Source organism: Equus asinus, chromosome 7 (genome assembly GCF_041296235.1).
Source record: "Equus asinus isolate D_3611 breed Donkey chromosome 7, EquAss-T2T_v2, whole genome shotgun sequence".
Taxonomy (NCBI): domain Eukaryota; kingdom Metazoa; phylum Chordata; class Mammalia; order Perissodactyla; family Equidae; genus Equus; species Equus asinus.
In genome coordinates this window covers 14,441,986-14,730,343 of record NC_091796.1, presented here as the reverse complement: position 1 = coordinate 14,730,343, position 288,358 = coordinate 14,441,986, and the positions used below count along the sequence as shown (strand labels likewise).

Here is a 288,358-nt window from a genome sequence, read left to right as displayed (position 1 = left end):
CATTGTCCAATTAATCAGCCAAATTAGACTTAAGCTTTCTGTTGGAAAGAGTCTGCCATCTTTTCTCATTTCAAAAGGGGTAACATCTCGCTTCCCAGAGAGCAATGGAGAGAGAGCCCAGAGCCGCGGCCCCACCACCCAAGTTTCTCTCCTGCTCCCGTCGCTCCAAAGGGAGGACCTCTGTCAGGAGGCAGGGGACACAAGAGCGGACAGCTTGAAACACCTAACTTGGCCTAAAACCCAGGCTCTGAAGCTATGCTGTCCCTTAACAGAGATATGTGTAGACAGCAAGTTTATGACGCCTGGCCAAACCCTAAGACGTCGAATCGCCCTTGGCTTGGCATGCTAGTTTTTGCAATTTGGGGCATCCATGAGAAGCACAGTTTTCTTCTGTAAGGAGGGAGAGGAGTAGTTGGTTAGAGAGGCTGGCAGAGGAGACCTGGTCCGCTCTCGGGTAGATCAGTGCCAGGCAGACTGCCAAGGAAGTTAGGGATCTGGAAATCTATTCGCATTAACTCCAGTAGCTCTGGAAAGTCTGCTGCTGCGGCCGGAAGACTTGCAGGGTGACGTATCAAGAGCTGGGTTGACGGAAATACATCCGCAGATCCCCGACTTCCTTGAGAATCTTCCTGATAGTGACCTGCCCGACAGAGTTCCTAACAGCACCCAGAATGTTTGAAAGCGGCCCTTCTGTTCATCCTATTGAGTTTATGGACGAGGCCCAGGCTTCCAGACCCTCCCTGCATGCCCACGCCGGCCCTGCAGCCTCGCGGACCACGTGCGGGGTCAGGAACAGGCAGCTCCACGGTGCCTTTGAAGATGCCACTTAGAATGCATTGATGGGTGCAAGTTGGGGCCAAAATGCTTTAAAACATGCTTCAGATTCTAGTAGTCTACTGAAATAAGACTGCAAATTTTGTTCAGCCTTAAAAAAGTTTAAAATAATTATTGCTCAAGATTCTAATTCAAATTGTGGAGAAAGACTCTTTGCTGGATTCACACATCAGTGGTTGTAAGTAGGCATGAAAACCCAGTAATCAAGAAAAGTGAACCCCAATAAAGTCACGCTGGGAGGTCTTTGCTCACCTCACCTCCAGTAGTCTTTCAAAGCGAAACAAGGAAGCAACAACTCACGAAATAGCCCTCTCCCGGAGCAAAGCGCAGAGTGCTTCTCCCAGAAGGGATGTGCTTGAGGTGTGTTTCCAAGGGGTAAAAAGGCCCGGGAATCGCTACAGGCGCCCTCGACCCCGACAGTGAAGGGAGATCAGGACGGGCTTGGAGGATGGGGATGTGGGAATCTGCAGGAAGCAAAAGAAAAGAATGCGCTTGTCAAGTTTCCCCGTCTCAGTGCTGCTGAAATGGGGGAAATTATAGCTCAAGTCCTCTCACCATGGGAACATCTGGAATATAAGCACTCTGTGCATATTAAGAGGTTTATTTATAGTTTTCTACGAATGTTAGGGAAGGCTATTATGTAAAGTACTACTGTATTATTCGGTATTTGAAAAATACCAGGCTTGCAATAACAGCAAAGATCTAAAAGCACTTCAGACTGCCACAGATCGGTCTACTCCAAGTCAGAATGGACTAGTTTACTTTCCCGATGCGGCAACACCACACACTCAAGGGAAAGCCTCTGCTGACACCGACGAAGTGACGTCACCAGATGTGTCCACCCTGCCGAAGTCATATTGGTGCTGGTTCTAAACTTACACCAAGCCAGAGGGAAATATGAGCCTGAGTCACTTCTGCGACGGTTCCGAAAACTCCCCAGCATGTAAGTGTGGCTGCTCAGGCTGAGACGACCGGGATGCGCGCTCCGGGAAAGAACTGGAACAAAGGGGCTTGCTCTTCGCGTGACGCCTTGATGCTGAAGACCTTCTGAGGGTTGTGGGCAACTTTCTGACTCTTAAATATCTGTCTCGTAAACCCTGGCAACACCACAATTACGTGAGATCGTCATCTTGGGCTTCAAAGCACATTTTTGTGGTTGTTACAGCCTGTGAACCTGGGGCAACAATATTAAAGACACTGACACTTGGAAAAGCCACCAAGGTTTGGCTCTTTCATTGCTTCACTGGCTTTTGGTCAAACTTGGGTTGCAGCGTCTTCTCATATCCCCCAAGAACTGACGAGAGGGCAGGAGGAAAGTCAGAGGGGAGGTCTGAGCCTGGGCTCCAGCCCGACCACGCTGCTTTTAAGGCTCAGTGGCTCTTTGCATGCACCACAGCTTGAGACCCAGGGTTCTGGGAGCTGACAGGCACTTTCCTGCCTGCACGCTGTCCCATCTGGAAATCTTTCAGGGACATGAATGATAAGCCTAGAATTATTTCATGCTCTAATATTGTAGTGAGATCTAAGTTCTTTTAAGTAACAAACAATGTAATTGTAAATTACATTTAGTTTTTCTTAAATTGTAATATACGTGCTTTGCTTTTGCATGATTCTCAAAGTTTTCATTTTCAGGGCACTTTGGGGGCTGATCCACTAGGATGAAAACAGCACTGAATGGGGATTCTGGCATCCTGGGTTCCAGTCTGTGTTTTGAACTCATTAGCTATGACACTTTTTACAAATTTCTTGGCTTCTCTAGGCCTTAATTTCATCTGTACAATCTGTGATCTTGGTGCTTGGGGATTCCTGAGCTCACGTCTAAGCCTGAGTCATTTATTGGTGAGATAAACCAAACATGGGCTTGTCCAAGCAGCATCCCGGCTTCAGCCCACACCATGCAGAAAGTAAGAAAGCCAGGAAGTGTGAGAAAAAAGATGGACGTAAGGACATACATCACGGTATTGTTTAACATAGGAAAAACAGAAAACACTGATATGGTTAAATAAACGATGGACCGCCCATAAGATGAAATTATACGTAACCATGAAAAGGAGTTATAAAGCACTTAATTATATGGAAAAACATTCATAATCATAATTCATAACATACTGTTAAGTGAAAAGAAGCTGCAAATAGTACACACAGCATATTCCCAGTTTTGAAAAATAAAATGTATATATAATCACATATATACATATGTTTGTATTTTAAAAAGATGAAGAAAATACATTAAAATGTTGACAGTGATATTTCTGGGTTATGAGTGACTTTAAAAGTTATTTTCCTGGGGGGACCAGCCCAGGGGCATATCGGTTAAGTTTGTGCACTCCACTCGGTGGCTGGGGATTCACTGGTTGGGATCCTGGGTGTGGACCTACACACTGCTTATCAAGCTATGCTGTGGCAGGTGTGCCACATATAAAGTGGAGGAAGATGGGCACAGATGTTAGTTCAGGGCCAATCTTCTTCAGCAAGAAGAGGAGGATTGGCTGTGGATGTTAGCTCAGGGCTAATCTTCCTTGGGGAAAAAAAAAGTTATTTTCCTGGGGCTGGCCCAGTTGCATAGTGGTTAAGTTCGTTCTCTCCACTTCGGCGGCCTGGGGTTTGCCAGTTCAGATCTTGGCCGCAGACCTACACACCACTCATCAAGCCATGCCGTGGTGGCATCCCACATAGAAGAACTAGAAGGACTCACAACTAGGATATACACCTATGTGCTGTGGCTTTGGGGAGGAAAATAAAAAAGAGGAAGATTGGCAACAGATGTTAGCTCAGGGCCAATCTTCCTCACTATAAAATAGCATAAAAAAATTATTTTCCTTGCTCTTATTTCTACTTCCCATATTTTCTACCATAAACATGCAGAATTTTTCAAATCAGAAAAATATCCTTTGAATTAAAAAGTCAAGAAAGTAGGGCTGAAGAATTGCTGAAATCACACTGCCAGGGCTGAAGTGACACAGAGACCACTCTCCAAGCTCATAAGCTTTCTGGGAGCGTTGAGAGAGGGCACACCACATAAAGGAGCTGCCCAACCACCCAGGTGAAGAGTCTCACCTCAAGGACCTGTTACAGGTGCATAGACCCCACCCCAGCACAGCCCCGAGCACCAGCCCGCAGGGAGGCTGGCCCTGGCAGGCCCGCACCTGTAACTACGAAGCCCTCAAAAGTTCTTCACATCCAGGAGATTGAGACACACTGACCTGGACATTTTTCAGAACCAAATGACTTAAAAAAAAACTCTTATGATATTACTTAGCTATTTCTCTTTACTTCTTAGTTTACATTTATATATTTAAAATACATGCATTGGGTATGCGACATTTACACTGTGATAATTTATTTTAAAATTATGATTTTCTTCTGAAGAATTGCCAAACCATCACAAATCTTAAGGACATTTTGTTTATAACTGGCAAAAGTTTTAGAACTTTTCGCAAGTTTGTCCTAGAGTTTTGGTCATTTAATAACGCATGTTTAGTTAAATGTCCATGTTCTATTGCCTTTCAACTAGGAATGATGTAGGAAAAAATCCTGGGTCACAGAGTCTCTCTACTCTATAGGGGAGACACCCACATAAACTTCTATGGTTAACAACTGACAAAGGCTAAGAGGGAAATGTAATAATAACTAATTAATAATAACTGGCAACTTTTTGAGTGTTTCCTAGGGTTCAAGGCACGGTGCTGAGTCTACTACTGCCTCTCATTCGGTGAGGCTGCTAATAGTGTAGCTTACCCAGTATAACTCACATTATACCCACACTGCGGATGAGGAAACTGAGGCCAGCAAGCCATGGAGTGGAAATTCAAAAGAGTATAACTTGAGAACTTGCAGAAGTAGTCTGTGGCCAGTGGGTTCACCATTCCCAAAGATAAGACACTGGACATATAGGGAGAAGCTGAGGGGACACATTTGGGGGCCACTTGCCAAGAGCCCTCAATGTGAGAAACGAGTTCTATGTTTCCGGTTGAAGGCCTTACTGCCAAAGATGGTGATTACATTTTCTATCTGATAATAACAATAAATTGTGTGCCTCCCCACTTCACCTTGTAAACCTAAAAGTGACATTTCTAAATCCCTCCTTCCCTTGGGTGGGTCTGGTTTCCTGGATTTCTAATTGTTTTTGTAGGTGTGTGGCTGATACAGTTCCTGTTTTCTGTTTGTCTCTTTAGAGAATGTTCTCAGGGAATGGCACCTCTTTGCTCACCTGAGCCTCTCACAGAGTCAGCCAACCGCAAGAGGAGGAGGGGGAGGGGAAGGGGGAGGGGAGGAGAGCTCCACTCAGGTGTGTCCCGGTTTGCACAGCCCCTGCTGGGGGTCGGGACGGGGCAGGGCTTCCAGGGTCTCACTGGGCAGAGGGATGATTTTGAAAAATTTACAAATGAGAGCTTGATTTACATATGGTGTTTTTCTTTTTTCTAAAGATTGGCACCTGAGCGAACATCTATTGCCAATCTTCTTTTTCTTTCTTCTTCTTCTTCTTCTCCCTCAAACCCCCCATAATTGTATATTCTAGCTGTAGGTCTTTCTGGTTGTGCTATGTGGGACGCCACCTCAGCATGGCTTGATGAGCGGTGCCATGTCTGCACCCAGGATCAGAACCAGTGAAACCCTGGGCCGCCAAAGCGGAGTGCGCGAACTTAACCACTCGACCATAGAGCCAGCGCCCTACACGTGGCTTTGTCATCATTTTCTGGACCTTATGCTACTTCTTAAATATCTCCATTGTAATCAACACCAATTTTCTAAACAACTCAAGACAATTTGTAACCCTTACTAACTTAATTCTCTACTGTTTTTCAAGGAAGTATTCTCCAGGCCTTTTAAATAAGCATGGGAACCTTGATCTCACAGGGAATATGAGTCTGCCATCCTGAGTAGTCTTTTTTTCTTGCCCCTTACTCTTTGAATTACATAATGAGAAACTACTAGAAAGAAGAAATTAAATTCAAAAGTAAAACAGTAGAGCCATGAGAAGAGAAAGAGAGACACAGGAGAAAGGTTGTATAAATCCTGTTGACTTAATAATGACATAGAAAAATGTAGGTATGAAAGAAGGAGTACCGAGCGGTTAGGAGATTGGTCACCAGAGTGACAATTAAACCACTGCTACCAGTGGAGATGAGCGACACGCTCCTGCAGAGGGAAACGAGAAACTAGCATGGAGAATGAAGCTTGGCGTTGCTTAGAGGGCAGCCCGCCCAAGCATGTGATTTAATTTCATCTTGAACTCCCCCAGATCCTCTCTTGAATATTAGGTTCCACTGACTGGCATTGTGTGTGGGATTCTTGTCCTCGTCCATGAAAGAGGAACAAAATTACAAAGGCCAAAAGTAATTACATTTTAAATAAACTTAAGCCACCAATTCTTAAGTGGGTCTTCTTAATTTCAATGCACAATTTTATAAGTACTTCACTATTATCCCCCAATTCTACTTCTTCATTTTAGCAGTTGAGATTAAGCGACCAGTGATTATTATTTTTGCAAATCAGAAATATGATTTAAAATACGGCCTCGTCCTAAATCAAACAAAACTGCAAGTTAAATGTCTTAAAGAGACAATGTTTGATATTCATAACTTCATAAGGAACCTGAGTGCCAGGGTCCCTAGGCTGGCCTTTCCTCAAACTGCCAGAAAGAGCCCAGATGATTGCAGGCGGCGAATCCTGCCGGATCCAGTGCAGAGACAGATGGCCTCCTGCACGTGATGTCTCCTCGTCATTCCCGGGAACAGATAACGCCTCCTTGTGCCAGAAACACAAGACCTGACTTTCAGCCTTCCAAATGTGGAGCCTGAACGTTCCCCTTTTGGACATCTAAAGAAAGCATGACAAGAACAGACAGAAAATAAGGAGACTTCTTTATTGCAGCCTAATGAATGAGTCTCCCAACAAGAAAACGATTCCCCAGGAAAAAGTCACCCCAAGGGTCCCACTTAGTAGTAAATTATGGCTTTAGTGTATGAAACTGTACCCTAGGGGCCTACAGGAATTATGGAAAACTGCCTGATTTACTTTTACACAGTGATTTACACACAGGAGTGTAATCTGTCTCAATAAATCTGAAGCCTCTACAAAACAAGCGACTCCTAAGGTAATACAGGCAAGGCAATTGCAATTATATAGTTATTTACCACCACTTCATTCAACTTCCCTCACAGTCAGTGCCGAAGAGGATAAACACAGCCCTCTTTAATTCATTCTGTCGCATGAAGACCATTTTCTTGTGGTATAAGAAAACAAGGGAAATGCAGAAAAGAAGTATCTTTCTCTCTCTTTCTCTCTCTGTCTCTCCCACCCTCTCTCTCTCTCCTCCTTCTCTCTTCCTAGGCACAAGCCCGAGATGCTTTGAGACTTGTATGGTCTCAGACACAGCCACGGGGATTTACAAAGGGCGTGAAGCTCTTGTGCCCACAAAGGACGGAACAAAGTATGTCATTACTGCTTTCGACATGACTGCTCATCATTTCACCTTTACCTGACTGTCCTTTGGTTCTGTCTGCAATTTGCTTCATAATTGAAAGGTGAATCTCAAGTTCAATGAGTAGGACAGTTCATTACATTGCAAACAGAAATGGCAGGTAGCTGAAAACAGGTTTTAAATAAGGTCTGTTTTCTGTGACTTCAGGCAGTGAGTTCAAGTCCACAAAACTCATTTCAAATTTACTATTTATTGAGGGTATTTCCCCAAAGAGCATTTGCTAAACTTGCTGCTGCCAGAAGCTGAAAGTACGGTTCACTTAAAAGCAGTTTTATTTACACAACCTGAGAATATTTATGTAACTATTATTGATGGCATGTTCAGTCCATCTCCTTATCAGAAGTGCATCTCTCCAGAAAGAGACGTGGTGATAAGAAGCTGCGTGGACTGAAATATCCACCAAGTGTGACAGAACCAGGGCTGCATTTAGGAAAAGATGCTGGAAGCCTGGAAATGGCTGCCCACACAGAAAACATCCCCTCTACATAGGTGATCGTAATAAAGCTCTGATCACATTCAAAATCATAAGACACACACTCAGACTTGTTCAGACAAATTACTTCTCTTCTCAAAAGCCATTTTTTAAGTGTGAAATTTCAGCAAGGAAAGGATTCTAGTCATTTCAAAGTATATTAAAAATATCTCCTTTGCATCCTCCACCTCTTAATTCTTCCTAATACAGAGATGAATACCCTAGCACGATTGAGATGGGGAAGTAGGAGACCCCAGCCTCAGTACGCCCACAAAGACAGCTATCTGTGGACAAAACCAGCCCAGTGGCCCACTTAAGAAACTTCAGCAACACAGTGGAACAAAAGCCCTGAGAATAACCGTACAAAATGGGAAGGAAGAACGGCTTCATTTCGCCTGCGTCATCCTAGCCCCTGAGCCTGCATTGCTCAGTGCCAAGAGGGAAGCCCCCAGCCAAGAAGGGTTCCCCTCACCCAGAAGAGGTGAGCGACCAGATTCCCTAGGCTTCAGGGCACATGGGAAGATTCTGTTTCCGTTTCACCCCACCCAGAAACCAATGAGAAGACGCTCGGCTGAGATGGGTAGAGACAGGGAGATGGCCAGGAACAGGAAGAAGAGCAGGGCCTAGCAGCAGCAGCCACGCAGCCGGCGCGGCCGTGGTTCCCAGGGCCCTGCTCTGCAGAGGACCTCAGCAGCTTTTGCCACTGAAGAAACCTACGGCCAGCACAGCCATGGAGGACCTGCTGCAGATTTCCCCCATTTTCATCACACAGGTATTCATGTTTGCAGACGCCAGATGCCTGAATCCCTCCCTGTTCCCTCTGCAGCCCGCCCCTGCCTGAGCTCCGGGTCTGCACCAGTAGCCAGTCCAGGCCTCTGCGCCTGCCTGAGTGCAGGATGCCAGCCTAGACCCCCATGGCTTATCCCTACCACAGTGGGCATGCTTGGGGCTAGCCCTTCCAGCTGTACACCTGCACCCCGCTGGCCTGACCCTTGTCACTGGCCTCCACTGCCCTCCACACACCTGTGGGGAGACCCCGTAGCCAGAGGAGGGCAGGCTGACTCAAAACTGCTTGGGGGCCCAGATCTGTCCCTGTCTCCTGTCACTGGCCTGCGCCACTGGGCTCACCAGCAGCTAGCCCCTCCAGATGTGCACCTGCACCCTGTGGCCCTGACTCTTGTCACTGGCCTCCAATGCCGTGCCCATGTCTGCGCTCATACTGACAGCTGCCAATGTGCCTGCAGTTGGCCCTGGCCTTGCTGCTGGCCCTGGCCCTCACTATTACATGTGTGTCTGCAACCAGGCCCTGCCACTACACAGGTCCCTGTAGCTGGCCCCTGCAGCTGAGTGTATGCATACCTCTGATGCTGGCCTCTGCAGCTGCCTGCCCTAGTGCCTAGCCGCTGGACCTGGAGGCACCACTGAGAACGCCAACAGCCCTTGCAGCCACTGTGGACCCCCCGCAGTGCTTGCCAAGGACCACACAGTTGTCAATGCTGTGGGCCCTGGTGACCTGAGCCAATAAGACATCATGTTCCCTGGACCTGGAGCCACCTCACACCCCTGCACATGGTGTCCTGCACTACCAAACTCAGGGTCACAGCACACTCCAATGTGCCTCCACCTGCAGGTGAAGATCTTTCCTTACCAAAGTTAGTCCATAAAGTCTGTAAGAGGTGACTGCTTCTTCAGATGAGTGGACATCTACACAAGGCTACAAAGATGACGAACGATCAAGGAAGCATGACATCACCAAAGAAACACAGTGAATTTCTAGTAATTGACCCCAAAGAAATGGACATCCAGGAATTACTCAAGAAAGAAATCAGAATAATTGTTCTAAAGATGCTCAGAGAGCTATAAGACAACACAGATAAACAATTTAATGAAATCAAGAAAACAATACAAGAACCACATGAGAAATCCAACAAAGAGATAGGAAACACAAAAAAGAACGAAACAGAAATTTTGGAACTGAAGAATACAGTCACTGAACTGAAGAATTCAATAGAGAGCTTCAGCAGCAGACTGAACCAAGCAGCAGAAAGAATCAGGGGCTGGCCCAGTGGCACAGCGATTAAGTTTGCACATTTTGCTTTGGTGGCCCGGGGTTCATCGGTTCGGATCCCAGGTGTGGACATGGCACTGCTTGGCACGCCATGCTGTGGTAGGTGTCCCACATATAAAGTAGAGGAAGATGGGCATGGATGTGAGCTTAGGGCCAGTCTTCCTCAGCAAAAAGAGGAGGATTGGCGGCAGATGTTAGCTCAAGGCTAATCTTCCTCAAAAAAAAGAAGAACAAGACGAAGAAGAAGAAAGAATCAGTGAGCTCTAAGACAAATCATTTGAAATTATCCTGTCAGAGGAGCAAATAGACAAAAGAATGAAAATAAATGAGGAAAGCCTCCTGGATTTATGCGACACCATTAAAAGAAATATTCTGCACATCTTGGAGTCCAGAATGAGAGGAGAGGGAGAAAGGAGCAGAAAGCTTATTTAAAGAAATAATGGCTAAGAACTTCCCAAACCTGGGGAGAGATTTGGACACCCAAGTTCATGAAGCTAGTAGGTCACCCCCTAATTTCAATCCAAAATGATCTTCTCCAGATACATTATAAATAAAACTGTCTAAAATCAAAGACAAAGAGAATTTTAAAAGAGGTAAGAGAAAAAAAATTCTCTGATACAAAGGAACTTCCATAAGGCAATCAGTGGATTTCGCAGCAGAAACCTTGCAGGCCAGGAGAGTGTGGGATGATATATATTCAAAATACTGACAGAAAAAACTGCCAACCGAGAATACTTTACCCAACAAAGTCATCCTTCAGAACTGAAGGTGACATACAAACTTGCCCAAACAGACAAAAGCTGAGGGAGTTCATCACCACTAAACCTGCCTTACAGGAAATGCTGAAAAGAATTCTTCAAGCTAAAATGAAAGGATGCTAATTAGTAACATGAAAATATACAAGATACTGGTAAAGGTAAGCATATATATAGTCAGATTCAGAATACTCCAATACTGTGATATGGTAAGGTGTTAACCACTTAATTTTGGTATAAAGGTTAAAGGACAAACGTATTAAAAACAGCTTTAGCTGCAGTAATTTGTTAGTGGATACACAATATAAAAAGATGAAATTGTATGGAACAAGAAAAGACCCCGAATAGCCAAAAGAATCCTGAGAAAAAGAACAAAGCTGGAGGCATCACACTCCCTGATTTTGAAATATGTTACAAAGATATAGGAACCAAACAGCATGGTACTGGCACAAAAACAGACACACAGATCAATGGAACAGAATTGAGAGCCCAGAAATAAACCCAGACATCTATGGATAGCTACTTTTCAACAAGGGAGCCAAGAACATACAAGAGAGAAAGGAAAGCCTCTTCAATAAATGGGATTGGGAAAACTGGATAGCCATATGCAAAAGAATGAAAGTAGACAATTATCTTGCACCATACACAAAAATAAACTCAAAGTAGATTAAAGACTTGAATGTAACACCTGAAACCAGAAAACTTCTAGAAGAAAATATAGGCAGTACGCTCTTCACCATTGGTCTTAGCAGCATCTTTTCAAACACGGTGTCTCACTAAGCAAAGGAAACAAAAGAAAAAATAAACAGGAATATATCAAACTAAAAAGGTTCTGCACAGCAAAGGAAACCATCAACAAAATGAAAAGACAACCTAACAACTGGGAGAAGATATTTGCAAACCATATGTCTGATAAGGGGTTAATATGCAAAATATACAAAGAACTCATATAACTCAACAACAGAGAAACAAACTACCCAATTTAAAAAGGGGCAAAGGATCGGAGATTAGGACTTACGTCTTCTGTTCTCTAACCTCTCAGAGATGAGGGCCTCAGTCTGCTCAGACCTGGGACCTTGGTCGTGGTCTTCTATTTCCCTTTGATACGAACTTGCTGATAATATCTCCATGCTGAATTCTGTTTGGTAGCCAACATTAAGGGTGCTAGTGCCCTGTTGTAAAACGGTAAGAGCTCTATTTGATAAGACCAGCCATAATTTATTGCTGCTTTAACCTCTCTGTTGCTCAGGCAACCAATATCCTGAATTCAGACTCAGGCTATTTTAAAGTTTAAAAATTTATTACCTTACAACCACTCAGCCCATCGTTTTGCTCATGTGCCACTCTATGAGTCACACTGACCCCCTAAGAGTCGCCTCTGCCTCTAACTCTAAATTAACTCAGACCTGTGGCTCGTGTGCATGTGGAGAGCTGGGACAAATGCATTGTGACTCATATGGTGAGTACACCAGACAGAATGGACCGAGGGGCAGTCCACACTGATCTTTCAAGGAGCCTACCCTGTATTGCGGGATCACAGTTTACTGCAGAATAGGCAAATTTATTTCACAGTAACTAGGCTGGCACATGGCTAATTGTGTAACATAAAAAGGTTGCCAGTGCCAAGGGTTAGTGAAGAAAACAAGCACCATCCACCACATATAGCCATCCTCAGAGTTGGCTTTGGCTTCGTCCTCTGCTGCTTGTGGGGAACGTCACGTCCTTTCACTCTTCTGTCTTCTTAGTTAACTGTCCCTGCTCTCTCATCACCTCTTCCATCACTCTAGCCCAAGCTCCTAGTACCTCTCGGCTGGACAACTGTGCCGACTTCTGATCTTCCTGCCTCTACTCCATCCTAACGTGTCCTTCTTTTAACCAACATTTATTTGAAATCTGCTTGGTCCTCCATGCTGGGGACATGGCATAGCTCATAGTCCCACAGAGGCGAGAGACAAGTGTGCAAATAATTGAAGGTATTTATTAGACCATAAGTTCTGGGACAGGGAGCATGTTGGTCATATTCTTTGTGCCTAGTATTTGTTGAATAAATAAATGAACAATTTTTGAGAGTTATAACTATACATATGTTCAAAGAGCTATGAAAATCTTCAGAAGACGGGGACTGACAGAGTCAGTAGAGGAAAGAGACTAGCTTGGCTGGGCCAAGTGGAGGATGAGTGAAACTCTCCAAGGAGGTGACATCGAGCCTGCAGGCCTGCCACAAGTTCTTCCTTCTCCAAAGCCTTTCCTGGTCGCTCCAGTCCTCGGGAACTCTCCTCCTCCAAACTGAGTACTTGTGAGATATTTTGGCACTGCATATTCCTAATGGCATTGTTTGCTTTTTCAATGTATGTGTCATGTGTCCCTAATTAGACTAACGTCTCTTTGAGGGACTACAATTTATTTCCTATATGCATAGACCAGATATTCTTAACTATAGTCACTTCTTAATAGGATATATTCTATTTTGGCAATGCCTTCCTATACATTTTATTTACTCATAAGACAAAATGAATCCTCCCTTTAAATATCAGTTTTTCTGGGACCTGTAATTGTTAATTTTTAAACCTTTAATTACCTGCTAGAGTCTGGGATGGAGTTGGAAAGAAATTTTAAAGTTTAAATTATAACTATCAGTTGTGGTTCCATCAGAAATGCAAATACAGTATTTTGGGGTAAGTCAAAGGAAAACCACGATTTGATTTACCCAACACTTTGACCTCAAAAAACATTGGCCCCATTAAAAAACAAACAATTTTAGATAGGTTTAAATACTAGCGAATATATTGTTCGTCAGTTTTCACAAGTAATATATCACAGAGATCTCACGGGTCTCTAACACAGCAGTCAACTTCACGTAATCAGCACAGAAACCACTTTTGAGAATTTAATTCTCAGAGGGCTTGTTCTAAGCATTTGTGGGTGCTCACATTTTTAACTGCTCCAAAATAATTTGTTTTGGTTTGATTCTGGAATGTAATTAATAAAAGACTCGCACAATTTCAATATGTGATGGTCAAAGTCCAACTGAAAGGGATTTAAAAAATTAGTCATAACTCACAAGATAAGGTTTGAATCTTAAATAATTGTTATACGTCTGTTTATAAAAAAGAGATTTTCTATTTGTTTCTCTCTTCATTCACCTCAGCTTAGGTAAAAGTCTATAATAGCACAAATGCAACAGTGGCATCCTGTGGCTTGGCCTGTGAATGACAAGCGAGTGTCACCATTGTGGCCTTGGGAGGCCTGGATTCATGGCTGCACAGAGGGAGAGAAGCATTGCAAAGAATGGCTATGCCAGGAGAAAAAAACCCGTAAGTTATATTTTTTAAGACCTAAAATCATTATAATTGAATCTTCATGGTCTTTTATCTTTATTTCATGAGAATGAAGTGCATTCATAATTTAAAATTGAAAATAAAGCTGCAGAAATTTACTTGTTTTTTTAAGGCTTATTTTTGGGGGACTCCAACATGGGGTTTCCCTCTGTAATTTTTATACAGAGAATATGCCATTATGTCTTTCATGATGTTATCACAACATCCTATAATGTAGAGACTAAACGAAGAGTTTTTCTTTCTCACATTTTATAAAAGAGAAAGAGAGAAAAGAGAAAGAGTTAAGAGGGGAACATTATAAAAATTGTAATTCTTACGTAAGTGTTGGAAATGGAGTAGAAGAATCCATACCAGACCACCAACAACTCTTTATCTTTTTCCCCCAGAAATAAAACACAACTAAATCTTTGGTGCTCTTTATTGGCACCCTCAGTAGCCTTTCTCTCCACCCTAGAAGGACATCGCTATCATAGCTTACTGTGCAAGCTTCCAGTTTCTCAGTTTTTTCATTTTTATTAATGTTATGATAGATTACAACCTTGTGAGATTTCAGTTGTACATTTTTGTTAGTCATGTTGTGGGTACACCACTTTCCCCTTTGTGCCCTCCCCCCACCCCCCCTTTTCCCTGGTAACCACCGATCAGATCTCCTTGTCAATATACTAACTTCCACCTATGAGTGGAGTCATATAGAGTTCATCTTTCTCTGACTGGCTTATTTCGCTTAACATAATACTCTCGAGGTCCATCCACATTGCTGTGAATGGGCCAATTTTGTCTTTTTTATGGCTGAGTAGTATTCCATTGCATATATATACCACATCTTCTTTATCCAATCATCAGTTTCTGGGCATGTAGGTTGGTTCCACATCTTGGCTATTGTAAATAATGCTGCGATGAACATAGGGGTGCAAGGGACTCTTGGGATGTCTGATTTCAGGTTCTTAGGATAGATACCTAGTAATGGGATGGCTGGGTCATAGGGTATTTCAATTTTTAACTTTTTGAGAAATCTCCATACTGTTTTCCATAGTGGTTGTACCAGTTTGCATTCCCACCAACAGCGTATGAGGGTTCCTTTTTCTCCACAACCTCTCCAACATTTGTTGCTCTTGGTTTTGGATGTTTTTGCCAATCTAACAGGTGTGAAGTGATATCTTAGTGTAGTTTTGATTTGCATTTCCCTGATGATTAGCGATGATGAACATCTTTTCATGTGTCTATTGGCCACATTCATATCTTCTTTTGAGAAATGTCTGTTCATGTCCTCTGCCCATTTTTTGATCGGGTTGTTTGTTTTTTTATTGTTGAGCCGTGTGAGTTCTTTGTATATTATGGAGATTAGCCCTTTGTCGGATAAGTGGCTTGTAAATATTTTTTCCCAATTAGTGGGCTGTTTTCTTGTTTCAATCCTGTTTTCCCTTGCCTTGAAGAAGCTCTTTAGTCTGATGAAGTCCCATTTGTTTATTCTTTCTATTGTTTCCCTCAACTGAGGAGTTATAGTGTCTGAAAAGATTCTTTTGAAACTGATGTCAAAGAGTGTACTGTCTATATTCTCTTCCAGAAGACCTATTGTTTCAGGCCTAATCTTTAGGTCTTTGATCCATTTTGAGTTTATTTTGGTGTGTGGTGAAAAAGAATGGTCAATTTTCAATCTTTTACATGTGGCTGTCCAGTTTTCCTCAGTTTTTTCATTTTTAATAGCTTCATAAATAACATACAGTGTTGCTTTATCTTATTTAAAATTTTTGTACAAATAGAATTACGGTGTTCATATTCTACAAATTTTTGCACTCAAGATGCAGTTGAACTCATAAATGCTCACCTTGGGTGAAAAAAATTATAGAATATGAATAGCAGAATTCTACTTATATAATTTTTTAAATAAGAAAAGAATATATATATAATAAAGGCATGGATTTCCACTTTTGAAAATTACCTCTTCTCATTTTTTCCCTGCTCTTCTATTGGGGTGCTTCCATTCTCTTATTTATTCATGTATTTAGGTTCTTTGTCCATTAAATGTAAATTCTCTGATAAAATAAATATATATTTATCAAATCCTTTGTTATAGACCCTGCAAATATCTTCTCCAAGCCTATTTTTTCTTTCAAATCTCTAACTTGGATTATGGTATAGTTTGTGATAAGGATGTTTTCAGTTCTGAGCGGCTTGTATGTCAGTTGTTACTCGCAAGCACTAGAACCCAGCCTGACTTGTCTAAGCAGAGAAGAAATTTAAGAGGGATAGCAGGGAGCTCACACACGTTTGAGAGTGATGGGAAGAGAGGCCTGAGACACGGAAAGGAACACTCCCGGAACCAACGAGCTCTTTGAGGAATCCGCCACCAATTCTAGAACCACACCGCCTCTGCCGCTCCTGCTCCAGACAAACAACGATCCACGATCCACGAAGGTCCCCCAGCCAGCGCGCTTCCCCACTTCGGCCTGCGGCCTCCTCGTGCATCTGATTGGCCGGCCTCGGTCACGGGCTGCCCCTTGGCTGCGAAGCAGCCTGGGAGAGCTTAGACTTCTCCCTGGAGAGAGCAGGACTCGGAGTGTGGGGAGCTGGCTCGAGGTAGCCAGGGAGGCCAGAGGTTGGCAAATTCATGAATGGCTTATTCTCTCCAGGTCATAAAGATGTTCTCCTACACATTCCAGTAGCTTTTATGTTGCAGGTTTTCATGTTGAGGTCTTTAATTCTTCCAGAATTTATTTTTGTATAATTAGCATAGGAATCTAATGGTATTTTTTCATATGAAAAGCCAATGTTTCCATCCTTTCCTCCCTCATCTGTACTCCCCTCTCTGTCATATTCCACTTGCCTGTGTGTACACAGATTTATGTTGGGCTCTCTATTCTCTTCCAGTGCCCATTCCTCATCTGCCAAGACCATTGTATTTTTTTTTAAGCTTTTTTTTTTGGTGAGGAAGATTGGCCCTGAGCTAACATCTGTTGCCAAACTTCCTCTCTTTTTTTTTTTTTTCCTCCCCAAAGCCCCAGTATATAGTTGTGTATCCTAGTTGCAGGTCATTCTAGTTCTTCTGTGTGGGATGCTGCCACAGCATGGCTTGATGAGTGGTGTGTAGGTCTGCACCCAGGATCCAAACCTGTGAACACTGTTCCACTGAAGCAGAGTGCACAAACTCAACCACTCGGCCACAGGGCCGGCCCCAGACCATTGTAGTTTAACTTCTGTAACTATCTTGAATGTTTTGATATCTGCAGAGCAACTGCTCTATCCACCTCATTGTTCTTCTTTTCTTAAAATGATAATTTTCTTCATAGTGTAAATTTTCATATGAATTTTAGTATCAACTTAGCAACCCAAAGAATTCTGCAGGGATTTTGTTTGGTATTTAGTTAAATTTATAGATAATTTATGCGTATGCTTTTTATGCTTTTGAGCCTTCTTACTTCTTTTATGTCCTTTAATAAAGTTTTATAATTTTTCCCATAAAGCCCTTAAACATTTTATGTGATGTGTATTTAGGTTCTTTTACAGCTTTTGCTGCTATTGTGAATTGGTTGATTTTTTTTTCAGTTTTATTTTCTAATTTTTGTTGCTGACATATCAGCAAATAAACAGTGAATTTTCTGTGTTGGTCGTGTAATCAGCAACCTTGATGAATTTTTTGAAGAAGAAGAAGATTAGCCCTGAGCTAACATCCACTGCCAATCTTCCTCTTTTTGCTGAGGAAGACTGGCCCTGAGCTAACATCTGTGCCCATCTTCCTCTACTTTGTAGGTGGGACAACTGCCACAGCATGGCTTGACAAGCGGTGCCATGTCCACACCCAGGATCCGAACTGGCGAACCCCGGGCCGCCAAAGCAGACTGTGCGAACTTAACCGCTGCACCACCAGGCCAGGCCCACCTTGATGAATTCTTTTTATCAGTTCCAGTAAATTTTTTGTTGATGTCTGTGCATTTTCTATACCTAAAAATATTTTTTTATTTCCTTTCCAAACCTCACACATTTTCTTTCTTTTTCCTCTTTTCTTCTTAATGCCATTCCCTAGTCTTTCCTGTATAATCAACATTAATTGTGACATCGGTAGCTTCCCTCCTTGCCTTGTTCTTCCCTTTAATGGGAATATTCCAGAAGGATGTGATATAACTGTTCTAGGTTTTTGGTTAAGACTTTTCATCAGGGGCCGGCTCTGTGGCCGAGTAGTTAAGTTCTTGTGCTCTGCTTCAGCGGCCCAGGGTTTCACTGGTTTGGATACTGGGCACAGACGTGGCACCACTCATCAGGCCATGCTGAGGTGGCGTCCCACATAGCAGAGATGGAAGGACCCACAACTAGAATATACAACTACGTACTGGGGGGCTTTGGGGAGAAGAAGAGGAGAAGAAAAAAAAGATTGGCAACAGATGTTAGCTCCGGTGCCAATCTTTCAAAAGAAAAAACAACTTTTCATCCAATTAAGGAAGTTCTCTGCTTTCCTTAAGAGTTTTCCTTTTAGATAAGAGTGGGTGTTGAATTTATAGAGTAAGATATGTTATTTTACTTCTTTTTAATCTGTACACATGGTAAACTTCCATGGTGGATTTTTCTGATGTTCTCATATTCCTGCAATAAACCAAAATTAGTGATGATCATTTTGAGAAATACACTGGTTGGATTGAATTTGCTACTATTTATTTAGGACTTTTAATTTACATTTGTAAGAGCGATTACCCTATAGTCTTTTTCTCTTGTGCTGTCCTTGTTTCATTTTGGTGTCAACCCTCTACCAGCTTTACAAATTAAGTGCCCTGCCATCCTTTGCTATCGTCTGTGAAAGCTTACATAAGATAGAGATGATCTTTTCTCTGAAGGTTTGGTAAAATCATCTGAGACTGGGCTCTTTTTTGGGAGGTGGTTGGGAGGTGGGGACGTTTGATTGTCAAATCAATTTTTTTCATGCTAAAATTGTTTTATTCAGTTTTCCTAGTTCTTCTTCAGTCAGTTTCAGAAAGTTATATTTTTTCTAGAAATTTAGCAATTTAATCTATATTTCCAAATTTATTGACATAAAATTGTGCAGCAGATTCCCTTGTGATTTTTTTTTTTCATTTCGGTTGCATCTGGGATACACTGAGTTTTTCTATTCCTAAGGTACTTCATTCATTTTGGTTCTTCAATAATATTCTATTGTATGGATATCCACAATTTATTTATTCAATTATGAGTTGATGGATATTTGAGTTGTTTCCATTTTTGGTTGTTATAAATAATGCTGCTATGAATATAAGTTTTTGTAGACATGTTTTTATTTGGGGAGCATATACTGAGGGGTATAACTTCTGTTTAAACACAAAAAGGGAGGAAACTGTTACACGCCAGCAGCATGCAGGGAAATACTGTGAGGATGTCAGCCTGCTTTTCTGCAGCTGGCATAAGAATAAGGTTGGTTGAACAACCACGCATTCTGCTCCACATTTCCTTTGCCTTTTACCACAACCTCAGTTGGTTGAGATTCTTTGCTTGATCAGATGACCCGAACTGTTAGTCTTGAGGAGTGTGAGTCCTTAGGAATTCTGCCCGTATGGAGTTGATGTAGTCCTTTGTTAACCTTGACCTTGGGGCAGGCTGTACAAATGGACACCCTAAGGGGTAAGCCACAGCTTCCATGAGCACTGTTGGGACTACCTCTGTGTATGGGTCTCCCAGCTCCCCTGGATAGTCGGCACCAACTCTCCAGCAATCAGCGGGACCTCCCTTTTTTCTTATTCCTTTCATGGCCTCAGGACGTTGAAATGACAGGTAACAGTTTTCGTTCCAATTCAGGGGACTGGTCATGGGTCCACTGATGGAAGATCAAGAGAATCTACAGTTATGGGGATTGTTACCCATGTGCGTTATGGTGTTGGGAGAACAAAAATGCAGAGTATGGCTACCACTCTTTCTAACATCAAATGGTCTTCTAACAATTCCACTCCTAGGTATGTACCCAAAAGTATTGAAAACTGGTGTTCAAATAAATACATGTACACACACGTATACACCTGTTTGTAGCAGCACTATTCACAATAGCCAAAAAGTGGAAACAGCCCAAATGGTCATCAGTGGGTGAATGGATAAACAAATGTGGTATGTACCTATGATGGAATATTACTCAGCCATAAAAAGGAATGAAGTATTGATACATGTTACAATGTGGATAAAACTCAAAAGTGTTATGCTAAGTGAAGGAAGCCATACACAAAAGGTCACTTCTTGCATGATTCCACTGATACGGCACATCCAGAATCCACAGCAACAGAAAGCAGATTGGTGCTTGCCAGGAGCTGGGAGGATTGGGGAGCAACTGCTGAATGGGTATGGGGTTTCCTTTAGGGGTAATGAAAATGTTTTGCAAATAGACAGAGGTGGTGGTTGCACAACATTGTGAAGGTACTAAATGCCACTGAATTGTTCACTTTAAAATGGTTCATTTTACATTATGTGAATTTCACCTCAATAAAAACAAACACACACAACTGTCTATGATCTTACATTCATTGTATGTTTAAGAGACAGATCGGGGGCCATTCTCAAAGCCTAGTGCTTAAGTTCAGTGTGCTCCACTTCAGCAGCCTGGGTTTGGTTGCCAGGCACAGACCTACACCACTTGTTGGGAGCCATGTGGTGGCAGTGACCTACCTACAAAAAAGAGGAAGATGAGCACAGGCGTTAGCTCAGGGCAAATCTTCCCCAGCAAAAAAAAAAAAAAAAAAAAAAGTAAGACAGATTACTTCCTAGCTGTATTTCTTCTCATAGATGTTCGTTTCTCTCCCACTCCCCTTTCTATCTTTTATGGATATTCTTTTGACTAAATGTAGGCTTAGATTTGCTAATAATTTCAGGATAAATGTTTAGATCAAATACAGAGCTATTTGAAAACAAAACAAAAGAAAACAGACATGTTAAACTAGCACTCCTTTTTGATGTTATATATGTTACAGAAACCCCTTTGAGAGAGCTGTGTTTTTAGCGAGAAATTAACACATAAAAAAATCACCTTTCTTATAAGCTTGGAGCCCTACGAGACATCTATAACTGTGCAGAATCACTTCATGTAATGAGTGATTTAAAGCAAAAGTAACAACCTAAATTTTGGATGGTTACAATTGGTCCATTGGAGGAGATTAAGCCCTGTAGGTGGGAGCAGCCTCCCAGGAGAACACAGGTGCCCTTTCCATTACGAGACCCCCTGAAGGACCATAACACAGACCAATTAGGTAGCAGCAAACTCAGACATGCCTCAATTTGTCAGAATCCTTGCTCTGTTTCCTGCACATGGTTGGGGTCTGATAAAATCCCATACACCGTTTGGCCCAGCACATTCCTCTCAGTATTTACATCCCAAAGGGAATTTTAAGGGACATTTAATCCACATGTTTCTGGTTCATTTTCCCTTAACTCATCAAAACGAGGTTATGAAAGATGGCTTTGATCTCTAACAGGACTTGTTCACGAGAGACATGAGGCCATTACTTCCAAAACAGAAAGCTCTGTTCTGCCAAGGGTTCGAGGAGTTAACAGCATGACGTTTGAGCTTCATTCGAAGCCCCCGACCTTTGAGACTCAACTGGGTCCTAAACTTGGCTCCGGGAGGCCTCCTACCCTCCAGCCTAATAAAGCCCATTAATTAACTGTCAGACCAGCTGTGTAACAAGTGAACTTTTAGTGGCTGTGCCATTTTCTTGGTTCCAGGCCAGAAATGATAGGTATAAAACTTACACCATTAGTGAGACATTTCAGAGAGAAATTGGTATTTGCATAATGAAAGGCTGCCTTCCAAATAAAATGTGCATTGCAGGACCTGTATTTTTAAAAAATTCAAATGTAAATAAATCTGTTCACAGCAACCGTCTGTGGGTCCTTCCAGATACCATCTACACTTGAGGGTGAATTACTGTGAGATGAACGTCGATCCCCTGTCTGACTGCTCTAACGTTTGTGGAGTTCAATGCTCAAGGTATGAGGATGGGAAATACGTGTATTATAAAATTATGACAAAAATTCCTGCTTGAATAAATGTGAACTGTCTTCTGGTGAGATAATATTGTAAAAGCCACTAGACTGGGGTCACAGTTAAAGTGCTTTAATTTGTCAGGAGTAGAAACCAAGTCATGACATTCTGAACAAAAAGGGGAATTTGTTGGAAAGCTATGGAGGTATCTTGCAGCATTAACGACCAAGCTGGACACAGTCCTTGGGAGGGGCAGGAGGTGGCCCCAGGACAGCTCAGGGCCTCCGTGGCTGCAGCTCCTGGTGCTTCTGTTTGCAGACTGAATTGAGGATTAAAAGCAGAAACTTCAGGCCAGCCCAGTGGCACAGCAGTTCAGTGTATATTTTCCGCTTCTCGGTGGCCCAGGGTTCACCGGTTCAGATCCCGGGTTTGGACATGGCACCGCTTGGCACACCATGCTGTGGTAGGCATCCCACGTATAAAGTAGAGGAAGATAGGCATGGATGTTAGCTCAGGGCCAGTCTTCCTCAGCAAAAAGAGGAGGATTGGCAGCAGTTAGCTCAGGGCTAATCTTCCTCAAAAAAAAAAAAAAAAAAGCAGAAACTTCATGGAGAATTAAGCGTGGGATAAGATTCTGTGAAATGTGGAGAGGACAGGCTAGGTCATCCCAGCTGTCATCCCCCCAAATGAGGTGGCTACATGGTAGCTAAATATTTAAACAATCAGAAAAGAATCTTAGAATCTCAAACAAAAGTGTCCTTTGACGTCATCCTTTCTTTAGCCCCAACACTGGGGCATTCAGCATCTGTTTAAACACTTCCCATGATGGGACACTTACTACTTGTAAGGACAACCTCTTCCATACTGGACCATCTGAAATATAAAAAGTTCTCATACTGGGGCCAGCCTGGAGGCACAGTGGTTAGGTGCGCATGTTCCACCCCGGTGGCCTGGGGTTCCCCAGTTCAGATCCTGGGTGCGGACATGGCACTGCTTGGCAAGCCATGCTGTGGTAGGCGTCCCACATATGAAGTAGAGGAAGATGGGCACAGATGTTAGCTCAGGGCTAGTCTTCCTCAGCAAAAAGAGGAGAATTGGCAGCAGTTAGCTCAGGGCTAATCTTCCTCAAAAAAAAAAAAATGGTCTCATATTGAAGTGAAATTTGACTTCTCCCCTTAGGTTCACTGTTTAGAGTTTGAGCACCCAGTTCAAGTCTTACACAAGGTACACATGATGATCCTTTATATATTGAAAACAAATCAATCCTCTGTCCTCCTAGAGTTTTCTCTTATTCTAGCTAAGCATATTTAATGGCTTCAAACAGTTTTCATATAATGGAATTTTTCACCCTGTCCAACCTCTTCTACACATAATTTAGCCTCAAGTGGCCCTCTTCAAATGTAGTATCCAAGATGGACTATATACTCCAGACATGGTCAGGACAATAAACTTCTATTAATGTGGTCTTGGATGGCATTAGTGTTGCCGTGCTGACTCAGATTGTGCTTGTAGGCCGTGCATGAACTGCTGCTCCATCACTGCTCCCCGTTAGACTCTTGTGCAATTCACTCTTTAAACATAAATGCAGAGGGTACAGGATTCAATTCAAGAAGGAATAATGAGGAGTGATTGTTCAGATGATTTTGACTTTTGACCCTGTCTTCCATTATATTAACTGTCTTCCCACCACCAATTGATAGGCATGGATTTTATCCCTTACTCAGTCGTTGATTTAAAAACAGAGCTTTCAATTGACCAGGGCCAAGTACAGAGCCTTGTGATCGAGACTAGAAATGTCTCTGCAAATTGACCTTGAACAGTAGTCTTTGAGTACAGTTATTCAACCAACTGCAAATGAGACCAAATGCAAGGTTTCTCAGAATGTATCTGATACAGGAACTGTTGCTCTAAATATTGGTAAGATTTACTTAAAAAAAAAGTTCTCGAAGGTTTCATTTTTGTGCCCAGTGAATCATTAAGAACATGGAATACTCTGTTATGTGTCTCTGGGTGTGAGGGTGTCATCCTGTGGAATCCCATAAAACACTCAGGAAACACCGCTGAACTAATTCTATTATCATGCAGCCCGCAAGTTTCCAATCTCTTCCACTCAGGTTTCAATGACAGGCTTGCTCAAGCGCTCTGTTGCAATCAAGAAACACTGCCTACAGCATGCCTCTGTTCCTCCAATCTATTAGCTCTGTCAGGGGAGGAAATAAGGAGAGAGAGTCAAGAACTGAGCCAAAGGGTTGAAGAGTAATAAAGGTGCATGCTGGCTGGGAGACTTCAGAGACGTGAGATCCCAGGTCTTGAGGTGACCAAAACATTAGCTTAAAGAATGAGAAACAATGATTGAGTCACAGGTTGAGCCAGTTTACCAGCTAAGATCCAGAAGGAGAGCCCAACCCTGGAGGACAGGACAGTTAGCTGGTATAGTCATGAGCGGTGGCAGCTGAATTTTAAGCCAAAGTCCTGTGGCATCTAGCTCTACCCTTCAGGGTCAAAATCCTGCCCAAGTGGACACTGGAGGTGTTCCTGACCATTGGAGAGTTAAGAAACTCCTTTGTTTCTGCTAGTGCTAGTGTTCTGCTGTCTGCCCCGGCAGGGTCTGACCTTCCTTTGTTCTAAGCTAGAGATGAAATCATGATCTCCTTTTGTTGTCTTTAGGATATTTCAAAGCCTTGATTCCTTTTGGGTTTTAGCCTTCTGACATTCTTCTTCCTCTTCCTACCTTCCTTTCCTAGTCATCTTTGGTCCTTTGTCCCATCTTTCGTCTTTAACACATTTCTATATTTTAGTCTCTGACGAGTTCTATATACTCACTGTTAGCACCTGCAATTGCTCTTGGACCCTTTCTACTTAGTTAAACAGCAATATCCTGTTGCTGGATTTATTTGTACAATGGATGTATTCCTGAAAAAAATGAATTTTAGTTCATTGGAGTATATTTTTAATACTCATGGGGAGTTTGAAGTTTACACATCTTTTTCTGTAAAGTTGAAGAATGGATCTTTTTCTTTAAAGATGGATCTGAAAAAATGGATCTTTTTATGTAAAGTTGAGGAATGCTTTTGTAAGTCAACCTCTAATGTGCCAATTTTGTAAGTCTGTAAATTCAGTTTTCTTAAGTCGTGGTTAACCTAAATGAATAAACGCTGCATTTTAAAGTTTATCAAGTAGAAAAGTATCTGGTCAGTTGACCAGAATTAATTGATGTGATTTCATGCCTGTGTTCAGCTCTACAGTGTGATTTAAGGTTCACACTTAGTAAATTAAATGAGATCATTTTATAACTACTCATAGTACCGGCTGACTCAGTGTGCGATGTGCACAATGGAATGATCCATCTACACTAGCCCAGATGGAACCTTCTACCGTTGCCCTTCACGTCACTTATTCATTCACCAAACATTATTGAGTGCCTAGAAGATTCTGGAAACTGGAAGTACAAATGCCTCTGGTTTAATTCTCATCAGAAAGAGCAATTCACTGCCAGGCACCCAATCCTAAATCTGTGCAAATATGTTGATTACTAATTAGATGGGGAGTGACACAATCCAAGGTAACAAGTGGGCCTACAAACATTCTGGAATCCAACTGGAAAAAAGTACAAATGGGAACTTCACAGATGTTGGAACACAACCAAGGACTCCTTCCTTGGGCATGGAAGGGCCAAGAGTCAATGGTGAGTCCATGGAAAAGTGACAAATTTAAGTCCAATTCCAGCAATGTCTCAGCAGCCAGAGGGATAAGAAGAAGAAGAATAGGTAGCATTCTATTAGAATCTGCTCCCTGTTTTCCAGGCACTATTCTAAGCACTTGGCACGTATTGATTCATTCAGTCTTTACAACACCCCCATGAGGCAGATTCTGTTACAATTTATACTTTGTAAATGAGAAAACTGAAGCACAGTATCTTGCAGGACGTTGCGCAGTATGTAAATGTCAGGGCTGGGGTCCATCTGGGCAGTCTGATCCTAGAGGCCACACCTTAGTGGTCACAGGGCTCTAGTGAGGGAGGAGTTGGTGGAAGCCTTTGGCTCTGTGATGCTGCACAAGTGAAGATAGCATTATTAGTGCTGCAAATCACCGGCCTTGGACATCAGACCCTCTCACCCACAGAGATGCTCTTGACTTACCCAGTAATAACTTAATCAGATGATTTACACACATCCTCTCCTGTTGGAATAAGTATACAGCAACCTAGTTCTGGCATGTTATGAAAGAGAAAGATTTAAAAAAATCCAAATGACTTACGGAAAAATTAAACTTTACCCTGGACATGGGGTGATAGACTATTTCAGGTCAGAGGGACCTCGAAGGCTCCCCATTCAGAATTCTCCCCCTCATTGTGCACTTGACTATCTCCCACATCCCCATAAATCTGAGTGCCCTAGGTGTCTGGATAATGAATTAGAGATGGGTATTGATGGATGAGTACGTACGAGACAAGACCTGTAAAAAGTGATTCATTAACCTCGGCAACCCTTTATAGCTAAAAATATCAAAGCTGAGGGTTATCTTTCCAAACACAGACCTAACCGTGTGTCTCCTCTGCTGAAAACTCACTATGGCTCTCCTTTACCACAGGGTGAATTCTCAGTGCTCGAGGCCCTCCTACAGTTGACTCCTTCCCACGGCTCCCCCAGGAGGCCCTGCGTGCCAAGCATTCCAGAAAACTCCTGGTACCCCCTTGCCTGGCCTTCTTTAACTGCCTTGGGCTCCTGCTCTTCAGGCCCAGCTCAGGTCTGCCTGCCCCCGAAGCTCCTTTCTCAGACAGAGCCCAGACTGCGAGAGCAAGGGAGGAAATTCCTGTGATCCAGAAGATTAGAAACAGGGTAGGGAGAGCCCCAAGGAGAGGGGTTTGGCTCGGCTGAGCCCCTAAACTGTTACTCTCTGTGCTCTGCGGAGCCACAGCCATCACATCACAGGGCTTGTCTCCCAACCCTGTTGAGAAGGGGAGAAACCCCATATCGTGCTGAGTAGAGAGCTCACTCGTTCTGGAGCAAAATCTGCAAGAGAAACTGGGATGGGGCTGGAAGAGACAGGGGCCCGACAAACCCAATTGAGACAGGAAACCTCAGGGCACCTCAGAGGAACAGGGCAGGGACGGCTGCCCAGTTGACATGTCTCTGACTCCTTCAGGTGGTGCCCACTCTCGAGGAGAGTCGATTGAACCGTTAAGAAGACAAGGAGATGATGGTGAATGCAGAAGATGGGCAGGCGGATGTCCTCCCAGGAGCTCAGTGTCCCTTCATGTCATTCTCCTTCACTCGCGCAGGCATCCAGCAATTCAGGTCCTTGGGCTGGTGTCCCAGGCACTGAGCTCCAGGCTGGGCACAAAGAGGGAAGACAGCCCCTGCCCTCCCGGGTCTCGGGGACCCCGGGGAGAGACTGGACTAATCGCAGGAGAACAAGGCACAAGGAGGCACAGAGGAAATGGTGGCTGAAGCTGGGAAGTGTTTAAAGGAGGCCTAAGTGAGGGTTGGTGTTCATCAGGCTGCCGTCCAGTAGTCCAGGGCAAATGGGGAGGGTAGAGGGCAGAGGGCCGCTCCAGGCCAGGGTGGAGGGCGGCTCCTCCCACACGAGGCCACGTGGGGACCTCACTGTCTTCCCTCTCCTGGATCATTTCTTCTTCTCCCCATCCCTTCTGTTCACATTTCACTTGACTCTCGGGGTCTACCTCAGGTTCCCTCTCCTCCATGATGCATTTCTTCCTCCAGCATTCAGCGGTGTCCCCCTCCCGTGAACTTCTACAGCTCTTTCACCTGTGGCAGAGCATTCAGTGCCTGAAGAAATTGTTGTGTCTGTCTTTTTGTTTTTCTTTTCTGACTTGATTGGAAACTACTTGAGCGTAAGGGTTACATCTCATACTTTGTTTTATCTACAACAGTGCCCAGCACATAGTTCGTGCCCAGCACATATTGGTGATTGGTAAAAATAATGCAAATAAATTATCTCCCTCTCCTTCTCTCTCTTTCTCTCTCTCTCTCCTTCCCTTGCTCCCCTCTGTCTCACTTCCACTCTCTCTGCCTCCTTCTCTCTCTCTTTCTTTCTCTTGCTTGCTCCCTCGCTCACTCCCTCTTCCTCTCTCGTCTTCCCTCGCTCCCTCCCTTCCTTCTCTCCAGGGTCACAGCAGGAGGAGCACAGAGACAGCTGACCTACATGAGCCCCCTCTGTGGCTCATCCAGGAGAACCTCGTTGAGGAGATGCTTTGCAGGATGGAAGCCTTTTGCAGATGGAGAGCAAAATCAGGCTGTGGGCTTTTGGAGGAGGCAAAATTATAATTTGCATTTCTCTGCGGAGTGAGAACTCTGTAATTTAGGATTTTGTCTAATTGCTGTTTAGAGTTCCAGGGACTCTTTCTCTTCAGGCAGCCATGTACTGGTTGGAGAGAGGCGCTCTGAATGGCCCTGAAGCTCCGTCCAGCCATGGGAGCAGACAGGGAGCTGGTCAGTGCTGGAGTTCTGCATTTTTTTCTGGAGTCCTGATTTGTCCAGCAGTTGGAGGAAAGGGACAGCACTGGCGCTGTGGGGGTTACAAACACATATTTGCAGACAGCATCTTTGGTCTGTGGCTGCTCCAATTTCAGCTCCGAGCAGCTGCTAACCAGAAACGAGGGGACCCCAGAGGCAGGCACATCCATGTTCTTCTGCAGCTGGGCTCTCCTTGCACACGTGTGTGAGGCTGCAGCCTCTCTGTTTCTCATTTGGAAAGTTACCTACGTCCGTTGAAAAATTATTTTTGAGCTTTCCTAGGTGGTAAGAATGACAAGCAGATCCCTTGAGTACCTGGGGAGGAATCAGGCACTACAGGCTCCACTCTCCCTACGAGCCCCACACAGGTTCAAACCCAACCCAATCCAACCTGTGCTGTCTCCTTCTGTCTGAGTTTGGAGTCTCACCAGCAATCAATTTGTTTTTAAAGAAGGGCACATCAAAAGACAGACATTATGGCCATTTTTATGGATCTTGGGCAAACACCTTGGCAGATGTAAAGCAAGCGTACTTTTCACTCAACTTTTTATAACTGGCAACTCCTTGTGGTGATAAGTTAAGGCCTCAGTTGTTAAAGCCACGGGGAGTACTGTTTCCAGGTAGGGCAGCGGCCAAGCTAAGAACAGGACGTTCTCCAACTGTCCTATCTCCAGGGTCATGGCCGGATTCGGATCCCTTCGCACCTGGCCAAACCTTTTATAAAGGTCAAGCCTGGCCGAAATGAACATCCTGGAGGTTTTGAAAGGGACGAAAGCACTTTAGACTTTACTACAACATAGCACAGGGCTACATATAGAACAGAGCTTGTGTATGTGTGTGTGTGTGCAGGCGCACGTGTGTGTAACGAGGAAGGCACTGTTGACAGGAAAGTAGTTGTGTTGAGAGCCAGCTGTCTCAACATTGCAAAATAATGATGAGTTACTGTGTCTTGTTTGCCTTCTACATTATCTTATCTTAATCTTCAAAACAACTCTAAAATATTACTATCCCACTTTCCTAAACGAGGAAACTGAGACTCAGATAATGTATTAGTTTGACAGGGCTGCTGTAACAAAGCACCACAAACTGTGTGGCTTAAACAACTGAAGCTCCTTCTCTCACAGCACTGGAGGCCGGAAGTCTGAATGCAAGGTGGCAGCAGGGCCATGCTCCCTCTGAGATTCTGGATACAGTCCGTCCTTGCCTCCTCCTAGCTCCTCATGGTGTCGGTCGATCCTTGAGGTTCTTTGACTTGCAGCCACCTCACTCCAACCTCTGCCTCTGTCCCCAAGAGACGCTCTCCCCTCTGTGTGTCTTGGTGTCTGTGTTGTCTTCTCTTCTTATAAGAACACCAGGCACGTTGGATGAAGAACAAACCTTCCTCCAGGAAGAGTTTATCTCAACTTAACTAATCACATCTCAATGACCCTATTTCCAAATAAGGTCACATTCCGAGGTACTGAGGGTTAGATCTTCCACATACATTTTTGGGGGATACAATTCAACCCATAATACATATGGAAGTATCTTGCCTAAGGTAACACTGCCTGCAAATGCAGAGAACATTTGAACTCAGAACTGGCTCCCAAACTCTTTTTCTTTCCCATACACTAATTTTTGCAACTGCACTAATTAATGTGTGAGAGTCCCTCACATTTATTTTAGCTTTGTATTTTCTTATCTACAACCCCCTTTGCAGCCCAGTTACTGTCCCTGCAGCGGGAGGATGAGAAGGAAGATGAAGGTCAGTGCTGGGAGCCGAGTGAAACTCAGGGACTGTGTCTGTATCAGAGGTCCATCAGGAAAACAGAAATCACGCCAGATATTTCAAATAGAGAGAATTTAATATAGGAATTTGGTTATAGATGTGTCAGAAGGACTGAAGGGAAAAAAAAAGAGAGAGAGACTATAGTAGGAACAAAAACAGAGACTACAGAGGCCAGCCTGCTGGCATAGTGGTTAACTTTGTGCGCTCCACTTTAGCAGCCCAGGGTCTATGGGTTTGGATCCCAGACACAGACCTACACCACTTACAAAGCCATGCTGTGGTGGCATCCCACATACAAAATAGAGGAAGATTGGCACAGATGTTAGCTCAGGGCCAATCTTCCTCACACACACACACACACACACACAAGAGACTACAGTAGGATATCATATGTGGGCAATGTAGCAGCCTAGGTGTCAGGAGAAACGTCCCTATATAACTTTACAAACGTTCAGCAGAGGTAAAGGGAAAGAAAGGGAGATTGTTAAAGACCTGAAATGATGTAAGAGAAAGCCAAAGCATCTATTCACCGCACAGGCGTTCTCCATTCATGGTCTTCCAGACCTTGGGTTTTAAGAGGCTACGGCCCTGGTGGCAGTGAGTAAAGTTTGGACCACACAAGATGGAAAGTCAGACAAGAGATACTTATGAGTGCCTCTCTTGAACTAGAAAAGACCATTGGACAGAGAAACAATAAGAACACTTGCTTATCTAAACCTTGGCTCTGAGGGAAGCAAAAAACAAAACCAGAAGTCTCCCATGAAAAGACTCCTAAAAGAGTCTCCCATGAAACTTCCTAACCACAAGCCTACACTCATGTGGTCTGCGGCCAGAATTCATGGTTCTCATGGGGCCCTAAGTCCTAAGCCCCAAATTTTGTTTCAGAGAGTTCCAGGCTGATGGCATCCCAGGTGGCAGGCAGAAGTGCACAGGAAACCTCTCTGGAGGAACACAGTTCAAACCCAGATTCCCCACAGGTACAGTTCCAGGGAAGATGAGCTCGCACAGAAATCAGCAAACGCACGAGGAAACAAGTCACTGTAAGTGAGGGGCAACAGAAACCACAGCAGCAAAATAAGAGTCACAAAGACAGCAGGTGTTGGAATGACTAGAGACCAAATATGAAAGCAATGTGTTTAATATATTTAAATAAATAAATGTGCATTAAAATATAATGAAGAAACAAAGATGATCAACAATGACCAGGCCTTATCTAGGAGGTTTTGATTACAATGGGTAAGTGGAATTTGCCTGTAGACAGCCACTTTGTGTCAGAGAAGCCAGAGTTTCTGGAGGGGGTTGAGCTGAGGACCACTGTAGGGGGCGGGGTGGCCCCTTTGAGTGCTTAGGCAGGTAACATTACTCTACACAAGGTATTCCCAATTGGAACATGATTGGAGAGATGTTGAAAAGATAGAATATTTTTGGGGGGTGGGAGGTGCTTCATTGTAAATGGAGAGAGACAGACAGAGCTCCCAGACAGGAAAGGAGGCATAATGTGTCACATGCGGGCAATATGGCAGCCTCTCCCCAAAGAGAAGCAGAGCCCAATCCTTGCTCCTGGCAGTGCTTGGTGATGGGACAGAACTTCTGAGAAGAAGACTTGTGGGGTATCTGATGAAGCTCAGTCTTGGACCCCGGGGCACCCAGACTTGGCAGAGATTCCTGGCCCAGAAGCAGTAAGGTTACTTAGGGTTATTTTAAGACATCACCTTGGCTCTGGGAAATTATATCAGTGTCCACCATGATGAATTGGAGCTGTTGGCTCATCCTCCATTTCTTGGCCAGAACCTCCTGCATTCTTCTGTCCTAGGGAAAGAGAGAACTCCCTCTGCCAATCAAGAATGAGATCAAATTTTCTGACAGCCCAGTGGAAAGGAGGTTTAGAGTCTCATTTAATTTGATTTACATAAACTAAAGATAAGTCCTATTTCCTGCATATCTGAGTTTGTGGAATGAGATTCATACATACTACACAGGCAATTTCTACACCACAGGGGAATTTACAGAAGATTTTCCCCGTTTATGCCTGGGGAGATTGCCTGAGGGACGATCCAGTATGTCCTGGCATGTCCCATGCAGAAATAGGGCATGCTTGCCTCACAGGAGGTAAGTTCTAGGTCTTCTTCAGGTTGGTTAAAGGGAGCCAAGCCTTTCTTTTGTCTCTGGGAATTGTGAAGTGAATGGGAAGCCAAGGAATAGGAAGGCAAATAATAAGATGATAAAAAGATCAAAATACCAACTCATGTACAAATTATAGGCTCTCAGGGAGCATCGCTTCCAAGCACTGGCCTAGGAGTAACTTTGTTTCACAAGAAGATTAAAGAGAGAGTCTGAATTGTTTTAGAAACAAAAGTAGATTTGTGACAACATGGATGGACCTTGAGGGTATTGTGCTAAGCAAAATAAGTCGGACAGAGAAAGTCAAATACCAATTGATTTCACTCATATGTGGAAGATAAACAAGCAAACAAACACATAGATAAGGAAAACAGATTGGTGGAAACCAGAGGGGAAGGGGGTGGTGAGAGGGTGAAAGGGATAAAGGAGCACATGTGTATGGTGACAGATAAAAATTAGACTTTTTTTGGTGAACACGATGCAGTCTATACAAAAGTTGAAATATAATGATGTACACTTGAAGTTTACACACCGTTATAAACCAATGTGACCTTAACAAAATATTTTTAAAAAAAGAGAAACAAACAAAAGTATAAATCAAGTAGCCAGGCCTCATTTCTTTAATGTTCAGTTAATTTAAGATGCTTGAGATATTTGATCCAATGTCAATGGCTTTGACTTTACCATTGTTAAAGAATTATTGGCAGAAGTAATTTTATCCCAAAGCAGCTCTGTTTTGGCAGAATCTGTGGTTATACCTATTTATTTTTGTTCTGACTCTTCCTGGATGAGAGAGCTCTTTAGTTATACTTGGTAGGAGGAAACTTCCTTCCCAGAAGAAAATCAGTTACTTGCTTGGGAAAAAGAAAGTTCCAGAAAATCAAATTTTTTTGTTTTTTTGATTTTCTTTTCTTTTTTTTTTTTTCCTTCAGCATTCCTAAGCAAGATTTACACACTTCTTCTATTATAAGCTTGTTTTTCTGGATGGAAAGAATATTAGGAGCTAACAACAAAAAAAGGGGGAAACGTAGCGATTTAAAAGGGAGTATGCTGTCCATATATCTCTACTTTTGATAGTCGAAGAGTGGAAAAGTTAGTAAATAAGCCCCACATTCCACGCAGCTTCTTCAACTAGTCGCCCTCTTCTGAGCAGACAACTGAGAGATAGTGAAAAGCTCTTGGCTTACCTTCAATGCCAGTGATTTACACTAAGAACTTCCTTTAGGCATTTCAGTGATGTCTTGTGGAGCCTGAACTGGACCATCAAAAATAAATGTTTACCAGTATTTTCCCACAAGGGGCACTGATGTACTTAAAACAAGGCATCCTTGGCCGGCCGTGTGAAGTCAGTCAGAGCTTCTGCCTCAGTCCACAGTTCATTTAATAAACCTCCAAGAGCATCTTAGCTACAACCTTGGTGATCTCCATCTCCCACCTAGACTAATAAATTGATCTCTTGGAATTGAGCTGTGAACACAATTTTAAATTTAAATATTGTGCCACCTCTATCGAACATGCTTTCAGTCACGACAGAAGCTCAAATGAAGGACATACTGAATTGAAGATCTGGCTATGTTGGCTGAGGCCTTTAGCCTAATCAAGAAATTTATGGGCAGACAAATTTGCTAGGGAGCCAGACATCTTCTCTAAATCGAGACATCACAAGTCATTTAGCAGCTGATCTGCAGTGTCCCTGAGCTTCCTTGAGGTCAATTAGAGGACCTTATCCATTTAGTTCAGCTTCATGACTTTAACAAATGACTTGCTGGGTTTTTTTTCTTTCTTTCTTTCTTGGTTACCAGAGCTAATAAAAACTTCATGGAGATTTAGAGACACCTAACGAAATTAGGAGCACTGGATTCCATGCCTACCTGTTCTAGTTCTTATTTGGAAATTCTGCATGCCCAGCTTTGAAAAAACAGAGAGGAAACCAGTCAAGGAATTGGGTATATTGATATCTAGCCTTTCTACACAGATGGGGGAGACCTTGAAAGGTATGAAGAATAACATCACAGAATGTTCAGTGCTTGCCATTCAACGTGGATCCAGTCACTCATGGATGCAATGACTTTTCTGGTTTCTGCTTCTAGAAACATTCAGTGAAAGTTGGTGACTTGGTTGGTATTTCAGACAAAGAAATGAGGGCATTAATTGAAAATAGACAGGGCATTATGGCTTTAAGAATGGCAGCTTTATGTCAAAATTCCAACAAAAATAGTTATCAGCCATCTCCTCTCCCTTTTTTCAAGGCATCAGGAGAGTCTAGATCCAAAATTCTGTGTAATCCCTCTCAACTAAAACTCTAAGAACAACAAACAGTACTTTGGCACCATTTATGTTATTCTTGGCAAGGCTCATATCTCAGGTGACATCAAAGGTGACTATATAGATATACATATACAATGAAGTCAGCTTATAATTAATTTCTGTTAGATTTACAAATTTAACTGCATAGGGGCTGAAAGTTTCTGTGAGACACAGGGAATATCACAAATAAGTAGATAATGGCATCCTGATTTCTTTAATATACCAAAAGCTCTTAAAAGTGAATAAAAAGGTAAGTAACCCAATGGAGCAGTGAACTTTCACATATGTTACAAATATTTTAATCCAGCATGACATTTATTCTTTGATCTCATTATTTGTGTGATTTTTCACGGGCTTGTATTTTATGTGGTCAAATTTGTATGTCTTTCTTCTACTACTTTTGTGCTCAGAAAGGCATTCCTCGTTCTGAAATGTATCTATTTGATTTTGGATTGGGGGGGGCATTAATTTCTGATCCATCTGTAAAATTTTGGGTGAGTGCTTAAAGATGAAAATAGACTCACATTTTCCTAAATAATTAGCCAGTTGTTCCGACTTCATTTACTGAGAGGTCCTTTCTCTCCCCACTGATGTGTAGCGTAACCTTTATCATATATTAAATACTTATGTGTGCTAAAAATAAAAAGTAATTTCAGTTGAGTGCGGTGAATTAATGGGAGGCGTTTGCAGAGGTGCCATTTGCAACATGTGGATGTCCCTCCTTTTCCCTCTGCCCTACCCCCTTCCTCCCCAGAGATTGAAAACAGAGGGAAGGAAGCCAGGAAAACATTAAACAAGGTCTGCTGCTCTGGAGAATGTCTATGAAGAAAGAAAGCAGTTGAGGTTTTATGATTTAAAAATGATCACAGTGCTTCCAGAACCCTGCAAGTCGGACAATAGCTGCCATGTATTGGGCGTCCACTCCATGCCAGGTGCTGTTCTGAGCACTTACACAGACAACATCACTCCATCCTCATGACCACCCACGATGTGAGTGCTACTATCATCACCCAGAGTTCAGAGATGAGGAACTGAGGCCCAGAGATGGCACGTCACTTCCTCCAAAGTGATTCAGAAGGACAACCACCTAAACTGCAGCTAAACCAGCCAATCAACACAGGTGCTGGGATTGTGACCTTCTTCGAAACAGTTCCTCTCAGCAAAGACATCAGGTGTCAACAATCACACGGTGGAAGGTCCCTGCGGATGGGACCTGCGGAAGCACTGCAATCTCATGGAAGTGGTCCTGGGATGTAAAGTGATCGAGCCAGGTGAGCTGTACATTCTGAGAAATGTGCACCGCTGTGGACTTCTAGGTACTCATTTAACTCCTGTTTTTTTCATGTCAACACTCCTCCTCTCCAGGAAAGCTAAGAAAAACACTTTTCATCTCTCTAACTGGCTTAGGAGGGCAGGGGAAAACCTGATTATCGTGAGATCCTATAGTAGCTCAGAGAATTCTGTATCTAAATATTTGGAGATTAGTGGCCTCTGGGTGTTTCCATATTTACAATCAATTTTTGAGTTAGCAGACTTTTACTGAGTGTCTCAATGGGCCAGTAAGGTGACAGCCACTGGGGTCCATGGCAAAGCAGAGATGTTGCCCGCAGACCAAGGCAGTGCAACGTGGTCTGTGCTATGATGATACGGGAAGCTGCTGCCTTGGGGGTCTGTTTTTTTCTCTGAAAGGGCCTCTATTTCCATGAGTCCAGAAGAACCAGACGCTAGATTTGGATCAGGCGTCAGGAGTCCTGGATTCCAGGGCCAGCTTTGTAACTTGATATCTTCATAACTATACCCTATGTCAGTGTTCTTATCCAGAAAATAGTAATATCACCCAATCTGTTGCTTGGTAGGCTATTGCAAGCATCAGGTGTATGTGAACATTTCTTGAAGTGTGTGAGTTGCTATATAGATGCAAAATCTTTCTACTGAAAACAAGAAATATTGTTGGTTGATTTGATTTTGGTTTTTGGTGGTGGCTGCGTGTGTCTGTGTTTCGTTGTTGTTTTTTTTTTTACTATCTTGGTACTAAGCAACTAGTTTGGCTGATCCAGACTTGACTGGCCAGTTGGCTCCAAGTCAGGGAGACATGGTCTCTCGTTCTCACCCCTCACCATCACTTCAAACTCCCTGCTGAGGAATGGGCTGCCTCATTTTTTTGTCAGTTCAAACCACATCCTGCCCATTTCCACTTTCCAGAAGACAGCTCGTGACACCGGTGGTTTTCAGATGGGGCGGGCTTCTTGGGGAAGTGATGGCAAAGGCCTTTTTCACAGAAGTGAAAATAATTCATCCAGTGGTTAACATGTCAGGTCTAGGCATCAAGGTTACCCCCCACCCCCAACTTGATCTGAACCGCTGATGTGGGGAGTGAATTGCTACTCAGGCTTCTCTCACTATCTTAAGTCTTATAGTCTTTTCTTGGATAAAAACTAAGCAGGAAGCAGGAATGACAGAGGTGCCACAGTGAAAGGGCTGCATGCTGTCCAGGCACGGGCCTGAATCCAATTGATGGCAAAGGCATAGACTGCAGTAGTTGGAAAGGACCTCAGCGATCTTCTAGTCACTTTACAGATGAGGAAACGTCCTCATTTTACCACTGGGGAAACTGAGTCCAGGGAGGGTCAGCGCCTTGACCAAGGAGACGGAGCCTGTTAAAAGCAGAGCTTGGGCTGGTACCTGGGTCTCTGGGCTCCTGGCTCAAATGCATTCTAAGGAGACCAGTTGCACCCATGTCTGTAATTTAATGACTTACCGACATCACTGAACTTGGAGAATTAGTCCTGCAGAATGGGTTGTGTCCTGGTGACCGAAGGGCCCTCCTTACAGCCGGAAGATGTTTGCCCCCAGCGAGGGCAGGCCAGCACTGTTAGGGCCAGTACGGAACAGCAGATTGAGCCCATGCTCGGGGTACCAGGGAAGCAAGGACACCAAATGAAATAAATGTTTTGAAAGACTATGGCACTTGAAGAAAAAGAAAAAAGGAGGAGGAGGAGAAGCGGCATTATTCTTAATCATTACGAGAAAATCAGAACTCTTTTGGAATTCTTAAACTGACGGTTTGGAATCATTTTTATTCTGAAGTGCGTGATGGCAGGTGCCACAATCTTTTGAAGGGCCGCGGGGAACTGGGGAAAGGGATGGGACAGGAGGGCCATGGCCTGAAGGCTACAGAAGGAACCAGACCTGGGCTGCCAGAGCCCAGGAGAAGGATTCAGGGCGGCCGGAGTGGCGAGTGTGTCCTGAGTGTCCACCTGCAGCCTCACGATGTCCAGGGGGCGCACGGGACCTGTCTGCGTGCTTCCTTCTGGGGAGCTTGGAAGCCGAGGCAGCCCTGATGATAGGAAACAGTGTTTTTCAAAGACAATCTCCCCCAGAGGCTCTGACCTTGGACGGTGTTTATTGCCAGGTCAAGGGCTCCCCTTATCTTTCAAGGGGGCGAGGTGGCCTGTAAACGGTTAACTTATTAACTTGGCTTTGATTCTCACTGGAAAGCCAAGGACTGAATGACACTCGAACGGGTGTGTGTGTAAGGACGGCAGCTCGCAGTGCCCCTCAGGTCCTCGCTGGTGGCTCCAGTTGCACAGCTTGTGCTGTGGCCTCTTGGGGACAGCGTATGTCCTTAGCCTGGATGGGGAAGGAGCACGAAGAGGACAGGGCTACTGCTGCAATGGGTCCCTTTAGAGCAAATAGCCAGCACCTGGAAGGGTTCCATCCCAGACCCGTCCCCGCTGAGTCTGAGCTAATTTCAGCTCGCTTGCGGGGAGAGTCCCCCTCTGTCAGTTTAACCGACAGCCCAGATAAGAGGTGCCAGGCTGAGTCTCACAGGTTGCACAATCAACCACTTTGCCAACTGAAGGAGGAGACGAGCCTTTTCCAAGCCCTACGGTCAAAACCGAGTTTCCTTTAGGGCTGTCCTCTCCGCCGTCCCCTCTCCATTCCCTATTTTTAGTTTTCAGCTTGGTCTTAATTAAGTGTTTTTGTGCGTGTGTTTGGGGGTGGGGGGACGGAGGGTGACTTTCCTTTCTTGCACTCAAGCACCAGCCTGGTATCTGGCCTCTGGCCTCCTGCTTCCTTTCCTGGTTTAAGATGGGCCCGGGGCTGTGGTTCACCGTTGACCAGGGTTGGGCGCCCATAAGGCGCGGGCCACAGGTCCCATTTGGGATGAACAGGTGAGCTTGGCCATGTGGCCAACAGTGAATTCAGTGCTGCGGCCTGTTCAGCGGGTTCACGAAGCCTTCTGCTTGCTCAAGAAGGAATATTCTCTCTGACAGCTGCGTCCCCAAACTCACACGCAACAACTTGCCAATCAGGTCCTCACCCTGAAGAACCATGAACCCCATCAGCGCCACTGGCCTTTCCCTCAGATGGACGCCCCCGGCGGCCCTCGCTCCGACACCACCCACACACTCCCTCCTGTGCAATGGCTGCTCATTTATTTCATCTCTATCATAGCAGTCTGTCTAGCAGCAAGGGTAAGACTTCACAGAAGCAGTGAAGATATAAAACGTGTGTTTCTACCTGATTATAAGCTAATTCAGCCATGCGATCTTGAGCGGAGTGGGCACCTCTGCTGCTTTGGTCTCACCCAGGGAAGAACTGTACATCCCAAGGACCAACCAGGGCAGGTTCTTTTTATTTATTTTTATTTTTTATTTTATTTTTTTGAGAAAGTTTAGCCCTGAGCTAACATCTGCTGCCAATCCTCCTCTTTTTGCTGAGGAAGCCTGGCCCTGAGCTAACATCCGTGTCCATCTTCCTCTACTTTATATGTGGGACGCCTGCCACAGCATGGTTTGCCAAGCCGTGCCACGTCTGCACCCAGATCCGAACGGGTGAACCCCGGCTGCCGAAGCGGAATGTGCACACTTAATCGCTATGCCACCAGCTGACCCCAGAGCAGGGTCTTTTTAAATTCCGAGGTAGGACAAGCCAAAGCTATGAGTGCACTGGCAGACCCTAAGGCTCAAGAAAAAAGAAAAAGACGAGAGGCAAACAGCTCCTCAAATGACTGAGAAAGGGAGAGAAAGCAGCAGAGGGAAGATGGAGTGAGGGGAGGATGGGAGGTGCCACCCACAGTTTGCACAGGTGCCACCCCCAGCCCTGGCTTGCCCTGCCTGATGCTGTGGCCCATGGGGCAGCGCAGCCCAACCCTGAGACCAGGAGAGCCAGCAGATGGCCAGCAGGGTGTGAACCCCGGGGGACCGTTCCTCTCCCAGGCATTGCCCCCTGACCCCAGACTGCATGGAGGGGAGTCACCAGCTCCGAGGGCTTGTGGTTCCCTGCTCCCCTGGGCTCGGCTGTGAGGGATCAATGGCCAGGCTCCCTGCCAGTAGGGCAAGGGGGCACCCTGGGGTCTGAGCCCGTGGTCATCTCATCTGTACTCTCTCAGACATCGAGGGAGGCTCAGTGAAGCTCGAACTCCCTAACAAGACGGGCTTTGATGGATTCTGTGGCACATTCAAGGATGCCGCAGCTCTAACTCAAATAAAGGCTGTGAGGACCACACAATGCTTTCAAAGAAGCCTCCTCGGGGGTGTAGGCTCGTGCAAACCAAACATTGCACTCACCCTGCACCCACATCTCACTTGGAGGGCCATAGGTGAGCTAACTAGCATCCTTGACTGCCTGGTTCTGGGTCTACCACCTCGGCTACAGCCTCTCTACACAGATAGCTTCTGACTCCTATTCTATGCTGGGCCTGGAGCCCTGGGAAGGGCTCACCCTCTTCCTGGTGCAGTACACAGTGTGGACAGCCTTCCTGTGCGCTGACGTTTTACCGTTGCTGAATTTAAACAGATGTAGTCAAGGACAGTGATCCCCAGTCTGACCTCCCTGGCTCTGCTATGCATATCTAATCCCCAGCCCCCCACAATCGATCATTCTCCTGTCTCACTACCTATCCCCCCTCTTCCCCCTCCTGTGCGACCACCAGTTGCTCACCAATAATTCGAAACTGTCTTTTGTGACAGAGACAATAAGTGCCGGCAGTTTATCTGCTGTGCTTGATTCTAAGAATTAAAAAGAAGAAAAGGAAAAGTCCAGGGAGAGAGTGTTGATAATGATAGAATTCACTGATAACCTGTAAAAGGGTTCCTGGAAACTTACTCTTCACCCTGGGACTGCTTAAGAAGAACAAACACTTCTTGATACTTCTTCGTTCCCTTTATCATCCTGGCATCTTTTGTGGTTCAGCGTTTCTGGCTCCTCTTCGGGCATGATGCCTCCTCTGCTTCTCCACTCCTCATCATCACTCCCGATGCTCGCAGGGCACTGACAGGAACTTTCTCACCTGTGCCCACCTGGGAAGCCACAGCCTCTTGTCACCACGCTGTGGGCAAGTGGATGAACATCTGCCGTGTAAAAAGCTCGTCCTGGGGTACAGCGGTGGGAGGCAAAGAGTTTCCTTGTTTCAAATTAACTCAGCTGGAATGAAGAGGCGCTGACAGATAGATAAAGAAATCCCTACCGTTTTCATTCTGCATTCCAGTTTATACTGTACAAAGTTGTCTCCATCTAGGATAAAAGGTTGGAAGGAGGACGATGTCATAGATTGGAATGGGGACTTGGAGGAAGGCTCTGTGTGTGTGTGTGTGTGCGCGCATGTGTGTGAATATTCAAGGAAGAAGGGTGAGGTAGAACATCGCTGGGGAGGGCTGGAGTAAATTATTTCAAAAGACCTTGGCTAGTGATCAGGAGGAGACAGGAGAGAAGGGAAAAGAACAAGGATCTGTTGAGCAGGAGCAAAAACTGAGAACAAGAAAGAAACCAGAAAATCCTCTTTGCTTTGACTAGATCCTGGTTCAGCAATGCTCCTTTGGATTCCTTGGGATCCCAATTGTGTTAGAAAAGCCCTGGTTCTTTAAAACAGAAGTTGGAGAAAAGCTTTTATTGAGTGATAAGGGTCAGAAGAATCAGGTAGTTCTCTGAGAGGGGACAAACTCAGGCTCACATCAGCAGAAACACCACGGCAGCTCAGGGGACCCCGGCCAGCGAAGATCAGAGTCTCAGGGCAGGGCTGGTGGCAAGGACATCCAGGGGGAAACCTGAAATGATGAAAATCTTCCATTGGGTCACTCCCCTTTGATATCAGCTGGAAAGCGTTTTCTAATGGGAACAACACAGGATAAAGACAGAAGATTCCTGAAGTCAAGACCCAAAGCCAAGGAGAGTGCCTGGAGAGGTAATACCTAGAGCAGAGACGAAGCTTTCAGGAGAGAGAGCACTGGGAGATGAGAAATGTCTTCAGGCTAGGACACAACGGCCATGTCTCCCAAAGTGTGTTCGTTAGTCAGCGTTCCATACAAAGGAGGGTCTACTGCTGGGTGAATTCCAGGAGCACTGGGTTGAACAAAGTAAGGGTTCTTCATTGTGGAACATCTCATAGCCTTCGATATGCCAATGGGATTGATATGCCAACGTGACTTGACGAAAGGGAAAGTAGTACATGAAATTTCTCAAACTTATTTGACAATGAGACCCTGATTCTGCAAAGCACCTCCTGGAGCTGGAGTTCCACAAAACACTCTTGGGGACACACTGTGGTAGGCAGTCGTGGGAAATGTGGGTAATATGCTAACTTGGAAACTTGGGTGCAGAGCTGAGCTTTCGTTTCACGGACCTGTTGAGTTTTCTTTTCTTAATTTTGCTTTGTCCCCTTCTAGAAGCCAGGAGCTCTTCCCCAGAGTCTGCTGCAGAGGGGAGCCTGGGGACCACACATTTGCTCTCCTTGTGACTAGCCTGCAGGCAGGAGTGGGCTCACCATGACACTGGCCCTTCTCTAGCTTTCCTGAGGGCAGGGATGAGCTTACTCTGCTTGGCAATCCTGTGCCAAGCTTGGGAAGCGCTCTCCCCACCCCTCTGCCACACCTGTGTGCAGACAGATGTAGAAGAGCCACGCTCTGTCTGAATAACATTCTCTCTTGGGGAGGACCAACAGGGACTTTAGAGCAGCCCGGGGGTCATGGCCAGATCATAGTAAAAAATAGTAATATGACTTATTTGCTATAGAAGAGAGTTCTGGATAAGGAGGATCTTCGATTCCACACAGGTTGTGTTAGTTACAAAGGAACCAAAAGAAGCTTCTGAGAGCGTCTCACTGCTGAGGCAGTTCGGAGCCCTCAGGGGCTGTGGGATGGTGAAACTGGGGAGTATTTAGGGAGAAGGACGTGTCTGTCGGCATAGTTACTGGTTGCACAGTGCCTCACAACTTGTCCCTACTGGGGATAGAAGGGTCGGGCTCCAGGGACAATTCAGCAAGTTGGGAGTCTAGAGACCAGAACTTCTAACCCCAGTCCAGCCACCGATGGACTGGCTGACCCTAGGGCAAATCATTTTGTGTGGTTTCCTCGTTTGGAAAGAAGAAAAAAAAGAGAGATAAAATCTGATCTACCTCTCAGAGATTTGAGGTGGTTTCTGTTTTGCTTTTTGTGAAGAGCAGCTAATAAAAATGATACCAAACCCCTCTGAAAATAAATACAGGCTCTATGCATTTCTAGCAATAATAGCACGTAGTCTCATTGGGATCATGGCTCAATTTACCATGATAAAATCACTGGTAAATTTCTAAAAAGTTACTCCTTTGTGCACATGCCTTCTCCATAGAAAATGGTTTTCTGTTAGGGAAAGTTAAAGGACACCCCAGGCCATTCATTTGGGAGTTTATGTATTTCTTTTCCCCACTTGAATAGCTCTCTCTCTCCCAGGTTTCCATTTTGGTCATATTTCAGAAACAGCTGAACTTCAAATTCTGAACTCTTGCTTACCGAGAGCAAATTTAGAAAAAATAATGAGATTAGCAGATAAGTAAACAAACATTTTAATTGAGGCTCCAACTGTAGAAGTACTTTGGGCAGTATGGAATTACATGTTTCCATATTCTTTGTTGGACTGCAAGAAACCAAAACCCAGAAGGTTATATTAAACGTAATCACCTAACTCCACAGGGCCCTGGAAAGAGTTTTTAATGTGGCAATTTGAAGGTGAGTGATTGTGCAAAACACAATGGCACAAATGAGTGTTTCTGTTGCTTTTGTTTCTTTCAGAAAGGAAATTAGCTCCGGGGGAGGTAGAAATGTACCACATTTCAGATCCCCCTCCCCCACGAGAAGGGGAATACCTTGACGGACCTTGTTGATCCCTTAGGAAACGTAGATTTGAGTCCAAAGTGGAATGAGGCTTAATGCAGATTTTATGTTGTGAGAACCTGGACTCTGGCCCTCAGGAGTGCTTCTAAGCTGAAAACTTCACTGCATTCAATCTTTTTTTGTGTGTTTAATACATATTGCATAGACTCCCATCTTAAAAGCTTTCTGATTGATTGGCGGCAGCGAGCCAGCTCTTTTATCTAATTGGACTGATTTCCCGCTTTCTCTCCAAAAACCCAGAACCTCCAGGAAGGCCAAACGGATCATGGAAGAGTTAGCTCTGTTCTTTTGCATCTGATGTCATGCTGCTATTGAGTCGTAATTGAAAAGTGTTCACCCGGTTCCTCTCCCCTTTGAATTCTAAGTGGTCTTGCTAATCATAAAGCAGGTGTGTGCTTACTGGGCCCTGCAGCCTCCCTTTCCTTGCCCAGCTGAAAGTGACTGAGTGCATACTTTCAGCAGGGGAGTAGCTCTCTGTAGTAGCCAGTCCTGGTGGTCTAGTGGTTAAGATTCTGCGTTCTCACCGCTGCACCCTTGGTTCATTCCCCTGGTCAGGGAACTGCACACACTACCCAACTGTCAGTTGTCATACTGTGATGGTTGCTGTGAGCTGAAAGCTATGCCAGCGGTATTTCAAATACCAGCAGGGTCACCCATGGTGGACACGTTTTCCTTTCAGGAAGAAGGACCTGGCCATCCACTTCTGAAAAAACTGGCCATGACAACCCTATGAATAAAAGCACAGTAAGTGTAGACCCAAGTTCCACTCTGGTCCTGGAACGTCAGCCTCCACCTCCAAGAAGGGACCCCTTAGAGCTGCCATGTCCAATACGTAGCCACTAGCCACATGTGGCCATTTAAATTTTAATTCAATGAAATTTAAATTGAGTTCCTCAGTCATACTAGTTACCTTTCAAATGTTCAAGGTGGTTATTGTAACAGACAGAGCAGAAAGAGAACATTTCTGTCATCACAGAAAGTTTCGTTGAACTGTGCTGCCTCAGAGATTACCCAGCCAAGGCCTTTAATTTTACTGAATTTTAAGAAACTGAGACCCATAAAGGCTAAGTGACTTTTCCAATGACATCTAGGGATTTATAAAAATATATTTCTTGGCTGTTTTGGAATGCCGAGGAATGTTCTTTATTTTAATCTTGATTTTTGAAAGAAATTTTCTATATCAAATGTACATTTGATTTTTTCAAGGAAAATAATCTAATATAGTGATGCTCTTGAAGTATAAAAACACTGATTCTTTTTGGAGATGCTCAACATGGTACAGTCACTTATGTCTAAATTATTTTCCTATTTTTAATGACTTGTGAATTTCACAAGAAAGAGGAAGTCTGGTTTAATTTTTGGAAAAACATTGCTATATTTATTCCCTATCCTGAATTGTGCTAGTAATATTGTTATGCTCCCAAAGACACTTGGAACACTGGAATTCACTAGATGAGAATGCCAGCAGGTCAGCTGTGCCCTGGAGTCACAGGACCCGTCATTATAATATCCACAGTCAGTCAATATCATTGGTCAGACTCAGTGTGGGAGGACAATGGGACAGGCTTATCGAACATGTGTGTCCCAAATATTCTTCATAAACACTTAGCTTCCCTTAGAGCCAGGACAGATGATAAATGTCCCCCTCAGTCAACCATGTCCAGGATTTATGCAGTGCCTCATGTAAGATCTCAGTGGGGCCAGAATTCACGGTGGTTGGGAGGGCTGAAGTCTTGCTCAGTTGCAGAAATCAAATACAAGGAGGCATAGAGTGTTAAAGACGGGGAATTCAGGACTTGGAGACTCTTGAAACGTCCCCACCTCTGCCAAAGGAGGGGCCCAGGAATGTCCTCTAAGAGTCACCTTTCCTACCAGGCTTCCTTGTATACAATATATCCCTGTGGAGATCAAAGGGGATTCTGGGCAATTGTTTTAAGTTATTAATTAAATGAAATTGATCTGCTATTATTCTAACAGTTAACCGAACCATGGTATACAGAAAAGATAAAAGAAAGAATCTGGACTCACCCTGGCCTTTATTAATTTCCTCTTTATAATGAATGCCTCTCCTTATGTTCCTCCAAGCCCTTGTCCACCCATGTGCAATAAGGAAATCCAAAAGAAAGCAGCAGAGCATATCCTCTTGGCACAGTGGGTTGTGTTTCTCTACCTCTGGGGCCTTGACTTGTTGGAGAAGACACCATCAAAGGCCGATGTCCCCCACAGCTGTGATCTTATTGAATAGACACTGAGTACTGGGAAAGTGGAAGAAGTTCTGGCCAGTGTTTCAAGTGAGTTGTATGATAAGAAGGTGCATCACAGAGTAGCAAACCAACTTGTAAGGACCCAGAAGAGAGGAGACCAAGTTGAGGAAGGCCAGATGAGGCATGAAGCATCCATCAAATACCACAGGTTGGAAAAGTAAGGACCAGAGCCCAGATGGTCGGAGAATTAGCAAATCCAATAGTAGTATTCTTCTCTCTTTTGTAATTCTGCCCTGTATGGCAGAGCAAGGGCTCCCTGAGTTTTCTTACAGTCAAGGGGGGAGGGTTAGGGTGGGGCAGGAGGTGAGGCCTTCGTGGCAATGCCAAGAGTATCTTCCTTCTCTCAAGGTGATCCCTTCTTCCGCCTTGACTCAGCCTGGGGATGTGCTGTGCTGTGCAGGTTCCCAGAATGAGTCCTCTGGTCCACAGCACTCTGACCATTCAGTTGCTGGTGTAATCCTGTTTATTGGAAATAATTATTTGTTAAATCAGATATTTTTCCTAAGCCTTGACTTATTATAAGGAGAAAATGGAGAGAGGAAGAACTGAAGGGAAGGCATTATCCCTGTGGGCTTTGAAGACAGAGCTAGGAAAGACTTTTAAGGGGTCCAAAGTGGGAGTGAAGTGTGCACAGAAGATGCACAGGAAACAAGATTAAATGAAACCAGAGAGAACTGTTGGGCTGTGGCTGTGGAAGTGAAAGCTGAGCTTTAAACAGAGGCATCTCTGGCCACCAGATTTTGACCCCAACACATGATAGTATCCTTGAACGCTGGAGCTTCTGGATCAAGATATGTGAATGGCCAGAAGCTGACTATGCTGGCTGGTGGGGATGGGGACCAGCATGCCTGCGGAAGTGCAGGAGTGAAGGTTCTACTCTGCACACACGACACTGTGCTGTCTGTGCTGTGAGTTTGGTCTCAAGGGCATTGCCGGTGAACTCAGAAAAGGAAGTCTGACGAAGTTGGAAAATCCAAACCTCAGCCCCACTACTATGAGCTATGAGGCTTTGTGAAAATAAATCAACCTCTCTGAACCTCAGTTTCTTTATCTATTGTGGTAGGCTGAATAATGGTCCCCCAAAGACATCCGCGTCCTAATCTCTGGAACCTGTGAATATGTCACCTTACATGGTAAAGTTTCCTTTGCAGATGTGACTAAGTTAAGGATCTTGAGATGGGGAGAACTATCCTGGGTTGTCTGGGTGGGCCCTACATCTTCATAGGGTTCTTACGAGAGGGATGCTGGAGAATCAGTGTGGGAGTGGGATAGGGGATATGATGATGGAAGCAGATGTTGGAGTGATGCGGGGAAGGGGCCACGAGCCAAGCAATGTGGGCAGCCTCTAGAAGCTGGAAGAGGAAAGGAAATATTCTCCCCTAGAGCCTCCAGAAAGAACACAGCTCTGATGAAGCCTTGATTTTAGCCGAGTGGAACCTATAAAACTCAACAATAATGGTACTCACCTATTAGGGCTGATGTGATGGGTTAAAGGAAACAAAGTATCTAAATCACTTAACAAAGTGTTGGCCAAGTAAATGGTAGACGGTTTTATCATGTGTTTTTAAAAATTATATTATTAGAGCCAGCATTGGATCCCAAGTCTGACTTAAAGCCCACCCACTACACTGTACTAAAGACAATCTGGGGTTGTTGGAAGTGGATGTAGCTCTTCCAAAGAAACTATGGTAAACATTTTAGGATTGCTGGAACCCAAGGAGATGCTTCCAAGTCTTTCATCTCAGAAAGCTTTGTGGACCCCAGGGTCCTCCTTGGATAACCCGTTGCATCATCAGTCCCACAGATGTGTGACTGAATTCCTGCATTCTAGCTCCGCACAGCCATGTCCTTGGTGGCAATCAAAGGACTGCAGGTGCACTTGAGGCACCTTCTCAGATAATGTGGCAGTTGAGACCGAAAAATGTCACCGAGCTGTGTGGCTGTGAAGTGGGTGAGAAGGACTCAGAGGATGTCATTAACAAATGGCTGGGCGGCTGCCAAGGTTGCACAGCTCTGGTGACTTCATTCCTGATCACTCACGTTGATCCCTTCTAGGTTCCTGCCATTTTCACAGGCTTTGTTTTGCATCTAAGAGATTGAATATACATGTGGGCAAGGGCCAGACCATATATAAAGATAGAACTCTGATCCGAAATCCACAGCAATCAGCTCAGGAAACCAATCCATTAACTACAGTAACCAGCCCAGGAAGTCAGTCTGCTCTCTATAAATCAGCCTGTGGGAAGTCAGACCTCTATCTCTAGTACCAATCCAACAATAACCTCTGAAAGCTAAACAATAATATCTGAAACAGTCAGCCCTGAATGGCCAGGATTTGATTAGTAACTGACAGCTTCCCTAACTGTTGTCCCCACTTCCAACTTGAGACCAACCAGAGAAGCCAAATATACACCCCTATCAAATCACATAGGATGACCACTTCTAGTTGGCCCACCTACAGCTTCCCCAGGCCAACAGCTCCCCAATCGGGACACACCCAAAGCCTTCCTTTTTTCCGCTATAAAGCTTTCCCACTCCTCAGCCTGCCTTTGAGTCTCTGCCAAACGCTAGTGATGGTGACTGACTCGCTTGCTATATATAGCAAGCTCTGAATAAATAGCCTTTGCTTGTTCTCATTAGGTTGGTCTTGTTTATTTCCACACACCAAACAACTGGCGAGTGTGGATTTTGAGGTGAGAACGTGCTCTATGCTCCTCGACATGGACAAATTTGGTCACATGTGATCAGATCAGAGTGACAACAACTGTAGCCTCATGAAGCCCAAGACCCCTCTTGGTTTCTGTCTTTGTGGGGTGTACACGGCTTCCCCAAGGTTAGGAGATGAGTGTGATGAAATAGTGACTAAGTTTTGTTTGAACTTGAATTAGTTGTGGTACCACTGGGTGGAAGCTAAAGGAAGTAATTAGTGAAGGCAAATGGGAAAAGCCCAAAATTGGAATTTTGTTTTTAAGTAACACTTGGGAGAGAACAATTTAGGAATGCAGACAACCTATTTCTCTAGTCCCCCTGTGCACAAATCTCATTTTAAAGAAAACAATGAGAAGGTAAGTTTTAAGTGGTGTCATAGGGAATGTTAGAAGCTAATGTTACTAATCTAAAAGCTATCAGGGCAAGGAAATATCCAGGTGGTTATGGGATAGAGATATTGCAGGAATTCTCTATAGACACCTCAAATTGTTGGTCTTTGAAAATAAGGTGCACGTACACTGTTCTCTGCTGTGTCATTGTCAAGATCGTTACTAAGTTTATAGCTAGGCATCATCAAGATGGATTCTCATCATGTGTACCTGGCTCCAAGGACTACAGTTGATTATTATCCTGGCGGTCATTTATCATTCTCTCTCTCTCTCTGTTTCTCTCAGTAAATAAAAATGAAAAGTCAAGGTTTGGTAATGATTAAGAAAATTGTTGACATTGTGGGTAATTATAGGAATTTGCTTCTTTGATTCAGTTTCTTAATTTAAATCTTTACTCTGTGTATAGTGTGAGTTTATTATTTTCTGGAGCTGCACAGCTTGTAATGGTTTGGAATAATAAATAGTGTTATTTTCCATTTTATGTGGCATCACAACCCCTTCGCATTCACCGTTTCCCTCTCCTTCACACCACTGTACAATGAGGCTGGTAGGACGTGGTAGGTCAATGGCACACTCCCCTTGAATGGATGAGAAACCTAAGACTCAAAGAGGCAGAATGCTTTACCCAAGCTCACACATTTTTTTTTTTTTTTTTTGAGAAAGGTTAGCCCTGAGCTAACTACTGCCAATCCTCCTCTTTTTGCTGAGGAAGACTGGCCCTGAACTAACACCCGTGCCCATCTTCCTCTACTTTATATGTGGGACGCCTACCACAGCATGGTGTGCCAAGCAGTGCCATGTCTGTACCCGGGATCCGAACTGGCGAACCCCGGGCCGCCGAGAAGCAGAACGTGCGAACTTAACCACCAGGCCGGCCCCCTAAGCTCGCACTTTTAGCAAGCCAGAATTCAAACCCAGATCTTCTGATGTCAAGCATTTGATGCTCGTCAATAGGGCTTGCAATACTTTAATTGAACACAAAGCAATCTAGTTTCCCCTTTCAGCTGACAGCAAATGTTTCAAGAGTGAGAACTTTTTGAGGTAAATCTGGAAAGGAAGAGTTGAGAGAGTTGGAGAGAAAGACGCTTTCCAGCCTTAGCAATTTAATTAGCAAGTATAGGGTGGGTGGAGTGGGGACAGGCAGAGGAAGGCATTTAACAGACATATTGTTTGTGTGTGAGCTATAAAACATCTGTACACAAGTCTAGAGCTGTGATGTCCAACATGGTAGTCACCAGGCTCATGTGGCTACTGGGCGCTTGAAATGCGGCTTATTCAAATTAAGATGTGCTACAACTAACAATTCCACACTGATTTCAAAGACTTCACATAAAAAAAGAATGGAACCGTTCTCAAAAATTTTTATATTGATTATATGTGGACATGATATATTGAGTTAAATAAAATAGACATTAAAATTAATTTCATGTATTATTTTTTAATGAAAATTAGAAAATGAAAAATCACGTACGTGGCTCACATCTGTGGTTCACATTTTCTTTCTGTTGGACAGTGCTGGTCCAGAGGTTTTCCCTTGTGAATAAGACAGTCACTTGGTAGGTGAGGCTAAGTAAGGCCAGGGGTCCAGCTGTGTGTCAAATAGGACAGAGACTCTTGCTGCAGAGGACCAAAAAAATGCTGGTCCATCCTGCCCTTGGGAATGGGGCCCTTCTTATGCAAGACATTAAAGAAGCAGCTCGAGTTCCATATGGCAATTTCAACGGAAACATTTTCACTTCTGAAACCTAGTTTCTTTCTTAAATTCCACCCAAGGCAAAATGGATTATTGCTTCCTGGAAATCAAACCAGAGGACTTGAAAGTGTTTCATATTAAAAACAGAAAAGCCCAAGAAGGAGAAAAATAATTACATTTCTAAAAGCTTTTAGAACAAATGCTTGCTTGTGAGAAATAATTTTCCCATAAATATTTTATTTCTCCTTTTCTTTCTTTTGTTCCCCAGCTGCGGAGTTCCACATGAATACAGGAGATGACGTTTCCCTTGGGAGAGAAGATCAAAGCCACCTTGGGTCCTCTTGCTGCTGAGTTTTACTCAGAGTCTTTGCAACTTCTACTCCCGCCTGCCTCTGGGGCTCTGAGACGATGTGGGCTCAAAACTTTGGAAAAACAGAGAAAGAATGCAGAGAAAAATTCATAGCTACATAGCATCTAAGCTTGTTGTTTCAGACGGAAAGGTCTAAGGCTTGGTTAGAGAGAGAAATGTTTATGGTTTGTCTGTGGGAACCTACCTCTAAACAATCCATTTTGAAAGACATCATATAGTAATGTAAACAGCAAATTACTCCTGATTAATGCTAAAGATGACTCCAGAAAACAAGGAGCCCATTAAATGGGACTTGGTAAAGATTCTAAAAAAGAAAAAACCAAACAGGCAAGATACTAGAAAGAGTTCTTAAGGGTAAGGATTGTGTCTTAATAATTCCTAAAGCCTAGAGCCCTGTCCTCAGAGTGGAGCTCAACAAATGTTTGTTGGATGACTGGATCCATTAATCAATCCGTCTAAAGAGCATTGAGTGGGAATGGTGTGCCCAAGGTGTTTAACCTGGAAAATTGGAGAAATGATAATCCCATTGATAGAAAAGGGGAAGCTAGAGAAAGACCTAGTCTTGGGAGTAATTATAAATTAGATTTGGCCAATGTGTTGAGATGATAGTAAAGATCCAGTTGCCCAGGGACAACAGGTAGCTGAAAAGAGAGGACTCAAGGTTGTCTTTGATGTTCAGCAGCATTGAGTCAGCTCTTAACTAAGGAACCATGATTTTATTTGGCATAATCCTTTTAAAGAGATCTTGACACATGACGTGGGGCCAAATGGAGGAACTAAGGTTGTGTAGGGCTGAGAATTGTGGCCAGAACATTCAGCTTCAAGGAGAAAAGCCTACAGGGATATATTTTGCTGTCTTTGTGTTTGAGGGTCTGACCTGCAGCAGAGGTAGACTTGCTCTGTGTCACCAACGGGAGACGATTTGCAGTGGGTCTCTCACGTTTCTGCTCTTGTTGCAAGCAAGGCACTGACTGATGTTTGCTCTAGACTCTTTCCAAGGATGTTTGCTATACAAACATCCTTGGAAGGCAGAGATAAGGTCTCCCTCCAGAGCAAAGGGCAGTTTTGCTTACAGCCTTGGAAGACTAACATGGTGTCCTGGTCCAGAGCAAAGGGCAGACATGCTTACTGCTCATTATAAAAGATTCAAGTTTCCTAAACTCAGGGTTCCTCTCCTGTATCACAACCCACTGTGTGCAGATGTTGTCTGGTCCTCTTCATGTTGTCTTGTGGAAATTGGGGCTTGGAGACCAGGCTCAAAAATGCTGATACTCTGGCTACTGCAATTGCAATGAGTCCTTTGTCTTTTGTCTCTGATCCAGAAATCTCATGTTTTCAACCAGCATCCATAAAATGGTGGCAGGCTGACTTGTTCGCTTGCAAGCAGGGAAAAATCTCAGGCCATTCAAAGTTTTTGATGGTCGCTTTCAGAGATTTCTATACTGGGGTCCATGGGGGAACTGTAGGAGATCCTGAAAGGAGTCTATGGTTAAAGTCAAGTCAAAGAGAGTCCTTCTCTAGGGGATGAGAACAGAGAGAAGAAAAGGGCCTGATTGCTTTGGGACACTCCCTTCATTATGATGTGGGCTCACATATTTCAGCAGCATGTATTAAGGAGCGTACAGGAGCATGCAACTAAGAACACATGGACAGACAGACAACGACAGGTAGGATAAGGTGGGCAATGAGCTGCTTTGTTTTTGATTTTAATGCAAAACAAAAAAGGGAATTTTTAACATAAATTTGCCACAAAAAGAATAAATTTAAAGTTGCTTAGCCTCTCAGACTTTCCTATAACAAAAGTAAGTCTATGCATTTTAATGAATTTTTGTGACCCTAAGGCTTTATTTATTTATTTTTGTTCCTGGAATGAGTGATTATTATAATTATTATTACCAAATTACTTGCTTCCTTGGTTCTGACAGAAAGATTCATTTCAATACGAAAGACCTACTGTGTCCTGGGGAAGGAGGGTGTATATTTGCCACAACCCCTCATCCACCTTGGAGCTTCCAGTGAAGCCCAGGGGAGTGCTCAGAGGGGCACACAGGGCAGGGGTGTTCCAACAAGTTGCTGCTGTGCCACTAGAAGAAGTTTGAAAGGCATGTAGCACCCTTGCATGTTTAAATTGACATTTAATTTTTAAAATTTGAATGTAAATAGTTGCAAAGGATTTAATTTCCAATGCATTGTTAATAGTATGAGAAAGAAAGTTGTTCTCAGACTGTGGCAGGACTTTTTTGTGTGATGTAACTTACAGCCCCTTCCATGAAGTCATTATGATTCCTGATAAAATGCTTGAGTAATTTCCGGATACAGTTTAATGGGATTAAGAAATCTTGAGAAGCTAGGGTTCCCCACTTGGCTAACTTAAAACACGTCAATCAGACTTTGGTCACTCTTCGGGTGTGGCACCATTTCTTTTTTCTCTAGATGTTTCTTCGAGAGAATCTCTGAATTGAGGCCAGTTTGAAATAGAATTTTCACATATACTAATAAAAAGTTTGAGAACATATTTTAGCAATTGACATTTTAAAATAAATTTGTTACATCACTTTTTAATTACAGCCAATGAACTCTAAATACCATATGAGGCAGAGTGAGAACGGGAGGAGAGCGGAGCCTTTGAGCAGCACCTGCGGGCTCCTCTCCTCTCCTCTCCGCACCTCACTCTCGTGGCCTGCCCGTCCTGCCGCCTGGTCGCCACCCAGAACTCCTTCCACCATGGCCACCTCAGCAAGTTCCCACTTGAACAAAGGCATCAAGCAGGTGTACATGTCCCTGCCTCAGGATGAGAAAGTCCAAAGTATGTCTATCTGGATTGGCGGTACCGGGGAAGGATTGCGCTGCAATGCCTGGGCCGGACAGGGAGCCCAAGTGTGTAGAAGAGCTGCCTGAGTGGAATTTTGATGGCTCTAGGACTTTTCAGTCTGAAGGCTCCAATAGTGACATGTATCTCGTCCCTGCTGCTGTGTTTTGGGACCCTTTCCACAAGGACCCCAACAAGCTGTTGTTCTGTGAAGTCTTCAAGTACAACTGAAAGTCTGCAGAGACCAACTTAAGGCACACCTGTAAACGGATAATGGACATGGAGAGCCACCCGCCCCCCCCACCCCCCCCCCCACCCCCCGGTTTGGAATGGAGCAGGAATAAATGCTCATGGGCATAGATGGGCAACCTTCTGGTTGGGCTTCCAATGGCTTCCCTGGGTCCCAATGTCCATACTACTGTGGTGTGGGAGCAGACAAAGCTTATGGCAGGGATAGTGTGGAGGTTTACTACCGGGCCTGCTTGTATGCCAGCGTCAAGATTGCAGGGAGAAATGCCGAGGTCATGCCTGCCCAGTGGGAATTCCAGATAGGACCCTGTGAAGGAATCGACATGGGAGATCATCTCTAGGTGGCCCATTTCATCTTGCATTGTGTGTGTCAAGACTTTGGAGTGATAGTAACCTTTGATCCTAAGCCCATTCCTGGGAAGTAGAAGGGTGCAGGCTGCCACACCAACTTCAGCACCAAGGCCACGCGAGAGGAGAATGGTCTGAAGTACACTGGGGAGGCCACTGAGAAACTGAGCAAGAAGCATCAGTACCACATCCGAGCCTACGATCCCAAGGGGGGCTTGGACAATGCCCGGTGCCTGACTGGATTCCACAAAACCTCCAACATCAATGACATTTCTGCTGGCGTGGCCAACCATAGTGCTAGCATCCACACTCCCCAGGCCGTCAGCCAGGAAAAGATGGGTTACTTTGAAGACTGTTGCCCCTTTGCCAACTGTGACCCCTTTTCGGTGACAGAAGCCCTCATCCACATGTGTTTTCTCAACGAAACTGGTGATGAGCCCTTCCAATACAAAAACTAAGTGGACTAGACTTGCAGCCATCAAACCTCTCCTGATTCTACATTCCACTGTCGCCCCTCTCTCAATTGTTCTAATAGCTGTAAATCAAAGGGCAGAATAGCAAGTTCTTTTTTTTTGTTTTTATTCTTCGTGCCCAGTTAACCTCTTGCTTTTTTTGGCCAGGATAGATGGGTCAAGTTCTTAATCTCTTCACACACCCCCACCCCCTTTTTTCCGATCACTGAAGCTTTCTAGTGTGTTAGTGGGGAGGGCGGTGGGGAAACATAACCACTGCTTCCCTTCAGTCAGGTGTGTTCGTCCAATAGGCGTGTCCATCCGAACAGAGAGCACAGCATTTGTGATGGAGGGCGAGGACTTTTCTTCAAGGTAGCTGAGTGGGGAGAGGCCTGACTTACACTGTGGTTAGGTTAGGATTTCCTCTCTTAGTGGGAAGTTCCATTTCTCATAAAGTTATAATCAACTTTGTGTTAAAAGTGAGGACTGGGAGAGAAGGAAGGCTGGGGATCAGGTCGGAAAACAGTGTGTGTTCCTAGTGTGGTGCCTCCCTTGCCTGGAGCTAAATGCCCTCACCTGAAGACGACCCAGCCTAAATGGATGGACAGCCCTACCTTAGCAGAAAAGCTCTTATTGCTCGGTCCTCCATTTGTAACACAAAGCAGAGTATTTTTATATTTAAGTGTAAAAACAAGAAAATTATATAAACGGGTATGCAGAAATGTGTGGGTTTTTTTCCTAAAAGAAAAACCATTCTCATCACCGGGAGCCAAATCTGCGGCAAGTAGTCTGGTTAGGCACGGGGACGTCCTTTTCAGTGGGGTGAGGGAGGCGGTGCTTGAAAAGTTGGCTGTTGGGGGCTGTTAGTCCCTTGCTACCACTTAAGGGTTTCTCTGCCCTGCCCACCCTTCTGGAGGGGTGGACACTTTTCCAGTAACAAGTGGCAGCAGTCACCGGAGCCCCGGGGCTTTGGTTTAAAGGACGCACATGTACTTGTACACACAGGGGTTAGAAACATGAGTTGCCTGGTCAATTTGAGCATGTTCCTGACAAGGGGTTTGGGGATTATTTTCTTGTGGGACTAGCATGTCACTAAAGCAGACCTTTTGATATATTAAAATTTTTTTTAAAAAAGCAAAACAAGTTTAGATTTTAATCATATTTGTAGGGTTTCTAAGTCATTGTTTTACAGAATTGCTTGTTTGCTCCAACTGTCTCCTTCCCATCTCTGCTCTCTGAGGTGACGGGGACAGGACTGAGTCAAACACTTGTAATTTTGTATCCTGGTGTCTAGTCTGAGTGTGAAATATTCCTTTCCTTTGTTAAGATTCCTGAGGAGTTATTTTTTTCTTTTATAATAAAAAGCAAACCCCACTTTCAGCCATAAAATAAATACATACATACATACATACCATAATGATATGATACTCAGCATCATCTACATGAAAGATACAGGAACAAGTTATTTTTTGACAGCTGGAAATTTTACCTTGTTCCTTTTCTCCCCTCAAATTCATATTTCTACCCTCCACTTTATCCTAATATGATATTTCTTAACTGAAATTTTAAAATTAACTTCTCATAATTTTCTACAACAAAACTAAGTCTATGAATTTTTGTGACGGTAGAGTTTACATTTTTGTTCCTGGATTGAGTAGTTGTTACAATTATTATTATTACCCAATTGATAAAAATGTACAAATGTATTACACATTTTGATAAATAATTATTACATATAAAATTTAAAGTTTATTGGAAATATACGTCTTAATGAGATGAATGGGGCTGGTTTATTCACTGCCCCTGCCACTCCAAGAAGGACATCTATCCATAAATAGAAATTACCTATTACTAGAAAGAGCTAGAGTTCACCATCAAGTCTATTCTTGTTCTTTCTTTTTATGGATGCAAGCTCTGAGGAGTGTTGTTTACAAACCAAGTACTTGGGAGTGGCAGGAGTTTGTTATAGTAACGTTACTCAACCCTGGATTTTTGAGTTATATTCTGAAATCACATTAAAAAAAACATATCTGCCAGCTGTCTTGACTAGGTACACTTTCAACTTTGTTGAAAGCAAAGAACTGGAAAAATGATTTGCAAAAGGATTAGCTCCTCAGTCATTAGAGTCCGATATAATATAGCCCAAGGATCTCAAGTTAGACCTTTTGGTAACCTGAGGGTTTTAACATCCCAAGACAATGCCCAGGGGTGTGCAGGTAATTTGGGTCTCTGGAAAAAAAAAGAAAGAAAGAAGGGGGAAAAGCTCTGCTTTGTAGCTTTTTCTCATTTCCATGGTTTAAATACTTCCACCATGGCCAATTTCAAGCTACCAATTTGACTTCACTGACGTGGAGTTTGGAAGAGAGGCACACAATTGGCCTCCCTGCGAGCATGAGGCAGCCTCAACATGCTAGTCAATGCCTCACAGAAGGTTTCTGAAAGGGCGAGCAGTGGGCCTGTTTCGTGAAATGTGACCAATGAGTGTGAAAGGGAAGGTGGGAGGTGAGAACTGGCTTGACCTCATGGGTGTTCTCAAGGACATCAATTTATGACAGAACACCCATGGATGCTGAGAACGCTGATTCCTTTGAACGTCCCATGTCTGCCTACCCCTTGGAAAGGCTGTGTCCCCAAGGCGCCATTTCCAGCCACTTGAAGACGACTGATTGAGAGGAGGAGCACAGGCCTGGGAGTCAGCCAGACCACAGCTCAAATCCTGCCTCTGTAACTTATGATGTTTGAGGGCTTGGACATATTGTTTAACTTCTATGAGTCTCATGTTTCTCCTATAAAATAGGAGAAGCCAATACCTATCTTCCAAGTTAGTAAGAGCCAGTGGTGTTACGTGCACAGTGCTGGCATCCAGCAGATGCTCAACAGATGGATGTTACTATCAAAGTCCTTTTAAGCGAGTCGAAGGGAAGAGACTTGGAGGACTGATGTTTAGGGTTTCGGTGTAAGCAGGAAACCCAGGTGCCTTGCTACTTAGGATTTTTATCCTCCGAAGCAAGGGACTGCTTTGGTTATCTTAAAATGCTAACTTCAAAACAGACTTTCAGCGGGGCTGGCCCCGTGGCCGAGTGGTTAAGTTCGCGCGCTCCGCTGCAGGAGGCCCAGTGTTTCGTTAGTTTGAATCCTGGGCGCGGACATGGCACTGCTCATCAGACCACGCTGAGGCAGCGTCCCACATGCCACAACTAGAAGAACCCACAACGAAGAATACACAACTATGTACCGGGGGGCTTTGGGGAGAAAAAGGAAAAAATAAAAATCTTTAAAAAAAAAAAACAAAAAAAAAAACAGACTTTCAGCTTGTTTCTCCCCTTTTAATTCAATCTTTCCTTTTATGGAATGCAGAGGCCGGGATCTCCACTGGGTGTGGGAAAACAAGCCCAAGAGCAACCACGGCTCTCTCAGGGAGGAGAGCTCAAGGCTGGTCATCTTGGACCAAACCAGGAGGGTTAGTAACTCAGAAACAAAAGGGCCTCTTGCTCAGGTGGTCTCACCTGTAAGCCAGTCCTGTGGCCTGGTCCCCCGGGGCTTCGTTAGAGTGAGGCTCCTGGGGGCTCTACTTGCTTACTAAGCAGGCTTTTTAAAGTCTTGTTTAATGACGATGAATGGCAGGGCAAAGTCATGTCACCACATTATGAACAACTCCAGGGCACAACCAATATCTCACGTTGTACTTTATTTTTCTTCACAATATTAACTGGACAGACAAGGAAAGTTTAATGGCAATGTGACTTTCCCCTACAACACAAAGAAAGTGCCATTATATTTAATGCCGGCCAACCAGAGACTTACTTTATCTTAACTATCTAAAGTATGCTTACCATATATATTTTTGTGTGTGTACAGTGTTGCAGGATATCAGCCACCTCTAAAAAGTATCATTCTTAAAAACAGCCCATACAGGGTAAAAGCATGAAATCTTGATAACAAAAGCTTTCAATACAAAAACACTTTTTATACACTTATTCTATTGAAAACAAAAATAATCCCAGTAACTCAAAACAAAAGCAAAACTTGGTTGGAAATTTAAGAAGAAAATATAATAAACACAACCACCAATCCTTCCCCAAAAGAAATCTGATTGACTATCACTCCTTCAAATGCTACCCCGCAGGGAAAAACCTAATGAAATGAGCAGGCTGGAAGGCCTAGTGCAGATTTCCCGAAAGGTTTAGGTATATGGCATTACTAAGTATCTACACCACAATCATATTGAGTAACAGTCCCAGGATCTTTTGATTAAGCCTTTCTATCATCCACAAGTGTTTTTGTCTGCTGGGCTTACCTTGGTATAAAAAACAACCTGTCATCAACAGGATTTGGCTTTAAGTTATTTTTCTGGGGTAGTCATGATGAATTGGTGCAATACCATTCATACTCCATCTGGTTTTCTTTGTGCCCGGTGGGATGTGTATTTCATGGTTGGCCAAGGTCTGTCCCATAAGCACAGACATGTAACAGAATGATTCTTTGGCTAAGAATAAGGGACTTGTGGGGGCCGGCCCCGTGGCCGAGGGGTTAAGTTCGTGCGCTCCGCTGCGGCAGCCCAGGGTCTCGCCCGTTCGGATCCTAGGCACGGACGTGGCACCGCTCATTAGGCCACGTTGAGGCGGCGTCCCACATGCCACAACTAGAAGGACCTGCAACTAAGATATACAACTATGTACCGGGGGAATTTGGGGAGATAAAACAGAAAAAAAGAAAAAGAAAAAAAGATTGGCAACAGTTGTTAGCTCAGGTGCCAATCTTGGAAAAAAAAAAAGAAAAGAATAAGGGACTTGTAATATGACTTGCCCAATTCAGTTTCACATTAGTTTTTTTCCCCCGTACTGTGCATAATAAATATTTATAAACAGATGTCCCTACCAACGAGAAGGTTTTCATTAAATATTGTGTTAGTTAAATCTGCAAACTTATTGTTTAAATGGCCCCTGGACATATTCAGGCTTGAAATTAATACCATCGATGGCAAATGTTTAAAAGAGTTTGGGTCCATCTGCATTGCCACAGAGAGCTGCACTCTGAGTTGTGCTGATGTCTCTAGAATCTAAACACACCACAGAACTTAAAAATGCTTCTTGTTTGTCTCACAAGGTCCTTCACAGAGGCATCACATCGACCCCAGGAAAGGTCCCATTTGTTTCCATTTCATACCCCACGGTCCTGGCTATTCTGAAAACCTCCACACCCTCATCCAGTCTTGGGAATGTTTTGCTCATTTGAGAATTCTTCCTCCTCCCACCCCCGCAACAAATGTCCTTTGTCCCATAATAATTAAAAAAAAAAAAAATCCCTGAAAGATCCAAATTGAATAACAATAAAGATCTGATTGGAACCTTCATAAGCCTGACAATGTAGAATTGTATTTCTTAAAAAGTGTGTAACCACATTTGTCTGGGCTGCAAAAGACACCACGGAATAAGATCAGAATAGAATTTCAACTGACTCCCTTATTTCCTTAGAATGGCTTATATTTCAAGACCTTCCTGTTTTCTTCTGATAGAGTAGGTGTCCATTACTAACTATAAGTGATAAGAAAGTATAAAAACAGCCACTGTCTTAAAAGTAGAATTGAAATTAGAATTTAAGTTCACAATTATAAATCAGTCATTTCAGCATAAATTTAGTTACAATATAGACTATTTGCAATTCTGTTCGTTTAGTAGATCCTTAGGAGAAAGCCAGACATGTCTTGGGACTGCCCTACTTTTTTACATTTAATCCTGATTATTATAACTCCTCTTGATTTATAATCACTTCCTAATTTCCTAAATTGGGTCAGGACAGGGTCTTCAGATGATAAGCAATAAACATTTACTAAGGAACGAAAAGTCACATCTAAAAGGAAGACCGTCTCTGAATATGCAGAGATAAGGGGGCTGGGGCAGAGGGTGCTGGTTTTTTTTGCTTGAACGATAGCAAGGTGCTTCCTTAATTCAAACATGACTTTTGTCCAAATCTGAAACCTACAAGAATTTTCAGCCACTGTCAAATCTGAGATGAATTGTTCGCCGTAGAACTCGTCAGCTGTTTCGATCTCTCTTTCAGAGCGCCTGTGCAGTGAGGGCTGCGGAGGACCAAGGAGGTTCTGGGGTCCTTTTCTCTTTGTGGCTCTTTTCAGAGCCCTGAACCCCAATCTGGAAAATGCGTGTGTTATACTTAACCCTGACCTTGGCCAACACACGCACCACGCTGTGGGTTAATTCCGGTATGAATCCCTTCTCAACACAAAGTAAGCAGGACTGGTTCTCTGTTGTCCAGATCACAGAATAATTGAGACAATGAAAAAATGACTAGTTGAGGCTTTTATATACATCATTGCTTCTAACATGTTTTTAACAACAAGAAAAAATGCAATATCCACTACTCTTAGAGCAAGTGCAGCCACAATACTGTACAGTTCTGGGGTCAGGCGGCTGGGTACATTTACCATTAAAACCAGATAACAAAATCCTACAGCCAAAGGAAACCAGCCAGAAGTCAGCCCCCATGACCTTTTTTATATACACATTTTTAAGAATACTCTGCAAATCCCAGTTTGAACAATAAGAACAACAACAAAAGACAAATAGGCTTTATATTAAAAACGTCCATGTTCTTCACTGGTACTTCTAAAGCAGCTTGGAGGGTCTCGCCACTTGGAGTGTACTGCAAACTGACTCCATTAAGATGATCTTGGCAGGATAGCAGCACAGGATTTGATATTCCATATTCATCACTTTTGACAATGTAAACCTTTCATAAAATAATATTTTGCTTAAAAATTAGAATCATTCAAAGGTCTGATCGTCCTGTTCCCTGAGGCCTGCCAGGGAGGTCTGGCTTCATACCATGGATTTCCTGCTTTCTCGGTGTGGGGCGTCAGTGCCTCTGCATTTCAGGAAGAACCTGAAGGATAACCACGGAAAAGGGCCCTGTAGAAAGAGGCCAGGAGGGCCCTAGATGGGTCTATGTGGAAATAGGCCACGTAAAGCAACTCTCTAAAGGTCAAACCATCACAGCCAGAATTTAATCCCCTGGTCATTTCCCATGTAGATTTTGAACCGAATGAACCTCATGGGTTTAACCAAACATGTATGTAATCTTAAATAATGTGAGTTAAATTCTGATTTGCCCAGGGACAAGTAAACCTTCCAGGAACAAGGTCAAAGGGACAACAGATACATCCCTCACAATAAACAATTGTGTAGACATGGAAGTGCACATCACTTGGTTGAAGCAACGCGCCTCCACAGCCAGCACGTGCCAGGGTTTCTCAGGTAGCTGAGACCCAGGGCTTATCTCACCTTTTCATAAATGCTTTTAAAGAATTAAGAGACAAAAATATCTCAAATGGAAAAATGATCATTTTTGCTAACAAATAGTGTAGAGGCCATAACTAAATACGATTTAAAAAAAAAAATGCTGAGATGCATGTATTTTTTTTTAAAAGCAGCTTTCGAAATATCAACCACAGCATTAAACATTGAACATAGTACATTCCAAAGTTAATACAGATAAATGGTATATAATGCGATAATGCCACAGTTATTCCACGTATGTCTCAAGGCTGATTCTAAACTTGAAAAAATATTTTCTAGTTTATGAGCTGGAGATGCCACTTCTTTTGCTACTTGTCTAGAGTTTTCCATCACTGATTTTTTTTTTTTCTTTTTCACTGCCCCAGGATATACGGATAACCTCCACATTCCACACCTGGAACTTTTTTTTTGTCAGGTTTTCAAATAAAACCAAACTACAATGACAAGATAATGTTTTACATCGTAATTCCATAGCCATAGGTGAATTAATCCATGACACCCTATTTCAACGCTTCCTTTAGGATTTATGACCCTCTCCCAAGTCTTTAATTTAAAGCCTTGCTTTAAACTGCACAGACAGGTGGGCGGCCGCACAGCCAACACGCATGCGCCGCAGCCACATGGCACACAGGCCGCATGTGTCACCTCTGCTCACGTGCCCTTTCGGTGGTGGCCTTCCCAGACTTCACCACCTCCCTCTGCAGGGAAAGGTGCAGCGCCTCCGTTTCCTTCCCTCCACCATGATATAACCGTCTTAAGAACCTTGGCTCCCAGGTTCCACGTCTACATGGAAACGGGCCTAACGGGAGGCCCCCAGGGTCACAGGCCCAGCCTGCTGCTGCTCCTTCTGGACAGTGGAATTCTGAGCTCTGTCAGCTTCCAGACATTCGGAGACCACGCTGCGCTGTTGAAAACACGCGGAACAGGCCAGCAAGTGCCCAGCCTCAGTTCTAGGATGAGGCCTCCAAGCTGGGGCAAGGCAGGACGTCAGACTGCGGCCTCTTGCGGAGATGCAGGCACTTGTGGCGGCCTGATGCTTCTGGGTAACTCTAGCCTTCTTGGTGCGGAAGAAAGTCACCGAAATGTTCACTTCCTCGCATTCCAGAGAATTCTGTTTCATACACAGACAGAGCCAGTATTTGGAGGGGGAGCGTATCCAAAATATATGAATATACACATCAGGGCTTAAGGTACTGGATGGTATTGTATAAATTGCTAAAATTGCTTCTCGGCACAATTGGTAGCTTAAAAAAATACTTTCCTATGGTTTAACGGCATTTTCCCCATCATGTCCTTCGGTATGGAACTCTTGGCAGATACCAAGTCCATCTGAAGTTCCCGATTTTCTTCTTCCAATCAGGTATGTACCATGCGAGCCATATGCAAAGTGTCTGCTCCTCAGGTCAGGGAAGATGGACTTCCCTCCAAGCACCTTCTCTCTTTTAACGTCCCAGCCCCCAGGGCAAATAAACGCAGAGAAAATGAACACCTTCTTCCTAACCTCCAGCAGCCAGAAACCTGGCTTCTGAAACAGTCAAGTCCTTTGTCAGTTTGTTCGCTCTTCAGATGGTGAGTCAGTCCAGCCAACAACATGGAAAACAAATCCGTGTTTATAGGCACAGGAGATCCAGGTGGAGCCGCTCAGGTGGGCCTGGCAATTAGTGGTAGGCTTTCCAAAGACAGGAGGTTGGATGGGACCGTCTTAAATAAATAAATCTTTCTTTTCTTAATAATGTAAAAAATAAATGGTATTTCCCTTTGGCAGTAAAGAGCTGATTCGACGTTGAGCCTGAAAGCTGTTTTCGTTTTTTTTGTTTTAAAGAGACCACAGCTTCGTTTCATGGTACATCACTGGCAATGCATATATTTCTACTGCTTTAGTGAACCTTTTGCATATTTGTTTGTGGCAGGCCTGTTGACTTCACTTGTGGCCCAGATAGGCACCCAGGGTGATACAAGCTCCCACCAGGGCCAGACTGAGCAGCGCCTTCAGAGACAGCCAGGAGAAATCAAACAGCGGCCGCATGCTGGGGCCGTACAGTTCCACAAAGGCGTCCTGCGGGGGGAGAGGAGGGAAGAAAAGAAAGTGTATTAGAGAAAGAGCACAGAATGCTGGCCCACAGGGAGAGAGGCACGGTGCCAGGGGGCCTGGGCACTTCTCTCCTGAAGTGACAGGCAAAACATTCTCTGGGGGCAGTGATTTCAGACCCATTCTTTTCAATATTTACTGAGACCCTATTTGTGTGCCAGGCACCAGAGAGTCACGGCCATGAATGAACTAGACGAGCAGTTCCTGCCTCGTGAAGCTTTTATCTAGTTGAAGGGAATAGAGGGTAAACAAAATCACTGTATCATAGAGTGTGTTAGAGTGGTTAGTGCTAAGGGGAAACCTAAAACAGCAAAGGCTTCGAGAAATACTGGAGGCTGCAATTTTAGTTAGCCATGGCCATTCACTGAAGAAATACAAAAACAATGACTACGGCTACACGCCTTTATTGAGTGCTCACTCGACGCCAGGCCCTTGTCACGGATGCCTCACTTGCATTTTTCTGTTTGTTCTTCATATCCATCTTACGGAGTCATTTCCTTTGTTCCTGTTCTGTAGAGGACAAAACCCTGAGACTCACAGAGGTTAAGGATTTGTCTAATCAATGGCAGGGCTAGGATTTGAACCCAGATCCAAACCAGTGCCCTTCAGTCTGCTGATGCCCTCACACGACAGACAGCAGTTCTGTGGGGAGCTTGGTCCCTGGGAGGCTGATGTGGTGGGCACAAGCAGGGCGGCCTCCACTGGTGGCATGCTGGCCTTTGAGGTCAAGGACAGTGTTCTCCCTGGGAAACAGAGCTGTTGCAGGGTTTCTCCCAGGGGGTGGCTAGACTGGATGACCACAACTCTGTGTTTAACTCAAGCTGTGTACTTCATAAAGCACACATGGTCAGTTATGTGTCACTGGTTACGCAGGTCCCTGAGGAAAGAAGATGGCTCCTGTCTTCCCTTCCTATCGCTGCACTGAAGTCCGGCCTGCAGTGTGTTATAGCAAAGTCCTCTGGATTGTCTTAGATTGAACCAATCATTGAATGCTCATTTCTTAGATTTGTTGGGGAGGATCAGGTTCCACCTTTGGACCCAATGAGAATTTGGACAACTCTCTAAATATATAAATCAGTAAATGGAATGCTTTTCACTTGGTGTGATTTATTCAGGCATGAAGAGGAAAACAAGACATAGTTCTGTTTTACTCCCAACCACCTGACATTGGAGCACACAATTTCTTTACGGGAGACGGTAACATACTGAGGCTTCTGGCTGCTGTGCGGGGGAGCATCTGACAGTGTTCACAGTGTTTTTGTCTGTTTGGGGCAAGTGTTGCCATAGAGGGACCAGGTATCATCTTTGTCTCCCCAGTGCTGTGTGTGGTCTTGGTACATGTCAGTGCTTAATAAATGACTGTTCAATTAATGATTAAAGTTTCCTGAACTCAATCATTGGCTTGAATTCTGTGTTTGGCCCAATACTTCACCCAGTGCTTACTCTGCCTGTTTGAAATGATTCCTTCTATATACAACAGCCACTGGGAATCCTGGAGTAGTCTTGAAGGTGACAGTTTAAGGCATCATTAGGGGAACTGCCCACATTATTATATACAGATTTCCATAATTATTTTCCTGATTACATAGTATTCCATCTGTACTTTATTTAACCAATTCTTTATTTGGGTTGTTTACACTTTTGCTAATATAAACAATATTATGATACATCTTTATACATAAATTCTTGTCTACTTGTTCAGATGCTTTTTTCAGACAAATTCCTAGAGCTGAACTCCGTTGACCAGTCATCAAAATTGCTTCCAGCCTTCCTGCAGTCATGAAGGGTTTATGCTGAGCCATCTGCACTCTCTCACTGGTCACCCTGTGTCTTGTCTGGTTGGAGACAAGAGTTTAAGGTAGTGGTTCTCCCTGAGGGTGATCTTGCCCCCCAGGGGACATTTGGCAATGTCTGGAAACATTTTTTGGTAGTGATGATTTGGGGTGGGGGTGCTGCTGGCATCTAGTGGGCAGAGGCCAGGGATGCTGTTCAACATCCTGTAACTCACAAGACAGCCCTCACCACAAAGAATTCTCCAGCCCAAAGTGCCAACAGTTCTGAGGCTGAGAAACCCTGTGAAGAAGGGTTGAGAAGAAACTCCATGATCATGGACTCTAGAAGACCCAACAGGCCATCTAATGTGTCAACAGCTTTGGTCAAATTAGCACAAGATTAGTTAGTTAGCCTAGACAGGTAACTGCTCCCCAAGAAGTGGGTGAGCTGTACCTTCGGATGTACTGGATTAACTTTTACCAGGAGAGGGCGCAAGGGTTTTCTTCTTTTTTAATCTATTGTTAACTTTTTCTAAATTTGAGCCTCAGCAAAGCAAGGCAATGGACGTAAATAAATGCATGCTTAGCGCTCTTAGTACAAAGATGAGGCGACAATCATGACTGTTTGTCCAGATACACACTTTCCTTATTTATGATCAGGGACAAACAGGGCAGGAAGGGGTCAGGATGTATTTACGAGCAGGAGAAACTTTGCCTCTTGCAAAGTTCATCCCAGGGTCCCACAGACAGAGCTGCAAAAGTCTAACAGCCCCCCGCCATGCTCCTCTCTCTGAGGGATGGTCGGGCTGGAACCCCTAACAGTCTAGCTAAAGGATGCCCCGAATTCCTCCGGGCACTGGCTCCGGGCTGTACGCAATTCGGCTTCACATTGAGGGGGTGGTCAATGGCGGAGCCTTGTGTCCCCTTAGTTACCAGTGGAGTTTTCCATGGCAGACTATGGAACTGACTAAGCCCCTGTCCATCTGACCTTTCTGGACATGGAGCCATCATGGGAAAGTGGAGGAAGCAGGCACAAACTTGGGCTGGCATATTCTCCCAGTTTGCCTGGTGCACAGTACCAGGCAGAAGGCCTGCACAGAGGGCAGAAGAAATGCCTCTGAAAATATCCCTTCCTCTCTGGGGCTGCACTAATGCCGTCTCCCGACTCCTATCCCCTCACGTGAAGAACTGTGCTTCTGATGGACCTAAGGAGCCATGTCTGATGTACTGTATGTATATAAAAAACAAAAACGAATAAAACATTTCTAGAGTGGGATGAGCCAGAGTAGCATCTCTTGACCCAAAGAAGGATCACAGAGGTGCTGACGCAGCCCCGGGGCTCTGGGACTTGGGAGAGAAGGTCTGGGTGAAATCTCGGCTTTGACATTTTAGTGCTCAGGACCGTGAGCAAACTACCCAACCCTGAGCCTTATTTATTTCACCCATAAAATTGGTTTTTGTGAAGATTAACTCAAAGCCATTTGTGAATGTGGTCCAGAATGTGAATTAGTGGAAGTATTAACAACTTGCTCTCTAGTCTGCCTTCTCCCAAACCTGCCACCTTCCTCCTAAGCCTGCCCTTCCCTCCAGATGGTCAACCGAGCCTGCTATTTTACAGAAGCAATTTACTAGTTCCCTCTAAAGAGTCAGCTTTGGGTTCTGAAGATGCTTGGTGATTTCTACAGAAATTGTGAATTAAAATATACACGTGACGTATTCTGTTGGAAAATGGGAAGTGATAATACAATGCCCATCTATACTTTCTCATAAATTATTGTCAGGTTGTAGGGCTGAGGGGCATCATCTAAGACTGAATCTGGCCCCTGAGCGTTGGTTTCAGGACTGGAAGGTCTTAAAAGCTACTTTCATAGAGAGTCTTCTTGCTTTTTCAAACATCCTGATTAGGGCGATTTCCGAAGTCTGTTTGAACAGTCTGTCATTATTTGTTTAAGTTTGAAAGCTGTTTTAAATAAACACATGCTCATTTTATGTATTAAAAGCAACAAAGAGGGAAAAAGAAAACCTGGGCCATCATCATGTGATTCGGGCAAAATCCCAGTCCATATATTTAGGAGGCACCACACCCCTTGCTCATGTCAGGCCTGACAAGGGCTCTGCCCCGTCTCAGGGATGTGCACAGCACCTTCCGGGGGAGGGTCCGTTCTCCTTTCGCTGGCCCCTCACGCCAGAGAGGAGGCAGGCAGTGCCCCAGCTCTCACAGCTCTTTCGCAGACAGCTTCTCTACAAACTGCAAGTTCAAAGCCCACAGGTGGTCTGAGTCTGAGCTGCACCCAGGGTGGCATCAATGGGCAGGAGGGCCAAACTCCGATCCCAATAGTCTTGCTGCAGGGTTGGACATAAGCCAGGGAGGTGTGGACCGCAAGAGACCAGACTCAAGATTCCTAAGCTGGGGGGTGGGCAGCCAAAGTGTCCCCTCCCTCCTGCATTGGGACTGGTTGTGAGACCACTTCCACCTCTCTCTTCCTCTCTCCCCCCATCCTCTCTCTTTCCCTTTCTGTCTCTCTTCTTCTTTCCCTCTCTATCTCTCCGTCATGCACACACACACACACACTCTCCCTTGAGGCAGCCCACCCTCCAAAATTTTCCTTTCTCTTTCAAAACCCTTCAAGAAGTTTTGTTTAAACCTGATTCCAAATAAAATGAGACTGAAAAATAAACAAGTTGGACTGGCAAAAATTTAAAAGAATACTGAGTTCTGCTGAAAAGGATGGGGTGGGTTTGGGGTGGGAGCCCCAGAGACTCTTATACAATTGATGGACTCCCCGGTAAAGGGAAGTGCAGAGACCTTTCGTATTTGGCAATGTGTATCAAAAGCTTTACAAATATCCTTTTATTAGTAATTCCACTTCTGGTTATTTATTTTGAAAAAACAACGTGCACAGGTTGTTTATAGTGGTTAAAACAACTTAAATGTCTGAAAATATAATCGGTGAAATAACTTTTACCACATCCATACAATGGAATACTGTTCAACCATTAAAAGTTGTACCCTACATTTACTGGCAAGGAATGATGTTCCCAACATAACACTGAATGAAACAGGTAACAGGTAAACGAATGTCTGCACGTTCAGGCCCGTGGCTCAGCAGTGGTTCTCAGCTCTCGTTATATTATGGGGAAATTTAACATGGCTTGGTTGGCTATACACAAATTAGAAATTCGGCTACATTCCACAATCTTTGAGCTGAGTGTAGACGCAGGCATTCTATGATCAATGGGAGATCCTAAGGGAGGGAAGCCATCCTGCCCTCAAAGAGGTTACAATCTAGAGAGAGATGATGCCTCTGCATGTCCGAAATCAAGGTGTGCCGCCATTTTGTATCCTGCACAGAGCAGAGGATCCTGTCAGCAGGAAGAAGAAAGTAAAACGAAAATCAGGTGGTGCCAACAGGAAGTCAAACGCTGCTATCAAATGCCTTTGATGTTTTCTATTTTTCATGGCTTTATAATTTTGTCTCCATGGGGATCACCTCCCTCATGATAACCTGAGGGTTAGTGAAGGAAAAGAAAAAGGAAAAGGCGAACCACAGTAACACAAAACTGAGCTGGAAGGAACCTCCAAGTGAGTTCAGATCTCCTGCACTGGCGTAATATTGCCTAATAAAGATATTAGCCTTTTTTTAATAGTGAGGAAACTGACATCTAGACAAGAAGAGTAAATGACTTACAGTATGTCCCAATAAGCAGACAGAAGACGGAGGAGAGTAGAGGCTGGGTTTACATCCTCTGCCTCCGGTGCTTAATGAGTTAGGACACTGGCAAGCAGCTGGGTCTTCTATCTCCCTGGGCGCCTCCTTCCTGCCTCCCTCAGCTTGCTTCCTCCCATCCCGGACCTTCCTTTGTGCCCTGTCCCTGACCCCATCCCACGGCAGCCTCGTCTGGCCTTCCAAGTGTTGCTGAAGCAAGTTGCCCAACCATGCAGTCCGGTGCTGCTCTAAATTCACGGTCTCCCAACTCAGTGACTTCTTGAAACCACTTAGCGCTCCCTTCCCTTGGTCTGATCTTTTCTGTTCCTATCCACGGCTATTCCAAACAGCCACCACTTTTCTCCTGTGTTCGCCTCTCTGTTTAACAGCTGATGTCACCTCTTTCTTCTCTGAGAAAATTGAGGCCATGGAGGGAGAATTACCCCAGCTTCCTATCCTGGCACATCCACTGACTTACATCTCGATCCGTCCTTCCCATCCTGCGCCCTTATCCCACTGTCTCCCATTGCTCCTGGAACCTTTCTCCATCAGCTGGCCCTACTCTCAACTATGATTTCAACCTCATCCTTCCTTCTGTCTCTTTTTCCTTGGCATACAAACATTCAGATTTCCTGAAAATGTTCATGCTGATGCTATATTCCACCCTAATCATTATCTTCTCTCCTTGCCCTCTCAGACAAGCAGCTAACCCACCCTCACTGGTTGTCTTCCCACCCTCATTTTAATCCACTCAGCATGGTTTCTTCCTCCATTGTGCCTCTGAAACTACCCTCCCCCCCCCAGAAACCACCAACACCCTCCCCGTCCCGTGGCTAAAGCTAAATCCACTGGATGCTTTTCAGATTGCATCATTTTTTCTTTTTTTTAGAAGGTTTTATTTTTTCATTTTTGAGGAAGATTAGCCCTGAGCTAACTACTGCCAATCCTCCTCTTTTTGCTGAGGAAGACTGGCCCTGAGCTAACATCCATGCCCATCTTCCTCTACTTTATACGTGGGATGCCTACCACAGCATGGCTTTTGCCAAGTGGTGCCATGTCCACACCTGGGATCCGAACCGGCGAACCCTGGGCCGCCGAGAAGTAGAATGTGTGAACTTAACCACTGCGCCACCAGGCCGGTCCCTTTTCAGATCGTACCTTAATGGGTGCTTTGACACTTTGGACACTGAGATCACTGAAAGTCTTTGCCTCCTGGAGAATTTCTTCTCTGCCTCCTTCATGGGCACCTCCTCTTCTGCCTGCCCTGATGGGGACTCGATGCTCCCTGGGCTTCTGTCTGGACTTGTCTACTCTCTTTTTGGCTCATCTCCTTCACTCTCATGGTCTTAAATACCATCTTTATGATGATGTCTCTGAAATCTTTATATCCAGCCCCACCTGCTCCTTTTACTGCCAGATTCTCATTCCAATCACTTGCTACGATGTCCCACTGGAAGTGACAACGCAATCTGTCCCAAACCGGAGTTAGGATAGCCCTCTCCAGCAAGCCTGCCTCTCTTCTTGCTTTCTTCTTGCTTTCACCATGCCCATGCTGTCAAGTAAACCCACAGCCTGAGAGTCCCCTAGATGCTTTCCTCTTCCTCATCCCTCATCCATTCATTGATAAATCCCACAGTCTTAGGTTGGGTTTTTCCATAAGCAGAAACAAAGACAAAGATTTGAGTCTAAGTGGTTTATTTGGGAGATGATCCTAGGATCTGCTGCTGGCAACTGGAGTTCAATCCTGCTGGGAAATCTGCAGCCAGTGCAGAACATTCAGATTTGTTATTCCACTGAGGGGCTAGAGAGCTGGGGTATTTATACAGCAACTCCTTACATTCATTGGCTAAGGGTTGCTCCTCTGGAGGCGTCAACACCCCAGCACTTCTGGCCAGTCATACACACAGGCAAAGTGGGCTCTAGAGGCCAGAGAAAGCCCTCAGGGAAAGAGATGCAGTTGCTGCATCTCTTGTAGCTGGAGGTCAAGATAGTGAGCGCTGAAGTGGCAAGGGGACATGACAGGGCAATAAATAACCACTAATTTGACCACCTAGCTATTTCTCTAACCCTATTGCCTTCTCTCCCCAGGATTACTGCTATGATTGCCCATCTGATCTCTCTGCCTCCAGTCTTGTGCCCTGCTGTTCAGCTGCCTCTCCATATTGCAGTCAGAGTGATATATTCAGAATCAAATCGGTCATTTGCATGCTTAAGTCCAAATTGGTTAACATGGCATCCTAGGCTCCCAATGCTCTGGGCCCAAACTAGCTCTCCTGCTCAGCTTCTGTCACTTGTAAGTTAACTCTGGCTCATTCAGAGATTCAGTGCCATCGTTTTCTGCAGGCAATTTTCTCCCAGCCCCTAGGTTGAGCTAAATAATCCTCGGCTATTCCCTGTTCACTGTATCATCTGAAGATCATCTGTTTACACGTCTGTCTTCCCCCATTCAATCAGTAGCACCTGGAGGTGCAGGGACCACGTTTTATTTATCTCTGGATCCCTGGAGCATATGTCTGTCACATATCAGGCACTCAGCAAATGTTTGTGGAGCTGAAATAAACTGCTTTCTTTTACTATAGAACAGATTTTCCAAACATATCTTAATAGGTGATTTTTTTAAAGGGGAAATGTTCAAAGGACAAATAAATGATGGGCTTAAATAAAATTCAGTGCTTTTTCTGCAGCAGCCTCTAGTGTCTTCCTACAAGGGGCTGATGTTTAGCGAGATGATAATGGTCAGCGTCGGATCTGGTGGGTCAGCGTCTGTGCCATGCTGCTTGTGAAACATTTTGAGTAACATCCTTACCTGTATGCCTTGGGAGTCTCCAAGAGAGGCATACGCTGTGCAACATTTTCCAAACTTGTTTGACCACTGACCCCTCTGTCAGGGAGATTCCTGCTGTGTTATGAAGACACACTTTGAAAATGCTGCCTGGAGGTAAAAAAAGCCATAATCCTGGGCATTGGCGAGAGAGGCAGCATTGGTGCCCATTGAACACGACAGAGGAGATGATCACAGGCCTCAAGCTGTTTCTGAACATCCATGGGAACATAAAGCCGCTGATGGTAACCAGTCCCGGATTCTACTGTGGGTGTGAGACTCATTCTCGGCACTCTCTGTGACTGCTTCAATGCACAGAGCACACAGACACGCAATCGCCAGGCAAGAGAGGATGCTGGGAGAAGGAGAAAGAAGGAAGCGAAGGAGGGAGGGAGGGAGACACGCACGCAGAGATGAGAGTTGTCCCTGAAGCTAAGAAAGCAGTAATTCACCTGTCCCCCACAGGGTGGTAACTGAGATCAAAACGGGAAGCAAGCAGCCCGGGCCGCTCTGAGGGGTGGCCAGCAGAGCGCACGCGAGGAAGTGAGGACTTTTTCTACCTGAATAAAGCAGCTGGTGAGGAAGTGACTCCATTTCCCCCCTTATCATTGGCTCGGCAGGATTTCCTCTGCAGCCACTTTGTGCTGAATGAGTCTTGAGGGTTCCGTCTGCAGATCAGAGCCGCTTTGGCAGTTGCAAGCTGCTGTCCCCTGCGGCTCTTCCTCCCTCACCCTCCCGTTACTCCCAAAATATTGATTCCGGGTTTGGAGGAAAAGGAAAGAGAAAAAAAAAACCCCAACTCTCGAGCGTTTAACTGAAGGACACACAGCTGCCTGGCCTGCAGATTGTGAGAAGAACCCCAGCAAGAGAAGTGGGATGACTCCTTCCACCAGGCTTGCAGGGCTCCCCGAAAGCCATCTCCAGTGAATGGGGCTTCATCTTGGAGGAACTCTGTGCCCAGGAGGAGGGGCTAGTTGAATCATGGGCCAACAACATGAAATGAAACTTAATCTAAGTGTCATCTGGATGTAACTAGAAACCTGCTAGAGAAATGGCAGGAGATGAAAAACCCAAACAAAACAAAACTTGCCTGCCCACCGCCTACCGCAGTTGGTCTAGTGAAGTTTTGGTGTATTTTGTTATGCAAATTGAGTTCAGGATGCAAATCAGGCAGGGGCCCTCAGGAGCTAGGGAGGGTGAAAAATGAGAAGCCCAAAGAGTTCCTTCCTTTCCTGAGCAGGGCACAGCTAGAAAATAATTTGCAGAGGAGTCTGATGCTCCCGGGATCCTGCAGCCACGGAGCCAGGTTAAAGGCTGCTTGCCACATCCACCTGCTGGACGAGACTTGAGCCAGAGCAGGATTCCAGGGTGCGATCTCGATCTCAGAGGTTCTGGTTGTCTAAGTGCCCTCGAGGCTGGTGTAGGAGGTGCTATCTGGAGGTTAGCACAGAGACAAATTCCCCAGCACCAGCTATGCAAATGCTGCAGGGAGAGGGTGCTTAGACACCTGTGGGGTTAAGTCCCTCCTGCCAGGAGGTTCGAACAGTCCAGTGCTTCAGAAGACCAAAGGTGGAAACAGGCAAGCAAGGCATCTATAGCAAAATGTGCTAGAACTATGTGAAGAATCGTGCTATTTGGTTTATCATGTTCGTATAATAAACCCAAACAGGAGAGACTAAAGGTCATATCTATGCTAGACCTTGAGATCTCCTCATCTTTGGGTCGCTTATTCATTCAAGAACCAAACATTTTTATAAGGTGCTGAGGAGTCTTAAAGCTAAACAAGACCCAGGTCCTGCCCTGTAAGAACTGCTCTTAATATTCTCATGCGTTCACAGGGGCTTTAATGGGCATGAGAATCTCCTCGGTATGTTCAAAGTACTTGGTGTGTGTGTAGGTGCATTCATCCTGCAGGGTTCTGGGGAGGGGAGAAGAGACCCATGCTGCTGTGCTCATTTTACAGCCATCCCTCTCAAGGCCCTAAGAAGGGTGCCTTCCGAAGGATCTCACGGGCACAAAGGCCGCAGTAACCTGCCTCGCAGTGTTTTGGCTTTAAAACAAAGTTTCTTCATTTTTTTCCCTTACTTTCCTCATTCCACTACCTTCTTTTGGCTAGAAGCCTTCGGTGCCCTGCATTTTCTGGCACTTGGCTCTTTCTTGCTTTGGGCTTATGCTATTTTCACTTTTGGGGGGAAATAATCACTTTATGATAATTGTGTTGAGCATGAAAGTGTGTCAAGCAAAAAAAGGGTAATTACTACCATCCAACAATAAAATGACAAATAGCCCAATTAAAAAACGGGCAAAGATTTGAATAGATGTTTCACCAAGAAGATATACAAGTGGCCAACAAGCTCAAGAAAAGATGCTCAGCATCACTAGACATTAGAGAAATGCAAATCAAAACCACAATGAGATATCACTTCACACCCACTAGCATGGCTATAATGTAAAAAATGGACAATAACAAGTGTTGGCAAGGAGGAAGAGAAACTGGAGGCCTCGCACATTGCCAGTGGGAATGGAAAATGGTACAGCAGCTGTGGAAAACAATGGTGGTTCCTCAAAAAGTCGAACAGTTACCACGTGATCCAGCAATTCCACTCCTAGATATATACCCAAAATGACCAAAAATATATGTTCACACACAAACTTGTACACAAATATTCACATTAGCATTATTCATAATAGCTAAAAGTGGAAATGACCCAAATGTCCATCAATGAATGAATAGATAAACAAAAGCTGGTACATCCATATGATGGAAAATTATTCAGCCATAAATAGGAATGAGGCACTGATACAAGCTACAGCATGGACAAACTTTGAAAACATTATGCTCAGTGAAAGAAGCCAGGCATAAATGGTCACACAACATATGATGTCATTTATATGAAATGTCCAAAAGAGGCAAATCCATAGGGACAGAAGTAGATTAGTGGTTGCCAGGGTCTGGGGAGAGAGGAGCACGGAGAGTGACTACTAACGGGTAGAGGGCTTTTTCTGTTAGGAGTGATGAAAAAGTTCTGGAATTAGATAATGCTGATGATCGCGCAACCTTGTGAATATACTAAAAACCAATGAATAAGTCACTTTGAATTGAATTTTATGGTATGTCAATCATAAAAAAGACAATTACATTTCTAAGACTACATGAAGAAGGAGACTAAACGATTTTTACACCACATGGAATTTGACAGAAGGACTCGCTTGTTCTGTACCTCTTGCTTAGAGGTGTGTGGGAGATTGAGCTCCTTAGGAAACTACACAATCACTATCTTCCTTTTAATAAATTTTTTAAAACGTAGGAGGTGGCATGGTGGGTGAAAACTGTTCCGGATGAGAAGTTAGGATGGCTGAGTGCCTATCTGGGTGAGCGGCTCACTTCACCTCCTGGGCCTTAGGTTTACTTTATCCGAAAACTTTATCAGTCGCTGATCTCCAAGGACTCTTTCTGCCGTCTACCATCACGGGCTTACACAGTTAACGATCTTATTCTCCATCTTTTCCCATGCATCTCTCAGGACGTGTTACTGTGTTACCACGACAACTGTAAATGACTCTTCTCAGTGTGGACAGTCTCTGCCAGGCTCTGGCCTCTACACCCCTCCTTTGCCCCAAATACACACGTGGCCTCAGCGCCTCCTCCTGTGAGCTTCATCCTCTGGGCCTCCTAGAGCCCCTCTTCTCTCCAGCATGGGAGCCAAGCTTCCGTGGCCTCTGACACATCTGTGTGCTTCCCATCTCTTTGTTTTCAGGATCATGATCCAGGCATTTGTCCCTCAGAGCCCTGTGCCTCTCACGCCAATTTTAATTAGAACCGGTAACATCATGGTGCGGGAGGTTCCGCTTCCCCTTAGAATCAGACAGGACTCTCCATCGCCTGCAGTGGGCTGGGGACTCCTTGGGCAGACTGGCATTTGGAATGTATCCACCAACTGTTCTTTCTTGGGTTCTGGAGCGGGTGTGGCTACCCTCCCAGCCTCCTCGCCAGTGTCCAGACCTGCCTCGGCCTACGTGAGCATGACCACCGTGCACGTGGTGGCAGGGGAGGGTGAGCTCTCTGCCGGTCGTTGTCTGTGCCAAGCATGCCGCGTTCACTGTGCCTGGCACAAGACTCGTGGATGCGTGGCATGGCCAAGGCACCTACCCCTCTCCCTGCCGCTGCAAGAGTTAATTCATGAAAATATGCCAAAAATGGGAACCAAAAGCAGATGCTCATTGAGTTCTGCAGCCTGGCCTAATTGCTGTCATCAGGACACTGCTGCTGGGGGGCAGGCGGGGAGGGGGCCCGTCATTTATTAAACGTGGAGGGCCAGAGTTGAGGGCTGAATGTCTGATTCTCACTTGTTTAAATCAGCAAGTGTTGACTGAGGCTGCTGGGTGGGGGGAGTACAAAGAACCCTCATTTCCTAATAGGAACTTGCTGAAAGTGGCCTCAGACCTGGAGGGGGGATGTCAGCATGAAAAGAGCCAAGCAGAGGGAGTGTGCGTGTGCGCCATCCTCAGCGGGGCACTGCCAGCCTCCAGCCAGGCCTGGCCTGACACTTGCTTTCAGGAAGTTAAGAAATCAGCACGGGTATCTTTTCAGGAAACTCCACACCACACTGGCTCCTGGGCCTTTGCCTCAGTGACAGTCTCTGACATTTGTCCAGGGCCAGATTTGCTCACACCCCCGATGGTGCTGACCCTGCTGTTCTCAGTGTGCGGCAAATAAGTCACAAACTCTGCTTAAACTTCCCAGGCTGCTAACACCGCGCTCGAAAGCACCCTGAGACATAACAAAGCTTACCCTGTTCCCAGCTCCCCATTCTGCACCCCCGTGTGTCACTGTGTGACGGTCAAAATGACCAAGGTGATCTTCTGAGCAGCCTGTGGGAGCAGACTCTCCCCGACGCCGTGGATCCCCCCTCAGTCAGAGCTCCAGCTTGGGGGGCAGAGGAGCTGGAGTGTGGTGCTGAACTCGCTCAGTGGACTCCATGTGGGCGCGCTGAGAACAATCTGCTTTCATTTTGTAGTTTATGATTTACTTCAGTTCACCTGGAAAGACTCAACGTGAATAAAAACAGATGAATTTCAAGGCATGCTGCCCAGCTCTTTGACAATCCTCTTCCTTCCGCATCCGACAGTCTTCCTGTGTCCAGGAAGACAGCAGACCTCGCCATCACAAGGAAAACACGGTCTCTGTCAATGACAACAGCTGTGAGTGCTGGGACGGACAGACCCAGGCAAGGTCAGCGCTGTGGCTCTGGATTCAGGCTCATTAGTGCATGGATGCAGATACGCTGGCATGGGCTCTCGTCTGAGTAGATGTTTACTATGAAGGACTTCTGACTGTGTGCTCTCTGTTGCCAGAACAATACAGGGCCGTATACACAAACAGAGAGAGAGATGGACACAGAGAGAGACAGAGAGATAAAGATCCTGAAATCAATCATGGATCAGCTTCAAGTGAGAGGAGGGGCTGACAATCGTCCATCGGCAGAGCCTCCAGGGGGACAGTTGACGGCTGGTTGACCCGACAAAAGGACACCGTCTTGCAGTGAACTGAGCCTGCTGTGGACATCAACAAGGTCAGAATACAACGTGTGTGCACCAAACAAGGCCTGTCAATGTTGCTGGCAGTGGGTACTTTCAAGGAGAGAAGCCATGCCCCTGGGAGCTCGACTTCCAAGGCAACTGTCACTTCCTGTCACCTATGCTCAGAAACACTTGCAGCTGGCAGTGTGGAGCCTGTGGGACCTGTCAGCAGAAGGTGCTGGGCCCCGAATGGGATCTGAACTACACGCCTGGGCCTTACTATACGAACTACTCCTCAGGCAAGAGGCAGGGCCGGAGCTTCACAGGTCGACCTGGCAGGTCAGTGGTCAGCGCTCTCGTCTACATGCATGGCCTTGCAGCTCCTGCCATCACTGAGACTTTGGAGTGGGTCAGCTTGAGCTGAATTTCAGGATGCAAACATCCACTGAGCACCTTCTCTCTGCACTGCACTGTGCTCAGTGCTGCAGGGAAATGCAGGTGACCACACCACCTGTGTGACAACGAGCTCCTTGGACCCATTACAGCACCTTACCCAATCAAGGACTCAAAAATTGCTCTCCAGTGAGATGACTCAGAGACAGCAGCATCCAACTGGAAATATTGTTCACCCCTAAGGTCAAGTTTGAGTTGGTAAAGCCTTCAATTTGGGGTCTAGCAAATTATGTCCACCAAGGGAACCCTTTGGCCAAGTGCATGAAATCTTGGATCCACATGCAACATGCTTTTCATAATAAAATTGGTGCAAACTCTGGATGGCTCTGGCAGCACTGCTGGGTCTTCTTGCACGAGGGGCCCTAGTTCCTCTTGCTTTGATCTCTCCTTCGGACACATCTGAATCAAGCAGTCCAACCACAGTCAAATCACTCATCAAAGTACTTATTTAGTGGCTACTTCTGGGATGAAGAGAGAAAACTAACTGTTGTGCCAAACTTCATGAGGTGGCTCTTATAAATGACCTTATACTGAAGAGAGTAGGCTCAGAGAGGTTACACAACTTGCTCAAGGTCACAAAGCTCATAGTAGCCAAGCTGCAGGGTTTTTTCTTTTGTTTTCGTTTTGAGGAAGATTGGCCTTGAGCTAACATCTGTACCCATCTTCCTATATTTGATATGTGGGATGCCTGCCACAGCATGGCTTGATAAGTGGTGCGTAGGTCCGTGCCCGGGATCTGAACTGGTGAACCCCCGGCCGCTGAAGCAGAGTGCAAACTTAACTGCTGTGCCACTGGGCCAGCCCCAAAGTGCAGTTTGAATCTGGGACTGTGCAACTCCTTGGCGTGTGCTTTTTCAACCACACTTAGCTTTTCCTATTGGAGACAGAAAAGAAGTAGGAGATTCAGGACTTGGGGAGACAAGCAATAAATATGAGAGGTTAAATAGACAGTCCTGAGGAGTGACAGGGAAGGCTCGATAAATGCATCAAGAGTCTTTACGATGGGCTGGAGGGGACGAGGTTAGAGAGGAGCTGAGCCTGAAGGGCTTTGCCTAAGAGAAGAAAAGCGGGGGTGGCATTTCAGGGCACAGAATCGGGTGGGGTTGGTGGCCCTACGGCAGCAGGTCCCGAAGTGGGCTTGTGTGTGAAGGCAGAGGGGAGTCAGAGCGGGCAGGGCTGCATTAACAGGAAGAAGACCCTGTGACCGCGGAGAAAGCACAAGTCACAAAGATTCCCCCTCCACCCGCCCCCTGCGTTCGCGGCAGGACTCGATCCCATGGGAACGTGTGTGGCACTCTGGAATCCCTCCATCTGTGGTTTGGCCCTGATGGCTGATACTGCACGCGCCACCTCAAGAGTATTTACAAACGCCATGTAGACAGAGACATGAATCCCTAAGGAGAAATTCCTTCCAGAGTACTCAGGAAAAGCCCTCCTGTTTACGGGGCTGCTTCACAGGGAATTCTGGAACGTGAAGGAAAGCAAAATTTCCTTGAGTCACAGAAACAAGCCTACTTGACGCCTATCCCGAATATTAAAACAGGTGGTCCAATAACCTCCACAGTGGGCACTGGATTTCAATCCTTCCAAGGGCCCTGCTCGACAGCTCCTGCTGAATCAAAAGTAGTCGTGTCCATGGCAGGGAGGACCAGGAGCGGCTCCCTCCCCATGGGCGGAGCAAGGGTGGGGAGGCACACAGCGCCCCTCCACGCCACCGCACAGTCCTGAGCCCGCTCAACAGCCCGCGTCCAGCCAGCAACAGCGCTGGCATGCTCCTGCACGCACCGCCGGCTCCGTCTCATGACCAGTAACATTCTGTCTGCTGACTTAAATTTGGAAATTTTCCATAATTTAACACAGCGAGAGACTTTCAAATTCCTCGGAAGCTGCCCACAGAGCACAAGAACCTATTGCTCACTGGGTGTTTAATCCTTTAAGGTTTGGTGTGTTTCTGGAATGCCGGAAGGGTGAAATTTGTGATGGCTGCAGGCAGGCCAAACAAGTCAGAAACACTTTCTCTAAACAGTTCGGGAGTCATAACTGAGGGAGAACATGTTCCAGAAAATGCCCCTCGTACACCAAATCAAAGAGGGACAAGTGAAGGCAGAATCCCCGCGTCTGCCAAGCGCTTTTGTATGACCTGTGATCCTGCCAGGTGGGTGCACGGAGCAGCGAGTGCAGGTGGGGACAGAGGAGGCTGGGCCTGCGCTGGGCCTCGGAGACCTCACAGCCTGGCCTCCTGACTCCACCGTGACGCAGACAGGATGCCTCTCAGACATCCCAAGGCCCTCTCCCGCTGAGCCCCTGATTTTCTCCATTGCCTTGGTCTTTTGCTTTTGCCTTCCTGTTCTCTCCATGTCTTGCATTTTATCGCTGAAGTTCATTCCTGGGCTCTGATTTTTGTTCCTGGTCTCCCTCTGTCTGCCCTTTCTAGGACAGGCCTGCTCTGAGTGTTCTGGAAGGCGGTGATTCCCCACCCTCAGAGGTGCAGAGGACGGCATGTTGGCTGAGGGGAACAAGCGAGGCCTCTGCAGCCAGACTGGGCCAGAGCTGTGCGGGGACTTCCAGCCCTTGTCCTGGTGGAAGGACCCTGGTTGTAGGTGCTGATGGGAGAATCCGGGCTAGACCTGAAACCTGCAGGAGATGGTGCAATGTCATGGGAGACGTCCTTGTTGCCATCTGACATAGCAGCCTGACAGGACGCCAGGCCTGCGATCCTGGCAGACTCTGAGCCAGATGCTTGCTCTAGAAGCCTCCATTAACCCTTGCAGGGTTAATACCAGTGATGTAGCGATGGGACAGCTGGAGAGGGATGTGTGTCGGATAAATGAGCGGAATAAAAACGTCTAAACGTCATGTTTTCTTTGTGAGTTTTCATCTTTGCCAAATTCTTGAAATTCTTAAGTCTTACAACTTTATGTTCTTTTCATTTCCGTTTCAACCTGAAACATCATTTAAATGTCTTTTGAGGTAATCCTAACCTTCTAAAACAACCTGAAAAACTGTGAAAAAAATATTAGGGTAATTCCACTCACACCTGGAGGGTTTTTGAGAGACGTCTGGCCCAGGCATAAGCTCATGGTTGATGGATTACAGATTTGAATAGGTAAGTTTTACTAACTTGGTACATCAGTGGAAAAGGTAATTTTATTAAGGGTAATTTTATATGTTAAAAAATTATAATTTTACTGCCATCATGTCAACGAGACCTTTTGTACAAACTTCCAGATATAAGTAGATGAGTCCAGGGGTTGTAATGTACAGCATGGTGACTACAGTTAACAATACTGCATTGTATACTTGAAAGTTGCTACAAGAGTAGATCTTAAAAGTTCTTATCATAAGAAAAAGAAATTGTAACGATGTGTAGTGATGGATGGTAATAGACTTATTGTAGTGATCATTTTGCAATATACACATCTATCAAATCGTTGCAGTACACCTGAAACTAATATAATGTTATATGTCAATTATATCTCAATAAAAAAATAAAATTTCACTCCATCAAGTCTACAAGACCTTTTGATAAGAAAGTAAGAATTCCAAGTTTTAATGTTTCTTAATGGGACACATCATTTCAAAGGCAAAAGTCTGAGCAGAGCTGTGCCCTGGCTCAGAAGCTCCTCACGCCACCCTTGGTCACATCACAAGCCATGCTGTGGGCAAGCTGTGGGGGCTGAGGGTTGACTCCTCCAGGCCCAGGCCCTTTCCTCGTCGTCAAGGTTTCAAGAGCCTCATTTGTGATGAGAAGAGGAAGGCCCCAGGTGTCCTCTGAAGGCCCTTTCCAGTTCTAAGGTTACAGAACTGATAGATTCTGGTACTCTGTTTTGTGTTTGTGCATCAAAAGCAGGGAAGCTTAAAAGGGTAAGCTATCGGGAGACTAGGAGAAACAGGCTACTTGGGCCTCTTTGGTTCTCAATGAAAGTCCCAGAGTCGCCATTCCATCTGTTCTGGGTGCGAATGGAGGCCTGGATCTTAGAGCTAGTTTTATGAGAGGAAACCTGAAGTATCTGCCTAACAGAGAAGCCAGAAATGTGCTCGAGATTCCAGACATCAAAAGAAACAAGTGCCCGAACCTTTAAGACACCAGAAACGAGAATCCCAGGCAGCGTTCCTAAAGTCCCAGTTTAGGAAGCCACGAAACAGCTATTGAGGACTACGGTTCAAATGGAATGAAAGCCATATTTCAATAACGCAGAGATGATTTTATGAAAAATTAAGAGACGCCTTCCCTGGATTTGTCCTACTTACCACTTATAAGGAATATTCATTAATGGGAACTTTCAATGATAAGCTAATCTATCAACCAAAGGAATTTTATGGTTTTCATCTCTGTTCCTCAGATAATAGAACCATTTGTTACTCAGGATTACCACATTATTCCTTTTCGGCCCCTCCAGCATTTCTTGGATCTTCTAGAGCTCCCACTGAACCGAAACTTTCTATCCTTCAGTGTTTTCCCGCAGTGTTTCCATCTCCCCACAACACCCCCTCTGGAAATTACAGAGAAAATCCCTTCAGTCATTGTTGGGTTATCAGACTGGGGAAAATTTGTTTTTCAAGCTTCAGAAGATTGTTGAACTGCCTTTTTTTTTTTTTCATTTCAGATAACTCAAAACTGGTTTAGATCTATGATGTCAACCTTGGCATGTACGAAGAACGAGGCATGAGGACTTTGCCTTGTTTGGAACCAAAAGAGAGGAATATCCACTTTCTCCCTCTCTCTTTTCCATTTTTATGAAGACAGTATTTTTTCCTTTTAGCTGGATGATGTATACTTTTAACATTCCAGGAAAAAAGTGTCAGTGATATGCAAGTCATAATAAAAGAAAATCAGAAGAAATGCAATTATAAGGGACAGGGAACTTCATCATTTTTAATATGAAACGCCTAGAGGAAAATGTAATTTTAAAAATTACCAGCACCATATAAATGAGAAGAGCATATACAAAAAGATTGGTTATTTTAAAAATTAACTTAATCCTCAATCTTTCTGGTGCTTGGACTTTTATCCTTATTTTTAAAACCCAAAAATTATCGTTTGGTGCTGGATAAGCAGTAAACCTCACACTAACGCAATGTAATACCAGGAGGTGGCAATGGACCCTCCTGATTTCTGGTCTGCCAGCTGGAGCAGATTACAACACAAAAAGTGTTTGCTGAGTAAAAATGGACATATATTGAGGATGAAGCATATATTGAGGATGTAGCTTTCTCTTTCTCATTATTATAAAGGTACCTATTGTAAATGAACACAAATATTCACAGGGCATACGATAGTTGATAAAGTATTTCCATGGCTATCAGCTGGTTTGATTCTCACAACAACCCATAGAGAAGTTTGACTGTTGTCACCCTCTCTTTACGGATAGCCAGGAATATATAATTTTTCCAACGACACAGAGTTCATCAATGGTGGAACCACATCTCAAACCCAGAATTCTGACATAAACTATCTTACCCTTCCACTCTGTCACATGGCCTCCCTAAACTGAATTAGGATTCCCAGGTAATGGGCTTGCGCAGAGCCAAGATGTGGTAAGCTTGAAGACAGTGGTGGCTTGCTTATTTATAACAGCTCCGTCTCTTCGAAAAAGTTTAGGGGCTGGCCCAGTGGCCGAGTGATTAAGTTCGTGTGCTCTGCTTCGATGGCCCAGGGTTTCCCCGGTTCGGATCCTGGGCGTGGAGCTAGCACCGCTCATCAAGCCATACTGAGGAGCCGGCTCCATGGCCGAGTGGTTAAGTTCGCACGCTCCGCTGCGGTGGCCCAGGGTTCAGATCCTGGGCACGGACATGGCACTGCTCGTCAGGCCACGTTGAGGTGGTGTCCCGCATCCCACAACTAGAAGGACGTGCAACTAAGACATACAACTGTGTACAGGGGTGGTTTGGGGAGTAAAGCAGAAAAAAAAAAAAAAGATTGCCAACAGTTGTTAGCCCAGGTGCCAATCTTTGGGGGAAAAAAAAAAGTGAAGTTATTTATTAAAGCCATGCTGAGGCGGTGTCCCACACAGCAGAGCTACAAGGACCTACAACCAGAATATACAACGATGTACTAGGGACTTGGGGAGAAGAAAAAAACAAAGGAAGATTGGCAGCAGATGTTAGCTCAGGGCCAATCTTAAAAAAAAAAAGAAAAAGTTTAAATTATGAGAAAAAAGTCAAGCTCATTTATATCATGTTGACTGACAATAGAGGGCTTTGACTTGTATCTGCCTAAGTCTCTATTCTAGCCCAGCAAGATTTAATTCCACCACCGTCAACCCATATTAAAAGAAACTGGAATCATTCATATATTTAGAGTGAGAGTACAAATAATAATGCAATAACACAACCTTCCTTTAAAAGCCTTTTCTTGATGGAATCTCCAAGTGTCCTTTGAGGCATGAAAAACAACACTGTTATTGCAGTGGCCTGGCTGAGGGTTAGCCATGAGGAAGGAAGGAGATGCCACTAATAATATTGATTTCTAACCCTTTATCTAGTTTTTGGTTGGAATCAAGTACAATGCTTAACTATGTGGCTCTCTACAGGAAGGGCCCTCTTGACGTAAGGCTTTTAGATTTGGGGAGAGAAGTTTCCTTTGTCCAGATTCTTCCCCGCTTTGCCGGAGTCAGCCTGAAAATAAAAGAAATGGAGATCTGGCAGGAAGATTGCTAAGGTTTCTCTCCTCTTCCTTCAAGAAGACCACTCCAAGAGTGCCCTGTACAGAACGCACTCTGCTCTCACCTTCTAGCAATGGTGGTGGGCCCAGGAGGGCCCAAAGAAAGATCACTTTTCTGTCCATTGGGCATTGTAATGAGTTTTCTTCTTGTACTGCTATGCAATCTACTCACTTTTTTCTTCCCTTATCCCTCTTAATCTGCCATCCTCTCACTTTCTCTCAGCGTTTGTCTTTGCTCCCATCAGTTTTCTTTCAAGTTACACTCTCCCCATGCTGTGAAACTATCATTACCAACCCTTCTCTGTACCCCACAGCCTGGCACAAATTCTAGAACCAGACTCTGCTCAGCCTTCTAGTGAGCTCTTTTAGTCTGATCCACCAGCAGTCTCCATGTAGGGATAAAGAAGTAGATTTAGATGGGGATTCCTAAAAATGCTGAAGCTTAGCTGACACATTTTGGAGAACTTTTGGCAGTAAAAGGTCTAGGAATGTTGGACTGCAACATAAAATGTGATGCTTTGGAAGGAGTTATCTGGGTCCGGAGAGTGGGGACCGACTTTCCAACCTCCACTGGGCCACTCCTGTCATATTCTTCTAGGTGGCCGGGCAGCACTCCTCAAAGAGTACGAAGCTGTGTCCCCACGGAGAAGGCAGATGGGCCTCTTCATCCTGACTCCACTGAGCTCTCACTGTAGCTTCAACAAATGATTTCATAAGTCATCTTGGTTTCCTCTTTGGTAACGCAATCAGGGGCATTCCCTGCTTCTCTTTCATCTCTCTAACTGCTCAAAGGGAACTTTCCCCTTCTTGTACTTTTTCTATAAATTAGCCTTATAGACTGGTCAAATTAATCTGTTCAGATTTTCCCCCAAAATTCCCTTTCCCACACTGACAGTGTGCGTCAAGAGCCTAAGCTACTTTCCCCTATGGCTCATCGACCTCCCACCACACCAGTCCACCGCCTGACAGACTAATCATTCATTCCGCATTATTTACTGGGCATCAGTTACGTAACTAGCATAACCTAAAGTCTGGGCTGGGCTCAGGAGAAAATTACAATCATTCCTCTTCCTCTAGTTGGAGACAAGGATGTGAGGAGCCAGGAGGGAACAATACAGGAAGGAATAGCCTAAGTGGCAGAACGTGTGGCACAGACACGTGGGCCACGAGGGTCCAAGATGGACTAGACCCAGCAGCCAGTTCATCCAGGCAAGGTGGTCATGGTGGGCAAGTGGCCGGGGTCGGGGTGACAGCACAAGGTGGATGTGGAGGCGGGGAAATGTGTACACAGGGAAGGCTTGACTGCATGGGCTTCGAAACAAAATCTCATGCAAAAGATAATTGAAGTGAAAGTCGGAGCTTATTAAATTTCTGTAGGCCCAACCCAATTTCTCATCATTCCCAGTCATGTGGATACATGCTAATTTCCTTGGCAGCCTTAGATAAAGCTCTTAATGTGATTTGAGTCCCTTAGAGATTAGCACTATTATAAATATAAATGTTCAAACACAAGCAAGTTGAAACCAAATGCCCCCCAAACACTGGCTTTCTGTTAAATGAAGGTTTTCAATGGTGCATTGAGCCCTGGGATAAACGACCTAGAAAACAGAGTTAAATGGGCCCGTTGGCTAATTCTTAAGGCCAGGCTCCTTCATGGGAACTAGCAAACTGAGTAGCTGCTCTCTACGTATGGAATCTACAGCCATCGGCAGGACAGCCCTGGATGGCAATCTGAGAAATACTAATTCAGAACTTCAAGTAGGGACTTGGGGGAGGAGGTACCGAGACCCTGATCAAAACAGACAGTCTTTGCTCAACAGCCAACCTGCAAAACATCTTTGTGTTCTAACCGCTTTTTCTAGCTTAGGAGAGACTCACTAACAAATAGATATAAATAGACATCAAGGAGTTTGTTTATCTAACTAAGAGAAAACAGTGTTCAAGTTCTTTAAAAACACGCATTTGACACCAAACCGATGTAACTGCTATAGGAGCAGAAATGGTGCACACTCTACTGAGGCTGGTGTTTTGATGTGGTCATCATTCGCTAAGCAGAGCCACCACTTGGCAACAGTTTGTGTGCCCAATTCTAGGTACTTGAAATTTTAAAAACGTATCTCTTTGATGAAAATTCTAAAATTGAAGATTTTTTTCATTAATCTGTAAAAACCTTCCCTGAAGTTAGTCCAGATGCCTGAGATTTGACTGTCAAGTCAAGTGAGGGCAGAAGGGATTGTGATGACTGAATCTATTCTTTCAACTTCTAGCATTTCTGCACAGCGCTTTTGTCAAACTAACCAGCCAACCTATCTGCAGAGCGAAACTCCTAAATGTTCTTGTTATGAGATAATAAAGTGCCAAGTCTTCCCCAGTAGGCAAAAAAACAATAACTCATGTGCCTGTCCTCAGCATCCACCAGAGGTTCCTTTCTTACTGGAAGTTGTAATTACTTGCATTTGGTGAGATTGCAGGATGCCCAATCTAACTGGAGGGTGGATTGGTCAGGTCCTAATGCCTCATCATGTCTTCAGTTTAGTATTCTCTACCTATTTGACCATGGCTCCTTCAGCAGAGAATATAAGAGGCTAGCATACCCATACGACTTCAGCTCAGATTTCAGATGGCATCCAATTCGCCTGCATGAAGATCCGCTGCCTGCCTGCTCCGTCTCATCTCAGAAACTACCTCACTTGGCCTCTGATTCTGCTCCTCCACCTTCCGCCCCTCCAGGAGGCAGCTTGATGGAAAGGAAAGAGCACAAACCTTAGAATGAGGCAGATCTGGGCTTGAACTTCATCTGCAAATTACTAGCTGTGTCAATGAGTTGGATGAGTTACCTGTTCTTCTCTCTTTTCCTGGAATGCTTAAATCTTACTCACGTTAGATGAGTTCTCTAACCTCTCTGAGCCTCAGTTTCTTAATTCATAAAACATGGAAAATAAGACCCTAGCTCTAGAGTTGTCATGAGAATAAATGACTTCTGTGAAGCACTTAGGACAGGGACTGGCATTCAGGAACTGTGATTCCCTTCATTCCTCTCTTATCTTTCCATCTAACTGTCAGGGGTCTCAATTTCCCTTTCCTGGACCTTCTTTATTTGCAAAGAGGTGATAGAAAATGCACATATGAAAATAGCAATGTGAAAAGTTTGAAGCTGGTAAAGTTATTTTTGCAGGGTTTGTAGTTTTTGATTTTAGGATCTTATTTCTTTTTTCTTCTTTCTTCTAAAGATTGGCACCTGAGCTAACAACTGTTGCCAATCTTCTTTTTTTTTTTTTCTCTTTCTGCTTTTTCTCCCCAAATCCCCCCAGAACGTAGTTGTGTATTTTAGTCGTGGGTCCTAGTTGTAGTATGTGGGACGCCACCTCAACGTGGCCTGATGAGTGGTGCCACGTCCGCGCCCAGGATCTGAACCAGAGAAACCCTGGGCCGCCACAGCGGAGCGCACGAACTTAACCACTCGGCCTCAGGGCTGGCCCTAGGATCTTATTTCTTAACATCATCAGTCAAGGTAAGATCTTTTTCTTTTTTTCCCCCAAAACCCCCTAGTGGATAGTTGTATATCCCAGTTGTAAGTCCTTCTAGTTCTCCTATGTGAGCCGCCACCCCAGCATGGAAATTGACAGAGGGATAGTGTGGTTCCACTACCGGGAAGTGAACCTGGGCCACCAAAGTGGTGAGAATGCCGAACTTTAACCACTAGGCCATCAGGAGTGGCCCTCAAGGTAAGTTCTTAAAAAAGCAATTCAAACTAGACTCGACACCTCTGAGCTATCAGCTATGAGCCAAGAAGAAGCGTTCTAGAGTCAGTGGAAGCTATTTCTTCAAGACCAGTAGAAGCTATTTCCTCAGTGCAGAAAGGCCAGCCTGGTCCTCAACAGGGAGGGATTTCCAACCAATAGGAAGAACATCTGACTTGTACTAAGCCATGAGGTCCCCATCTGGAATGCTCTATGCAGAGCTGGCTACTTCAAAAAGCCAATGGTAGGTCCAGAAGAAGACAGACAGTTGACATAGTGAAGGGGAGAGGACCCTTCCATAAGACAATAATATTTAAAAATCAAGTGTGGCCCTGAAAAGGGGAAGCCTGAATGTGAATGCTGGGAATATTCATGAACTCTTAATGGCACAGAAAGGATGACAATCACTTACTCATCATGTACTGGACTTTCCAACTCTGGGTCATCCCTGTCAACTTGGACTAGGTAGTTTAGGGACAAAGATAACGCAATACTATTCCACAGAGAGGGACAGATTTAGGGAAATGGGCACCCTCCAAGCAGTAGAGACCTCACACCCTTCCTTGAGTTCAGCTACAACCTTGCTAAGGGGCCTCTGGGTTGATGGCTCCCAAATCTCTCATGAGCCTCAAACCCTAATTTGGAACCAAATGTTTCTGCATATATATCAGGTACTTCAAATGCAGCACACCCCAAGGGAATTCACTAAGTTTTCCCCAAATCTGCCTCTAAAGCCCAATCAGCCACCATGACGGCCTACAACCTAGCTGGAAACCCGGGAGCGATCCCCAACCCCTTCCCTCCCCAACCCCATGGATGCACTATCACTGTCATCTTCCCTGTATGGATGTCTCCTCTTTCCAGTCCCACTGATGCCAGATCCCTTAACCCCACTCCTAATTTTCCTGCCTCACCTTGCTCCCTCCAGCCTGCCCTTGGCACTGCTGCCCGGGGGCTCCTCTTAAAACACAAAGCAGTTGTGTCCCTCTCTCTGATTCAAACATGCTGACTGGCTGCCCATTATCTGCAAGGTGAACTGACCCACGCTTCCAGCCTCACTCTCCCCACACCCACCTCATGCCTTAAACTCCATGTAACTTCTGGCAGCATCAGCCCCAAACCTCATACCTCCAGCTGACCCTGGCTCACACCACTTCTTCGTGCCTCTCCAGACTCTGCGCAAACACCTCCTCCTCTGTGAAGCCTTTCTTGACCAAGCCCCATCACTTCCCCGCCACACCCATTTCTTTTTCTGCCCCATCTTTGCTCACTACTGAGCTCACTGAGATGTGTCTTCCCAGGTTCTAACAGTGCCTGGCACCTGGTAAAAGCCACGTGTTTGTGGAATGAATAAATAAATGAATCAAAATTAAAACTATTTACACAGCACACTTCATAAAGATTGTGTATGCTCAAGGAGATGAACTTATAACACTTTGATGAAGGAGTCTCAGGACTGCCTGCAATTGGGACAGCAACATGGTGTGTGGTAGATTCTAGAATACTGAGTTCAATTTCCAAGTCTACTAACTCACAGCTTTAAGACCTTGGCCAAGAGACCTAATGCCTCTGAGTCTCAGTTTATCCATCTATAAAGATGAGGGGACGACAGCATCAGCTGCAAAGGCTGGGGTGAGAATGCCACGAGACAGTGTATACTGAGTGTCCTCTGGAGGGCACAGTGGGCTGGCAGCAGATGGCAGTGCCCCCTCCATCAATCAACAGAACTGAACATAGACTCTGCGAAAGGTGCTGGATGTGGGACTGGGGAAAATGGCAGAGGCAGAGCACAGCGCTTGCCTCAAAGGATGGACAGTCAACTTGAAGAAGCAAAATATCCTCTTTGAAAGGCTGAGAAACCATACAGCAAGTCAACAAGATCAGATGAGTCTTGAGGCCACAGCCAGGTTGGTGTGGGATGTAGAATGCTTTGAGCGGAAAGAGCTCTCTTGGGGGTGAAGGTGATGAGAGAGGAAGAGGATGGTCTCAGAGAGGCCACCTGCCTGGGTGGAAGCCACAGAGCACCCAGGAGCCTAGGTGAGGGGAGGGTTCAGAGATTGGGTTTGTTGCTTTTAGGCTCCTTCTGCCACTCTCTGCTGCCCCCTGTTGGTGTGGAGAGGGAAGAGAAGGCTGAGATGGAGAGCGGGAAGGGGTAGCTGGTGAGGAAAAGGAAGAGAAAGGCAGCAATGGGGCAGGTCGTAGAGGTGGGCACGAGAGGGGGGCTGCTCCACCAGATGCCAGGCCCGTTGCCAACTGCAGGCCCTGCCTATCAGGGTCACCTTGAGCCCTCTCCTCCTGCCTTACCCCACCCTGTCCCCCATTTTCTCTTTGCAGGTCAGAGGCTCATCCTCCCTCCCCCAGGACCTGGTGTGCACTACTGGTGTGACCAAGGTGGGGTGCACTTAGCATTCTTGGGCCTCCTCTGCTCACCAGTTGTCCTGCCTGAGGGCATTTCCCAAGTAAGGCCTGAAACCATTTTAGCCTGAATAATGCCACCATTAATATTCATGAGGTTCGTGGAGAAGCAAAAAAAAAAAAAAAAAGACCCAGGGGGCATAACACAGGGAGGGGCGAAGAGGTGAAGGGAGCAAGAGTTAACACAGCTTTATCCTGCAGCAGAGAGGCAGTGGATGTCCCTTGGGGGGAAAATTGCAAATAACTTTTCCCCTTCGTGTCAGCCCAGTGTTTTCAACTTACAAATTATGACTAGGCTTTAGGACTTAGATCCGTTGGCATCTGGGTCGGATAATTCTTTGGGGAGGGCATCGCAGGATGTTTAGCAGCATTCCTGGCCTCTACCCACTAAATCCCAGCAGAAATGCCTGCCTAGTTGGGACAAACTCACCCTTTCTGAGAAGCCCTGCCTTAGAGCATCATTGGGTGCCCAAAGGCCCGCACCATGCTTGCCCTCCTGTCTCGCCCTTTCCTTAGCAACACAAGGATGCCCTGGGTCCACCTGCCCGTCCACTAGACAGTCACAGAAACAGAGGCTTCCTTCAGAGGCCGGAAATTGCTTTCCAAGTCCTGATTTGGGGGGTCCCTCTCTTGCTCTGCTGAGTAACTGCAACGCCAGGGGACTTCACAACCCCCAGGGGGCTCTGCGCCCAGAGCCCTGATTTCCCAGGTTCCAAGTGACTAGAGACTCAGAGAGAACAGCTCTGGGGCGGAGGTGTAAACCCTGGAGACTTTGCCCTCCATTTTCTCTCTCCTGAGCTGGTACTCAGCAAGAAAAAGCCACCGCGGCTACTCATGTGAACATGAATCTGCCACCAGCGTCCTTCAAGCGCAGACAGCGAGTCCTGGAGCTAAATCAGAAAGCCTCTGCCCAAATAAACAATTAAGTTAATTGTGGGTCTGACAAAATTCTTTTTTCCTTGAGGAATTAAGTACCCAACTGGGGTTAGGATTCCAGGCTGAGCCTCGATCTGGAAAAACCAGAATGCAAGAAGCTGAAGAAACAGGACCCATGTCTCTTTATTTTTTAAGTGAGGAAACTGAGCCCTGGAGAATTGACATGCCAGCCAATAGGGAAGCCAGGAGCAGATACATCATGATGCCTCATTCTCACAAAGCTCCCCTCCAACCAGAGGAGCATCAGAAACATGCCACCGGGAGGGTAGCCGGGAGGGTGTCCTCAGAGTTTGTGTCACTAAGTGTGTCTGACCTCAAGAGATGGCTTATCATGGAAACCCTTCACTGGGGGCTGTTCATAAAGTCATGCAAGAGGCACCGGAACAGAGTCCCCTAGAGGGGCACCTATGCCTGGCTCTGTGACATTGTTTTCAGTGAAAATTAGTATTAGCTGTTTTCGGCTTTAACCTTAAACTCCAGCTGGCTTTATCTTCTCTCACTTATTATAATTGTAACGATGTGCATGGTGTAAAGGTCACACCTGTGTTTATATGCCATATGCCATCAAAATACCGTGAAGAGAACACTGTGGTCTCTATGAGAAGATCAAAAAAGAAGAGGAGAGGCAGGCTTTACTCCTCATGTAGGGCCGTTCAGTCCTTCTCAAACATTCAGACAGGCCCATGTCCACTGTGGCTACCAGCAGTTTACTTCCAGGTCAAGCACACACTGTTGATTGACAGAGAAACAAATAGGCACCTGTCCGGTTTCAGGGTGACTGGGGAGTTTCCAGTCTGGATATGAGAAAGCTTTTACACTGTACCCAAACATTCTTTTTCTTTTTTTTTTAAAGCCAAAATTAGAAAGAAAACAAACATATACTGGGCTCAATGTAGCAGGAAAAAGAAACTCAAAAGTCAAGACGTTTCATAAGAAAAGCTCCGACTGGGTCTAGATTCACCTGGCCTAGAATCTAGGGTTCCTTAGATGGAGGAGGGAACAGGCTGTGTACCCCAGGGGCCTGGGAGGCTGGCTGTCCTCAGAGGTCCCTCCTGTTTCCCACGCTGGAGGAGTGGATTACAAGGACATTAGGGGAGTGAGGAAGTCAGAGAGAGAGCTGCTGGAGGAGAATTTTTCTCGTCTAACCTAGCGGTGCCTTGAGGTGCAATTAATGAATAACTGCCAGGAGCAACTCCGCAGTGAAGGCATTTCACCCACCGCCTCCCTCTGCCAACGCAGAAATAACCTGATACTGTTTACCTGGCCGCCAAGTGACCCGACAGGAGCAGGGACTTCACTAATTAGCATAGTCCCCCATAGCTCAGCCCTGGGCCTGGCTGTCACACAGTCTCCTACATTCCAGGCATCCGTCTGCGCTGGGCCCTCCAAGCCCCCCAGGCAGCCTGCCAGGCAGACCCAAGAGCAGCAAGCTCTGCCTTCTCCAGGCCCCCTTCGACGTGCTGGCCCTGAGCTGGCCCTGTCCACCTGCCAGCACATTGCTCACAAGCCTGTCCCAGCACCACAATGCAAGGCCTACATCCATCCTCAATAAGGCATCTTCGGAAGCTGTGCGGGGTAAAAAAGCTTTTTGCTTGAAAACAACCTTGCACTGTACTCACTTGAAAACAGGCCGGTCAGCTTCCATGAAGCCAGGTTGTAACTGGGACTGATCATGGACATTAACACACAAAATGCCAACAGTCATTTATAGAGCGGACTGTCTGTGCACCATCATTCAGGTAGCGGTGAGTCATTATTAGTTCATGTTACATTCATCAGTGTATAAAAGATACTGGATAAGTTGATTATTTAAAATCAAGTGAATATAGATTTATGCTCAGATTATCTACTTTAAAAAGCAAGTGTCTATATTGTCTTTTCTCCCAAGCAGTGCAAATCAAGGTGCCCTCCCCCTCCCACCACGTCCAGCCCCTGCTCTAAAGAGAGCTGGGATCACGTGTAAGTAAAGCAGAGGTAGGGCTGGGCAGAGTGATTTTCACCAAAATCACAAAAACACAACTGAAAGAGAACTATTCTTAAGAAAGACTCATGTACCATAAAAGGGGAATTTCCAGAAGCCTCTGATATTAGCAATTCGCCCTTCCATTCCCTTCCTCTCTAGTTTCAAGATGAGATGATGACAAAAAGACTGACTTGTCAGAAAAAACATGAAACTCCGTATACAAACGTGTAAACTGACACAGTATAACTTGCGGGAATTTCCACACCTGTTCTTCCGACTTGCCACGAAGCGGAGGAGAGAGAGAGAGAGAGAGAAAGCAAGGGTACCTTTGCCCCCGCTTGCCCACATTCAGACATAATCACCAACTCTGTCTTCTCACTTTAAAATAATATCACTACTTATTGGACACAAGTTTTATTTTTCTTGTTGGGTAAAAATAGTTTTTCCAAAGTAAAAGTTCTGAAATGGGTGTTTTAGATGCAGAGAAAGCTGGGAATTTTCTCAAAACTAGTGCAAGTATGGATGTTTCTCCTTTCACTTTCCATTTTTACATATGCATTTATGGCTAACATGCACTGGCTAATTCAATAGAATGTTCCAGAGCCAGGGGAAGCACTCCATCTCAAGGGGTGAGTGGACACTTACTGGGATTTCACTTTTTACAGGCCTGGGATGTTAGGCACTGAGGGGGAGTTGTATTCAGGAAATAGAAGACAAAATCCGATTGAATAGGGAAATGAGCCAAACAGAAATGGATATAAAGATTTAAAAAAACACAAGAGACAAAAACAGAGACGCACGCACACAACCAGCTGTAGTTTCTATAAACCGGGCTGAATCTAATCACCTTGCAAAGATTTCCCATACGGTGGGGACTGCCCGCATATATGCATTTTGTAGTTTCTGCTGGCCAACTCTTATGTTCCTAAATCCCTTTAAACGGGGTCATCTACATCATGCCCACTTTTCATTTTTTCCAAACTCAAGCGACTTTATTCCTCAAAAAATTCTCATTGAGGTATAATTTACACACAGCAAAATGAACACGTTTTCTTTGTACAGTTTGATGAATTTTGACAAAAGCATGCACCCCTGGAACCCACTCTCCTACCAAGAAATGGAGCATTTCCATCTTCCCAGAAAGATCCCTCGAAGCCACTTTGTTTTTAAATTATTTGCATCTGAATGTTTTTTCGTGGAGATTATCAAAGCCAAATGTGTGGGAAGAGAGGCTAGTCATCAATCATCTACGACAAACCCAGGTAGTGAAGGGTCTAAAGATGTGCAGGAGCCTGCACAGACATGTCTGCAGGGATGGGCGCTCATTAAATGCCAAGGGGCTTTTCCGGGACGGGCACATGGGTCCCTCTCAGCAGCCCTGCTGGCACTTGACCATGTAACTGAGATTGCACGGGTTTCTTTTCTGGTCTTGTTCTTTGGCATCAGAGTTTACATGTTTAGAAAGAGGGAAGTTGAGGCTGGATAGTCAAATCTACCATATTCTCAAAGGAGCAAACGCTCTCTGATGAGGAGGGCTCAAGCATGGCTCAGAGCACTCCTTTCCAAAATTTGGTTGCAACATCGAAAGAGGAGCTCACGTGACCAGGCAAATTAGAAATTTTCTTAACATTTCCTGTTTCCCAAATTTCAGAGGAGCCCTTCAGGGAATGTCTGGCCCAGAGCTGCACATTCAGGGTGAGGGAGAAGGTCTCCACTTTGGCATGATGTTGCCTTATGGGCCTGTCAAAGCGGGGAGGGGTAGGGTGGCAGTACACCGGCTCCAGTGAACCAAAATGCTGGCAGAGGGACCAGGAGTGGGAGACCAGAGGCAGCAGGAGCCAGGCACCTCTAGACTTCTGGGCGTTAGTTTCTCGTGAAAGCTTGGGCTACTTCATGGACATTTGAATTGTATGTCTTCAAAGCAAAAACAGAATGACAAAACGTCCCAAAATATTATGCAGGAAGCAGTTTTTAAAAAAGTCTCTTTTCCAAAATGGTACCCTGAGGTAATCCTTTCTTAAATCTCCCAGCAATCAAAACAATGTGGTTGCAAAAGTTTACAACTTTAAAACCTTTCAAAGGTCACCTCCCTGCCTCACACCCTCTCGCATAACGGATATTTTGAGTCACATGTATTGTTCTTGTTCATTTGCATTTGGTGAAATCCCTCCTTCGGACCAATTTAGTAAGCAGTGCCTTGGGCTCCCTTGGTGATTGCTCTCCTGTCTTCTCTCTCTATTTTTTCTGTCAAAAAAATTTAGACTTACAATGGATAAAAAGAAGGTGCAGGTTTTGCCATTTATACTTTCTTTTGGCTCAGATGGTTTTTCCATCTTGCTTAGGATGGAATTCCTTCTCCTTCACAATGAACTAAGCCCTCCATGGCTCAGCTGAAGTTCACATACTCCATGACGCTCTTAGACTTCTCTCTCTCTGGCCCTTCCCTACCTGACCTTTTGTTGAACTGACAGACTTCTCCACAGTTCAGGCTCAGATGGTTTGGTCTCCACCACTAGACTGTGTTACGGAAGGCCTTAATCAAGAGTTCTAGTGCCAATTAGAAAATGAGACATTCAGAGAAAAATTGGCTAAATCGACAATGTACCCCAAGGACCCACTTTCCCCAGTGCAGGGGTTTCCACTGAGGGAGATTCCCACCTCCAAATAAAATGCACAACAAAGAGCTGTCAGGCCAGGGACCCCTTCTTCCCACCAGATGCACTGTGCACGCCAGCTGTCATGGGAGGCCGGAGTGCTTTATGAGGCTGCCTGCTCACTCCCCCGGCTCCAAGTGTAAGCCAACGGTGCTGGCTTTCAGAAACATATTTCTTTCTCTATGACTAACCTAAAAATGACTCATGCTCAGCTTCACCAGCCGGTACATGTGACCCACAGTGTTGGTTGAGTGTATCTATATATGTGTAAACCAAAGCAGTTCTTAGAACACAGATTTCCCCCCTCCCACGTGCTGTTTATTTCCCTTCACTTCACAGGGACCGAGCGATGATACAGATGAGCTGCTGGGGACTGCCTACTCCTTACTCAAACCTGGAACGGGTCCACTAGAGGAAACAGAGCCCATCATCCCGCAGGAGAAAATATAAGAGACCCGAGGAGGAAGGAGACAGGCGAACGACCTAATAAACTTACTTTGGATTAGTAGATTATCAAGAAGCTCTGAGAAAAACCCATAAAAATCTAATGTGATGAGGATCCGTATAAACAAAAACTACTCTAAGTTCTGTCTCTTTCTGTCCCAGTAGAAATTTAGACCTAAAGAAGTAAAGATCTCACACACACACACACACACACATACACAAATAACACACCATTTCTTCATTTCTAAAACAGAAAAACATTCCTGGGATCTGCTCTGGTTTGACTAGATAACTCACACATATTAAAATGTTTTTATTTCTCTAACTTGTCTTTATTCCTCCATCACTGGAGAAGGGTACAAGGTCCAGCTCGGGGACACTGCTGCTGCAGGAAGGACGTCGGGTGACACAGCTGCCAAGCACTCTAGACAGTGTTTCCTACCTTCTTCTCACTTCCTTTTTTCTATTAAACCAAATCTAAAAACTCATTTGCCTGCTTTGTGAAGACCTCCATAATCTGGCCTCTCTCACTTGATTTTCTAGCACAGTCTGTGTTAACTGTGCAGTTCTCCTTGGCTACGGCCGACGTGGTGTCTTAACGGCCCCTCCAATGAGCTCAACCATTCCCACCCCAGAGCTTCCCCCACTCCCTCCGAACGCCCTCCTCCGGTGTCACCACTCTCCACCGCTTCAACCTCATGGTGTCTTCTCACCTTCCTCACCCAAATCTCACCCAGTCCTCAAACTCAGCTCACCCGACCTGAACGCCTTCCGTGAAGCCTTACCTGACCATTCAGACTGTCTTATCATCTATGTCTCCTCAACTTCTCTGATCCTCCATGACATCTGCTCTCCAGTTTTACTTTGCTACGTGATAGATGAAAGTCATATTTCTCCAGTTCGAAGGCAAGTTCTTTGAGGAGGGGAATCACATATTTTGCTCCCATAGAGCACCACAGTACCAAGCCCACAGCATTGGGCATATCGAGCTTCCAAATTAAAAGAAATAAGATTTCATTTTTGCCAAAAAAGGGTCATATGCAAGGTCATATCTAACTTTTAGCCCTCTGTTAAATCTGACTGCATGTCCCCTGAAACATAAACTTTGCTATTCGTCCTAGTTGGAGGCTATGTGGAGAGGGATAAATGCATTGGATATTCAACAAAATGGCAAGCCCAAGCAATAACAGGCATTCACACAGCACTATGTACAAGCATTGACCTAAGCATAGCCAATGTCCATTCATCTGAACTTCATACTGACCCAAAGAAGTAGGTACTGCAAAATCCCCACTTCACACGTGAGGAGACTGAGGCAGAGTAGGTAACTTGCCCAGAGCCACATAGCTAGAAAGTGGCTGAGCTGGATTCAAACTCAGGCCATGTGGCTCCAGTCTGTGCTCTTGGGCGCCCTATGCTATCTTCCTGTCAACAGGTGTGTGTTTTCAGGAGCCTGTGTTCTACACAGATACCTTGTTGCAGGTATCATCACTCAAGTCTGATGTAAAGAGAACTGATGATGAGATGTCATTTTCCAGGGAAACTTCAAAAAGAAGTACAACTGTATGGGAGCTAAATAAATAGCATCTTCTTTGAAGTGTAGGGAGTAAAATCTACCAGTATGTCCTGGAGACCCTGCCAAATGGCACTGCCCATGCTCTGCAGAACTATCAGGTTCGAACCTCTGGGCAACCTTGAGGTAGGATCCCTTCCAACCAATGTTACTGTACACCCAATAGAATCTTCCCCAATCCTTAATTTCTCAACATAAAGAAACTCAGGACAACTGAAATCATAGCTGCAGTTAGATTTGTTTACTATATTTTAAATATGATCTTGCAGGCCCACACATGGCATGTCTGAGAACTCCAGATTATGTTCAAGAAGAAAAACCTCATCCTGGTGGTCAAATCATGGCAGGAAATGATGCCACCAGCAATTCATGTATTAGCAGTTGCTTAAGTACCATAAGGCTTTTAGGGGAAAAGACTGGGAGGCAGTGGTTAGAAATGAAGCCCCATTATTAATGTAGTCAAGCTATTCAGCTGGATTCAATAAAATAAAAAGCCCTGCCCAGACCAGTGTCTGTAGTAGAAGATGCTAAGAGCTGTCTTTTAAAAATCTGGTTTTATTGAATCCAGGCTTTATACACAGCATTCCTTCTTCCCAAATGGCTGAAAAATCATCCCATGCATTTTAAGCCATTTGAGAGGAAATGGACTTAAGCGTGTCAAGAAAGCACAGTTAGATTTAAGGAGAGAACTTCATAATGTTCAAGGTAACTGAAACCTTGGTAGCCCTTTGGAGATATCGTCAAGACAGGCTGCGAAATCCTCTTTTATCAATTTAGTTCAGGTTAACAACCATTCCTGGGAGCCCACTATGTGCCAGGCCCCATGCAGGCCCTGTGAGGCCCTGAGCATACCAAGATGAACAAACGCAACCCCTGCTCACGAGGAATTTACAACCTAGCGGAGGAAACAGGAGTTTGGCGCTGTAGTAGCACTGGGAGAAGTGTTCTGGTTTGGATGGACATCATTTGGTATAACTCTGTCCCTCTCCCGGGGCTTGCCGCTATCACTTGTCATGTCTCTGGCTCTGTCTTCATTGTTTTGGGACTGTTTTGTCCCCATCTCCCAGGCCCCAAGCCTCAGACTTCTCTGGCCTGGGTGGCCTGCATCTTCTGTGTTTATCCCTCCAACCACATCCTGGGTCAACTGCTGTTCCTGCCTCCACTACCCTGCTCAGTGGTCCAGTCCATGCGGGTCAGTAAAGCTGGGAGACCTTTCTGATCCCAAACCTCTCTGGCTCGAGTTGGCTGCACAACCTGAAAAGAAGTCACGGGAGGAACTTACTCCTCAGGTGAAGGCATCAGGCCTTGGTGTTTCACATTTACCTGTTCAACAAACATTTACCGAATGCCAGAGCCCACGTACAGTGAAGGAGAAAAGAAAGATTAGGGAAGACTCTGTCCTCAAGGACCCAGAGAAGGAATAAAAAAGACCTCAGCCGAAGGGAAAGTGCAAATAACAAAGAAACTATATGACAATGTTGAAAACACAGATGACTCTGAGGGAGGGTCTAATTGAACCAGACAGTTGTCATTGAAAACCAATGCCCCAAATAGGCAGAGTCCTTGTGCCAGATCACCTTAAAAGCTGTGCTGTCTACCTTAGAGCAAGTCCATGGCCTTTTTGTTAAACCATGGGCCTTAACCCAGTATTGGTTATGGTCAGCCTTGCAGGACCACAAGACACAAAGCCTGGCCTCTCGGGATGAGGAGGTGCTCCTGGCCACCCTCTGCAGCAGGGGACTGCAGGTGTGGCAGGCACTCAGTGCTTTATAGATTGACCAGTACAATGCTCCAGAGAGAGGGAGTTAACTAGGAAAAGAGGGATGCCAGGAGGTGCTAAAGAGGAGAGAGACAGCTCCAATGGAAGGAGGAGGATATTCTGTGGAGGAAGAGAAACTTGGCCAAACCTTGGATTCAGCCTTGAAAGATGAGAGGATGTGGATTTGGGAGGGGAATAACTCCAGACAGATTAGCTGCCAGGAGCCCTGGAAAGGCAGGGATAGGCAAGCATATCCTGATTGGCTCAGGGACACGATCCTGGGCATACAGGGTCACTGTGGGGTGGTGTCCCTAGCATCACACCCTGTCACTTCCCATTCTCCTAAATCCCCTCAAAGTTGTGACACGTCTCCAGCCCCAATCCCTTCCAGTTCTCTTCACAGTCACTCCTTCCAGGCTACAATGATATTGACAACGCCCTTCACCACGTCACAGGACTTCCCGACAAATCTGAATCGCAGGCTGATCTTTGCTCCATTTCCCCTAATTTCCCATGATGGCATTTGGAGTTAGTCCTTTCACTCCCACACCTTCTGTCAGCCAATGGCAGAAAGAGAGCCAGAGGAAACAGAACATACTCACCGATGGAAAACGCAAAGAGAAAGCACGGGCTGAGCACATTGCATAAGGTCCACTACCCATCATTGGCCAAGAGGATCCCCCACAGCTTGCCATACCAGCTTTCACTGGCAGAGACCACACAACACTGCTCAGATCATGGAAAATGCATATATACAAACAAGGAACTCTAATGAAATATATTTTTGGGGAAATTATTTCAGAGACACATAGTATTATAATGAATTGGTGTTTGTAAAATGGGGGTATTAACAAACTCTTCCAACACAGGGCAAATTGTACAATCATGCTGACTTTGAGAGTGATAGCTAACTGAGGAGAAATGGGACATCAGATAGGTTAAGCTTAGGCAGGAAAACGTTAAAGATTACAGCATTAAGAATGATGCATTCCTTAAAGGGGGCGTTATTATCTCATATGAGTGTATTTGTCCTATTGGTTGACCTACTACCTCCCTCTCTTCTTTCCTTCTTTCCACAGAACTAGGCACTGGGCTAGATGCTGAGACTACACAGAAGAATAAGATACGATCCCTGCCTTGTGGAGCTTACACTGCAGACAAGGAGACCAACAGCTAACAAATTCTACTGTTGCAACATGATAAGGTGCTATAATGGAGGTATGTGGAAAATGGTATGGGAGCACGATGGAAGGCAGCATCTGTTTTGAATGGGTTTTAGAAGACTCCACTGGCATACAATTCTACAGCAAATATTTCTCATATGTCTCATCGCTAGGGGTTTAGCTGTCTCTCACAGTCACCTATTTTCTCTCTCTCTCCTTCCATCATCTATTCACCTATCTACCTCTCTCTCTCTCCATTTATCATCTATCTATCTAGAACATTTTAAATCACATTACTTTCTAAAGCAGAATCCTTTTCTTGCTGTAGGAACAGCCTAGCTACTAAAGATCATTCTGCCAAAGTGAAAGTTGACAAAGGGGTTTGGAGTTCCTTCTCTTGAGGTTATTAAAAACAGGATTGTTCTCATCTGGCTGGGATGGTTGGATGGTCCTGCCTGAAGGCAGCAGGGCCCACTAGAGGACTTTTTGAGGGCTCCTGTACATCCTTATTTCCTTTGTTGCCAAGAACCTGCAAGTCCCCTTGGCCATGAGCAGCTGCTATCTTTTCAATACCGAGACTGGCTGCCCAGGCCAAAATCTGAGGTGAGGAATGGCAGCCCTGTAGGGCACATTTCCAAATCTTGGAGGTCACCGTTGCAGTTGGCTGCAGTTCTAATAGAGACTGCCAACTCTGCACTGAGAATCACACTAGGGTTATAATCATCCATAACTGACATCAAGAGCCAAAAATCCAGGAGATGCTTGAACTCAGAATTTTGTTACGTAGCTTGCATTTTCTAACGCCCTAAAACTTCTGATCTATTTCCAATTGGAGGGAAACGTAGATTGCTCTGTTCACTGGTAAATTTGGCCTCGGTAGCACAAACTTCCAAAGCTTCCCTGATCTTCTATTAAGTATAAAGTCCTCCTGGAATGTCAGGGCTTTTTAGGTGATCTGCATATCCGTGGGAAGAGGAAAGGTAATCCAATGGTGGTATCTAGAAATACTGCTGACCAACGGTTCTTACACTTTCTCTCCTGATATCCAAACCAAAGGGACGAGCCACCCTCAACAGCTGAATGTAAACACCACCGTGTCCTACATAGTGAGCAGCCTCAGCCGTCATGAGTTTTTGTCTTGGTGCCTTAATATCTTTGATAAGAGCTGCTTATTGGCCTAACAGCATTGAACCAATAGGCCTGATTCTGCGGCTCTGGTTTACTCTCTTGGAGAAGCTCTGGCCCCTGATTCTTCAAGTCTGACAAGGGCTTCTCAGGTCTACAGGCATAGATAGACACCAAACAATGTCTGGTGACTGTCATTCCCTAACTGACTCCATGGAGGGCTTCTCAGGGGCTGTCAGAAGCAAACAGGCCTTGTTTTCTAAATTAAATGCAGAAAAAAGAGTTGCATTTTCTTTTAGGGGTGCATACCAACAGCCATCATCAAGGTAATTCTAATTCTATTTTAAATTTTATCTTTTGGGGAGAACAGAGGTGATTTGTGTATTTTCTTTTACATTTTTCAATGTTTTCTTTGCAATTATAACAACCAAACACCATCTAATCAATAGCAATATTAGGATTATAATACAGCTATATAGGATTATCATCCTCTATGATAGGAAGAGAGGAAGGCTGATGTGGGTGGTTAAGAGCACAAACATGGGTTTAATCCTGGCTCAGCCACTTACTACGGCATGATCTTGGACAAGGTGCTAAATGTGTCTGTGCCTCAGTTTCTTCACCTGTAGAGTGAGGATAATGACAGTACCTACCTCATTAGGTTCTTAAAGGGTTGAATGAGTTACTACACGTAACATGCTTAAAGCAGTGCCTGGCACATGGTAAGTACTCTATGTTAGCTATTATTATTATTAGGAATTAATAAATCATAGAACTAATCAACACCAAGCAGACAAGACAGTATCTAGGAACCTGGGTTTTAAATAGGATACAATAATACAGCAAAGAGCGTGGAGTGGTGCCTGGTACATAGGACATGCTCCATGTTAGCAATTGAAACCTTGCGTACCTGGGCCTCACTTTTATTTTGAACTGTTGTTTATGACCCTGACTTATCCTTGCAGAGCTCTATGGTACCACACTACATTTTGCTTCCTCTCTGCCACCTTTGGCGTTCAGGGAGAAAAGCCCAGACCCTAGCCCCCTCAGAAGAAATCCTCCACAAACACGGTGAGATGCAGAGCCATATTCTAATATATGACCTAAGCTGGGTCCCATTTTGGAGTTCTTTCCCCCTGTCTCATTGTCCTACAAGTTTTCCCTCACATCTTCTTTTTATACTTGAGTCTTCAAATCTTGGTGCCACTGGCACCCTTTAAAATCTTTGTTCATTCATATTTCTATTTTGCACATGAGGAAACATAGGTACAAATGGTAATGTGAAAAAGGGGCACGCAACCCATCAGGCTGGTCATGGAAGGTCACTGTGTTGCTGTTGGTGTTGGCTGGGCAGTGGTACAAAGGGAATTGTACCAATCAGGTGACTTCTTCCAAAAACTTAGAATCAGACAGAAGACAACCCCTTCATTAGGTATTCTTGGTAAACAGACTTTTTTGAGAAGATTGGAAAAGGATTAACTTACCTTTGAGTTAATGTTGATAAAATATTATAAACTGAGTTTCTGTGGGATTTTCTTGCTGTTATAACTGATGTTTTCTTCTATCTGAATTCAAAGTGAACTTTTTTTGTATAAGCCTAAAAACCATGTTTGCCTGCATATTCATAGCCATGTGTGATATGAGTCCACCATCCTGCCAATGGTTAGAGTTTACTGTATACTTTTCAAGTTCCAGTCCCTGCGTCAGCCTAATGGGTTAGAGAAAAAGAAGCTTAACGTCAAAGATCTTGCCTTTTAACCTTTTAGGAAATGAAAGGATTTAAATAGCCTGCTGATACATTTCATAGTGTCCACCCTGCAATTCTCCTAGTATGGCATGAATGAGCCTGATTCACTGCTGGGGTTAGGGAGGTTAGCAGATCCTGATAAATTCAGATCAAGTGTAATGAAAATGCTTAGCAACTCGGGGCCCAGCAGGGTTCAGAAGGCTTGCAAGAGAAAAGCACTTATAATCATGAGATGGGAAGGGATGTTACTGACAACAACCAAGAGATTGATAACGTCTTTTATTCTTGTATGAGTCTAGTTAAGTGCACTCACAAAAGAGCTACACAGTGCAACAGGTGGAATGAAACTGGAAAACTTTCGAAAGAAAGCTAATCAAATACACGTGGTAAACATGCTTCAAGTTATAGGAGAGAAAGAGAGTAAATACAATTAATAGAATGGAGACTTCAACTCTGACCTATAGTTGGGGTAACACATACAAGGCACAGATTATTCCAGTTGACCCCCATAATGCAGAGCGCTGGGTTTATTCATGTTCTATGCAGTCAGAAACCCAGTGAATGAATGCAATCCCAATGAACAACTTCTGAAGGTGGATGGAGCATCTCATCGGGCAACTACTTTATTCATTCTTTCATTCATTTACTCACTCAGTGAATATTCACTCATTCATGAGTATCATTTCATACTCATCTGTTTATTGAACAGGAACAACACAGCCATTAAAGCTGCCAGGACCGCTTGGCCCCGAAGAACTGGTGAGATGGATTCTTCTTTTTAATCAAAATATATTTATTTTTCCACCTTGGATCTTCAGGGAGTCAAGGATAACGTCCTTTAGAGGAGGGATCATAATGGGAAGTGAAGAGTTTGAAACCATCAATGCTACTGAAAATTTAAAAAGCCTCCCATGAGGTCATGAAGGCAGAGAAGTCTATTTTTATGGTGGAGGCACGGGGCTCAACTCAGCATTCATTCATCTTCTAGCTCATCTTTTTCTTCATTTGTACCATTATCTGCACTTCCACTGGTTCTGCACAGGATGTCTATAAATAGCGATCGAAAACTGAGGGGAAAAAAGGCAGCATATTGTCTAGCTTGAAATCATCTTTCAAAATAACAAAAAGTTTAATTCCAATATAAAAGCGGAGATCAATTGTTCTCTTTATTTTATTTCAGAAAGAAATAGGCATGTTTAAGATGAAGAAAAATTTCACTTCAGCGTCTATCTTACGGGCTCACTGCTAAAATACACAAATGCCAAAAACACCAACTCTACCTGAACGTTGTGGGTGTTATTTGTTTCAACATGTTTGTTTTCTTAGTTAAGCTAAAAATATTTTCCCCTGGTGTTTCTGAAGGGATATTTAGACTAAAATAAAAATAAAAATAAATGACATGTTTAAAAAGTTATATTCATCAGACCTGGAACAGAGTACAGACAACGGATGGAGGAAGTGAATTTTAGGACCAGTGTGGTAGTTTTCCTATTTGGGTTGCTCTAAATAGACGTGGAAAAACAAATTGAGAGAAGAAAGTACATCTCCACCCTGTACAAGTGAGGAATGAAAAACTATTCCTCATACTGAGTTAAGCTTAGAAATAAATTAATATATGTCCATATAGTAATTTACCCTGTTATTAAATATCAAACTCTGTTACTAGGAACTATAATAATTGTAGAAAACCTCTTTTTTACACCAGGTTTTTTATCATTTGGTATACTCTTGACTTAATTGAGCTTAGAAATCTTAAGGGGTGGTGATCATAAATATTTACTGTAGAATATTAGCTATAATTAAATTTGACTTGCCGTTTCCTTTTAAGTGAGAAACACACAAGAATTTTAGCATGGAAAGAGACACCAGACCCATGGTTTCCTCCCTTGGATAACAGAACTCTTTATTAGAATGCTTATAGCTTCGGCAAATCCATAGATTCCCCGAAAATATCAGGCTAAGTTTCCTGTGTTTGTGAATTTTTCCGGGGAGAAGGCACAGAGCTTTAATTTAATTCTCAAAGGAGATTTATGTATATATAATATACATTATATATACACAAGTATTTATTATCAGATATACACATATCCAGGTATACACAGACACATATATGTATACACACTCATTAAGTCTTTATAAAAACCTTATGAAATAAGTACTATTTTGATTCTCATTTTACAGATGATAAATTGAGACCTAGAAAAGGTAAATGATTTATCCTGAGTCATATGTCAGTTTGTAGCATGGTCCATTCCAGAACCCAGATTACCTGTTTTCTAGGTTAGCAGTTGTTTTGCTGAATGCCAAGGAACCCAAACAAGACTATGAACCCGGAACATTACTCACTGAGAAACAGAACTGGAACCTGGATTTCCAGCAGGTGCAGCAGCATGCACGGAGGTCTGCACTGGCTTTGTATTTCTGCCTCTCTACCCTTCCTTCCCTGATACATGCGGATGGGTGTCCTGTCGATTACATCCTTGTCTGAAGTTAAACACCAAGTCATATTTTTCTTCTCTGAAAACCAACTGAAGAACGGAAAGTCCATTTTCCATTATAATCACATCTCTCTGTCATCTCCACCAAAATGCTGAATTTTGTAGAATTCCATTAAGAAGCACACAGCAAACTCCCTTTGAAAAATGTTTAGTGTCTGCCATTTCATCTAAGCTGCCACACTGAACCACCAGTCACAGCCAAGGGGTATCCTGACATTCCATAGAAGTCTACCATATTTTGTCAACAGTCACCTTCCTCAAATATAATCTTCATTCAAAAAAGGCCAACAGGAGTGGTCCTGCAGTCACTTTCCAAGACTCAGACATGGCTCATCCCCTGGCAGCTCAGGGAGCCAATGAGTTGGCACTCATGAAAAAATACTGGATAAGAATGTTCGGATCTAAACGTTGCAGTACTTCTCTTTTGTTGAGCCTGAAAGGATATAGGCTAATCTGAAGATTATTAATTTGTCAGCTGATGAAATAAAGGTATATAGGGAATACATATTTTAAGTTACACTTGCAAGTGGCAACTACCCACATGCCATAGTCAACCTAGCTAACGGTGTGCTGTACTGTCTACAAGCTCTTTCACATAAATTATTTCCAGGAGTCATATTCAAAATATTTAACAACCAGCATGGTGTGCACCCATGCCAATGAGAATGAACTTCGGCCGGCTGTAAACAACTGACACAGCTGTACTGGGGCATCCCAGGTGAATTCCAGCCCTGGTTAGTTCATTTGAGGTCCCTATTGGTGCTAAACCTGTTTCACTAACAGGTTTAAGAAGAAACTCAAGGTGAGGAAACAGGAGCTCGGAGAAGTTAAGAGGTGGCCTGGACCAGACAGCCAGTCAATGATAGAGATGGGATTCAAATTCAGATTTTCTGAACCCGTTCTATCCTCTTCCCACTACACAGGTGACCAAAAATGTTCTCAGGGAGACTAGGCTGCCTGGAGCCCCATGCCACACGGGACAGCGAAGTTATTGGGACCATTCAGGAGATCATCTATTTAGACACATGTTTAGAGACTGCAGGACAGGTGACCTCTGCTCTCAACCTTTCTGTGGAGCTTGCACCTCTCAGAACAGGGTGATGGGGTTTGGAGCAGTAGCACCAGCTTCACTGGAATCCACCGGAGGCACTCACACCAGAGAGCTGACTTGAGATGATGGAAAGGTAAAAATTTCACATCCACATGAAAATTGTGGATGGCATTTTCAAGCAAAGGTAAATCTAAGAACTGATCTCAGCTAGAACCACTGCCGTTGTCATTTAGTTGCGTACGCTCCCAGACGAGCCATTCAGTTTGGGCCAGTCAGCGTTCTGCACGGTCCACTGACAGGATATTACTTTATTAGGACAGGGAGCAGTGGCAGGAATGGAAATGAGTGTTTTGAGAACCCTTGTGATGAAATTACCTGCAGACTAATCAGTATTTTCCATAATGATGAGACTCAGCCTGAGAAACTGGTCTGTCTCTCGTCCTCTCTCCACATCTTTCTAACACTGGAGACCCAGTGGGCATGAGGGAGGCCTCGGAGGCTGATGTGGGTGGTCAGGCACGTGGGGACCAGGCTTCTAAAACCTTCCTGCTGTTGGTTCACGGTAAGATGCTTGTCTGTCTAGCACAGTGTCCAGTGCATAGTAAGTGCTTGCTCAGAAAATGTTTGTTGATTGAATGAACAAGTAAATGAAATAATGAATGAATGAGTTAGTGGATAAAATTGCGAGTGAATGAGTGAGTGAGCGGCAGGTGTGTGGGTAAGTGGCTAAGGGCAAGGAATACTCAGTCTTAGTCGATTCCTGGGACCCCTCAAGTAGAATGTACCAAACATGCCTTTCCTAAGGGCAGGTGAAGGGTAAACTATTCAGCCATATCTTTTCGGGTATCTCATCTAATTCGGCTTTATCACCATGCCTCTCCACAAAAGGAGGAATAGCACAAAGAACACCTTAAAAAACCCTAACCCGGGGCCTCTGAGTCCAGGAAAGGTCCCCTCCATGACAACATGCCAGAAGTTCTCTGAATACCCACCCTGAGCCTCCCGTGTTACGCTGCCCGCTCAGCCTGGAAAGGCTTCTTCTCCCTCTCTGCGTTTCTAAACGGCGCACCTTCGGAGGCCCTGGACAACTTCCCCATCGCCCAGGAGGCCCTCCTCACTGCCCATCTCACTGTCCACCTCCCCTGGCTGCAGACGGCCTTGGACTGGAGTGTTTGCTCGGGTTTTAAACTGGATCGCGACTTCTCCACGTTGGGGAACCCGGCACCAGGCCCAACCGCTTGATATTGGTTGATGAATAACAAAAACATTATGGCAAGTCAGACTTTTCCATTCCGGTATTTTGGCTTTTAAGTTTTTAGTGACCCTCAGGAAAGGGAGCCCCGAACTCTGGGCTAAGAGGTGCTGGTGGGCTCTCGGAGGGGCTGGAGGAGCAGGGCACCAGGATGTGGAGGAGAAGTTGGGCTTCCAAATCTGCGTGCAGACTGACAATTCACAAGGCAGGGCTGGGACGCAGTTCCTGCAACACACCCTCCTCACCTCTAGGAGGAGACACCGTGGAGAATGAACCTCCTCCAAAGATCAGCACCACCAAGCCCGCCTACAGGCTGGTAGGATGTGCACACCTCTCAATATTTGGCCATCAGTCACTTCTCTAAGCTCACAGGCCCGATGCCCTGTAGAGGCTTCTGAGGTCTTAGTTTTGAGTTGTGTCCCCCAGGTGAGGGGCCTCAGGATAAATCAACAGGAGACCAGGGGCCGCAAAGGCACTTGGTTGTGGCGTAAACTACCAGCTAGTCACAGTTTATGCTACTTGGCCGAAAAATGGCACCGAGTAACGGGTGTTGCCAACTCTCATCCTCAGGAGATCATCTGCCACCTGGACAGGGCCAGCGGCTTGACAGGGAAGTGCTCTAAGATTCCAAGAGGCTAAAAGGCTCTTAACTGTTGTTTAGAAATGTAAATGGCCCTAAATTATAACCAGAGATGGAAATGCATCTAGGGGGCGGGAGGGACATTCTGTAATCAAGTCTCAAGGTTGCTTGGCCTCTCTAACGCGCAAGGCGAACACAAACGGTTTATAGCCGTGGGCGAAGGTTCTCCGAGCAGAGAAGGTCCATTTCCATCAGAGATTAAAACACAGTTTGGGAAAACAATTACCTGCCTGGGATCCTGGGAAAGTAAAACTTCCTGGTTTCTCTGCCAGGAACAGCGATTGTAAAACAAGGGCTGAGAATCTCACAAACAAGATTTTAGAATTTTATCCAAACAGCTGCAGTTCACCTTCGAGGAGCCCAGACTGACTTGGGTCTGATGGATGTTGCAACACCAAGTTTGAGGTCTCCCCGGTCTGGTGCCAAGAGCTGGCCCCACGGGACAAAGAGAGAACAGTTGCTCTCTTAATGGGAGCAGAAAACAAAACTCCCTCCCCCCACCCAACCTCCTCGCTTTGTTGTGAAATTGTCACTGTGCCTTTGAGGAGAGATTAAAATCCTAGCCATGTCAAATTTAAAGGGCACGTTCCCAGGCGAGGAAAGGAGAGGGGTTCAAGGGGGAAAAAACAGTCAGTTGCAGCAAATTTATGGAGGATTTGGGGATCACAAAAGTCATGGGGCTTGACTCAATTAAAATTAATGGAAAAGCACAAGCCCGCAATTTAAAAATAATAGTAAAATAAAGTGACAAGGACATTATGGCCTGTTCTCTGCTTCCATTCTCGAGCCTGCTTGGGAATCTCGGAGCAGGTTTCCTGATGCACAGCATGGGTGCTGAGCAAATGGCTGTTTTTACCTACTTTCCTGCCCTTGACACACAAAGATTCTGCAATGGAGAGCCAGAATGAATGGTCCACCCACCGCTGAACATTTCCTGAGAGCCGGTTGGTGCTTGGCAAAGTTGCTGGAATGGGAGGAAAAGAAAAAGTTTATAAGTTCTCAAGACATGAGGAGAAAAGACCAGAGAGTTAGAAACAGACTGTAAGAAAGCTGCCTGGTTTGGCAGCCTCGCCAGATTCTCAGGACACCCAGCTTTCAAGAAGGCAGCTCTGGACCCCTCCAGAGCCCCCAAGTCTCTCATCTGGTTTCAAACCTTTGGAAGTGCCCATGCCTATTCTATGCAGGACCCCTCCACATGTTCTCTCCTGGTGCCATTTGTAAAGATGAAGCAAGATGGGTGATACCAACGGAGTTCTAATCCCATGGCTTTGGTTCCCAGAGAGCCACAGATTGGTGTGTGTGAGGGAGGGTCCCCAACTCCATCCTAGGGAAGGAGCACATCCTAGCAAGGGGCCTGACCGTTACATGGTCTGAATATTACCATTGGTCTTTGGATGGACACCAACATTGAAGAGACATTCCTGGATTGTTCGAGTCAAGGATTTTCAAGTTAGCTCATCCTCCTTTCTAAGATGAGGATAATAATGGTACCTAACTCACAGGTTAGGTCTCTTGGGAAGATGAAATGAGCTGACATGTGCAGTGCTTCAGACAGAACCTGGCCCACAGTAGGTGCCCAATAGATAGGAAATGTCATTACTGGTGTGAGTGCCATGATTCTGACTCTTCATTCATTTAGCTTTCTGTTTTCTCATTCAATAAGAATTCTGTATTTTGACACATGTCAAACAGGTATTTTGACGAATGTTTCATATCCCCGTTCCTTCAAGAAAGAACTCCAGGGTCCCAGCTAAATAAGCATATGGCAATCTATGCTAGTTATCTATCAGGTAGTTAAGCACAATTTTTGACATGATTTAAAAACCTTACATTTCTGCAACATTCCTTCCTTCCTTTCCCTTTTCTCCCTTCCAAATACTCTAAAGGTTCCTAGCAGATATTTTATTAATCCCTGACAGGTTGTGGAAAATGAGTTTTAGCAATATGAAGATAAATGTCATTTATCAAGTTGCTTTTCTCAATCAAATGAGCACCCTCGCCAAATCGTGAAGAACAGGGGAGAGAAATTAAAATCCTGCCATGAAGCAGAAGCCTTCAGTGTTGCTAGGAATTCTTGTCCTTAAGCAAAAACTGCAGCAGGAATCCCCTCTCCCCCTTCACGAAGCGGGAAATGAACCCCGCCTGCTCCCTTGCTCTGCAGGGGCTCCCGGGCACCATGTGCTCCCCTGGAGAGAAGGGGTGGAGGTGGGCTGCCTGCCCATCCTGTAGTCCAGGCTTAGTCTCCATGGCGTTTTCCACTTTCCCAGGCCAACCAGGGCAACGGGAAGATTTGCTGCCAGCCAGCTGAGCAGCTAGGCTGCTCTCGGTGACAACTCTGCCTCAGAGAACCTGGGGAACTGACGCTACTCTGCAGAGTAGGAGGGTCTCCCCTCAATGCTCCCTGGACCCCTTCTAATGACGGGGCTCCATCATCACAGCTCCATGTCTCTCAGCTCCCAGGTCTTTCCAGCAGGGCCCCTGCAGTAGCTGCTCCCATGGGCAGACACATCCTTTTTCCTACTATAGTTACAACAAAAACAATAAGCAGTAAATCCACTGAGGGTCCTTTGGGTTCCCACAGACCAATGTTCTCACAATACCCAAGGAAACCCGTCAATGCACAGACTCTTTGATTCATTGTGGTCCAAGGGGCTTCTTATGCCTTTAAAAATAAATACGAATGCTGAGAGGGGGCTTTGTCTCACTTTGCACTCCCAGAGCTGATGATCGAAGGCTCCAGATGAGAGGGCGATCGAGTACAAAAAGGGAGAGAGACAACTCATTTTTTGCCTCTGCAGTCAGAAAGGAAAAAGTTTTCGGCTTGTTTGGCTAAGGGTTACTAATTCAGAGGATGCCAGTTTTAGAGTTCTTCTCAGTTTGACTTGTAAATGAAAGGTGGAACCTAGCCAAAATTACCCTGCTGTGTGGCTGCCGGCCCCAACGAGCCTCACAGACCCCTCTTTTCTATGTTGGGGTGGGGCAGAAGTTCACTGAAATCATTAGAAAGTTCAGGAAACTAGGAGGTGAGAAGCAAGAAGTGGAAGTTGGTGAGACTCAGCTGCAGAGCATCCCCCATGCCTCTCTTTGACCTTCCATGTCCTCACCTACAGATGGTGAGGATTCTGTGTTATCTGACAGCAAGGCTCCGGCTTTGGCTGCATCAGAATCACCTTGGAGCGTGGTGACAATGCAGCAGCCTGGGCCCTTCCATGCTTTGTATCAGCTCTCCTAAACCAACGTTCCAGAACCTCTGCCTTTCAGGAGAGTGGACGGAAATAATTGTGAGAAGAGTTGGTGAAATTTTATTGAAATAGAAATGGAAATTTCTCCTAATGCTTATTATTAAGTCACCACTTGCAGAACGCCTGGTATGTGCCCAACTTCACCATCATTCCATCAAATCCATACCATGACCCTGAAGTAGGAGTGAACATCTCTCTTTTGTTGCTGAGGGTGCAGAAGCTCAGAGGGTTTCAAGTGAACTGTTGTTTAGGGAGACATAGCTAGTAAGTAGTTTATCTGATGGAAAGACCAGATGCATTCACCGCACCTGAATCCCAGTGCTGCCGCAATTCCTCACATTCCCATCCCGGGCTGGGGCCAGGGGGCCAGGCGCTCAGCTGGCCTTGACCCTTTCGCAGGTGAGCACTGGGCACCTGCTGGCTGGACCACCCCTCTCCCCCACACCTGGGCAGCCCTTAGTCTCTTCTCTCCTTCCTGATCATTCTTTCCTCTTATCTTGCTTTGTCTTCACCTTTTCTCCTTTCCCTGAGAGCAGTCAGTCTCATTAACACAGTGATATCACTCAGGGAGTTCCGGGTCCCACCCGTAGAGAGTTTGGCGGAATTAGTCTGGGATGTGGCCTGGGCTTCAGGATTTTTAACTACTCTTGGGTGATTCTAATGTGCAGCTAAGATTGAGGAGACCTGCCTTCCTTAGGCCTGCAGAATCAGGAAATCCGCCTAGCCACGCTCGGGCTGAAAAGGTGGCTGACCACCGGCCCCCTGTTTTAAATAGAGCATGATGAAGAAGCATGAAGTGGCCTCCAGCAACACTGTGGCCACGTCAGCTGAGAGAACACCTGGCTGTACCTGCTGACCACACAGAGCGAGCATCCCGTCACCTGGATGGGCAAAGCATGCCTCGGCAGGTCTCTGCCGAGGGACTATGGGAAATCACACACTGCTCCCTCAGGACCAGGAGATGTCCACGGGGTGGCCAACAGGAAGGGGAGCAGTTATCACAGCCTCCGTGCGTCTTAAACTGCCTGAAACAAGGAGTGGCTGTGCAAACTCGGCTCTCCCAGTGAGATCCACACCATAAAGTAGACCATAAACTTGTATCATCGGCCCCTTCTGCAAACCGGCTCCCCAGTTTTATTACACACACAAACACACACACCCCATGGAGCACAGAAAATTTTAGGTACAACTCTGCTTTGCACCAGTCTTCTTAAGGATGTCTTTCAGACTGTAACAAAACCTCATGTTCCTACCTTGGGCATTTGCCTGAGGACAAAAAAATCTTATTGCAAAGGACTCCATGTGTAACACGGACTGCAGCCCATCAGGGATGAGCAGGCTGGAAACAGCATTACGAAAACATCTGCAGGCCTCTGCAACACACTGAAGTCATGGTACTGCTGTGGAAAGCACTTGTTGTATCTCCAGCACTTGGAACAAAGCCTGGTGCACGTAGGTCACCAACGAATGTGCAAATGCATGTCATACTGAAGGTGGGGCTTAAACCCACTACTTGCCACGGACAAGGAAACGCTGGAGAAGGATAACAAACATGAAGCTTTCCACACGGAGTAAGACCAGCTGGCAGAGCAGAATGCAGAGGGGCAAGGGCACTCCCCAAGTGCAAGCCACCAGGAAGGGCAGGAAAAGACCCCTCTGGACATCCCTCTCATCGGCTGTGGGCCAGGAACACAGAAGAGAAGAAGAGGTGAGGTGGTGTGTCTGCTCCCCCAGCTCCCCAGGTGAGGAAAACCAGCCTCCCATAGGAGCTGGTGTCGTGGGACATGCCCCAGACCCCACGAGGCTCCACGTTAGCTGAGCCATTCCATAAGGGGGGTGCACAGAGATGGTTAGGGACAGAGGGATCACTCACTCGGCTCGGGACAGCTGTTCCTCATGAAAGACAGCTGCAGATGGGGGCCCCACGCTTGGGTGCCAACTCAGCTGTGCCCACGGGTACCTCAGAGAGCTGAAGTAGCTTCTAAATGAGAGGAGTTTCAAAGACATCAAGAATTAAACCAACTCTGAAAAAGGTGACTGAAGGCAAGGGTGGCATTTGAATGGTTCCATGTGCGGCAGGGGTTCAGAGGAAGGGGAAATCGTGACATCGTCTCCGTATGGGTGTGGGGAGCTTGAAAATATGTGTCTGAGAACTCTATATGGACATCTGTAATCATGCAGTTGGAACAGTAAACATTTGCCTGGAGAAAATTCCTTTGCTCTCTTCTCTTTCCTATCTCTTGTGTACATTAAGCGGTGTGCTTTATTTTAGCAAGAATAACTGTACTCCTCTCTTATTGCCTGACTTTGAGCTTCTTTTGAAGGGAGCTTGTCGTGGAGCACCAACACCCCATTCCACTGTGTAGAAAAGCCTCCATTGAGGCTCTGCCCCTCAAACACGCCCTGACCCCAGGACTATACAGGCGCAGATAAATGGTGGCCAGAGCAGAAAAGAAGGTTCCTTAAAGAAACAGAATGGATCCGATCCTGAAATGTCTGACTGCAACCCAATGGACATTTTGAGGGGATGACTATGCCAATCAGAACAGAGACTTGTGAGCTGTCGGTCAGGGAGCTGGAGAGGCCAACGTTGGCAATGTCCATGTCAACCTTGGCCAACTAGCCGAGGCAATCTTAGGAGTAAACGTGTGACATCATCTTGGTGTGGTTAGCTTGATACCAGCTCAGTCTCCTAATTTCCTTTGTTCACATTCAGTGCTCAACCAGCTACCTCTGAAGCTCAAGCAAGATCTGGGCTTCCCAAGAAAATCTGCCCACAGGGAGAGCATGGGCGGGGGCAGGTAAGCATTCATGTCGCATCACAAGGAATACACTGGCATTCTGGTTTGAACACCTGTCCAGTGGGCTGTTAAGAGGAGTCAGCCTCTGAGAGATAGATCTATCCTTGGGGAATGAGCAAATCAGGTCTTTGAGCCACTGGGATGAGGTTCAGACCCTGGACTGTGGTGAATTTACTAAGTAATGCCACCCTCGGAGGTCTCTTAGAGGTCACACTCTTAGTCTTCCTGTGGTGACAGCCCAACAAATTGTTTAAAGTTTTCCATGACTACTTCTTGAATTTCTAGACTTTTTCTTGAGTGAAGACTGTAGATTCAGAAATGACCCGCGTTTTACAGGGCCTGGATGCTGTGTGTGATTTCCATGGCGCCAGGAGCGGCGAGCATCTGTTCCACTCCTTAGCGATACGGAAAACTTCACAGCTGATATAAATTCTGATCTGTTTTCCTTCAGCCACGCCTGATACAGATATAATCAGACTTAAAGTCAGTCAAAAGGGGGCCCAGAAGGAGTTATGAGAGACACCTGCTTTCAAAGAATACAGGATTTAGTTGGGGAGATATATACATGAAATGATCAAACATATTCAATGTCACCCATAAGAATATAGCCCAAACTGATAAAGGAGTGAGCCAGAATTAGGTGTAGTTGATCTCGAAAGGCTTTCTGAAAGAAGTATTTCTAAGGAAAAGCAGCTTGGCGTTGTGATAAAAAGGATGGGTCTTGAAGTCAAATTGACTCGAGTTGAACGGCTTGGCTGTGATTTCAGAAGGTAGGGGTAAGGTTAAGCGGCGTGGGAACAAAGTGCCTGACACATGAGAGGTGCTCAAGAAATGGTCATTAAAAGAGATCCATGTAGAAGGGAAAAGGATGAGGAAAGACATGAAGACATTTACGCTTGCTCTGCGACAGGCACTATCTAAATCCTTTATTGTATTAACTCATTTCACTTCCACAACAACCCCATGAGGTCAGCACTATTGTTAACCCCATTTATTGATGAGGAAAACACCGCACAGAGAGGTTAAGTAACTTGCCTAAGGTCAACACAGCTCGTAAGTGACAGAGCTGGGATTTGAATCCAATCAATCCAAACCCTGAGTTTGGAATGTTAACCACTTTACTACCTTTTTCCATTACATATGCCACACTGCCTCTGTTGGAGCCATATTTATTACTAGACAAGATTGTCAAAACAGCTTGGATTTCTAGGATGAATATTTAAAATATTATAAATCCCTCGCGTGTAGGGGAGCGGTCGTTTGGTACACTTTCTGCTGATCACTCACTAATCTATCCAAGACAGTGATGCGCACGGACTATTTTTGTCTCAGTTAATGTACAGCGCCATATAAACATTGACTCAACTGGAGAGGCGGAACAATAAATTATCACTCGCCCAAGTGCTAAAATAGCACTCGATTTTCTCTCCGCCTGAGCATGCTATCTATTTATACTTTGCTTACTTCTGTGGAGTTCAGAGTGCTTTATACACATCTCATCATAGCAATACTTAGGCCCATTTATTGTCTTTATTATACACATGTGACTAATGGGCCCTGCAATGCTTAATATTTACTACAGGATTCTCAGTTTTCAACTAGCTTTTTAATCTAAGGGATGGATTGACTGCCTTTAATTTATAATTAGTGGAAATCTGCCGACAATCAAAAGAACGGCATTTTACTATTTCTCTTTTAGCTAAATTCCTTTTGTATATGATATGACCATTCTTGTCCCTAAATATTAACCATATATTATTTGGTATCCCTTCTTTACAATTCCATTTATGGCTGACCTAGAACCAGAACAGATCTGTTATTTTAAAACTATAAGTACAATTGCCTTTTTTACTCAGTTGACTTTCTGAAGTCCAATGTATATTTTTTTATTATTTTTCTCAGGTTGATTAGTGCATTTGCACACATGAACTTCCAAATTTGGTCTTCACCTTTTCAGTTTTCATATTTATGAGCCAACAATGAATCTCGATGAGAAAATAGTCAGAGTAAGGAAAACAACTCCAAAGAAAGGTTTCCTCAGCTAGCTGGAGGATAGAGAGCCCCAAACTATGGTGTTTATAAACTGGGAAACTAGCTTTATGCATTGCCAGGAGTTAACAGAACTTAAGATTTAGTAGCAGGCCTTAGTGCTGGATGCATAAAGAGAAATGGAGGGAGAGTTGGATTTGATGTTTCTGTCAGTGACAAATAAAAGTAGCTCAAATGCTTAGCCTAAGGCTGGAGCATTCTGTTTTCTTTTATCCTGCCCTCATGTGAATATCTATCTTTGTTATTAAAAACAGAAACTCCAGCCTTGAGCATTTCCCTGTTATTGTAAAAAGGATATTATGCCAACAGTGCCTTTTCAAGAATCAGCAGTTATCGCTTCCTTCTACACGCATCCCTAAAGATTTCGCCGTGCCCAGGTGTGTCATCTGCCAGTATGAATTTAGGAAGATGGAACAGGTATGACCAGATACGCGAGACAAAAGAGTCCTCAATACCCACAGTATCAATAATAGTGTTGGAGGCGTGTTTAGAAACAAAGCTGTTTATTCTAGGAATGTTGCTGTACCCTAGGATTACTTAAATGATGAGCCATTAACAAGGTCAAGGAACTCATCTTAGTCAATGTCCTCATTCAAAAGAGAAGAGCAGACACCTGGAGACTCATGATTGTGCAGATGTACCGAGTTCTCTTTTACCTCTGGGCTTCTGCACATTCTGTTCTCTCTTCCTAGATAACTGGGCGCTTCCATTATTTCTCTTCCAGGACTCAATTTAGCTATCATTTCCTCTAAAAGGTCTTTCCTAAAACTGGGTCGGATGCCTATTATTTGGTGGGCATGGCCCCCTATGCCCACCCCACTTATCTTACTGGGTTGAAAATGCCAGGATCACCTTCAGATACAGACCAAGTCTTGAAAAAGAGTTGAATGAAAGAAGGGATGAAGAATGTGAGAAAAGCAAGAAGGGCTGATGAGGGCTTGAAACGGCTTTCCTATGATTGTTATTGTTACTTCTATATGGCCACCCCGGGTGTACCCTATGGAACTGTGGAAATCTCTTAAATCAAAACCAGGCCAAGCCAAAAATTAGTTTAACTAATAAAAATTACATTACTTGAATGTTTTCAAAAGCAGATTTTGCTCTTTTATTTTTCTTTGTTCTTTATCTCAAGAAAATAAACAATGGTATGGCATTCTCATCTGACTCAGGTCCAACCCTGAAGGCTAGAACAGTTTTCAGATGGCATGCTCCACTTGGCCCTGCTAACATAGGGCTGGCGTTCACATTATGGAAATATCAGCAGAGTCAAATGAGCTTGGGAAGTTTCCATTAGCTTTGTAAGTATACGTTCAAAATTCAGAGAAACGTGAAGCACAGAATAAATAACATGGTGAGTAGAATGTGCTAGAAAGCAAGAATAAGAGCAGACAAAGCATGTTTTCTACTATATCTTTTTTCAAAACGATCTGTTTCAACAGCAAAACAGACTCGCTGAGAAATTAATTCCGCCGCGCCATATCTCAGGCTGAACGGCATATGGAGATAGCATGGTCTCTGGAGCTAGACCAAGCTCGAGTGCTAACTCCCAAACTTCCTGGTTGTACAACTTTGGCAAGTTACTTAAATTGGTAGAGCCCCCATTTCCTCATCATCTTTCAGGATTTTGTGAGGGTTAGGGAAACTATAAGTACAAGTGTTTAGGACATACTGAGGGTTCAATAATTAAAGCTATTGTGGTCTCCACCGTCTTTAACACTGTTAGAGAAACGGTAAAAGCATCAGTCTGGAAGTTGTGAATGACCATGAGCTGGACTGAAGTTTAATTGTATATATGACATGCATAAAGGTCTGAATAAGCAAGCAACAATGCAAACTAGAAAATACTTAAACATAAGAGAGCAAACTTTTAAGTAATTTAATAAACCCGTTTTACTATAAACAATACATTTATGTCAACTAATCTTAATTTGTCATAAGTATTAATTTTAACTTATAATACTCATAATTATTACACTGTATTATATTAATGGAACAGTATATTGTGTATCCTTCCAGAAAATGCTACGCATAAACATGCGTATCTACGTGTGTGTAATTTTTTTTCTCATCTATGAGATCATACTCTCCACACAGATGTCAAAATTTTCACTCTACAATAATCTCGGGCATCTTTCTATGTGATTTCATATATACCTATCACGTTTTTTAACATCTGTACTGTACCTCATAATATCAATTTACCATCATTTAGTCAGTCTCCTACACAGATATTTCTTTTTCTTGCCCAGTTTGTTTTTTCACTTTTGTAGCAGAAACAAAATAAATAATGCTACAACGGATGTCCTTACATGTATGCAGGAAAAACTCTTATAAGTGAAATTGCTGAGTTAAAGGATACATAACTTAGTACAAAATTAAGGTCAAATTGTCTTCTAAAAAATTTACAAGAATATACCATTCCTTTAATAGTGTTTGAAAAGAAACCCGAGACTTTCTTACACTTGCTTCTCCTAATTCTCTCTCCTTCTAGACTTGTCCCAGAGAAGAAGGGTACAATCTGAAGTCATACTATTAACTGATTGAAATTTATCTACCCTTCAATATTTACCCTTATTTCATGATAGTTCCATGCAGTTCTCATCTGTAGATGCTTCATTTAAAAATGCAAACAACGCTGGAGGTCAAAGAGTTCCCGCTTGTCCTAGCTTAGGTATAGAAAGCTCCTCCAGCCAAGATGGAGGCGTAGGGAAAGCTCCCGACCCCACCAAAGAAAAAAGCAACAATAAAGCAAAGCAATCACAGATAAGCACATTCAAGTTACCTTGCCTTAACTCAAGGCTTCTCCATGTGTGAAGCTCAGCACTGGGTACCTCACATACATTATCTCATTTTAGGGTCTGTGTATTCGTATTTATAAGCCCAATAAAAGCCTCACAGATTGCCTGATGAGACCTGGGAAAATAAGCACTGTCCTTCACCTCTGGCGAACAAAGTCCCCTCCCCTCTCTCCCTCCCAACCCCCTTCCCCCTCCCTTGCTTCTCCTTCAAGGAGATGCAAGGCCAGCCTTCCAACAGCCCCAAGACAACTGGGGGTTCTTGATGACCCCGAAGCTTGGCAAGATCCTTAAATACCTTCTGAATCACTAAAAGAGGTACACGTGTCTGCTGTAGTCTTGGTGTTATGTATATTTTGTTGTATTTGCATTCTATAAAAATTAGTCACAGACCAGTGGTCTATTGGGTACCTCTAAGTTAAACAGGATGTTAAGTTAACCAGAATACCTCACTCTTTTTCTAGCTAACTGGAGAATTTACTGCATTTAAGATAAACTGGGATTTACCATATTACTCATCCCTGACCTCACCATCAAAGTTCTTATTCTTCATTTCACTCCTACTGTCAAACTGGGCAAAAGAAAAGATGCCCCCCTCCCAGGCTAAAAAATCTGAAAAAGAGCTATTTCTCATTATTCCCCTCATCAGAAACCAGCGTAACTCTCTTAAGTCCATCCCTATTAATGATCTCCCAGTGAACAGCTACCCCATCGAGATTAGACCAAATAAGTAATTGGTTTGTAACGCAAAGCTTGACTAAATGATTTTATGCCACAATATATTCCCTGTGATTTGCTAACACAAAGGTAGCCTCTAATTTATTTTAAAATATTTTTTTCTAAAAGTTTTCCAAAAGTCAGATTTTTGAAACTCAATCTACATTTTCTTCCAATATTAATAAAGTTAGATCCCCAAGTACAAAGATATCTTCCAGAAAGTACCAGAAGCTGGACACCAACAGTACTGTGGGACTTACGTCTCCACCTACCAAAATCCACATCTCACTTTCAAATAGCAGGACCACAACCCCACAGCCACCGCCCTGCCCCACCCCACCCCCCTGCAAAGGAAGAAGGGATTCTCCCCGCTCCCTTTCTGAAGGCCAACCCCCTGGAGATGGTTTCCGAGCCCAGAACCCACAGGGCCACCCCAGCAAATGAAACCACTTTTCAGAATCTTTATTTTAGTAACTATAAATCCCCTTGGTCTGTCTATGACAGGTCTATCTTCTACTGAATTCTACTTTCTCGCCAGAAAAATTTTAGAGAGGTTCCAGTACATTCAGGAACAGGTCATTTGTATTCAACAGCGTCACTAACCGACTCAAATGAAAAAGTGCTTTTTGTGTGTGTGTGAAATACATCAAACTCAATTTAAGTATCTGAGGCGGGTTTCTGTGAAATCGCTCATGGAGGGTTCTCGTGCAGAGCAGCTGCTGACTGAAGGAGGGAAGCCAGCCTTGAAGTTCAGGATAAGCCCTAAGGTTTTCTGATGCATTAAGTGGAGATTCTGAAATCAGTGCCAGAGAGTAAGGTTTTAGGACAGTGGGTTTGCAAAGCTTAAAAAAGCAGTGCATTCGGATCCCCTTCGGACAGGCTGCTGTCTGTGATTAATTAATCTCTGACTAATCAGAAGTGGCTAAATGTTGAGGTGAAATGTGAAATTTTTTTTAAAAAAGGATGTGGTTTTTATTTCTTTTGCATTATCAAAAAATAACCTAAAAAATATAGTTTGCGACATTTAAATCAACTACAATTTGAGTGCCTTCTTCCAGCATTTGACAACTGTTCATTCAACCACTAGTGCTCGGTGCTCTAGGTGCTGCGTTGTTGTGGGAATCAGACAGGCCCAGTCCCTGCTGCCACAGAGCTGAAAGAATAAATACGCAAAGCATTGACTGTCTAATAAGAAAATATCCAGAGGCTCAAAGTATGGTGATAGAGAGGGAAGGAGTGGGAGGTCAGGGGGAGCTTCTCTGAGAAAGTAGCACTTAAACAGATGTGCAAGGCAAGAAGGAGTGACTCTGGAACAATTAGGAGCAGTGCAATCCAGGTAGAGGTCACAGGTAGTTGAGGGCCCCAAGAAAGGCTAAGCTTGCTGCGTTAGAGGATCCAGAATTCAGCCCACGTAGCCTGTGAGCAATGGGTAAGTGATAAGAGATGAGCCTTGAGAGCTGCGAAGGGGTCAGGGCGTGAAAGACTCTGTAAATCAGACCCAGGGATTTGGATATTATCCTGAGGGTGATGGGAAGTATTGAGGGTGATAAGATGAACTGAAACATAACTCTTTTGCAAAGACCCCAAACTAGAGAGATGACCAAAGAGAGTGGAGGGAAGGGGTGGCTCAAGCGCACGCGTCTCCTGAGACCCCTCACCCAATCAGTGAGGCTCTGGGAAGCGCTAATGCATCTGGGTTTGTGGAATGACATGAGCGTGTGACACCACGGCCACTGCACATGCCATCACATCAGCACTGGTTTGGTGGAGACCAAAGTCAACAAGAGACCTTCTCCCTTGACCCTGCCCCAGCTCCCAGACTCAATATAGTGTGTCACTCCTTCCCAGAAATATGGCTACAGTCTACTCTGTGTTTAGATACACTGAAGGGTTTGGGTCCCCAAGCACTGGCAAATTCCATACTTCTCCTGTTAACTACTTTTGGGGACAAAAATACAGGGAACTATCTCTGAAATTCTTAATGCGTTTCATCAAAGAAACGAGGTTAACCAATTCTGCAGCCACATATGGGCATGTTTCATGATATGAAGAGAAAAACTCTCAAATATCAGCACCCCGTGATGAATGTCACACTCCACCATTGAGGACCTATTTTTAGCCAAGTCAACCACTAAGTTCTGAGCCAAATGAGAGGTCATGTGTTATCTGAGAAGCACATGTTATTGTGGTCATCAAATAGCTAATCTGGGGTGAGGTGTTCCATAGAAGATGCTTGCTATGAAACTAGAGTGTACTAGAGTGATTCCTGCTACTCAGAAATTTAAATAAATTGACATAAATGGTAAAGGGAACACAGACTTCAAATTACATTTCAAATGAGTCCCCCAAAATTACATTTCTTGATATTTATTAGTAATGTTGGCAAAAATGTGCCCTAAGGTTTTTCAACTTATTTTTCCGTGATAGTGTGATGGCCACACATCAAATACGTGGCTCTAAAAGGATATAATCATATCTAGCATGGTATTGAAAAGACCGACGCAGATTTAGTTCCTTACTAGCAAGGCCCTGAGCAAGACAGATTACATTCCTAGACCTTGGTTCCTAAGCTGTACAAAATAAAGATCATCATATTCATCTTTCATAGGGACGTTGGGCTAATTGCATGAGATAACGCACCCAAGGCAGCACATGAAAAGTTTCAGACAGCCAATAAATGTCAGTTCACTTTTCCTTTAGCTTTCGGCTTCTATGGTAATCCAAATTTTTAAAAAGCTAAGAGTTTAATTTTGGGGGCACATTTATTAACACCATCCAACGGCATACAAGCCTCAAAAGAGCTGGAATTTTTATCTGTTCAGCTGTATCTTCAGCACCCAGAAAAGTGCGTGTCCTATGGCAGGTGCTCAATGGTCACTGAGTGGGTGAATGAATGGGAGGTTATAGTGATATAAGGTGGAATTTGAAGGTCAATTATCCTGGATCAGCAGGAGGTCAATGATTCCCAAGAAAGTGGGAACCATTATATATAAGACTTGCCTTGAACTCAACTTCAGGCTAGCTGAGGGTCAGCCTGAGGAGGTCCTGGTGCCTTCAAGGCCACCTCTCCAGTCATCACCTCTTCTGGGCTGGGGCTGCCCCAACATCAGAGTCATTGGGAATTGACCAGAATGACCCCAGAACAGAAGAAAACATCATGCTAGGGAATAGAAACCTAGCTTGGTCCGAAAGCTGGAGATCAGGAGCTGGTTCTGCCACCAACGCACTCTGTGGTTTTGGGTAAGTCATTTAATATTTGGTCAAGAAGGCCTTGGTTTCACCATGTTTAAATGATCAACACTGGCCTGTTTTATCTCTAAAAGTTCAAAAGTCCCATGCCTGGACTATGGCAGTCCAGGCCGGTATCCATCCACATGGTCTTGCTGTTGTGAAAAATTACCTATGTAGAAACCACAGATGATAATACGGGGAGAAAATAAGGAAGAAAAAGTCACTCCTTCACCCTCTTTTCAAGAACTACTGCTCACAATTGCTCACATCTGGCACGCCTCAATGGTAATCATTTGCAAGGTTCAAAAACATTGAACCTTGAAAGTGAAATAAGGAGCTTTATCTTCAAAAGGAAAATTAAAGTCCTGGAGTAGACCACTGGGACCTTTTTATTACACCTGGATAATGGCAGGTATTATTACTCTCTCCAGCAGCATGTTTTTATGACTAGGCTAACACATACCCTTAGGCTGTAAAACCGTGCTTTCGGATAGAACACGTTGATTCAGATATAAAATAAAATACTGTTTGTACGGTACGTTTTTAATGAAAAGTCTAAAAACACATCTATTTAACAAACCTCTATTTTTATAGAGCCTGCCTGAAAAAGCCTGCTTTTACAAAAAATCTAACTATGGGTGGTCTCACGCCCAGAAGTGGCACAAGAATCCTTTGTCAAACCATGTCAAGAAACATGTCTTAATTTTTGGTATGGAAAATGTGGTCACCATAATTATAAGCCAGAGAAAGTAAAGAGTTTTTAAAATCCTGTGCAAGAGAGGAGTAATAATTCATGAGCATTCGATAAATCTGTAATTTAACCAGCTTTTAGGTATGTAGTAATCAACATTAAAATTACAGCGCTTGACAATTTTCTATTTTACCTTACGGCTATCTGTCGAAGTGTCTTATTTCCTCGTTGAGACTTAAGCTCCTTGAGAATCAATGCCGTGTTTCCCACGTCCCTATAACTCTATGGAACCTGCGACATGGTTTGTGTTTTGTCTTCAATGAACCACAAAGAATGTCTCAGGAACAACCTCAGGAAAATCAGGCGAGAAATAATTCAGGCTAAGAGGAAATCAATGTGTAACTTGTTTAAGAACTATTCTCTTAGGCTTCAAGACATTTCAAATATACACTTTAAAAGGTTCAGTGATGGAAAAAGTTCATTTGTGCAGGTTTTGAAACGGGATTTGGCCAAGTCAGCACTAATTAAGTGGAGATAAAGGGGGAGGGGGAGGGTTTCGTTGTGTGACTTAGTCACTTGGTTACTAAAACCTTTCTCCCGATTGAAAGGCATCATCCGGGGTTGAAATAGGCATATTGGAGGAGATACAGCATGATTGCTTCTCCCTCTATATGGCCTTTTCAGGCCTTGAAATGAAAAGATCAAAGCCAAAAGGGCCTATGGAAAATTAATGAGAGCTGAGCACCACATGCAGTTAATATGCTTAGTTAACTCAGGCAGCAAGAGGCAGGCCTTTCTCACACAGAGGAAAACACAAACACCTTTCCGGAAGGCCAGGGCCGAGGCGGACTTGACCTTTCCTACACCTGGAAGCATTAGGGCCACGGTTCCCTCTCAGCTTGGATTTCCGACATTTCTCAAATGTCTTAATTCCATATTGCAACCTACTTTTCCTCTAATTCTTAGCATATATGTCAGAAATCCCAATATGTTAGCATCTAAACTCCATCTCCCAGGCTGGACCCCACAATCAGAAGCGGCAAAAACCAATTCTTCAAAATCTATCTTCTTCACTTGTGAGTTCTTGGAACAGAAAATAGGATGATTATGAACACAGGTGAGAAAAAGCAATGTTTTCCTGCAAGGGTAACAAAGTCATGGCTAAGTGACACGTGGCTGCCAAGTTCCTTGGGTTGCAATAGATTTGAACGTGTCCCCAAGGGGTTGGCTGCTTCTAAGGACGCTACAGTAACCAAGAGCATGACCTTCACAGTCCAAGTTGGGCTCAACCCCAGCCTGTCCCTTCAGACCTGTGCCATCACTGACAGAGCATTCTCTGAGCTCCGGCTGCCTCGTCTGAAAATGAGGAAGATGCTCATATCTGCTAGTGGTTTTCAGGACTCAGACAGTGCAAGTCAGGCACTTAGCACCGTGTCTGTCATGTGGTGAGAACTCACTACCTGGTGGCTATTTCTGTTATCATCTTCTGCAGCAATCTGTCCTGCTCGAAACGTGCAGGATGCAACTGCATGCCGAACTCTTCCTGCATTTTCTGTGAAGTTCCTCCAGGAGCAGCTGCCGCAGAGCAATAGTGCTGGGAGGCGGCAAATCACCTCTAGAGTTGGCCTTTTGCACGCTCACATCTGGTAAATCAGGGGAACCAACACCAAGAGCGACAGAGAGAAAGGAGAGGAGGAGGGAGGGAAAGAGCGGGGAGAGAGGAGGGGGGAGGGAGGAAAGTTTTCATGAGATACTGTAACAGTCAACCTCTCATCCTCATCCTTCTCCAGTCATCATCAAACATTTTAAATTCAAATGAAAACCATCATCAGGCAGATAGGGAGAAAGGCGGAGTTGGTAAGACTGCATTCTTTCGTTGGCAAGTGAGAGTAGACAAGAAGTACAAACAGGAAAGACTCAAGTTCAATTGGTCTGTCTTCCTCAGTCTGGTGTGGGATTTTATCCATGGAAAATCTCTGCGTTTTTTTAATACTGGGTCATAAGGTGGATTTTACTTGAGCTTTTCGGGTTATTTGGTCTCTATTTTGTAAGAAAGTAGTTATGTTTCCTTTAACAACAAAGCAAAGTAGTTTCAGGTTGAGAAAGGAGAATTGTGACACCGAAGGAAGAAGGTTTAGCATGACAATGCTGTGTACCTGCATATATGCCAACCATACACAGACACACACACACAGAGACACATAGAGGTACACACACAGACACACACAGAGACACATGGACACACACAGACACACAGAGGCACCCACATAGACACACACACAGAAACATACAGGTACACACACAGAGACACACACAAACACACACAGAGACACACATAGGTACATACACAGACATACACAAACACACAGAGACACATATAGGTACACACACAGACACACACATAGACACACAGAGGCACCCACATTGACACACACAGAGAAACATACAGGTACACACACACACAGAAACACACACAGAGACACACATAGGCACACACACAGATACACACAGAGACACACACACACATACTGATAGATACACACATGCACGCCTCCTAGCTAGGCCCGTCCCACCTCCCATGTGGTGTGGGTAACAGAATCTCTTATCTCCCCTCCCCTTTTTATAAGAAAATCCTGACATTTCCAACCACTTACAGGGTAAATACGGTAGTAAGTACCAAAACCAAAACAATAACAACAAAGCAACAACACCCAAAAAAGCACCATTTCAAGCAAGTAGGCCTCCAGTGACATTTTCAAGGATCAATTGAAAATCCTTACTGTTGGAGAAGTACGTCTCTGTTTTCAAACATGTTCCCATTTTGTTTGTTTGGGTTTATTTTTGCCTTCGTTCTACAGGAAGCCTCACAGATGACAGGGTGATTTAATTCTGCACAAACCTTGCCTCCCTAAATTCTTAGAATGTAGATAGATACCACTACCGGTATTCTTAGAGTCAGAGCTACACAGCCTCCCACACCAGCTATAGTGAAATAGAACCCACATTTCATTGGGATCCCTCCTTCTAGTTATTCGCAGGTTTTTCTTTACAACACAGGAAACCAAATATGAGGGCAGTGCTACAGATATTTATAAATGGTCTTCTAAAGTGGTCTCAGCGGCCGGCAGAACAATAACTGATTTATATCCCAAAACAGGAGATAATGACTTTCCCCTTACACTTTGTAGAGGAAAGCAAGATTCTAGACACTCTTTTGTCAGGTGTCAAAATTTCTTCATGACAACAGATCCTGTTGCATCTGTGAAAGGACTTACAAAATCTTTTCCTACCATCCCAGGTGGCAAGACAGTCAAGAGCCAAAGATGATAGAGAATTGACAGTGGACCACGTAATGAAAGAAAAATTAAGCTTTGAACGAAGACATGGCATTCACATGAAGCTGCTACTGAGCTTGAAGCACCAAGAGGGGTGTCTGGACAAGTCAGGCACCTCTGCGGGACGTGGGCAGCAGGCAAGCAGCCCTGCAGAGGAATCAAGGGAAAGACTGGGGTCTCTTCCTTAATGACTTCTGCTCCTGCTGCGACCCTGACATCCACTTCACCAACGTGCACAGAAGGATCACTCTCAGCCTCAGGCCAAATGTTCCCGCCCAGGCTCTCTACCCCTTGAGCATATCACAAACCACTGCAAGAAAAGTCCAAGGTTTTCATCTAACGCTGACATTCAAGACTTTTTGTAAGATGTCTTGAAACCCAGATTCCTGAAAGTCTTTCAAAAGACGCTAACCAATTCATCCTCATAAACCCCTCTTTTCCCACTGCCCCCAACACGGTATACCTGGGGTGACTGTGTAAGATTAAGATATAAGTAGATTAGGGGCTGGCCTGGTGGTGCAGCAGTTAAATTCACACTTGCTCCTTCTCGGCGGCCCAGGGTTCGCCAGTTCTGATCCCGGGTGCGGACATGGCACCGCTTGGCACGCCATGCTGTGGTAGGCGTCCCACATATAAAGTAGAGGAAGATGGGCACGGTTGTTAGCTCTGGGCCAGTCTTCCTCAGCAAAAAAAGGAGGATTGGCAGCAGTTAGCTCAGGGCTAATCTTACTCAAAAAAAAAAAAGATAGAAGTAAATTAAGTGGATGATTCTATGTGACCTCACTGAATGAGTGGTTTTTGAGTCGGTTTCCTTAAAAAGGAAATTCACTCATTCATTCACTTAACATTCATTGGAATATTGGCAGCACAATTTTATGACGACTAACTTTACTAAGATTTAGAAGACCTGGCTCTGCCACTAACCAGGAAAACAACTTAAGGCATTTACGTAAACTTATCGTGCCTCAGTTTACTTATCTCTGAAATGGGGAGGCCTGGACAAGATGGTTTCTAAGGTTGGTTCAGCCTTAGCATTTGGGGACTACATACTTATGTGGAGTCTACTCTATAAGACACCCTGCTGGTGCCACAGGGAGGCAAGAAGGCAAAGACATGGGCTTGACCTCATCCTGTTTACAGTGCATCGCTCGGCTTTCCAAACTTCCATCCTAGGTTACTTTGACTAGGCATCAAATTTCCATCTTTCTTTAAATGTACGCCTCTCTTCGATGTTTAGAGATTTTTAGCCAAACAGGGCCCACTCCTATTTGAAACCCCTCATTCAGGGGCCTCAGCCTCCCTCCGTTCACCTGCACTTCCCATTTCTTCTGCAGCCTGGTTTTTGTGGCACCAGCACCATCAGGAGGTCTCTCAACAAAGACTGCGTGGGCCTGAGCTGCCCTGCTTTGGGAATTCTACAAAGTATGGTGATTCCTGATCCATGCAGCCTGCCTCGTTCCCCAAAGTGGATCCTTTCTCCTCTCTCCTGCCTCAAGAACAAGCATCCTGGCCTGCAGCCTGCAGCCTGGGAAGAGACCTGTTTTAAAATCTGTGCATGTAGGACCTGTCAACATCCAGGCTCAGGCAAACAGGCTGCCCTTGGGCAGAACAGCTTTGCTAATCAATCACGCTTCAGGGAAGAGGGTGGTTTGTACGCGCGCCCACTTTGCCGTGACCAAGCCCCTATGAAAATATCTGAGTGTGAATGAAAAAAAGAAAACAGTTTACTTTCCATGTCCACTGCAGGAAGGCCAAGACAAAGGTTTATTTAAAAATATCTCCTCTTTTCTGAAGGCTGAAAGCAAGCCTGTGGGCTTAAAGAGAATTCCACTTTCAAGATTTGCTACTGACTAAGATCAGGAAACAGCGTGCTCAGCTTGGACAGCGATGTCACATGCAAAACAAGAGAAAGCTTTAGGGATGTTCCCAAGTATTCAAAAATTAAAAACAAACTATTTCTAATTTTTTTTTGCTGAGGAAGATTCGATCTGAGCTAATATCCATGCTAATCTTCCTCTATTTCTTAGTATGTGGGCTGCCAGCATAGCATGGCCGCTAACACAGAGGTGTTGGTCTGCGCCTGCGAAGCAAATGCAGGCCGCCAAAGCGCAGTGTGCCAAACTTAACCACTAGGCCACTTGGGCTGGCCCTATTTCTAATTTTTTATAAAGATCCCCCTGAGAAGATATCACTTGTGATTGTGATGTATTAGCGTGGCAATTAGCAAGTAGAGAAAATTAACGTCATTTGAAGCTAAGCTAAGATACAAGACACGGTCTATACTAATGAGACGCAGTTAACGAGAAGAGGTCAAGTTTGTTGTCACAAGGCTGGGTATGTATCCTGGCTATAACCCGCAAATTGGGGCAAGTTATATAACTTCTTTAAGTCTCAAAAAAACCCCACGCGCACACACATACATACACACACACACACACACACACACACACACACAGACGTAATGGGGCCAATTATACCTTCAACTCATAGTCTTGTGAGAATTAAGTGAGATACTATAAGCAAACCGCTTCTATACTGTAAACAATAGAAATGTAAAGCATTGTTATAATAACAGATATAGTCATTCAAATACATCTTACTCTAGTAAACGTTATTTTATTTCTAGTATAGCTTTTGTCTTTTTTGTTATTTCAGGAATGAGTTTCTAATTCCTTCAACTTATGTGCATTTCCTATGTAAATTCTTTTCACATTTTCAAAGCTCGTGCACAAGTGACAGAAGAACATAAGCTTAAAATAACCAGAGAAATAGCACCACAGAAATAGAATAGATAGATAATGTAAAAAGCATTTACCCTTTGCCCCAGCAACCCACTTCTGGTAATTTATCCTGCCCACGTATGAACTGACTAATGAACAAGGTTATCTAATAGAGCATTATTTGTAATACCAAGAGATTGGAAATAACCGGGTGTCCATCACTAGGGGTAGGTAATTAAGCATGTGTAGTTGACAGTTACATAACGACCTCCAATGAATCATCCGGCCCGGTGTTCACTCCATTATGTAGGTCCTTCCCACATAGCCGCTGGGTTTGGTCCTATGACCTGTTGTGGTAATGGAACATTAGCAAACGTGATGCAAGCAGAGGCTTAATAAGCCCTTTTGCACTGGGGCATACTCCCTCTCTGCTTTTGGAATCCAGTCACCATATGAAGAACCCTGGGCTAGCCTCCTGGAGACACATATTCCAGCTCCTGGCCAGAATCCACCACCGATCTGTGAGTGAAGGCTTCTTGGACCATCTAGCCCCAGCCAAGCTGCCAGTGACCTCACCCATAGGAGTAAATCCATGTGAAAGCGGAAGAAAACCACCCAGTTGACCCAGATCCACATAGCTCACCCATAGAATTGTGAATAATAAAACTGTTGTGCTAAGCCACTAAGTTATGGAGCAGCAATAGATAACTGATATACCCCGATATCTCCAAAACAATGAATGAGTAGGAAGGTAGCTTGCTACCTACGAAGAAAGAAAAAGGATGCACTCGGTGTACTGACACGCTAAGGTCTCCAAGACACACCATTAAATTAAGAGGCCAAGTGAAGAACAAGGCAAATATTATGCTGCCTTTTGCGTAAAAAAGGGGAACATTTAAAAATATATATATTTATTTTGCATGAAGAAACACTGGATATATACTCAAGAAATTAACATACATAGTTACCTGTTTCAATGGAGTAAGGGAGGAATGAATTGGGTAGATGCGGACAGGGTGGAATACCTTGCTAAACTGTCTCAATATATGAACCATATGAATATATTACCTATTCAAAAATAGTACTTTTAAAAAGTGAAAAACCAGAGTAATACAAGATGGAAATGACGAAGACTGAAAAAAGTTGAATTTCAAACTGATTATTATAATTCTACCAAGACACTATCCTTGATAACGGCCTTCCTTTGAACTGAAAGAATCTTCTCTTTGTAACAATATAGTTATTTGCATATACGTGTTTATATTCCCTGCTAGACTGTAAGAGCCTTCAGAGCAGCGACCACGTCTCATGCATTTTTGTTTCTTCTGCAGCCGACAAGCAGAGTGCAGAGCAGAGTAAGCATGTAATAAACAGCTGAGTCAAAGTAAAAGTCTCCATTGCTAATGCTGGTGAGTTCTGCAAAGTCTTCAACAGCCTAACTTCTTCCATCTGTACACACACTCCACACACCAGCTTTGAGGAAAATGGTGAGAACTCACTATGATCTGGGCCTTGCTTCTCTCAGAAATGTACTCAACTCCTGGGCAGTGTATATACAAAAGCTAAATTTGAATGCCACGAAAGGAAAAAAAGCAAAACAAACTCCCCCATTTAGAAAGAAAACAACAACACCCATTTGACTAGAGGAAGTCTAGAAAAAGAAAGATCTTTTATTATTTCTCATAACTAGCAAATTTCACTTCTGTGGTTGACTAAGCAGCAGCCTGCAGCAAACTAACTCTGCAAAGCAAAGTGAGCGATCCAGTGAGGTGGCTGCGGGAGTGGAGGGCCAGAGGCTCTCTCCCAGCCTCCAGCCTCTGGAGAAGTCGGCGCTCAGGCCACTGAGGAGAGTTTGTCTGCTACGACTCTAGCATTTCTAGGAAAGAGGAGGCCACAGCTTTCTTCATAACCCACTTTGGGGCTTGACAATTCTCACCAGAAATCCTCCCTCACTTTGAACCTGTACCTTTCCGATTGTGCCTTACCCTCTTCCTCTCTATTACAGTTTGCTGTCTCCATGTCTGACCCCTATGAAAGCTTAACCTCTTTGAGGAGGAAGTCTGGGTCACCTCCACGGCTGTGTCCACAGCTCTCCCCCCTGGACGTGCTTGGCCAGCAAGCAGAGCCTCCCACCCCTGTGCATCCTGGACTGCGCTACCCAAAAACATTATGCGGCCTTGGCACTGTCTGCGCTCCATTAACACACACAACACAAGAGCCGTGGGCAATAACGAGGTAGGCAGTAAGCCCTCACCACCTTCGTCTCTCCCACATCAAATAATACCAATTCCTGAATTTCCCTCCTTGATGTCATTTCCCAATTTTGTGGTCAGTTTCACTGTTCTCTGCAGGGCTGCACTTCTTCCTCCACAGCTACGACAGCGGGACTGTCATTGCTGGGATCACCGTTTGGAAGTTCTGCAAGGTGAAGACAGTAGGAAAGCTGAGGTTGACAAGCTAAAATCCAGGTATGCTTTTGCAACAACAGATCAATGAGCATTGATTATGTGCCTACTGTGTGCAGGGAGCTGGGTTAGATGCTGTCAGAGATATGAAAAAGTAAGCATCACTCTGCCACTTAATAAGAGGGACATTGATAAGACAGGATTTAAAGAGCATGATGTTGACTTGGATATGCAGAGCTCATTGGAAGGGCTAAGGCAGGTGGGTGGCCATCAGTACCAGGTAGGACAGAGACAGTGGGAATGGTGAAGAAGGAAAGAATCGAAGAGCAGGAGAGCGGAAGCCTGAACGCGCTTCCTGGACACAGAGAAAGAAGGGGAGGATGACCTAGGAAGGTTTCCAGATTCGGAGTCTAGAAAAAAAGTAAACTTGAGCCATTCCTGACAGAGGTAGAGAGCGCTCATGGGGAGCTGGTTGGCCTGAGGACACACGGAATTTTGGAGAAAACAAGAGGAAATTCAGCACTAAACTTCAGATGAGAAATAGGACTGGGAATATACTTTTATGACTGATATCATGAGGAAAAAAGCCTTTCTGAAGAAGCAAGTGCACAGAGGAGAAGAGAAGAAGGGAATGGCCTGGGGACCACTCCGAGTGCTCAGAGTTATGGTGGAGAACGAGGGAGAAGTGCAGAGAGGCAGTGTGACCAGCATGTGGGTGCCGGGAGTCCCTACAGGGCAGGGGCTCACCCCACTCATCTTTGCATAGATGCATGCAACTGAGCGCAGCTCAGGCCTCCAGCAGGTGCTACCTAAATGTCTGGTAAATGTTTATAGAGGGAAATGGAAATGCGGTAGTCAGAGAAGCAGGAAGAAAACCAGAAATAAAGCCATGTTGCATAATTCAAAGGAGAAGAATAACTCTAAGGCGGTCAAGGGCTAACGCTACATGGAAAATTACAAGATTTCCTGAAGACCAAAGGAAATACCGAGGGTTCCAGGCTGCGGGTCCACCAGAGTGGTGGGGTGGGTGAACAGTGGTCATGGCAAATTCTGCTGCCATGGTAGAGTCTGCACAGACCCCTAGGGTGGCACTGCCTTATTTGGTATGAAAAAAGTCCCCAGGATTTATCATATTTTCAATTTAATTTCTGCCCTGTTTTAATTTTGACTGTGAGATCTGGAAACTTCAAATAAAAGTCTGAAAGGAAACTTGGGATATTCAAGCTTACACAGACTCCATTGACACTGTCTGGTTATTCTACCCTTGATTTTGGGAAAAGGAGAAACTGGCATGGAAATTACCTTTTTTTTTTTAAGATTAGCACCTGAGCTAACAACTGTTTTCAATCTTTTTTTTTTTTTCCTGCTTTATCTTCCCAAAACCCCCGTTCATGGTTGTATATCTTATTTGCAGGTCCTTCTAGTTGTGGAATGTGGGACGCCGCCTCAACGTGGCCTGACGAGCGGTGCCATGTCCGTGCCCAGGATCCGAACCCTGGGCTGCCACAGCGGAGCGTGTGAACTTAACCACTCGGCCACGGAGCCAGCCCCCCCCCCACTTTTATTTTTTAAAGATTGGCCCTGAGCTAACATCTGTTGCCGATCTCTTTTTTCTTCTCTCAGAGCCCCCTGGTACATAGTTGTGGGTCCTTCTAGTTCTGTTATGTGGGACACCACCTCAGCATGGCTTGATGAGCAGCGCTAGGTCCGCACCCAGGATCCAAATCGAATCGGCGAAACCCTGGGCCGCCGAAGTGGAGCGCACGAATTTGACCACTTGGCCATGGGGCCAGCCCTCAGGAATTACCTTTTTTAAAAAAAGACTATTCAAAGACACTGGAAGTTTATTTCACATCTGACGAAGGTACTTGATTAGAGGGACTCCTAACAAGAAGAACTGAAGATCTAAGTAAATACTCCCCATCTGCTCCTGGTCCCACCACCTGGTCATTATTCCTTCTGCTCCACTGGTAGGTTTCAGCCAACCAATTCTGTTTTATTTGTGCAAGTTGAGAGGCCACCTGTCGTGGAATACTCACACATTAAACAAAGTGAACATTTTTTATTTCTGTGCTTCCCATATGATTTTTTAAACACAAAGCACTCACTTTCACCTTAAGCAGATTTGAGAAATGCTGACTCTGAAGAACAGGTATAAACAAGGCAATCTTTTGTTTATGAAGATTGTTAACGACCCACTCCTGGAAGGACCCCTCCTTTCTCCCAACACTGGTGACTTAATCCATCCACAGTGTTTTGCTCATTTCCCTGGCTGTTATGGGCCAAAGTGGAGAAAAAAGGTTTTACAAGGGGACATGGTATATTTGTGCTAAAAACAGGCAGCACACAAATGAAGAGAAGGGAGCCCCAAAGAAACACCAGGTGCAGGGAACAGCGTGAGTCAAGGCAAAAGCGAGAGGAAGGAAAGTGTGCCATGTTTGGGGGACCGCGTATCCAGGGTGGGGTGCAGGGCAGAGTATGGGCCTGAGGACTGCAGCCAAGAAGGCTGGAAGAGCGGGGAAGGAGTCTTTGCGGAGGGCTTGAACCATCAGGCTAAGGAAGGCCGGCGTCTCCCGGAGAACTGGGCACCAGTGGAAGTTTGGAGCCAGGGAATATAAAGGTCACAGAGGCGCTCTGGCAGCACAGAGGAGAAGGAGCAAGCCCGCAGGCAGCCCTGTCAGCTGCACAGAGTGCTGTGGGAATGGACGCATGATGGGGTGACCTGACCTCCCCTGCTGACCCCGCTCCGACTGGTGCCCCACAGTAATGTTCTGGGTCTCCTGGAATTGGCATCAGTTCAGAGCCAGTGTCCGGTAATCCTCGAAAGGTCTAATTATTGCCTTCTCCTAGAGGCACAGTTACCCTGGTCGCTGGCTGTAGGTCCCTCTGGGAAAGGCTGGGTGAGAGATTAACAGCATAAATCTTTGGCAGTGCGGCAGGGTCCTTCCTCAAGGGGACCCAGCCTCTCCTTCACTCAAGGGGTTCTGGGTCTGTAAACTGGCTCAAGTCTGGAAATTCACTGAGGGGCCATGACTCTCTGGTTTTATGATTCAAGTTAGACTTATGTTCACTTGACCTGGAACCCTTCTGCTTACACAGATCAAGTAAGAATTCAGTAGACTGTCCATCATTTCATTTCTGGGAACACCAAGAGGACAGAGTTTGAAATGAAGGAACTGAGATGTTAGTGAGTGGATACAGAAGAAAGTGAGAAGATGGAACCAAACATTGACTGAGATGTGGGGACCAGGACGAGGTACCCCCAATACCAGACACTGGCAACATCGGGGGAGGGCTTGGTTTGGGGGAGGAAGAAGTGGGGCTGGGTTCAAAATGGTGGTGGATTACCCAAGAGGATGTGACCAGCAGAGAGTTGGAAATTTGGGATGGAAACAAGAAAACTCTCAGGTCCTGAGATAGGGGTTTTGGAACAACCTGCATACAAGTTGTAAGGTTTAGAGGGAGCAGAGGAGATCTCCAAGAGAGAGAAAAGAGAGAGAAGAGCTTAAGGCCTGTAGCGGGACCAATGTCTGGATTTACCCTAGTGGGAAAGGAAAGAAAAGCTGATGTGTTGGACAGAGATGGGCGGGTGAGCAAGGTCGGAGGAAGAATTAGGCTGTGTAATAGAAGCAAGAAGGTCCAGTGTTTAAAGAGAGATGTTTCCCTGGGTTCCAACTGTTATAGAAAAGTAAAACAGCATGGCTCTGGATGTCCTCAGAAATTGGTGTGTAATCCCCTTATAAGACAGCTGTTTTATTAGAGCGATAGAAACAGAAGACTCACAGGTGGGGTGGTGGGAAAGGGGAAGGGAGGTGAAGACGCGAGTTAAAGAGAGACGATCCAGGTTTTAAGAAGAAGTTTAAAAACATGGGGAGGAGAGATGATGGCAGTCCAAAGAGGAGCAGAATTAAAGGCAGTTTCTTCCAGGATTTGGGAGCCCTAGGTACACTTGTCGGTGGTGAAGGGGAGACAGTAAAGGTTCTGGAAGGCGAGAGATGGCTGGGCACCCCTGGAAGGGCCTGGGCTATTCGAATGGAGGACGAGAGGTAGAGAGGACAACATGAATGTACAGGAGATGACTCACAGAGGCCTCAGTGGGGAGGCCTCGGGGCTCACCCTGTGGTTATAATCTCAGTGGTGGGGGCGGGGGGGGGAGTGTGGACTTCAGGCCCAAGGAAGAATAATCTTCTATTTTTTACACAACAGTGAATGTAAGATTAGAGTTGAGTCTTTATTATCTTATCATTGGCTTAAAATTTCATTCTCATGTTATACTTTCCAAGAACGTCTCATTAAAACTTCCTTAATTCATAATGTTTCTCATCAGCAGTGAGTTCCTAGTCACAATTCTATGAGCAAATATATTAATTTAAATGCTTATTGCTCTTTTGTGAATGAAATACAAAGAAACTGAACTTCTAACTAATGAAAGACACTGGATTAAAAGATAATATTTTATCTGGGTTTCAGTTCAGTCATATGTCTCAGAAGGAGCTTATCTTGCCCATAAGCCTCCTACTCTCCTTTCAGTTCATTTTCCCCCTTGCCACTCATGCCGTGATGGAGTTTTTTATTTTCTTGCCATTCACTTCTGCAGGACTCTGCTAAATAAATCCAGTTGCTTCGAGCTTCATCCGACTTTGAAGATTTGGCTCCTCCCGTTGTCCTTGTAACCCACACACTGGATCCTCACTCGTGATTTGATTGTTCTCTGACCCAGTTCCGAATCTCCAGCCCTTCTCTTTACTTCAGTCCAGCTCATCCCAAGTAACAAGCTTTACCCTCACACGCTGCTGTTCTCCCTGTGTCCACTTGTCATCTTGTGGCCTATATTTCTTCACATCTTTCCACAGCCTTCAGGAAACTGCCTCTTGAGAGTGCCGGTCTTGTTCGCTCTTCGGAGCCCACAGAAGTCTCTGTGTGGCACCCTTCATTCCCAGTTTTAAGCCATCTACTTTTTTAAAGTGGTCCCTTTTAATTCTTAATTAAAATTCCCTTTGGTGGAGCACGGCAGCTTGGTAACCCCTGACTTTCTACATTTTCTTTTAGGGGCGTCTGGCTTCATTTTAGTCCCTCAGACACGTACCATGAAATAGGTACTTGACAACAATATATGTTGCTGATATATAGCTCTCTTTCTCTGGAATGTAAAATATCATGGCATTTGGCACTATTCTAACTTGGCCGCAGTCTCTGTCTCTACATAGCTAATGATGCATTTGCCCACAAGGCAGAGCCACACTATGTGAAGGCCCTTCTACAGATGCAGCAGGGTGAAGCTCTTAACTCATGAAAATCAGGAGACACCTCCTCTATGATCATCCTAGTCCCTGCACAGGTTGTATCAGAACGCAATCAGGTTTTATCAGAAATGTAATCCTTTTGTTGTATGGGGTGGGGGTGGATTGTAATGAATATGATAGTAGAATATGGCATTTCTAGTTACCCTATATTGTTAGGGGTAACTGGTTAGTGCCCCTAAAAATACTGCATTTAATAGTTTTGAAATTCTGAGCTTCTCCAAAAGAAAAGAGGAAAGGGAGGAAGTTATGATGCTGTTAACAGCCACATGAAGTAAGGTGTCCCATTTTAGAGATTAGAAAACCAAGACTAGAGAGTGTCTCTCATGGTAATAAGTGGCCACAAGCCACAACTGAGACCCAGGCATCTTAGGTCTGAATTCCGAGCTTTATCAAATATAGGTCCCCACTTTTCCATGAAGCATGAAAAAGTGGGAAAGGAGTTGCAGGAAGGAGGTGTGAGAGAGAAAGAATATATAGAAATTTCAAATTTGTTAAGATACATGTCCCCTAATTCATAGATTGCTCTTGATTGGGACTATGTGACCTGAATTCTTACAGGCAGTGAAAGGGAAAAGCAGGTAAACAGATTCAGGCAGACTGTATATGTTAATTTCCCTCTCCAAACGACAATGGTTGGTTTCAGATGCTCAAATAAAAATGAATGTAAAAACAGTAAAAGAGCCAAATCTCTTACTCTTGCAGCCAGTCGAAGCCACTTGGGTGCTTTTCTTGGCAAACATTCAAATGTCACACGCCAGCATCACATGCTTAATACTATTTTAGTCAATATGATTTGTGTTAAAGTCACCTGAACTGGGTGATTGTTTGATCTGATTATCACTGACAGGTCCTCGTATAACACCCCTCGCTGCTGACAAACTCACAAGAAAGACTTTAGTTAGGAAACTAGCATTTTCTTAGAAAAGGAAAAAAAAGCAGTTCTCAGTAAAAGAAAAACCACAGAGCTACCGCATTCAGACAAGTTGTACATATTAAACCACACGCGCACACACACGCACACACACACATCTCATCATACAATGTTTAGGTTTTGTCTAATCCACAAATGTGAGTAAATTCAGAATTAAGGTGTCGTCGACCAGAATCCTACTCCTGACTTTCCCTGACACTGAGAATATATTGAAGAATGATGAAACTATACTCTAAATTACCTCATTTGTTCTCCATACAGCTCTAACAACCCACAAGAATCCACAGGTTCTTTACTTAATAGGACACCGACAGCCAACATTCTTTCGCAGAACTGGTCAGAGTTGTCCCAGAGATCAAATCTATTTCTACTTCAAAGTACAGGGAAGCTCGGGCCCTCAGGGACTCAAGGTCCCAAAATGATGTCAGTTAAAAACATTAAAGGGAAGCGGGAAGAAGCTTTTCTGTCAGGTGGAGCCTCTCAACAGAAAAATCAGGGATGAAACAGCTAAGACAGGCCAATGACCTTGAGGTTGTACCCCAAGCGATGTGGGAGGGCAGGCTTGCAGGCCAAAAAATACAATCTCAATGGCAGGCAGTGGCTGCAAAAGCCAAGCCTCTTGGTGGGAAAGCTGAGCAACATAGAAGAAATTGAAGGGAGAGAGGCAAAAGGGATAAAGAAGAAAACTGAGAAGGACAACAGAAGTGGTGGCAGATATCGGCAGCCAGGATGAAGGCAGAAAGCACAGACAGTCCACGACTTAGAGGAAGACAGGCAGTGAGGACGGAAAGAGAACGGGACCCCGCTGCCACCTCAAAGGAGAAAAGCTAGGACAAACCTACTCGCACACTCAGGAGACGACCAACCCTTCCACCTGCTTCCCAACTTCTAACACCACACACAGTTAATCTGAAAGTGTTTAAAACAAAAACCATGTTCATGGGAACCCTCAGACAGATCTCACCTTGACATCCATCCACCTGCGTATATTCTCAAGGTTGACGCAAATGTTCAAAAGTTATGTGTGATGTGTGCTACCTTTCGAGTTCTGACAAAAGCTGTACAGAAGCAAATGAAAGCCGAGAGAGAAATTTCTAGCTGCCAAGCTAACCAAATAACGTCAAGTAAAAAAAAAAAATCATCCTAAAAATACAATAACATTTTAGGCCATAGGGTTCATCTCTATAAATATGACTTCCCCAGAACCCAACTCCAGTGAATCATGATCTCCTCTTAATGAATTCTCTTACATATATTACCATGATGGTCTTATTTTGGCCTCATATTTGTCTTGAAATTTTGGATTTCAAAGGACCCTGCCCCCCCCGCCCCAGCCTCGCCTGTAGTTTAGAGGCACTGCTCTTTGGAGGTGACAATGTCACAGCCACATGGCAGGATGCAGAGAAAGGTACTTTCATACACTGCTGGTGGAAATAGAAATTGCTGCACCATTTAGAAAGCAATTTGGAAATGTCTATCCAAATCTAAAAGTGCTGTCCACAATCAAGCCATCTCATGCCCATATCAGCACAGGGATGTTCATCACAGCATTGTTTATAGGAGAATCAGTCAACAAGCCACGCTCTAGTCAACCAAGGATTAGTACGCAGTCATGGAGAAGAAAGAATGGAGGAATTTCAATAATGTGTCACTGTCAAGTGAGTAAAAAGTAAGACGCAGAGAAGGACACATGATCTGAATTTTATAAAACAATGACAAAAATCACAACATATATGTGTGAATATTTATATCTATCTATCTATCTAAATGTTTGATATAATTGTATGAGCATGGAGTAAAGCATAGAAGGATATACACAAGGTTAATAACACTGGCAATCCGGGGGAGAGTGATTAGGGTGGAGGGAAAGAGAGGAGTGGGAGGAAAGAAACAAGTGAAAATGAAAGAAGATGTCAACCATAAAAACCACATGGATGCTATGATCTCATTTATAGGAAATCACGTTCTGTACTTAGGCACATGTATATAAACAGATTATGACAAACGGTCTACAAAATGCCAATGGTTTTTATTTCAGGATGTAGAGATGTTTTTGAAGATCATTTTTATTTTATTCCTTATATGTATTATTAAAAATATTTACAATCACATGTATTATTTATATAATCAGAAAAAATTCATTGTGGGTGAAATATGAGAAGTCCTATACAAGGCAATATAGGTCCCCAGAGCAGAAACAAGTAGAGAGATAAGGTTGTAAAGTCGGGCTGGGACCAGACTGAGAAGGTTCTCAGTGCTAGGCAAAGATGAGAGAAGAACAACTTATAGGATGTGTACCAACATCTTAACAATATGCTGGGTTTTCGTGGTAGATTATGAGTCATTTTTTTCTTTTGCGCTTTTCTCTATTTTCCAGATTTTCTGAAAAAACTATATCTTGCTTCTGTAATCAAAACAAAAACATTGTTTAAAAAATTATGCCATGAAGGTTTTTAAGTGGGAGAGGGTAATCATCAAAGTCACATTTTAGGATACTGTGTGGGGGCCTCCACAGGCCACATGACATTAAAACCCATTTATGAAGCAGTAGTGTCAGCGTTGAGAAGAAAAGGCACCAAATAAAGAGGAAATGGTGGAAATAGGAAGGAACATAGTGGGCCTCAGGCGTTCTCTAAATAAAGGGATGAATAAGTGAAACATTGCTGAAGAAGAACTGCTGAGTCTCAGCAGCATTCGCATAGTTTATATAGATGTCTGCAAAAACACAGCCAAACATCAAAATCAGTTGCTTTGATCCCAAAATTACAGAGAACTGTAATTGTTTTAGAGACCGGCCCATTTTTAATAACAAGTCGCTAAATGCAGCCACATCTTGGAACCCATATCAAGGAAAGGTGCAACACCCAAGGGAAAAGACAAAATAAGTGGGAGAAACCAAAGAAGATGAAGAGAAATGATGTGATAAGACGCTGTAAAAGCTTTCCTCCACCCAGAAAAGCCATGCCCCATTGACAAGCACTGCATCAAACAAACACTGGGATTTTGTAGATCAAATAAAGCTATTCCCAGGTAACTTCTGGCTTGCATTTATTTTATACTGTAGCCAGCCTACCAAGTTTATGATCACTGCTAGGAGAAAATACAGTTTTTATTCAATTGTGGTTTGCCTTTTTCTAAAAGTTGTCACATTCTGAGAACTCCCTTTCATTAGAAGTATTCAGGAAAAGGATGGGTGGCACCGTGCTGAAGAAAGTGGCCATAGCAGGCTTCCAAGAACTTCCCAGCTTTAAGATTCTGATTCAAGATGAGACATCACACCAACTGCCAGATTTTACACCTTCTCTCTCAGATGCTCCAGCTGAGTAGTTTACTAAATAAACTGTGTTTATGTTTTCTGGCATTCCTGAAGCAGATGTAATACAACCAAAGGGAAACAATTTTAGTAATGTAATTCATGCATTGCCATCTAAACACCACGTAATCACGAAACTAAAATGTTTACCCAATAATCAAAGACTGAGGCAAAGAAACCAAAAGACATTTTGTAAGACAAAGTACTGGCCAGTACTTCCAATAAAAGGATTTATTGAGTTATCCTGAAATGGCCCTTCAGAAAAAGTCAATGTGGCTTGGTTTCTAATCACACAAAGGATTGCTCTGCTATTATTCCAATGGTCAGAAAAAAATGTAGGAGGAATTAGGTTAGTTTTCATAGAGAAACAGGGTTCTCTTGATGGAGTTTCAGGATAGGCTTGTCAGAAAATGAGCAAACAACCTCCTCCAGATGAACATCTCCCCCCACCGACCCCACTCACTCACAACCTTTCTCCACATGTGGAAACTACCTCCAGTGTCAATCAGTGTCCTTCTCATTGTCTATACGCATGGTGTGTTCGCTTCTGCCTTCTCCCCTGCTATTCCCTCTGTCTCAGTATGGCCTCTTCATCAGCCCAATTCTCTCTCTTCCTCCAAATCTGGCTCAAAGCTCACCTCTCCTCTGTCTGCCATCAACAGATTCTGATCTTCCATTCTTTCTGAGTTCTCTCCTGCTTTGTACACTCAACACGAAATAATTAGCAAGTTTGTTGACAAGAACAGTTTCAATGAATGATTCCTACCAGATCTTCTAAAACCCGTGTTATGGCACAGTGGGGAGAAAGGGAAAGCTCCTTCCTCCCTTTCTTTTTTTTTCTTCCTTCCTTTCTGTTCTTCCTTCCTTCAATTTTAGTGTTTGCTGAATGCCTCCTTTATGCAAAGCACTGTCCAAGGGTTTTTCATCTCCTCACAAACCTCCCTAGAAATCAAGAGCTCTCTACTAGTCGAATTGTGCTCCTCCCCAGCCTTCCAGGGTCTTTTCACGGTGTCACCGTCTGCTCAGTCCCTCGGTGCTGTCTTTGGTTCTTCTCTCCTCCTCAGCCTTACTTCCAGCCAACTGCCAATTCTGGATCTCCTATCTGCCTCCTCCTTTTTATTTTTCTGCCTTTATATCTCCCCTAAACACCAAAGCCTCTTCATAACTGGTCTCCCTCCTTCTCGTCTCCCTGCCACCAGGTTATCATTGTAGCACATGAGTTGGTTGCTATCACTGCATGCATCCAAAACTTGATGTGATTCCTGTTGTCTACATAATATAACTCAGTTCCCTAGTTTGACATTAAAGGGCATTTGCCTTTCCCATCCCACCACGTATTGAAGCTTATCTTCCAAGCAGACAGGACTTCATCTCATTCCCCCACATACCACAAATGTACTCTTACAGGTTTTTGTTTGTGCTGTTTTCACTGTGTGAAATGGGCTTCTCCCACCTCTGTCCTACAGTAAAATCCTACTTTTCAAGTCCAGCTCAAATGCCCACCTAACTTCCCCAGGTCAAAATTGATTGTTTTTTCTTCTGAACTTTCTTAGACTTAGTTGTTTACAGCTCTGATACTGCCTCTAGAGCATAAAATCCTGGAGAGTAGAGATAATATCTGTTTTACTTTGCATTCCGACACCATGCCACAACCATGGTAGTGTTCCTGAAGCATAAGCAGAAATGAAGTTACTAGCACTGGTAAGTGAATTTACTAGCTACCATTGCCTTCCAAGTGTTCCTCAGAATTTGAAGGTAACAAACGTTTATGAAGTACCTACTATGTAAAGGGAATTCTAGCAGGAGCTGTAGAAGCAAGCAAGCTAGTGAGCTGTGATGCTTATAAAGTGTCTTTTGAAAGATCTACCTCACTTTACTATGCTAAGCCACCAAATACACAATTATATGAAGACATATCCAGCCTGGTGAATCAGCATTCATTCAGAGACCTTTCCTCCATTGCTGGATATCCTAGGGGGAAGATCCCTATGTTTCAAAAGCACTCAAGAAAAGGAGGCTCAGAACTCTGGAAATCAGGGCTGCTCTTTCCTTTCAGGACAGAAGTGGCTTCATAGGAAAAATACAGACATTCCTCTCTTAGCAGTATGAATTCTCAAACCCAAAAGTTACCTTAACTTCAGTTATAAAGAACATATAAAGCCATGAAAGTAGCTGAGAAAACATGAATGGCTGGGAAAACTAAAAATTTTATTACCTGTGAAGTTGTGCTGCTGGATGAAAACTTTTGTAAGGGATGATAATTTTTTGTTGGAAGACTGGTATTTTGATAGCAGCTGTGCAAATTTTTCTGAAGCGTCAAGGTGGTCTATGACATAAGGTAACCATATGTCCAAACTTGTCAGAGAGAGTCCTGGTTTACACCTGTTGTCCCTGCAAAATTATTAATAGTGCCCCTCCTTTTACTCTCCTAACTGTCCCAGTTTGAATGATAAACTATATGACCATTCTATCTATGAGCATATTATCGGACGTCATGGCCTGTCCATATAAGGCAAGATGGTTTGCTCAAATACACCGGGGAGCTGATGCCGAGAAAAGGGGGGGAATCCAGGCTTCCTGACACAAAGCCCAGGCTCTATCTCACGGAACATATTTCCTCTAAGTTGCTTCCTCATCAATTAATCAAGAAAAACACTTTGGGAAATGTTAAAGATGCCTAAGCATGGTTTCTGCAAACTAGCACTTACAATTTATTTGGGGAGATAAAGCACATCCACATTCACTAATTAAACAGGGTCAGATATAGTCATAATATGGGGCCAACCATGTGGTTCAAAGGACAATTTCAGAAGGAGTTAGCGAAGGAAAAAATTGCTCTACGGGCTTCAGGCTTCAGGGAAGGTTTCTGGGAAACCAGGGAACCTGAACCTGGCCTTAAAGGAAGGAAGAGGGAGAAAGGAGAGGAAAAGCTGTTCTTCTTTGAAAAAATAAAAGTAGAAAACAAACAAAACTGGGACAAGAATAAACCACTAAGTGATTCTACAAGCACTATTATTTTATATTTTAGAAGATAAAAAACAAGATAAAACAAACACAATGGTCTATATAGCTTTCCCAAAATCTCACAGTGATTTAAGGCAGAGCAATCATCAGATCGAGGTGTGTTTCAACCAGACAAGTGCTGGCTGCTAGATGACAGTGCTCCTCCCTGTGATGTGGTGAGAAAAAAGCGGCCACCTTTTGAGTTCTATCCCCAGCTTTTTCACTAACTGGCCATGTGTCTGTGGGCAAGTGGTTTCATCAGTTTTGAGCCTCAGTTTCCTTAAGTAAAATGCTAGGGTTGGATGAGGTGATCTCTAAGAACCTTCCAATCTCTGGCAACCCATACCCCTTTTACAGTCAATTCCTGGTTTTGTTTAGTATGTTCTAGGTTTACCTCAATAGTTGACGTGAGTGTTCATTTCCAGCAAAATGGCAAACATGGGGTAGACCCTATTGGTCCCTTCTCACTCCAAAGATGTGAAATTCTCAAGAAAACATCACAGATTGAGCTAGGAAGGAAGAGAGAGAGAAGCATAGGCTCCAGGAATGAAAATAAAAATTGAAGCCAGAGCTTTAACAAAAAGTTGACTCCATGGTGCCCAAGAGAGTTTCAGACCTACACAAATTCCCCTAGGGATCTGGGGATAGTGATTAGATTCTAATGCCTATGAGGAAACATGGCCTTGGTCCTATGTGACGTAGGGGGAAGCCAGAGCTTTAAATCTCAAAATCTCAAAAGCTTTAAAAAGTCACCCTATCCATGAAAAGGGGAATAAAAATACTCTGCCCACTGGTCCAAAGATGAAGAGCATAAAATTGCCTTATATTCAGAGTTCAGGATACCTTTCATAAATCAAAACCCTAAACACGAACTACATTCAGTTGTAGGATCAAAATTTATACTATCTGTATGTCTGTGTGTGGGAGCCCCATGACAAAAAATGAACATAAACACAATCCCAGGACCACTGAAACTCCTTAGATCTTCGGAAAAAACAATATGTGTCCAATATGTGAGGACAATTTAACAACTAAGGACTCACAAGATTCCCATAGAAAAGAAATCTCTGTGAAGACGAACTTGCCAAAACACACACACAAGGAAACAAACTACCATGAGGGACAGTCATAAAAGGAAATTTTTAAAAACTAAAATCCTAAGAATTGGAAAAATACTACAATCTGAAACGGACTACAAAATAAGATTGTTTAAAATTATTAAAGTGATAAAAGAAAGACAAAACCATAATGAAATAATAGGAGTAAATGAAAAAGCAAAAGTAAATAAGCAGACTTGAACAAGAACAAAATAGAACTCCTAAAAATAACTCAATGGAAAAGTTAGACAATAGAGTAACACAAATATAGAATTAGTGAACTGGAAAAACAGATTTGAGGAAATCAACCAAAATGTAACATAGAACTTCCAAGTAATGGAGAATTGAACACACCGTATCTAATATTGGTCTCACCTGAAACTTCACTAAAACTAAGGAAACTGACCATTGAAAGACATAAAGCCACAAGGACAGTGAGAACAGGCAAACGGAAAACAGTAATAAGATTTTGGAAGATGGAAAACAAATGGACAAGTAGTGATAGAACTAGCAGACCAAAGGAAGCTGACACCTAAATTAGGAGTAAGAAAAGTTAGGAACCAACCAGCAGATGCTCAAAGGTCCAGGAACAGATAGCGCTAGTTACCTCCAGAACTGGGGAGGGGGGAGAAGGGAAGAGTGACTAAACTAAGAGAATGGGATGGAAGCTATTTAAGAACCAGTTATATCTCTAGATACCCAGATCCCCACTTCAAGTCCGCCCTCTTGGGCAGCAGCCTCTATCTCAACTGGTAAAACTGGAGGTTTGGTCTCTAGAGACAGGGTTCCTGGATTGGGAGATGCCACACATCAAACAAAATAGAAAACAGCATATCGAATGCTGACCCCTCCAGTCTTATTCCTCACCTGAGCTCTCAGCACTGGGAGAGGCAGATCTTCACCCTGGAGGTGAGAGTTTGGAAGAGGGTTCTCTGGAGAATCTGACCATCCCCTTGGTTCTCCAGAGGAGACTTTGGGGGTTGACATTAGGAGTTCCCCAACAAATAGCATAGACATATTATTCTACAGTACGCTCAAAGTTGACAAGCCCCTCACGCATCTTCAGAGCTTCCAATAAGTTGACTAGTTCTTCCTTCTTAAATATGAGCAGACAGTCAAGGATTACCAGACAGGCAAGGAACACCTGCACATGGAAGAGAGTTCAAAACAACAGACAGAAAAGGCAGCAAGGAGGAAACAGAGACTACGAAGGGAGAAGAAAATTTCAAAAGAGACTAAAATGTTTTTTTTTTTCAGATAGCTACGAGAATGTCACACACATGAAAACAGAACAGAATGCTTAAAAAAAAAAAAACCCAACTATTTATAGATGAAAAGAGGAAATTTAAAACAATAACAGAAATGAAAACCCAATAGACAGGTTGGAAATTAAAGTTGAAGAAATGGCCCAAAAAGAGAGCAAAAAGATGGAAAACAGAAGAGAAAACATAAGAAAAATAGAGGACTGGACTAGAAAGTACAACACCCAAATAATAGGCATTCTGGAAAGAAAGACTGGAGCTAACAGAGAAGCCAAGAACAACAGATTGAAAGAACACACTGATTACTCGGTACAAGAGAGGAAAACAGACTTGCTCATAAGACAATTATTGCAAAATTTAGAATACTGGGGAAAAGCAAGGATTCTACAAGTTCTAGGGGAAAGAAAAAAAATCAGGTGCAAAGCATCAAGAATCAGAACGGTTTTAGCCTTCTAACAGCAACACTGGGAGACAGCATACAGTAGAGCAATGTCTTCAAATTTCTGAAGAAAATTTACTTTTGACCTAATTTCCTTCTGCAAGACAAACAAGCCATCAAGTGAGAAGGCAGAATAAAGACCTTTTCAGACATCCAGAGTATGACCGTATCTCTTGTGGATTCATTTTTGATAGGTGACTACAAGCTGGGAGCCACAAAAATGAGTGAGTGAAAAAAGAGGGAATTTCATGCTATCCATCATAGGACTAAAGCAGAGGGGTGATGGGGTGAGGTGAGCTGACAACTGGTCTGCAGGCACAGAGACCAGTCCATCCAGACTGGACCAGTAGATCAAGAGAAAGACATATTGAGGGCTGTCACCACTGCACTAGGTTTTAATTCTGATAGCCTGCAGGAGAGTGTGCTCCCCTAAACAATAGAGTAAATCAAGAAAGGGAATCCAACTCAACCAGAACAGCAAAAGAAAGTTCTAGAATAACAAAGAAGAGAAATCCCAGCATGACATCTGTACAGCAGACCTAGAGAAAAGTCCTGATAAAAGGAAAATGGAAGTCTTCAGGAGGAACGTCATCAAGAAAAGAAGTACTAGAACTAACTGATTACCGATGTGATCAGCCTTGTGGAAAAGCGTACTGGATAGAGGGGAACTCTGCCATAAGTATGAAGAACACTAAGGAAAAAAACAAGACAGATATTAACTTCATAAAAATAAAATATTCAGCTGTTAATGCTATTTACACAGGCAAACTAGTGAAATCACTAACAACTGATTTAACCAAAAATTGCAAAATAGTTATAGTGGGAGAAAGCGGGAGGGAAAGCAGTGAATACGGCAATGTAAGAGAGCTAAATCTTTATTTACCATAACAGGAAGACATCATGAATAAAATTGATAAAACAAGGATAACAGGACACACATTATTCAGACATGTGGAAATGGATACATGCCAGAAGAAAAACTAAAATATGGAGTAATGTTCCGGGGAGAGGAGGGTGGGGTAGAATTTGTTCCCATAGAAATTAAGGAAGCAGCACGTAAGTAAATACTATGTACAAGGATGTTTTTGTCTACAACGCTTGTGGAGACGTAAAACTGAAAATAACCCAAATGTTCACCAACAGCGGAGCAGCTGAAGAAACTGTAGTACAGTCATACCGTAGAATTTTCTTAGCTATTTTTTTTAAATGAGTTAAATCTGTATCCATTATCTGGAAGGATATCCTTAATGTACTGTTAAGAGAGAGAGACAAGTTATAAAGTAACGTATATAGTATGATTGGATTTTTTTTCAAACAACAACAAAACACATTTAATTTACATGAATATATATGTGCATGTGTTTATATGACTTGGAGAAACATGTAGAAGAATGCACACCAGAGGTTAATCTGGTCACCTTAGGAAGCTAAGAATGGAAAGAGTAGGGAGAGAATAAGAAAAAAATAAGACCACAGAAAAACAGAGAAATGGGAAATATGAAAAACAGGTTAAGAGACATGAAGAAGAGAATAACAAGGTCTAATATACATATAATGGAACACTGAGAAAGATATAATAAACAGAACTAGGGAGAGACAATATTCAGAGATTATGACTATTTTCCAGAATCTATGAATATTAGGAATCTTTAGATTAAAGAGGCATAGTGAATCTCAAACAGGACTGTGGTGAACTTGCAGATCATCAAAGACAAGAACAAAAGGGAAAACAAAAAAGAAATCTTTATAGCAATTAGAAAGAAAAAAATATGTACCTCTAAACGAATGACATACTGTTATGGACTACACCTCAACAATAATAGATATTGGAAGGAAACGAAATAATACTTTCAAATGCTGAGGAAAAATATCTAGGTAGAACTCTATACCTAAAAAATTATTACTCAAGACTGAAGGTGAGTTAAAGACATTTTAAGATAGAGACTGAGAGAGAGAGTTTAATATTCCCAGATCCTTGATGAAATAACTACTCAAGAATGTACTTCAGTAAGAAGAAATTTAAACTGAGAAAGGAGGAAACAGAGTCCAAGAAGCAACAACAACATTTATTGAGGGCTTACTCTGTACCTTGCTGCACACCAAGCACCTTTCAAAGTGATTTACAAATAAATTAGGATTCAAATTAAGGCAGTCTGGTTCTGGATTTCATAGTCTTAACCACTATGTAAATAAAATGGCACCTATTTTGATAAATTTTTAAAAATAATTTGTAGAAAAAATTGGATGGGGACAAAAGAGATAGAAACAAAATGACAGATGATAATAAAATATTCAATAGTGTCAGAATATGAGAAAGAGAAAAGCTGAGTTAAAGTGTTCTAAGAAGTTGGCATTATATTGTTTGGAAAGCAGATAGAGATACAGATAAACTTTAATTTTAGACTTTGCTAATAAGTATAATTAAGGTTTAAGGGTAACAGATAAAATAACATAAAATATATACGTTACAAATCAAGAGGAAAACAATAATCTTTTTCTTTTTTTTTTTAACAGTGTGACTATATTCATTGACCTAGGAGGCAAGGTGTAGGAGAAACCTCAACAAGAGAAAAGTGGGGGAAAGTCTGGAGTTCCCAGTAAAAGGCAGGAATACATCACAGAATGAGAGGAGGCTCTCATACATCATTCCCTTTGTTTCTCCTCAGGGATTCCTGCAGGATGATGTCACATAACACAGCACAAGCACTGCAGATCTACATGACCATCGGCCATGGTCCTGGTACTCTGTGTCATCCAGCTCACGCACCAGCTATGGATAATCGTGCACATGGAACTGCTAGGCACAGAGGAATCCTTGGAGATTGAAGCCTATCAGCTTGGTGTGCAGGGTGGTCATCAGCTCAAACACCGTCTCCTGCACAGCCATTCCAAAACTGTTCCCATCCTCAAGCCAAGGTATCTGCAGCGGCAACCAGATAGTGACCAGACTGACTGCTCAATGACAGGTCTAGTTCCAGGCTTGAGACGCTGCAGGACGACCACCATCTTCTTGCCATTCATTGGGTCTGGGACCAGGAGGACCTTTGTCTTCATCTTCCCCTTTTGTCTTTTCACCATTATCTTCCTTCTCCTGCTGTTTCTTCTGCTCCTCCTTCTCTTTCCCATTGATTTGATCAGGCATCAGGATGTCCAACAGGGCCTTCAGATTGCTCAGGTTGGCATCATTGAGAGCTGTCTCCTTTAAAAATGCATCCAGCTCAGAAATCTTCTTGAGGAAATAGCTCCTGAGCAGGCACTCTGTCTTTTACACAACTCTTCACAGAACACATCTACCTGGGTATAGGCTTCAGGCTGGAAGGCCCATGGTCAGGGGGCCTAGCGACATGAGGAGCAAGGAGTGGGCACAGGGAAAGGAAAGTGAAATCAACAGGAAAACTCAAGTAATTTAATAGAAGACAGAATGGGAAGGAAAAAATAAGAAAAGAAGAGGCATGGCATATAGAAAACATCTGGATTCCTGGTGAATTTCAAATATATGACACATAATAAATGTAAATGGCTTAAACTAATCTGTTGAAAGGCAGAAGACCTCAGATTGAATTTTGCAAAACTCTAGCTGTTTACAAGAGAGAAGACTAACACATAATGTCCCACCAAAGATAAACATAAAATAATGTGTACACATAAAATAAAGTGTCCCTACAAATAATAAATGTTCAATAAATATTTGCTTTAATTGAATGAATGAATGAATCTGATAAAACAGACTTTACAATAAAAAGCATTTAGGGGGATAAAGAGGATCATTGCATAATGATAAAAAGATACATTCACCAGAGATCCTTCTGTATACCTAACAATACAGTGTCAAATATATATATACATATAGCAAAAATTGATTTAATTATATGAAGGTAACAAATTCAAAATTACAATGGGAGACTTTAGCACACTTATCTATGAAATCAATAGACCAAGCTAAAAAATAGAAAAAAATACAGAAGATTTAAATAATGCATATTGCAAATTTCACCTAATGGGTATGGAACGAGAACCCTCCACCCAAAAAATAAAGAATACACATGAAATGTTTATAAAAATTGACCAGGTTCTAGGCCACAGAGCAATTCTCAACAAATTTCAAAGAAGTGCTAACATTCAGACCACATTTATCAACCAAAATACAATAAAAGTTGAAATCAATAACAAAACCACAACCCCCAAACCCCAGTACATTTTGAAATTTCAAAAACACACTGCTAAATTATTAATGCAAAATCAAAATGAAAGTAACAAAACATTTAGAACTGAACAATAATTAAAACCCTAGATTTCAGCAGAAGGAATGTTTAGCATTAAATGCAGTATCAGAAAACAAGAAAGATTTAAAATTAAGAAGATAGAGAAAGAATAATAAACTCAAAGACAATAGAGAAATTTCTTTTTACACAAATGGATAAAGATAAAGCAGTAGGAAGGCAATACTAAAGACTAACAAATCAATAAAATAAAAACAAAGAAACAATATAGAGAGTAGGAACAAAACAAAGGTTGACTCTTTAAAAAGACTAATGAAATAGGTAGATATTAAACAAGAATGAGCAAGAGAAATGAAAGAAAGCACAAATAAACACTACTAGGCATGAAAAGAAGCCACAACTATAAATACAGTTAAGATTTTTTAAGTATGAGAATTCTATTCTCTACTTTAAAGCAACATATCTAAAAACAGATGAAATGGAAAATCTCCTAGAAAAATAAGTTACCAAAATTGACACACAAAAAACAGAAAAAGAACAAAAGTTCCTGAATGTATTTTTGTAAGTTCAGTCTAAAGCTAGATTTTAGAAATAGGTTGGACAGTACAAAAAAGGAAAGCAATAGATCAATCTTGTTAAAAATATTAATGCAAAAATCCTAAATAAAATATTAGCAAACATATCCAGAAGTGTAGTGTGTGTATAAATATACAATATTTCTTTTAAAATGTATGGGTTTTGATATGATATGTGATATATATGATATATATCACGTATCATACATCATGTATGACATAGATCATATTGATCACACGATAAATACACGGTGTGTGTGCATGCGTGTGTGTGTCTGTGATGATCCAGTGTGGTTTATCCCAGAAGCTCAAGGAAAGTTTAACATTAGAAAATCTTAATGTAATTCACCACATCGACAGATTAAGAAGGAAAAACTATATACTCTTCTCAATAGATGCGGAAAAAACATTTAATAAAATTTAACACTCAGTCACAACTTAGAAATACAATAAAATACCTAGCCAACCAAGAACGGAAGCCAGTTTTTCCAAAGAAGTAGTTTCCACTGAGAACCTACAATAAACTTTAGGAACATACTTCCTTTAAAGTCAGGAACTAGGTAAATAGGCTTTTTCTATCACCCCTCCATTCATCATTGTGTGAGATATCTAGCTGATGCAATAAAACAAGAAAAGGAGTAAGAGAATGTGGATTAGAAATGGAGATACAAAAGAAGCACTATCTGCAGATAAGATTGTCTACAAAGAGAATCCATGAGAAACTACAAACAATTACAAGTAATATGAGAATTTGGCAAGAATGCTGGAGACAAGATTAATGTACAAACATCTGTGGCATCCTTATCAGCAACAACCAATGAGAAAATGTAATTTGTAAAAAGATCCCATTAGCAATAGCAATAAACTATGACAAACCTAGGAATAAATCTAAGGAAAGAGGTGCAAGAGTTATATGAAGCAAATTATAGAACTTTACTGAAAGTCCTAAGACCTAAATAAACATATATCATGTTCAGAGATGAGAAGATTCAACATTAACATCGATTCCTCCTAGTTAACAAATAAATTGAATGCAATTCATATTAAAATCTCACACAGGTTTTTCATGAACATTTTTATCTGGTTTTAAAATTCATAGAGAAGAATTAAGGTCAAAAATCAGCCAAGATAATATTGAACAAGTATAAGATGGGGACTTACCCTACCAGAACCAAGACACTTATGAAAGCCTTACAATTAAGACACAGTAGGATTGGAGCAGATACAGATAATAGGCCACTGCAACAGAGAGAGCCCACCACGTATAGGAATTAGCGATGTGACAGAGGTAGCATTATAAAACTGTGGGAAACGATTGAACTATTTAATAGATGGTTCTGGGACAACTGATTATTCATACGGGAAAAAAAAAAATAGATCTCTAACTCACACTGTACCCAAAAATGAATCCCAAGAGAATTACAGTTAACTTTAAAATATTTAGAAAAAAAAATAGGCACTATTTTTATAATCTTGAGCGAGGGAATGACACTATAACACAAACCATAAAGCAAAAAAAAAGAAAAAAATCTTGGTAAATTTGATTTGACAACTTCTTATGTGACAAAAGACACCAAAAAACAAAGTTTAAAGGCAACAAATAGACTGAGAGAGAGGAGATAAGAAACAAAAAGTATCCAGGATACATAGTGAACACTTAGTAATCTATAAGGGAAAAAAAAACCCCAAATAACCCACTACAAAAAATAAGCAAAGTCTATAAAATGGTAATACATAGAAAAAGAAACCCAAATGACCAAGAATCATGAGAAAGAAAAGCATAGCTTCACCAGAAATCAGAGAAATGTAAGTCAATACGACAATGAGATACCTTTTCAATCTATCAGATTAGCAAAATGTAAAAACCTGATAATGCCAAGAGTTGGAGAAGATGCAAAGCAACAAGACGTCTCATACACCGTTGCTGGAAATGTAAACTGAGAGCAATCTGGGAATATCCACCAAAGGTGATGGCGTTTGTACCCTAAGACCCAGAAAGTTCAGATCTACATCTACACCTTTGAGAAGCTCAACATGCCCACATGGAAACACGCCCAAAGAAGTCCACAACAGCACTGTGTGTAAAATGAAAACAGCCAGTCTCAACTGCCATCAGTTAGGGAATGGATATATTACGATATATTCATAGAAAGGAAGCTTTATAGCAGTTAAGGAAACTAGCTCTACATAAATTAAGATAAATCTCAAAAACATAATTTTGAGTGATAAAGCAAGTTGCAGAAAGATGGATTACTGAATGAGACATTACTGTAGATGTTTTAAACTCACAAATAATACTAGTTATTGTTTATGACACAGAACTATGGAGCCAAATGCAACATGTGTGTAATAACACAACTTTGGAAGAGTACTTACTTCTAGGAAAGCTCTAGGGGGAATGGGATCAGGGTGGGGTGGAAAAGAGGCTTTAACTGTAACATTTTCTGTAAAAAAGCTTTTCAAAATGTGGCTAAATGTCAACATTTATTAAATCTGAGTTGTGGGTGCCTAGTGTTTACTGTATTATTCTCTGTGGGTTTTTTTCTTGTATTTCAAATAGTTCAAAATTTTTTAAAGTTACATTTTAAAAGGATGTGCGTATGTGACATTTATTTGCCCGTCTCCCCCATCTTTCTAGGTATATGGTTGTGTTAGCAGGTTCTGGAAACCTGAAGAATAGCCCAGGTTCTAACACTACCACATGGTGTGACCCTGAGCAAATCACCGAATCTCTCTGGGCCTCAGTGAACTCATCTGTAAAATGGGGATAGTCGTTGTGCTTATGTCTTAAAGAGCACTCTGGAATTAGACAGATCTGAATTTGATCCCCAGCCTCACTACTTACCATCTGTGAGACCTTAGTCAATTAACTGGAACTTTCTAAGAGGTATTATTGTCATCTATAAAATGGAAATAGAGCTAGTATTTGGCTCACAAACTTGTTATAAGAATAAAACAAAATAAAAAATGAAAAACTCTTAGCACAACACCATCAATAAAATAAAGTTACAAAACTGAGAAGACATTTGCCATGTATATAAAAGACAGGGGTTGGTATCAAGAATATATTACATACTCCAATAAATCAACAGGGAAACAAACACACCAACAGAAAAACGGGCAAAGGATAAAAAGAGAATTCATAAAGGAGGAAACTTGACTTCAGTAAGCAAATGAAAAGATGCCCAACTTCACTGGTAATCAGGAAATCACAATTGAAACCCTAAATAACTATCAAATTGGCAAAAGAAATTTTTAAAAGATTATGATGACACATATTGGAGAAAATATGGAGCAACAGAAATTCTCAAACCATGCTGGTGGGAAGGGAAATTGGTACCATCACTTTGGAAAGCAATTTGGTGACATCCAGGAAGGCTGAAGATGTATTAACTTCACCACTTTGCGACTGGGTGTATATATACCCAAAGGAAACTCTCCTGCATGTGTGCAAAAAACATGCGCATGCTGTAGCATTGTCTACAATGTCAAAAAGTTAGAAACAACTATAATACTCTTCAAATGGACATTTTAAAAATTAGAAACGGCCTTAATGTCCTTGCTTTGATAGAATACTACACAGCACATACCATGGATGAAGTAGAGATCCACGTTTTACAACAGATAAATCTTACAAATGTAATGTGGAATACAAACCAGATGATATCATTTAGATAAAGGTGAAAAACTTCAAAATATACATATTGTCTATGGATACACACGTGTAAAAGATGCAATCATGCACGTTAACAATAAGCATCAACTTTAAATTGATGCTGTGCAGCTGAGGGAAGGGAGAAGGGGAATGGGGTGGGGAAGTGGTTTATTTCCCTTTGATTCTTAAAAAAATTAAAAAGATAGCTGGGAAAATCTTAAGCAAATATGACGTAAAGATATGACAAAATGATAGTAGATACCCCTGCATTTGCTATCTTGTTGTCTATATTTCCTTCTTGCTTGAAATATTTCATAATTTAAAAACACCATGTTCCACAGATTTTTAAGATATCAATAGACACTATCATTTGTTCCTAGGAGCCCCCTAAGGGAGGTTGGGCAAGTGTTATTATCATCACTTGACAGACAATGAAGGTGAGGGAGGAACGGGCACTGTGGGCACATGGTGGAATGCCGAGGACTCAAAGCTCTCATCATCGAATGGTGATGCTCCCTTCACTCATTCAGTAACTTATGTAACACAGGGAAGTGGAACTTGACGTAACTTAGGGTGGGCGGGTAAAGGAGAAGACAACCTCTTCCCTTCTGGAACAAACCACAGCCTGAGGAAGGGCAATGACATAACTCGATAAAAAGGGAAGAAGCCAGCTGCCCGGCCATCTGACAGCTTCTCAATGAATCTGTAATTCACTGGTGGAGAAGCTGACCATTCACTGTGCACCTGCTGTGGAGGAGGAAGGGGCCGGAGGAAGTGAGACAAATGACCTCAGTCCCAGCATCACTTCGCCTTCAGAGCTCACCATCCTACGATGGACAGCACAGCACGCTGCATCCAGGGCATGAGACCTAAGATCCACTCCAGGATTCGTCCCTTACACGCTCTGGCTTTTAGCTCTTCTTATTTAAAACTGAGGAGATGGCCTACCTTCTCCAGGCCAGTGAAACTCTAGAATCTATCTCCTTTCTGTTTTTTGGGACTTTTTTCTTTTCTTTTAAAAGAGGAGCTTCCACATTTTAACGTTTGCACGTGGTTTTGAGGCTCAGTCCTGGACATGCCACAGCCATGTTCCTTCCCTCTGGTGACATACCCAAAATGCAAGTAATAGTACCTGGTATCTGGAAATCTGAATCAACGATCCTCCTCTGCCGCACCATTCCCACTCAGGGGGCCTGCGGACTCTTTGGGACGGAGGTCAAAGTGACTGCAGCTTTAAGCCGCAACTAACATGCTCCATCCCACCGTTGGAGTTAACACATGCTTTGGGGAGGTGGGGTGGTCCCGATCAATAACTTATCCCCTGACGCAGCACTACATGCACATTTTAGGCTGGAAATAAGAAAGAATTTCCCGGCCGTAGGAATTGCCAAAGAGCAGGGTGGGTAACTGAGGGAGGTTGCAGAGTCTCCTCGGAGATCTTTTAAAACTCGATACAATTCACATATCTGAGAGGGTTTTTTGCAATCCTGACTAGAGACAGATGGACTGGTGCCTGCCCTCCCAGGCACACGGCCCTGCCTCCTGCTTTCTCTTACTCTCCTCTCTTACATCTGCCTCCTGGAGATCTTCTTCCCCCTAGTGAAGCCCACTGACTGCCGTCCTGAGGCTTGTTTTCCTTCGCTTCCTTGCCCCCTCACACCTTTCCTTGTTATGTTATGGAAAGCTGGTCAAGGGTCAGAGTTGCCCAACTACCCACACATAGTTTGCTGGTAGCATCAGATACACAGGCAAAACAATTCCAGCCTCAACTCCAAAGCTGGATGGAAACAGAGAAAATTAGCTGTTGCTAACAATCCGTTGTAAATGAAAATATGATCCCAGTAATTGATTTTAAATAGATTTTTAAAAGAATCCTTGGCTGCATTTCATCAAGAATACAGTTTCAAAAGCGTTCATTCCAGGGTTGGATTTTTTTCCCCTTTCTTCTGGCTTAAACCCCAAATGGCCAAGATCCGAGTCTGAATAAACAGTGTGGGTGGTGACTGTTCTGTGAGGCCCAGTAGAGGATGCAATCACTTTCTTACTCGGTTCAGCATTAAATCATGTGAAACTCGCCTGATTACTCCACAGAACTTTTACTCAGTAATGGAGGGCTACAGAACATGTACCCTTCTCCACTTCTCTGGGAGAAAAAAAATTAATTCTCCTAACTGCGAATGTTTAATTATGTATAAAGTTCATTGACCTCACAGGCGGCTGTCAGATGATCTTGCGAAGGCCTGTGAAAGGCATCCCAGGAATGCAGTGATGTGGGCAGAAACCGAGTGGATTCATGCCACCGAATGCTTCAAATGGGACGGAATCAGCAGCCGTCCAGAAAGACTCCAGTGAAAACAGAACTTTAGGATAATCAGTAATTTAATCTCACCTAAGCATTTCTAGGCCTTCAAAAGTGATCACTATAAATCAGAAACTAGGAAAAATCCCATAGGAACGGGACCCATGACGACGCAGTGAAGTAATTCTGTTTGCTGGTTACTGCCGCAGCTGGCTGGAAATGTATCTACTTGCAAGGTTCTTTCCCCGTTTTTAGAGGTAATGCTTTCTGACTTCTCTGCTACTGACATGAAAAGAAAATGATGAAGCAATCCCATTCATAAATACACGGTGGGGCCTGAAGGAGACAGCGGAGTCTATGTTTATTTAGACAGTTCTGATAGAATACAGCACCCGCATGTGTAAGCAGGGGCTCCATCCATTTGTCAGGAAATGCCCTAAAGTGTGTTCTTCACACACAAGGTTTGGATTTTCCTCTTCAGGCTGAGGGAGCTGAAGGGGACAAGCAAAATGACCTTCCAGAATGTCTCTCTCTTCTAGTCTCTATCTGGGGCATACCCCTGTCTACTGGCACCCAGGCTGTTGTGAAAGCTGGCTGTGGGAAACATTTGAAGACAGGCTGGTTTGGGCTTCTTGGTCACGGGATGTGGGAGCCCCAGGGGACGCTCTTGGGGGGCTAACTTGACGGGCTCTCCTACTGAGGGGGAGGAACTGTGAACTATTGGGGCTTGGTGCTTCCTAAGACATTAAAATTACCTGTTGGGGTCCAATATTATTTTCTTTCAGTAGCTTTCTCACCAAACATATTCACTTTATCTGTCAAAATATTATGCTCTCCATGGGTGAACATCACAGAGTTGTATTCTAAAACAAAACTAAGCTGCATTCGCTCTGGGATGCTTATCATCATGAATATAGAGAACGGGTGGCCAGAATTTAGCCAACAATTTTGATACTCTGAGGGAAGCAGAATGGAAGGAGTCTCACTTGTTCCATTTTGAGAGTCATCTGAAATCCTTTACTCAAATCAGCTACCTAGATTTTGAACGTCTGCATTCAATTCACATTAATTCAATAGATATTTGGAAAACACAAATAATGAAATAGGTGCTACTGGTGATATACAAATCAAAAAAGTATGAACCTTGCCCTCAAGCAGATCACAGATACAGAGGAAGACATTATTCTCTACTGGAGGATTCAAGAATGCTTCCTGCGTGGAATCTTCCCAAGGTGAGGTGGCATTTGACCTTCATGAACCTTTACCAAAAGTTCCGTTGACACTTGTGAACTGTGGTATTCTTGAGGGAAAGAGATATAACTGTCACTGAGTCATGCTAATTCATGGCTGGGGTTCTATAATTTTACCTTGTTTTTGATCCATCTGAGGGGTTTCCTGTCAAGATCCCTTCTTGAAGATTCATACTATTTAATATTACTTTGTTCAGTGAACAGTCAGTAAAAAAGAAAAGGAATTCCCTCTGTCTTCCCACCCTGAAGAAGAAAGGCTTCCTTCAAATCTTTAAAAATTTTCTAGAAATACGATTATCCCCATAGTTACAGGGGAAGTACACTTCCAGATACAGAAATGTGGATGCTAAGTAATATCCTAAATCATTTCCACCCTTTGGATACCACACTTTATAAAATTCCATGAAGGAAATGACTCTTACTTCTCATGAAGTTCCCACTGGGAAATCAGTGCAAGTCACAGTTATGAAAGCAATATCCTTCTGCTCACCCCAATTCCTTCCCTTGTCAAGGGGCTTTGCCACCTCCAAACTACACAGAAATTTAGGTATTTCTTGTCTATGGTCTGTGTTGTAGTCCACCTGGTCAGGTGGCAATTTGAGTACATGACTCGTCTCTGTTACATTATAAGTTCTTGGCCATTAGGGACTGCTTTATTCATCTTGATACTCCCCAGAGAGTCACTAAAAGGATGAATAAATGAATGAGTGAGTAAACAAATATGACAGAGATATCTATCACAGAGGTTGGAAACTCTTCAGTAAAGGACTAGATAGTAAATATTTTAAGGCATATGGTCTCTGTCATAACCAGTCTGCAGTTATAAGGGGAAAACAACCACAGACAATTCATAAACAAATGGGCATGGCTGTATTCCAAAAAAACTTGTATTAACAAAAAAAGTGGCAAGGCAGATTTGGCCCACAGGTCATAGTTTCCCGACCCCTGGTCTATGGTCTTTATCTCTGCCATAAACCTCGTATATTCTTTAAATTTTCATATGGCACCTGTGCTTTTCAGTAATTAGATAAAGTGCAGAAAATGTAAACATTCATTTAAGAGTGGTTTTGGAACTCCACATTAATGAATTTACTAAAGAAAACCCCCAAAACCCCAATAAACAGTAAAGCACACACAGAAATTAACTGGTACTCCAAGTGCATTTCATGGTTTTGTATATTGCATGCCTTTAAAAGGAACAGTTCTTATCTCAAAAAAAGAGGGTAGTAGTTTTGCCATTTATATCATCATTATCGAGTAAACTTGATATAAGATCTGAGTTATTGGGTGAAGAGTCTGGTGCTGGGGCATGGTGAACTTGACATTTTCCTGGAAAGGGGGAATAAATGCCCCCGAACCCCATTCCTGCTCTCCACCAGATCATTTGGTCTCTGATTTTACTGCTAAAAATCCTTCCAAAGGTTATTAATGCAGAGGATACTCCTTTTTCTTAATGACCCTCTGGAAAACATCCAACTACAAAGAGCAAGCAGAATCTCAAAAGCCCAGAAAACACAGAGAAGAAAAGGGTAGCTACAAGAATTTGATGAAAACAAGATGTCCCAGCCTGTCACCCTGGCCTGGTTTGAGAGTGCCCCGCCCATCATGACTCTTCGCCTCACTATCAGGCCACCTTTGGGGTAAAACACAATGTTAAAAAAAGGAGTTGGATTTGAATTGTGGTGGAAACTCAAAGGACACAAAGTCATGCGGTCAATTGCTTGGTCTGGAAAAATTCAACTAGTCTTTTTCAAGGTATCAGGAAATACACAGCAAACAACATAAAAATGAGCACCCAAGCTGACATTGTTTGAGACGGGCTACTCTAAGGTGGGGATCTTCAAACTGTATCAGTCACCCCCAGGGTGTCATGAAAGAGTTCTAGAGATTTCTTGTAAGACAGAAAAAATGACGTTTGAGCCTTTCCTTCATGCCAAGCTTCTCCTCAACAACCAGACCAGGTTCAAAAAATGAGGATTCTGTACCTTAAGAAGGTAAAAAAACCACTGATTTGCAAATGGAAGATGCCACTGGGAGGGAGGTGGGGGAGGGTTACAAAAGACCTGAGTTCAAATCTACCAGTCAACCTACGCAACTTGAGGCAGATTAACTGACTTTAATGTAACTTGTCCTAACTTTTAACGCAGGGCTAGGATATAAATATTACTGAGGAGAATCTGGAGAACAGAGGACACACTGTATATGGCCCAATTTATTTTAACAAACGTTGACGACCTATTACGTGCCTGCGTTGGAGAGTGAAAAGTGAATACGCCACAGAAGCTGAGCACGAAGAACAGGTGATCATCATTTACTGCTTTTTTTGCAACACTCTAGTGCCCGACCATCCTCAGTTCCTCCCTTCTGTTTATTGAATTTCCTACCCTTCTAGTCTTGCCACATCCCTTATTACCAGTCACTCCTCATTGCAACATCCCCGCCCCCCTGCCACAAAACACAGAGGCCACGCTCCTCATTATTCAGTGCAGAGCCCCAGCAAACAACATCATGTACCTGAGGTGACATTATTTACACAAACAATTCATATTTGATAAAATTTCAAGTTGCTGAAAACATATATGGCAGTGACACATAGGAATCTTATTGCAATCTTGCTTTAGGGTCAGATATATAAAAATAAAGACAAGAGTCAAAGAGAGGGATCATGTGGCATAGACAATGAGAGGGAAGTAAAAAGCAAGGGAGTACTGTGAAATTTCCAAAAAGCTGTTTACAATAATTGAGGACTTCCTCCATCTCAGTTACGGCTGTCTTCAGGGAACATGGACTGGGTCGTCTATGTCCTTTGAGGGAAAAATCACTGAAGATGAAGTATAAATGTGTCAACAGCCCACTGTGCAGCCTGTGAGGAGGAAGGATGATGTCCAAGAGCGAAGACTCAAACTCTTCACTCAGAATCCTCTTTTGCTTCCATTCAGACCAACTGAGACCTGGCATATCTATGGAGATCACTTATCTCTATTTCCTTTAAATCAACCTCTTGGGCTAGGCCTACAGGATACAAACAAATACCTCCAGAGAAAAAATAATGCATAAGTCAAGGGACTTATCTGACAAATTTTAAGTTCAATCTAGCATCGAGAGAAATGCTCTTAATGTCTTCTGAGGCTTCATGAGAATACTATCCGCTCCTTTCTTCTGGTTTCCAACTTCTTTAACAACCAAAACGTCTACTTGAGATATGAAATCTTTGAATAGCCCATCTCGAGATATCCAGAGGTTTTGTTTAACAAAAAGTAAATGGGCTCCTCTAGTGTGTCTAGAACAATACAGGTAAAATGTCTTTTTAAATCAATCATTCTAAAGATAGCTTCCAAGGAATGCTACTCCAGCCTCAAGAAACAGGACCACATGAGTTTATTTCATCAGTCTCTGGCAGCATTCTGGGCAAAGCAAACAGAAAATCTCGAGGAAAAAAAGAAACTTTCAGAGCCTGCTTTGGGCCCCTTCGCATTCCTTTTTTAAGCATCACAAGACTGGTCCTAGGCCACAGATGCAGCTTTTGGATGTCAGATGCAGCAGACAGATGTTTTCCCTTAAATCCGTTGTCTCTCTCTCAATCTGTTTATAGCTCTTTCCCTTTCAGCCCCCACCTCAAGTTCTTACTGCTAACTGCACGTCCTACAGGTTTCTTCCCTCCACACACTAAGGGGCGTTTCTCTATAACTTGTTCTCTTTTCTATAAGGAATGCACCCACTCATCAGGTAACCTGTTAACCCATTACTGGTGTGTTTGCTTCCTCGGCCATCTTCAAGAAATATTCTAGTAAAAGCCCCATAAAGTTTAGGTCCCTAAAGTTATGTGGCATCAGAAAGGGTTTTGTTCTTAGAAGTAAACTACTGAGGTCACATGACTGTGTTAGCCTCTTAAATCCATCAGGTATCTACTGATGGGCTCCCATGACGAGGTCAGGGCTAGTTATCCAAACCTATGATTTTTTGTTCTGGGCTTGTAGATGCTCTTCAGACAAGTCAGACCAAGGATCTCCATTTCTAAGTTAATTATGCAGATTCCATGGCAGCCAAACCAAGCAACAGATTTCAGAGACTTATCCAACCTTAGTACAGATTCATACAGAATAGGATCCAGACAAGAAACAGGATAGCATCTGCTGCTATTTCTCAAGCACGAAAGTGCCAAGAGACAAGGGGGTTTCTTGGTGATGATGGAATAGTTCTGTATCCTGATGGCGGTGGTGGTTACAGGAGTCTAGACATGGGGTAAAGTACACGCACACGCACACACACAAATGAGTGTTTGTAAAAACTGATGAAATTTGAGTCAGGTCTGGAGATAATGCTAACGTCAATTTCCTGCTGTTGCTAATGTATATACCATACACATTATACTATACACTATAGTTATGCAAGATGCTACAATTAGGGGAAGCTAGATGAAGGGTACATGGGACCTCTCTGTTCTATTTTTGCAGCTTCCTGTGAGTTCATATTTATTGCAAAATAAAAATTTAAGAAGTGCCATGAGAAAGTTAGTGCTTGCCTGGCAGCAGCTTGCCCAACTTCGCCTAAGTGTATGTGAAGCTTTATGCTACTGCTTTTTCTACTTACAGTATTGTAAAGTATTTCCTATGACCTTTCTCTAAGAAATGAAGTCAACTTATCTTCTGATTTGTACAGTGTGGCCTCTCTGAACAAGAGAGCTATGGAGAGGGTTGTGGAGGGATAAATGGTTTCTGAAAGGTTCACACTGGACTCACCCCTGTCCTGCATTACAGCCAGCATTCTAGTCAGACAGCATCTTTTTGTTGTTTCATGGGTGTTCCCAATGATGCAGAGGTTTAAAGAGGGATAAGGTCGTAGCCCCAAGTGGCAAACATATACATGAGGTCATTAGAAGAGGAACGGCGAGGAGAGGGGAATCTAACTCAGTCCTAGATTTTGCTTTTCCTTCTGACTCCAAAAGTTTCCCTAGGACTTCTTATGGCTCCTCCTCACCCTGGGGCCAAAGCACCATCTCCTCTGACACTCCCATGCAAACTCGTCTGCCCCCTCCCCAGTTATTCGGCATTATCCTGTTTGTGGCCTACCACCACCTTACTCTTTGGTTTCCCTGTTTATCATCCATATCTCTGCATTCACATATGAGCTCCATGAGCAGCTTGATCCTTCTGCTCACCAGTGTCTCCCCAACACTGAGGACAGTGCGGTGAGTATTTGTTGACTGAATGACTAAAGAAATGAATGAAACATCTCCAAAGCAATGGCCTGTTATTAGACTAAGGCAATTTTCAAACATACAGATCATTATGAAATGACACAGAACCTTCATTAACAATCATTCAGGCTGGTTTCTGTACGTCGTTATTTTATGTTTGGCTAAGAGAGTAAATATGACAAATTTGAGTGGCGTCTTTAACACAAGCAGCTGAGTTCAAGAGCTACAGGGATCCTGACGAAAAGACATGACTCCTGGTGCATTTTCTTTCTGAGGTAAAGAGAGACCAGTAGTAGGTAAGTAGACAGATGGGGACAGAGGAACAAATGTGTATCTAAATACTCATTTTCTCATCTCCAAAGACGTAATGGGATCTCGATACTTCCTTTACCCTTGTAAATCAGCCTGCAATGAATGGGGGTCCTCCACCAGGGCCAGAGGCAGACGAGCACCAGGTGGCCACAGGTGGGCAGAGAGAAGGGAGACTCTGCGAGCATCCTGAATGATGTCATCACGTACCGTGTGTAGACTCACAAGGGTCATGGGAGGTCAGGCGTGAGGGCTGCCTGGTCACCAAGTCACTAGTCTAGAACTGTCTTCCCCTGGAACACGTCACATCACTGTTCAAAACAGGAGAGGCTTCAAACAACCCTCCATACTCAACATGTCAGAAGAAAACTCTTAGCGGGTTGTGTTTTTAGATGTGGTGAGTGTTTCAAATAAATGACTAACCTTACACGTATCTGCTTTAGTGAGAAGGAAAAAAAAAAACTCCCCCAAAAGACCCCTTAAAATCGTGAGAATAAGAAAGAAGGAGGCAATGACCCCTTAACTTTAAAAGTATACTTGGAGCCAAGCAGCGTGGGTCTTCTGATACCGAAGTCAGCCTGTGCTGACGGACTCCCCTTCATTTCACGCTTCTCTTAAAAGAAAACAGGCCGGACTGTTTCAGTAAATAACTAAAGGTCAGAGAAATGCTACTCACAACACGAGCAAAATAACAGCGCAACCTGCCAAAATGTTTCCTAAGGCCTAACAGGCAGAAAACTCCAGTGGCGAAATAGTCCACAGATCTGACTGGTGAGAAGAAAAGGTTTGTGCCAGTAAAATCTGCCATGAGGCCTCTAGCTCAAATTTCATCAATAAGAAATAAAAACACAGATTATGCCATCAGCTTCAACCGGCATTTATAGACCACGTCCCGCATAAAGAAGCAGGTGGTTTATGTGTGTAGTTTGTTTTTTCAGGCTCCTCTCCTTAGGTTGTATTTTGACTTTAGAGCCGAGTGTCAAAGTGGTGGTGAAATGACTGTACATTTGTCCCTCCGTATCCACGGGATTGACTCCACGAATGTCTGTAGACACCCAAATCCAGGGATGCTCAAGTCCCTCATATGAAATGGCGTGGTCCAATGAATATGGTCAGTCCTCCGTATCCGCGGGTTCGGATCTGCAGACGCAGAGGGCCAACTGTACTCAAAAGCAAAGCTCAGAATCAATTTTGTAAAATCACCTCCTAAATCAAACTTCCAACTGGTTTAATTCCAACCACCTGAGGTTGGGCACCGCACGTTCATTTGATCTTCAGAATTTCTCTGAAGTGAACAGGATGCAAATACCATCATAAGAGCTTTAGAGACTAGAGACAGAGAAAAACACACCCAAGGCAGACATCAGGACTCTTCATTCACAGAGTACTGTCTCAAGTGATTCTGCACTAATAAGCTGCTGGGATATCGTCTTCCCAGGGCACCCCTCCTCTCAGCCTTATAGATAATGCCACACCTGAAGCCATGCCACCAGACTTGTTGCAAAGATTGGATGTCATTCAGCTCTGGCTTCCACGGGCCTTCTAAGTGTCAACACTCAGCATACTGAGTGGGTTGAGTCAATAGCATCCATATCCTATCCATATTCTCCACGGTTCAAAATCATAGAGCAGCGCTTTGCAAAATACCTCCCACGAAATACTAGTCCTGAAAGATGCTACTTGGGTGCAAAGTAATTCTCATTCCATGATGAAATTCGTTTTGGAAATGCTTCAGACTATTACTACAGTCCCCATTTCAGAATCATAATGCATAGGAGTGTATTAAAGATTCTGAGAAGTCCTGCAGGAAAGAAATCTGTTCAAGTCAGCATTTCCTAAACGATTTTCAGAAACCTTTTCTCAATTAATCCCTATTATCATCCTGAGAAACTGCTGTTTTGTAGAGGACACAGTGAGGATCGCCACCCTAGAGGAATTTCTGATTCATGTCTAATCATATCTCATCTGTCGTCAAGTCCAATTGATTCTTCCTTCCTGATACATGATTGTGGTGGATCTGCCCATTTAACACCCTGTTGTTAGTCTCCTATTCTTTAACCTATTGCTTCATAATATCATAGACTCACAGAAGGTCAGATCTGGAAGTGCTCTAAGAAATAATCATAAACTAAATGTCAACCCCCAAATTTAACAGAGTTGTTAACCAAGGCCCCCAAAGTGAAGGGAGGGGCCTAAGTTGTCATAGAACAATATGTTTGGTTCCCTAAAGGCAAGGGTGGTTTCAAGCACTTATGCTCTGTTCCCACATCCACACTGTGGCAGGGATTACAACAGGCGGCCCCCGGTGGGGAAGAGGAGGGAAGGAACGAGAAGGGAAGCCACCAGAGCACCCACTGAACGCCACCCACTCGCACCTACATCCTCCCCCTGAACTCAGACAGCTCTGCAGGTCGGCATTTGAAAGACAAGGAAGCTCCAGGCCACACAGCAAGCAAGTAGCTGTGCCAGGATTTGAGCCAAGAACAGTCTGACTCCAAAACACATACTCCTGCAGTGTATTCTACTCCCTCAACAAAGAGGCCTTCAACGGACGCATGTCGAATTACATATTAAACCAGGAATTTGCATATCTGAAATTAGTGGCAGAGACCATTGCCACTGCCGTAAGGAAGGACACAAAGTGAGCCCTTGTTTTCCATCAAAAATTCTATCATTTGTGAATGTGAACAAGATAGTGAATGTTTTAATTCACTAGTAATGAAATTAAAATTTTTAACTGAAAAACTGAAATTGAAGTTTGAAATCAGTTTTTGATTCAACCAAAAATTGAATCAAGTTAATCAAGTAATGAGAACTGAATTCTGGTGTTATTGAATATCACATATAGTATATTTGCAAAGTTTTGCCTGATCATATTTTTTTTAACAGAAGAACTTTTTTTTAAAGATTGGCACCTGCTAACGTCTGTTGCCAATCTTCTTTTCTTCTTCTTCCTCTCCTCCTCCCCAAAGCCCCCCAGCACATAGCTGTATACTCTAGTTGTGAGCGCCTCTGGTTGTGCTATGTGGGACACTGCCTCAGCATGGCCTGATGAGCGGTGCCATGTCCACGCCCAGGATCCGAACTGGTGAAACCCTGGGCTGTGGAAGCAGAGCGTGGCAACTTAACCACTCGACCATGGGGCCGGCCCGCTGCATGACCATTTAATGTTAGAATTTATTGGTTTCTCTGGTCAAGTGTTGATTCACGTCGGTTATGTTTTGTGAAATCTCTCATGGGCACAAGTCCAGTTAGTACGATGATGATGACGGTATGGTGGTAGTATATTTTCATTTTATATACAAAAACATATACTATTCAAAACTGCTATAGTCTTAATGGGGAAAGGAAACTTTCCCCAGATAATCAATTGATAAACTATAAGAGCATTCTTTTTCATATTCATCTCTCAGTAATCCAAATTTAAAAATCCAAACTTCTTTATTTGCATTTTTGAGACATTTTGAACACTAGTAAGTGATTTTTTTCCCACTTACTAGTTGAATTAGTCTTTTTTTATTTCGAGGAGGATCAGCCCTGAGGTAACATCCGCTGCCAATCCTCCTCTTTTTGCTGAGGAAGATGGGCCCTGAGCTAACCTCTGTGCCCATCTTCCTCTGCTTTATATGTGGAACACTCAGGGCTAATCTTCCTCAAATAAATAAATAAATAAATAACCAAAAAAAAAAAAAGGAAACAAAAATAAATTATGAGGGTGAATTTATGTCTCTACCACTTTTAGTCCTCAAATATGAGTAATGATAATTTTCCTAATACCTCAAAAAAGACATCAATGAGATCTTCCCTCACTATTAGATATAATGAAGAAGGGAACATTTACAAGGAAACAGAACTTGTTAAACCTTGATCAATTGTGTCATGGTTCATCAAAAGAAAATTTACTTTCAAGTGAATTGACAACACCTACTTGACTTTATCACTTGCTTCATTAACATCCCAAACTCCCCTTATTTATTCACTTTCTGCATATGTCCTCCTCTTAGTGGGAGAGCTCCTATAAAAAGTAGTATTTTACTTCCTCCCACATCCAAGTAAACCGGATAGCGTCAGCTCCGCATAGGTTCTGCATAGAGAAATCTGCATAGGGAAATCTGTCAGATCTTGGTCTAGAATAGAATAGGTAGCAGGCAGAAATTAAGGAGAAAAAAGAAGAGGTAAAACAAGTAGCTTCCTAGCATCTGCTATTTCAGATCTGATTTTTTTTTAAGTGATTGCACAGACAACACATACCAACTCTATAAACAAAAACATATTTTAATGGTAAACAGAATTACCCCTGGGAAGAACACAGTTTGGATTTGTCCCTTGTTTCCCTCATTGTGAAAAATAATAATAGCTGATGCTTACATAGTGTTTACTGCTTGCCAGGCACTGCTCTCAGAACCTGACTGCTATTAACTCATGACAACACTGTAAGGAAGATGCTATGACAACTGGCACTTTGCAGATGAGGAAAAGGAAGCATCGAGAACCAGGGGGAAAAGGGCAGAGTTGGCTCAGGTCCATGCTGCTAAGACCTGAGATACTGACCAATAACGAAGGTGGCCGGGTTTGCTGTTCTGACGTGCTTGGCTGAGAGGTATAGTCCAAGTAGTTAATAGTCATTTCCCATATAAGAATGCATTTCAATATTCAGGAAAGGGTTAAAATATCCTGTGGTCCCACTGCCATATCGCCTAAGTGGGGCTGCCCAAGCCCTGGAGGACCTCATGGAGGAGGCACCTGGGGCTATTTCAAAACATCAGAGAGAGCGCAAACCCCTCCCTAAGAACATCAGCCATTCACAGTCTAATTTTGGAGAGAAAACTATTTGAGGTGGATATAGAGACCTCTATTATGACAATTTGATTATTTCTTTTACATTCTGGATATGAATAATTGAATAATTTAATTGCTAGAGTTAAAGACTTGTCTGTTTTCAGGAAAATGAGATTTTTATTTGGGATTCCCCAGTATATTAGAAAGATGATTCTTAGTATAATTGTGGGCAAGAAGGAAATAATATACATATTTGTGGCTATGAGCAGCTAACCAGAAAAAAAAAAAAAAGGAAAGAAAGAAACTGTCTGGACTTGCACAGTTCCAAAATCTGCTGACTGTTTTCTTCTTTTTCCACCCTGCTAAGCATTTCTTTCTTATCGAGGAGGATTCATTTCCCACCTGTGTCTTTTACGTTCTTGAAATATATATAAAGTTAGTGTTTATCTTCCACCCACTGAAAGCATGTTTAAGTTGTCCTTTCTTTGGATTTTCCTTTTAGGAGTCATGATTTGTTTGGCAAGCTTCGGCACGAGAGAAAGCTTCCTTTTATGTACAGCAAACTCCCGACTATTTAGAATGTTTGCTTGGGAGATAAAGGGATGCCTGGTGGTTTTTCTGCTTTACAACAATTACCATGTACAACACGACTGGACAAAAACTAAAATGTGCTCACACTGAATCTGATCTTCTTTCGATGAGTACTCCTCATAATTGGGATCACGATTATCGATGCCGATTTTTTCATAGTCCAATGTTACTTGAAACTTCAAAATGTTTGTACATCAATACATAGATTCCAAACATGCGTTATGCAAAAGATGCAATATGTAGTGGTCCAAACCTTTGAGTTGACTGTCCCCATTCTTCATACGGAGTATTAGATTGTAATTCAAATGAAGATCGTATCTGCAGGTGGATTGCCACAAGGCATCATCCTGACAGCACACAGGTAATGAGTTTGCTGCACCTCAGCAAAAACCATTGGATGGGAACAAAAAGACAGTGAGGCACGAGGTCTTCCAAAGGTCATGTGGAACATGGGCAGAGAAGAAATGTAGAGGAGCAGAATGCAAAGCTATAGGTGTGGGAAGTGCCTGTACCTGGATCTGGTCCTCAGGTTGGGGACCTCAGCTGTTGAGTGTGTAGACCTAAAGAGCATATTGATTGCAAGTCCGATTCCTCTTAAGGGTGTTTAGAAGAATCAAAGTACATACCCTGGGAAGGTCTGGTCTGATCTCCTGCCTTCAGGCAGTTAACAGCATTTTTCCATTTTACTGATGGCACAGCTGAGGTCCAAAAGAGCTAAGTGACACAGAGCTACAGCAGTGTAAGGCCAGTACTGGTCACCTTTTCCAGCTCCAGAAATTACAGCTAGATCTTTTCTGTAGTATGGTACTGGTCACCAATGAAACGGGACAGCAGTGTGGACAGCTCAGTCCAGACCATTACATCTAATAAACAGACCAAACTCGGTGATGTTGCGGGTTGAGAGACCCCTTTCTCCTCTCTGGGGACTAGACTGTGCCCCAGGAGCACAACAGCCATCTCTACCTGCATTTCACAGAGCACCGAAACCTCGAGGGACACAACTCTCTGTGCTTCTAATTGGAAAGCCGCATTTGATTCATTCAACTCTTCAGTTCTTCAAACAATGAAATGGTCTAGTGTGAATCCCGGAAGTCCAGAATAGGGACTCAGGGAGATGCCATTTACTAGCCAGGATAGACGATGTGGTTTTTAGAAACTGGACTTCCTTTTCTCACCTTGCAGCTGACTTGCTGAGTAAACTTGGGCTACTTGCTTCTTAACTTTGGTCTACTTGCATTTCCCCCGTGTAAAAATGTGGGAAGACAATGTCTAACTGCCTCTCAGGCATGTTGTGAAGATCACCTAATTAAGGCCTTAACCTGTGTGGTCCTAGGAGAGCGCCATGTGCCCTACGTTCCCACCATTACAATTGTCTGCGGGTGGTTACAGGCACACACACCAACATTTCTTACCAGAAAGAAGGCAAGGAATTCATTCTGTTCTTATTTGGAGGGATTTCACAAAACATCATATTAAAAATATTAACATTCTGAAAACTAAATTCAATTCAACGTGGCAAAGGAAGGTACTAAAACTCAGTAATGGTGATATCCCGATACACAAGGGCTTTAAGGAGAGAACGATCTTAACCAGATGGTTAATTAATCAAGGATATTTGATGGGACAAATATAGTCAGTGATCTCATTCTGTTTTAGATTTAGTTGATTTTGAGAATACTATAAAAACGCTGTCATCGTGCATCTGTTGAATGCTTCAGTTTGTCAGGTATATCGCCTCAGTTACAAAATGACCCTGGTAGAATATATATGGGCAGATACTGTTTTGTGACCACTTTACAGAAAAAGAAACTAAGACAGGGTGAAGGCGTGATTGACTCCAGGGCTACATATGCAAAGGTGATGGATCTTAAATTCCTCTCATGCCCAACACCCAAATATATGAGCTGACTCACTTGGCCTGAGCTAGGGGTATATAGTTGGGGATAGGGGTCTCTTTATAGCTAGAGGTCACAAAATAGGGTGACCAATCCCACTCAGAGCCTGCCCCCGGTCTTGAGCATCTCCATACTGGACTCTAATGAAGCACCTTAACCAGCCAGAGAATAAGTGGAGGGATTAACAGTTATGCTCAACATCCATTTAACCAAACACATGTCCAGTAAACAAGGTTGGTCCAGGACACCCTCCATCCAGACTGTTTTCACTAGCCTACACGAAATGGGAGAAGATAGGGAAGAGAACAAGTTTTTCTCTTTAAGTTAAATTCATTCCATTTTAAAATAGTGTAATTTATTCTGAGATTAAGGTCCTTCCTACTTTCTTAGGGTTAAATGTTCTTTATTTTACCAGTAAGAGTAAATAGTAACTGATTTCTTAATATCTCAACTTGGCAAAATAAGAAGTTAGCACCTCCATATTGGTCCTTAAATTAAAAAAAAAGGAAAAAAAAATAGAGTTTTTGAAATCCAGAAGTTACCTGCTGTTAAAAACTCATAAGAGTAAAGACCGACATGGGTATTATTTCATGTGATCAAATGTTTCCTAAAAAGACACAACGCCTCATTTTAATACGTGATGCAAAAGGATTTCAAGCTGTACAAACACAGTTTCCAACTCAACTGGAAAAGCCTGCTGCCATCTAAAATCAAATGCAATGTAGATTCTAAAGTTCTATGCAAACATACATTATATTGTCATTCTTCAAATGGTAAAAAGCATTTTAATTAAAATCCAGAGGGCATACAAAGGCAATATAATCCAGCAGACATTGTCATAATAATAAAGAATGAAAACACTGTTTACTGATTTTCCACACGTAGATCCCATCTATAGGAGCTATAGACAAATATCGATTCTGAGTCAGAGGACAGATGGCAGAGGACTCAACCATTCAGTTAACCAAAAAGAACCCAGGTGTTACTGACTTTAGCACTACTCGACAGAGGCTGGGAGGTAGGAGAGGGGAGGGGAGTCAGAAGATGCAATGTTCTCGTATTTTTAACGGGCAATTAGGTGAAGCTCTCTATGGTTAATAGGATAAGAAAAGAAGTTTTAAGACTTTGTTTGAAATGTAAGCAATGTCCTTCAGGGGAAGGGACCGAGAAGAGTGACAGAACCATGGAGGGAAGATGCTCAGGGAGAGATGCGGTTGAATACGGGAAAGAAACCTCTTTTATCCTAGAACGAAGTCAATGAAGCCAAATGTTTATAAATTGAGAAAGGGTGGTGTTAGGGGTTAAATTGTGTCCCCCTAAAAGATATGTTCAAGTCCCAACTCTGGTACCTGTGAATGTGACTTTTTTGGAAATAGAGACTTTGCAGAGTAATCTAGTTAAGATGAGGTCATTGGGGTGGGCCCTAATCCAATGACTGATGCCCTCATAAAAAGAGGGAAACACCAGGTGAAGACAGAACACACAGGGAGAGCGGCATGTGGCGACAGAAGCAGAGACTGGAGAGATGCTGCTGCAAGCCCAGGCCAGGGATGGACCCCACCCCCAGAAGTTGGAAGAGGCAAGGAGACCTTCTTCCCTGGAGCCTTCAGAGGGAGCATGGCCATGCCAGCACCTTGATTTTGGACTTCCAGTCTCCAGAACTGTGAGATAATACGGTGCTATTGCTTTAAGCACCCAGTTTGTGGGCCTTTGTTAAAGCTGCCCTAGGACACCAGCAAATGGTACACAAATATTATTTAAAGATACGAAGGTAATCACCAAAAGAACTTCATAAAGGGTGGGAGGTTAAAAGGTGTTGTCTCTGGGAAGTGGGCGTAAGGCAGGAGAGGAGCAGCAGAGGGGCCATTATTTTTTATTAAATGCCTTCTATACTATTTGGCTTTTTAACCACACACATGTGTTATTTTGATCTTAAAAAAGGATAAATAAAATATCCACAGGATGTCATCAGAGCCAAACCTGGTCAGCTTTCTCCACAGCCGATGCTATCCTCTGAGGACTGATGACCACCTTCTCCGCCGGTCCCCCCGCCTCAGCTCCTCCCTTTCCGTGGACGCTCCCTGGACACTGTCCCGTCTGTTTTCAGGGAGAGCCGGAGCCAAGCAGTGAGGGAGTTAAGCCAGGACACACAGTGGCTGAATGGCTGGGCGCATGGGTGCCCACATGCCTGCTGTCCACATCTCAAAATCAAACACAAAGTATTTTTGGACTTTTTGTGGGTTTGTATCATTGATGATGGTAATTTTCCCTACCGACTTGGATGATTACAAATCAACTACAGTGAAAACAAGAGAACATCACAGAGCTTGTCACCGGCTTCCTTTGCAGATTAACATGCAAAACAATGCCTGACCAAGATTTCAGAGATTAGGTTATACATTATCAGAAAACCTCACAATAGAGTTTAATCACACATGTTTGCTCATCAAATTTTATTTAACCCACAAAGAGAGATGCTAAGTGCTCCCCCGTGGCCTGGATCAAGTGTCTTCGATCTGTGGTGTGGGCTGTGACTTTCCCGGCCATAAGAAGTCCCATGCCCTTGGCTCATTCCGAGAAGAATGCTCACATTGAGCCCAGCAGCCTGTAATGTTGTGGCAAAATGTGCTGTCACCTCCCACATGAACAGGCCTATTGATGACTGTGGAACCTAGTGCAAGGGCACCAGCCCCCATCATAGAAAGAGCAGGGCAGCGTGTTAGTGTTCCTAGCACACCCGGGAGAGAGAAAAAGAATGCAGAAAATGAATACGGTGTGTGCACTAAGGAGCCTACGCTCTGGTCTGTCTGTATGCGGCTCCCCCGGGCAGCTGGGGAGCACCTTGCCATTTGTTGGCGCTGAAGCCACGCCAGGTGGATGAAAACTGAAAGAAACGTCTCATAGTGATCACAGGAGGAGCACACAGGAAGCAGAACAAAGGGGCAGCGTGTTATCAGGAGGAGAATCCTGACTGCAGTCAAGGCATTGCCCAAGGGGAACAGATTGCTTTTCTTTTCACCCCAGCTTTCAGTTTCCATGGCTAACACCTCAGAGCCACCCAGGGGTCACCCTCCCTACCCACGTGGCTATCAGACATCCAGACTCAGCAAGTGTCTTCCCTTCCGTGTTGCAGGTGGCAAGGTCACCTGGAATAGACTTTCAAAGACAAGTGTGAATTGTGCCCAGGAGAAATCAAGTCACAATCCACAAAGCCACTGCACGTGTGAATCTATAGTGAACAGGAAGAACAGAATGGCACAATTTTTGTTACGTGACCTTTCAAGGAACTCTCCCTCTGGCCCCGAAGACAGAAGAGTGTGGATCCATTTAGAACTGATTACATTCTAGCGCACACATCTGCTTTCTAACTGTCTCAGTTATCGTCCTCCACAGCTGGCCTTTTCTCCTTTCTTGCTTGTCTCAACATATCATGATGAAGACCAAACCCTGAGATTCAAATGTTCCAGAAACCTGATATATTAGATGTGCTTTGATCATGCCTGGCTACTTCTCATCTAGTTGGTTCTTGGTCACGTTAATACTGCTGTAAACAAATTCTGTCTTTTTAGTTACACTGTAAGCCTAACAAGTCCTTCTCTATAGTACGTAACAATGGACTACCTCATTTTTCTCATTCCATACATACACACACATGCAGGCACACACACAGAGCAAGGGATCATATGAGGACACAGGCAGGGTTCTGTAGCAACATCAGTGAAAACGTGCCAATACCTTTGGAGCTCCAAGTTCTCGATTTATTATGTAAATTGTTTAAGAGGCACATGACTGCGGGCTTCACAACCTCTTATTACCAAAAGGGACTTCAGTAGCTATCATTGTACAGAACTTTCTTACACAACAGTACCTCTGCCACCAGCTGCCCTGTTCACGAGCTAGGCTCTCCTTGGTCAGCAGGGGTGGACGACGGCACAGATTCCAAAGAGACAACCAGGGCAGGACAGTTCCCTAATCCTTAGGAAGGAACATAACCCAGAGGGTCAAGTTAGGGGTCAGATCTATAATGAATAAGGCTCCACATTATGTAATCCACTCACTAGGGAAAACGTGAGTATTTCTGAAGATGCCCAGCCAACTGATTTTAAAAAAAAGAAGAAAAAACAAAAAAACAAAAAAAAACAAGAATGGACCAAGCGCCCCTCTCTCCTCCCATTCCCCTGGCAGATGATGCGGGTTGATGAAGTGGGAGGAATAAGAGGAACAATAACGGTGTAAACAAGAAGAAATAAAATGAAAAAGAAAAATAAACATGAGCTGGATCAGAAAACAAAAAGACAAAACAAGTAGAAATGATCTTGTGATAAGAGCCGTATTATATAATACAGTGCCTCTAGCACGTAAAGCCAGTCTGCACTACAAATCACTTTTCCAGAAAGAATTAAAAGAAGCAGAACGAACACAAAAATCAATTAAGGTCCGGAGAAGGGCTTCATTCCGCCTCAAGGGGCTTGTTCTTATCCAAACACTGACTGACTAATGCAGGTACTGTCAGGCGGCCTTGTAGAGGGTATTTTTTATTATCACTTGAGCTTGTCTGTTCAGAGAGTGGTTTTCCCATTTTAGTTTGCAAGGAAAGGTTAAATGGAAGCGGTAGAATGTTCTTCCACTTTGAAAGAATCCAGTCCATCCCAGTGCTTAAGGCTCCTAGAGTTTCCCGTTGGTGCACCAACTTCCAAGGTGCTCTCCTGGCCACACCAAGGACCAGCACTGGGGTGTGCATGAGACCAAACATCGCCCCTCCTTCCTCCAGGGAGAGAACCCCACCACCATCCCCACCGTTCCTGTCAGGAACAAGGCCGTCACGGAGAAAACCAGCACTGTGCTTGGCCCACAAGAAGCACAAAATAAATATCCACTTAAGGAATGAGCAGCAAGAAACGTAACTCTGACCCAAAATGATAAAACACCAGAGCCAACGTGCTCCTTGAAGTAACTACAAGGGAGCCATGCAGGCCAGCCTCGCCTCACATAGGACAACTCCCGTGTATGTGTCAAATGAATACTAAAAAGGGATAGCTTTGAAACTTACACAGAAATATAAACATTCTTGGGCACCCTCATGCCAGAGTCACCACTCAACCTCCTGTTCTGAGTAAGTGCTGGTTTTTTGACCAAATTAGGCCTCCTTAGACCTCGAGAGCAGCGCTGGTGCATTTCCAGGAAGGAGAGGAGAAGCGGCTATTTCGGTCTGTCTGCCCATCTGGTCTCTTTGTAGCTGGCTAGCTCAGCGTCTCAGATCACTGTCAGGCCAGTGGATTAGGTGCCTTTGTGCTGATCAGCCGGCCATGCCACCATGACATGGGCCACTCACTGGAGACAGGAGAGACCCAACAAGAAAGTCCCAGGGGGCAGGCACCACCCATCACCATCACACAAGTGCAATTCCAGGCTGTGGGTCCGGAGCATCCTTGTCATTGAAGAAGGGGAAAGTACATCAGAACTTGACAGAGGAACAAGCCCCAAACTGTTGTCCCAAAATAAAGAGCTCATATCAACAGAGAATATAAAAATGTTATTTAGAACTTCTGTTCTCAGATGTTTAATACAAAGGAGAGATTGTTGTGCCAGGGAACGAAGTGATCCAATATTCACAAAGCAGGAATTCTCTCACTCCACATTTTGTTTTCAAAACACTTAGGAATACAGCAAGATTTCAAGTTGGGGTAAAGAAGCTACTGCTGGAAGCAAGAGAGCAGATAACTGAAATCTTTCTCAGAAGGACTGAATTCCTTCCAAGAAAACTCTGTGCTCACAGTGAATGTCAACATTTAGTGCATCCAGTGTGGATGGTGAGCCGACCCATCCCCAAATATGTGGAATAGGTAGGGGGTGGGGGGAAATGAGGGCTAAGAGTTTTTAAAGCTCCAGAACATTCTAGTAGCATGCCATGGGAACTCAGGAACCTCAAGTATTTTTTTAAATTAACCCCTTGGGCCCAGGGCTCCAGGCAATGCTAGATTTACTTCCACCGGGATTGCTGCCAGAAAGGAACAAGCAGTGCTCCTTTATTACATATTTTGAAACCTGTTTTGTTACCTGCAGGTGAGTCAGGTGGTCAGAAGGCTTCTTTTATCAAGGTCGGGGCTGGGGGAGCAGGATGGTTGATGACTGACCTTTCTCTCTTGACTGTTTACCAGAGTGAACTTAGAAACAAAACCCCAACCAGAAAGAAAACTCAAGGCTATCAGTATGTTTCTCTTATTTTTATGTCATTGTTTTTACTTTTTCACTGAAAACAGTCACAGTGCTGCTCATCACCCTCTCCTCTTTCCTGGACTGTCAGCTCCTGGAAGGCAATGCAATATGGCCACACACCCTGGGCTCTGACACGAGGTTCACCATCTTCATCCTACCTCCACAATCACTATGGCATCAGCGTCAACTTCTCCTCAACTCAACTTCCTCCCCCACGAAACTGGAATAAAGATGCCCATTTTTTACAACGGTTGCAAACGTCAAATGTAAAAAATACAAGAAAAGTGCTCAACGTACAGCAGGTCCTGCCTTTGAGCTCGGGAGTTGTGACTTACTCATCTTTGTATCCTCTACAGCACTTCGCCCACAGTAGGGGCTCATGTTAAATTTAACAAAATAGTAAGATGTCTTATTTCCTCTGTTGTTTTCTCCCTCATAATGTGTCCCGCGCCTCTGCCCTTAAACTCCCTCCCTGGCACTGTACTGGCAGGCTTCGGGTTACTCATGATTCACATGGGATACACCCCACTCTAAAACTCAACACTTGTGCTCCAAGCATTTTTTTATTAACGGTAAGGACAGTGGCGAATTTAAACATGAGATGAGCTTACTGCTTCACTGCATCTCCTACCACTGGAATGTCAAGGAGTTACTGTTAAAATTTAGCATAGAAAGGAAATATTTAAGGAGGCAAAGGAGAATTAAAGGGTGCGGCAGAGATGAGTCAGGAAATTAAGGCCTAATTCTCAGCTGTTCCTCTAAAGCGCTGCTATCTTACATAACACTAAACATTCTGGAGTTAACATTTATGATAACTAACTAAAATTTTAGTAAATATTAACAGAAGCTGACAATGGAAATTTTTAGGGTGATCATCCACTAAAAACTTACTACTTTGGATTAGCCCTTCCCATATGGCTGAAGGGAAAGGCGACCAAGTCAAGTGATTTACGTCTCTTACAATCAGTATCTACACCCCAAACCTCTTACTTCTCCCTACTCATTTGGTCACAGTTTTTACTGGGCACCTACTGTGTGGAGTACAGTGTTTCAAGTCCCCTCAGAATGTGAACAAGGAAAGGCACCAGCCCGCAGAGATACAGCAATGGGAGATGAGGAGACTGTTGACATGACCACAGGAAGACGTCCGCAGAGGGGAAGGCATAGATGCGAGGGGACCTACAGAGCAGGGGGCTGCAGGGTGGTTCAAAGGCAAGAGCACGGACTCTCGCTGATGACCCATGGAAAGAAACAAAGCTTCAAGATCCGGCAAGGCGCCACGGTGCTCGAGGGGCTGGAAGAACAGATGCCTGGCAAGTGAGGACTCCGTGGAGAAGCACCTGTGGCACTCCAGGTGGCTCCAGCCAGAACTCCAGGCCTTTCCCTCTCAAGTCAAAACAAACAGTGAAGCAATCAAAATGAGCACTCATGCGTTTCCAGCAGAGCACTGTCCTAAGGTTGGGGGTGGGGGGGCAGGGATGATGGCAAGAGGGATGCAAAAGGAAGAGAAGAAAGGGCCTCTGTCCTCCTGCAACTGTTATTGAACTTGGAGAGAAATAATAACACAATAAAGGCAGCTATCAGTAATTAAACAGAAGACATTTTCCTCTGTTCTCGTATTTGATCTTCACAGTAAACCTAGGATGTAGATATTAATAACCCACTTAAACATCCAAGGTTATAGAAATAGAGATGAAACCAGGGCTAAAAGTTAGGTCGGTCCAACTCCAGAATCTGTTTTCCGAGCTATTATACTTGATTGATTCTCTCCCTGAAACAACTTTACCCATACATGCATGCACATGGAGGAGCATTTTATAATCTAGGCGTGGGGCAGGCCAGTCTCACCATGACTCAAACCCCAGAGGCTATAAAAGAAAAAAATGATAAATCTGATTACATGAAAATAAAAATTCTCTGCCTGGGAAAAATACACCATAAACGAAGACAAAAGACAAATGACAAACCAGAGAACTATTTGGAGCATAAATCATAGACAAAGGCTAATTTCATTAATACATAGGGAATGCTTATAAATCAATAAGAGTCAACAAAGCCAAATGAACAGTCAGCTAATATCAAAGAAAATCAAAAGAGTTCACAAACACATTAAAAGGTACTAAACTTTACTCATAAGAGAAATGCAGACTAAAAGGATTAAGATTGGTGAACATCAAAATGTTTTATTACACACGCGATGGTGAGCGGATGAGGAGAGAGGCACTCTCATAAATTACTAATGAGAGAATAAATGGATACATCCACTAGGAAGACAATCTGGCACTATCCATCAAAATTATAAATGTTCTTCCCCTCTGACCCAAAATTCCAAATCCAGGATTTTATCCTGCAGATAAACACATATGTGTGCAAAATGATGCCTATGGAAAGCCAATCTTTGCAGCAATGTTTGTACCAGCAAAGTTTGAGAGCAATCTAAATATTCAACAAAAGGAGACCGATTAAATAAATTATGGTATATCCCCACGATGGCCTATTATTTAACCATAAAAGAGAAGAGGAAGCTCTTAATCTGTTGATATGGAACAAGCCCCAAGGAATATTACAAAGCAAACAAAGCAAATTAAAAATGGCAAGCAGAACATGCTATCACAAATGTAAAAACAAAATTATACAGTGTATACATATCTACCTGTATGCTCCTCGTGGAAAGATCCATAAGAGACTGGTAGCAGTAGTTGCTTCCAGGGAGAAGTGAGTGGGATACAAGGGTAGGAGGAAGACTTCCTTGTCATTGTATACTTTGTATCTTTCATATTTAATAATATGTGCTTATATTATTTACTCAAAAAGTTAATTTTATACACACCCACACGCATATGTGAATGGATACATACATATATCTGTATAGACACACACCACATACCAATCCAAATCAAGAGCCAAATAGTGGCGAGAGCTGGCTTCTTGCCCAGCCTTGCAGCCAGCGGGTTAGTGAGAGAAACTACTTCACCAGTCACTCAACCAGGTCTCAGTTTCCTCCTCCAAGAAATGGGGATAATAATCCTTCCTTCCTCCTGAGGTTTTGGGGAGTAAATGAATGAATATATGTAAAGCCCTCAGACCAGCGCCTGGCACACAGTAAATGTACACAGGCTTTTGTTAAATAAATGCCATCTAAGCTGAGATCAGAAAGATCATAGGAATTAGACAAGAAAGAGGGAAGGAGAGGAAAACAGGACCAACTGCTCAGAAGGAAAAGCAAGTGTAAAGGTCAGAGTGTAGGGAAATGCGCTGGTCCACCTGAAGGCAGCCGGCAGTGGCTGGAGGGTAGTCTGTGGGGATGGGGAATGGCAAGAGGTGTGGCTAAAGGAGTGAGCCTGGACCAGTCAAGACGGTTTGTCTGTGGGAGACAGGCAGCAAATGGTGCATTGCAGGCAGGGGAATTCCATGATTGGACAGGCTTTCCTAGAAAGAGTTCTCTGGCAACAGTCTGGAAGACAAGTTGGAGAAAGGCAAAAACTGGGTGGCAGAGAGGCCACTTGGAGGCTTTTGCAGCAACTCAAGGAAGAAAGGATGAGGTTGTGAACTACAACAGTGGCTGAGGGCACGTGGGGGAGGAAGGATTTGGGAGACACAAAGGAGGTGCAATCAACTGGGCTTGTGAGCTGGAGGGGGCTGGGCTGGGAGAGAAGATGGAACCAGGGACAATTCCAGAATTCTGACTTGACGAATTTGGAAGACTACGATGCAACTCACTGAGATAAGGAGTTCAGAAAAAGGAGCTGGTTGGGGTGGAGGGGAGTGATAGGTTAAGTCCCAGATTGGTTGAGGTTCAAAATGTCCCATAGTTAGCTGTAGGTGTCTGACCTTCGGATGAAGGGCTCGGGCTGGAAATACAGCTTTGGGAGCGACTAAACAGATTTTTAATAATTAAATACTCTGAACTACAGTTAAGGCAGCTGCCACCAAATGGCAATGGTCCCTTTGGTTCATTAAGAGACTACTGAGAAGGTATGTTACCTGTGATGCAGGTAAGACTCATGCTCTCTCCCTCCTTCCCTCTCTCCTTCTCTCTCTGTCTCTCTCTTTCCCTCTCTCATTCTTACTTCCTTTTCTCTCTTCCCCCTCTCTTCCTTCCTTCCTAAAAATAGAATAAAAGTCCTCACAAGAGGTTTCCTTAAATGCTTCCCATGAAGCGATCCATTTCTGACCAGTCCCAGCTAATTGGTGGCCATGTCTTTATTTTTTCCAACATTCCTGCCCTCCTTCTGCATCTCTCTTCACAGACAGCAGAAGCCGCTAGAAAGGAGTCACTGCCCTGCAGGTGCATCTCCATGGGAAGTATCCTTGAAGACATTTTTCCATGTGCCTGTCTCAACAGGTGCACTGTCTAGGTGTTTCTCAGAAAGGGCATTCTGTGGTTTTCTCCAGCTGAGGGTTTTCAGCAAAAACAACTCCATTTAAGTCCACCTACCAAAGAGTTTTACTAAGAGACTTTAACCCTGACGTCTAAAAGAGCATACATTTTTCTAGTAAAAGTAAAATCATATTTAAACAAGATTTCTGGAACAATGTAGCCAGGTGAAGTCTGGGGCCAGGATTCAAGAGTTCCAGTTTCATTCTTCACTCACTCACTAAAATGATCCTAAACTTCTCTCAGCTTCTGCTTCCTCACTTGTGAAGTTGGGATTACTGATGGACCATCGCCAAATCTCCTTCTGGCTCTGATTTTGTGAGTCTAGATCTGAGGGAGCATTGAAATCGGCTTCATGACAGTGTAGCATATTTCAACAATTCAAAACTGCCATTAAACATTCAAGGCAAGTTCATTTTTGGAGACTGGTTGATTTCCTGACCGGACAGTAGAAATATTCCCATTATACTATTCACAACATTTGTTGCAAGGGTGAGTATATTTATCCCAAAGAGAAATCCCTACGTTCTAATGCAGCAGGTGCTCACTTTTCAGATTTCATACTTGCCAAAGGAGCGACTTCTTTTCCTGAAGAAACCACAGCTAGGGACTCTCAGGGGAGAGAAAATGGCATGCAAGCCCTGGATTACTATTCGGTCTTTAACTCTGTAAATTATAGGCTTGCCTTTTTGAACTGTAAGATAGAAAGTTCAGTCTACCAAGAAATGGACAATGCATTTTCCCACTTGTAGAGATTTTATGTGACTTGTGAGAGCAAGCAAGGAATATGGACTGGGAGACCTAACCCAAACAACAGACCCCCTGCCCACACTCTCTGATAGGGGTCCTTTGATCATCTCGATGAATTCAGTTATTACAGCAAGGCCACAGGCATTATAAATAGCCACAAGCGATTTTCATCTAAAAGTCAACATAAAGAAAAATATCAAGAAGAAGGTGGCCATTTTTATCCCAAAGAACATTTTTTTCATTGTGTCTGTCAAAACGTGATTTCTCTAGAATAGAGTACTTTTATTCAAAAGCGACATGTGTCAGAGTTTGATTTAAAATATTGTATCTTAAAAGATATCAGGTAATGTACCTTTAAAAATCAAAGCCTGATGAGATTTGTTCGAACTGCGTTATTTGGAAAAATAATTCCAGTTGAAATCTGATCTCAGCAATATGCCTTTGGTAATCATATAAAGGAGAACATTAGGTATCTTCCAACATTTACAGCATATTTACTGTTAGTAACGCAGCAATATATAAATTAGCTGTCTAATTTACTAGAAATCAGATACAATTTACTAATGTTTTGAAGAGATAGAGGGGAAAATGCACAAATAAGTTTCCATCTTTGAAATTTATGTGTGTACATCTAAGTACAAGTATTTACCTTTTACTTTAAATTGTTCATTACAACCAACAGCACTCAAAACAAGATAAAAGACTAAACTAATAGTATGGCTATTCATACTGCTGGTGGAGTTGTAAACCGCCAACTTCTGTTGGGGACAATTTGACAGAATCAATCAAATGACAAATGCATTCTCTTTTGGTGGCAGCAATTCCATTTCTAAGATTTCTTTCCTATAGATCTGCAAAATAATGTAGTACAAAGCTATTCACTGCATCATTGTCTGTCCCAGAAAAAAGTGGAAATAGCCTAAATTTCTATCAGTAAGGGACTAGTTAATAAGTTGTAGTACATTAACACAATGTAGCTTTAACGAAGAAAAAGGAAGCTCGCTCTTAACTTCCTGATATGCACTGAATTCCAAAATATATTTAAATGCAAAAGCACATATGCAGAACATCAGGTACGTTTGCTACCCTGTGTACCAACAAGGGGAAGATAAGCATATACACATACATATGTATATATACACCCATATATAGACATACGTGCATGCATACGTATAAAGATACACACACCCACAAGACCCTGAGAACACAGATTCTGAGGAAGGAAACCTGTGTCTGGGCACAGTAAGAGGGTAGAGACTCTCCCCTGCACATCTTTTGGAACTTCCTGAATTTTGAACCATGTGAACATGTTACCCTATTTAAAAATAAATTAACATAAATTCACAAATGTGAATAATAAATTGCTCATTGGTAAGCAGCAAATACACACCCATGTGTATCACGACAATAAGAATTTGAAAGGCCATATTTTTTAAATACCAAATATTTAGGCCAAGATTGTCGTTTTTAAAAAAGCCACATGATTAAAACTATGGAGAATAAAAAGGAGGTGCTCTTCCTCTTTCCGTTCTCTGGAAGTTCTTATAAAATAATAAATGACATATAACAGTTTGGAGGAAAACCAATTAAAAGGACATAAATCATCATTAACCCCTTCCCCACATGAATAACAGAGAGACACATGTTCTAATTAACACCGAGCAACATCGTGTAAAGAGCAGTTTGCAATGGAAATGAACAGATGGCAAACAAGCATGTGAGGTATGGGGGTGCAAGAAAGAAAACTTGATCTGACATTGAAAACTTCAAGCAACTGAAAGAATTTGTATGTGAATGAAAATTGCTCTAAAAACGCGGGCGAGCTCCTCTCTCCAACTTTCTCTAGTTTTCAGGTGCATCGGGGCTTGCTGTTTTCTGTGTTCAGTCCCCACAAGGCAAGTGTGATTCGAAGGCCCATCCCACTTTCTACATATACAAACACACCCACACACCAACCAACCAGCCACTTCTTTACAACAGAAAGATTTCCTATCCCCAGGCAATGAATGGCTCAGTTATATCAAACCAAGCCAGCGTTTCTGTTCAAAAAAAGGTTTTGGATAGCATCTTGAAGTCTGATGTAACAAGAACTGACCTGGAAGTTTATGCTGTAACAACCATCTATTTTTTTTTCCTTTGAAACAGATTTATGACAGGAAGCAGAGAAAGAGACAAAGATCGCAAGGTTGATGAAATCCTCCTGTGATCCACAAGCAGGTACCAAGGGGTTCATGCTTCTGACTTCTCTTTACTTAAAGGCAGACTAGAGAGAACCAGGCGAGAAGGAAGGCATGGTTTCCTCCTGTTTACAAGTTCATCCCATTCTTAGCCTCTTCTCTGTGGAAACAAGGATGCCACAACCAGTGGCAGTTTCATCTGCTGAACCCTCAGCAAAGACCCAGTGACTGACTCCACATGTGGGAGACTTCAGCACAGCTGACAGATTCTATTTTCCTCTGTCCCCATTGACCCATCCTGGGGAGACAGCCCATTTCAGAAGGATGCCCTCCCAAAGTCATGATGCAACCCTGAAAAAAAAAATCTGTTCAAAATCCAAAACCAGGATCTGATTTCTGCCAATTCAGAATGACAGAGACTAGTAGCTAAGACATTGTCATTACAGAAGGTAAGTTGAAGTTACACATATTTAACATTAGCAGACACTTCACATTCTCAGGTCTTTTACTGTTTTACCTACGTAACGGTGTTTTAAACGTACATTCTGTAGTGAACAACATTTGGATAAAAAACATAAAACTTCAAAACATCAGATACGGTTCTTGCTCTCCATGCAAAAAAGCAGAAAAGTTCTTTGTTTGATTTTGACACTCCAAATAACTATTCAAAGAGAAAAGGCAGATAGTGGGCTAATCAGATTATCTTTAGCTGCATCAGCAACACTGAAGGCTAAGAATTATAAGTATAAACAATTTGTGCAATCTGAATTTTTAGACTTTAACACTTTAATTCATGTGTTTGAGAAGTATACATATATTACACACATATATACACAGATACACAGCAGATTTATGCATATATTTTATACAAAGCAGACAATTTCCACCACATTGTTATTTGAGGTATTGGGATTCAAACTCAATTCCATTCTCTATCTGAGACAACAGACTCCTCTGGTTTGAAGATATTTTTAAATATAAAAACTAATTATCCTATCTCACTGCCTATAAATTCAATTTCCATTTCTGAGTCTGCTCCTGTTGTATGTCTCTTGGTAGTCCCTTTGCATTATGGCTTGTTTACAACCTAGTCTAAAATCATGGGAAAGACAGGGATCGAATAAAAATAAGCTTCCCAACCTTTTAGGAGGGTTTGGGTATGCAGCAACATTTCCATAATGCTATATATATATATATATATATATATATATATATATATATAAATCAAGTCCATTTTCTATGAAAGGATAGTTCTTTTTAAGTGACAAATTTTATTGATAAAATGTAGAGTCTAAATTGGATGCATGAGACTAATGCCGGTGTCAGAATGCTTTCTCTCCGTTAGATTTTCCTGCAAAATCAATCAGCCAATGCACGTGGAGAATGCATCATGCAGACTTTTGCAGACCAGAGCCCAGGGTCCACACTGTGTCAGCCCACTAAGAATTTCCAAGGCCATTCTGGATTAAATCGCAGAGTAGCGGTGTGCAATGTCCAATAAACACTCTCCCTTCTAAACCCTACTAACTCCTTAAAGAGAGACACAAACATGTCAAGGAAAGTGAATTAACAACTACAATTTATACTCACTAGCGGGGGTCGTGAAGGTCAAAGGCAAACCAAAGTAAATTGATAATGATAAAGAATTAGAACAGCCTATTAAGAAAAAAACAAAAAAAAACCCTTCCAGGCCTTTCTATTCTCTCAGTGTCAGTTATGTGACACTATCTGAAGAACTTCAGAAAGCTCCTCATCAAAAATCTGCCCTTAGATTGCTAGCTCAGCCACCAATTAGCCTTTCAACCTCTGGCGGTCTCTTCAACTCTGTAGACCTTATTTTGCTTATCTATGAAATGAGGGAGTTGAACAAGGTGGCTCTGAGGTTCCTTCCAGCTCTAACCGTCCATGGTTTATGATCAAAGGCTGTGGCCACCCCCTAACTCTGACGCCCCCAAACCTTTTGCTTGACTCATCTCTTCCAAGGCTCTGTCTACACTGTGTTTTCTGGACCCCGCAGCAATGGTAGCAGGCAGTATTTTTCAGACCTTCCTGATCAAGATGCTTTCTGTTTCTTGGTTTTAGAAGCATGTCAGATCAAATGAGTAGTAAGGAGAGGATAAAAGGAAGAACTAAGATTACTGAGATGATATTTCTTCCTCAAGAAGGAAGAAAAACACATTTGAGAGGAGGAAAAAGCCACTTTCGGGAATTCTCTGGACTTCTTTTTTAAGAAGTGATCTGAGAAGCCATTTTCATACTCTACATCCTCAGTCCCCATTCTTGAAACTCTCATTGTTCTTCTTTCCCATCTCCCTCAAGACCAGGAAAGAAACGTATTTTTTCTCTCCATCTTCCGATTTGGACAGATTTGAACCATTCCTTCATGCCTATCACTTCATGCCCTGATTTCTGAACTTCCCGGTAAACTTTGATTACGCTCATCTACCATGGCAGTTAACCTTTGGTAAAGGTATTTTAAATAACGCTTTTCCCACACTGGATATCCACAAAGGTCAATATTTGAATTCTTCCCACCTTTATTTTTGAAGCAACAAAGTTTTCTTCAACCTGCCACATCTGAGTGACTGCACCATGTGGAGCCCCCAGGGATTTCTGCCACCGGCCCCACCTTCCCCTAGACAATGAAATTTTTAGGCGCTTGGCTGAATCCAGGTATTTGTCAGCCTAATTGGTAAATCTAAATAAAGCTTAAACTTTTAAACAGAAAATTCGAAGTCCAGCTATGCCCAAGTTGGAAAGAGCATAGTCTTGCTATTACTACATTTTAGGACTCAAACGTTCGTTCACCAGCACACTTAAGAACAGAAACAGATTCTGCCTTCCTAAGTCTGTGTGTGGTCCCGGAGGAAGAATTGATTCAGCAACTATGGTCTACACATTCACTCTTCTGCTCCAATATCTTTTTTCTCAAAAAACCTGGAAATAATCTTTGATGGCCAAAGATTCAGTGACCTGAAGACCAGTGAGATACTGAGGCCACGTTAAATAACATTAGATTTCACTAAAACACACACACACCAACAATACTAACGCCCTTAACTCCTGCCACACCTTCACATAAGCAGGGCAAGTTACAAGGGAACTACCCTTACTGTCCTTCTCCTCAACATCCCTAAACCCATCAGGAGCCACAGGATGGAAGAGAACTTGGAGTCTGCCTTTCTATTCTGGTGCTGAATATGATCTAGCCCTGACTCTTTTCTTAAACACACTTTGAGGGTAACCTCTGAGTTTCATAACTAAAGGAGTTTCATTGTTGTTGAAAAATAAAGGATTTGCTTAAGTAGTTTCATATGTAAACAGCCTCACTCGGAGCAGTGTGCGTACTACATCATGTGCAGTTTTCTCTTATTGTTCGCAGTTTCCAGTTTAGGATTTATCCAATTATCTATCTATTGTCTGGCAGGCCTGGCACGGGGGATTCCAGTTACAGGAAATGCTTCTGTGATCGCAGGCCCAAAGCAAACCCTAGAGCAGATGGCAGCATATCCAAGAGGGATGCGGATGCGCTGGAGGGGGTGAGCCCTGGAGGGAGAGGCCGCTTGGCAAGACAACCCAAGTGTGAAGTTCAACTACAAAGCTACTTCTAACTACTTTGCGTAGATCTGTGAAAACAGCTTAGGGGTGTGTATGGTGGGGGGCAGTGACGCTGTTGAAATCTGCTTGAGGTGACAGCCAACACCTGTACTTGTAAACAGCCTGGGGCACAGTCAGAGGACAGCAGGGGGATGTCACAGTTGCAGTGGACAGCAAAGTGCTGCTGAGATGCTTACAGAGGCCCTCCGATGGTGATTTAGATAGCTCTGAGGCAGACAGACAGACTTCTAGGCAGGGAAGACAGGGCTCAGCTCAGCACCCCTGCAGCCCACTCTTGCAGGAGCAAGTTCTTGGTGAGAGACACTGAAACATCAGTCTCCACTTTATTCATTTACGGTAAGATTTACGGTAAGAGATTTCTTCAAAACATAACTCAGGTCACATCCCTTCCCAACTCAAAACTGGCCACTGGCTTCCCATCACACACAAAATAAAATCCAAAATCCTTGCACGGCTCTACTAGGCCCTACGGTGGTTCTCGATGGGAGCAGAACCGTCCCCAGAGGCATTCGATAAACCCATGGGGACTGTTTGTGTGGTCACACGACAATTAAGGGTCATTCATGGTGTTTCAGGGGTGGGATCCAGACAGGCTGGACAACCTGAAATGCATGGGATGGTCCAACACAACCAAGAAATGTCCCACGTCCCCTGTGAATGTCCAGTGTCCGCTGGACATTCCTTCAGGTAAAAACCTATGGTCATTTTACATGTCAACATAAAGGGTTTTCTCCATGATTTTCATAAACACTGAATTTCTAGGAATGCACTAGGGGATGATGTACTTTGCTCTGTTTAGAACTTTCTTAAGAAGTATTTGCCACTTCAGAAATACCACATCACTAAAGGCAACACTGGTTGCCATTGAGTTGACAATGTGACATCTGCAGCCGTTGGCCTTGATTGCTGCCACATTCCCAGCTTCCCAGTGATCCTACCTAGGGGGCAAAACATATGACCACACCATGAAGACTTCCAATGTAGCCATGCACACACAGACATGCTGAAATACTCATTTTATTATAATTGACTCTTTTTTTGTATATATTACGGTTAAGGCATTGTATTGATGGTCTGTAATTATGTGGGTAGATAGGTTGTATTTTCTACAAATTTCACGGCAGGAGAGTAACAGGAGTGTGACTAAATATCTGTTATGAAAAGTGAGGTCTGGGTCTGGCAAGAGCTGCTCCCCCCAGCCCGCTCCCCACCCCTCTCCTGCCCACTCTCAGCCTCCTCTTCGCTCCTCTTTGAAGGGGCCCAGCTCCTGCCCTGGGCCTTCCACCTGGCCTCTCTCTGGAAGACAAGTCTCTCGGACATGCACAAGGTCACCAACCTCTTTCCACCCTCTCCTTACCCTCCTTTTTCTTTCTTTAGAATTTACTACTACTCGATGTTAAATTTTTTATTTACTTGTTTATTGACTTTCTCTGCTACTAGAATTAAGCTCTATGAGACCAAGGACTTGTCTCTCTTGTTCCCTAGCACCAGGAACAGTGCCTGACACATAAAAGGTGCTTATTAACATGTGTTGATAAATAGAGGAACAAACAGACAAACAGACAAACTCAAGTTTGGTCTGACAAAAGGGCTCAGCTGCCCTGGGAACCAGCAAGCTCTCCCATAACCACAGCTGCAAAATGTGCTCTTTCTTCCACTGCTGTTTCTCAGGCCGTATCCTTTGCCCGGGAAAGAGCAATAAAGGGGAAAGACGCCAGTGAGGAGGAGGAAGGGAAATTTTTAAATAACCATCTTTTCAGGGCGAGCTGTGTGGACTCTAACACCGGTGTCCCCCTCATCTGGGGACATCTGTCCTTCTTCCCTACTCACTGTACAGAAACACACCGTGGAGGCAAATATTCGATTCTCAAATTCCCTCAGAAAATAATAAAAAGTTGTTTCTTCTACAATTCCATACCCAACAAATGCCACTCAAAAAACAAAACAGATATTTTAGAATCGCTAAATCCTGGCTGGTGATGGCCAAAAGGTGTCCTCTCTTATTCTTTTCTTGGTTTTTGGTTTTATCATGCCGCTGTTCACACCCAGACCACCCCTCTTCCTTGAAATGAATTTTATTCAGAAATTATCAGGAAGAAATGCTATTCAAATCAAAATCCCAATAGGTATTTTTGTGGAACTTGATAAAGTGACTCTAAAAGGGAAGGCCAAACGGCCAGATAGAGCCAGGATACACTTGAGGAAAAGAAAACAAGGCAAAGAACTTATTCTACTGGATGTCAAGACTTATAAAGCGGTAATAAGTAATACAGTGTGGCCTTGGTACAGGTGTAGGCAAACAGACCAATGGTATAGAATGGGGAGCGCGTAATCAGACCCCCACATATACAGACACATAATTTTTGAAAATTCTAATTGCAGAGCTTTAGAAAAAAGATATTTTCCCCCAGTAAATGGGGCTGAGTTGATTGGATATGCATGTGGGAAAAAAGAAAACTTTGCCCTCCCAGCTCAAAACATTCCCATAACTCAATTCCAGGTGCCTTATATAAACGTAAATGTGAATGGCAAAACAATACAACTTTTAGAAGTTAATATGAGAGAAAAATCTTCACGACCTTGGGATAGGAGAGATGTTCAAGAAGATACAATAAGCAGTAACCATAAAGGAAAAGGATGATAAGTAACGCTACATCAAAATTAACAACTTTGTTTCATCAAAAGATTCTGCTAAGAGAGTAAAACGGCAATCTAGAGTGGGAGAAGATACTTGCAACACATATGACTAATGAAGGGTGCAGTCCAGAAGACAAAGAACTCCTACAAATCCCTGAGAAAAGGGCAGGCAACAGAGGTGAAAAAATGAGCAAGAGACATAAATGGGCATGTCATAAAAGATGATGACCAATAAATATATGAAAAGCAATCAGTAATCAATAATTAGTAATCAGAGGAATGCAAACGCCCCACCTACAATATGATACCATTATGAACACACCAGAACGGCTAAAATAAAGAGACTTGACCATTCTAAATTTGGAGTGTATGCAAAATATCAGGAACTCTCATACACAGCTGATGGGAGTGTAAATTGATACAACCATTTTGGAAAACTATTTGGCATGACATCTACAACAATTCCACTACTCGGTATGTTCCCAACAGAACTGTGGTCTACACAGACAATGGAATATTACTCAGCCTTAAAAAGGAAGGAAGTTCTGACACATGCTACAACATGGACGCACCTTGAAGATATTATGCTAAGTGAAATAAAGCCAGACACAAATATGATTCCGCTTACATGAGGTACCTAGGGTAGTCAAATTCACAGAGAGAGAAAGTAGAATGGCCGTTGCCAGGGGCTGAGGAGGAGGGGAGAACGTGGAGATGGTGTTTAATGGGTACAGAGTTTCTGTTTGGGAGAATGAAAAAAGTTCTAGAGATGGATGGCAGTGATGACTGCACAAGAGTGTGAATGTACTTAATGCAGCTGAACTGCACATTGAAAAACAGTTAAAATAGTAAATTTTATGTTATACATATTTTACCACAATTTTTAAAACTACTTTAAAATTTTCTAAAAAAATAAATGGCAGCAATTATTTTTAAGGTACATCTGCAAACCAGAAAAGTTCATTTTACCATGTTCACAATTGAGAAAAGACAGCACGTCTACACACGCTTATGATTGAAGACAGCACATCTACACACACTCATGATTGTTTGTCTGGTTGTTGGTAGTTGTTGCTTTTTGATTAACCCATCCAGTTGTCAGTTAACAATTTCCCTAAGTTATTTCATTTTTCAATGTAATTTCTAATGTTAAAGAGTTTCTAAAGGTAAAGAGCGAACTAAAATTAGTCCACAGCCATAGCAATACTATCAGATTTACTAAGTATTCCATTTGTGGTTTGAGCAGCCCATAGCTCTAATTAGCTAAGGTAAGCTTAATGTTGATCACGTGAAGTAAAGATTACAGTTGATTAAAAGGGCATTAATATTACCTGACTTAATAACTTATTTCAGTTAGGGCTGTTATCCCAAGTTCTCAAAACATAAGTAATTAAGACAGTCAAGCTACACGTCACCCTTTGATGATGTTTAAATTGCAATCCTGATTATCTTTAAGCTGCCCTTCCAATCCGGGAGATGCAATTAGTAGGTATTTCTCTTAGGTACTGAAGGAACAGAACTTACCTTAGAAGTTTATCAGAATTGCTTCCAATCTTCAAAAACCCAGTTATGCATGCACGAGCCTATAGTGACCTTGAAAATGATGTGCCCAAACACCCAGTTTAGCCCATGGTTTAAGCAATACAGAAAGTTGACTTCATTTATTTTTCTTTTTCCCTCCTGAACGGAGGTCTGATTTGTAAAGCATGTCAGTGGAATGGAAATCTTATTTTCAAGGTTAGCTTTAACATACGTCTAAATAACACTGCAAATGTCATTGCAGATTTTACTTACTCGAAACACCAACGAGTTAGCATTATGACCCTTCTATAATCTACTAATGACTTCTGTGAAAGGCACTGAATCTTTGTAACCATCAAAAGTAAGATCATGAATGTCAAAACACAGGCCCTGGCTCATAGAAAAATGATTAATAAATGGCAGTAAAAAATATAATAATAGCAAGAGGGGAATGTGCATGGTGCATGTAAGCTAAATGTATTACCCCATTTCAGCTGAACAGATTTCAGAACAGTCAGTGACTCCGTTCCATTTTGTAAATGACCGAGCTGCACCAATTCAAAAATTCTTCTGAAACTCAGTTCCCAGGCATTTGGCTTTTGTTCCCGGGATTTCCACTGCTTCAGAGGATCCAGCTCTAATGGGCTCTTTCTGAGAAACCCTCCATCGGTTCTGAGAAGCACTTTTATTGAACGCTCCATTTAACTTCATTTTGCAATTAATGAAACTTTCAAGGCATAGCTCCCCTCTTCTTTTTTTTTTTTTAATTGTGGTTATTTTTTTTTCTTGCCTTTGGGTAATTAGTAGCAGAAAACTACTCCCACTAGGAAGTAATGGCAGTAAATACGGCAACAAAAACACCAAATGCCAAAACAAAGGACATTTGCGGAATTCTCAAAAGCCCATCTCTCAGAATTAAAACATTCCATGTTCGCGCTAAAGGTCTTAGGTGGCTAGCTATCAAATGGATCACTTTCTGATTTCAGTGAAATTCAACCAATAGTAAAGCCTTTCAAGGTTTTAGTCTTCCTTCACAAGAATACTTAACCTTTTCCAGTCTAAGAGCCGGACTCTTTCCCGTCTGTGCAGCTCGACCAGTTTGGTAATAAAACAAACCACCAATTTAGTTGTTTATTTTCTTAGCCTACAAATGTTTGCGTGGTTAACTGAGTGCAAATGTACTGTATCTGCTCTTCTTCTTTTAAAGTTTTAAACAAATAATCACTTGGACATAATCAGCCAGGGACTATTCTCAGCTTGGGAGATCCGTATCCCAATCTAGAAACACAACAGAAAAGAGTGCGATTTATAGGGACCCGTAGTCTCTCCAAACGACTTCTCACTGTCTGGTGAAAAACTGTTTCGATCACTTTCCGAGTCACCCAACGCACAACCCCAGAAGCTTCAGTTCAATTACGTTCCTAGTAAGTAATAGAGCCCCTCTGGTGACGGATAAAACCACAAGGCCTGGTTCAGGGGAAGCAAAGACTCATTCAAATGTGAGAGAAAACTGCTCCCACAGGATTCTTCACACTTCCTCATTTTAGGTAGATCGAGAGCACTTTTAAAATAAACTCGGCGTTTGTTTCCTATTCCAATGGAAAATCTGACTTCAGACTCTGCAGCGACAGAAAAGAAGCTTGACTCTTCTGGGCAACCGGAATCCAGCCTTTGTCACCCTAACGGCAGCAGGTCAACAAAAGGGGTGCCGATGTGCCTGCCATTGAGTACTCAGGAATGTGACGTGGGCAGCCTTGGCCTAAAGGAACATCTGGGAAGCTTTAAAAAATATTTATTCCTGGGTCCCGCTCTCCACCCCTCAGATATTCTGATTCAATGAGTCTGAGATGTGGCCTGGGCGTCGAAATTTTTAAACGTTCCCTGGGTGACTTCAACGTGCGGCTAGGGTTGAGCACCCCTGGGTCTTCGTCTGTTCGGGCTCCTATAACAGAATATCATAGACTGGATGGCTTATAAACAACAGAAATTTATTTCTCATAGTTCTAGAGGCTGGGAAGTCTAAGATTAAGGAGCAGCAGATTCAATGTCTGGTGAGAGGCCGCTTCCTAGTTCATAGAAAGCTATCTTCTCACTGACTCCTATGAGCTCTCTGGGGTCTCTTTATAAGAACACTAATCCCACTGATGAGGGCTGCACCTTCACGACCACATCCCAAAGGCCCATATCCTAATACCATCACACAGGGTGTTAGGTTTCAACCTATGAATTTTGGGGTGACACATTTAGTCTATAGCAACCAAAAATTTGGTCAAGATGCCCCACGCCATTTTAAAATAAGATGCAGTGTGGGCCAGTGGGGGCTCCCTCTGGGTGTGGAACTCACTGAAGCCCTAAGAGGCAGAGGAATGAAGCCAGGGCTGAGCTGAGGGTACTGGCGCTGCTAGAAAGGGAAGAGCCTCACAATCAGCCACAGCATCCTCCCCACTAAGAAGCCTGAGAACCCCCAAAGCCAGGGCTGGGGTGGAGGGGACCGTCATAAATGGTTCTGCAGAGCTCTCATGCAAGGACCCAAATGTTGTGCTAAGCAGTCTCCCCTATTTGGGGGCCCCAGAAGTAGATATGACCAGGATCTGAGCTGTACTAAGGGCGTTTGACTCACAAGGGTCATTCACAACCGGGGGGGGGGGCGTTGGCGAGGGTGTACCCTGAGCCCACTGCTTCAATGCGAGAACCATATGCTGGTACCATATGCAGCCTCTGCAGTACTTATGCGGCAGGGCTCCCAACACTCAACAGGGAACTTTAAACGAGTTCATCATTTTGAAGTTCTAAATCCAAAAAAAGGTAGCTTCAAATCCGTGACTCAAGAGCATAAAATCTCAGAGCAGAGAACTCTGTGCTCCCCTAGTAGTTTGAGCATCTTAGGGCTTGGGGGCATCTTGACTAAATTTTTGGTTGCAGTGTAGTCTCAGTTGAGGGAAGAAGAAATGAGGATTTTTATTAAAACCATCCTCCCCTCGGGCCCAGGTCAGGCTTATGCAGCTCTGGCTCCAGACTCGGAGAATCCTGGAAGGCCAAAGGGGCTGGCTCCCATCAGGCTCCACTCCAGCGAGTGTAGACGCCAAGAAAAGAGGGAAAAGTGTTGTTGGCAACAGGTTTTGGAGCATCCCCAAGAGGCAGAGGTCTCCGCACCTTGCTCTGCCTTTCAGGGCCTACCACAGCCTCCTCACCAGCAGCTATACCACCCAAGGGACGGAAAAGGGCATAAATGCAGCAACTGGAGGGAAGGAGACTGAACAAGGATTCTTTTTAGATGGAAAAATAAAGATAATTGGGCGAACTTCTCACTCATCCAAGAGCCGTGTGTACTCAGCTCCCCTGGCAAGGAAAGAGGGGTTATCGTTCCTTGCTGAATACCACTGCCTGGAGATGGGCTGGTGGGAAGAGAAATGGTGTCGGGGGCTCTGTCCTTGCTGCATTCTCTCTCTGGCTGACCTCTGGAACTGAGCTCCAGTGGGAGGAAAGAACCCTTGTGATTGTCCTGACATCTCTCCAAGGATGCACGGCCTTAATTGGTGCTGTTTCTGGGCAGGGAGGCAGCTGCAGACTTCATCCTCCCCACATTCTTGTGAAAGGGGAACATATGCAAATACAAGATGGGGAATTGCTGGTGGGGTACTGGATGGGAGAAGCGTCTAGAGGCTGGTGTGGGCCACAAATTGAACATATGTCAGCCATGTGCTATGGCTCTTACACAGGAACGGAATCCCGAGCTTGCGTTTCACAAACAGGCTCATCGTATATGGGGGGAGACAGTGATGTGAAGTGGTGGCAGCTTACACGGAGGGTAACTGTGTATGCGTGTGATTGTGTGTGTGGCGGGGCGGGGTTGGGGGTGGGGCGCTCTGCATCTCAGCATGGGTCTGGGTGATGCTGGAAGCACACTCACTCAACTTTATTTAGCAAGCACAGTCACCCACTAAGTGCCCTAGGAACTCAAGGGCGGGTTTGGAACCATTTAACTGTTTTCCCAAATTGCTTTTTTTCCCTTTTGTTATGTTAAGGAGATGCAATCACCAACCACCCTGAGCCAGACCAAACCTCCACAAGAGCCATGCCTATGACCTTTGCCCTAGTTTTAATGCTAAGATCTCTCCAGGAGGAGCTCAGGCCTTATTACCCTAACTTGCAGGGTATGTGGAAGCATGTTTTCCAACTGAGCCGGCGCAAGCAAAGACCCACCTCTCCCTTTTGAATACTCATCCCTCATCCAAAACAAACGTCCCTGCTTCCCTTTGTTCCGGGATGCCATGACTTTGGAAATGATTCCTCATGGCCTCCTACCTCCTATTTGCAGAAAATATACCTTACTTTGTGAGCCAACTACTTCTGGTGGAGAGTCTGATTTAACTTGCCGGGGGGGGGGTGGGGGGGGAGGCAGAGCCCACTTTGGTTTCCGTAACAGCACGACTTTGTGTTCCCTGCCATCTGTCAGCTACTTAAATTTGACAAACTGATGGGGATGGGGTGAGGGTGGGAGGTGCAGTGGCAGCAGGTTCCCACCACCAAAAGGACACTCGCCCTCCACTTTCTGCAACAGCAGCCTGCCAAGCCTTGTTGGTGTGGGGATGCCCATACTTCTCTGTCTATCTGGACTGTGTCCTAATCTTGTGTGCATAAAAAGGTCACCTGAGGAGCTCTGACCAAATGACAGCTGTTTGAAAGCAGACCAGCTGATGTATTCCCAACCACAGGAAGTCTCTAAGAGCAAACCCTGCCCAGTAATACGCATGCTACTTGTATTCAAAATGGGAGCACGATGGAAAAGACGTGCCTTACTCTTCCTTTTACTATTCTCAAAGTTGCTGTGATTATTTAGGAATTAATTTCATTTCATCAGATATGAATTTAGAACCTTTTACACAGCTCAAGGGAGGGAATAGAGACATAGATGAATAATTATGATACAAAACCTATTGTACCTTACATAAACACAAAGAAGACACAGACAAAAGAGAGGTGAATTCTGATGGAAGGCGAGAGGGGAGGATTCAACAAAGAGCATGAGATCGAGGCTGAGGGGGTGGGGAGGAGGAGCAGGAGGTAGAGAAGAGAGAGAGGGTCAATGAGAGGTAAGCTAGAATGAGGACTGGTATATCTGTCTACCAAGCTAAAGAGCTAGGATTTGGGCAATTTTGAGGTGAGGGATGGAACATAAAAGGAGAGGTTGGAGATGGCATAGAATCTTGGGAAGAGAGTCAACAGTTCCTTGGTACCCAAACTCTGCCAGGCACAGCGCCAGCTTGTTATTCATGATACTCTTGTGGTAATGACATGGAGTAGGTGTTATTATCCCTATTGTAGATCTGGGTCTCCTGTCTCCCTTCTCAACATGAAGACCTGTTCAAGAGGCACCCACATAGCTCTGAGGGACTTGAAGGAAGATGGGTTTCTAATGCAGGGATCCTAAGGGCACTAAGGAAATGATGGCACATTCACAGCAACTCTCATCCCAAACCTCCTCTGTGGACACCTCTCCTCCCAACTTTTTGCTCCTTGTAGTAGTTGTTCTCATCTCTCTCTCTCTTTCTTCTTTCTTTCCAACACCAATAGCTCCAGGGCACCATTTCTTACTCAGAGAAACTGACTGCTTTTCCGGTCTTCCCATCAGTCACCTGAATTAGGAAAACAAAGGGTCTTCTTCAGGAGCCAACCTTCTTGGAAAGTGTTAGAATTCTTTAGGCTAATAATTTTATACTCTTGCCCAGTCACATACTAACAAGGAAACAGAAGCTCAGAGAAATTAAGCATTTCTCAAGGTCTAGAACAGGTTAAATTAGGACGATATTATGGCATGGACAAAGAGAATGGATGGGCTAGGCACAGGTGCTCAAAGGGAGGGAGACCAGTTTACATGACATTTTGGAAAAGCAAAACTCCAGGGATGGAAAAGAGTCAGCCAGTTGCCAGGGGCTGAGGGTGGAGAAGGGTTTGTCTACAAAGGGACAACATCAGGGAACTTTTTTAGGGGTGAGGGATCTGTTCCGTGACCTGATTATGGGGATGGTTATGTCTCTACGCATCTGTCAAAACTCAGAACTGTAAACACAAACAGTGAACTTTACTATATGTCAATTTAAAAATAAATTTTTTAAATGACAGGGAGAGAAGCTGAGAGACTACAGAATTGTCAAGAAGTAATGAGAAGTTGAGTTACAGAAGTAGCAGGATAAAAAAAAAAGGAGGGGGATTTAGGGGAGCGAGATTTCAAGAGAGGAGGATTCAGGTGAGTGGGGAATCCACGAGAAGAAGGAATCATAGAGCTGTGGACTATGGATTTTTAGAGTCGGAAAGGATCTTAAGTGATCACCCGGGAAAGCTCTGTCTCACAGAAAACTGAGTTGAAAATGGCTTCAGGGTTGGGGCTTTGTTTGGGTGGATGGTGATCTCATTAACCAGACAGAACAGACATGGAACAGCGGGCTCAAGGAGGAAGTTGATGAGTTCACATTTGGATATTTTGAATTTGGAATATTTACGTCACCAAGATTTCTTTTTTTAGTTTTCAGGAATTTGAAAACAAAATTGTTGGGTTTTGGCATTGAAAGCAATCTCTACCCACCAATACTGTTACACTGCAGCTATAATAAAAAAGGACTTGTGGCTCTACGGTCCTACGTAGAGATGGCACACTAGATTATTCTGAGTTGTGTGTCTATGTGACCGACAGTCACTCAAAATCACAAATAGAGAACAATACTGATCCAATAAAGATTTTAGACACATTCCCCATTAACACGTTTGCCATCAACACTACCATATTTACATGTATCTATAGACCAAAGTTTTTTCTTCCTTATCCGTAACATACAGATCAAACTGAAAAACATTTTTTTTCCATTCTTATTGATGCCAGGATGCAATTCGCTGCTGTTTTGTTTTATAACATGTAGCAAACAACCAAAGGAAGATGAGCACCGACTTGCTCCTCGTCAACTGGCAGCAGCCCAGCAAAAGTTTCAGTGCTCCAGACAGGACTGAACTCAAGGAGATCTCTGTCACTATTTCAGAGCAATTTACAAAATGACTTGATTTAATAATAGTCAGGGAGGGAAAAGAAGTAGTTTTCAACACTGGCACAGCCACTGGGATATGTAACCAATTTTAAGAACCAGAATCTCAAAGTTGCAAACTACCAACAAGGCATAATGTTCTTAGCAGCACAGTTTAATCACAGAATAACAAAATATAAAGTTAATAACATTTAAAATAACTGCTTCCTGTTTCTCCCAGAGCTGAATAGGGTGAATGCAAAGAAGGCGAGTCTTAGGGAGAAGGTACAATGTAAGCGCCTTCAGGGCAGGAAACTTTGTTTTGTTCACTGATGTCTCCATGTGCTTTAGCACTGGAGTAGGCACTCAACACGTAATTGTTGATTGAATGAATGAAGCAAGGAGAGAAGTCAACAAGTCGTAAGTAAGAGATGGCAAATAGACTATATTCTATTAGCTTATTCATTCATTCAGTAAATGTCATTGAGCACTCACAAGGGCAAGACCATTTTCAGGTATGGTGGTGGATATACAAACGCAGAAGACAGAGCCTGGAGCCTCAACACTTTTATAATCTAGGACAGGAAGAAAGAAAAGGACAGCAAACATACGTATATCAAAGCCCTATCGGAGAGCATGTGGCGAATCCGGGAAAGGAGGAACAACAGAAGTTGGAAGGGCGGTAGAGATTCAGAAGTCAGCAGGGTCATTCTTACAGGGATACCCTGCTCCAGGAGGTCTGAGGCTTAAGGGATGGCGAAGTTTGGACAACTTGGATGAAAGCAGAGTACTCTGGGATGTAAAAATAGCAGGAAAAAAACTCCCCAGAGCAGAGAAGAAAGGATGGGTTTAAGGAGTAGCAGGGAATGCTGAATGCTGAAAATTCATGACTAGAGAGGAACCTGAACAGCAAGCAGCCTCCTTTATCTCGTAGGAGAGGAGGAGCCTTTTTTTTTTTTTCCAATCAGGGAAGAATTTGAATCAAATCTGTTACAAAGCATAAGACAAAGTGGAGTGAGGAGAATCTGGAGCACCTTAATGGAATTGCCTAGGCGAAAGTTAATAAAGGTGGTGGCAGCAAGATTAGTGAGGAATGGAGGAATCGAGGAATGACAGGGCCTTGTGACTCCCTCCAAAGGAAGCTGGGCAGAAGCAGTAAAAATGCATCCCACGTTTGGAGGCTGGGCGATCAGGAGAATGGTGGTGATGTGAAGAGAAACTGTTGAGTCCACGAAAGGTTCTGGAGGGATAATGATGAGTTTAGTCCTGAATTTAAAAATTAAACAGTTTTTGAATGTTAAATCTGAGCTGACAATAGGAAATCCAAGTAGAAAGGTTAATCAGGAAATAGTATATAAGCAGAACTGGAGTCTGCAGAAATACCCATCTGAGAATCAGCTGCCATATAGGTGACACTGATGCTATGGGGATGGAGAAGTTCACTCATAAGAGAGTCAGAAAAAAAGAGAGAGAGAGGAGTCATGGCAAACAGTATTAAAGAACCTTCCAAACCGATTACTCAACATATCCCTCAGAACACATTTTTCAAAGCAAAAGAGAATCCCTAAAATTGGTTTTTCACTGGAAATAAAGAAAACAACCTCAACACCTCATTCATAATAAGGGCAATAGCAGTAATCCTTTTCGACAAAACTGAAGCTAAACTCCACTGTTGGAATTCCACTTGAGATAGACAGCATGATGAAGGAGAGAAATATAACCCATGGCTTTGGACGGCTCTCCTTTCACAGACTTAATTCATGCTTCACTCAGCAGGAAAAAATAACGATAGGATTATATAAGTACTTCTCTTCAGTAGAAGTCAATGGAAACGAATAACCTAATTCATTTAATCTGCAGTCACCACAGATAGAAAAACAAGAGAAGATATGAGCACTGTGTAGGATGAATGTTTCCTTCCTACTCCCACCCTCATCCCACCCAGGTCTCTTTCCCAGGTCATTATCAACACATTTCAAACGCCTCAAAGATGTTGATAAAACAGCTCAACATCTGCGAACTCCTCCACTGATGAGCGATATGTTCTCAAGACCGAACCTTCCCACCTTTGCGTGGAACAAAACCCTAACTTCCACCCTCGGCACCCACAGCTGTTTTCCATGAATAGAAAGAACCCAGCCAACCCAACTTGCTCTTTGAAGGTACACCATCCTTTTCCTGTAGCCTAATTTAGCTGCAGATTGAAAAAATGCAAAAAAGCAAAAAATGGATAAGGTTTTTCACAGGAGTTATTTAGTAAGATGAAGCTGATTTTCTCCCAATATCGAATCGTTGAGGCACATATGCTCGGTTCTCATTCTTCCTTATTTGTTGAAAGGATCTCTAAATTGTTCTGAAAATGGATTATTATTTTGACTGGGAGTTTATGGTTATGAAAAAAATTCTACATTTTTCAAAAAGTCATCATCCTTCTTAGCAGAGACTCACAAGATGGTGTGGATGGGAACATCACCTCCTTGGACAGCTACTGTCACATCTGGCCCGAGGCTCTTCAACAGATCATCGTTAGCACTGCAAAACAATACTCAACAAGTGTTGATGGGGCCACAGGCCTGTGCTGGGCATCTTTCAGAGAAAGTTACACAAACAGAGCTTCTCACTTCTTGGAGTTTGCAATTTAAACCAGAGAGTCCTATCTCAACCTGTAAAAGCACATGCAAGAGCATGTTGGAGAGCACAAAGGTGAGCAAATAGCTTTTGAACTACTGAATTCACTTGCAACTCTTTTTGTCACACTAACAAACAAGGCCCTGGCATACACAGGGGTATTCTTTATTTATTTCTCAATAAAATAGAAAAAAACTGCTAAAAGGACTTTTAGATGCATTCCTTTCCCACATGGGAAAGGTGGAAGACAATCTTACTGAAACAGACACAGAATCTAGCTTATGTCTCCTCTTCCTATTCTTAAACTCCTAAACAAAGAAATGATTTCTAAAAGGGTGGCTTAGGGAAATAGAAGAATCTCAAGGGAAGGAAGTTCAGTTAGAGTCCACGGAGGCTAGAAGCCACTTTAAAGCAGCGCGGAGCTCACAGGAGAGCCAGGCAACGGGAAGAGGTGATGCGGCTGCATCACGAGGGTGGAAACGAAGAGTCCAGATAAGATCTAGAGAGAGACTTAAGAGATCAACCAGAGTGGTTCTAGTGGATACGCTTAGAGTGGTTTACAGTGACAGAGAAACTTACACAATAGTTTATCTGGTTTTCAAAAAAATATTGGAAGGACTCAGCATAAAACCAAAAGGGAAAAATTATGCCCAATCCTTAAAAAGATGGATGTGTTCAGGGTTATCATTATAGGTGCCAATTTGTCCAGGGCCATCCTAGTTTACCCTGGTGTCCCAGTGTAATAATTAATGACACTTCTTTTTACTTTTACAAGTATGAAAGAATGGCAATCTAATAGATTAGGGTGAACATCGAAACAAAATACAAAATTTTAGAAAGACTTTCCTTCTGAATTATGCAATATATTTAATAAGTAATCCAGATTTCGGAGCTGGCCCTGTGGCATAGTGGTTAAGTTTGTGTGCTCCACTTTGGCGGCCCAGGGTTCACAGGCTCGGATCCCGGGCACAGATCTACACACCACTCATCAAACCATGCTGTGGTGGCGTCCCACATACAAAATAGAGGAAGATGGGCACAGATGTTAGCTCAGGGCCACTCTTCCTCAAGCCAAAAAAGAGGAATATTGGCAACAGATGTTAGCTCAGGGCCATTCTTCCTCAAGCCCAAAAAAAAAGAAGATTGCAACAGATGTTAGCTCAGGGCCAGTCTTCCTCACCAAAAAAAAAAAAAAAAAATCCAGATTTTATATATTGCATTTACACAAACAATTCTAGGTTGGGAGTTGCATTCTGATAATAAATAGTGCACACAGAAGGATTAATGCATGATACCAAGCAGGTGCTCTGAAAATGGGCAGCAGATGAAATGGTCCTTGAAAGAAGGCAACGACAGAACTATTTTCACCAATGTCTTGAATGAATGATATTCAGCCACAAGATATGACACTGAGGAATAGCTTAACAGTTCTCCTTGATTCTTGGGTGAAACAGGTGTGTGCCTAGATGGGGGGAGGGATTGTCAAAAAAGGTTTCTGCTGCAGACAGTTCCACTGAGTGAAGCACTCTTTGACACCACGTACTGGGCAAGAAAAGCAAGCTCTCCGCTGCATGCAGCAGGCAAAGAGGCCATGGACAGAAGATTTTCATGGTCTGGGCATCTTCGCCCTGTTGCAGGTGATAAGCAATGTCAGCGATGTCTCTTGTACCACAGCCTGGTGGCTGCTGGAGCCTTCCTTTGGTTGGAGGTATGCTCTGGCAGGCGAAGTTCAAAAGAGTGAGGCTGAGCTCTAAGCCCCCTGTGAACATGCGACACACACATGGAGATGACCCCAGCCCCTGGCAGGACCCAGCCCTCCTCCCATCAGGGCCAAGCCAGGCTCTCAGTGGCTGTTCCCCCTTCGCTCTTGCCCCACAGGACAGTACACAAGCAGCAGGGATGGGAAGACAAGGCTTAATCACATGAAATCAAAATACTTCTCTGGACTGCGCTGCCCAGATGAAAGGCTCTCTGATCCACTGAACATTTCAAATCAAAACATACTCAAACCCTGAGTATCAGCAACGCTTGTACTTCTCTTTTTTGTGAAGGGAGGGTGGGGTGCAGCACAGAATAACAATTTTCAGCATAGGAAAATCCCCAATACACAGGCTGACACCTGCTTTACCTCTTTTCCTCCCAACCCAGTTCAATCACCACAAACAGTTCTTGACAAAATATCCTCCCGCAGGTTCAGAGATGCGAGTGAGCAGGAAGAAGCTGGGTGGTGCACGTGTGAGTGTGGGCTGTGGAGGGGGTCATTCCTGGCAGAGGGACTAACACACAGCACGTGAGAGTATGGAGCATCTGGAAGACCCTGGATATTGAGAATATTCACAAGTGTGTTTGTTCAAGGCCTGGGGAAAATGAAGTACATACAGAAATGACCATGACCACTTTTTCTCCAGTCCACACACAAACACAAAGGAAAATGGGATCAAACTGTAGTAGGCAAGTTGAAAAGTCCCATGTCAAAACTTAAAGTGAGATTTCAGGATGGAAAAGTGCTTTAACAGATCATGTCAATTTATGGAAACACTTCCTCCCCATGCTCCTCATCTGCTACGGGCACCAGGTAGGAAAGAGTTCATCTTTAGACATTTTTTAAGAACTAGCTGTCTACCAAGGATCTTCACCTCTATGCCTCTTTTTTTTTTTCTTTCTTAAATCTAGCATCTCCTTGCCATGTGATACCACTATGCTTACAGCTGGCAGAGCAAAAGCCTGTCATTCTTAAAACATGAAGAGAATAATTCAGCACCTTTTTTGTGATCACAGAGAATGCAATTAATACTCCGGCTGCCTCGGTATGTAGACCAAACCTTCTGCCACAGTGTTTTGCGGGGCTGTTGTCTGGGGCAGCTCTGCCAATCTTTTCATTCCAACAGAAACGATGCCAGCCTTCTCAGTGCTAAGCAAAGTATAATGAGGTGGAAACGGTGGCTGGAACCCTCCGTGGGGGAATGTGCTCCTGGGGTGGTTCTCTATAAAATACAGAGCTATCGCAAGATCCAAGGGCTTTCATCTCCCCTCATCTACTAAAAGCAATTAGACTGTAGTCTTTAAAAAGAAAAAGTAGTTAAATTCTTATGTTGTTCATCTATGGCCCAGAAGCTTTTTAATTCATAGGAAGTGCAGGGTAGAGAACACAGCTGTAGACAGGGAACATCAGTGATTTACTAAAGCACATGATCCATGTGGGAAATTACTACTAGTGTTATGCTAGACTCTCGAGATATAAGATAGGAAATAACTGGAACTCACAGAAAGTATAGGGATGAGAACAGAGAGAGCCAAGAAAGACAAATAAGTATAAATGTTTTTAGTTCTTACAGGATAATACGTGTGTACTGGCTCAGCTGTAAGACAATCCTAGACCCAATCTCTGTCTCATTCAGGGCCAACTGAATGGTCGAGGCCAGTGACCATATTTACCATGGATCTCAGGGCCCCCAAGTATATTGGATAGAAGCAAGGACAGCAGTAAGAACCAAACCCCTATGCTATCATTGACAGCTTATTAATACTATTCTTGCTGATTCTCTGGCCTTTAAAACTCATAGAATCACAAAGTTTCAGTGGGAGACTCTCTAACTCAACTCCTTCATTTACAGACGAACAAACTGAAGCTCAGAAAAGTGTGTTACATGCCCACAGGGAAAGTTCCTGAGAGGGCCCGGAGGATGCAACCCAAGGCCCTTGGCATTAAGTGCCCACCCTACTGTGCTGATCTCACTCACCATACCCACCTCCTATTCTTTGCCTTAATAGCTTCTCTCTCTCCTTCCCTGGAAGTGTACCTCCTCACCCTTTGTCCGTATTGGGTGTGTGATACTGTGATATACTAAGAAATACATATTTGGCCTTGTCTTGGGTTCTTGGCACACAGCTTCTAAGACCCTTGAATCTCTAGAGTGATGATATGCTAATAAGATGGCTGGTGGCTGGGGGCTCCTAGATCACTTCAGGATAAAAGGGTGGTCACCAGAAAGGCCAAGGCACGCTTACATGGGGATGGAGCTTTCAGCCCCACCCCTGACCTTCTGGGGAGGGAAGAGAGGCTGGAGATTGAGTTATTTATTCATCATTGGCCAATGATTTAATCAATCATGGCCACATAATGAAACTCCATTAAGACCCCCAAACTATGGGGCCCTGAGAGCTTCCAGGCTGGTGAACAGACTGAGGTACTGGAAGGGTGGCACTACCAGAGAGCGCAGGGAAGCTCCATGCCATTTCCCCATACCTCGCTCTATGCATCTCTTCCATTTGGCTGTTGCTGAGTTGTATCCTTTATGACAAACTAGTCATCTTAAGTAAAGTATATTGCTGAGTCCTGTGAACCATTCTAACAATTATCAAACGTGACGGAACCCGTGGGTGGCCCAGACTTTCGACTGGTGTCTAAAGTGGGGGCAGTCTTGTGGACTGAGCCCTTAACTTGTGGGTAACGCCGGGTAGTATCAAAATTGAATTAACTTGTAGAACACCTAGCTGATGTCCAGAGTTTGGAGAACTGGTTGTTGGTGTGAGGAAAACCCCCATAAGTTTGGTGTTAGAAGTGTTGGGAGTAAAATAACTCAGGAGTGACTTCCTGGATCTGATCCTTTGCCTCTCTGGTCCAGGGTACCTGCTTTGTCCTTCCATCCCATGGATGACTGAACTCAATCTCCAGGCTGACAGGTGAGACCTACCAACCTTGCTTCATGCTGCCAGGAATATGACATAACAATAGCTGACTTCCAACAGAAAAAAAAAATGCCCTTGTCATGACAACATGCCCTAACCCTCCCCTGCCCCTGACCTGATGGGTCCAAAAACTCAACCTTTAGTTGAATTCAACCAATAAGTCAAATCTTTCCACTGAACATTCTTTACAACCTTTGATTAATGTGTCATATTAGCAAGCTGCAGGACAAGCTTGTGTAGATTTACGTACACAAACATACATACATATTTACTTCTAAACATGACCCTGTTCTATTATCTTTGGTATAGAAACACAAATAAATATTTCCATGGGTAATTTGTAGTTTATTTCTAACAGGCATTGGACTAGAAGTCGAAAGTCTGAAGTTCTACTGCCCCGCTCTCATTCTTCAACATACTCACCTATGAAAGTGTGGCCAAGGCCTTCCCTGCCCACCTCAGTGGACCAACAATGGAATCAACAAGAACCTTGATACGAACACCCTTTACAAAGAGTTAGGCAATGTGCCACGAAACTGTCAAAACTGTATTCCATCTGTGGAAAAAGAAAAGGTCTTTCTACCCTCCTATATAATAATATCCAAATACTGGAATAAAAAGGTGACCACCTTGTGCAACAAATGGTTAGCACTCTAGACCAGTGCTGGCCAATAAAAATATAATGTGAGCCACGCCTCTAACTTTAAATTTTCTAGTAGCCACATTTCATATATTTTATTTACACCAATATATCTAAAATATTATCATTTCAACATGCAGTTAACATAAAAATTACTAGCAAAATAGTTTGATTCATCTTTTCATACTAAGTCTTTGAAATCTGGTGTATATTTTACACTCCGATCACATCTCAATTTGGACTAGCCGTATTTCATGTGCCCAGTAGCAACACATGGCTCATGGCTGCCACACTGGACACTGCAGGAGTAGATCTTAGACACAGCATTATGGTTCCACATTTTTCTGGTACTTATGAGCCTTTTTTTCAGTGCCTAGAACAGTGCCCTGTGGCCAGCAAATGCCAATCTATATGTGTGGGATGCATAAATGTTAGGATATATACTGTGATCATGGAACGTCTTTGGGATAAGAGGAGGAATAAAGGACTTTACAAAGCATTAGTCTGTGTTGACCTTTTTATGTTCTCAAAACACTGAAGTCTTGGCTTGCAGGCTGCCAAAGGGAAAGTTGCTGCTCATGATGAAATTCCAGGCGAGGTCTCTCTGGATGGTGTGAGCCATTCCTTCCCAAACCGCCTGTAACCTGCCTCACTGCAGACTTGTCTTTGCCTCTAAAGTGGCTGCTGCTAAAAGCCCAGGGAGACCGCTAAGAACAGATGAGCACTTGTCCCTGGGTCCCATATTATTGCAAAATCATTTGCATTCTGTTAAGCAAATTTGCATAAAACTGGAGCCAAGACAGCTTGGCTGGGTTTTCTAGGCCACACTCTCTCCATGCTGCTATGGCCACCGCTATTTATCACCATTTAGGAGGCTGGTAGAGTAAGACAGACCCCCCAATTAGAATCAGCATAAAAAAGGAATCCCTTCCCCACACTGACATGAAAATCAGTGTCCTCCAGGGTAAAGGAGTGAAGGAACTCTGAGATGTAATCTGGCTCCTGCATCTTTTGTTATGACATGAGTTTATTTTATATGACTCTGACCTATGGCATGGAAACATAGCTTCAGTTGGGGCAGTGATGATCCGTGACGGCACACACACCTGAAAGCCAGAGCTCGGATTCCCGCCCGTGGGCCACCTGGGAAACCAAACTCCCCACCCCTCATTCCAGAAAGCCACAGGCTTCCATCCCAAAAGCAAAGTTTACCCTAAAGGACCCTTCTCCTTTTAGCCAGGTATGTCAAGGGCAAACTCAAGGGCACCCACCTCTACATGCATACACTCCCCTCTCTTCCTTTGGGACCCAGGGGCCCAGCCTACAGACGGCAAGTGGACAAAGTAAATGACGCAACAGAGAAGGCAAAAGTGGACGGGAAAACACACAGAAAACAATGTGAAACTCTTACATTTTGTTATTTTATCTCAATTGCCTATCTCTTTCTAGGACTAATTCCCAGAGAAATTCCATTTTCATTAAAAACTGGTTTCAAATGCCAGGGGAAGACTGGGGTGCTGTTATTACTGCCATTGTTCTTTCTACTAGGGTCATCTCAGATGGGATGTCTACATGAGATAAATGATTTCCTAAACAGCCTTCCCTGCATCCTGCCGCTAGTTACGTTTGCCCCCAGGCCTCCTTCCGGGACCTGGACAGAAGTGGCTTCCTGGAAATTCCAGAAGAGACGCCACAGAGCGTTGTGATTAAGAGCACCAAGTACACCTCGGACACCTGGTTTCAAATCCCAGCTCAACCACCGGAGCAGCTGTAATTAGTCACCTCTTCAACCCTCCACGTCCTGGCGTGCAAAACAAGGATAAAAACATACCAACCTCCAGGGACTGTCACAAGAAATAAATGTGCTAATATAGACAGAACGTTTAGAAAGTGTCTGGCATGGAGTACACACCCTATGAACTTCGGCTTTATCATGAGTATAGCTGGAGTGTCCCTTTAACACTGCTATACTGCTTGTAACGTCTGCACAGCCAGCTGTCTGTGTATTCAGTCGGTCAGTCGATATTTATTGGACACCTCCCACGTGCTTGCCCTTTGCCAAGCACTGAGCATCACTGACCATCAGTGATGGTCAAATCACATCCATATTCCTCAACTCCTATGCACATCCTTGCTGATTCTACCTCTGAAATGTCTTTCACAGCCACCCCATCCCTGTGGGACGATGGAGCGGGCATCCAGATGCAGGTGCTCAGAGCCATCCCAGGAAGGACAGTGCCCATCTTCCCAACCAGCCTCCCTGCTGCCCCTCCACCACTGAAATACTGCTGCCAGCAGTATTCTCAACAAAAATCTTGTCATGTCACTCACCATTCTCTGGAAACCTTCACTGCCTCTCCACCACAGGAAAGATCAAACCTCAATTCCTTGGGGAGACACTCAGGGCCTTGGTGAGTCAGCTCCAAGGATTCCTGCAGCTTCATCTCCTTTCATTCCACCCCACAACACCTGTATTCTTGTCACACTGACCTTTTTACTATTCCCAAATTTGTCAGACCCTCTATTACTCTGTTTATTTGCACATGGTACTGTTTCTCATTCTCCTCAGGGCAACTTCTTATCTTTGAAGACTCAGGCCAAATGGTACCTCTTCTGCAAAGCCATCCTTAACTTTCCCAGGAAAAACTCATTGGATTGTAATATTTCTGTTTGTGTGTGTGTTTCCCCAGGAGCCTGCCCTCTACAAGGCCAGAGATCACATCCAGAAACCTAGTAGGCACAGAAAATGCTGAATGAATAAATGACCACGTTTTACTGTACAGTGATTTCAAGCTGCAGCCATGAGGCAGACGCTCGGGGTTAGGGCATCGCAAGGCAGCTCCACACACCAGCCGCTCTATACGTCAGGCAGTAGGCTAGGCAGCTATTCTAAATATGCAAACAATGTAACCGATGCACAGAGAGGATACTTCAGATACAGCAAGACAGCAAACCCCCCAGAAATAACAATATCCACATCCACTTGAGTCAAGTTCCTTTTAATTCTCTACTCTAAAAAGAGGGGAAGAAAAAGACAAGGAATGTAACAGGTAAGCGAATGCCATTTAAGGTTTTTTAGCCTATTTTCCTTTTTCTTACATTGCTATTGCTTTGCTTCTTGTCTTCCACCACATGCTGGACTGAATCATTTCATGTAAGTGGATTTTTCAGATGACTGAAGCTTAAACTTTTAAAAAATTTTAACCATTTGGAATGCAGATATTTCTGAAACTTATTACCCACTTTCCCCGAACTCTTCCCTTCATCCTATGGAAAATAACCCTGCCGTGATGACTCAGCAGGACCATTAGGAATAACGAAGACTGTCGGTGCTACAGTCCGTGATAATCTCGAATACTGCTACGATCTTCGTTATTGCCTGCTCCACACAGAGAAGCCTCAGACGGCTGTGTTTTTCAGTTCCTGAGCTGGTTTTAGTAGCATTTTATCATCTTCCTTACAGTCAGACTCTTAAAATAATTTTTCTAACAATTTGCACACTTCTGCTGCCAGCTCAGGACTAATTTACCGTATTTGCTGCTGCTACTGGCTGGGGAAAAAAAACAATCTTGTGAGAAAGTGTATTAAAAAAACTGGGTGGAAAATTATTCAGCCTTAAAAAGGAATGAAATTCTGGCACATGCTACAACATGGATGAACTGTGAAAACATTACGTTAAGTAAAATAAGCCAGACACAATAGGACAAATATTGTTTGATTCTACTTAAATGAGGTACTTAGAACAGTCAAATTCACAGAGACAGAAAGGAGAATAGTAGTGACTAGAGGCTGGGGTGGCAGGGGGAAGGGGGAGTTGCTACTTAATGGGCACAGAATTTCAGTTTTAGGTGATGAGAAAGTTCTGGACATGCATAGTGGTCATGGTGGCACAACCTTGTGACTGTGCTTAATGCCACTGAACGGTGCACTTAAGAATAATTTAAATGGTAAATTTTATGGTGTGTATATTTTACCACTATATATATTTTAAAAAAGCAAACTTGTTAAGAATGACGGCTAAGCTCTTATGAGTAATGAGTGTGAACTTCAGCACGTGAACTTTGTGACATCTTCTGCAGAGCAGGGGCTGAAATTACTTCCTAGTTCCTAGTTGTGTTTAGGATCATCATAACTGCTCAACAGAGATCTCTGAAGGTGTTAATGGACTCTGCAGTCATAAAGGCCTTTTATTCACAAACTACAATACTGGTGACGAACGGGTGCTCTTCTTCTCCATGTAGATGTTATGAATAATCTCAGGGAGAATTGAGGCAGAGAAACGGCAGAGCTTCACATTGGAAACCGGGAGCTCATCCTGGGTACAGAAATTATCCTTCCCTGGTCCTGAGATCAATCCCTATAACTAAGAGATCACATATAAAACCATTAAAGAACAAAGATCCTAATTATCTGAAGTCATTAGGATGTTAAGGATTTGTGAAAATTCATGAAGCAAACTTTTAAGTATTATACTGTTGGGTTATAGTTTATGAATTAAACATTTTAGGTTATACTGGATCAATATTGTTCAAGCAGCCGGGATCATAAGGGAGAGAGGAAATAGCTGGTCGCACGTTCAGTTCAACTAACACGGGGCCCAGGATTTGGGGAGCCCGGGGATGAACTCTGTCTCACATAATGAAAGGTTACTATTGTCCCTCTGCCTGAATAATAATTTCCTTTCCTTTTTTGCTTCCTTATGAAATACCATGAAGTTCTACTCTAAAAGTTATAACATGTCGTGCCTGGGAAAAATGTTTAATTTTTTATTTATTATGCTTTATTAAGTAAACTCCTTAAAAGAGTTTCTTCTTTTGAATTTGAGTTACTTATTCTGCACACGGACTTACACTTAGTGAAGTATTTAATCTATATGGGTGTAACAACACAAAGAGATAAATAAATTAATGAGAAATTAGAAAAAAGAGATGGGTTTAATAAGGAACCCAGTAAGAGTTTCCTATCTTGTCAGAATTTTGTGTTTAAAGTTTCTTTTAAGAAAGTAGTTTCCTGGCCCATGCTGAAACTCCCTGAGCCCTGCAAATCAACACAGCAGCATCCTGTTCAAATGTTATTATGGAAACACTGTGCTGTTCTAAGCCAAATGTATCCAAATTCAACCGAGGGGGATGGAAAGAACTCTCCCTTGATACACCGTGGGTGCTGAAGGTGGGTTTGTTTATGAGCAGAATAAAATTTACAGTTAAATATAAAAACAGATACATCGTCATCTTGTAAACTTGAGTAACATGTCATTCCACCTCTGGACTCCGGAGAAAAAACACTAAGGTCATGCCTAAAATAAGAACAGAGAAGGGCCTGAGGATCGCACCAGAGCTGAAACCGCAGACGTTTCCCACCTTTCGATTAAGGCATTAGGTAGGTTACAATTGGACAGTGAGATCATTTCTCTCGAACCCAGAAAGCGCTGTGGATTTGTCACTCCAGCACACACGCGGACCCCTGGGAAAGCTTCTGAATCAGGTGTCTGGTTTGGGTATGAAGCAGGGATTACTATTTATTTTTCAAAGGCTATATATACAGACTATTAGAGCCAAAGAGGAGGGAGGCAGAAACGAGATGTTCCTTTCTTGCCTTTTTTTTTTAACTGTGAAAGAACATTTAAAAATCTATGTTCTGAAAGATTTTACCGCCTAGCTACCAAAATAAAGACAACTAATTGGCTTCCTAAAGAAACCAGAAAGTCACACACAATAAATGTGGTTTTTTCCCCAAATTGTTGTTTTTTAATAGGTTTCTGTTTCACATTTTCAAAATTTTCTTTAAGTTTCAGAAGACATCAATTACCACTCGGGTTGCCTTAAAAAACGATCTGGTTTTGCCTCTTTCTTGGCATAGTTACTTGATTTTGCAGAACCTCTGTTTCCTCATCTGTAATCCCACTTCCTACCCTCAAGAGAGAGTTTACTACGGTTAAATAATCTTTTATCCCTAAAAGTGTTAAACCCAGAGTGTGGAACATATTGGGGTTCAAGAAATGCTAGTTGCCTTCCTTCCTGACCTTCAGTGACTGAGGCCATTGACTAATGTCGTGATAAACAGAAATGGGGGAAATGGAAGGATCAGTAGGGGTAAGCAAAAATCGTTCCAGACATTTTAGCCAAAAATAGTACAAATCTTCTTTAATTCCATATTGTGATGATAACCCATTTTATACTGATGTATCATACTCATAATAATACAGGCTGTATTATACTAATACATGTATTAATTTTAAGGTAGAACACTATGTTTTCAGCTGTTAATTTTATTTTAAGATTGGCACCTAAGCTAACAACTGTTGCCAATCTCCCTTTTTTTTCCTCTGCTTTTTCTCCCCAAATCCCCCCAGTACATCGTTGTATATATTTTAGTTGTGGGTCCTTCTAGTTGTGGCACATGAGACACTGCCTCAGCGTGGCCTGACAAGCGTGCCATTTCTGCGCCCAGGATCTGAACCAGCGAAACCCTGGGCCACCGAAGCAGAGCACGTGAACTTAACCACTTGGCCACAGGGCCGGCCCCGTCAGCTGTTAATTTTAAGAAGCCATTTAGGGGCCAGCCCAGCAGCATAGTGGTTAAGTTTGCACACTCTGTTTCAGCAGCCTGGGGTTTGTGGGTTTGGATCATGGGCGTAGACCTATGCACTGCTCATCAAGCCATGCTGTGGTGGCATCCCACATAAAAAGTAGAGGTAGATTGGCAGGCTCAGGGCCACTCTTCCTCAAGCAAAAAGAGGAAGATTGGCTACAGATGTTAGCTTTGGGTCAATCTCCCTCACCAAAAAAGGAAAAAAAAAAGCCATTTAATCTCTTCTGTGTATACTGCAATATTACTAACAAAACCTCAAAAACTAATACAAGAAGTTAATATCGCCCCATCAGCACTCCTGTATCAATTTGTCCGTTTTTGTTACACTGTAGTCCCTATATTATACTGTTAGTTATTTGCCTATTTACTGTTCTGGCTTTCCCACAATGTTGGATTCATGAGACTTATGAGAGAAAGTCCTGGGCTATCACGTTTTCTGTGATAGCTCCAGCGCTCATAGCCAAATATTTGCTGAATGAATGAAACTGAACTAACATAGCCACATGCTCTTCAGACACTATAGAGATCCTACTGATGAAGGCTCCACCATTTTGTAAATACATAAGCACTTCACTTGCCAAATTTATGTTGGTTACCTAAAGAGAGGAGCCCAATTTTAAAAATAAGTAAAAATATGGATTGCTAGTTAGACACCAACAATCAAAAATGATTGTCTATGTTCATATAATTCCACCCGCCCTCTGTTGAAAGGGGCTGTTTCCCAGAACCCCTCACACGGAGTTTAGAGAACTGTCACAACCATCACACACTGTCCCCTGAGGAGGAGTTACATGGTCAAGCCTGCCCAGCTCACAAGCACACCCACCGGCTCTTCCTCAAATGTGTGGGCATCAAATGGCAGAAGAAAGATGTCTCTCTGCTGTGAACATGAAACACTCTTCAAGAGCTGACTCAAAGGAGGGAAAACAACCTGAAACCAAAGACTACATTTTAATTTTCCTAGAAATTTTTCAGACAAAAAGCAGTAGAGGGGCCGGCCCCATGGCCGAGTAGTTAAGTTCTGGTGCTCTGCTGCGGTGGCCCTGGGTTTCACTGGTTTGATCCTGGGCGCAGACATGGCACCAGTCATCAAGCCTTGCTGAGGCAGTGTCCCACATGCCACAACCAGAAGGACCCACAACTAAGAATATACAACTATGTACCGGGGGGTTTTGGGGAGAAAAAGGAAAACAATAAAATCCTTAAAAAAAAAAAAGAAGCAGTAAAGGATACTATTTTTCACAATTAGATATACTTGATTAAGTTTCTGTTGAGGAATCTGGTGTCCTTGTGAAAACAAAGCGAGAGGAGCAGCCCAGGCTAAAGAAACACCTACGGGACTCGGAGTCTGGGAATGAAGACCAGCTCCTCTGGACTGACTGACTGTCACGCACCTTTGTTAGGCAAAGTTTTCTCTTCACTTGGGAACAAACGAATAACAGAAAGGGTGTGGGGAGAGGAAGGCAGAGAGAAGTGGAAAGATAACACCTGCCTTGCCTTAGGGTTGTCATGAAGACCCAATGGGCCAACAGATAAGCAATTCCTTTGGAAACATAAAAATCCTCCATCGAGGCAAGATACCATTATTGTAATTTTTTCACCTGGAGGGAAATTCTATGAAAACTGCCTTTCATAATTGAATTCTTTCTTCAAATACACTTTTGTGAACTGGTTGTTAATGAAGATTTATTACAATGTGAATTCTAACAAAATAAAGTTTTCAACCAGGCAGTGTTGATTTAACAGAATGGGAAATAAGAAAAAAATACTCAATATATAACCAGAACAATGACCATATTCTTTTCAAAACGATTACAGAAAAAGACCACTGTAATTGAAGAAGAAATGAGCAATGTTCTGAAGCATTCAGTCAATGACTGCATCTTCCTAAAAATCTCTCCATTTTAGTCCTAATCATTGCTCAAAGCTATCAATTTCTTACCAACCTCACTACTATTCCTCTAGATCAGGACACAGTCTCTTTCTCCTGCCTGTCACTAATTTCTCCCCAGTCTCATTAATTGAATGAAGTGGAGCCACAGTGACCTTTCGCGAATAAACCCTTCCATGGTGGTACATCTCCAGCATCAGCTTTCTGGTCCACTCACTTGCACTCCTCACTCCAGCCAGGCTGGACTCACTTCCTGCAGCTCACCATGTGCACTCTCGCCTCTGGCCTTTGTTCTCCACATTCTGTGTGCTGGCCACACCTTGCTCCTCCTTCACTAGGTTCATTCCAACTCATCCTTCAGGCTTGACTTCCTTGACTCTAATAAATGCCCCTACTGTTGACAGATTTCTTCTCTTCCAGTTGCTGTTTTATGATCTCCGCCCAGCTCACTGGAAGCCATGTCTATCTGGTTCCCATTGCCCACTTCCCCAGGGCCCGGCCTACAGCATGTGCTCAATAGAAAAAAATGTGTGGGATAAATGAATAACCATCTCCTGTTCTGTCTGCTTTAATTGTATGATCCAGCGCAGAAAAGCAATTATTCTCTAGCAAACAGAGACGCAAGTGGGTCCTTAATAAGAACGAGGACATCCTTTTCAATATTGTGCTGAGCCAAACAGGTAGGGAGGTTTGAAGGAAGAGTCAAGTGTCTCAAATCATATTAAATTTCCCCAAAGTCTCCACATTTTAAAACCACTAATCTACTCATTGGTCATGCTCTTTCAATATTCCTTACAAAAGGTATGTTCAAATTCCATGTGACATGTACTTTCATCAGTTAATTTTTAATTGAGCCAAATATTAAATGCTCACATTAACCAGACAAAGTGTGTTAGCTGCTGATTTGCAGTGACAGCTTGTGTTATTCTCACACACAGGCCAAGCATGAAATAGAAAACTAATAACCCCTTAAGTGTATTCTCAAAGTATCATTTATGGGAAAGAAGACTACATTCAAAGGAAGCTTGTGCAATGGCTGTCATTTTTTTCCCTGAGCCGCAAGCTGTTACAAAGCAGGGAAGCTCATTTTCTCACGGATACGGACAAGCTCAAGGATCCCACTGTCACTGGATGTATTCATTAAGAAGGAATCTGGCAGCAGCACAGGGGACAGATACTTTGGAGAACAGGCCAATTATCTGGGTGTCCTTTATAATTTGAAGATTCTGAATTCACTCATAGATAAGCCACTTGAAGAGAGTCTGGCAATGGGAATATAATGCACAGATGGCCACCGAAGAAACCAGAGGGAGGAAGGGAGGATGGGGGAGAGAAGAGAATTTGCTTGTGGTTTCATTCATGGGGACAAATCTGTAAGCTGACACATCCCTCCTTTTAAAAAGCCCCTAGAGAAGTATGGTCAAGCTTCATTACAAGTAAACAAATCATACTATCGTTCTCAAACAGATGACAAATGATGAGCAATAATGCTTTGAGTTTGCTTCATGCCAAGGGATGAGGATTCTCAAAATGCAAATTCCACCAGTTCTTAAAACCACAGAAAGGCTGTAATGCTTGCTTCAACCAGAACAGAGAACTTAGCCCAAGGCAGCCAGGCCAGTGGTTTTATCCACGACACCCTTGGTGGTCTTCTTGTTGGTCAATGTCTGGAGAAACCATATCTTAGGTTTTCTGGGAACGTGGAGCTGTACTGACTTCCACCTTCAATTGGCTGCTTGCTTTTCTGGGAGAAGAACGAGGGGGACAATTTATCCTTGTGACTTGTATGCTGTAGCTCTTTTATATCTGAGCTACAACACTTATCAGAAGGAAAAAACCACCTGTTCCATTGTGATGACCACAGACAAGCTCTGGTTTCTTTAATTATAAGGTGATGAATAATCTCAGACGTCAAGACTTTTACAGGCTGGACTGGGCTTGAGATATGAAACATGAGGACTGAGAGTAACTATGCATACATATGTAGATTGCGTGTATGCATTCTTCGTATAAACAGATACAATGTGACAATAGATAGAAGGGTCTACTATTACCAGTAAGGACTAAAAAAGTTGAGTATTTAATATAAAGCAAAATCTAGATTTCTCTTCAGGTATGAATGACAAACTTTTTCAATTCAATGATGAAGGATGAAATCAGAACACTTAATAGGTATTTTTCTTTTCTCATTCTATTAAATATGAATAGATCCGTGGGATGGAACATGTGGAACACACACACGCTCTATAATAAGAGCAGTGGAAGAACATTAGTTGGTTAGGATGAGTTGGTTTCCAAAAGTGCCTCTAAAACAATCATTTTATTAATTCATTCATTCATAAACAATCACTGTGTGCAACTACTACCTACTATGCTAGGTGCAGGTTGAATTTAAGAGAAGAAATATTTTATTAAATGAGGAAGTCCCAGTGAAGGAGAACAGCTTGATTGTCTAAGACCTAGAGCCACAAATGGAGGATACTATGAGGATACTGGAACAACACTAGTTTGACTCAAGTTGAATTATTTTTTAAACAGGCAAACTGGTAGTGAGGAGCCAAGCTTAGAATAGGAAAACTCCAAGTTAATCACCTTCACCCAATCCATAGAAGTCTACAAAGGACTTTGGGGAAAGGCAGTGTAGAAACAGCAGTAATAAAAATAGAATCAGTAGTGACAGTAAGGATCACTTCTAGAAATGAAATAAGAAAATGCGAAATCTACATGGTTTTGGGGAAAAGGCATATTGCATTTTAGCCCAGGTTCTCTTGAGCTCCAGATCCTTAAGGCCAACTGCTTACTGGGATTTTCCATTTGGATATCCTATTGGAAGCTCAAGTTGAAAATGTCCAAAATTAATTTCATCACATTTACCCTACAAAATAGTTACTGTTCTTATCTTTCCTTTCTGTCTTAAGGACAGTATCAGTTTTTGAACCAGCTGGGTTTCGAACCTGAGTTCTCTGCTTCTTTTCCTCCCCCATTCCTCACATTCGATCTGTTGTCAGTCCTTTGCTTGCACTTCTGCACTGTCCCACACATCTGTCCTGTCTTTGCCATTCCCCACTCCACCTCTACGGTTCAAACTTCCTGGCTGGTCTCCCACTGTCCAGCCTCAGTCATTGTTGCTCTTCCTCAAGTCCACACATCCCGCTTTGTCTCAGGATCCTTTCAGTATCCTTTTAACCTCTACCAAGTTGAATACAAATCTCTCAAATTAGGACCCAGTCTTATCTCGTGGGAGATCTCTATGCCTCAGTCAAGTCAGACTCTTTACAATTCCCCAATTACGCCTCATACATCCTTGCCTGCTTTGGCTCAGCCAGTCCAGTTGCCTGAAATGCCCTTCTTCCTATCTCCCACCCATTCTTTCCTGCATGAAAGTCCTCCAGAACCCCTTCTACCTGGACCGGATCTCCCCATCCACTAAAGCGTCTCAAGGATTAAAGCAATTTACATACTTATCTTAGTTTCACCACAGCTTGTAAATTCCTTGAAGGCAAAAGTTATCTTACATACTTTTTACTCACACACTTGGCTAGAGCTTTGCACATAGCAGGCACTTAAAAAACTGTTTTTTCAATGAAAACAGTTCCTGCACATGCTATGGGAAATTAACAAGCACTTTATAACTCTTTCCATTTCCATCACTGACCTGGTTACTAGGAACTCAGGGTCAAGTTTTGTGAACAATTGCTGATTTTCCTTTATTAAGAGTTCTTCAAATCGTTTTCTTCTTATACCGTCACTTTAATATTTACTAAGTGGTTCTGCCCTCACTATATTTATAATGTTGTTATCAAATAGCTCAAAACCACCTCTAAAAGTTTTAGTGTCAAAAAAAAAAAAAAGAGAGAGGGACAGATTCTGGCAGGAATTTATAAAGGAAGTGGCCAGGAGATAGTCCTGAAACTTTCAACTCAGAAGTGCCAACTGGCATCCTTTATGGATTTGCTTTTTTTCCCCCCAAAGAGATAAGAAATCAATATCTAAAGCTGATGATACAATTTGTCACTAATTTTTTTCCTATGCTAATTGTAAGAAGGTAATATATATAGCAAATGGGCACTGAATTAACAGGACTAAGCATTTGTCCCATATTCTCAGAAAATTCTAATGCAGCTGAGTGGAATATTTGACTGCAATTCAGTGTCAGAGTTAATATATAGATATAACATTCTTCGCGTTGTAAAGCAGAAAAAAATCTTAGGATTGGTTCAGAAGAGTTGGGAAAATCAAGAAAAGACAACCAGTAACAGTGATCCCTTGTTTGGTGCTCCAAGTATTAAAATTCGTAAACTCTCCATACTCCTCCGTAGCTTAAGAAAAGACAGTTAAAAACAGAGAAATACAGTAATTGGAACTGTCATAAGAAAGATGTATTGGTCTCAATGGAAAAATCTCCCTTGAAATATTAAAGCTTCACTTGACACAGTGGGTCCTCATATTGTTTTCAGGAGACATAGTTAAGAGGAGAGTGGAGTCGGTCATAAGCTCCTGACTCATTATGTTGAAGCCCCAGAGAGCTGAGGAGCTGATTATTAACTAAAAATGGAATATGGCTCTATCTCTGAAATTCTGAAGGCAAAACAAGGAGCAGAACGGAAACACAAATTTTCCAAATAAAGAGTTTCCCAGGGAAGTACATGCTCCGTGTGCAATGTGGAAGACAGGGACAATCCCTAGTGAACTTTCTCGTAGGATCCTGTCAATCACCCAAGAAAATTACCCAAGTAGCTCTCAGTACGTTGCCACAAATAGCCACACCAGCATGTCAGGGAGATTCCCTTTCTAACACGTTGAAGAAGGCGTTTGGGGAAGTAGTCTTTAGTATAAGCTATTTTAGTTAAATTTAGTTCATCAAAACTTATGTAAGGCTAGAGCATGACCCCCACTAATCTCACTCCGTAGAGATCAGAGCAAGTAAAAATTCTGCCAGCAGATTCCATCTTTTCCCTGCACAGAGTTGGAATTTATGATCTCTGGAGAGAAAGCATCAGATCTGTTGACAGAATTTTTCCTTGCCCTGCTGCCTCTAGCAAAATTAGAGCAGGGGGTAGACTCTAGCTTTGATCAGATCCCATTTCCGCTCCCTCTTGTTGGTATCTAGTGCTCGTTCCTTCAGGTGAATCCTACCCTTCACGTGTTGGAAGGTAAGAAGAAGCTACAACTAGGAGGTCTCCCTGTGGTAGGATGATGGGCAGGTAGGGGACAGTCATGGCGGCTGGGGTGGGGTCCCGATGAGAAAGCCCAAATGGCTTGGGAGAGACAGGAACAATCCTTCCGTCCCCATTCTCAGGAAGGACAGCTGGCTTTATCTTTTGTCTGGCAAGTAAAGAGCAGAGAAATAGTGTTGGCACTATCGAACTGAGCATATATCAGACCCAGGGCAACCTATAAAGATACTTTTAAAAATGAAAACAGCTTTGTTGTAATTTCAAAAGTTTTACAGTCTCCATTTAAAGAAAGAGGACCCGGCATGCGGGAAGTTAGTGGTGAACACCTGCTCTGCAGGAACACAAATGTTACAGCGGACTAGGAATTTCTGTAAATAGCATTTTGGAAGAGAAGCCGCTTAATAAATAGAACAGTACTATAACCTAAAACCAAAACAAAACAAAAGCCTTTTTTAAAATCTCTCCCAAAGGAAGAGCCCCTGTTCTGGTTCAAAATCGACTTGTACTTTTCTGCATATAAAAATGATTTAAGAAAGTTCTTCAAATTAAGCTATTCTAATCAACCTAATCAGAGCCTTGATTGTCTTTGACTTAAAAAGAATTAATGAAATACTTTAAAAACTGAAGACTAGTGTTTATTAAGTCTTCTTAATGTTATAAAGAGTGCTTAATGGGTAACTATTTAACAAGGGAACTCCCCCTGCCTTTCGGTTCTCTTCAGCATTATATCTGTGTTATGGAGCATTTTAAAAATTCTCTACATTTCTTCTCCTATTTAAATCAGGCCTAATGCACACATGAACAGGCATAACAAAAAGAAATAACTTTTTTAGACAAAGATTGTCTAAAATACATGCAAAATAACACCTTCTTTGTTTTTTTCTTTTTCCCTCTAAATCTGAGAGTCTGGGATCACGCTTATGAGGCTGTGTGGTGACTACGAGTTTACTCAGACACCTACAGCATCAGCCTGTGAGGTCATCCCAGGCAGGGGTAAAGCTTTCTTTCCTGTGCCCCTAACCTAACCCAGGGCCGGGCACACGTAAGACTTGTGATCCTGTCTGTGGAATAACTGTCTCAGTCATTGCAGGATTTTCCTTGGTAATCCCATTTAGATGTCAAACACTAATTTTGTTTGAATCAAACCGAAAGGAATGAAAGAGAAGCTTCAGAGGGGAGTAAATTCACTGAGTGGTCTCCTGTATGTAGCCGGGGGGAAAGGTGACCAGCTTCGAGGTTACTGCTATACCTGAATAAGGTGATATTAGATTACCTTAAAAAGGATTAACAGAACCTTTGAACCTCAAATACAATATATCTCTGGGGGGAAAAAAACCTTTCTACTTGTACTACAAAGACAGTGTTGTTTTTCTAGCACAAATGCACGTCTGCTGAAATACTGCTTTGCTAAACTATTGCTAAGACACGATGAGTGACCTCAGAAATGGGTGTGGGGGTGTGCTGAGTGGGAGAGGCCACTATTAATACACACAGCCTCCACACACCTGCTTTGTGAGTGGATTTCTCATTCCTCCAAAAAGCTGACTAGGACTGGGAGTAGAGATAAGGAAAAACCGTAACACTTTGGCTCTAAAAAAAAAAGTGTGTGGCTTTCTGTTACCTGATGTGTTATGTGGCCTAATGACATTTAAGAAATCTGAAATGTACCAGTCAATCAAAGATTGCCAGAAAGATCAATCAGTTCTCACTAGAAAGCACAGCTAAATGTAACAGGATGTACAAAAGAAAGCCATGTTTTCAACGGACATTAAATAGCAACAAAAGCCCTGAAACAGAAAAGAGGTCTGAATCAACTATAAAACTCTACAAAGGTCCAGAAATATAATCACTCTACAGCACATGACTGCAAACTCTAGGAGCAATAAAGTCTTTTTTTCCTACAAAATAAATTATTGAAAGGGTCATGTGATTCTTAGCCAGCAGAAAGAAGCCCTTTCCCAAGGAAAGTTCATTATTAAATATATTATTTAAGACTGGATCATCTTCAGGCTATTTTTAATGCTATCATTTTGCTGCCAAAATTGGCCATTAGCATGGGATGCTCAGCCACTAGAAAAATGATGCTTTTTCACGTATTTTGTACACTGGCAAGAGAATGGTATTGCTTTCCAGTTAATCAAATGTTCTGGTGGAGGTGAACTACATACAGAAAAGAGAAACTGTCTGCTGACCAACTAATAACAAAGAAGCTAACCTCTACTGGATGTGGAGAAGTAAGTTCCTGTCTTCCTAAACCACAAAGACCAAAGGACACACACACACAAAAGTTGCACCACCATCTCCTCAACAGAAGGAAGCCAATCTCCTGTTTAAGCCATCTCATTCTTTTAGTAGTCCACATCTCACTCTCTTCTAGGACATGAAGCTGAATGCTGTCACATTTCTCGGTTTGGAGAGTGCTATTAATTTTCACTCACCAGCAACTTGCCCGTCTCTCAACCCTTTACTTGTAAGAGCCCCTTCATCTTGAAGCAGTCTCAGGGCCAGTAAACTTGTTTATAAAATTTAAACTGTGTTACAAAGGGGTGAAATAATAACTAATGGAGCTCTTACAGGAGCTAAATCTCCTGCTTTTAATTGGAGTAGAAAAGAGATCTTACTTTAATGAAGTCAGTGATGCCAATACAAATTGTATAGCATGGAAAACATTCTTGAGAAGACTGAACTTATGATAATTTACCTCCTCTCTCTCTTTCATTCTAATCTGTTTCTTCCAAGGGTCAGATCACTCTGGTGGACATCTGGGAAATAGTCAATATTCTAGGTAAACTATGCACCTGTGAGGCCACTGAAAAGGGACACTGTAGGATCCATCCCAGATCGTCATTCTTCCTAAAAGATGTCCCCAGGAATCCACAATGATGGTAGCCAGCATCTCTAACTTTAATGTGCACATGAACACCTGCAGACTCTGTGAACCAGAGATTCTGACTCAGTAGCTCTGGGGTGTGCCCTGAGATTCTGCATCTCTAAGAAGCTCCCAGGTGATGCCCATGCTGCTGGTCTGTAACCCACACTTCAAGTAGCAGGGTCTTAGATATTTCCTAGAACTGCTGTTATCCTACTGCTATCCCTGGATGCCACACAATGCCTTATTCAGACTTAGGAATAGAAGCACACTCCACCCTACACCCAATTGCTTCTTTAGTCTTTATTTAATTTGTATGTTTCTGGGACCACCTCTCAGATGCCTGTCATTCCACGGCCCTGCTTTCTCCATGTTATGGAACATGGAATGCAAAGTTTTCCTCAGCCTCAGAGGGTTCTGATTTTGCATCAGCAGCAGCAAAGAAAAAAAAGCGACTTCAAGTCTAAAGCCCCCATTAGTATACATTCAGTAAATGAGCTGATCCCCTGAGTCCTGGAAACACTGCAAGTCATTGTCAAATGTCAAAAGAATGTGCAAGCTCTCTTCTGAAACTTTACTATCGTTATCAAGAGTACTTTACACTGTAAGAAGCAACACGTTATTAGAGATGCAGCCCTGACTGATACAAATTTGGAGGAAAATCTGTCTGTATGCCAAATGCCTAAAATAAAACTTTAGATTAATAATGCACATTTGAAATGATAAGTAAATCACTTATAACTCTCAAATATTACCACTTTTATCCCAAAGTGTCCATTTATGATTGCATTTCCTGATATAAACCTTTTTTTGGCCAAATTCCTTTGTTTTCCTGTATAGTCATCAATCTATCTGTTGTTCTGAAAACTACACATTTTACCATCAGCCATTTGTGCTTCTATATGATTTATTTTTTACAATAAGAGGTTTTGTCAAAAAAATGTTATCATGTTCTACAGTATGTCATTGTGGTTTGGCATCATAAAATGCAGCCTCTACATTTATCAACCTCAGATACCTGTTGACCACAAAGATAGGCTCCATTATGAAAACTCTATTTTGAAAGGGGGAAAACGTGAGCCTTCACTTAAAAAGAAAACTCCACTGTATGAGATGTTAATATACCACAACTCAACAACAAAGATCAAGGCTATATCTTAATTTCTATCATAAACATATGTCTCTGTTTCCCATCTTTTTACTGAATTACTTGATAGACGGCAGTTACCACCTTGGGGTTCTTACAACAAGAAAATTTTAAAATATGTTTTTCATAAAAATATGAAAGAGTGAAACTGTTAAATCAGCTTTACTTTGGTCTTTAAATGATCCTTTTGGAGTCTGGAAGTCCCTACCTCTTTGGTAAAAGAAAATAAATTTCTTTTTATCAAGTAGGTGGTAAAAATAAAACCATCTACTTATCCAAACATTTAACAAAAATATTCTTTTCACCCTTTAGTGACTTATTCCAGAATTACTAAGGATCTGATAATATGGATCTCAAAAAACAAACAACTTATAAAGAGTATTTAAATTTTAGAGATTTAAATGGGGGATATTTTAGTTAATTTTACTTTTAAGCATGAACAGTGGCATCAATATTTTGTCATCTTTGGTCAAGTAGAATCAACTGTTCACGTCAGTCATCTACTTTTCTTGGCTTTTTCTCTCTTTGGTCCCTTAACATTAGCACACTTTGTAAACTGTGGTAATGTGCTTCTCGAGATTGAATCCACTTGCAGTCATTTCTAGGTTTTTTGCTTCTATTAGGTCCTATAAAACAATAACATTAGTAATTTCCTATAAAACAATAACATTAGTAATTCTCCCTAGAGACTACAAAAAAAGCACTGAGGTGCATCCTTTTTCAAAGATAATTCTTCAGGTTAAAACAAAAAGTCTAAAAAACCTTCAGACAAGCATTCCTCTTTTACTTTTTCATAAGTCAATAACTTTAGATGTAAGGTGGAGCTATCAATGACAATTCTTCAGTCTTAGGATCTGCACCCCTCCCCCAAAGAAGCACACACGGAAAAGAACTTTACGGAAACGTGATGTTAGCTCTATCCAGCACAGCACAAGAAAAAAAATCATCTCACAGATGTTCTTCAAAACTCCAGGCACCAATCAATTCACTTGAAGTCAGGGCAATAGAGAATCCACAGCTAAGAATCAATTCTTCTACCCTTTATATAGATACTGTAGATGCAATACTTTTCAGCAAAGGAGACCACCAAATGATGTGGATTCTAGGTGGTGAAAAGTAAAAGATACTAAAGTTCCAGTAAACTTTAAGATCATACACCAGTTACAGAAATAGAACACAAAGTACACATCCAATGCAAATTCTCCCACTGATGAGATCAAGGAAACATCCATAGCCAAATTCTTCAAGACACTCCGTCATGCCCACTGGGAATGTGGCACACACTGTAGGATGGAGCCCGCAGACTTTCAGAAAGTCAACTTACCTCTTCACAAACACACCTAAGTTTTCCAGGGAAAAAGACGCCACTGGGGTCTCCCTCTATGGGTAGATTTTACCAAGTGAGTCAGAAAAGTCATGCCCTTGGTCCTTGGGTAGAGTCTGTTCTTCTAATTGGATGGTTCTCAAATTTTAGGACCGAGAAGAAATCCCCAGGGGAGCTTGTTTAAGATGTGGCTTGCCAGGACCCAACCTGGGGTCTAGTTCATGAGGAGTCCCTGAAATCCCCGCAAGCAACTGAGGCCAGGTAAGTGATGCTGGGCATCCTTGGACCTCCAGTTTGAGAAACTCCGAAGGGATACCATTTACCTAAAAATCCAGTAGGATAGCAAATGCAGGATCTTTGGACCTCAAAGGCCGGCAAGTAAGAAAAACACTTTGGGCGGGAAGAAATGATCACAGGGTTGGCAGGGGAGAGCTTTGCATAGGGGAAGCAACAAACCTGATTTTATTTCATCGGCTCATCAGCGCGCCCTTAGCCCAGGGGCCCACCCACACTCCAACCACCGCATCTCAGACCTGAGATGTCCAGCCCAGACTAACATTCAACCAGACATGCACCTACCCAGCCTCCGTTATCCTGGATCCAGGTGTGCAGGTGCCGGTTCAGGTATTCAGTCATCCACAGGGCGATGTTGTCCACCAGGGGCGACATCTCCCGGTTGACGCTCTCCACACACATGACCCCACCGAACTCAAAGAAGGCCACAATCCTCCCCCAGTTCACCCCATCCCTGAAGAGCTCCTCCACTACCGTGGCAAAGCGTCCCCTCGCGGTGAAAGGCGTCAGGTGCAGCTGGCTGGACATCTCGGCAAAGTCGCGGCGGTAGCGACGGGAGAAGTCATCGCCGGCCTGGCGCAGGGTCAGGTGGACCACAGGTGGCACAGGGCTGAGGGCAGGTCCCGCGGCGCCGGCGGGGGCGGCCGGGGGTAGCAGCGGGGAGGTCCTGGCGGGCGCGGGGGTGCGCCCGGGCTGGGAGGAGAAGATGCCCGGCACGGGGGTGGCCCCCAGGGGCGCGGCGCCCGCGTCTCCGGCATCCCACTCGTAGCCCCTCTGCGACAGCTTATAGTGGATGTACTTCATCACTATCTCCCGGTTATCATACCCTGTTCTCCCAGCGTGCGCCATCCTTGCCCCCGAGGAAAATCAGCCGGGTACCAACAGCACCTCTCGCCCCTGCTCCCGCCCCACAGCCCCGAAAGAAAGAATAGTTATAATCCAGCTATTTTATTGGATGTGCTTTGCATTCTTGGATGAGAGGGTGTCTTCAGTCACGCGGAACACTTGATTCTGGTGTTTCCCTCTTGGCATGAGATGCAGGAAATTTTTATTTAAATTCCTTTCGGATCTTTATTTCATGAGGCACATTATTATTAATTATTGTTAATATCAGTCTACTTCCTCTGTGATGCTGAAAGGTTAAAAAAACACTAATAAGTCAAAATCAGGTGCATTTTTCTTTATACACTGGGTGAAAGCAGAACGTACACATTGCAAGTTACACAGCTAAAAAGAATGTATTAAACTGCTTGGAAATTACACTTACTCGAATGCACTTAAAGTTAAAATCTCAAATGTTTCTATTGAAAGTTACATTAAACCAATTTCCTGTGCAAAGAACTTACTTGTATTCTTTAAGGACAGCATGATCCTCTGTCAAGTTTCCTTTTTTGTGAAAACAAAACAAATGTATAAGGCAAAGATTCCACCAATCCTTAGAACTCTCCGGTTATAGCTGCTTTGAAACTTCCAAATGAATCAGGAGTTGAGGAGGGCGTGGGGGGAGCGGTAAAAATTAGGAGAATTTCCAGATTGATTCCCAGACTTCTCCGTCACAGAAATGTCAATCCGTAGGAATCCGAACCGGAGATCTCAAGAGCACGAGAAAAAAAAGGCAGCGGCGGCAGCAGATGAATTACAATTTTCAGTCCAGTATTTGCAGAAGTCCTGTGATTTTCCCCCTCTCGGCCATTTACACGCGCACACACACGCGCGGGCACAGACATGGATCTCTATCCGCGGGACCGTTTCACGCCTCCACCGGAGACAGACAGGGACGGGGGGCCGGTGGCCGAGCCGGGCACGGGGGCGGGAATCCTCTTCCGATTAAACTCCGAACAGCAAATGCATTTTCCGAAAAGCTGCTTGATAAATGAAGGCAGGACGCGCCCGGCCCGCCGGTGCCGAGCGCGAGAAGCCCGCGCTGTGTGTGGTGCGGCGAGGGGTGGGGAGAAGGAGGTGGTGGGGGAGGGCTTTATTTTTTCCCTCTTCCTAAAAAGGATGACTCCTACGAAGTTCTCCCCCCTGGACCCCCTCTTCCGCTGCACCCCACCGGCGCACCCCGCCTCCGGGCTGCGCACCCTTTCTCCTCCTCTAGCTCCTGCGCCGCGGCGCTGGCGGCGGCCGCCTCCCCCGCGCTCCCGCCGCGCACCCGCTCCAGGCGATGACGGCCGCGCCGGCGGGGAGGGCCCGGCGCCCGGCACCTTCGCTGGCAGCGGCGGCGGCGGCTCGGCGGGGAAACCGAGAGCCGCGGGCGCGAGCGCGAGCGCGGCGGGCGGGGAGGGGGGCGGGGAGGAAGGGGGCGGGCGCGGGCGGGGGCGGGGGTGGGGGGGGCCTGGCCTCTTACTTCATTCTCCGCTCGAACCGACTGGTTTCCTGTACGTACGTCACTCTGTTCATTCAAAAAAAGAAGAAAGAAAGAGCCCTCCTCGGAGCCGCCCCGCCGCCCCCTCCGCCGCTCCCCTTCCCCGGTTAAAGGAGCCGCGGCCGGGCCGGGAGCGGCGCGCCCCGCCGGGGACACATGGCGCGCAGGGCCCCGGCCCGGGAGGGCGCGCCCGGGACGGCCCCCTCCCGCGCGCCGGGCCCGGCCGGTGGGTGGCGCGGGCGGCGCAGGCCTCCCGCGCGGCCGCGGCGCGGTGGGTGTGCGAGGGGCCTCCTCGGGCCTGCGGCCGGCCCGGCGCGCGCGCAGGGGCCAGCGAGGGGCCGGGGGCGCCCGGGGACCCCCAAGCGGCCGGCCGGCGGCTGCTGACTGGGTGCGCGGAGAAAACGCGCTGGAAAAGGGAATCGCTTTGCCCCTTTCTAACCGGGTGTGGGGGGGGGGGTGGTGTACACATCGTGTTACAGGCGCTCGGCCCCCGGGAGAAGACCCAGGCCGGTGCTGACCCCGAGCAGAGGGACCTCAGCGACGCCCTCGCGTGAAGAGGGGCGACTCCGCGCATTCACTCGCGAGGGAAGCCCCCAGCGTCCTGTTCACTTTCAAGTTGCTTCCTAGGTGTGCATGCAGAACACGCACTCTGGAAACACCATCGGTGACCAAGGCCAGACATAGCTCTGAGCGGGCCGGGGAGGGGCGAGTGGGCAGATCACAGACTTTAAAATGGTTAAGTTAATGCTTTTCCTCTGCTCCTGACAATTTCGGCCCTAGGTTGGGGCTGGACGCTGCGGAGGTGTGCAGGGCAACTTTCTGGCCCACAGGGCTAACAGCGGGGTGGGTGGGTTTCTAAAGGCCTCCACCGTCGCCTAGCCACCAATCCTAGATGGCCTCACCTTCTCAAGTTATCTGTACAGACACACACATATGTGTACACACAAGCACCCGCATTTTTTAATTCATCAGCATGAATAGGCCCTAGGAGAAAAGCGCAAGAGGGCAATCAAGTTGCACGTGTTTAACTATTTTTTATCTCTAAGAGTCTTGACAAATAGAGCCCCAGAAAGTGTTTACTGAAAGCACAGCAGCTTACTTAATAGGGCTCAAGTACAAATATACGGGGACACTGGATTATTGTGGTCATAGAAACATGGCAAAGGAGCACAGCAATGTGTACAACTACGTCGTGACACTGTCTCTGCTTTGTCTCATTCCTGGTCTAAAATCAAGCGTTTATTGTTAAGCAAAATAAACGCAGCAAATTATTTTCATTTCTTCATTTATCATACCCAATCAGCCAACATGCTAACCTCTTGCATGCAGGAATGAGTGCCTGGTACAAACTTCTTATTCCGGCAAGAGAGGATGAAGGAAAATGCTCTTAGATCTTCTGATGGCTGTGACAGGGTCTCCTTTTTTCCACGTCAGTGGCAGGGAGGTGTTCTGGCCTGGAGATAGACATGGAGTATAGACTGACCCCAAATATATGTTCTCACGGAAATAATAGAACTCATACTAATGCCAGAACGTTACTGTTTCAGGATCTTCTCAGAACCTTGTCTTAAACTCCCAAAATTACTTAAGAGGAATTGAAAGCCTTAGTGCTTCTGAGACCCAGCATGTGAGTGAGGAAATGAGAGGGCAGAGCTGGAAAAGAGATTGTACTTCTGCAAAGGGCGCAGCCAGAAGGAAATGGATACCCCCATTCCCAGAGAAAGAAACGCTTCCTTATTTTTTCCCCCTCCTTTGCTTCATAGAGCCTTAGGTTACAGGTGTTCCTTATGTAGCATCTTGATCATAACCACACATTCTCAGGACAGGTCCGTGTTATAACCCTTGACTAAGAGTATATATCCTGGGAATGTTCTGGATCTCTTTCAATCAAAAGAGTGAAACCATTCCTCCATTCAGATTCCATGTTTATTGGATTCCACTTTAAAGTATGAGGATAAGAATTCCTCGGAAGTGTGTGAATTAACTGTTTGTCTCCAGGTATTAGTGAGAGAGTGGAGGGATCACTGGCCTGAGTCAGGAGTCCTGGGTCTGAATCCCAGAGACCTTCTAACAACCTTCCAAATGTGTGCGCTGTGGGCTTTTCACTTCCCAAGATGTCTTCCACTTTTGGGAGCCAATGGACGGCCCTCTCACCAGCTTTGTCTGGCTGGTTTCTAGCAGGAGGGTGGCACCAGGAAGAGAAAGAACAAGATGCAGGGAGTGGAGCTTGTATCCAGAGTCTGAAAGGCCTGTGTTTTCCTTCTTTATTCTCCAATCTGCCAAACAAAAAGCTTTTTATTGCCAGTTTTCGCCACCTACTGGTTGATGTTTAACAGCATGATTCAGAAAGTTCTCTTCATCCATCACCAACATAAATGTCCTCAAAGTTTAGGAAATTCAAAAAGGACATTATTCGAATCTGGATATACTAATGCTTCATATAGATATGTATTAAATCTTCTCAACTATTAAACTTTTTATTTAAAATGAGGATAGAGGGGCTGGCAATGGGGCCGAGTGGTTAAGTTCACGTGCTCCACTGCAGTGGGCCAGGGTTTCGCCAGTTCGGATTCTGGGTGCGGACATGGCACCACTCCTCAGGCCACGTTGAGGCAGCGTCCCACATAGCACAACCAGAAGGACCTGCAACTAAAATATACAACTATGTACGGGGCGATTGGGGGATATAAAGCAGGAAAAAAAAAACAGGATTGGCAACAGTTGTTAGCTCAGGTGCCGATCTTTAAAAAAGAAAAAAAAAAGAAGATAGAAAGACACCATTAACTGAGAGAGAACTGGCAACTAATAGGTAGGATGAAAGAGTTAAAAATATAAAACATGCCCCAAACCATTTAGGCAAACTGAAGTGGAAATAAATCCATAAACAAAACGAAATGACTAGAGAGAGTAAAAACAAGGAGTCTATGTAGGCTGCATAAGAAAAATGAACTGCTTAAAAAATAACATCTCACAGGCCTAGATAACCAAGTCAAAGACACTGATCGCCAATTTCAAGCGTCTTCTACATTGTTTCCAGCTTTATTGAGATATAATTGACATAAGTATCTTATACATTATAAACTCTTATGCTAGTGTCACGTTCTTTCCGATGGCTTGCATGTTTTGTTGGCAAACATTATATAACATTATTATTATAACACTAACTCCTAATTCGTAATAGTTAAGAATACTAACAGTAATACTGTTCCCGATTCATTTATGCTCCGAGCCTGTCTTCTTTTCTAAGAGTGATCACATCCAAATCATCTGCTTTGTGCTCTCAAACCATCCTTGTCATCACCATGAAACTCTTTTGCCAAATCTAAACCAACAAGGCTTGGTTTAACTGAGAAACCCACCTGACTAATTTATGGCGGGTCCTAAACCTCAAAAAATGTTTAGAATAATTAAGCAACGACCTTTGAAACTAGGCAACGAACTGCAGATAAATCATTCTGTTGTGCCAACTTAATAGTGTGCAAGTAATGTTTACTTTGGTTTACAAAGGAAAGCGCAGGAAATTCACTTGTGGCAATTTTTTCCTTTCAAATTAATGACTTGGCATTTAAAGTGAAATAAACCAAAAGTAGGAACTTGTCATACTTTTCAAATGCCTATTGCTCTTGTTGGGTTGAAACTACAGTAATAGAACCAAACAACGTGAAAAACACCACAGTGTTGGGGAATAGGCAAAGAATATACATTCTTATGTGCAATAACTAACTTTTATTCTCTTATGCTCTTTAGCACAGAGCACAGTATCTCCCAGATATTAATTGCTGATGAACACATTTAGGAAAATCAAGGTTAATATGTTTGTTTTCTAGGGCTGCAGTAACAAAGTACCACAAACTGCATGGCTTAAAACAGAAATGTATTCTCCTACAATTCTGGGGGCTGGAAGTCCAAAATCAAGATGTCAGCAGCACATGCACCCTCTGAGGGGTCAAGGGAAGAATCTGCCTTGCCTCTTCCTAGCTTCTGGTGGTGGCTGGCAATCCTTGGCATTCATTGGCTCACAACTGCTTTACTCTGATCTCTGCCTCTGTTGTCACATGGCATTCTCCTTGTGTGTGTCTGTTTTCTCCTATTCTTATAAGATCACCAGTCATATTGAATAAGGACCCTAATAACCTCACCTTAACTTGATTATATCTATGAAGACCCCATTTCCAAATAAAGTCACATTCATAGGTTCTGGGGTTTAGGACAGCAACATCTTTTGCGGGTACACAACACAAAACAAAACATATCTAATAGGGCATCTTTCAAATTCGTGGGGTTTATGCCAAGGCCCAAGTGCTCAGCACCCCCTACATTTCAAGGGGAAGCATGATCTTTCTAAAGCTAACATCTGGGCATTTCATATTTCTGCTCAAAGTTCTTCGAGGCTATAATCTCAACTCCTCTGCATGGCATGATGTGGGCCAAGCCTACCACCTGGGCGCCCACTCTTTCCTTCTGCTTTCCCTTCTTGCAGCTATATTAACTTTGTGTGCTTTTATGGAATACACCAAGATCTCTCATGTGTTTTGCTTTTGCACATCTGCTCATCTCCCTGAAATGCACCCATGCTTTTCATGGCAAATTCATACTCGTACCTCATTTCATCTCAAGAACTTCCCCCCATGAGAGCATATTTGAATTTCCTGGGCAGTCTGAGGATTCCCTTTGTGCCACTGGAAAAGGCTTTGTACAGAATTTGAGCTTCAAAGTCAGAAAACAGGGGTTTGAATCCTGGCTCCACTGCTTAGTAGCTGAGACCTTGTGCTAGTTACTTAACCTCTCTATATGCCTGTGCCTTCAGTTATAGCCTGGGAATGTAGATGGTACTATTCATAGGACTAGTGTATGATTTAAATGAGTTACATGTAAAATGCTCACAACAGTGACTAGAAGGGGTGACGTTTCCAAGGTCAGTTGTGCTATCTTAATCATAGCTCTTGTTGGATCACAGTGTAATTTCCAGCATCTGTGTTTCTCACTAGATTATAAACTATGTGAGGGCAGGGACCATATTTTCCTCTGTGCATTCCCAGCCTAGAATAGTGCCTGACATTTAAATATTTGTGGCATAAAATTCGGAGGCCCGAGCTGAAGAAAGGAATGGGGAGTGGTTCCTCCTTCTCCAGGAAGACTTGTAAGAGCCTTCAGAGGGATGAGGGAGTGGGGAGGGAAAGAAACAAGAAATGCCATCGCCACAAGGGAGGGACAAATTCTTTATGCAGAGTTGTGTCCCCAGTGCCTGGATACCAAGCTCATCATAAGCACTCAATAAATATATGTTGAATGAGGGAAATGGAAGGTATAGAATCAGCAGTGGAACAGAAGTCAAGAAATATTTTTCTTTTTAAACATCCAAACATAAAAATTGTAGAAGTGATATCATATGCCATTTATGCATATAAATTGCTCGAATTTAAAGAAAGGTTAAGTTTGCAAACCAAGATGTCCAAGAATCTTTTCTTGACGTGACCAAAATTTTTCTATTTAAGGACCAAGAAATATTAAGGCATGTTCTTTAACATATAGGTCTCCTATGCCCTTCAGAGTCTAGGAGATATTTTATTGTTAGACTATGAAGGTTTAAAGTATGGGAAATCAATTTATTTGTATATGAAACATAATTACTTAAGACATGTTACTAAATTCTGCATTTCTTACTCTCTTACTCATATATTCCACAAGAGAGTCACACAAACACAGGACATATTTAAAACAAGAGCTCAGAATACCAAGTACTTACTCTAAAAATATTACTTCCTGAAAAATGATAAAAATCAAGCCTTGGCAAGTGTTTAAGATGCAAGTTTAGGATAACACTATGGAAGAGGTTTGTGTTTTGCTTCAAGTGTCTGTCAAAAAACACAGATTTCTAGAAAAATAAGTTTTCAAATCTGTAAAGCTTGTTCCCCATTTATTTTTTTCTTGTGATTCAGAAATACAAGATATGAAAATTAGGTTACAATTCTGGCACAAAAGCTTCTAAAGTAGCAAACACAAGTTCTAATATATATCAAAATAGCCATGTGCACTCTTCTCAGTTTAAAAATGTCTTTAGAGTTTTCACACCAAGCAAGTGTAAAATATAATAGCTATTGCCTGCTCTTCAAAATATCAAGTCTGCCGTCACTGCCCTGAACTAAATGAGATTTAGTCCAGCATATGGAAGATCATGGTTAGCAGGTACTTTGTAGGGCTGAGTTACTAAGAACTAAAGGAAATGAGAAAGACACAAAGCATCTTACATCAAAAAGTATGAATATTTCAGTGTCCTCGAGTAGGACATGTTTAAATTAGAACATGATGTAATAAAATTAAATCACCTGATGATATAATTCAGTAAAAGGAAAAATTATTATGTATTGCCTGCTTCTAGAAAGACAAAGACATACAATTCTTTGAATCGAGGCAACTACTACCAAAATGCTTTTGTCATCTAAATATTGGTCTCTCAACATTTCACTTCCATGAATTAACAATATATGGTTTAACAGATCCCAATAAAGCTTTATAACTAAATATATACAAGTATCAATGTAAAGAGGCCATCATTAACAGCATTTTTAATTTCTTCTCTTTTCAGCTGTGAAAATTAAATTTAAAAAATATAGAAAAGAACAATTCCCTTGACTTTGTTTTTGTAAAAAGAAATGAGGATTATTTTTTATACCTTTTTCAATTATCCTTGAAGATACTGTGAGATTTCTAGGGCTGAATGACACTAAACATTTTAAAATAAATAGACTCACAAATACACGATAATAAAACAGTACAACCGAACCTAGCAGAGGGAGGCACTTCAGAACTGAAACTGGCATAAAACCCTGTGGTCAGTCACATACGGAGAGCCCACATTTCAGCGGAATTATGACAAACTTCTGCCAGAGATGAGAGTCAACAACTTCTGGGTATAACATAAAGTGACGAGTCAATGCAATCCTTAAAAAAAAGCCAACAGTTTCCCTAACAAACAGTCTGACTCAGAGCTTTTTTTCTTCCCTCGAGCAAAAAAACAAGTCAATGTAAAAAAAGTGGTACGAGAATTGAGCCAAAAAAAGTAAAAAGTAGAATTTGCCTTGTAATAGTTACATGTTTTGGATGAAGTCAGGTCATTGGGTGACGCGGCTTAAATGTCCACAATCCCTTGTCCAAAACCCTCTGGGCCAGATGTGTTTCAGAATTCATCAGATTTTGGATTTTGAAAAGGTAATATGGGGCATATACTGGATATTACAAAACACCACAGAGTCTGGGGCAATACCTATAATCAAACCCACTGGTATTTTTTCAGGTGAAATTAATAAACAGTCCAGGAAGTGGCATAAATAAGAACTATCATAATCTCATGTCAGTTCATGTCAGGTTTTGCTATCAAATGAATTATGGCACCAAATTTAGAAAGCAAAAAAAAACCACCTTTCCAAAGCTTTTTGAATACAGGACTGTGGACCTTTGACATCTCTGACAAAGAAGCCCATTCTCTGAAATTATCATCTCCACAAATCTCCTGCTATGTCTGAGCTTCAGTTGGGTTGGGGGTAATATCTCTCACCAGAGAACGGGAGCTCTTAAATTTGTGCAGGCAGATTACCTGAGGTGACAGTACTGTCTATAAGGACACCTTAAGAAATGTATATTGAAAAAACTATTGTTAAATAGTTAATTTTATTAAATGAGATGCCATCTTGGACTAAATTTTAATATACACCAGCAGGAGAAGGTGCCAACATTCAAGGAACATTTATGAGAAAAGAATAAAATTGAGAAACATCCAGATATTAATGTAACTGTTTTCTGCAAATTAGGAAAATACAGCCAATACTCCATTTTCGAGGCTGCACAATATGACTCAACGGAGTTTGCAAACGATGGCTACACAAGACTGAAAGATTCATGAAACCATTTATGGCATCAACCCACCCCTATGAGCTGCAATGAAGTCATCCAAGCAACTTAGATATTAAGTAATCATTTCTTCTGTCTTTATCAGTGTTTAAAATATGCCAGTCTCAGATCTTAATTAAAAAAACACCATGGATTAAAGCTATTAAACATTTTACTGTTTAAATATTAAGTCATTTTAAAGTCAAGAGGTTCAAAAACTCAAGAGCAAAAAAGGTTTGCTATAATTTTTAGGTCTTTAATCTTTTGTAGAATTGTGGGGGTTTTAATAATAAAAAAGTTTCTTCTTCAAAAGCGGTGGTCTTTTCTCACCAAAGTGAACTGGAATGTGCTACTGTATATGCATACTGTGTATGCAAGAAGGAGGGGATACAGCATTACAAGGAAGGTGACTGTCCTCAAGTAGGAGGACCACATACAATGACAGGACGGAGCGGTAACATTGGCTAAAACTCATCATAGGCACTTATTGTGGAAATCCACTAATGAACAACAGAGCCTGTAATCTGGAAACAACATTCACGGGGCCAAGAGGATTTCCAGGGTTATATTGCGAGAGTGACAACTGGGCTTCCTTACCACGTGGTTCGAAGAGAATGTTCTCAAAGTCAGTGGGAGAGTCACAGAAAGAATGGGGTGATCATTTTATTTCAAAAGCGAGTATCTTCAAAATGCGCCTTGTCGTCCTACTTTCTGTTCTGAATGAGTAAAATTTAAATATCCTATCGCCAGCCTTTCCTAAAAGCTACATTTATGCTACAAGGAGAAGAATGTCACACTTCTTAAGTTTTTTCATTTGTTTTAATTAATTCATGAATTAATTTAAAAATTCAAGCCAAAAATTTTTAACTGGTCTTCTTTTTTCTTTTTTTTTTTTTTTTACAAAAATATTATAGCAGTATCAGCAAAATAGGAAAGGAAGAGATGGGTAGAATGAAAAGACACTATAATGGAATGGAACTTCAGGTCATCATGGCTATTGAAGAAATTGTAAACTTTTAAGCTTCTACGATTTTACTTCTTTCAGAAAACGTTTTAGGAGGCTGCTTTTCCCCATGAGTGAAAAATGAAAAGGGCCCTTGGCATTCGAGTCTAACGAAGACAAGACAGCATTATTTTTCCTACTGGAAAATATTTATCTCCTTCTCCTCCACTGCATTGCCCTCTCCCATCCCCCTTGTAGTGTTATGGGATCAAAGAGAGAGAGAAGCCACAAGGGTCCACCAGTAGCAGAGTGAGTCAGGGACATTATTATGCATTCGGACTCACTGGCAATGTGTAAAACTCATCTTGAATAAAATATACCAAGCTAAAGAGAAAAAAAAAGGCTTTAGAAACCCATAAACTGCCTTTCATGGAAGGTTTAAAAAGTCCTTAAGACTTCTTACGTGTCACAAAGTACATTTCTGGACTTGATTTCTATGGGGAAAAACAGAATAAATAGAAAAAATTTCAATGATCACTCTGAAATCCTGTTCTTTACCCTGCTCACACGCTATTAGTTCCCATACCATCAGCACCTCTCCACTTCAGAGAATCCAGTGGTCTCCTATTCCACATTTGCATAGTATTAATAATATTGTCTGGAGTTGAACTTCTATCCCCTCGCTTGCAGCCAGGTTTCTGAAGAGCAGTGGTCCAATCTCACATATTCAAAAGCAATACATAAGTGTCTGTAGGCCAAAATCTGGGTCCCATTTAGCAGCAAGCTGTTCAGATTATTTAGAAACAGTCTTTTTCCGACGGGTAAGAATTAGGCAGTTTTGTCGGCAATTTCAGATTTTGCTCTCTGCATCATACAGCGACGAACTATGCTGTCGAAACTTCCAATGTAAAACAAAGCGATAGTGCGGAAAAGGCCCATGGTGACCACCTGTGAGAGAGAGAGAGAGAGACGTCTGAGCTCATCCCTACAGTACAATACAACCGTTCATTTCACGGGATTTTAGGATATGTCTTTAATAAAACCGTTTCTAAGACACATCTTCTAATCTGCTCCAAGAATAAGTATAATGAAAACTCTGTAACTGTCAAAAGAACGGTGAGAACGGAAGCTGTCTGCTCTCCACCACTGTCTACACAGTGCCTGCCGGTCTGTAACAGCAAAATATTTGTCCAATTAATAAATTCAAATTATACAAAGAATAAAACAGGTATTCTCAGTGGTCTTAGGGTTCTAATAATGAGGGAAGATCCACTCCAGCATTGCAAGGCTTTTTGGTTTAAGATTGATGTTCCGATTACAAAATTCAGACCCTATGCTAGGCGCTGAGACTCGGTGGTGAGAAAAAAACAGTCCTGCCCTCCACTGGCTTATTCCATACTTGGAAAGACAGTCAACTAGAGAAAGGCCATTCCTGTTTCAGGGTTAAACCAGCAATTAACCATATCCATTAACTGTCACTCTTTCCACTAAGACTCTTACTACAACAGCTCTAAATGGAATTTTTTAAGAGGCAGAAAACTACAAAGAGAAACATGTTCAAATATGCAAAGTCTCAAAAAATTTGCCCCCCATGCACCCTTTCTTCAGAAAGCTACTAGAAGAGGTAAATGGCCAATGTGAGAGAGTCAACAAAGAAAGGCAATGTCAAGTGATACAAGAAGGGGGAAAAGAAGGCAAAGAGGTGCCCAGAATGATCATGCTGGGGAGGCCCGGGGTCAGCTACGCACTAGACATGGGGGCAGCTAGTCCTGACCGGCAGGTCAGAAGGCTCCAGGAGGAATTCCTTCTAGAAGGTGAAACTGATGGGGTATCCAGTATTTCTGAGAGGAGGTGAAGACAGTCATTATTAATAATACAAAGAAATAATACATAGAAAAAGGCCAATAATAGTTTCAGGGAAAACAAAAGGTTGTACAAAAAAGGAAAATTAATTATGCATATTACATAGCTCAGCTGTGAATAGCATTTAAATAGCCATAATGATTATCTCAAATACAGAACCAAAATCCTAATATCACAAAAAGGGAGGGTGCGGAGGAGGAGAGGCGGGTGTAAGTGGGAGGAGGAGGGGATGAGGAGAACTGAAACCTGACCTTTCACAGCAGAGGTCAATACCTGATCCCAAACTGGGAAAGAGTGGGAGTGATCACAGAAGTACAGAATCTAGAGACATGGAGGGAGATGTGAGAAGGCCCAGCTACAAGGACAGTGCAGCTGCTCCTGAGAAGGGTGAAATGGAGCAGGTGGAGGAAGAGACCACTGGTTTTCATAACGAGCCTTGAAAACGATTTGATTCTCTGGAGTGTGTGCCAGGATAACTTTGCAAAATGTAAAAACCACAGGGAAGTTGGAAAAAGGCAAAACTATGGAGACAGCAGAAAGATCAGTGGCTGCCAGAGGTCTAGAAGGAAGAAAGGAGGACTGACTAGGTGGAGCACAGGTGAATTTTAGGGCAGTGAATACTCTGTATGACACTGTAGTGGTGGATACGTGTCATTATACATTTGTCAAAACCCATAGGATGGACGTGCAACACCAAGAGTAAATCCTAATGTAACCGAGGACTTCAGTTAATAATAATGTATCAATACTGGCTCATCAACCGTAACAACGTACCACACTAATGCCAGGCGTTAAAAATAGGGGAAACTGGGGCGAGGCAGGGGTGGGGGATGGTATATGGGAACTCTGTAATTTCCACTCAAATTTTCTACAAATCTACAGACAGCTCTAAAAAAAATGCCTATTATTAAAAAAAAATAAATAAAGGAAAGAAAAAACCTCAAGAAAAAGCAATTATAATACAGCATAATAAAGTGCTAAAATGGGGCTAACAAGGCATTTAACCCAGTCTTGGAGTTTTCTGGAAATAGCAGTGTTTAAGATGAGACCTGAAGGAAGACTGGAAGTTGGTTGCACAAAGGAAAGCTGGGGATGGAGGGACACAGACAAAAGTTGCAGAAAGAGAAGGCGAGGCAGGGAAGAAAGTTGCATGGCTGGGAGGGTAAGCGGGGTCAGAAGTCAGAGGGCTGTGCCGCGCGATGGAATGGAAGCTTTATCCTGATGGTACTGGGGAGTCACTGAAGGTTGTTACCCAAGGTAGATTTGCAGCTTAGAAAAACCAGCATGGAAAATGTAATGGCACACTCAAACGTACCCGAGGCTTGGGGCAGGTGCTGCAAGACCACACGGATTGGAAGACCGTGTCCTGGTAATGGGAGCAGCTGCCACCCTGAGCAGCTCATTACTGCCAGAAGAGAATGCAGACCCTGTGCTGCCAGGCCTTCTGAACTTCCAAGACAAGTCCAAAATCTGGACTTTTTATGTAAAATTTAATTTTAAAACTATTTTATTTGACTAAGCACACTCATACCAGATGGGCCAAACAAAATATTTTCCAGGCCTGTGGGCCCCCAGTTGATGACCTCTGGCTCACAGAGCATGACACTCAGGCAAGGAGCTGATGGCAGCAACCTAGGCCCGAACTGTGGGAGCAGCAGCAAGGCCGGTGAAAGTGAGCGGCCCCAAGACTAGGGACCAGAGATGGATCTGATCCCTGATGTGAGGGGCAGAGGAGGGGAGTCAGGGATGACATCCCGGTTTCTGGCTGGCCTCTTGAGTGAACATGAACACCCACCACAGAGACAGAAGACAGAGTCGATGATGTGAAGTGGGGGCAGGATGCTGGGGAAACAGAAGTTTTATAGTGGACATGTTGAATTGGAGATGTAGAGTTATAGCCCAGGGAAAATGTCTAAAGAAATTTCCACAGAACTGGAGTTCTGGAAGTAGGTATGGGATGAAGTTTTAGATTTGGCATCAGTTGTATAGAAGTGGGAGAATGGACAAGATCGCCCACAGGGATCGTGCAGAATTCACCCGGTCATCCTGCTCATGCATTCTTAGTCCCTACTAGGTGCCAGGCATGGGCTGCAAGGGGTACAACGTACACACGAGAGTGTGGACCTGTCCTCAAAGAGGGCATCTAATCCAGTGTCTGCCTCTAAGAGAGAAGCACAAACTTGGGAGTATATTCTAAAGTGAGGAAAACTCACGCCTAAGCCATTTGGGTTTTTAGTCTGGACATGGTCTACTACGCAGAATTTTAGTCCTTTGTCATCAACTACCCATCAGTATAGGCAGCTTTCCCACCCTCTACCCTCCATCATCCATGGCTTTGTCCTTCAAGAGCAACCCCTCGACTATACCTCTCATATTACCTTGTGTTAGTGTCCCCTTTTGTATCAGTCTCTCCCAGAGACTGTAAGCCCCCTGAGGTCAGGGCGGAGGGCCTGATGTCTGAGTCTCCAGTAGCAAACATGGCAGCGAGCACACCAATGAGCAGTTAATTAACCTCTGTGCGTCCTGGACGAACTGTAATTCCCATAATGGCAGGGACTGTGTTGAATCCTTCCCTCGTATCTCCCTCAGCTTAGTTAACTGTGGACTGACTCTCCTGGAAAAGGTCCTCTAGTCGAATAGCTCAGTAATTTTAGGCAAGACCACCCCTAAACTACTCTAGAAAGAGAAGATTTTCATTTTTCAAACACTTCAGATCAGTGGTTCTCAGATGAGAACCCAACAGCAGAGACAGCGTTTTTCCTCTCTATCCACAGTGCCCAGCACAGAAGACTTCTACTCATCTAAGCTCCTCAAGTTGTATCTTTACCCTATTTCCTATTGACTTATCCCTCGGAGAGGAAGGAAAAAAGTTGACGCTGTCAATAAAAATTCTTCACATCCTCAGATAAAGCTACTAAGTCTTCCTGTAGCCTTTTCTCATTGAGGTTAAATGAGAGGCACTGTCTGTCTGTCCATCTGACGGCCTATGAATAGCTCACCTGCTGGAGCCCTTCAGTGATAGAAGTTACCGGAGCCATTCCACAGGTCAGGGACGAGAGCATGTACCCATCTGAGCCAATGGAACTGTTAAAATTCCCTTGCTAAAATAGAAGGAAGAGAAAAGAGAGAGGCAATGTAGTAACACGTAAAGGAATCAACTCAACACGTCAGAAACAATGAAGTGTGTCCGTTCACGTGAGTTGGGATAAGAGGTTGACAAAGCACATACCGCAGCTCATAAATGACCGTGGCCTTGACAGATGGGCTACACCGGCTAGACGGGTGGTTCTCAAAATGTGGCTCCATGGACCCTGGGGGTCCTGAGGCTCTTTCGGGGAGTCCATGAGGACAAAACAATTGTCATAATAATACTAACACATTAATTGCCTCTTACACCGAGTGACATTTGCACCGATGGGCAAAACTGCTGGCTCATTAGCATGAACCACAAGTGGTCGTCTCTCCTCTGCCATACACACTTGCAGTAATAAATACACAAAGAAAACAGAAATTTAAAAAAGTCTTTAAAACATTTAAAAATGTCAGTTTTGCTTTTAAAACACCCTTAATAAAGCAGTAAAATTAATCATTTTATTAAATCTCAGCTCTTAAGGGCATTCTTCTTATAAATAAAAATTTGTGTGTGTGTGTGATTTTTTTGTGATAAAAAGAGGAGAATGTACCCAGTGCTTCTTTCTGCCGTGCAAAAAGGGGGACGGCTGCCCGGAAGAAGGGCCCCCTGCCACTGTTTAATGCGTGACACTGCCGCTTTTTTCACAGAACACCATTTTTACGTGAAAGAACCAGGGACAGACAATCTACGGTCTTTCAGACTTGGGTATTTGGAAGACATTTTGTGGAAAATGAATAAAATGAGCCTGTCGTTTCAAGGAAAATTGGCAGCTTTTGGGGTCAATGTTAAAATCTGAGATTTTAAGGCAAAATTAAGATTTGTGAAAACTTGTATCTACTATCATGAGGCTGTCAGCTTCCCAAAATGTAAAGACTTTTACGATAAGATCAGCAGTGATAGAATGAATGTAATTTTTTTGATAACTCAGTGAACCCATATTTTCCAAATGACTAATGCATAATGTTACAAAATCATGAATGGGTACAAACATTCAAAGTGCAAAGACCAATGGATTTTAATGTAACAGAAAACAAAAAGTTCATTGATGTTATTTCCAATTCCACATTGCAACTAACCTTTCAAAAAGTACTATTCATTGACTTTGGGTTTCATATCAAAAAAGAATGTCCACCGTTCTCTGAAAATTGTATGAAATAGAATTTCATAGGAAATTTCTATGAAATATTCCTCCCTTTTCTAATACATATCTGTGTAAGGCCAGATGCTCTTCATATCCTTCATTCAAAACAACATATTACAACAGACTGAACGCAGAAGCACCTGGAGGAACCCAGCCATCTTCTACGAACACAGACAGCAGAGAGACTGCTGAGATGGAAAACAGCGCCACTCTTCTCACGCAAGTTCAGTTTTGAAAAATAATTTTCGTTGGAAAAACGCTACGTAAAAATGTAATGGGTTTATTATTGTTATTTTTAATGAATTAATAAGTATTTTTTAATTACACAGTTTCATTTTCTAACATGGCAAAATATCAATAAATATATAGTCAATGTAAAGAAAAGTTCTCTGGGGTTGTCATCAATTTAGAGTCTAAAGGGTCAAGAGAGGAACAAATTTGAAAACCACCAGAGTGGGGCCAACCCGGTGGCACACCGGCTAAGTTCGCACATTCCACTTTGGCGGCCTGGGGTTCGCCGGTTCAGATCCCAGGCATGGACATGGCACCACTTGGCAAGCCATGCTGTGGTAGGCGTCCCACGTATAAAGTAGAGGAAGATGGGCATGGATGTTAGCTCAGGGCCAGTCTTCCTCAGCAAAAAGAGGAGGATTGGCAGCAGATGTTAGCTCAGGGCTAATCTTCCTCAAAAAAAAAAAAGAAAAGAAAAGAAAAAAGAAAACCACCAGACTACATGAATCATGCCAAAATATGGACAGCTACTTCAGATGATTAAAAACACAGACCGCGTTTGCTTTGATTTGTTATAAGCAGGAAAAACAAAGTTGGCCCAATCACATGGTGGCATCTTTCTGTGCCTTTGAACACAATCAGGGTAAAGTTCTTCCCGTGTCTGTATATATTTGAACAGAGTTCGACATTTCTTGTATTCTGCTCAGTTCGGCCTCATGCAACCATCTGCATGTTCCTTCAAGGCTGCTGCACAGCATGCTGACACTTCTCATTCTGATGGTCCCCCAAATTTCCTAAATTCAATGTGGGCCTAAGGTCTACAGACATCCCTCATAAATGTGTATCTTTCTGCATGTGGGTTAATGAGAATGTTGTCAAAAAGCTTGTGGCACATATGTTGTTCTACAAAATAGCACACGGTTTCTAAAGATTCTATTTTTGACTCCAAATAAACTCCGCAGCCTGGAAGCACAGGAGGCTAGGCTGACGGATGATGGCCTAGTCTAGTTGCACTTTCTTATTAGTGAACATCTGGGAAAATGATACTGGGAAGCAGGGAAGAGAAAGAAAAAATTCCTTAATCAACGAGTCTGGCAATAAGGTACCAAAAATAATCTAAAACTGAAAATACTGTGGGAAAGAAGAGGCAAGATGCCACATACAGCAGACAGTGTCTACCGTTCACACATCATAGAGAAGTCTCATTTTCTTTTAAAGAACCGAAGTTCCCAGACATCCTTACTAATCAATCTGTTCCTAAGGTTAAGGTGCTAATTAGTTTCCAGGAGCCTACTAATTAACATGGAATCAATAAAGTGTCTAAGGGAAGAGAAGTAGAGTCCAATATTAGATATGATGAATCTAGCTGACGAAAAAATACAATCATTTATATTTTGAAATAAGCCCTGGGACAAATAAATATCTTTTCAGAAATAACTATAAGTACTACAACTATTAAATAATTATCAATACTACAACTATTAATAAAGAAAAGGAAGATTGCACTTACTATGGCATCTTTAACAATTTGTTTGGCCACTTGCTCTGGTTTGCAAACAGATGTGGTCTCTGAAATGAGCCGAGTCTCCAAAGGCTGAAGGTGGGAGAAATGGACATAGCAACATCATGACTGCCCATCAAACTGACAAATACTCCTTACAGACCCTCTCCTCCAATTTATAAATAATTCCAGTTTTCTACTTTTGGGCAGATTTCTACTTTTAGAATTAGACCCACCTGGATTCTATATCAGTTCTACCCAGATACTGTATAAAATTCAGCCCAGTAGCCAGAGCAAGACAAGGAGGCCCTCACTGCTCTCTGCAGGATACGTGTGGTCTGGGCTCCAGTGAGGACCAGCAAAGCTAGAATGAGAACACATCACTGGGACAAGACCAGAAACACCCCCTTTGCATTCTCACTGCTGGCCAGACACTTGACCGATGGCGTTTACACAAAGCCTAGACTGTGTGTTCTGAGCAAGTTTGCTCCTAGGACCAGCATCTCCATTCTCATCATACTCCCAGGCCAGCAGAGGACTTAATCCCCAACCCAGCCCCTGTTCAACAACGGCAGCTGTTTCTTAAGGATCTCCAGAGGAGGCAACAAGGAGACTGAAAGAGAAAACACCGAGTGGCCCCTGGCGTGGCTGTGTGCTTGTCACTGGGCTGGCGCATCAGAGCCCCAAATCTCAGCCTTGTGTTCTTCAAAGGTCATTAAAGGTCCATCTCAATTGTCACTTAGCTTAAAAGGCCTCTCCTGATTTCTTCACTGGCAGTAATTTCTCTCTTACCTTTCAATGTTTCTGCTTTAATATATCTATACCTACTTGCATATTTGCATTTTACCTCCTAAGTTTCTTGTGGGCAGGGTCTTTTTTCATTTATTTGTGAATCTTCTTTGTGGTGACGTGCACATACGTGCTCAAAAATTCTTTAAAAGGGAATTTCAATTAGAAGTTTGAAAACTAAAGTCTTAAACTGCGTGAAACTAAATTTTATTTATCACGTAGGCTTGAAAAAATTAAATAAAAACCAGAAGAGCATTTTCTTAAAATAGAAAAGCACATCACTTCATAAAAGTCAAGTATTTCTTGATGAACCTGAATTAAGAGAAAGGCCCTTTTAAAGGTGCTACCATTCATTCTCCCAGACCACCAGCCAACACAACCAGATGTGGTCAGACAGGCATTAGATTTAAAAGCACTATGGCGCCCTCTAAAGGGCTCAAAGACCAAGGTAGAATTTTATTTACCCAGAGAAGTCTGCCCAACACTTTAGGGGAGGAAAAACAACCCAACTTAACGTCAAAATCAAATCTTCACAGGGAAATCACCACCCTTTGTCAGCTCTGGCTTCAAACTAAAGGACTGCTTACCAAACGTTGCAAATCTGCTTAGCAGATCCGTGCTTATTCTAAGACAGGGCATTTGGCTTAAATTTACTTCTTTGAAATAGCAGTAATTTTAAGAGACAGAGCCAAAGAAAAATGAATAGGGAAAAAAGCTTCTAAATCATAAACATCTTTTTGCAAATATACTGGCTATGGAGCCTAAGTGCCAATTTTTATGCTGGGGGGATTCACACCTACCAAGCATTACCATGAAAGAGAAGAAACCCAATCAATGCCAGTTCAAGGGGCTACGTTCTGATTGATGCCTTTCTTCTCCACTTTATTCCTGTGCAGAGAGAGGGCCTACTATGCATCAAGGATAAGAGGAGGTTCTTTTGAACCAAGTGCAAAGCTTGCATTCAGCTCAGGATGACTGACAGTCACTGTACGTAATGTAGATATCCAGTAATGATAAGCACTATGGAGAAAAACAAAACCAGGGGAGAGGATGGTGATGTCCCAGGAGTGACATTTGAGATACAGAGGGGCCGGGACATCCTCTCCGAGGTGATGTCTGTACAGAGATGGAAAGAATCAAAGAAGGAAGCCATTCAAACATCCGGACAGAGAGGACAGTGAGAGCAAAGCCCACAGGTGGGAACAGGCCAGGCGAGCTCAAGGAACAGACAGGGCTCTGGAGTCACTGAGGGCAAAAAGGGGAGGAAGAGCTGTGGGCAGGTGGCTGAGGTCTAAGCAGTGTGGAACCTAATAAGCCTTAAGCCTTTGGGTTCTATTCAAGGCATGATGGGAGCCCCTAGAGCCACACTCCCCAATACATAAGCCAATACCAACACGCGCTATTTAATTCTAACTTCAAATTAGTTAAAATTAGATAAAACTCAAAATTCAGTGTATCAGTTGCACTAGCCACATTTCAGGTGTTCAACAACAACGTGTGACTACCATATTGGAGAGTGCAGACACAGAATATTTCCATCATTCTAGAACATTCTATTGGACTGTGCTGCACAAGAGGTTTTTGGTCTTTCGGGGTTGTTTTGTTTTTGTTTTTTGGCTTTTTTTGCACAAGAGGGGTTTGAACAGGTGGGTGACAAGACCTGACTAACGCTTTAAAAGAATCAACTAGCAACTCTACGAAGAACAGACCCAAGGGAGGTAAGAACAGAAGCAGGCAGACCAGTTCCAAGACTATTAGAGCAGTTCAGGCAAAATATCAGTAGCAATCACTACTAGGATGGTAGCGATTTTGCAGGTTAAAAAAAAAGGTCCAGTTCAGGATATATTCTAAGAGTGAAGCCAAAAGGATGTGCAGATCAACTGGACGAGTGGTTTGAGAAGACGAATCATGGCCGGCAGTTTGCAGCCTGAGCAGCCGGGTCAGTGGTGGGCACCAAGTAATGAGGTGAAAAATAATGAGGGGGAATAAGAGGGAATCAAAAGTCCTGTTTGCGAAATGTTCAGTCTGAGGTGCCCATTAGACTTCCACGTGGAGACAAAGGATTCGGCAACCAGGTCTTTAAGTTTAGGGGACAGACTATTATTTTTAAAAATATCATCTCGTTACTTAAAAATACAGGTCAGGGGCCGGTCCAGGGGCACAGTGGTTGTGTTCACGCGCTCTGCTTTGGCAGCCTGGTGTTCACAGGTTCGGATCCCGAGTCCAGACCTACATACCACTCATCAAGTCATGCTGTGACATCATCCCACATACAAAATAGAGGAAGACTGGCACAGCTGTGAGCTCAAGCAAAAACAGGAAGATTGGCAACAGATATTAGCTCAGGGCCAGTCTTTCTCACACACACACAAAAGTACAGGCTGTACCCTCCATCATAAAGAAAACATCTTATTAACTAAATAAGGTTTTGAAGATTATTAGCAAAAATCGTGGCCTTTGAAAATACGGCTGCATTCTCCAAAATTCCAAATGAAAGTTCCAGAAAGTTCAGAGGCCTCTAGCTAGCACATAAATTGAAAGGTGCTCAATTTTCTGATGGATGAAAACACCTGTGAGCTGAAGGGTGGAAAGACAGAGAATCAGAAAAGGGGTTTGCAACGTTAAATTCTCGACATGGGACTCAGAGAGGAGTACTTACCTTTGTTTTGTTTTCTTCGGCAAACCCAGGGGTGTCTGTGTCTGGCGGGTAGGCAACTGTGACGTAGACGTTATACGGCTTCACCTGCATTTTAGAAACAACAGTTGCCCCTTCAGTAAACAACATGCAATTCCGCATCCTCTCTCACCAGCCCACACTGGCTGCCAGACAAACGTCGTAAACACCGTCCTGATTTTCTCAAAAGGTGCCAACACCAACATGGAGATTCTGCAAGAGGAGAACTACCAAGAACTGAGTCAGGAAACTCAGTTCCTGCATGCAGATCATTTAGAAACAAAGCCAAAAAGCTCACCCCAACCTCTCCTCCAGAAAACAGCTGGCCCTAAGGTATGGAGAGCTACCTCCTGGGCTTCTCCCACTCCCCTGACCAGGCAGAGGCCCTGGGGCTGCCCACGAGGAAAGCTTCAGTGCTAAAAGGAGTCTACTTGTTCTCCCCGCCCATAGACACTACTCAGGCACTACGTTCAAGGCAACGGGATAGCTCTGCTCGTCCACCAGTGGACCGCAAATCTGTTCTCCTTCACGGTTACTGCTGAAACTCTTGTACGTTGATTTCACCCACAAAACATGTTGAGATCCTTCAAATCGCTTCCCCTATGTACCTTCTTGTGCCACCTCAGACCCAGGTCTGGAACTGTCCAACCCCTGAGAAGTTTGCTTGCTCAGGAACTCTGTGCAACCAGCCCCTGCCCGTTAGGGAGTCCCTTCCTCCTCCACAGAACCAGCCAAGAGGATTCTGGGGTGGAACCCCCAAGTCAGAGCAGCCAAGCACCTCCCCTGCACAACCTCAATCCTTACTTATAGACAGAAACTCTTTCCCAGCTTCTCTCTACGGCTCCCTCACCCTATCTGGAACTCCAGCGGGCTCTTCTGATGTGTAAAAACTGGTTCTTCGGCTTGTTTACCTCACCTCCAGGCCTCCACACTTAACTTCTCCACTCATAAACACACCCCCAACAATTCCAGAAGATTCCCTTGCTAGTCAGCCAGGACACACCCTTCCCAAAGAGCCTGCCCTGAAGCAGCCCTGCTCCACACTCGTCTTGCTCTGACTCTCAGTGACTCTAACAGTTGTGGTTCACACCATCAAAACCTCTTTGCCATGACCTTTGTTGGCTCTTGGCTCACTGTTTAGCCCCATGAAAACACCTAGGGGAGCTGGAAGTGGACAGGCAGCCGGTGCTAACACAGGCCACTGTGTCTCTTAAGGAGGCTGAAAAGCAACAATACTACTTCCTCATGCAACAGCCTCTGACAGTCTCCCAGCGTCCCTTCTTATCCTGCTGCCCTTTTCCTCCCTGGTTCCCTCTGTGAAGCACAGTTCTGAAGGCTGTGGGAGGAGCTGTAAGGGTCGGGAGAAGCATGCGGGCAGAGGATGCTGCTCCACCAGCCTGGAGAGTGCAACAGCAAAGGGCAACGTCTCTGTTGGTTCGGTTCCAGTGCGTGAGAGAGCTCATTCACTCAGCACCGACAGGGCGTGCAGCTTCAAGGCCCAGCTATGCTCGGAAATAGCTCTGGATTTGAGCCAGGCAGTGAGGTCGATGAGCAAGCAATTTCTCTTCCACTTGTTTTTGAGATAGTGACTTTAAAAGCTGTCTCCCACGGCCTAGCCCTCTGTTGTGCACAGACAGGAGAAAAACATCACCCAAAAAGCCAGTCGGTGGTAATTAGACAGCCCATCAAAAGCCTGAAGCTGACTGCTCAGACGTGCTTGCTTCTGTGCTGCTCCTCTGGCCCTCTCCCCCGCAGTAAGGAAGGACTGTGGTATGTAAGTTAATGTAAGTCAGTATTTCAAAGGAGTGTTCCTCAAACTCAAGGTTGTGGATGAGCTTCCAAATGGTTAAAACAGCTTCAGAACAGCTTTCTCCTGGGGTGGAAGCACAGACTGTTGGGAGAAACCAGTCCAATCCTGTTCTGGGTGCTGGTATCCTCTCTACAATCATGGAGCCAAATGATTCTCTCAACCTGTGCTTGTATACCTCCAGTGGTTAGAAACCTAACCATTTTATTTATTCATCCAACGAATACTTAGTGAATTACTACCATGTGCCAGTATTGTTCTAAGAATGAAGCATATAGATGTGAACAAAACAGAATCCCTGCCCTCATGGAGCTTACAGCCTCCTGAAACTCTTGGTCAAAGGATTTGCTAAAATCTAAATACACTAAACTATAACTATGCCTTCCTTCAATCCCATAACCCCAGCAGAAATTAAATGAAGTTATTTTGGCCTCACTTGTTCTTGCTAAGACAGTGCTGATGCCCAGAGATCACCACTTTTTCTAGGGATTTATAAGCCAGGACTTCACTGACTGATTCCCCTGCTTCCCTAACCACGGTCTGCTTCTCTTCGTCCCTGTTGATTGACCACTCTCTGTCCTCCGGCTCTGCCCCACCCCCATCCTATTTTCATTTTCTCCCTTCTGCCTGGACTCAGTCTCAATCAGAAAGACAACCACTTGATCAAGAACTGATTTACAGTCATGTGTCGCTTAACAACCAGGATACACTCTGAGAAATGCGTTGTTAGCTGATTTCATCATTGTACAAACTTCATGGACTGTACTTAAGGGGAACAAAATATGCCACCCCAAAATGTATCTCTTTAACATAAAGATTATCTTAGGCTGATTAAAGACACAAAAGACTCAGAAAGTTTTCTTTTACCTGCCCCTTAAGTGCCTAAAAGAACTCAGATAAAAAAACCTGTCTCAGGAAGCAAGCTATCACCTTAGGATAAGATGAACTATGTGGGAGGGAGAAACTAGAAAACCCTGTTCGTTGGCTCCCCTCTGTGTTCTTCTGTTTCTGTGTGTCCAAACACTTGTTTTCCAAACTTTTGCTCCTTGTCACCTACCTGTGAATTACCTGCCTTCCCTTTGAAGTCCCTAACTCTCCCCACCCCCAATATTTTCTTTTGTCTTCAGCTGAGGATGGTATTTAAGGTGGTGGCTTTGGCCATTTTGGAGAGTAACCTGGTCTTCCTGGGTTTCTCCCACGTATACATGTTACTAAACTTTTGCTTGTTTTTTCTCCTGTTAATCTGTCTCATGTCAATTTAATTTTTAGACCAGCCAGAAGAACTTAGAAGAGTAGAAGAAAATTTCTTCCTCCCCTACAGTATTTACACAAACCTACTATACACCTAGGCTCTATGGTACTATCTTATGGCACCACTGTCATGTACTCGGGCTGTTGTCGTCTGAAATGTCATTATGCATTGCATGACTGTATTATCAAAATAATTCCACCTAAAATGTGTTGTTCCTAATTCTATCCAAACAAAGATGCGGGGGCTGGAGAGAGGATCAGAGTTGTTGAGATGAAGCTCCAGAATTTCAGATTCAGCTTACTTTTAGACCATGGTGGGAAAAGACAGAGTTAGAGGGTGGAGCGTGATCAGGACAAGAGAAGTAGAAAGGGAGACACCTAGCTCTCTTTTACTTGGTCTCTGTTACCACATCTTTGGCTGTAACCGACCTCAGAAGTCTGCTTGCCAAAAAGATTTACTTTTAAAATCTTTAAATGATGTATTTGTGCCTAAAGGACTGAGTAAAAAAAAAAAAAAAAGGAAAAAAAATGCAACAAAGCATTCTTTCAAAATTATTCACTGTACATAAAACGCCTCTAGGGTCCTACTTTAGTTTGGGGATGAAGGGGGGTGGACAGGAAGACCTAAGAGTTAATTAGATCAAAAAGGATTATCAAAAGCGCTTAGAGCCTGAGCAATTCTATAAGGTCTGTTGCATTCACAGAAAACACAACCACCTTGGCAAAACAGACTGAATTAATTATCCAGTTTCAAAAACACACCACAAGTTTGTAGTGAAATGATTGTTTTGATGCAAGTTCTACTAAGAACAAACTAGATTTTGATTATTGAATTTATTTCCTCCAAAACCTATTTTTCATGGTAGATGTTCACTTTATTTTTTGTTTACATGAGGACATTTTCAATGAAGTCCAAATGTGGACAGAAGTCACGCAGACTGGCAAGTCCAGGCCAGCTTCTCGCAGTGTGAGAATCACACTTGTCACAAGGATGCTTCAGGGACTCTGTCTGTACCAGCAAGTCATGTTCTTTTCCTTCTTCTTTATTAACATCTCTGTTCTACCTGAAGTGAAACCAGGCCACCCAGTGTGTACACTTTGCCCTAAATTAGTGAATCCTGAAGTAGCTCTGAAAGATGAGACTTAGCAAAAAAAACAACCCTAATGAGCAGATTTTTCATTACATAAAAACACCCCTTCACCTACTAAGGCCAAAGCGAAGAGCTGAGGCAACTAGCCGGGCAAATCAGGCAGCTTCTGACCAGAATTACAGATGCACCTTGTGCTGCAGAAGAGAGGCCGACAGGGAGCCAAAAGGCCTGGGCTTGGTTACAATTTCTGTCCCAAAGTAATAACGTGGCTTTGAGGAACTCAGTGAACTTACTGAACATTCAGTTTTCTTATCTACAAAATGGCATAACAACATCTGCCTCACATATTTCAAAAAACTGTTATAAAAATAAAATGGTTATTCACAAAGGGATTTTCCAAAGTAAAAATTGCAAAAGAAATACCGATATTCTGGTTTGAAATTTCACAGCTGTATGTGCCCTACTAGCTAAATATATTATAACGACCTATTATTGATTAAGAGTATGAAGCAAGTTGATGAAAATGAAATTTGCGGCTGGTTCCTTCGGGTTGAGAATGGCACAGTCTATCAGTCCCTAAGTGGCCCGTCGGGATTGTGTCACTAACCAGGTAACTCACCTGTACTGCAATGCTCGACCAAGATCTAGGCAGCATGGCACTGTCACACACCATGGAGGGCTCTTCTGGGGATTTTCTAAAGCAGGGGTCAGCAAACTATGGCCTGCAGCACAAATCTGGCCCTCCACTTGTTTTTACAAATAAAGTTTTATTGGAACACAACCATACCCATTCCTTTATGTATCGCACATGGCTGCCTTCCTGCTATTACAGGAGACTTGAGGAGTTACGACAGACACCATCTAGTCCTCAAAGGATAAAATATTTACTATCTGGCCCTTTACAGAAAAAATTCTGCCAATCTCTGATGTAAATAATTAAATAGGATCCCCAAATCACACTTTTACTATAAGCAGGTTGGCCACAATGAATTCTCTTCTAGGTTTTTAACATCATGATGTAGCGTTGTATTTCAGTATATATTACAACAGAAAGAATTTTACCTTGCCTTTTTCAGTATGTGATTTTGGGTAGATATGTGTGATGCTAAGCATCCCCATGTGACAACAATGCAGAAGTCTACTTCACAAGGCTGAGGAGTAAGGTTGTCACATCAGGACAAGCACGTATTGTGATGCTCATCCTAACCACACCCTTCTTCCACAAAATGTTCTATTAACTGTGAAAATAAAAAGCATTCACTTTCATCAATACTTCAAGATATTAAAAAATATGTATTAGGAGAGCCAATTTTTTTAGTCAAACCCTCTCAGCGCACAGATAAGGAAACTGAAACCAAGTTAAACGATTTGGCTAAAAACTGAGAGCTAGACAGTCGCTATTTAAGTTTTTCCCTCAAACACATGCTAATTTTATTATTCAGTCATAAAGGCCAGATTTTTTTGTTAAACAAATATCTCTACAAAATAAAATATCTGGTTAACCTTACACATACTCACACAGCATTAGACCAACAATACTATGAAGATAGTAGTAGTACTTTGTGTGTTAAATTAAGCAAGCAAAAACCTCACAACCATTTTGCCTCTAAAGGTAAACTGCAAATTTCAGGGGTTGAGTCAATTCTCTTTCACTGACGTCAGATCTCTAAATCTAATTTAATACCAGAACACACGTAAAGAAGCTATAACCTAAAGAGGAACATGCACTGCTGAACTGAGAGGAAGAAATAAAAACAATACAGCATTCACCTCCATCTGCAAAGCTTCAGCCAGTCCCCTGATGGCGAACTTGGACGAAGAGTAGGCCGTGAAACCGAACAACCCCAGCTGGCCCGCCTGGGAGGACACAAAGACAATCCTGCCCACGCGGCGCTCCTTCATGGTGGAGATCACCGCTCGGCTGGGGTACACGCTGCCCAGGTAGTTGACGCTCATGAGTCTCTGCAGGGAACAAAGAGGCCACGAGGGGTGAGCAAGGTCAAAGCCCCAAAGCTATGCTCCACGGGAATCCTGTCTGCTCCCCAGACCTGAGTTCTTCAATGGAGCCCCAGTGACTAGGAGTCACTGGATCTGTTGAATGAATGAATGATTCAATGATCTTGAAAATGAGCCACGATGCTCAGGATCTACCCTTTGAAGCCTGTTTCAATCTAGTCTCGCATTCTCACAATGACAGCAGTTGCGTCTTTGCTGAAAACTTGTCAAAGTTAGTTTTTCCCTTATAAAAAGTACACTTCATATTGTGGGTAATACTTTCTGAGAGGCAGCGTTAGGAAAGAGTTTCCAAATATTTCCAGTCCTTTTGGTCTCAGCTACAGACAGATTTACACGGAGACTAGGGCAGTGGTTAACAGCATGGATGGTGGTTTGAAGCCTTGTCTCTACCATTTACTACCTATTTGATGATGAACAAGAAAGTCAGACGCTCTGCCCATTCCCTCAGAGAAAACAGGGCTAATATTGTACTGTCTCATCCGGCTGCTGCAGGCACTGGGGAGGGCACACAGATAAGTGCCAGGGCAGCCCCAACCCACAGTAAGGACTCAATAAATGTTATGACTTATTACATTATGACGGGTAAGAGCTTACAAAGGTACCAGGAGTATATTTTCCCCTCATCCTGGGAACTCAAAAACCTTACATTTTAACTTGAAAATCTAAGAAAACTTGCATTAAAATATTTCTATATTAAAAGTCTTACAAAAATATTAGCTCTATTACCATGTAAAACCAAACACTTCACTGGGGAACTCTGAGTCAGTCATGAAATGGTAACTCAATAGAATGTTCCATAACTTTTAGAAATGAAGACCAGAAACATCAGAAGCTACAGGGGGAAATAGTTATGCTACAAATTTAAAAAAAGCAGAGAGCAAACTATATTCGCACTGTGACTGTAACTATTTCAAATGTTAAATAAAAGTACACGTGCACAAAAACAAAGGAAATAGAGAAAATTGTGACTGTGTTATGATTCCATTTTTCCCCAAAATGCCTTTTAACATCATTATATTATTTTGATGATAAAAATGCTCTAAAAAAAGTATTTGAAAAAAGATGTCATACTGAACCCATATGTTTACCTCAGCTTCCTTCAGAGACCCCACTGAATCTCAGCAAAGAGATTTCCTCTGGCAACAATCCACAAGGACAAAGAAAATAGGAAAGAAAATAACAGCAAAAACATTTTGGAAGTTGAAGAACAGAATGATGAGTGATAACTAACATAGCTGAAAGCTGAATGCTAAGCAAGGAGCAGAGAGGCTAAAAAGCAGAATCGCACCACAGAACCCCCCAAAAACTCAAGCAGCACCAAGCACTGCCGGGGGCAGGAGGGTGGGAATAGGGCTGAAAGAGAGGAGTATTGACCAAGAGTCTATTTAAAAACAGTCAGACAAATCCACAATTATAATCAGAGATTACAGTCCCCTTCTTTCAATAGTTGATAGAACAAGTGGACACAAAATCAGTAAGGATAAAGAAGACTTGAACAATGTTATCAGCCAACTGGACCTAATCAACACTGAAAAAATACTCCACTCCAAAGAGAAGAATGAACCTTCTTCTCAAGTGCACATAGAACAGCGACAAGACAGACCATAAACTGGGCCACAAAACAAGTCTCAATAAATTTAAAAGGATTCGAGTCACATAAAGTATGTTGGCTGACAACAATGGAATTAAATTGGAAATCAATGAGAGAAAGATTTCTGGAAAGTCCCCCAAATATTTGGAAACTAGATAATACACTATCTATTCTAAATAACCCAAGGGTCAAAGCAGACATGAAAAGGGAAATGATAAGATATTTTTAACTGAATGAATGTAAAAACACAACATATCAAAATTAGTGGAATGCTGTTAAAGCAGTACTAAGGTGGAAATCTGTAGCACTAACATCTGTATTAGAAAAGGAAAAAGGCCTCAAATTGATGACCTTAGCTTTGACCCAAACAAACTATAAAAAGAAGAGCAAAATACCAGAAAAGTAAGCAGAAGAAAGGAAACAATAAAAATAAGAGAAGAAATAAATGAAATAGAAAACAGAAAAACAATAGAAAAATCATAAAACCAAAAGCTGGTTATTGAGAAGATCAATAAAACTGATAAGCTTCTAGTTATACTGATCAGGAAAGAAAGAGGATGCAAATTATCAATATCAAGAACAAGCGAGGTGACATCACTACAGACTCTATGAATATTAAAATGAGAAAAAGGGAATATGATGAATAACTTTGTGCCAATAAATTCAATGACTGAGATAAAATAGAGAAATTCCTTGCAAGACACAAGCTACCAAAGGTCACTCAAAAAGAAACAGATGAGAAGATATGGATGTAGCCCTACATCTATTACAGAAATTAAATTAAGGTTAGGAACAAAGAAAATCTCATGCTTCACTAGTGAATTCTACAAAAGATGGAAGAATAATACCAACTCTACACAAATTCTTCCAGAAAACTGAAGAGGGAATACTCCCCTACTCATGCTATGAAGCCAGCATTACCCTTAGATGAAAACCAGAAAATAACATTAAAAGAAAAGAAAATGACAACTAATATGCCTCAAGAACACAGAGAGGATAACAGATCATAACCAAGTAGAGTTAATCCCAGGAATGCAAGGTTGGTTTAACGTTTGGAAATCAAGCAATATAATTCACATATTAACGAAATAAAAAAGAACTCTATGATCATCCCAGTAGACGCAGAAAAAGCATCTGACAAAATTCACATTCATTCCTTATAAAAACTCTCGACAAACTGGGAATAGCAGGGAACTTTCTCAACTTGATAAAGGGCATCTACCAAAAAGACAAAAAAGCAAAACTACAGCTAACATCACACTTTATGGTAAAAGACTGAATGCTTTCTCCTGAAGATCAGGAACAAGAAAAGAATGTCCGCTCTCACTCGTTCTATTCAACACTGTCCTGGAAGTTCCAGTCAGCAAAATAAGGGAATCCAGATGGGAATGAAAGAAGTAAAACTGTTGCAGATGACATGATCTTGGCTGTAGAAAATCCACTGAGGACTAGAATTAATAATTGAGTTTAGCCACATTGCAAGATCAATACACACAAATCAATTGTACTTCTCTGTATTATCAGTGAACACTCAGAAATTGAAATGAAAAAATACCATTACACTAGCATCAAAAACATGAAATACTGGAGTGAGGTCAGCATCACGGCAGAGTGAACTTGCCTGGGACTCTCTCCCCTCCAACAACCAACCAAAAGGGACATCTATACTCCAACAGAGGACATCCTAACACAACACAAAAATGTTGGAGAGACACATAGCCACATGACGGAGGGCAGGGAGGCTGGAGCCCCCCCCCAACCCAGGAGCTGGAACGTGGTAAGAGAGAACTTCACACTCTCCCAGAAAGACTGTGATCCGCAACTGCAGAAGGATCCATGAGGGAAGGAATGGGGGAGGAGACGTGTGTTCATGAAAACATTAAGGACCACCAAGGACCCTTGCAGCCTAGAGGTAATCCCTCTAATGGAGGGAAAGCTTTCCTGGGGGTGACCTCATCAAGCCAACACCCCAGGAGACCAGAGAGTGACAGTGAGAAAGCCCGGAGAGCACGCAGGAGAAAGCGCCCCTCCCCTCCCCCGCCTCATGCTGCTCCAGCACCTGGGATCTGGGCTGAAGGCGGAGGGCTCAGACTATGCGGCTCTCGAACACCACCCAGTGGTTACAGGTGGTAACTGCAACCAAATAATAGAATGCAAAAAACCTGACCCACCTCCTCTAACAACGTGAGACACTAGATCAAATCTCCAGACCAGAGAGAAAACAACAAGTGCCCAGAATTCAGTCTAACCACAAACTCACAACACAAGATGGAATAAGATATGAGAAAAACAACTTAGGAGGGGAGGAGAAAAGGGACTGAATTGGTTTAGACTAAGGAAGTAAGACGCCATCAGAAAATGAACTATCTTATACACAAGATTCTGAATACAAACCTCATGATAACCACTACACAAAAAAGCAGAACAGAGACACAAAGAATAAATAAGGAGAAAATAGAGAAACATATCATAAAAACTACATAATTCAAGGGGTAGACCAAAACACACAAGACGAGAAACAAAGGAAATGCAGGAAAACCAGAAAATGAGTGATATAATGACAGCATTAAGCTCTCACACATCAATAATCACCATAAATGTAAATGGATTGAATTCTCCAATAAAAAGACACAGAATGGCGAGATGGATTACAGAATAAGACCCAATAATATGCTGCCTCCAGGAAACACATCTCAGCTCCAATGTCAAACACAGGCTCAGAGTGAAGGGGTGGAAGACAATACTCCCAGCTAATGGCAAACAAAAGAAAGCAGGTGTTGCAATACTTATATAAGACAAACTAGATTTCAAGATAAGACAGGTAAAAAGAGACAAAGAGGGGCAGTGTATAATGCTCAAAGGGACATTGCATCAAGAAGAAATAACACTTATAAACATCTATGCACCCAACACAGGAGCACCAAAGTTCATAAAGCAACTATTAACAAACCTAAAAGAAGATATCAATAATAACACAATAATAGTAGGGGAACTCAACACTCCACTCACATCAATGGAGAGATCATCCAGACAGAAAATCAACAAGGAAATCTTGGAATTAAATGAAAAGCTAGACCAGTTGGACTCAATAGACATATATAGAACACTCCATCCAAAAACAGCAGAATACACATTCTTCTCAAGTGCACATGGAACATTCTCAAGGATAGACCATATGTTGGGAAACAAGGCAAGCCTCTATAAATTGAAGAAAATAGAAATAATAACAATCATCTTTTCCAATCATAATGCTATAAAGCTAGAAATTAATTACAAGTAAAAAGCTCAGAAAGGGACAAAGATGTGGAAACTAAACAACATGCTATTGAACAAGCAATGTATCATTAAAGAAATTAAAGGAGAAATCAAAAAATATCTGGAGACAAATGAAAATGATAACATACCATATCGACTCATATGGGATGCAGCAAAAGCCATATTAAGAGGGAAATTCATCACAATACAGGCACAGCTTAACAAACAAGAAAAATCCCAAATAAGCAATCTCAAATTACACCTTACTGAATTAGAAAAAGAATAAACAAAGCCCAAAGTCAGCAGAAGGAGAGAAATAATAAAAATCAGAGCAGAAATAAATGCTATTGAAACAAAAAAAGGCAGTAGAAAGGACCAATGAAACAAAGAACTGGTTCTTTGAGAAGATAAATAAAATTGACAAACTCCTAGCCAGACTTACAAAGAAAAGAAGAGAGAAAGCTCAGATAATCAAAATTAGAAATGAAAGAGGAGAAATAGTAACAGACACCACAGAAATAAACAGATTATAAGAGAATAGTACAAAAAACTACATGAAAACAAAATGAATAATCTAGAGGAAATGGATAAATTCTTAGACTCTTACAACCTCCCAAAGCTGAATCAAGAAGAAACAGACAATCTGAACAGACATATCACAAGGAAAGAGATTGAAACAGGAATCAAAAGCATCCCAAAGAATAAAAGCCTAGGACCAGATGGCTTCCCTGGGGAATTCTACCAAACTTTCAGAGAGGATTTAATACCTATCCTTCTCAAGCTATTCCAAAAAATTAGGGAAGATGGAACACTTCCTAACACATTCTACAAGGCCAACATCACTCTGATACCAAAGCCTGACGAAAACAACACAAAAAAGGAAAACTATAGGCCAATATCGCTGAGGAACACAGATGCAAAAATCCTCAACAAAATTTTGGCAACCCGAATTCAGCAATACATCAAAAGGATCATACATCATGATCAGGTGGGATTCATACCAGGGACACAGGGATGGTTCAACATCCGCAAATCAATCAACGTGATTCACCACATTAACAAATTGAGGAATAAAAACCACATGATCATCTCAATAGATTCACAGAAAGCATTTGACAAGATCCAACAGCATTTATGATAAAAACTCTTAACAACATGGGGATAGAAGGAAACTACCTCAACATAATAAAGGCCATATACGACAAACCCATAGCGAACATCATACTCAATGGACAAAAACTGAACACCATCCCCCTGAGAACAGGAACAAGACAAGGATGCCCTCTATCACTACTCCTATTCAACATGGTACTGGAGGTTTTGGCCAGAGCAATTAGGCAAGAGAAAGGAATAAAAGGAATCCAAATAGGGAGTAAAGAAGTGAAATTCTTGCTGTTTGCAGATGACATGATCTTATATAGAGAAAACCCCAAAGAAGCCATCAGAAAACTAATAGAAATAATTAACAACTACAGTAAAGTTGCAGGGTACAAAATCAACTTACAAAAATCAGTTGCTTTTCTATACTCCAATAATGAAATTACAGAAAGAGAACTCAAGAATACAATTCCATTTATAATCGCAACTAAAAGAATAAAGTACCTAGGAACAAATTTAACTAAGGAGGTGAAGGATTTATACAATGAAAACTATACGACATTCCTAAAGAAATTGATAATGACATAAAGAGATGGAACGAGATTCCACGCACATGGATTGGAAGAATAAACACAGTTAAAATGTCCACACTACCCAAAGCAATCTACAGATTCAGTGTAATCCCAATCAGAATCCCAATGACATTCTTCATGGAAATAGAACAAAGAATCCCAAAAGTCACTTGGGGCAACCAAAGACCCTGAATTGCTAAGGCAATCCTGAGAAAAAAGAACAAAGCTGGAGGTATCACAGTCCCTGACTTTAGAATGTACTACAAAGCCATAGTGATCAAAATGGCATGGTACTGGTACAGAAACAGGCACACAGATCAATGGGACAGAACTGAAAGCCTAGAAATAAAGCCACACATCTACAGACAGAGGTGTAGGCAAAGGTGCCAAGAACACACAACGGAGAAAAGATAGTCTCTTCAATAAATAGTGTTGGGAAAACTGGACAGCCACACACAAAAGAATGATGGTAGATCATTATCTCACGCCATAGACAAAAATAAACTCAAAATGGATCAAAGACTTGAAGATAAGTCCTGAAAGCATAAAACTCCTTGAAGGTAATACAGGTAGTACACTCTGTGACATCAAACTAAAAAGAATCCTTTCAAATTTACCATGTCTTCTTAAACAAGGGAAACAAAAGAAAAAATAAACACGTGGGACTGCATCAGACTAAAGAGCCTCTGCAAGGCAAAAGAAACTAGAATCAAAACAAAGAGACAACCCACCAATTTGGAGAAAATACTTGCAAATCATATAGCTGACAAGGGGTTAATCTCCATAATAAATAAGGAACTCACACAACTGAACAACAAAAAAACAAACAACTCAATCAAAATATGGGCAGAGGATATGAACATTTCTCCAAAGAAGATATACAGATGGCCAATAAACACATGAAAAGATGCTCATCATCACTGATCATCAGGGAAATGCAAATCAAAACTACACTGAGATATCACCTTACACCTGTTAAAATGGCTATAATCACTAAGACAAGAAATAACAAATGCTGGAGAGGATGTGGAGAAAAGGGAACCCTCATACACTGCTGGTGGGAATGCAAACTGGTGCAGCCACTATGGAAAACAGTATGGAGATTCCTCAAAAAACTAAAAATAGAACTATCATATGACCCAGTTATCCCACTACTGGGTATCTGCCCAAACAACTTGAAATCAACAATCCAAAGTAACATATGTACCCCTATGTTCATAGCAGCACTATTCACAATAGCCAAGACATGGAAACAATGCAAGTGCCCACCGACTGATGACTGGATAAAGAAGATGTGGTATATATATACAATGGAATACTACTCAGCCATAAAAAAGGACAAATTCATCCCATTTGCAACAGCACGGAAGGACCTGGAGGGTATTATGCTAAGCGAAATAAGCCAGACTGAGAAAGACAAACACCAGATGATTTCACTCATATGTGGAATATAAACAAACACATGGACAAAGAAAACAGTTCAGGGGCCGGCTGGTGGCACAGCAGTTAAGTGTGCACATTCTGCTTTGGTGGCCAGGGGTTCGCCGGTTTGGATTTCAGGTGTGGACATGGCACTGCTTGGCAAGCCATGCTGTGGTAGGGATCCCACATATAAGATAGAGGAAGATGGGCACAGATGTTAGCTCAGGGCCAGTCTTCCTCAGCAAAAAGAGGAGGATTGGCAGCAGATGCCAGCTCAGGCCTAATCTTCCTCAAAAAAAAAGAAAAGAAAACAGTTCAGTGGTTACTAGAGGAAGAGGGTGGGGGGTTGGGCACAGGGCGTGAAGGGGAGCACTTACATGGTGACAGTTAAGAAATATGTACAACTGAAATCTCACATTGACGTAAACTATTATGAACTCAGTTAAAGTAAAAAAAATAAAATATAAAAAAAATTGATGAAAAAAATATATATGAAACACTGAAAACCAATGTGCAAGACCCACAGACTGAAAAGTACAAAACGTTGCTCAGAGAAATGAAGGAAAACCTAAATAAACGGAGATAGATACTATGTTCACGGGTTAGAAGACAATATTGTTACGATGTCAGTTCTCCCCAAACCCGTCTAGAGTCAATGTGATCCCAATCAAAAATTAAAAATAACTCTCACTAATATCCACAAGCAGATAAAACAAGATACAGCTCCAAGAAGCCAGAAAGAAACCCATTAAAAAGGAAAATTAAGAGAAGGATGTTGGAGTTCCCCGGGACCACCCGCAGTTTCGGTGGTTCACCAGGAGCCCTCCCATGAGTCCGCACATAGTTGTATCGTGACAAAGATTTATGACAGTGAAAGGACACAAAGAAAATCAGCAAGAGCAAAAGATACCCAGGTCAACGTCTAGAGGAAACGGGGTAGAAGTTTCCATGAGTCCTCTCCCCGTGATGTCACACAGGACGTGCTTAAACTCCCCAGCAATGAGTTGTGATAACACACACAAAGTATTGTGTTCAGGCAAGGTATGTGCATGCGAACCTCAATAAAATTAAAACTAAAAACACCCAATCAAACACAAAAAGTAACTGAGATTGAATTCATTTTAAATAAAAAGCAACCCGTCTTCAGAAAATGCATCAAATGTGGTAACATGTGTCCTAACAGGGCTCATCAACAATAAGCCCATTCCTAGACTTGACGAGAACAATGCAAGTGACCGACACTGAGAAGAGAGAGAGCAAAAAGGCAAATAACGGCCTTGGAAGGTGATCCTCCCCAGAGTATGGTGGCCTCCTCCCTCCATCCAGGGCAGCCAGGGGAAGAGGGGCCCTTCCATAGAGGGTCACAAACAGATAGTGTGAGCTCACAACAAATAATTCCTGGAATGAGGCCTTGTCACTGGAATAGAGGCAGCAGGTTTGGGGTTAACGGTTCTGTTTTTAGAAGGCCAGTTCTCACTGGGACTGTGATTAGGCCGCTTCCAAAATCTCCTATCCCCTCCCCTGTTCCCATTTCTGCCCCCTGCCCCACGGTTACCCATGACTGCACCTCCCCCTCCCTTCCCAACATCACCATCTCTTGCCTTGACTATCCCGACAGCTCGTAACAGTCTCCCTGACCCAGCAGGCAGAAAGAGCCTTTAAAAATAGAACTGCAGAGCATGTTACTCCCTAGCCTAGCTTAAACCCCTTCAAAGCTTTTGGACTAAAATCTAAACTGCTCATGGTGACCTTCAAGGCCCCAGCAGATCTGGCCGCTGCCCCACTCTGCCATCACTCGGGAAGCTCCCACCACACAGGCCTCCGAGTCTGTTCCTTGAGTTTGCCAAGCTCTTCCCACCTCGGGGCCCTTGCACTACTGGCTCTTCCACCTGGGGTCTCTTCCTTGGTCTCCTTGCACCCATCCTTCAGGTCTCAGACCCCTGAGGCTGCACCTCCTTCCACACTACCTCACAGAGTCCCCCTGCCCCACTTCCCCTCTGTCACAGCTCCCTGTGTTTCTACCCGACAGCACTTCATCCATCTGAAATCACACTGCCAATCGGCCTGCTCCTGCATGGCAGGTCCCACCTTGCCTGGGCCAAGACTTTATTTTCTTGCTCATCATGGCACCCCCAGGACCCAGAACAACACTCGTCTCACTAGAAGCTTTCTCGAGTATTTGTGGGTTGAATGAATAAATGAGGAAGGACATTAGCATTTACTACGCAGCTACCATGGGCTGAGTATTATGCATACATGATGATGCTGAACCCTCATAGCTCCGGGAGCTGCACATCAGTTTACAGAGATTGAAGCTGCGGTCGGAAGAAAAGCTGAGGCCAGAAGCAGAAAGAGTTAGCCTGAGATCACATAGCTGGTAAACGGTTAGACTTGAAACCTTCAGAGCTAAGATTTAAAACTGGTTTAGTCTGATGCCAAAGTCCACCTTTTTCTCTACTGTACCCTGCAGCTGGGAAGAGAGCAACAAATAGTCTATGTGGTGGGCATGGGTGTGGAAAGGATGCTGGCGGTGATGGAAAAGAAAGAAGTTCTGACTGTCTTTTTTCAAATGAAAGAAAGAAAAAGAGAGAGAAGGAAGGAAGGAAATAGCGTGAATGGGAGAATGAAGGTTGAGAGTAAAGCAAGTTTTTAAAAAAGATTAGAACTTTCACATTCTCTATGTAACTTTGACTTCTTCCTTCGTCTCACCTGCTTCCCATCTCCTTGTCATTGATACCTACACACATTTACCTGGTGTTATACGCTTAGTTTCTTCTATTCCTGCTCACAAGTCCACAAAACATTCCCTCAGTTCTCCTTGTCCTTGCATCAGACACAACTGTAAACAAGCCCTACGCCCTCTGCCTGCTAACAGACACGGCCGCTTCCCAAGGTGCTAGCTTTGCGGCTGTGCATTTATTTACAACAACCATGCAACTACTCATACCTCCATCCTCTCTTTGCTCTTCACCTTCAGTCAAGGTGAGGCTGCTGATTCTCCCTCCATATCAGCTTTCACACACACTCTCTCTCTCTCATACACACACCCCCCACTCCTCTTTTGCTGGCCACCTCCAACGTCTTCCACCTCATCATTTCATGCCTAGATTGCTAGTACAACTATTTCCCCCAACTGATTCTTTACACAGCTGTTGAAATAATCTTCAAAATCTCCCTCTCATTTCTTACAGATAAAGGTACACAGGTCAAGACAACTCTCTTTTATGCCTAGTTGATCGAGGAGGCTTAAGACATTCAGGTCCCAGGTAAGGCACCACCCTGCTTGTACCTACATCTGGACTCCCCCAACATGACTTTAAATCCCACAGTCTACCAGAAGCAAGACATCTAAACTACTGCTCTAGCAGAGTTCTTTTCTATGAAAGGGGAATGCAATCGAACTTTGCAGAGGAGAACATTCAAAACCCATTACGACAATGAAGGCTCAACAGACCATTAAGAAAAAGACGGTTGATGCAATGCCAACTTACAAAATGTTTTGCACTTAAGAAAGATTTCACATCTGATGTCCATTTCTTTAGGGCTGAAACAAATTACTAAGAGAGGTTCCGGGGCTGGCCCCGTGGCCGAGTGGTTAAGTTCGCGCGCTCTGCTGCAGGCGGCCCAGTGTTTCGTTGGTTCGAATCCTGGGCGCGGACATGGCACTGCTCATCAGACCACGCTGAGGCAGCGTCCCACATGCCACAACTGGAAGGACCCACAACGAAGAATATACAACTATGTACCGGGGGGCTTTGGGGAGAAAAAGGAAAAAAATAAAATCTTAAAAAAAAAAAAAAAAAAAAAAAGAGAGGTTCCATGGCAAACTTGTTTAAAAATATAAACATAAACATGAGGCCTTATCTTTTTATCTTGACTTGAGAACTCTAAAGACTCTGGTCTTCAACTTTTTTGGGTTTTCATTGTTAAGAATGCTGATACTTGACATGAAAATCCAGCATCTCTTGGCTTACAAAGAGCCCTCTTGAAGATATTACCTCAGTGGATTGTCATAGGAACCTGTGTCAGACTGGAGGTTTCATCCCCATTTTACAGCTGGAGAAACCGTGGTTCTTGTCTAAACTCTTAAGGTTGGATGGCCACTGGGACCAAAACCTTGTCCAGCCTTCCTCCAGTCTTCTAAAGCTTCCATTAAAGCCGAGTGCATTTCATCTATTTCATTTGTAAAACCTCTACCCACAGCCTTGTTCTACTTTTAGTAGATGGGCTACCCCAATAAGGAAAAAAATTCTCACTTACTTCAAAAGTACTAACTTCAAGATCTTCGAATTTTCCTGAAAGGGACATTCCTGCACAGTTTACAAGCATGTCCACGGGGCCCAGTTTCTCCTGTGCCTGAAAAAGTTTATTAGAACAGGCATTAAGAAAGACAAAAGAAGAATCACTTAATAGCAAATGAAAGCCAATAAATAACATCTATGAAACGATTAAACCTAGAGGGGAGATTCACCAATTCTAAGCTACACACCCAAAACGGAAAGAACCAATTGCAAGGCAAGTGAATTAAGTCCAATTAGCCCAACCTCTTACTTGTTTTATGACATTCTCTACTTGGCTGTAGTCTTGAGACACGTCGACAGATATACAAAGTACCACCTGTTAGAGAGAGAAAAATACGATCAAAGCTACGCAGGTGTCTGAAACTATTTTTAAAGGATTTTTTTTTAAAAGGCAATTCTTTCCAGTAGATAAGGAGCCCAATTTTGGATGTACAGATGGCAGTGTTTGAAATCTGCTGACAATGCAATTAGTAGAGCCTAATTTTCTTGGCAGTTTTCACAGAAAACTCTTTCGAGAAAACTCAAAAGAATGTTTTAAGAAATACTGGTCAAAGGGTACCGCCTTTCAGGTATAAGATGAACAAGTTCTGAGGATTTAACGCGCAGGATGGTGACTGTTGTTATTAACACTGTATTGTATGCTTGAAATTTGCTAAGGGAGTAGATTTTAAGCACTCTCACCACACATACAAGAAAATGATAGCTATGGGAGGTGATCTGATTTACAACTTGATGGTGGTGATCATTTCACAGTGTAAACATATTAAATCATTACGTTGAAGACCTTAAATATCTATAATTTTTATTTGTTACTTATACCTCAATAAAGCTGGAAATAGAAAAAAGACGCATAAAAAGGCTCCTCTTGAAATGCCACTAATCTAGAGTGACAGAAAGCAGGTGAGAGATCACCCACAGCCAGGACTGGAGGGAGGACCGCAAGGGGCAGAGGGAAACTCCGGGGGATGGAAATGGTCAGTATCCGCATGGTGGTGGGCTCACACGTGTCTACGGCTGTCAAAAGCCATTGAACTGTACTCTTCAAATGCGGTGGTTTACTGTACGTAAGTTATATCTCGAGTTGTTAAAGAGAATACATAAATTACATAACATAAATTGGACATAAATTATATCTCAAGTTGTTAATATTGTGAGTTGTTAAAAGAATAAAAATAAATCTAATAACTGTTTAAAAAATACTCCCTGTGGAGCAGCATCAGAGCCATGACTACCCTATTGGGATTCTGCATCAGCAGGTGGAACAGAGATAAGCCAACAACACCCACTCCCAGAGCCACCTGAGCTCAGGCCCCTGCTTGGAGGCTGAACCAGGTGACATTATCTTACAAGGCCAAGGGTCCATCAGGGCCTGTGGGAACTGAGCTGGGAATCAAGTCACATTTGGTTCACTCTGAGGTTTGCTTAAGATCCCTGACTCTGGTTGACTGACCACTCACAGATTCTCTAGACAAGGGGTCACCAAGCTGAGCCCCAGAGTCCACCAAGTACAAACTCGGCCATGCACAGGGGCTTGCAGCACAGAGGGATGGAGGCAAGGGCTCAGCCTGTGCTTTCCATGGAAAACAATTCTGAAGGGAGGGAGGGAGGGAGGAAAGGAGGAAGGGAGGAAGATAGGGAGATAGGGAGGGAGGGAGGAAGGGAGATAAGGAGGGAGAGAGGGAGGGAGAGAGGAAGAAGGGAAGGGAGGAAGGAAAGGAGGAAAGAAGGGAGGGGGGGTGAGGGCAGGGAGGGAAGGCGGGAGGGAGAAAAGGGGAAAAAGCACATATTTTGGTGCTTACTTTGATAGAAACTTATGAAATAGAAGTTAACACAATAGGGACAAATAAGGAGTTATTGTATTAATTTTCCTCTTAAGGTAATGCTTTCAAAGCAGAGCTTAGGCCTCTGACATAGGAATGTTCCATGTTCCAGTGGGGGTCACTGAGAGAAGCGGAAAGGTATTCTCGATTTCTCAAGTCTTTCCATGAATTCTTCCCTGTTGTGCCTGGCTGCCGAGCTGAGGGGCAGACAGAACGTGCGTGTACAGGAGGGCACACACCCACATCAACAACACGCAGCCAAAGGAAGCTGCGAGTCCAGGGCAGCGTGGTGTGGGGGAACGAACAGGCCTGGCCCCTGGGAAGCTTTGTTCCAGGCCTGTCCCTTCATTAACTAGCTGAGCAGCACCTGAGAAGCTGCAGCGACCTCATGTGTACAATAAGGGTGTCAGAAGCTAGCGATGACTGAGACCTCATCCAGCTCTAAGAAGCTACCATGTGAAAAGCGAAGCTGAAACACTGGAGGCCAAAGGGTTGAATAAAAAGAGACCTATTGCCTTAGCATTTCTTCCAGCAGGCTGGAAGTTGCACTTCATGCAAGAAGGAACCCCATCCAAATGACCTAAATTCCTGAGGAAGGGAAACAGCCCTCTTCACAAGCATAACTGGGAGCATTCCAGAGCAGAGGGGTGGATTTTACCCCAAATCATCACGAAGGAAGTATTTTTTTAAAAAGAGAGTAGGAATCACAGGATTCATTTTTTAACATGCCTGTTTGTACAATATTAGATCATTCACCATGAATAAAATCTACACCACAGATAAGTGAAACTTAAAAAAAAAGTTAACAAATTAGTACCAAGAAAAAAAGTGCCCACAGGGGAATGCTCATGCTAAGCGGTTGAGCAACAAGCCCATTCTAGGCTCAGCACAGGATGGAGCGCCTTCCTGCCAGCCCCTGCCCTGAGCATCTTCCTTTCCCTTCAACTCTCCACACGACCGAAAGTCTTTCTGATGGATGAAGACGGGGCAGGAGTAACGATGAAGAGGTCCAGAGCCAAGAGACGGTGCTGGCAGCAGGCAAGACGGGCCCTCAGCCATGAGCATTCCAGCTCACGGTTTTAGATGAGACTTCCTTCTCTGCCAGAAGTTACATTAATGTGCAAAAGAAAAATGGGGACATTTGATGAGCCGGAAGCTTTCCAATGTTTGTGGGCTTTAGGGAAAGGGGTACAGGGAGAGGCCACGGTACTACAGAAAAACTCACATATGTGCACAAGGAGATGTGGACGAGGATTTCTACCTGCAGCCTAGCATGCAATAGTAAAAAAAAAAAAAAGCAAACAGCCCAACAACAGGGAACTGATTAAATAAACGTTGGTGTACTCAATGCTATGCTGCAACAAATGAGGCAGATTTATTTTTATTGATATGGAAAGATCTCTAACATATCCTGGAGAAAAAAACAGGCAACTAAAGCTATAATGAAATACTACTTAAAACCCAGGAAAAAAGCAAAAATTAGAAAGGCTGCCAATACCAAGTGTTGGCAAGGATGTGGGGCAACAGGAGCCACCAACCACTACTGGGGGAGTGTCACCACTGTGGTGAAGTTGAAGATACACGTACAGTCAACTCAGCAATTCCATTTTGAGGTATATTCCATGTTGCCCATGTGCACAAAGAGACACAGGAAAAAACTTTAGTAACAGCAGGAAACAAAATAAACTAACAAAAAAACAGGAAACCATCTAAATATCCACCAGAAGAACTAATGAACAAAGGGTAGTCTACACATACAAGAGAATACTATATAGTAGTAAAAAATAAATGAACTATTACTTCCTGCAGCAACACAGAGGAATTTTAAAAATAGTATCAAGTAAAGAAATCAAGTTGCACAAGCCTATGTAGGAATGACGTGGTATAAATCTAAAGTGGATTAGTGATGGCCTCAGGCTAGGAAGGGGTTGGGAGGGAATCAGAGTGACTGCTAATGGGTATGGACTGCCTTGATGGGATGATGAAAATGTTCCAAAATTAATTCTGCTGATAATTGTGCAACTCTGTGGATATACGAAAAACCACTGTACATTTTAAATTGGTGAATTAAATCTCAACAAAGCTGCCAAAAAAAAATGATGCCATAAAGTTCAAAAAGAAGCATAAGTAAACAACATACTATTTAGGATCATATGCACTTATGGTCAAATTATAAAGAAAAGCCAAGGAAGATTAACAGAAAAGTCAGGTTGTGGGTTGCCCCTAGGAAGGAGACAAGAGGATGATGCTGATGTGGGCCCACGGAGGGGGGTCAGGGGCCCTGGGAAATTCATTTCTTAAGCTAGGTGATGAGTGTGTGGTTATTAATTTGTTACTATGTTTTATACTGAAATATATTTTATATATATATATATATATATATATATATACACACATATAATTTTTTAACCCCAAAATTCCATAACCAAAATAAATTTTTAAATGCCCCTTGCCCATTGTGTTTATATACAGTTCATTTAAATAAATAATTGAAATGAAATCATTTTCTAGTACAACATTGTGTTATGATCATTTGTGTGTGAATGAGTATGAGAGTCCATACACTTTTTTTTCTAACAACCTGAATTTCTAGACAATTCAAAAGTTTTAAAAAATTTTTAGACTTTTTAAAAACAGTCTACGTAATGTACACCATGATGACTACAGTTAACACTGCTGTATGGTATATATGAAAGTTGTTAAGAGAGTAAATCCTAAGACTTCTCATCATAAGGAAAAAAATTCTTTTTATCTATATGAGATGATGGACATTAACTAAACTTACTGTGGTAATCATTTCACAATATATGTAAGTCAAGTCATTATGCTGTACACCTTGAACTTACACAGTGTTGTACGTCAATTACACCTCAATAAAACTGGGGAAAAAATAGTCGAATATGTATTTTAATCAGGAAAATCCTACACGCTTTCAATGAACTATTCACAGTTGAAGTAACTCTTTTTTCCTTTATACAACTGTGTTGATTAGACAGAAACTGCATCCTGAAGGCAGTAATTTTACCTGTTTATCATTAACGGAGTGTTTTTCAATTTCTTTCTTTGCCTGCAGCAGTTTGTCCTGAAAGCAATAAGGAACAATTAGTTCTGGGGACTGTCCATCTGTCTGCTTGGTTTGTTTAAAAGAAGAGAAAGAGCAATTATTTGTACAGTATTTATCAAATTCTAGAAAACACACTAGGCTGCACCTATATGGCACAGCTACGGACCAGAGTCTGTTGATAATTCTAATAAATGTTTTGATCTAACATTATTTAGTTGTGATATAAAACAAGAACAACCATACTGATATGCAATGTTCCCCAAACTCGAGGGTTCGTGTGACTCTGGGTCAAGAGTGCTTTCCTAAGAGACTGTCCACTACCGTCCTCCTCTACCATAGACGCAGATACAGTAGAAATCACTTTTTAGGTGGACTTATGCCTGGCTGCTTTCAAAAGTCATCTTAAGGGGCGGGCCCCAGGGCCAAGTGTTTAAGTTTGTGTGTCCTGCTTTGGCTGACAGAGGCAGCGTCCCACACAGAGGAACTAGAATAACCCACAACTGGGATATACAACTATGTACCAGGGGGCTTTGGGGAGGAAAAAAAAAGAGGAAGGTTGGCAACATATGTTAGCTCAGGGCCAATCTTCCTAAAAAAATAATAGTAATCATCATCTTCAGACAGGCAAACCTAACTGTGTAATTGAGCTATTCTTCCAAGGTCCCAATTTTGCTTGTTTTACTCATTTTCAAGAAGACAGATATAAGTTTACAGCATCTCAATTTGCTATAAAAGTTGTAATTTGTATACATCATGACAGCTAGAAAAGAACAAAAAGGGAGGGGAATCCTTCAGAAAGACACGTAGGTTTCCTAAACGTGAATGTGCCTACAATACAATTATATTATTCTGTTAGTAAAGGTATAAACAACTTGACTTTGCCAAAATTGGAATAAAAAATTACATTAGAAAATAAAGAATTTCTCGATGCCAGAAGGCTTGCCCGCTCATTCACTGCCAGCAACGCGAGGACCACAGGACGAGTTTCTGAGCACCTGACACACAGGCCTCCCCTGCCTCCTTGTTCACCTGTCTCGTGTCAAATATCGGCATTGTTCAAATCTCACAAAATGCCATTTTATGAAAGCTGTGTTTTCATTCCTGTAAGGTGGCTTCAACGCCAGAGTAAATTCACTGTTAGAGAAGTCAGGGTATAAATAAAAGGTAGCTAATTCTCCCTTTCTTGATTTTTTTTAAAGAAATTATGGCTATTGAAGGCTAATTCTGTGTCATTAGTTGAACATCTGCCCCAGAGCCCTCCATGGCTGCCATGTCACTGGGCCCTGTTCAGCTGTCCACTCGCCACCTGGGCAGTCATCCTACCATTGCCCTCCTTTTGCGGAGGGGAATTCAAAATCCCCAAGCAACGATGCCACGCTGGCGTTTCCATTTTCTCCATCACCCCTCCCTTCACTTCTTCATTCAATAAATATGTTTTGAGCACCCGCTACGGGACAAGCGTTATGCCAAGCGCAGAACAAGAGCAGTGGACAAAACAGCCCTGGTCACTTCCCCCCACCCCACAGAGCAAGAGGACTCCACGACTGTTCCTGGGAAGACAGTGCCACTGCTTTGGGCCACGGAAACAACTCTGGCAAGAATAACAGACCCTGAAAAAAAGAAAAACAGACTTTGTGTAGACTCAGCAAAACAAATATTTTGCTAAACTGCTGGGGAACAGGGAGAGTTCCCCGTGGGGTCTGGGTTTCACCAGAAATCCATATCCTGTCACAAGCAAATTAGAGAGAAACACCTACATAGCCTTCAGGACTCAGGTCTCAGCTCCCAGATCACCTCTGCGGGCACCCCCAGTGGGTGGAGTGCCCTCCTTGGCTTCCTGTGGTCAGGTGTGCTACCTACCTATGTCTTGGCCTCTCCCACCTCAAGATCTGCAGTGTCTGTGATGTTGCCTAATAGTTGCAGGCACTAAATAAATATTTATGGAGCTGACCTGATTTCAACCAAGAAGTCTTTGTCCTGAATACCAGAAATAACCAGTGGTTCAGGAATCACACCTCAAACCAGAGATGTTAGTGACTCCCAGCAAGGTAAGAAGTTTGTACAGCCTCTTCGGGTAATTTCAAGTGGAATTAGGGGGCTGGCCCCGTGGCGTAGTGGTTAAGTTCAATGCGCTCTGCTTTGGCGGCCCAAGTTCACGGGTTCGGTTCCTGGGCACAGACCTACACCCCTCATCAGCCAGGCTGTGGCAATGACCCACATATAAGGTGGAGGAAGACTGGCACAGATTTTAGTTCGGGGCTTATCTTCCTCAGCAGAAAATAAATAAAGTTGAATAAGGAAGTTGGTAATGACATACCTAGAAGACTTACCTCATTTCGTGCAACCAGAGTTATAAACGCTCCTTGTTTATAGCATTCAATAGCAACACACTTTCCAATGCCACTGGAACCTCCTGTAACCTGAAAGCAAAAGTAAAACCTCTTCTTAGCACCTGAAATTTCCCTTCTGTGGGAAGTTTATTTAAAATAACTAGGAGGAGCTCTAAAAACCAATCTACTAGAACTAAATCTTTAGCTATTATAGCTTCTTCATCCCAGCCTGAAGGAATGAAATAAGTGCAAGCATGAAAGATTACGCTGTCAGCATGGCCTGCTGCTTAGACTGTTTTCAGTACTGAACAACAACTTGCACACCTATAATACTTTTCTGAGTTCACCGGAGGGAAAGGGCCCTATAAATCTAGTTCATAAAAATACATTAGCCTGCCTGTGAGTCCAGATCCAAATAAATCTTATTTCCTCATCACATATTTCCTATGCGCGACTAGCTCTACTAGAGATGAAAGGAATGGTCACCCACATATATCTTATGATCTTTTAAATGACTGCTTATTATAAAGTAATATATGCTCACATGGAAATATAGAGAAGTAAAGCTTTTCTTTTTGCACTATTCTATCCCTCACTATCTACAGCTCAGCCATACTGGCTTTTTTTCAGTTCTAAGCTCTCTCCAACCACAGGGCCTTTGCATATTCTATTTCCCATGCCAAGAATGCTCTCCTCCCCTCTTTTCATCTAGCTGGCACCTACTCATCCATCAAATCTCAGCTCAAACGTCACTTCCTCAGGAAAGCCTTCACTGACTGCCCCTGCCCCCACCTCAATCCACTTTTCAGCACTGCATCCCTTTTTGCTTTATTTTATGGCACTCACATAATCCAACAGCCATGCATTTATTTGTGTGCATTTATCTGATTCACCACCTATCATCTCTCCTATCACTGCCTCATAAACTTCATAAAAATACCAACTCTGTTTTTGCTCCCCACTATATTCCCAGCACTTAGCACAGTTCCTGGCATACAGGAAGGACTCAATATATATTTAACTTAATAAGACAAATGCAACATGATCTTTCAAGTCATTTTCCCTATGCGAATTACATAATATGGGCCAGGGGAGTGGGGACTGGGGTTGTCAGGTGAATGGGGAAGGGAAGTGTCAGAGAGGGTGCTGTCCTCACATGCTTTGGTAGCCTACTTAAAAAAAAATTGTATCATAACGTCTTAGGTTAAAAAACTAAACTTCACAATATTGCATTAAACAGCTGTATGAGAACTTAACCATTTCCCTATAATCAGGTATTTCAATTATTTTGAATATTTTAATGTTAGATTTAAATCATGAACATCTCTGACCCCACCCCACGATTTCAAATCACCATGACGCCCCTCCCACAGAATGTACCACCTCCATGGGACTCCTGGGGGTCTCCCCTACTTCTCTTTCGTCTCACCTTTCCACCATTGAAGAGATTTCTTTGGCGGAGAATTAACCAATTATCTACAGGCTACTGTAAAAATATACCTGTTGCCCTGGCTAATGGCTGCCTCTGAGGAGCTCTTTGCCATTGAGATATTCCATGGGTGGTTCTGCTTTATTCCTTTTCGCCAGACATTCCAGTTCCATAGCAATTAGCAGGACCCCTAAAATGTGCGGGCTGTTTTATCATGTTTTTCCCGCTGCCGAGATGTGCAGTTACTTATGTACATGTCTTAGCTCCCTCGCCAGACTGCCAGTTCCTTGAGGACCAGTACCAAGTCCAGTGTCTGCCCCTCATTCCTAGCACAGTGCCTTGCACAAATAAATATCTGCCTACGTTAATTTGTAATATGTTGTACGATGCCCTTTCTCTGAAAGATACCACGCCAAAAAAATTTCCCTCTTTGTTATTCAATGAATTAATGGCAAGTGAAGTTCTGAGGTTACTGAGAGAACTTACTTGCTGTAAGGTGCTCCGTAGATATTAGCTATTGTTATTATTGCTGTTCTTTTTCTAGACTGTAATAGGTAAGCCAGCTGTGTAAATTTACTGCACACGCACGGCAAAAAACTGTTCAACCTGGTCACTCATAAGATTTTTCCATAAGAACAAAAAGTAAGACAAACTTTTGAATCATGGTTCATGGGAAACAAACCTTCAAGTATCTAAGAATATACATAAGTCAATTCCAGGCTATGTTATTCTTGAATGTCACAAGAAAATATAAGAGATTTTCATAATGGCTAAGAAAAACAGCTAATATGTATTGAGTTGTCTGACAACTGGTAAATTGAGCCCAGATGTGGGCCACTAAAGATAACAGTTTAATGGCCTTTCTTTATCACTGCCTCTTACTATTCATTGCAAATATTCTTTAAATATTACTCTCTCTTAATCACACCATACACCTCTAACTGAGGGCAAGAGAGAGGGTGGTTTGCTGCAAGGAGGGTTTCTTTCAGCCATCTCCAAGAAGCAAGGACTTGATTTTCCAGTTCTCACCAAGTCGATTAAACAGTTTTTTAAAAATAAGCCGATTTAAGTAAGTACATACCGTGTAAGACTTCGGCACAGTTTTACCACTGTAATTAGGAAGATAACACTAGTATATACGAACTGTTCTAAAAGCAAAACAATAAATAGCTATGACCTAAGTCTGTTCAGGCCTCCGCATAAGCAGACATTCTAAACAGTAACTCCCTCTCCTAACACAGTCCGGCCTAGTCCTAAGGAATCTCAAGAAAAAGAATTACACTTTCACTCTTCTTACGACATTTTTTTTACAGATGGTGACATCACGTGAATTATTCATGTCATCCTCACATTATTTTTAGTGGTGTATTAAAACAGGATGGTGAAAATAAATTCTTCTTGGTCTGTCCAAGCAGACTCGTTCATCATCTTACCTAGGGTGGCAAGCATTACAGTCAAGGTTAAATGAAATTCTTTCATAAATACTGACTCAAATTTTTCATTACTGCCTTTGGTTTTACCTTTTTCCAAGTTGTGCTCTGCAAACATAAAAGAATCTGACTTTCAAAGCCATGCTTTTGAGGCAAGAGTTCTCTTGCGGATATGACACTTTCCTCTCTAATGAATTTATACTCACCTCCTCTTCTAGCTTCCACACCAGAAATAGCAGGAATTAGAAATATACTGATAAATTTACAAAGGAGAACTTAAAGAAAATGCGTTAACTCATTCACAAACTCTTGTCCAGATTTAAACCACACTAAAAGAAATGACCGTCCTGTCCTATCACAGCTCAGTAGGGCAGCTGGACCTCACCGGAGACACCCATATGTCACCTCCGGCACGAGGAGGATTTGTGCTGCCAGCTTAGTAACTAACTCTCCTTTTTCACAACCTCCAGCCTCAATGTGCCTCGGGGTTGTGAGATCCAAATAAAAAAACGGATGAGAAAGCCACTGCAAGAGGTGAAATGCTGGGTGCAGGAAAGGAGGCATTCTCCCTCAGTTTAAGATGCCACACCTGCAGAAAAGGGATCTCCGAAGGCTCGCGCTTCCACTAAGAAACAAACCAAACCCATGCACATCCCCTTCTTTCCTGAAGCACTGGCCAGGTCGCCCAGCTCATCCCTCTGACTCTGAAATGAAGGCAGACGGTTGCACTGAAACTGCAATCAGCCGACTCCGGGCTGAGCTTAGAAAGACAAGCGGTGTGTAGAGGTGACAGAGGCGTCCCAACACCGCTGGCCAGGACTGCCAGCCTGCTGGGTTCGGAGCAATTTTTCCCCCAGGTGAGTCACTTCCTGGATTCCTTTGGCAACTGCTCTTTCGGTCACTCACACAGGCCATCTTCCAGTTCCGAGCTGCCTCGGCGGGTCCTGGCGGCTGGGACCCCCTTCCCTACTGCCGCCTCCTCTCGACCCGGCCAGGACCGGGCGCCTCGCCCTGCACGGCCACCGACCGCGGTCTCCCCGGCAAAGTTTCTCAGCCTTTCTGTTCCTTAGTTGACTCATCGGGAAAACTGAGAACAAAAATATCCTCATCCCAGGGATGCCCCGGGGATTAAGGAGCGCTCCGGACCCCTGGACCGCCGGGACCCGGCTCGCTGGCGCTGTCCCCGCTGCCTCGCTCTCGGGCCCCGGGAGGAGCCAGGTGCAGCAGAGGGCGGGTCCCCGAGGCCCTCGGCAGAGACAGTGCCGGGCTGGACGGCGGCAGGTGGCCCTCCATTTGGAGAAAGGGACGTCGGCGGCCCGCCTGCTTCGCGGGCAGGCACGCCAGAGGACGGGCTCGGGGCGACCGAGCGGGCCGGGAGGGGGCGGCGCAGCAACAGGAGGCCACTCACCACCACATGCGCCCCGGGCAGGGCGAGGGGCTTGGGGCTGATGAGCGGCGACACCATGTAGAGCAGCAGCACGAACGCCACGAGGAAGGCGGCCGCCAGCAGCAGCATCGCTCGGCCGGGCCGGGGCGCGCGGGCTCGGCGCGGGGCTGGCGGCGCCGGCGGTCACGCGCGGCCCGCCCGCAGAAGCCGGCTGTTTGGGTTCGCGGCGCGGGGCGGGGCGGCGGCCGGAGGGGAAGAGGAGGAGCCGGCGGAGGGCCCGACCACGGCGGGGCGGCGCTGTCAGGGGCGGGCGGCTAGGCCCAGGCAGCCCGAGCCGGTGGATCCGGGCTCCCCGGTGCCCCCAGCGTGGGGACAGGGCCCCGCTCCCTCCCTGGGGAGATGGGGCCTCTCCGACTGCGCAGCGGGCGAGCTTGGGCGGCCCCACCCGCGAGCGCCTCTGGCAGGGCTGGGGGACGCTCCGGGTTTGGGTCGAGGGTGCTTCTTAGGACCGCGGAGAGCAGGTGTCCAGACTTCCCCCAACCGCGCCTCGGGGGTCAGAACCGCTCCGAGCCTGCGAGTTCCGCCATCTCGCCGAGGGCCGCTGGTCTGGAGCTGCAGGAAGGGTTCCAGAGCATTCTGAACACAGGCTCTGGGATCGCCCGAGCTTGTTGCAATATGGAAGCCCTGAGATCCAGCTCTGAAATCCGGAGCTCCATTTCGGATTTTCGTGGCGTACTTAGAAAATGGTCACAGCCCACTTTCGCTTTTCAGAGGACCGAGAAAGCATTTAACACAGAGTTTAAAAAATCACCCAGATAATTGAATTTCATTGAACTCAGAGTTCATGTTCTTTGCCAAGGCAGGGATTAAAAAAAAAAAAAAAGCTTTCTTGACGTCTAATTCATATCCCTTATAATTCACCCATTTAAAGTTCATTATAAATAGTTTTTAGTATAGTCACAGAGTTGTGCAACCATCATCACAATCGATTTTAGAGCATTTGGTTACACTCAACAAATTCTGTACCCCTTAGCAGTCACTCCCCATTTCCTCCCAGTCCTAGGCAATCAACAGTCTTTCTGTGTCTATAGATTTGCCTATTCTGGATATTTCATATAAAAGAAATTTTGAAATATGTAGCCTTGTGTCTGGCTTCTTTCACTTAGCATAATGTTTTCAGGGTTCGTCCATGTTGTATAATGTGTCAGTACTTCATTCCTTTTATCACCAAATTATATTTCATTGTGTGGATATATCACATTTCATTTATCCTTTCATCAACTGATGGATATTTAGGTTGTTTCCACTTTTGGGCTATTATGAATAATGCTGCTGTGAACATTCACATACAAGTTTTCGTGTGAACATATGTTTTCATTTCTCTTGGGTACATATCTAGGAGTTGAACTGCTGCATCTTATGGGTAACTGTATGTTTAGCTAGGATTGCCAGACTGTTTCCCAAAGCAGCTGCACCATTTCACATCTTCACCAACAATATGAGGAGTCCAGTTTCTCCACATCCTCACCAACACTTATCATCTGTCTTTTTAATAAAAGCCTTCCTTGTGAGTGAGAAGTGACATTTTATTGTGATTTTGATTTGCATAAGGTACATAGTTTCGTTTGCTTGCTTGGTTTTCCTTTTGTTGTTTTTAGAAATACTTAGGAGCTCAGGAGCAAAGGGATTGATCTGAGTTTTTCTTCTTTCCTAACTTATTGCCCAAATTTAGACAAATTTTAAGGTTTGAGGGCACATCCCCAAGACTTCTGACACCAGTTGCAAGTTTGGGGTGTTCCCAAACCACCATCAGGTTTGATCATTCTCTCGAGGGGCTTATAGAACTCACTGAGAGGTATTATACTCATGGTTATGGTTTACAACAGAAAAAGGATACAGATCAACATCAACCAAAGGAAGAATTGCATAGGGCAGTCTTGAGGGCTCCAAATGCAAAACTTCTGCTATCATCTTGAAGCCAGCTACCTGAGGTTACTGTAAATATTCAATGAGAACATGATTACCCTTTGACCTTGTTCCCAACACACACACAGATGAAAAGAACTTAAGCTTGTTAATTTGCTGCTTTCTTGTTTAACCTGAGGGGTGACTCAAGGGTCACAAGGAGTTATGAACTTGTTTTGCAGAAGGAAAAGAATGCCTTTAAGGAAGTTACGACCACCAGATAACCAGCCTCCCGCTGCCATTGATGCCCAGAAGTCTGGTTGCCCAAGCTCTTATCTGGAGTGAAAGAAACATGCAGTTCCCCTTTGTTTCTTCAAAACTCCTCCTCCCAACCCCCTTAGCTCTATAAAGACCCCCTTCTTTTTTCTTTCATTAAAGTGGATTTGAGAGAACTTATCCTCCCACCTTCTTGTTTTGGCCAATTTGAATAAATCTTTCTCCATCTCCAAGCACTAGTGTCTCAGCGATTGGTTTATTGCACATCGGGCACACAAACTAGAGAATAAGTGGATCAGTATCAATCTTTGGTGGAGTCAGGACATGTGATCCTTCCAGCATAGGTGTGTTACAATATGCATGGAGTACTGCAAACCAAGAAAGCTCACCAGGGAAGCTTATCTGGTGTCCAGAGTTTTTATTGGGGTTTTATTATGTAGGCATGATTTACTGATTGCTCAGGTGGCTGTACTTTGCCTCCAGGTTGACTATTGACACATGACACAAAGCTTCCACCTATGTCACATGGTTGGTCTTTCTGCATAGCCAGTCTCCACCTTAAAATCCAGTTTGGCCCACCCTCATCTAAACAAAGACACTTCTAACAGGTATGACATGGATTACCTCCAGGAAGCCAAAGATAAAGACCAGACCTTCTCTTTGGGCAAGGCCAAATCCTTACTATGCAGGCTACCACCTGACCTTTAACCAAAGCTCTCCTACAGCAAAACAAACATATGCCTAACATTTGAAGGATTCAGAGTGGAGTAGGAGGCTCTTAACTCAATTTCCCAATGGATTTAACTATCAATATCAGTACTGCCATCTTACTGATAAGACAATGCCGGTGTTACACCATATCGCAGTATGAGTTGTAGACATAACCTGAAAAATAAGAGTCAAAAGATCGTAGCACATTACTAGAGTTTCACTTAATTGTCAAAAAGTGGTCCAGCTCATCATCATATCATATGACCACAATGTCTCCCAAAGCAATGCCATTCAGGTTTGCAGGCTTCCATTCAACTCTAAGTCAGTTTCCAAAAACAGGAGTGGTCTTCACCCTTTCAGGAATCTGGCATAATTGAGCCCTCTTAAGAGACAATATCATCTTTCGCTCTGAGCCTCCCTCAAGGCATTAATGTCATACTGGATTTTCCTTGTTGCATAATCCTTTTTTTTTTTTTTTTTTTTCCAGAAAGCAGGCACTGTTCAAGCCTAGAAAGCTTATCTATGGTTTTTTTTTTTTATTGAGTTATTGATAGGTTACAATCTTGTGAAATTTCAGTTGTACATTAATGTTTGTCAGTCGTGTTGTAGGTGCACCACTTCACCCTTTGTGCCCACCCCCCACCCCACCTTTCCCCTGGTATCCACTAAACTGTTCTTGGTCCATAGTTTTAAATTCCTCATATGAGTGGAGTCATACACAGATTATCTTTCTCTCGCTGGCTTATTTCACTTAACATAATTCTCTCAAGGTCCATCCATGTTATTGCAAATGGAATGATTTTGTTCTGTTTTGCAGCTGAGTAGTATTCCATTGTATATATGTACCACATCTTCTTTATCCATTTGTCTGTTGATGGGCACTTAGGTTGCTTCCACCATAATCCATTTATTCATTGTTTTACCCTCAGCTACTATTACTTCTTTCTATTTGTGATTTCTTTTTACTCAGGCTTTTCCCTGTTGGAAGGGCCATTAGGTTAAGCCTAGTACTATGCTGTTCCAGATTGCCAAGACTGATGCTAGTCTACCAAATGCCTCCCCCTCAGTCCACTCCCGTTCATATAGGGTAGGGTAACAGGTACAACACTAGTGGGCTTTCTCAACCACTAGGCAATACAACTGCATTCATTATTAATCCCAATTTTGCCAGATTAGCAACAGCGTAATCCATGCCTTCAGCCTCTTAGGAATTCTGGTATAAAGGTTTAAAAGTAGAGTTACAGTTTCTTCCTTAGGGGTCATCCTGGTTCCAGCACCCACGGTTGAAGCCCTGGTCCTTGGGACTACTGCATCAGGTAAAAAAATAAGAAAGTTGAGGCGAGGTGGAGAAAAAAGTATAGTCGTACCACCATTTTCTCTCCTGGCCAGAACTGCAGAGTCATACCAGCATTCTCCCCCATCCCTTCTCCTCCAGATCCCCCAGAAAAGTGGAGAAATCTATCTAATGGGGACCCCCCTTGGTCCCCCTCACAGTGAATGTGAGCACACACTTATGAAGGTGTGTAAGTCAGTCTTTCATGCCTTTATCTCCCTCTTCCTGTTTTAGTCAATAAATGTTCAACTGCCCGTTCCAATTCTCCACTAGACCTTTACTCTGAGGGTGATAGGCAACATCATATGTCCGTTGGAAGTGATATCTCTTTGCCCATTGTTGGACACTTTGGAACCTGAAGTTTGTTCTTTGATCTGAAGAAATGTCACTCAGAGGTCCACAGTGCTGCAATAGCTTCTGGTCCAGTCCTCTTGTTTTTAAGGGGAGGATTTGCCCTGAGCTAACATCTATTTCCAATCCTCCTCTATTTTTTTTCTCCCCAAAGCCCATGCATGTTTATCGTAGTTGTAAATCCCTCTAGTTCTTCTACGTGAGCTGCTGTCACAGCATGGCATGTGACAGACGGGTGGTGTGGTTCCACCACCAGGAAATGAACCTGGGCTGCCGAAGCATTGAGAGCGCCAAACTTTAACCACTAGGCCATCAGGGCTGGTTCTGGTCCAGTCCCTTTATAGTATTTTGAGCATTTGCATCTGCCTCTGGGCATGCAAAGCCCAGTCCAAAGTGCGTCTATTCCTGTCAAGGCCCATTTGTAGCCTCCACGGCTATTAGCATCGGTTGAACTGCCAGCTCTTCTCCCAGGGGAATCTGCCCCATAGCCATCTGCAGCCTCTGTGGTTCTTGTTAGCAGACAGAAAAGTTCTTATTGGCTCTTTGAGCCCCAGAGGGTCCAAGAAGACAATGTTTAGACCATCCCATCTCTGCATTGCTGCGGCCCCCGTATCCACTCATTTCCTAGACCCAGGGAGCCACCTCAGGTGAGCACATCAGGGGATCCACTTTCTGCTTCCAATCACCTTCCCATCCTAGAAGGAGGTTCTTCTGATGTCCAGCAACATGCCCTCATTTAACATACCTATTTGAATTCCATATTGATTTCCACAGGGCAGCGTCCCCTGCAGACATCCCTTTGACAGGCCAGCTTTCCGTTGTTCTTCTACCTAACCACATGGCCAGGACATTAGCCACTGCCCATGAGTTGGTTCAAAACCCAAACAAAGGGGCTCATAGCACATAATGCGGCCCACTGAGCTGATTTGTTTTTACCTTCTTCAATCAGAGTGGTAGCCTTCCAAACACGATGCTGTCCATTCACCTTGAAACTGCTGTCCATAAACCAAGCAGCTCTTTTTTGATCAAAAGAAAGCTGCTCATAGGCCACTGCCCAAGTAGCTACAGGCCCAGCAATTCTTCAGGTGGTTCCAAAGTTGGCCTAGGGGAAAAGAGTCTGTCTGCTTGTGAACACCTGTTACCTCTTTGCATTGCCCTTGTGGCATGTTCCTGCAAAACCAGTTCCACTTTATTATGGACCTCTTCTGGGCGCTGCCTTCTGCATTAGTGTTTCTCTAACATCACCCAAGACATTATGTGTATTTCAGTCTTCAAGATTAATTTTATGTCCTTCAGTCACAGGTGCAGTTTCAATTAATGTCCAGTAGCAAGCTAGTAATTGCTCCTTAAATGAAAATCCTCTTATCCAAAATCTCAGTAGTCATTGATAGGTGGTGCTCACCACCCTTTGTCATAAGCTCCAGTCTGAGT

The 288,358-nt window shown here is 43.3% G+C and overlaps 2 protein-coding genes and 2 pseudogenes across 4 annotated transcripts; 1 reads left to right on the top strand and 3 right to left on the bottom strand.

The window, feature by feature from the left end:
• The first annotated feature begins 53,723 nt into the window (after positions 1 to 53,723).
• Positions 53,724 to 55,837, top strand: LOC106832884 (glutamine synthetase pseudogene; annotated as a pseudogene).
• Positions 55,838 to 61,299: 5,462 nt separating this feature from the next.
• BCL2 (BCL2 apoptosis regulator) lies at positions 61,300 to 232,212 on the bottom strand. 3 transcript variants are annotated; one of them, XM_014843802.3, is made up of 3 exons: positions 231,307 to 232,212; positions 230,246 to 231,092; positions 61,300 to 64,366 (listed from the first exon to the last, which is right to left on the bottom strand). In XM_014843802.3, the coding sequence occupies exons 2-3, from the start codon at positions 230,807 to 230,809 to the stop codon at positions 64,232 to 64,234; spliced, it is 699 nt and encodes a 232-aa protein (XP_014699288.1). In that variant the 5' UTR covers positions 230,810 to 231,092; positions 231,307 to 232,212; the 3' UTR covers positions 61,300 to 64,231. The 3 variants fall into 3 exon arrangements, with proteins under 3 accessions (XP_014699288.1, XP_070368997.1, XP_070368998.1); XM_070512896.1 differs by lacking the exon at positions 61,300 to 64,366 and adding an exon at positions 111,068 to 111,260 and having other exon boundaries at positions 231,307 to 232,133; XM_070512897.1 differs by lacking the exon at positions 61,300 to 64,366 and adding an exon at positions 201,187 to 201,333 and having other exon boundaries at positions 231,307 to 232,133.
• LOC106832851 (proteasome activator complex subunit 1 pseudogene) lies at positions 152,287 to 171,761 on the bottom strand (annotated as a pseudogene).
• Positions 232,213 to 240,447: 8,235 nt separating the features above from the next.
• On the bottom strand, positions 240,448 to 282,767 carry KDSR (3-ketodihydrosphingosine reductase). Its single transcript, XM_014843801.3, has 10 exons — positions 282,373 to 282,767; positions 278,106 to 278,195; positions 275,737 to 275,793; positions 271,142 to 271,207; positions 270,851 to 270,946; positions 258,407 to 258,598; positions 252,473 to 252,556; positions 249,034 to 249,117; positions 246,018 to 246,119; positions 240,448 to 242,103 (listed from the first exon to the last, which is right to left on the bottom strand). The coding sequence occupies exons 1-10, from the start codon at positions 282,478 to 282,480 to the stop codon at positions 241,984 to 241,986; spliced, it is 999 nt and encodes a 332-aa protein (XP_014699287.1). The 5' UTR covers positions 282,481 to 282,767; the 3' UTR covers positions 240,448 to 241,983.
• Positions 282,768 to 288,358: the final 5,591 nt, after the last annotated feature.

Excerpts from the sequence above, each read along its gene's own strand:
- BCL2 (XM_014843802.3), bottom strand. The coding sequence starts at position 230,809 with ATGGCGCACGCTGGGAGAACAGGGTATGATAACCGGGAGATAGTGATG. Across the intron at positions 64,367-230,245 it reads TCCAGGATAACGGAGGCTGG|GACGCCTTTGTGGAACTGTA; the intron begins GTAGGTGCATGT and ends CTCCCCCCGCAG.
- KDSR (XM_014843801.3), bottom strand. The coding sequence starts at position 282,480 with ATGCTGCTGCTGGCGGCCGCCTTCCTCGTGGCGTTCGTGCTGCTGCTC. Across the intron at positions 249,118-252,472 it reads CCGAAGAAAACAAAACAAAG|CCTTTGGAGACTCGGCTCAT; the intron begins GTAAGTACTCCT and ends TCCCACCTTCAG. Across the intron at positions 246,120-249,033 it reads AAATTGTTAAAGATGCCATA|CAAGGGAATTTTAACAGTTC; the intron begins GTAAGTGCAATC and ends CTTCTATTTTAG.